Raw genomic sequence first — 226,718 nt, 5'->3', positions numbered from 1 at the left:
TTAGAAAATCACAAAGCCAAGGGACAAAACCTTTAATTTGTAGCCTCAGCATTCACAGATGTGCTGCAGTCAAGGATTGGTGTTGGTGTCACCTGAAGCACCAGAACAGGGCTCCAGCACCCTCCAGGCTGTGCTGGGCTCACCAGCCCATGTGCTTCCCTCCATCCTCCTCATCCCTGGTGTGGGGAGGTTCCCAAGTCTCTGAGCAGACAGTGAGTGACCGGGTGCTTTTGGCTTTTTCAGGGTGTCTTCCAAAGCAGCTGTGACTTGGCTGGTGTCCCCTCCCCACCTCTCCCTCCCTCCAAAAGTGGAACATCTAAATTTAACCTGCTATCAACAGATGAGGCTGGACAGTTTCCACTCTGGAAAGGAATCCCACTCAGAGCCCGTCCTCTCCCCTGCTCAGGCTCCATCCATGCACATTCCTTTCCTCCAGTACGTTTCCTTCCTTCCCTTCCCTTCCTGCACTTGGGTTTGTGTCACTGCCACGTGCTGGTGGAGCTTCCCAAATGGACTCTGTGGCTCTCCATGGATTATGTGGGCACACACCTCGGTGGGTTTGGGTGGTGGTGCCACATCTCACTGCTGCCTGGCTCTGGTAGGGTTGGCTGGAACCTTTGAGGGGTGTAACAGGCCTGGACAGGCTCTCACTCACCCCAGGGAGGTGCAGCAAAGGGGGACACCCGTGTGAGCTGCACCTTGCTGGGGGGTCCCCACAGGTGAGGGTCCAGCCCCTGGGTAAAATGTAAAAAGGAGAAACTGTGTCCCTTCCCTGGGCACAGATGGTGGGACAGGAGCCCGCAGTGGGATCAGGCTGTGGTAGGAGGGGCTGGAGGACAAAGCTGGAAGGTGCCAGGGTGGATTTAAGGGATCAGCAGTGGAGCTGTGCTGGCTGCTTGACCAGGCAACCCCTGCTCTCCAGAATTCATGGCTGGAAAGCAAAGAAAAGCTAAACGTGATAATTTTGAGGGAAGCAATGAATAATGGAATGAATACAGGTGGTCTTTGAAAACCAATCGTGGGCTGCAGCAGCTTTTACTCTCTCCTTTGCCCAGGGCTGTGCTCTCTCCAGATGTGGTATTTACAGTGAACATCTGACCTGGCTTTTGCTAAATAAGCAAACAGGGTCAGGAAACTGAACTGTGCAGAAGTTCAGCCACTGCCTGCACCAACCAGCCCCAAGATGTGCAACAGCCTGGTAATGAAAAATGCAGGATGTCGGTGTTTTTCACCAGAAAGCTTTGTCTGCTGTGGCCTAAGAGTTGATATGGAGAGAGAAGGCACTCCTGGTAAATAGGGTGTTTATCTCTGCCTTGAAACGTGAGCACAGAGCCATTTGTTTAAAAACAGCCACCGCCCAAACGACTCCAAGCAGACACGTTTGAAAATTTCACTTTATTTCTCCGTCTGTTATAAAAGCAGGGGTTTGGGTTTGTTTTTTGTTTTTTTTTTTACATCTCTGTTAAGTGTCCAGACTCGGTACATCTTGGTTTTGTTTTCACAGTATCTCTGCAAGACCAAGGACGATTCTTATTGCTGCGCCAGGAGCCCAGGGCAGGAGGGACGGCGGTGCCGGGGCTTGGGCAGCCCTCGCCTTCCCCCCACTGCTGGGCCCAGCCTTGCTCTCTGCCACGCTTGCTCTGCAGGTCTCTACCCCTCCCCAAGGCTGCTGAGGGTCTTGACTGACTGTCAGAGGGGCTGCCCCTCTCTTCCCACGCTCATCTCGGTGTCTAGGGTAGGAAAGGAGAACCACGAGGTCTGTGATGCTGCTCGGCGCCTTGGCCAGGCTTGGCAGCCCCTGCCTGTCCCTGGCTGGGCAGTGGGTGCAGGGGAGGGTCTCAGCCCTCCTGCTTCCCACCCTGCACCACGACAGGGCTTTGACAGGGATGGTCAGGCTGCACACTCAGCTCCTGTGGGGGTTTGGGGCTGTAAAGAGCTGAGCATCGTTGATGGGAGGGGTGAGGCAGAGACACACCCGTATCCCATGTCAGTGCCTCATCACCTTCCCAGTGTATCTTTTGTGTATTCCTTGTTCTGCAAAAAGCTGCCAGAGAAGGAGCTTGATTTACCTCTGCTCATTTACCACCTTGCTCAGTGCAGGATGCCCCAGGTCCCCAGATATTTAAGTCCCCACTGGGACCCTGCCAATCCCTGTTCTAACCACACGGCCATTAACCAGCTGGAGCAACAGTGGTGTCTAGAGCCCTGTTACTTCCTGCCATCCTTCCTTTTATAGACAATCTGTCCCTATCAGTTCTGTAAAGAAGCAGCATTGGGAAAACATCATTTTGAATCACAACACATGAAATCTCAAGAGGCAGCATCACTTTCTGTGCCATGTCTGGTGATGCAAATGGAGGTGGAGGGGCACGTTTTGACCTAGGCACGGGATAAAGGCATTCTTTGGGAAGGAAGGAGTCCATGCAAAGCCGACCCCAACGTGAAATTTGAATTTTGTATTTACTGCTTAGCTGGGTCCGTTCAGTGCAACAGGACAAATTAGCCAAGAGGTTACTACCAAATTGCATGGATGCATCCAGTCCACCAGGTAGAGGGAATAGGAGGAACCAGATTTACTTAATGCACTGGGAGACTAAAGTCCAACACAAAGCTAAGTGGAAAAGGACAGAGGTGTTCCCTGAATGTGGTTTTTGGTGACTGAGAAGAAATCTTTCCTTGGAATTCCTTCATGCAGCTAATTAAGACAACTGGGCCCGATTCCTTTGACCCATGCTGACATCAGTGAGAACTGTAAGTACTCAGCACCTGGAGACAAACACAAATCCCCCTTCTGCTCCCACCCACAGGACTGCCCAGGAGAGCACCTCAGTGGCAGCTGAGGTGCGTGTGAGTGTGATCAGCTATTCACCCACAGCTCACAGTTTGTCCTCTTCTGCATGTATTGCCTCGGAGAAAATACAGACAAGTCCCAAAGGGCTGTGCCAGTAGAGATGCAGTTGGATCTGAATCCAGGTAAGAACGGAGTTTAATACAGAGAGTGACTGTGCAAGTCCAAGTCTCTCTAGCTTCGTCCTGTATAGTCCCAAAGCCTAGATCTAGGCACCCTTTGGCTCATGGATTTGGGTTTGATCCAGTCCAGTCATTTGCAAGCTGCTTGTAATGCTGGACTTCCCACCTCGGAGATCTGCCCGTGGAAGGGAGCAGCTCCGTGGCTGAACATCTCTGAAAGCCAGTGGATGGAGGAGGGTGGGCTCCCCTGGAGATGAGGGATGGCTGCAGGGCCCCAGGATCCTTGTTTGCTGGTTGGAGGCTGTCTTGGTGGGGGACACATCTGTGTGCGTGTTCCCTGGGCAGGGGGTGACGTTGAACCTGCTGCCAAAGTGGGTGGTGTGGCTGTGGAGAAGTGAGGAAGGAGAATTTCTTGCGGGTAACGTCCTGTGTGGAAGATAAAGGTGGGAATAGCAGCTACCTGGTGCCACTCCGAGGGAGAGCCTTTTGAGCAGCGCGTGTGGGGTTGTGAGACCTGTTCAGACCAGCTCAGCAGGGCCAGGCTTGTACCTGGCACACGGAGCTCTCCTCAGTCTCAGCTCTTGAGGCAAGTTGTTAATATGAGGAAGAAATGTTTTCTAGGGGAAGGAGCTGCAGAGGGAAGTGGTCTGCCTCAGGCCATGTGCTGGAGCAGAGCAGATCCTCTGCTCCCCATCCTGTGCCCCAGCTTCCAGATGCCACCTTTACCACAGAACTTCCTCTGCCTGCAAACCACGTCCCTCCCATTCAAACAGCTCCTCCGTGTCACCCTCCTCTGCAGAAGTGCATCTAGTTATCTCAGAAGCCATCTGGTCCTCATTGAACCCTACAGGTTCCACCTCCTCCTCCAAATGCTCCTTCCTCACTGAGGATCCCCACCCAAGGCTCAGGTCTTGCCCTGCCTGCACCTTCTCATGCATCACCCTTTGCTACAGTGGATGTCTGTGCCATGACCAGACAGGGATGGTGTCATGGTCCTGTCTGTACCCCATTCCTGACAGTCAGGTAGGTCGGGAGGTCACTGGGAAGAAAATTATCTGCTAACCCCAATGTGGTTTGTTATCACAGGAGGAAGAGCTTTCCACAGCTGTCTCTGCTGGGTTTGCTGGGAATGGGTGCCTTTAGTTTTCAGATGTGGCTGTTCCTGAATTATGGATATTGCTGGGTAGGCTTGGTAGATAAGATCTGCCCTCGCTGACACCCATGAGTCTCCAATGACTTCAGAAGGATGCTTTTTATATCCTGCTCTTTGTACAGCACCGTCATTGGAATTTCATGGGAAAACGGGGCGACAGAGCTTCACCCAACAACAGCCAGTGCACAAGCCCTTGGCTCTTATCTATGAGAAAGTAGACTAGTTGGGCAAACATCTGTGTGTCCTGAAGACAAACACAGTGGGACATCCACCCCTTGACTGATATTGACTCCCAGGGCCACAATTCCAGCTGTGAGGTTATCCCATATTAAAATGTTAACGGGAGGCTGAGATCACCACGGGTGAGCAGCGTGAGCTGCTTCCTACCCCTCCTGCAAAGTAGGGAGATGGCCTGGTAGCTCCCATTCCAGAGCCAGCTGACAGCAGGTTTGTTATTTGCATTGCTTTGAAACTGAGATTATTTCCGTGCTTCCTTGTTCCAGGTTTTAAAACCAGGAAGGTTTTCTTTTTATCTCGCTTCTTCCAATTTCATGCCCTTTTCATCCATCAGCCCGTGCCACACTGACAACCTATTCCTGGCTTCAAAATTTTCTCTCCAAAATTCTGTAGAAAGGACATTCTGCCTGGTGGTGTTTTTGTTGTTTGTTTTTTTGTTTTTTTTTCAAACATAGCTTTAAGGCAAAAGTTTGGCAATGCAAAGCAAAGTCTACATAAGGCCGCATGACTTGGATTTGCAACTCAGAACCTTACTGCTTTTAAAAAAAAAAAAAAAAATCCCTTATCTTAAATAGTCAACTTTTTGCTCCAGGAACTTGTTTCGTTCTCAACCAAAAAGGAAAAAAAAATAATTTCTTAAAATCCCAAATAAAATGTTCTTATTGTTCTGGGCAGTCTGGACAAGCTAATGAGACTGAAATTCAAACAGGAACTAAAGTAGGGAAGGAAAAAAAAAAAAAGCTATAGGGTAGACATCAGTGTTAGTTTCTTCCCTTAGAAATCCAGTGATGAGACAGACCCAGTCCAAAGGTCTCCTCTTTAGCTTTAGCACAGTGAAATCCGTCCCAATGGGAGAAGGTAGAATGGTTGCATTTGTTGAATGAATAAAAAGTGCATTTTGATTTTGCTCAGATTATACATGTGTATCCTAATACCTAAGTGATTGTTTTGCTTCAGGTTCTTGTGTTCTCCCTTTTTTGGTGCCGGGGACGCCAGGTGTGTATTACCGATGTTTGGGAGGTATCACCACGAGCGGTGGTCCATCCTTTGGCCTCCACATGAGTACCTGAGCATCATTGGCATTGGGTTTGACAAGGGCACTGGGTGGTATTGGCTCATTCTTGCTAAGGACCTGGGGCTGCTCTTGGGCAGAGGGCTCCTGCAGCTTGGCACGCTGCCCCAGGGGCCTGCTGGGGTTGACCTCGATGCCCAGCCTCATGCGCCATTTGATAGTCTGCAGGGTCACCATCTCGTTGGTGGCCGTGTTGGTGGCCACCAGCCAGGTGGTGAAGCTCTGATCCCGGTGGATGCTCGTGAGCTTGGCCACGTTGCTCTCGCTGACGGGCACGGCCCACGTCACGCTCGGGTAGAAGTTGTCGTTCATGCTGATGTTGAACTTGGACTCCTTCTTGGTGGGACCCACGATGGTGCAGGTTTCTGTCGTGTTTCCGTACCAGGGATAGTTCACCCCGTCTGAGTCACTGATGGCCTGGATTTTACCGTCCAGTAGATCGGGAAGCTCCCAACTCGACCTGCCGTAATCAACAACAAATTATGGATAGTGCATTAATTACTTTAGAAGCATACTGGACTTTAAGAAGGAGTTGTGGATGCATTCCCCCCTAGCTTTTACTGGAATCTGTGCCCTTCGTGCCATCCTGCTGCAGGAGCTCATCCCTGCCATTAAAACCATCCTTCTCAGCAGGGCTGCTCTTGATCCGTTCCTTCCCTAAATTTCATTCTGGATGAGCCACTGTCCCTCCCTGCTGTCTGCCTGGCGCTGGAAGTGTAACCCATCCTTCTCCAGCCCTTGGAAGGACCCAGCTCAAGGGCTGCACACCAGGCTCCCAGCTGGGGATGGTGTTACAGTAATCAGAGACCCCGAGGTCGAGCAGCTTGTAAAACTGCCTGTGCTGGTCATCGGTGAGAGGAACAGAAAGGTCAGTCTTTCTAACAAGAAAGTCAGTGAAAATGGTCCCCTGTCACCTTGAACTGCTGATGCACAAATTGGAGTGGGGTTTTTTATTAACTTCCAATTTGAATTTTAAGATTAGATTTGCCAATAGAAGCGCAAACTGCTGAAAATGTCTCAGAAGAAGGGTCAGACGTTTGCACTAAGACAGCACGACCACAGATCACATGCTCAGCGCACACCAGGTGTTTTAAGGACACTCTTTTCAAAAACAGGCTGGCAGAGGTGGTTCTAAGGTACTTTCTCCCTCTTTCTCACAAATGAGCCCTCCCCACCACCCAGGGGTGGTGTCCCAGCCACCGAGGTGGCAGAAGGGGCTGGGTGGCTGCAGAAGTGGTGTTTGCACCTGACCCTGCTCTGGGGTGGGACTCTGGGCTGTGCTCCAGCCCCCCGAGTCCTGCGGGTCCCTGCTGCGGGCTGGGACATGATTTATCCCGGGAAGAGACAGAGGGGACACGCTGAGGCTCGTCAGGGTCAGGGTGACTGTCCAAGCCTTTCATAAATCTGGTGCTGCAGCTTAAAATAGCCCTTTGGTTGCAGTGGGGGCTGTGGGTGGGGGGTACGTGTCAGCCTGGCCGGCTCTTGCACAGCTTTGGGATGAGCTGCTCTGGGCAGGGCTGATGTGACCGTCTCACAAGGCTGTTCTGATTGTTAATTAGTTAATGACCGTGAATTGCCTCCATGTTTGCAGCTGCTGGATCGTTCAGCAGTGAGCTGTGTCTGGCTCTGGCTAGAGGATACCGTGGGGGATTTAAAGATCTCATTTATCTTTTTTCCATGCGAGCGGGGGGTCCTAGCAAACACCTCCCCTGTGCCACGCAGGCGGATGCCTGGCAGGAACCCGGGAGATGGAAGTGCGAGGCAGGATGTGGGGTGCTCCGGGGGATGCAGGGATGCTCCGAGCAGCAGGACTGGGGGTTGCAGGGCTGCTCTGAGCCGCAGGACCAGGGGTTATGCAAGCACGACATCTCCCTGCACAGATTTACAGGCTGCTGTCAGCTACAGCACCGCAGCTGCAGCAATCCTCTCCTCCAGAGCCCATCGCCAGCAGGCAGAGGGAGTCCTTTCCCTGGAAGAAAATTTTTAGTGAAGGCAGCCAAAAGGAGATCCCTGAGCAGTCCTGCCAGGACCCCTGTCCACTGCAGAGATGTTGATATGCTCTGCTCTCCAAAGCAGAGCCGTCCTGGCTCACCACCCCCACGCTCTGCAGGCAGGGCTGAGCAGGGGAAGGCTCTGGGGACGCTCTGTGACCCGGCCCTCGCAGGCAGATGAGTGGAGGTCGTGCTCTGCCCCCACCTCCTCCCCACTGCACAGCCCGGCTCCGAAACCCCATCTGGGGGCTCTTTCTCTCCCTTTCAGCAGCTGGTTTAGGATTACTTTCCATTCAGGCAGTGGCTGGTACTCAGCTTGGCTGTCACCCAGGGATGAGATGTAACAGTGTCCTGGAGGTTGACTCTGTGACAGGCACAGTGCTAAGGTGCAACCACAGCATGTCTGCAGGTACAGAGGTGCCAAACCAGGACCTGAGATGCTACAAGAGGCTGATAACCCTCCTGGGCTGCTCCAGCCTACTTGGGTCAGAGGTTGGTGGGTGAATGGTGGGAAAATCAGGTAGAAGGTGCTCAGAAAATGCTGGTCCACTAATACCTGCTTCTCCCCATCTTCATTCCCAGTACCTCAGTACAGAATTGCAGGACCTTCTTAGGATTTGCCTGGTGTTTACACAAGAGTAAAAAGGTGGAGCTGTGTCAGGGCCTGGGCAGGATGCTGGAGGCAGAGCCTGCAGAACCCCAGCACAAAGCCAAGTGAGCAGCGTGGCAGGGCTTGGCTGGGGTGGCCCAGGTGGGCACCCAGCTTAGGGAAAGGCGGGGGCAGGAATGGGGAAGGAGAAACTGTGTTTCTTCACAGAGCACACTGTGCCTAATTCTGGTGTGTGGTTAACCCCAGGGTTTCAAAACCATCACGCTTTATCTGCACAGCTTGGAATGGGGAGAAAAACGAGGCCTCCTGATGGTCCCATGACTGGGGCTGAGCAGAGGCTGCACGGTGGTTGCTGCTGGCGGTGGTTGCCCCTTGCCTGGTGCTACAGCAGAGCCTGTGTGCCAGCCAGGCTTGGCAGCCTTTGCTTGCAGAGCGTGTCCATGTTAAATAATATGCCAACAACTGGATGATTTTGGAAAGAATGCTGTGGAATGATCTTTGGCTGCATCAGCATCTTTCTTTGGTAGTGTCGAGCCAAGGAGAGACCAGAAAGTGCCCAGTAAACACTTTGCTGACAATAGCAGGGAAGAGGAATGAAAAGAAACCAAGCTATCTGGTTTCATGGGTTCACTATAGCTGATCAGCTCCAACATCAGTAGATTCTGGCTTGTACTACTGACAAGCTAGCTTCTGAAAAAAGCTTTAAACCTTTTCTGAAACCTTCAGAGTCAGTTTGGGCATCATCAGTGACTGGAGCTGCCAAGAATCCTCTCTTAACAAATGTCTTCTTGCTACCAGAAGGAACTTTGAGCTATTTCTTGTGTCAGAACCGGAGCCCTGCTGCTGACAGCCAAGCAGCTTTATGTAGGTTTAAGCCTCCTAGTCCTCTTTCAGACACTTTTCTTCCTATTCTGTCACACAGAATGAAGCCCCCAGCTCATCTCAAGCCCCCAGATATCTGTCTCACAGCACCCACCAGGGCAATCACTGCAGTGGCCTGGGCAGTGACAGCAAACCCAGCACAGCAGCCTCCAGCCCTGAGCATCCAGCAGTGTGGATACATCCAGTTAACTTTTTCAGACAGGCACTATTGCATCCTCAGCTCCAGTTCCTTAAAGCCAGCTCCTAACTAGTCACAGGCCAGATGGACTTGCATAACCTTGTGTTCTCCGGTACTTTCTTTCCTCACCAACAGCTCCTGAAACAAGAGCAGCCCCGCTGGGATGCAGCCCCTGCTCCTGCAGGTACCAGGGCCACGTGTGGGTGCAGTGAAACGCTGTCTCAGGTATTTCACATCCCTGCTCCCACCTGCCTCCCTCCACCGCTGGCCTGCGCTGGGGACTCATAAAAGAAAGAAAACCTGACAGCCAGAGGTGCTTAATTTTAAATTGTGCTTTACAGTGCCTCTCTCAGCTACTGCAGCACGTCAGGCAAGTCAAGGCAGAGTCAGAGTGAAGAACAGGAAGGAAATTTCAGATGTTGTTCCCTGGCTGACAAAGCTGTGCTGCTGTGGTCCCTCTTCCCCCCACCCTCCAGCTGCATGTTCCTGCCTCGTGTCTTGAATTGGCAGTGATGTCTGATGCATGGCTGGTTCAGGGAGTAAAACTAGCAGAAAACTGGCATTAGGAAAAAAGGATCAGTTTCTGCTGGTTTAGCTGAGCAGACTGAGAAGACTCAAGTCCGACTGGACAAGCTATTTAAGCTAAGGTGGGTGCTCACAGCACAGGTGAGAGTCGGGCCATGCAAGGGCAGCAAAGCCTTTTCCTCTAAACCCCTGGAGGGGTGAATTCCCACAGTGAACTGACCTCCCTTCACTTCCCATGGAAAGAATACCCTTTTTTCCCTTTGCTGAAATTTGACTGTGTCCTCCCTCCCGAGGACTGGGGTTTTATTCTCTTGACAAGTTGATTTCTCCAGTTCATTGTGTCCCTGCTGCAGGGCAGGGAAGATTTAATCTCACCAGAGAGAAGCCCGGTAAGGCAAAGTGATGATGTAATGATGCAAGTGCCCCATCCGGTCCTCCAGGGGAGAAACATCCCCCTGAAACTTCTCCAGATTCTTGGCTGATCGTATTATTCCAACCCCAATTTATTTCTCTCTCTCTTTTGCATATCTCCCATCTGCACCGCTTCTTGCACATCTCCATGGAGATGGAGAAACAGGGCTGATAATGCCATTCCAGCGTGGCCCAGCCCCAGCCACAGGTCCCACCAGGTGCAGAAACCAGCACCCACCCCAGGAGATGCCAGCAGGGACCTGGTCAGAGCTGCAGGTCAGGCCTCTGATGCCTTCCCTCTGCACAGCAGCACCTTCCCTAAGGATCAGGGTAAAACCCTGCATGGGGGGAGCAGCAACAGCAGCCATGGGGTGAACAGGAGTTCGCCCCAGTTCTGCACAGAGCAGGGTGAGAGAGCACATCCACATCCTCATGCTGGTGGTTTTCATGTACCCAGCAGCATCTACTGAGTCACACTGAGTAAAACAATGCCAGCATTTATGTGTTATCTGAGCTTTAATTCTTTTCCTTTACATCTAAAAACGCTGCATTTAGCCCCAAAATTGTCAGTGCCACTTTAAACGCATGTGTCTAAATTATCCCCTCTGTAGCTCCCATCCCTATAGCAGCATTATGCACAGCTCCATCTGCTCCAGTATTTCTCAGCTGTTTCCATCCTCAATATAATGGCCAGCTTATGCACAGCTACCAACTTCCCAGCAGAGAAGTGAAAAATTAATCCAAAGCCTGCTGTAAGTATTGGTGCTCTGTTTGACCAATTGATTTTTGATTATTTGGAGTTTTCTCTTTGCCTGCCACCACAGTGATTAAAAATATGCATGTGGCAGTAGCCTCTCTCCATCATGGAAAGTTGGGACAAATACTCTGTTGGCATAAATCGATGCAGCTCTGTGGAGGTCGGTGGGATTACATCGAGTTACACCAGCTAAAGGCTTGGCCCATCCTTTCCCATAGGTTTGTGTCCTGTCTCTCTCTCTATAAAGGTCTTCCAAGAGCATGTTCTGATGGCATTGGAAGAGGCCTTTCCTCCCAAATGCCTTTATTTATAGCTTTCAGATGGCAACGGGTCTATAGAGGGAGAATGGAGGAGCAGACCAATTCCTGCTTATGTTCGGGTAACTTTTTTAGTATCAGTTAAATGTCAAGGAACCTCCTAGGGAAAAATCTTTGTTTCCATGATTTTCTGGCTAATAGCTCTCCTACATAGCTGCAGTTTTTAATTCTACCTGTTTACAGCACTTAGCTGGTAGATACTCCCTTTTATTTTTTGTCCCAAAGCATTCCAGCAAGGGCAGACCGTACCAAAGCCTCATTTTAAACCCAGAGAAACTCAGGTGCAGGGAAATAAAAGGCCAGGCTGAGGTTTGCAGCCCACAGCAGCACTGGCACATCACTGCCCAATCTTTTTTATTTTGGTGCATCTGAGCTGTATTTATATACAGTGGACTTTTCTGTTTTCCTTTGCAGCTGGTCAGTAAAGACAGGATTTCTAAATGAGCCTGAGAATTACACATGCAAATCTCAAAGGCCTGGAATTGGGAACATCTGAGCAACAAATTGTCCTTGCTAAAGAGGGTGTTGGAGCCAAAAAGCCTACAGATTTCGGGCCTGCTGTAAGTACTTTTAAAATCAAGATAAGCCGGTCTGCACTGCTGGTGTTTGCCAGGTGCCAGTTCGCTTCTCCAGGCACTTTCTGCTTGAGCTGAGAGGGGACGTGGGGACAGAAGGGGGGCAGCCTGTCGCCTCCGGCTGCTCCTCGGCGTGCCCTTCCCTCTGGTCCACATCTTACAGCGCCTGATTCGCGTGATGCTGAGATGCTGAACCCGTGTCCTCGGCGGGGCTTACAGGCAGCAGGGAGGGAAGGAGGGCCGGGGTGTGCGTGCAGATGTTCAGGCCATCAGGAAGGCGCTGCCTTAAGTCCGAGATTGCCCTGCCCTGCAGCCCTCCGTGCTCCCCTCCTCCCTCAGCCCTCCTCATTCGGTAATGTTTAAGCCACCCAGGCTGACCCTGCAGGGGCTGAGCCGGCATCCCCCTGACTCAGGGCACTCGGGATGAGCAGGCGGGCGGGTTGCTCGGACCTGACCTTCTCGTCCTTCCTCCCTTTCCCCCAGAGGCCGGGCAGCATCAGCGCCCGCAGCCACTGCCCCATCTGCCAGCTCTGCGCTCGGGTTCTGTGCCCGTGCCTGGACGGACAGATTTCTGCTGCACCAGGAGGCTGCACCTCGTGCTGCCCGGCACCGTGAGTTGCAGAATTGCTGCTCTGTGCGGGCATTTAGAGATCAGGTGCTGGGGCTGGCTTAATTGCGGGCCAAAGCCTGCAACAATGTTTGGAGAACAAGCTGGTGGGGGACTGGGGAGAGACGACTTTTCTCAGCAGGGAGGTGAGATTCTAATTTGACTCATTCCTGTCTCACTATGACTGTCTGACCAGTAACACGGGGATTTTTTCTGGTGTGCAAACAGCCCCTATATTCCCCCTACCTCACATATACACCTATATATTCCCATTTGCACATTACCCATAAGGAGAGGGTAACGTGAAATTTTCACCCTGCTCCAAGGTGATGCAGAGGGTTTAATTATCAATGGGTTAAATGCATCCTGTGCTTTCCCCGTGGGCTGCCTGCTACCGTGGGCAAAGCAAGCAGGATTCCTCCTGTGACGTTAAATGTGCTCCCAAAGGTGGTGGGCTACTGAGCTCCCAGCCACAGCTCTCTGCAGCAGCAGCAGCAGCAGCACAGCACGCCAGGGACGGCTCTGTGCCACAAGTGTCAGCCCTCGGCTTTCCCTGGGGCTTCTCAATGCGCAGTGTTGGGATGGGGAGGGATGCAGGTGAGAGGAGCTGGTGGTCGGGAGAACCACTCGTGTCAAACACGTATCAAAACAGGAGTGCCTGCCGTGGTAGGGCTGCCCTGGGGTTTCAGGATCTCCACTGCTGCCCAAAAGCTGTTGTGAAATAGTGTTGCTTTTGGGTTCCTACCAGAGCAAGTAGGGTTTGACTGGGGCTTGGGCAGGCACATTCCCATTCGAAGAGAAGAACACCCACTCCTTTAATAGGGCAGGGACAAGCTCTCCTGTACTTTAAACATACAAGAAAGTCCTGTTAAGTTTCAGAGGAGCTGGGTTTTAAAATCTGGATTATAATTTTTGGGTATAATCCACTATTCCCCAGCCAGGCCATGGCCCTCCCGCTCTTCCTTCCCGCAAGGCACACGCACCCGCACGCGCTCTTGGAAATACTTACATCCCCTGTTCTCCGTAGTGATTGTAAAATTCCATGTGGCTGCAAGCCTGGATCCAGCCCACAATCCAGGTCTCCTTCTTGGGAAGAGGGGGCACCAACACTTGCGCTGAGGCTCGGAAGTGAGGGGTCCGGTAGCGCAGGACCACGCTGGAGGACTCGTCAATGCTGGTGGGAATGGGATCGATGGAGGCTTTGACTTCAATCACTGAAATACTTTCCCGGAAAACTTTGGATTTGCAGCTAATACTCTGAATACAGCCCATGGCATACCCCGAGTACAGTCCGACGCGGCTCCTAGGGTACTCCAGCAATCCTTGGGAATATTAGGCATTGAAATTATCTGGTGCTAGATCAATTACAGATCTTCTGGGTTTGTAGTCTCAAAACTGATATCCATAGGATAGAAAATTCATCATGTAAAGCCTTAATTTGAGTATCTGTCTTACCAGTACTACTCCTATTTTTGAGGTTAGCTGCGCTTCAGAAGCAAAAGGGCCTTTAAAATTTTTTTCCCCTTTTAATGACCCATTAATTCTCTTGCTCAGTCTTTGGGTTAAAAAAAGTCTCTTGAGTTCAATAAATAACGGTGGTGTTCTTAGCTGATATATTTAGTCCTTCCTTTCCTCAGATGCGGTCTGTCATTCACCGTCAAACATAGGACTAGCCGGTATTTCCCTTTATTCTTTGGATGAAAAGCAGAATGTTGATAGACACATCTATATAAATAATGAAATAGTTTTTAGCCCCAGCTTGTCACAACCGGTGTGGATTTCCACTTCCTGACTTGCAGTTGTTCATAACTTCCTTTCGCACAGAATTACAATAATAACAGAAAAGAAACGACGGCTGGAAAAACGCGAAAAGTCGCCAAATCTCCCAATTTGGAGGCTCCTCCGCCAGCGATGTCAGGGCTTTGGGGATTAATTTTTTTTCTCTCTCTCTCTCTCTCTTAGAAATAGCCGTGCGGGCAGGGCAGCAGCGCGGTGCCGGTGGGGCCGGCGGCTCCGGGAGCGCTGCGGGGCAGGCGGCGAGGAGCCTCCCCCGCGCCCGCCGGGGCCGCGCCGCTCCGCGCCCGCTCAGCGCCGCGGAACCGCCGCCCGTGACATCCCCCGACACGCACCGGCCCGGGGGGCGCCGGCCCCGCCGCTCCCCTTCCTCCTCCTCCTCCTCCTCCTCCTGCTCCTCCTCGGCGAGCGGCTCTCCGCAGGGGTGTCCGACCTTCCTCCTCCTCCTCCTCCTCCCGCTGCTGCTCCCGGGCGCGCCGGCGGCGGCTCAGCCGGCGGGGCTCATGGGCGGGCGGCGGGGCTGCCCCGCACACGCGTGGGCCCCGCAGGGCGTCACAGCATCCCGGGGAGCCGCGCCGAGCCCCGGCCGCGCCGCCGAGCCCCGGCTCCCTGCGCTGCGGGGGCGAGCGGCGGCGCGGGGCGGGAGGGGTGGTGGGGGGGGGGAGGCTCCTTCTCTTTCGCTGAGCGGTTTGGTTTTGGTTGGTTTTGGTTTGGTTTTTTTTTTTTTCTCCCCTTCGCCTCTTTTGCTTTTAGCTGCCCGGGGAGGTGAGCGGAGCAGGATCGGTGCCTCCACCTCCCGGCTGCCGCAGGCTTCCTCTCCCGCAATACATTCGCGCACCCGGGGACGGCGCCGGCCGCGGGTCTCAGCCTCGCCGGCGGAGCGGGGGGTTGCGGGGGGGCTCCCGCTCCGCTCGCCGCCGCAGCATCAGGGAGGCGACGGGGTCAAACTTTGCAGGAACTCGCTCGCAGCCCCTCGGTGCCCCCGGGCGTGCCCGAACGATGCCGCCCCGGCTGCCCGGGCAGGGTCCGCCGCATCCCCTGGGCTCCGCCGGCCCCAGCGGCACCGGCTGCGGGTCCGGGCCCCCCCCGCGCCCCCCGCCGCCCTGTCCGCCCTCCTTCGCCCAGTGCCATCCCTCCCCCTGTATTTCGCTTTTAAACTGCAGCTGTTGAAGGCTAAACCTCCTTTGCAAAAAAAAAAAAAAGGCAGCATTTCCTCCCACATGTCCGTGAATTGTGGGTAATGTAGTTTTTTTGTTTTCTTTTAGAAACGCCTTTCCCTTCCCCCCCCCGCCCCCCTTTATTATTATTTTGTTCTAATTTGGACACAGAGTATATTTTCTCTTGGGTTTTCAGATCAATATGTTCCTCTGCTGGCTGAAGATTTGCAGGTAAATTTGGTACCAACCCAAGGGCACCAAAGGCAATGGTCTCCTTATTTGCAGAACCTGTAGCCCTAGGCTGGATGGACTGTGGTTCCAGCAGTGAGAAATACAAAGCTCTCCATAGCAGCAGCGGGACTAAGGAGTAGCTGGAACAGGGAGTAAGAAGAATCTGAGGCAGCAGCAGCCTGTGGAAAGTTGTAAACTTCTATTACAGATGGTTTTGGGAGCACCACTGCTGGCTGGTCCTGCTGGCCATCTGAGGATCTGAACACCAGGTGAGGTGCATGCATCCAGCTTTTCATGGAATACAACTCTCCTTTTTTTGGTAATAACTGGTTGAGTTGAATGCTGGGTGAGAGTGTCCTCTGTCACTTGTTTCTAAAGAGGAAACTTGGGGAACAGAGAGGTAAAAATTGCTTTGCTGGTGGTGCTTGTGGTGCAGTACAGCAGCACAGACACGAGTTAATGTCTTTTAGCTCTTCCCACCCCGCAGTCTCAGCAGCTGGATTAGCCCTCGGCAGGCAGGAGAGACTGGAGCTACTGGGTGATCCTGACGAGTGAATGTCACAGAATGAGGGGAGGCAAATTTGCTCCTTTCCACCCACGGCAGGTGGAAAAAAACACAGTATATTGTTATGTTTTTCTTCCGCACGCGCTTCTCAAAGCACTGGGGAAGTATTTATTTTAAACTTCACAGTCTCTGTGAAGGGCACAATTACAGTCACTAGCCCTGTGACAGAGAGAAACACTAAGAACCTGCTCAAGCTACGAGCAACTTACTACTGTGTAGTACAAGAAAGAATGAAATTAGCATCTTCCGAATGAAATATCCAGCAGCCTCCAGAAGGTGCTGAAATCCTTTGACATCTCCAAGACTCTTTCACACTTTTCAAACAAGCTTGTCACAGTTTCTCAGAGCATCATGGATCTGGTGAAACTGCATATTCTGCGACTTTAGTTTCACTCAAGCTTCAGCCAGGTCTTGCTTCAACTTGGCTGTCTCTGGTGTTCTGGTCAACTAGGAAATTGCATTATCTCATTCTAATTAAATCAGCTTTTCATCTTCAGCTGGAAGTTTTCGTTGGGTTTTGGTCTTGCCTGTCTCCATCAGGCTGCTGTGAGTGATTAAGGCATTAGCACACCCCCCCCAGAGTGGCTGCATTAAGCCATGGGCAGAAGGGTTCCTGTGCCCGAGCACGTGGTGCTCCCTGATGGGATTGCTGGAGATGCGAGGCCAAGCTGTGGTAAGTAAAAATTAGGAGTGTCTGGTGATGCTGTGAGTTGTGTTTCCTTTTGCTGCCCATTTGATGCACCCGTCCATGTCTCACTGTAGCACAGCCATGCTCCGTTCCTGTGGGGGTTCCCCCCAGCATCATGGCCTGCACAGTGTCTCCACGTCCTTCCAGCATGTTTTCTGGGTTTATTAAAGGACAGGGTCTCCCTGCACTATCTGAGTAATGGCAATAAAAGCCACCCACCAGAGGCCATTCTGGCACTGCTGACACACCACTGCGTGTGCAGTAAGTACTGCAGGGTATTATATTTTATTTTGGCCAAGCTTTTCTTTTTGTCCCTAGAAGAATATCCCACCCAGGAACACCGGTTTTGCTGGAAGCACTTTGGTTGCAAGTGCTGCTTCTTGGCCAGTTGCTGCCAGTGGCTGAGATTCACCGATGCTGCCAGTGGACTGCAGAGAAAGGGGTTGGAGCTGTCACTCTTGCCCCACCCACATTCCAGCGTGGTTTGCATGGCCCTGCTGGCCACTGACACTGTGTGTGGCCACAGCTGTGCAGGGCATTGTGGCCAGCAGCCCCCAGCCCCTGGGCCAGGGAGGGTGGGCAGGATGGCGAGGAGCACAGCCAGGGCATGGGTGAAGGGAGCATGCCGGATTTGTCTGTCTGGGCATTCTCCCAGGTGCTTGATGACCCCCGTGGATCATGTGTCAGGCCTGGAATAGCCCCACCAGAGCAGGGATCCTGTCTACAGGTTTAGCAGGGATATTTATAAACCCCTGGGTTTGTGGCTGTTTTGCGAGCAGCGCAGCAGGACGGGGCTTGTTGTGGCCCCAGCAGGGTCAGGGACGTTTCCTTCCCAAGCTCATTTTCTTTGGCTGGGACAGGCAGTGACAGCCCACCTGGCTGCAGGAGAGACCAAACAGCTTTCCTTTCCCACTCTACTTTTGACAGGGATTTGCTGGCACTGGATTCATCACGCACTGCCCTTCCTCCCCTGTGCCCTTTCCTGCCAGGGACTCGTGCTGGGCTGTGGGGTTGGAGTCTCACAGGGCGGCTCGGGCAGAGGAACCCCCTCATATCAGTGTCAGCAGAAGAGACAGGCACCAGATTAAATTCACTCTCAAAGCTTTCAAGGTATTTTTTAACCCATGACAGCTCCCAAGGAACATGCTTGGTTGTAGCTCAGCATCCCCAGCACCGGACTGGGCAGGAGTCTCCCTATTTCTGCAGCCTCCTGGCTGCCAGCACCTTTAACCCTCTGCCCACTGATGTTTGCAAAGAACCCCACGCTGCAGCAGCCCTGCAAGGAGCAGGAGAATCTGGGAGGCCATCCAGGGAGGTGATGGCTACAGGCAAGTGAAAGCAGTGATGATGACATTTATCTCCTCTGCTGGTGTCAGGTGGACTGAGATTTTCCACATGCCTGGGAGCTGGGCAGTGGGATGAGGGCAGGCAGATAGGGACAGGGTGCTGACTGCCCCGATAGCGTGAGAATGCGGCTGCACAGCCGGTGATCAGACGGGAGCTGGGGGGTGTTGGTGATGTGACACCTTCTGTGCAAGCTCCAGGGCTGCCACAGCCCCATGTGGTACCTGAGCTGAGCAGGGTTGTGTTTTATGGGCTGGGGGGGGGTGCCTGAGGAGGGGATGAGTTCTTCCTCCAGCTGGGATCATAGAATCACAGAAGGGTTTGGGCTAAGCTCTCCATAGCAGAGGGGCTCCAGCCCTCAGAGCATTTCCATGGCCTTTCATGGACTCATTCCAACAGGTCTGTGTCTTTCCTATGCTGGAGACCCCAGAGCTGGACACAGTGCTCCAGGTAAGGTCTCACCAGGGTGGAGCAGAGGGGCAGCATCACCTCCCTTGACTAGGGGTAGGTTGCTGGAGGGTATGATTCAGAAATAAATTGATGTATAATATTTTCCTTTGAGGGAGGAAAATATGAACAAAACCCAGAAGTGAGGGCTCCTCAGGACCTCAAGCACTTTCTTGTCCAAACATTGCTGTTGCCTCTGGCCAGTCAGTTGGTCAGATGGGCACAGCCTGGGTGCACAATTCACTGATAGGATTTTGAGAACTGTGGGTAAAAAGTGTGAAGAAAATGCAAAATTTTTCTTATTATTTTCAGATGCCAAGAACCACCTTTCCTTTAGCACTTAAGCTCTCAAGTGCATTTTGAACTAGACTTTGAGATACCTGAGTGTCCAGTTCCCAGAATTACCTGTACAAACACTGACCTCTGTAACTGGACTTTTGTGTAATCAAATGTAGCAGGCACCACGAGACGTGGCTGTTCTACTCCTCAATGTAATATTCATATTCTCCAATTCTCTATCCACAGGGGACTTCCAGCCTATTTGCATAGGAATAATCCTGTTCAAGGAGCATGTGAGTGGTGTGGAGCTGTGACAGCCCATTGCCCAGGGAAGGTAACTGGGTTGATGCCACGGTGGTCCTGGCTCAAGTGGTTGCTGCCATGGGCTGTCATCCTTTGGGTGGCTTCTCCCAGCTTAGATCCGTGCAACTGCAGTTCAGGGGCTGTAGAAAGATCATTCAGATCTGTAAACTGGAGCTGCAAGCACCGATGGGATGTTCCCAGGGGCTGATCAGTGCTGGGATCGGCAGGTGGGAGATCACAGAATCACAGAACATTCTGAGTTGGAAGGCACCCACAAGGACCATCCCTTGATGTCTCAGAGGGGTTCTCCCCAGCTGAGGTGGGGAGTCAGGAGGCTGACAGCAGCCATGCAGTGTGATGGAGCACAACGTGCCATGGCAGGAGGGACAGCAGGTATTCCCTGTCCTCTGCTGGAGGACTCCCCAGGGCCTGGCATGAGCTTTCCTCCTCCCTGTCCCGCGCTGCCCGTGCTGCTGGGGCTGGTACCTGTGCTGCTGATCACACCTGCAGCTCAGGGACATGGGCACTGCCTGTCACCTGCTCTGGGCACAGGCTGTGCGGTGCTGGGTGACACGGCAGGGACACGTGCGGTAACGAGGCCACGCGCAGCGCCGGGGGCAGGAGGATGGGAATTCATTAGCGGCGCTGTGTCTCCTGTAATCAGGAGGCAGGTGATGCTTCTCCTTCGCCCGGGAACAGGGTGAGTGATGAAGTCGCTGCAGGGACTCACCCCGAGCGGGGAGGGAGGATGGGGCTAGTGGGGCTTGAAAGGTATCTGGGCTAGGGGGAGGAGGGTGGTGTTTGGGGTGCCCTAGCCGGGGGGGGGGGGGAGATGTTGCAGAACAGACTAATCAAGAAGATTCTGGGGACAGCTCCTTGGGGGGAAGCCCCCAGGCAATACTCAGCGTTGGTGTTGCAAAGCCAGGCAGCACAGCCCCCCGTGGGAGCAACACCGGCTGCTGTGGGGAGGGGGATGCTGTCATCTCCTCCAGCTCTGACTCTGATATTGAAATGTGAATTGCAGCACAAAAAACTACATTTCCCAGTTTCCCTTGCAGCCCAGGAGAATAAGCAATTGGAAGATTTAAATAGACCAGGCCAGAAGCAACCAACCTTTGGCACAACGTTTTTCCCTCCTCTTCTTCCAATCTATTGGCTGTTTAACCTTTTTCCCTGGCACTGGAGTGGCTGCCAAGCCTGGCATTAATTTTCCTTCCAAGCTTGCTAGGCCCATGAAGTAAACAGCCATGTGCATTCCTTACTCTATATTTAACAGCTGCAGTCTGTGCTGGGGGCAACTGCAACAGAGGGGAACCTTTGTAGCTTCCCAAATTCACAGCTTGTGAGGGTGGGAGTGGGGGAAGCTTTCTGCAGGGAGAAGAGGGATTTCTCTCCTTCCCTCTATTCGCAAAGCAGGTTGCGTTAAAGAGAGACTGCAATGCCATCATCCCAGCCACGGTCCAGGGCAAGGGACAGGAACAATGTCCTCAACAGGGCTGAGTTCCTCTCCCTGAATCAGCCCTTGAAGGGGAACCAGGAGAGCAGGAGCTCGGGAAGAAAGCAGAGCGGCCAGGCCGGGGCAGCCGGTGCCCAGAACACCAACCCCAAGGAGCGGAGGCAGTCGCAGCAGCTTCCCGAGGAGGATTGCATGCAGCTCAACCCCTCCTTCAAGGGAATTGCCTTCAACTCGCTGCTGGCCATCGATATCTGCATGTCCAAGAGGCTGGGAGTGTGTGCCAACAGAGCCTCCTCCTGGGGTGGTGCCCGCTCCATGATCAACCTTCTGGGGATAACGGGGCACGGGATCCCCTGGATTGCGGGTACACTCATCTGCCTGGTGAAGAGCAGCACGCTGGCGGGCCAGGAGGTCCTCATGAACCTGCTGCTAGGTGAGTAGCAAACCTCCCTCCCTACTGGAAAGCCCAGCTCTAGTCACAAGGGACAGTGGCACTGGGACTCCTCCTCTGGCTGCTCCCAGAGTCTGATGTGGTCGGGCAGCAAGGACTGACCTTTAGGGTTAATGCTGCACGTTTTGGCCATCTCATTCCCAGGTACTGTAGGTGATGGATGTAGCAAGAAGTTGTCTAAGAGGGATGGAGTAATCCTGGTAGCTGGTGACACCCATGGAGTAGAGGCAGGTCCCTGATCCTGTGTGGGGCAGGGTTGTCCAGTCAGATCGAGGGGGAGTGTCTGTGATGGGCAGGTGGATACCAGCAATGATGTATTTTATTTAGTCTGTGGTCATCTGCGTTGGTGGTTTGGTATGTGAGGAAAAGATGCAGATTTTAGTCTTTGATATTTGGATCAATTCCTGAGGATATTCTTGAGGGAAAAAAAAAGACTTCCATCCCCTTACCACTTTCTTGACCAGACCTTGGCTCCACGTCTCAGCTGCTGTGTAATGGAGTCCTGTTTCCTTCCCTGCTGCAGTTTGTTCTTTCATCCTCCTTCCCCTGAGTACCTATCTGGCTGCTGTCCCCGTTTCCATGTGCTAATTTGACCCAGAGGCCATGTAGGCAGGCTGGGATCCCTCTGGCCCTCCCGCTAGTTCTTCCTTGCGCGGTGGTCGGTGTCCCTGTTTCTAAAGGTTGGGATGTGTTAAAGGGTTTGGCTTCTCTCTGAGCAGGGCCCATCCCACCCATCCGTGTGGACTGATGTCCCACCAGTGACCAGGCTGAGCTCTAGGCATGACTTGCCTTGGATCCTAGCCCCAACCTGCCCTGGCCATGTCTACCTGAGGACCTTGCTCTTCTTGCTCTTCTGCCTTTGGCACAGGGCCCAGTTATCCTATTCTTCCTTGTGACTAATTACCCTCTCATCTGGCTGTGATCCACCCTCCCCAAAAAAACCCAACAATCCCTCTTTTGTTTGGTAAGAGAAACTAAAAACATTATATTTAGACCACTTCTTCTCAGGGAGCGTTTTGAGGCGACGTAGGGACACTTTATTTCACAGGCACCACAGGAAAGGGACGTCCTGTCCACAGGAGCTGACTGAGACATGATACAGGCTCTGCAACGTGGCCTCAGGTTGTTTTTCTTTTCACAAGTTCATCCTCCTGAGAGGGTGAAGATTGCACGGAACTGTCTTGAAAAGCACAGTGGTAGCTGCCTTTTCTCCCCTCTGCCTTTGGAGGAGACTGTCCTCGTGCTGTGACATCTAATGGGGGGAGGCCATGGCAGGGAAGGAGCCAGAATAGCACCAGCGTGATGCAGAGCCCGCCAGCGTCAGCAGTTCTTCCAGGGGCTCCTCGGAGCGCGGGGTCAACCCCTCGCTGAGAGAAGATCCATTTAAAAGGGCACGAGGATGAAATAGTAGGTGACTAACAACAACCACCAGTTTCCAGATGTCTCTTGACCCAAGAGCCTTTGATGGTGTTGGAGCCTGAATACTGACCTCTTTGACTCCAGAATATCTGAGATCCTTATAAAGAGCTGATGCCCTCTTTGGCTTAAAAACAAGGAAGGTTTTCTCACCCTTCTGTTGCCACATGAGGAGGCCAAATGCAAAGCCACCTTGGGGGTTGTGCTGGAACTTTGAGTATCGAGTGGTGGCTGGCAGAGCCCTGCACCACTGCCTGCATCTCCAGGTCTCCTGAGCTCAAATGTGGTGTCTGGGAACAATTAAGTGGGTTTCTGAAGTCTTGCTTCCTTCCCTAGATGCACTACACCCACCCCTCTTCTCTGCTTGCCGTGAAATTAAATGGTCAAATGGTGTGAAGAACTAGTTCCATAGATCTGACAGCCTCCAAAGAGCTCCACTGCTTCCTCTGAATAGATGGCACAGACTGGTGGGACTGGCCAAGGTGCCCTCAGCTTCTCTTGTCAGAGCTTGCACAGCAGGACTTGTGTCACCCCACAGAGCAGATCTCTGCTGTGAGAGTGGCTTTGGGCTGATATTTAAGATTGCAGTCAGAAGCTCCAAGTATCTGAGTAGCTGCTGCTGTAATACCTGCCCTGCTGGTGGAGGAAAGAGCCTGGCAGGGAAGTGTGGGGCTGGTGAACCTCGACAGGTCCCAGGAGAAGTGGGGTCTTGTGTACACAGGAAGGGCATGGCATGACTGCTGCATCTGGCATCTCCTTGCTCCCTCTCACTGCTGGTTTCCTGTGGTTCAAATCCATCAGGATGTGGTGAAAAGCCCTCCTGGAGAGGGACAGGTCAAAGGGAAGGGAACCTCCTGGTGCTTCCCTGCTCTCCTGAGAAGAGGGAAGGAGGGAAGTCGGGGTTGTCTGTGATACCCCTTCCTTGCCCCCTCTGGCTCTCCTCCCTCCCCTCTGCTTGCTGAGGGTTTGATACATCAAGCAGAATTTCTGATGCAGTCTCTGGGCAGGGAGCCAGCCCATCATAGAGCACTTGTTTAGGATTTGCAATCAGGCTTCCAAGGCGAGGAGACAGGAGACTGCTGAAGTGGGACCTGGAACCTGGCAAAGCACCACTGCAGATGGAGGAGGAGCTCTCAGCAGGAGCTTTGCCAACACATGTGGGAGCATTTCGGGTGAGGGGGTCTGACCCTGGGATGCTCCATCCATCCCCACTGCAGATGTTGATTAGCAACCCCGAGCAATGTTTTCCCTCCGTGTTTGTCATCTGTGATGGAATTTATTGATTTCCCCTTCTCGTCGTAATCCTTTCCAGCAAATGCCAAACAGCCACAGAAACACACTCAGAGCCTGTTACTGAAAAGATAGAAGAAGCCAGGTATCTGTGCCCATTGTAAAAATCCCTCTGCCAGAATATGCTTTCAGGAAGTCTGTCTCAGCATCACCAGCCCTGGCTGTGCAAGAGTCAGGGAGAAAGTCCACACCCCCTGGCCAAATGGAGAAAATCATTATTCAGGAAACCCCTCAGTTTTAAGGTTCATTTTATTTATCTGCCAGTGTTGAAACTTTTAGAACCATTCAAGCTTTACTTTGAAAAGTCACAAGGATTTAATGAAAACTGAGATGCTTACAAAGTTATTTGAACCTTGCAATTGGCCTTTGAGGGGGAAAGCAGATATAAAACTTTCAGTAAAAATCCCAGGTCTGCTTCAGGACCAAACATAAACTCCATTAAACCCTGGGGGCAGCAGTACCTCGGTTTCTGGTTCTGATCCATCCAGTGAGGATGTGGATCCAAATTTAGTGATTCATTGACTGCAAAACCAGCAAAGAACATTTGGATCATCGATCTAACCCACGGCAAAATACAGGCTGTAGCACATCCCTTAATTTATTCCTGTTCAATTTGTTAAGGGAAAAAACCCAAACACTCAATCTGATGTACAGTTACAAGCGAGGGTGAACTTGTCAGAGCCATTTCTGTATTACTGCAGTGGCAGGGCTTCTCACAAGCACTTTTAGTTGGACTCTTCCCTTCATTGCGACTGCATACCCTTGTCTCTCCAGCTCAACAGCTCTTTTAGCCAACATCTTTTCCGCCTTTCAATATTTTGGATAGTGCTCAAGTCATTTCTTCACCTCCTATTTATTAAGCTAAACAGATTGATCTCGTTAAACTGATGGTCTTTGCAGATCCAGGCACCTTCTCACTGCGGTGGGGATGGAACATGGTCACCTGCCCAAAGCTGTTGTGTTTAGAGCCAGATCACCACTGTGTTCTGTTATCTGCAGTCCAGCCATGTGCCTTTGCTGTTGGGAGGTGTCTGCTTGGGTAACCCTTGCATGTAAAATTCGTGTTTGTGCTCAGTTTGAAGTACCAGCCAGTAACTGGTTCTGCTGTGGTCGTGGCTCTCTGAAATAGGTATCCAAACTGGGAGAAGAGAAAGCCCTGGTCTTCTCTTCACCTGCTGTCTCTGTGACATTGGTGCCAGTCCTCAGCCATCTCCAGCTGGCTCTGCATCCTGCTTCCGAGGGGCAGGATGGCTCTTTGGTGCTGTCACTAAGCATTTATCCCATCAAGTGAAGCAGTGCCGCGGGGCGTGGATGTATCAGTGTGTCAGAATGGGGATGGGTGGATGCCATAGGAGGAGGGAGAGGGAGCCCAGGGCCACTTCTCCATTCCTGGAGGTCAGCAAGAAGGAAGTTCTTGCTCTATCCAGCCTTCTCCCTGAATACTGACTGAGCTTCATTCCAACTGGGAACCAAGCTGTGATATTCTAAGGCACAGTCCCCTGCAAACCTGTGACTTTATCCCAAGCCATATCTATATTTCTTTAAAATATATATATATTTATAAATATATATGTATGGTCAGGACTCTGTGGTCTCACCGCAGCAGCTTCCAAACCAGACCAGATTGGCAGGAAAGTGGTGGATTAGGAAGGAAAGAAGGCAAGAAATGCCTTCACCAAACCCCTCGGGAGCTCACTGACCCTGCTCTAACAATACAGACGTATCTCAGGTATTGTCATGCTTCTCTTTGGAGGCTGTGTGATGGAAATCCAGACAGTACAGCCCGTTACTGGTAAAGGTCACTGGGCAGATGAAATGCTCAGGCAGTACAGACAAGCTCATCCTGTCGAGCCTCAGGGCAGCCCAGCCCCAGATGGGGCCAGGGAGCTGCACAGCAGATGGATCAGTCCATATGCAGCAGAGCTTGCTAAAGCCGAGAGCCCCAGAGATGGTTTGGGGCCAGATGTGTCTATTTTTTTCCCCTTTCCTTTTTCTGCTGTAAGAGCAGGGATTTTCTGAGCCAGGCAGGGCAGATGATGCTCTGTCAGGGAAGAGGAGAGGAGCTTGGGAGCCGGTGCCCTGTGGAAACGTCCCTCCGTGTACAATCTGGCACATGGAGGAGGTTCAGCCTCTGTCCTGCTGCCCACCAAGACCTCAGCAAGCCAGCAGCACATCTGCCCAGAGAGGTGGAAACATTTAAATGCCAAGTAACCCAACATGACTGACCCATGGAGGGTGCCAGGCAGAGAGAATGACACAGATGCCCACTCTCTGCATCCAGCCTCTAATCCAGGTCCAGCCTGGCATTAAACATTCCTCTTCATCACATCAGGCTGCTAATCTGCCTCTAGATGTTCTGCCCGGATACAGCTGTTGAAGTCCCTGGTCCTTTGGTAGGTGCCGTGCTCAGCCTTCATCCCCTCACAGCTGATGAGCTCAGGCATCTCTGAACAGGCAGCAATGCCCAGCTCTCCCAGCTTTCCCTGCCCCCCTCCCTCCCTGCTTCCTCTACAGAAACGTATCCTGCTCACTGCAGGGCAGGCTGCAGTGTCCCTTCGGATAAAGGACAGTCAGTGACAGGCTGGGACCCATCTGACTGTGGCTGGAGCGGGCAGGGGGGAATTTCCAGTGACCTGCACAGGGTCTCCATCAGATCCATGGTCTGATCATCCCCTTGGTACCAGGCAGCACCGAGGAGCTCAGGTCCTGGCAGGCTGCTGGAGACGCTGAGAGCCCTGCAGCCATCAGTGTGCAGCCCCTGGGGAATCTGCAGCGAGCTGGAATGAAACCCTCACGCAGAGCGAGCAGCGAAACGTTCCAGAGCCTGAATGCAGAGCGAAAGAGAAGTGCGAGGGTTGTTGAATGGGAAGAGGGGGAATAAACATGGGAAATGAGTCATCCTTATGTCTGTCACTCTGGGAACAGCTTCCCATTGCCCCTGCCTGGAGCTCAGAGAGGACAGTAACTGCTTCACGCAGGCAGAGCCAGCCCTGACAGGGAAGCTGAGCCAGGCTCTGGCCCGAAGGGAGATCCCGGGAAATGGGTGAGTGTGTTTGCCTCTAACACGCCTTGACAGGAGCAGTGGCTGGGAAGAGGAAGGTGGGGGAGTGAGGTGAGTTGCTGGGAGGAGCAGCAGGCAGGGAGAGCCCATTGGGTCTCCTGCTCTGGGCCAGGAGTGGTGGAGGATGGGGTAGGAGAGGGGTAATCAGATGAACTGTCTCTTTTACTCCCCTTGTGAAGAAATCTCCATGTCTTAACCTGGAACAGAGTTCTGGTCTTGCTCTCCATTTCCATCTATATAGGAATGTTGGCAGATGTACCCGATCCAGGTCCAGTGCCCTGTTAGGTTTGATGGTTGGAGACCCTCTGAGCCCCACAGGGTGAGCCCCCTTTCTTTTTTTTGCCAATTTACTTCATTGAAGGCAGTGAGGTGTAAATACAAGCCCAGGAAGCACTGAGTCCGAGGGAGGAGCCCAGCCTTTGTGGTCTGGGACATGCTGCTGGTCATCAGCACTTTTCTTTCCCCAGTTCATCCCATGCTGTGCTGGTGCATGTGGCACCTCTGTGACGTGCTGATGGTACCTGTGCTGCTGCCGTTGGGTACAGGGGCATTTCAAGCTGTCAGAGCCCCTCTGGGAGGCAGCTGAGCCATCCTGGGGGCTGCTCAGCTCCTTTCCCCAGCAGCACGAGCCCTTTTCATTGCAGTCCCCCTCTCGCCTGCATCTCATCCAAGCCCGTGCAGACCCCCAGTGAGGTGGCTCCGCTTGGTATTTGATGCTGAGTACAAATTTCCCAGCTCCCAGGGCACAGTGTTTCCAAGGGGAGAACTCCAAGCAGCCTGTGTTTGCACTCGGGGCTGTTTCTAATCATCCAGAATATAGCGAGTCTATTTTTAGTTGTTGTGGGTTTTTATTTTAATTAATTACACAATTCTGCTTTCCACCATTTTTTCACCTCCCCGTGACCACTTACCCCACGCTGCTGCTTGTTCAGCCAAAAATACCCCCCCCCCAAAACACCACAGTGCCTGATTCATTGGCTCTTCAATGTGTTGTGCCATCTGTGCCTTTTGTCAGCTCTTACACACCATAGGACCACGTTTGGGGAAGAAAATGGAGTAGAGGAGTTCACTTCCAGAGGAGTGGACCTCTTCCAACCCTCCTCCACTGACTCCACTGGAGAGAGGGTGAAGGTCCTTTTGAAACCTACATCTTTCATTAATGTCAACTAGTCAAGGCTGCAAACAGCTCATTTTCCAGGTCAGGGAGCCTGATGCCTGCGGGTGATTTGGGAAGTTCAGAAGGAGTGGGAGGGGGCATGTAAGTAAAAAGAAAAACGAAAGAAAGAATTGTGAATTCTAATTATGGAGCAAAAGAAACTGCTTCCTGGGAATGGTGACATTTATCCAGAGTTCACTCCTGAGTGAGGTTGGCTAGTCTGGGAAATACAGGACCTTCAAAGCCAGTTTTGGCCCTACATGTGGTCTTGGCAGCTGTAGTGGCCACCTCCAGCACGGTGGGGTGCAGGCAATGGGTTATCACCAGCTTGGTTCTTCTTTAAGGCAGTGCTGGGCTGGGCAGAAGGGTTGCCTAATGCACATCTGCTCCCATGCTGGGAGCCTCTTGAGCTCTCAGGATGGGCTCCCTCTTCATTCCTGGGCATTTACCTCCCCATTTTCCTCTCCCCACATGCTCACCCACAGTCCTGGGAGGCCGAGTCCAGCTTGTGACTGTTGCTGATCCCAACCTCACAGGCTGGGACCCTGGAGAGCAGCCCCATGTGTGTGAAGTCATGTGAATCACGGCTTCAGGAGACAAGGCCAAGGGCTTTTTTGGCTTTCTCCTCTTTTCCTCCCCCCGCTGACCCCAGCACTGCACCCAGGTTGTTTTTCAGCTGTGGTTTAGATAACATGTTTATATAAACACCTCAGCTGGAATCTGCCTCTGTCCCTGGAGACGCTGCCTGGCTCCGACCTGGAGCAGGTGGTGCCCTCAAGGTGCTCGCACCATCCTCAGCCTCTTTCAGCCATAAGGAACAGCAGCAGAGGTGGCACCTCAGGGACAGAAAGCACCTTATGGTGACAGGAGATGTCCAACTGTTTTGATTTCTCTTACATACAAGCTTTGGGGTTTGGTTTGGTTCTGCTGGTGATGGTTCAGGTTCGTCCTCATGCCCTGCCTGCCCAGAGCTCCTCTCCACTCACCTCTCTGCTCCTAATGTGCTCCTAAAATTTGATGGTAGGAGCAAGGCAGATGTCTGTTTTCCTTTTCTTATTAATAGATATAAAATGCCTGCCCAGGGGGCTCACTTTCAGCTCATTTACTGTGCATCCAATGCCAGATGTCGGGTTTTTTTCAATACCGAGGTGATCTCTGATGCTCAAATTGTCACAGGCAAGACAAGACTTGCTCTTTGGTTTTGGGCTTTAAGGAAGTTTTAGATGTTAATAGAGGATTTTGGGATTGCATGGTTTTGCAGTAGAAATCTGAAGGATTGTTTCCCTTAACAGCAGGTCAAAGGGAAAATTCGTGATCTTTTGCAGAAAAATGTGAAAGGAACGATGGGCAAGAGCTAATCCTTCCTTTGCTCTTAAATCCAGCCCTATCTGGATTTTACATCCAGTGATGCCTCTGGTTTAAATCCAATGCTACCTGGATCTGGAGAAAGGGCATGATGGAAAAAAATGCTTAAAATTAAAATTTCTTGCTCCTCTCATCTCGCCCTCGGTCCGGTGGCACTCTGCCATCCCTGCTGCGCCTCTGGCAGCCCCGTGGGTCCCCAGAGAGCAGCCTTGCGCAAGTGCAGGCTGGTACATCAGCTGCAGGCTCCCTTCCCAGGGCTCTCCCGGGGCTGTATTTCCTCCAGCCTTCAGTCAGGTCAGCCTGAAGGATTTGCACAGCTCTGTGTGAGGGACCAGGGAAGGGCAGGCTGAAGGTGACGGTGCCGGTTTGCAGGTGGGCTCAGGGGCTTTGGGTTCAAAGCTTTGGTAGCCATCAGGCACCTTCCCCTGTGCAGAGACACCCATCTGCAGCTGGAGTCGTGGAGGGCACCTGTAATCAATTAACCCCTTACCTGCCTATCACTGGCACGGATGTGCCCGCTTGAGGAGGGAGGATTTGATGTGCATTAAGGGGACAAAGCAAGCGAGATGAGGTCCAAGCGGGTATGTAGGTCATGGGATTGCAAGGGAGTAGGGCCGGGGCTGCTGGGCAGTGGTATCATCTTTATCTGTTTCTGAAGGATGGGCCCTTGGCAGCACCGTCAGCAGCAGTGCTGCCTGCTGATTCACCCTGCCAGCTCTTGCCCAGCAGCAGCAGCAGGAGCAGGAGAGGGCAGGGGCACCGTGGGGACCCAGCTCCGGGTGAGGGCAGTGGGACCCGCAGGGGCTGGGGCAGGGCAGGCTGCTGGGGCTGTTTCATAAAGAAGTTGCTTCATGAAAGGAACAGAAAGTGCAGGGGGAAGTGACAGAAAAAGCACCAGGCAGAGGGATCTTTGCTGTGTTTTTTTTCTTTTAACGGCAAATTAACCCCCGGTTTTAGTGCTGTCATGCCTTCAGATCTTGAAATGTGGGCAAACGAGGCTTTTTGCTTTCTGTGCATCATTTGACGAAAATCAAACCTAGCAGTACTGAAGGCCCATTTTATTCATCTTCTGAATGAAAGGATTATTAAAACAGCTCTTTGGCTTGTTCTCCATGCCCTGAACACCTCCGTGCACACATGCCTGCATCCCTTGAGTTGCCCTGACATCACCTTTGACCGTAAAAAAAATATTGTCAGTGCAAAATACAGACAGACAATGATGAACACCACACGTTGCTAAAGGACACAGCATCTGTGCTGCTGATCTACGGGTGGGTTTGGAGGGGAATGGTCTGTAGTGGGTGTATTGAACACCATGGAGGAGACACTGGGATCCTTCAGGGTGCCCTTAAAAAAAAAAATCAGCAAAATGCAGAGAACTGCTCTGCTGAGTGCTGGGGTCCCCACGGGCTGCAGGCCTACCCCTGCTCTCTCCCTTCCTGCTGGTCATGCCTGGTGGGATCTGAGCAGCCCCTTGTTGTCCTTGTCCTCCTAAGCCCATCCCTACCAATACAGGGCTTGGAGGTGTGACCTCGCAGCCCTTTGCCACCTGCAGCCTCACCACCTTGTTTCAGGTGCCACCTATGAAACTTTCAGCCTCCTGCTTCTTGTTGTGTTTAGCTTGGATTCCCACTGCTGCCTGTGCCAGCAAGGAGCTGGTGTCCAGACCTCTTCCTCTGCTCCATCTGCCCTCCACAGCTCTGAGAGCCCAGGGCATGACCTGGTGGGCGGGAGGTCCTGCTGTCCCACTTCCCCAAGCAAGGTGCCCTGCAGACAAGGAAGAAAAGTAGTCTCCCATGAGGCGAGAGTTTGGCCAGGATAAATACCAGCCCCTTCCTAAAGCAGTGCCGGGGGCTGGTGCGCAGGGGTGGGATGTTGTGGGAGGTGGGTGAGCAGAGCCATCGTGACAGCTCCTCACTTCCCAGCTCCTGCCAGGTGCTGAGCAGGCAGGAGGAGCTGCCTTCCTCCCCTGTGCTGTCTCATTTCCCATCCCCACCGCCGCCGCACTCCCATCCATCCTCCTGAAACCTTGTCAGCTCTCAAGGAATGGTCTTTGTCACAGCCTGGGGATCAGGCAACTGGCCCCTCACGCTCCTGCCAGGGGAGCAGGCTGTGCTTGTGATGGCATGTATGTCCTTGTCACTGCTGCGAGGAGCTGAAACCAGCACTCTGACTAATTAGGAGGGTTGGGGAAAAGCAGATGAGGGGATTAAAGAAAAATAAAATTGATGCTAGGAAATAGAAATGACAGTACCTGTCGGCTGGGAAGAAGGAGGTGGCATGAAGAGGAGGAGGATGGAGACGAGTGCTGATGGGTTTCACTCCCAAAGCTGTTAGGGAAGAGAGGTGTTTTAGTGTTGAGAGCTGCAGCTGGAGGGATGGTCCCTGTGCCACTACAAGCTTGGGTTTGCTGGGGCTGGGAGGTGTTTCCCCCACCACGTTTGTGCAGGGAAGGGAGTGTGTGGGGTGACTTGCAGGGAGAAAGACACAGGGAGCAAAAGACAAGTTGAAACAAGAAGTGGCTCGTGGGTGTTCGGCAGTTCGGCAAAGGGAAAGGGATGGGTGGGGGACATCCAGGAGGACATTGCCCACCCTCTGCTTCAACTTGCAGTGGTGCTGTTTCTAATGCAGGAGCCCTTTTTTCTTTATTGCATGGCTTTCCCCTTGGCTCACTGGCTCCTAATGCTCTTAGTGAAATCTGTGAGTGTGGTGTCATTCTGCTGGCTGGCTCAGGGCAGGAGGATGTGGTGGGCATGGGAGAGGACAAGGGACAACACCAGAAAGTGCTGTGGGGCACTTTTCCTCCAACAGCCTGGTCACCCTGGCACAGAGGCCCCCAGGCAGGGACCTTGCTACATGAGGTTCCTGTAGCATGGGGTGGAGGACAGCAAGAGGAACACCCTGAGTGGTGGTTTGAAGGCCAAAAGAGTTTTAATTTTAGCTTTGCCAGTTGCTCCCTTCCTCCCCAGGCGGATTGCTTGCTCTGCGGTTTGGGTTTCTCCTCTGTCAGATGATGATACTGGTAATTGCCTTTTCTGTGAGTGAACTGGGAGGGTTAACCAACATCTGGGTGGTAACTGAGGATGGGGGAGGTTGTGTGCAGCTGAACTGTGGACATCTGGCCGGAACCGAACCCAAACCTTTTCTTTAAAGACAACAGAACCTTGGAGGTTCTGCCTTGAAAATAGCCCTGGATTTCTTCTGTCTCTGACCATTCCCTCTTATTCTCTCATTCTGTAGCCCTGCTGCTGGACATCATGATTGTGGCTGGTTTGCAGAAGCTGGCCAAGCGGAAGGGCCCGTACGACATCAACCCTGGCTTGTTGGACTACCTGACCATGGACACCTACGCCTTCCCAGCCGGGCACGCCAGCAGAGTGGCCATGCTCTCCAAGTTCTTCCTCAACCACCTGGTCTTGGCCATCCCCCTCCGCATCCTGCTGGTCCTCTGGGCCTTCTGTGTGGGGTTTTCCCGTGTCATGATCGGACGGCACCACATCACAGATGTCCTCTCTGGCTTTGTTTTTGGCTACTTGCAGTTCAGGCTGGTGGAGTTGATATGGATGTCTTCCAACACGTGTCAGATGTTGATATCCATCTGGTGAACGTGGGGGACTTGACGCCTTTCCACTGGAAACTAGCAGATACTTTGAGAGTCTCCCTCCCAGTATTTTCTACATGTTGTTTGTTGGAAGTAGTTGTAACTTCCATGAGTAGTGGTGTTTTTTAATGTTGCTTCCCCACTTTAAAAAAAAAAAAAAAGTTTCTTGCAATGGATTGGGTTTTAGCAATCGAGGGCCATACCTGTGTTTTGGCCATATTCTCAAGCTGTGTTTGGACAGCAAGCTAATTAAGCTTTGCGGGTGAGAGAAATGAGCTCCATGTCTGCCTACTTTAGGTGGTTCACACTGGCACCTTGGTATGTCCTCAGGATGGGCAGTGCCTGAGAGCTTCCTGAGAACACATTCATTAACTTTTTTTGAGGCTAAATGATTTTGGCCACTGTGCTTTTTTCTTTTTGTAAGCCCAGCAGTTGTGTCTTCTACAGAGTCAGGACAGGCAATGCTGGCCCTTTACAGATAATAAATAATCATAAAAATCCTGCCCTGTTTGGTTCTTATCGTGAGGGAAGGGACAAACCCACCCTGCTGTGGCTCTGAGATACACACTCAGTGAGGAGCAGGTCCTGCAGTCTTGCTGACTGAGGGGGTGCAAGTGATGGCTCACAGGGTTTGCATTGGGTAGAGTGGACCTGGATGGGTGCTCACTAAAGGAAAATCTGCTCTGTGAGGGTCTGGGGGGAGTTTTTGGTCTGGTAAGGGACACAGGCAAGTTGCCCACTTTCATCCTGGTAGGGATGAATAGACATTGTGCTGTCGTGGTCATTTTACAAAGCAGGTCTTGATGTGCAGAAAAAGGTCTTTTTCTTTCTCTTCACGGTCATGATTTTATCATTATGCCAAATGCTGTGGTAGATGGGAATTTCCAAGGTAAACCTGGTACAGCAGTGCCTGTTTCTGGTACACTCAGCAGTGTCAGTGAGCTGAGGGCAGGGAGGCAGGGCTGCCCTCGTGCCTGCCTCTGCTCGCTTGGCTGTAACCCTCCTACTGGGGTTAATTCTGAACATTTCTGTGTCTTACCCTGTATGAAATGAGGAGAGCACTCCTGACCTTCCTTGATTGCAAACCTGAGCTAATTGTTGTTTGTGATCACTTATAGAGTTTGATGCCCAGACATGGTGCTGCTCCTTCCCATTATTGACAAGTGTCTGCCTTGAAACCTGGTGGATCCTTACCCAGGTGATGGCCATGCTCAACGTGGTGTCTCTGAAATGGATCCAGCCTCATGCCTGTCATAAGAAAATCCCATGTTTTGAACAGAATGTGCCAGTTTTCTGTGGTTTCTCTGTCTTTAGAAGAGAGTTTGATGTTTGGCAGGTGATGGAAACCACCAGACTCAGCACCTTCCTTGATGGGACAAATCCTGCAGAATGGAGGGATCCTGTCATCCCTGCCCTCCTGTCTATCCCAAATGAGCAAAATTCACCTGGCTTGGAAGGCCAGGGAGCAACCAGCTGGATCCGGCGCTGTCATTTCTCCCTGCATATTGAGGAGCTTCCTACAGGAGCTGGTGAGAAGAAGACATTCAGATAATGACTGCTGCAAGCTGCTGACATTTGTTACTCTTTGATGATTAATATGAAAAGAAGCAAACCAGATAATCTATCCCTGGCATGCGTCTCCAGCTGGGATGTCAGCACAGAGCCCTGGGAGCTGCCGACTTCCCGCGCTGCCGGCTCCGAGGCTGGAGCAGAAGCGTGGTAAGGAAGGCGACCATGTCCTTTGAAGACGAGCCTCCCACGGAGCTCACGGATGGGCTGTCCCTTGGGAAGGGCTGTCACTGCGTTTTTTTCAGGAAAGGGGAGAGCTCAGGGTCTCAGTGGTTCTCCCTGGAGGTTGGTGCAGCAGCAGGGGGTGGTGGGTGCTGCCCAGCTCCCCTCCTGCTGCCGCGGGTGGGAGCAGAGATGTGCCGCCCTCCCTCAGGGCTTTTCCTTGCCAATATCCTTCTCCTGCGAAGATTTATGTGAAGAAGTGAGCTGTGGTGATTTTTCTTCCCTCCAGGCATTGTTGCACTTGGCAGAGTTTATCCTCACCCCCAGGAAGGATGGAGGCACGTCACTGGGCTCTGATGGCGTGTGACGCACCTATGTGTAGCTGGAGATGGTGGGTTCCTGAAGGGATAGGGAACAGGGGAGGACTTTGCCCTGATGGCTTTGTGGGAAGCTCTGACTTTGTATTTCCAGGATTTACTGAGCCTTTGCAAATAGGCTGGATGAATCTACAGGCATGTTGCTGGGTTAGGGTTTTCTTGCACTTATGTTATCTTCTCCTGGTATATCCAGGATGGCAGCATGGCTTTGGAGGAGTTATCCTGGTCCTTGCTGGTGTAATCAGGAGAGCGTGGCCTGGAGAAACTGCCATGGTGGGTTAGATCAGCTGAGCTGGTCTCACCCCAGCACGTGGTTGCAAAGCAAGGCAGGAGAGCAGAGAGAGGTGAGTTGGGGTGATCCAGGGGGGTAAGTTGGGATTCACAGTATGAGACTTTCTCCCACACAGAGTTTCTCTGGGGAGTTTTCCTCCTCAGCCTTCCTGTAGCCTGTGTCCCTTTTCTCCCCCAGCACTTCAGTGCCCAGAGTGGGGGATCCCAGTGCTCCGTTCTTGCTGCAGGGAGGGTCTGGGGAGAGATCCCACAAGGTGAGTGTAGATATGGGCACAGAGGCACTGAGAAAGACCTGGCAGAGCCTTGCCTTGGCCATGGCTGCCCTCCCAGCAAGGCAAGCCATCCCATGTCCCTCTCTCCAGCTGCTGCCATGCCGAAGGTACCACTCAGAAACAACCAGCGTTTCTGTGGAGAAAAGCAGCTTCTGTCTCTATAGCAACAGCGAGGGATGGCAGGCACCGTGTCCCCTGTCCCTGCCAGTCCCTGTCACCCAACAAGCAGGACAGGCTGTGGCTGGGCTACATATCACCTCCAGGAGGGAGGCAGGAGTCCCCCAGCCCAGCCCCTCTGGGACACAACTGTGTGGGCAGGGGCATGTGGGGAGCAGTGATGGAACAACTCGGCTCTGCCACTGACAAGGTACAACCTGCGGTGACTGTCCTCAGCTTTCAGTCCCAGTGACATGACCTTGGGCTGTGCTGGGGGAGCCAGGAGGCAGCGTGGGGAGGGATTCCATGCCCAGTGCTGCACTCACAGATATCCAGGGCCAGATCAGAGGCAAGAAGGGCACAGCAGTGCGAGGGAAAGGACAGTCACTCCAGTCTTCGGGCTCTACAGCTGTGCGGATGCCATCTGCCTTTCAGCCCTTGGTTGCTGCTTGTGAGGAGGAGCATGGGTGCAGCTTGCCTGTCCATAAAGCTCTGTGGTCTGAGGAGGGTTTTCTCCCCCCTCAGAAGGTGTCAGAGGGATAGGGCTGGGTCTCAGCCCCAGCAGCACTGTCAGAATGTGGCCTTCTGTGTAATGTGCTGGAGCATCACCTGGCTCTGCTCTCCACTGACCTTGGATTTAACAGTGGCTCTGAGAAAACACCAGTGGGTTTTGCAGGCACGTGTTACATGTAAGCCAGTGGCTGAGGCATGTTTATGCCTCGTTCTGCACTCTCCTGGAGCTCCTGCTGATGCTCACGCAGAGGTTTGGCCCCATCTGTCCAGGGTGAGCCAGGGCATGACACTGGTCTGCTGTGTGCTCACCATGGTCATATGGCTGTGGGGAGGCAAAAGGCCAAATGGTTTGAGCTCCCTCAGGATTGCCCAGGAATGTGAGTGTTTTCCCTGAACCTTTAGATCCCCAAATTCAGCTATGCAGGGCTCAGCATGAGGCCTGGGAGGAGTGATCCTTCCAAGCCAAGACCTTTCCAACCAGGAGGAACAAACAAACCCTGACCATGGCATCTTCTGCCTTTCAGTTCATCTAGCAGATTAATTAAGAAAGTGCCTTAGAGGAGGCAATAATTAAATAAATGTGATCAGCCAAGGGATCTCAACCCCCACGGGTTGGGGGCTGCTGCCATCAGCACTCCCAAAGTGCCACAGGGAGAGTCCCAGGCTGTGGTGACAGTGATTTGGTTTGTGATTCTTTGGCAGACAGTGAAAGGCCCCTCCTCCCCTCACCCTAATGCTGATTATGCTCAGCAGCAAAAAGAGATTTTAATTTATTAAATAAAAAAAAAAAAAAAAAAGGGTGCCAGGGTCAGGGCAAGTAGCAAATCTGGATTATATCTTCAGGCATATGTGGGAATCACGGCTGGGGTGTTTAGTTCTCCCCTCCTCAACCTAAGCTGGTGGTTTTTTTTTCCAACAAGCTGTTTTGTACATTTGTGGCTGGGGTTGTGCTGAAAGGAAGGTGGGACAAACCCCTTCACACATCAGGGCTGTGCTGCCCTCTCTGTCATGGAGGGTCCTCTGTGCTGTCCCTGGGATCCGTGTCCTTCCCAGGATGAGGCAGCTGATGTGGGGGGCAGTGTGGGTTGGATGGACTGGGAGGGCAGGTTGGCAGATTTGAGGATTCAGGGGGAATTAGGAAGGCTGTTACACAAGGTCTCCCTGTGGTAGCACAGGTGTGGCTGTAGTTCACCCCAGGATGGACACGTTGGCTGCAAATGTTTTTTGGCTGCAAATGTTTTTCTCTCGTGTTGACCCCAGAGTCCCTGGCTGACGTGCCTATATCTGCATATAGTGCTTGATTTAAGGTGTTGCTGGGGCTCTGCCCTCCAGACAGGCAGGGATGGGGTTGTTTCACTCCCTGCCTCGCTGGGACTCGGAGCAGCAAAGGTCTTCGTGCTCTTTCGTTCCCCAGGACGCAAGAGTCAAAGCGGATTAAAGGTCCCTCGGCTGATCACATTTATTTCATTATTTGAGTGAAATCCCTTGTAAATACCGCCTCCCTCCCTTTTTTTTTTTTTTTATAAAAATAGAAAGCACGAAAAAATTGGAGATTTAGGAAAAGTTAATCACAGGAGTCGCTTGAAATCCATTAACCTCTCGCAGCCTGAGCGAGGCTGAGCTGAGCCCAAGCAAGCCCCTCTGCAGGGAGAAGATGCTGAATGGCCGGGGGGTCCCCAGCCCCCCCAAAAGCAGGGCTTCCCCTGGAAAATACCTGGTTCTTAGCAGGCTGGGTGGTGTTACAGTGCTTTGTTCACAGCCTGGCCGTGATGAACTGCTAATTGCAGTGTTGGGACAAATTGGTTCGAGCACCCAGGCGGCTCCAGAGCAAGTGGGTGAGTGGGGTCACGTGTAGGAGCCCTGCGGCAAATGCTGCTGGCCAGCGTGTGGGCTCGGGGCCATTGGAAATGCCAGTGCTCTTCCCTTTCCACTGTGGTTCCTCTGAGCCTCTCCCAAGGATGGGGTGGGCTTTGCACAGGGATATCTCCCGGTTTTTCTAATGCATTTCAAACAGGTGTAGCTGGATTCCACTCACCAGAACCCGCCCTGAGTTCCCATCCCCTCAGTACAACCTCGCCCAGGGGACCCTCTCTCACTTCCTCTCTTCTCCCAGGACCAGCAGCCTTGTGCAAGACCATCAGTGCTGGAAAGTTGGACCTGCAGAAATTAATTAAAATAAGAGCAGTGGGAACAGAAGCTGAGAGCTACAGTGATGGATGTTCACGAAACACTTGCCCAGAATGCCCTGGACATTCGGTGATGTTTGCTTCCAGCCAAGGAGCTGTGCAGTACTTAAACACACTCAAAGCAGTTGTGATTAGGGAATCAGCCTCTGATATCTGGGTGTGGGTCCACTGCACCCAGAGCTGATGCCCTCTCTCCACTGGGATTTGCACCTTGGAGCTGCCAGCACTGGTTTGTCATGGATTGCATCCCCTGGCTGCAAAGGGAGTTTTATGTTCTCTAAATCCTAAACCTTAGGTTGTGTATTAATAGCATGGTAATGCATCACTTTTGTGTCCAGCACAAGCCAGGGGTTATATAAAACACAGATTAATGGGAATCAGCAAAATAGAGGAGCATGGGGAGGGATGCGGTGAGGATGTCTTGGGTGGGAAGGCAGGAGGGAGGCGGCACGTCCAGAGGGAAGAGAAGGTGGCTGAGTGGATTCAGAGCACTTCCTGGCAGGATTTGCTCCAGTTATCGTTCTGCAGTCCCTGATTCAGAACATTTCCTGAACCAGCAGGTCTGTAACCCGGGGTCTTTTGTCCCTGGGTGATAACAAGAAAGCAGGGTCTGGGAATTTGACTGTAAATGGCTGTTTTTTCTATTCTTTGTTCTCTTTTTTGTTTTGTTTTGTTTTGTTGGTTTTTTGTTTTGTTTTGGGGTTTTTTTGTTTGTTTTTTTTGTTTGTTTGTTTGGTGTGGTTTGGTTTGGGGTTTTTTCTAGCTGACAGAGATAATTTCTACATCTGCAAACAAGCAAACAAAGTACAGGTGGGAAGATGAAATCACAAAGGCACATCTTTCACTAGGTGGTAAATTGGCTTGTTTCTCCTCTCCCATCCCCAAAAGCAAAGTGATACTTGGGTTAAGAAAGGCTGGGAATTCTCAGAAACTGTTTCCTATTGTTGCTCCTTGCTGATGGGTGAGAGATCAGTGCTGATTTCCAGGGATCCCATGCACAACTCAGAACAGCAGTTCCTCAGCTTTGGGCAGAAAAGTTCCCTCTTGCAGATTCCTCAGCCCAGAAGCATTCAAAATGTGCTGAAGGGGCAGCAGGAACACCAACCCAAACCCCTCCAGTTGCTGCTCCTCGGAGCAGGGGCAGGGCAGGAGAGAGGGAAAGCAACAGGTTTTTGGGCACCTGCCTCTGGTGTGACCTTCCCTGGGAGAGCATGACCTCGGCAGCTCTGCCCTCACCGGATGGGAAGATGCCTCCCACCCCGGGAGGAAGGCACAGCTGGACTCCAACCATCAATCATGTCCCGCCGGGAAGGGCTTGTATGGCTTGTGGGATTCCTGGTGGGGTGACTTTTTTTCAAAGCCTCCTGCAACAACAGCAACCGTTGCTCAGCTTCCTTTCTAGATAACCTTTTTCCTGCTGCCCAACATGCTTATCTGCTGCAGACAGACTGGCAAGATGAACAGGAAAGCTGATACCTTATCTCTCCCTCTCAAGGAGCCTATTTAAGTGTTGGAATGTGTTGAGATGGTAAATGATTGTTAAAATCCAAGTGAGGAACATGGACCTAAGGACAGGTCCTGCTGGGAGGGAGCACCTAGTCAAAAAGGAGTCTTGTGGGACTACAGCCTTTCCAGGCTTTTCTGCCAAGAAGTGCATCTTTTATCTGCCAAAAGATGCATCGCCTGAAGGGTAAAATGCTTTGTTTAAAACCAAAAGGCATAGACTGGGTTGGTGGCTAATCTGTGGGTTAGCCCTGCAGGCTGCTCCCAGCTTGGTGTCCCTTCCATACGGCTTTATCTGTGTCTCAGTTTACTCACTGCAGGAAATACACTGCTGTGGGTCGGCCTCGAAATGGGTGTATTGTCTGATATCACATGGCATGTATTCCTCACTCACCCTTTAATCTGCACTGCTGTGGGAAGCAGCGAGATGCTCACACATTCATAAAGGTAAATAGGATTGGAGAGCTATCGGGCTAATTGAAATGAACGGGGCTCAGCAGCTCAGACAGCCTGATACAACCAAATGAGACCTCTCTGGGGACACAGCAGAGCTTCAGCACTTCACTTATTTCAGCCACTGCAAGTGGCAGCTACAGCAACAGCAATTGCAGGCGCCGGGGTTTGAGCACTGTGACAGCAGAGGGGCCAGGGAACACCAGCGTGGCCGGGGTGATGTCTGTAACAGCTGCTGGGGAGGGGTGGGACAGACTAATTTTGGTCCTGTCCTGGGTGAAAAAATAGCTGGTGGAGATGTTGCCAGCCTGGAGCACACTGCCAGCAAAAGCAGGGGTGCTCTCCCTTCCAGTGGGTGTTCTAGCACTCCTGTGGGTAGGATGTGGAAAGGGGAGTGGGGCCAGGCAAAACCACAGGGCAGCAACCCCACACCTGTGTGTTGTAGGGCCCTAAAGAGCTCCGGGAAGTTGGATCCCAGCACACAGAGCAGCGAGCGATGGGAGCTCACGTGCATGCGAGGGGTCCCTGCACCCCCACTGCTCTGACAGCACCCCCGAGGGGCAGGCTCAGACCTGGGGATGGCTTTTGCCACTCCAGCTGCTCTTGCACAGTATTTGCTGCAGAAACTGCTCAGTTGCAATGCATGCTGCTACCACGGGCTGCTGCATCTGAAAGTTAATCTGTTCCACATCACAGGCTACTTTTCCATAGCGGTGCATAAGGAGTTGCCATCCCAGAGCAGACCTCAGCCTGTCTGTATGATGATGTCAAGAGCTTGAAGAGGAACCCAGGTGACCTGTGGCAGCCAGGATGGGACAATGCTGGGAGAGCTGATCCTGTCTCACCCTTGCTAGAGCTGCCCTGAGGCTTTTCACCTCCTGCAAAACTCTTGGAATTAGGCAGTACAATGTGCGTGTCTGCAAGATTCTCCGAATTCTCTTTGCATCTCACAACCTCCTTGCCTCCATCCCTTTGGGTAGGAGCAGCATGCCCGGCCCAGCATTTTTGGGGGTTACAGAGAGGACTCTGCAGGGAAGCAGGATGGGAAGCCTGTGGTACTCATTTTTCTCTCCCTGATGTGGTTTGTTTATACTGGTGGGAACAGGGCTGGTATGGCTGCTATCTCCTAACACAGCTGATCAACGCTGTGTGTCTCAGCCCTGCCCTCTGTTTAATTCCTTTAGGGCAGCTCTTGTATTTTGGGGATGTAGCAGCTCCAGTCCTCATCCTGTATCTTTGCAGTGACTTTCAGGATGGGGCCGGGCTGCCCTGCAGATAGAGCAAGGCTGGGTTAGCAGTTGTTCCTGTCAATGTAAAAAGTAGGAATGAGGGAGATCCATCTGAGCCGCTTGGCGTCTGTGTCTTGTGATCCTGAAACCCAAGAGCCCCCCCTGACTCAGCAGGTTATTAATAACCCCCTGGCTGTGCTCCCACTGCAGCGCCTGCCAGCCCTGGCACTGCCTGGCTCTCCTCTGTGGTGAGGTGAGATGCACACCCTGGGCAAGGACAGGGGCTCCTTCCTGCCAGCCCCCACACCCCACAGGGCCGGGCAGGAGTGCTGTGAGGCTTGTGGAGGAGTCTGGAGAGACCCCAAGGCCTCTGCACCTCCTGCAGCACAGGAGAGGCTGCTGGTGCTGCTGAAGTCAGACACATCACACCCTTGTCCCAGATCCTCTGGTTTTTGTACCTAAAATCAGTCCTGGTCCAGGCTGCAGCTCAGGGAAGTTTGGCTTTCTGGAGTGTAGCATCATCACTGCCACCTGCCCCTCCCCGGGCTGGGACACATCAGGTGTGTCCAGACCCTGGTGGCACTTGGTCCCCCTGTCTATTTGGACAGGATGGGATCTGCCAGCCACCAGGTTTCCGTCTGTCTCTCCTGAACCTCTTCTGTGGTCACAGCCTTTGCCTTTGCCCGTGCTCCTCTCCCCAGGATTGCAAGGGCGAAGCAGAGGAGGCTCAGGCCCCTTGGAGACAAGCTGGGGCAGGGGAAAGAATGGCACATTCAGCAAAACTGTGGTGATGATGCAATCTGGGATTGGGCTACTCCAGGGGAAGCACACAGGCTGCAGCAGCCATCTGGGAGTCCCTGGGCACTGGGGTGTACACCCCAGAGCTGCCCAAGTCTCCTCCTGCTCAAGGTGGGCTGTAGCACACCCACATCCCCTCCACATCACACAAACAACCCCTTCCCCAGGGGCTCTGCATAGCTGCAAGGTGATTTGGGGTGAGGGTGAGCCAGGCTGGTGCTCATTAGCCAGGTTCATTAGCACTCCCTGGACAGGTTTTAAATAGCAAAGTGGAGCTGCCTTACAGGTCTGGGGCAGTCCTGGCTGCAGATAGAGCACTGAGTTCTTCCTCTTCTTTCCTCCCTCCTTCCTGCTCTGGTTCTTCCTTTTCTGGCACTAGGAGTAGTGCCCCAAAATCCTCTGACCTCCTCATTTCTTCCCAAGTAGGCTGTGTCCTCTCCAGCCCTGCAGCTCACAGGTAGAGCTGGAGCCCTGGAGAATCTCCCAGAGCCCTGACAGCTCCATCCATGGTTTCTTCCCTTCCCAGTCTCCTTCCTTTCCCTCATCCTTGGCCCTTCTCTCTTGGTCTCCTGTCGAGCCAGGGAAGGGGACAGCTCTAACCTCCCCACTGGTACCCTGGGCTACCGTGGCACCTTGGCTCCATTTTGTGTCCTGAAACAGGGCAGTTGTTTCCATCCTGCTGTGCTCCATCATGGGGCCATGTGGATAGAAAAGGGAACTTCTCTGCAACATGGATTTACTTCATCAGCGTGGCCCCATTCCAATCCCTCCCTGTTTCCCTTTCATCCCCTTCTCCTTCGTTTATTTCCTTCCCAGGGCTCTCCCATCACCTCTTCTCCTCCCCCTGCGCCAAGTGAAGAGTTTCAGCTCACAACACTGGGCAAAACCCACTCCCACGTGGCGAAGCATCTACTCGATGCCTTGGCTGCCTCTCTGAGCACCCGCGGTAGGTGCGAGCCCACCCTGGGCTGTTCCCCCGGCACAGCCCTTTTGCTCCCGGGGGAAGATGCGGGGACGGCCCTGGCTCCTGCCGGGGTGGGGGCGAACCTCGCAGCCCCCCGGGCACCGGGGTACCCCGCAGCCGGGACCTGGGAGGCTGGGGGGGAGCGGGGCTCGCCCGGCGGCGGCTCCAGGCTGGGTTTGTCGCTCCATCTAGTGGGGACGCGGCGGGATGTCGCCGCCGCCCGGGATCGCGGCCCCGGGGGGGCGGCCCGGAGCAGCCCCCGGGATGGAGATGCCCCGGGTCCTGCGACCCCCGCGTGTCCCGGGAGCTGTGCCCTGTGCCCTCATCCCCTGAGAAGCTCCATCTGGCTGTTCCCGAAGGGCCCCCGGCAGGACACAGGGATGGAGGGGCCCGAGGTGGATGGAGCACTGGAGCAAACGCTGTGTTTTCCTGAGCAGAGGTAGTTAGCACCCACTGAAATATTTAGGGATTGTGTTAATAATTAAAGAGGAGACTGAACTCAAAAGGAACTTGGTGTGATCTCGTGAGACGGAAGGGACAAATCTAGTTATGAGGAAAAAACACTCACTAAAGAGTAGCATTATTTCATTAGTTCTCCCCCAAAAAAAGGGAATATGGCAGCTCTGGAGATGTTCCAAACAACAGCCTTAGTGTGGGGGCTCTGGAAGTGAATCCTGCAGCCCCTGTTAATTGCAGTTGCCATTCCTGCTCTGCAGTGTGCAGGATTCACACACTGGCTGAGCTGTGATCATCCCATCCCTGATCAGAGCCACACTCTGCAGGGACAGGGAGAGCTGGCTTGCTTACAGCAGGGGTTGCAGTTCTACCAAAATCACTTCTTCTCGTCAGCTTCACTGCACTCAGAAGCAGCTGATAGTTCTCTTTAGCAGGGTGAAGCAAGATATTTTTGAACTGTGAAACAACAGCTGTCTCACAACACAGGGAAGGAAGGAATTGGATGGTTGTGGTCAAAGGTTGGAACTGTGAACCCAAACGTGTCTGTGAACTCACATTCCACCCACAACTATGGTCGTTATGAGGGCTTCAAGATAGGAAACAAAATTATGTGTTAGTTTAAATCTGGACTGAATTTTCAACATTGCAAAATCACTTACTTTAAGGTACCTTCAATAAATTTGGGAGAAGTGTGAATTTGCTTATCCTTGTTTTCCATTTTTGGGGAGGATCCCCCTTTGTCAGTGCAGGTCTTGTGACTAACTGCAGCCTCAAATATTTGACTGAGCTTGTCCCCAAAGTTTACTGCAGTTTTCATGAATGTACTAGAGGGAATGAAATGGCATTTTAAAGAGAAAGTGGGGTTTGTTGCTAAAATATCCAGATCAGCTCTGCAGAGGTTTGTCTCTAATGTTGTTTGGGATAATTGCTGATCTTCAGATTTAGACTGAAAGAAGCTTGATATATTTGTATAATCCAGTGATCTGCCTACGAATTGTCATAAGAGTCAGACAGGTTGACTTGACACAGGAATGTTTTGCCTTTCTCAGAAATATTCCTTGGGTTTTGAGATACACCTTCTAGGACCCTACACCAAATAACTGGATGCCTTTTTTTGTCTAGGGGTTTTTTCCCAAACTCTTTGAAAAATGTGGGCTTTGATAGAGCAAAAAGAGGTACTAACTGAAAAAAGCAGGTGCTTCTAGAAGTGCTGTTCTGTGTGTTCTGGAAATGAGTGTTGCATTGAAAAAACCAGGTCTTTGCCCAGCAAAACTTTAGTACTTGCACCTCCATCTTCCTGTTTTCCCTATTTTTTCAATGTGTTGAAAACTCAGCATGTCACTAACAGTCTTTGGAGTCTTTTGAAGAACACAAGGTGGCACATTGTGAGAAAGATGTGTGGTGTTTCTTGACTTTTTGCTTGAACCTTTTGCTATTTAAGCACTAAGGCTGTGTGAGGGCTTCCAAGTGGAGGTAGTAAGAAAGGCTGGGCTTTAAAAGCTGCCCAAAGAACAACCCTGCTAGTTTCTGAACAGCACAGCCAAAGGAAAAATCATAGGATGAGCCGAAGCAGTAGACTTGTTTTGCAGTTATGCACAAGGAAAAACTGAAGTCATGGCTGATGAAGTGCCTCCAAAATACTTGCAATATCAGACAACTGGTATTTGGTTCTTGTTGCAAGCAAAGCTCAGTGCTCAAGCCAGCTGAAAGCAATTCGCTTCTCACTGGAAGAATAGTTTCTTCCTTTTAATCAGCTCTGGTTTAAATGATTTCTTTTTTTAGTGCCTTAAATAGGCATTTTGGTTTGTTGTTCAGGCAGCCAGCATTTGCTCATGAAGAATGGAGTGGGTCTGCAGCCTTTAAAAGGACAAACAATAGCCTGGCAAACAAACACTTCTGTGGCATCTCGTTTTCATACAGAGCTTGCAAATCCCATGGGCTGCAAAGGAATAAGGAAAAGGAACGGCCTCTACCTGATCCAGTAGCTAGAAGAAGCAATAAGTAACTACTTGAATCTGCTCTCACCTGTGCAATTGGGCAGGAAGGGTTAAAAATGGCAAATAGGACCATAACTGGGGGTACCCAGTCTCCTACAGTAGGAACTGGAGTCAGTGGCTTTGTCCTGCCTGAATGGTGAGATTTGGTTTAGAGTGAGAATGGGATCATCAGAACAAAAGCACTTGTTTTCACACCCACCTGTAAGGTAAATCTTCATGCAAACAATGGTTCAGCGATTTCTAGGCCAGAGATGGGCTGGATATCCTATGAATGGGTCAGCTATTCAAGAGATGCTGGGGGGAGGAATCTATGAGACTCTACAAACTGACTCTGAAAGCAGAGCCCTCATAATTGTGTCACAACACACCAGATACTTAAAACAGATACACAGAGGGGCCATGCCATGAGTTAGTGTGAGTTAGAGTGAGTGGAGGGTTGCAGTTTTTGCTTTCCCTGATCACAATTAACTCAGTTTGGAGTAAAGGAGGAGATTCCTGGGTTTTCTAACTCCTTTCCCATTCCCAGTATTTTATACTCTCTTTCAGCTTAGAGAGGTGAGAGGCTCCAGCTTCCTCTCTCATCAGAATATCTTTCTATTCTTCTTAAAAAACAAGTTTATGAAAACATCTCTATTGGTATTAGATCTTAAATAAGAGGGGAAAAATAAGTCTTTTATATTTCAGACCCAATGTCCCTTTACTGTGTTGGAGGTCTGGCTTTCAAAGCATTTCCTTATATTTGGATAACACAGCCTCATACATGGGATTACAGAGAACTGCCAGAGCTACTCATGTCTTCTCTCCCACCTCTCAGATATGACAGCTCAACTCGACTGATGTTCTTGCTGACTGGGTTTTGGGTCCTAAGGCCCTGTTCACTTAGTTGGAGGCTTGAATTTCCCCGTAGCTGGCTCAGATGAGCTAATGAAGTCAGCGCAGGCATGAGGCATTCTTGATTTAGACACAACTGAATTTGAAATGATTTTCATGCTTCAGGGCATAAACCAGCTCCTACCTCATGGGATTAGAAAACATATTCTCCTGTGAACAGGTTATTCCACGACTGGCCATTGCATGTTTCTTCTGCAGCAGCTGATGTTGGTTGCTGTCCGAGGCAGATGGAAAGCTGGAAGGATTGTGACCCGACCTGGTAAGGTAAATGTGTGCGGGTAAATGGGGAACAGAGCAGGATTACTTTGCTTTCTCCAGAGGGTTTGTGGAGTTTTGTGAACGACTGTGAGGGCAGTAAGGCCCTGTCCTGTGGTGCAGGCTGCCTTTTACAGCTGAGCAGAGTGATAGCAAAATGGCACCGGAGCATTTAGGCTGTAAATCACCCTGTGTCATGCAAGGCATGGGCAGGGACCAATGGATTCAGAGCAAATTTTTGTAGAAGCTGTAGCATGTAATAGAAATTCTATTATTTCTAGGAGACCTTATACCACAAGACATTTCTGTAGATGCTGTAAGCCCTCTGCAATGGGTATTTTCTATTTCATAGGATTTTTCACTAGTGGAAGGAACACAGCAGGATTTCTGCTCTCACTTGTAATTAGTCCTGGGAAGAGAAAGCAGGACTCTTCGTTAGTTTGACTCTCTTGTCCAGGGATAATTTTCCAAGATCTCTGGAGCAGGTAAAAAATCAGAATGGGTGAGCAGTCCTTCCAAAATAGATCCTGCATAGAGCTGTGCACTGAACTTCATCCAGCTGAAAACTGTTCTTTAGTCTCTGCACAAATCTCTCCTCGCTGTTGACACTCTTCCCTTGCACTCTCTTGTGGGTCTAATCCTACCAGCTTTCATCTTACACCAGTGATTTTGGTTTATAAACAGGGAGGTGAAAGACAGTGCAGGTCTTTTGAAGAGCAGCACAGAAATTCCTCACCTTATTCCAAGATCTGATAGTGTCCCCACGGACCAAAATGCAGTGGACCATGATGTAGAGGAGCCACACTCTCGCCTATGTCCTCTCACTATTCAGGTCATGCCCAGCTTTAAACAGGGAGAGGCAAGGAAGCCTCAATTCTGTCCTGAGCCAGGAGACTTGCAGAGTTCCATAGATTTGCCCCTGGTGCACTGCTGGGCACAGGTGGAAAAGCCAGGAGCTCGTGGGGACTGCAGTGTACACACCTGGTAATGAATGTACAATCATCTGCCATTTGTTTACTTCGGCCTTTTGATCTCCACAACAGGTTGCATTAATTTTTTCTTTAATTGGCGTGTCTATTCCCTTGGCCCTGGATTGTTGCCTTGGAGATGCACAGGAGACCTTTGGAGAACTGCTTATTACAGCAGCAGGTGTGCACAATGCTGACCTGGACAAACCTGTGTGAGTCACCCGCTGATGGCGGGGTTGTAGGTGGCTGTGTGAGTCACTGAAAGTGAGGGGATCCCACATTCCTGACCTCCCCAAGGGCAGTGTTAATGCCTTTGGGTGCTTGATGTTAAACAGAAAGCACAGAACAAGATGGTTCGCTCTCCCCTTCTACCCACATGGTCCTACAGAGCGAGGTGGCTGGATGAGAAAAGCAGGAGTCCAAACCAAAGGCACCCTTCAGAAGAGTGGCTGACCTCTAACTTCTCTCATGGAGGATAATGAGGTTTGTATGGGCAGGAAGCAAGTGTAGAAGAGCTATTTGTGTGTACTTGTCTGACTGATGAAGGAAGAAAAACTAAACGCACCAGACTAATGAGTGCCCAGTGAGCTGGGAGAGCGGGAGTTTGGTAACGTCAGGAAGGAGGGTGGGCTCCTATAAGGAAAGAAGTGGAGGGCACTGGCCTCCTGTCCCTAATCAAGAAAAAGACACTGCTGGAAAGATGAGATGAGACACCAAAGGGGCAGGAGTAGTGTAATGCTTTGATATCTAGAAAGGGAGAGGATCTGACAACCAGATGATGGTTTTCAGCAGCGCTGGTGCATCTCTTGGTAGCTCAGTGCCTGGCAACTTTAATAGCAGCGCAGATCAACTGTAGGAACACCACATATGGTCCAAAAAGCTGTTCATGCATTTCCTCCCTCTGCCTTACTCTTGATGACTGTTTGAGATTAGACACATTTCTCATGAGCAGTGATCCAGGTGCCCGGCCTTACACTGTTCTTGTAACCTGGAGAGAGGTGGGAATTTTTCTGCCTGCAGCATTTCCTACACCAGGGAAATGTGCTGCAAAATCCCTCTAAAGCCACCTTCCCTTTGTGGGCAAGGACATGGGGTGACAGCACATGACTGGTGACCCATGAATAAGGTAATGAGTACATTTACATGAGGCCAGCAGTTGCCCAGGTGCTTGTCTCATATATATTATACACATACTCACATATATAAATATATATGTGTGTGTGCACCATTTTTGTGAACTGTTGGACAGTCCCCAAGAAATAAATGCATGTGTGCCTGCATTTTGTCTGGCCTTTTGTCACCAAATGTCACACTGACAGACACCTGTGGGTGTGTGTTACAGGACAGGGAAGGAGAATTAAAGGGAGGCTGCTCTGTCCTTGTGTCCAAGGAGACCACATCTTCCAAGCTATAAAAGATTCCCTGGGCAGAGGAACTGCACTTTGCAGCAACTTTTACAACACTATCTTTAGTGCCAATTTCTTGCCAGCACTGCTGCTCCTATTGTGTTGACCTGAAGCTCTTTTCACCTGTATTTGCCTGTGAGGCTACTGGTATTTTATGGCTCTGTAGAGTGTCTCGGAAGAGGAGTGATTGCCTTGCTCTACTACATTAATTTCCATCATCTTTAATGACAGAACAAATTAAAAGATATTTCTGGACTGAAGTCCTTCCAAGGGGCAGCTCTTCCTTTGAACCTGCTGCCCATGAAACCAGGGGAGAACACCAGGCAGCCTTTGCTGGAGTTTTCTGGTCCCACTCAGGCTGGACAGAAATCCCCACAGGCCTGTTGTCACCCAGTGTCCCTGACATCATCCCACGGCTCTCACCGGGGTCACCAAAACATGAGGGAAAAGGCTCTGATACCCCTCTGGAGACAGCCCCAGGTGCCTCAAGCTGGGGTGGTTGTAGGGACTACATATAACTATATATATGACACCTATAAAACTATAGGCTTATATGTCATTATGGAAACCCTGACAGTGATCTCAGGGTCTCCTCCAGCACTGTGGAGCCTGAGCAAGGTGGCTGTTGGGTGGAATATCTCCATTGAGGAGATTTCACACCCTCTCTGGGCAACCTGTTCCTGAGCACAGTCACTGCACAGTCAAGAAGGTCTTCCTTATGTTCAGGTGGAGCTTCCTAGGCATCGGTTTCTGCCCATTGCCTCGTGGCCGTGTGGTTGGCACCACAAAGCAGAGCCTGGCTCCATCTTCTTGGCACCCCCATTGAGATGTTTATACACATTAATGTGGTCTTTTCTTGAGGCTGAACAGCCCCTGCTCCCTCAGCCTTTCCTCATATGAGAGATGCTCCAGTCCTGCAGTCATCCTCGATGTCCTCCACTGGCCCCGCTCCAGGAGCTCTCTGTCTCTGACAGGAGCTCACAGAATCACAGAGTCATTAGTGTTGGAAGGGACCTCTGGAGATCATCTGGTCCAACCTCCCTGCCCACGCAGGGTCACCTGCAGCAGGTGACACAGGAACACATCCAGGTGGGTTTTGAATGTCTCCGGAGAAGGAGACTCCACGCCCTCCCTGGGCAGCCTGTTCCAGTGCTCTGCCACCCTCAACATAAAGAAATTCTTTCTCGTATTGAAGTGAAAGTGAAAAAAACCCATATCCCTGTGTTTTAGTTTATGGCCATCGCTCCTCATCCTTACGCCAGGCACTGCTGGAAAGAGTCCGGCACCATCCTCTGACACCCTTTTTTGAGATACTTATATGCACTAATGAGTCTTCTCCAGACCAGCCAGGCCAGCTCCCTCAGAGAGATGCTCCAGACCCCTCACCCCGTTCGTGCCCGCCGCTGGCCCGTCCCCTCGTCCCCGAGGGCGCTCCCGCTCCCTCCTCCTCCTCCCGCTCCATGTTGCGCCGCCCCTGCGGTGCCGGCGGGGCCCTGCAGGCGGCGCTGGTCGCGGGCCGGGCCGGGCCGCGGGGAGGAGGAGGAGGAGAAGGAGGAGGAGAAGGAGGAGGAGGAGGCAGCGAGTGCCCGGATCGGCCGCAGCCGCCGCCGCCGCCCCGCGCAATCCGCCGCCATCCGCCGCGCCCCGCGCCCATCGCCCCCCCGCACCCGGCTCCGCAGGCACCCCCGGCTCCCCGCCACCACCACAGGTGGGTATCGGGGGCCGGCGGCGGCGGCGGCCGCGGATATTCGGGGCGGTGAGTGGGGCCGGGGGGAGGGAGGGGAGAGGAGAAGAGAGGAGGGAGGGGAAGGGAGAGGGAAGGTGGGACGAGGCAGCGCTAAAATGGAGCCGGGGCCAGCGGCTGCGGCACCCCGCGGCCTGCTCGCCTCGGGCCGGCTGCGGGGGGACCCCCGCGGTTTGTGGCCGGGGTAGCCGCCCGTGGTTGTTGTGCGGGGCCTGCCCGGGCCCATCCCCGGCGGGATCCCCATCCTCGGGGCCCCTTGTCCGGGCTCCAGCCCCCCGGGCCGGGGGGGCCGCGCTGGCCGAGCCGCCCCCGCCCCGCTCAGCAGCCGGGCCGGGGGGTCCCCGCCGCAAAGGCGGGTTGTTTTTCTTGGTCGTCTGGAGTGTGACACAAAGATATTTTTGTCGCGCCGTGTGTGTGTGTGTCTCAGCAAAACAAGGGGGGGGGGGGTGGCATCCAGAAGGCTCGGCCGGTTTGTTGTTGTGCGGGAGCTACAAAAGGGCTGCTGAGGCCGAAATGCGGCTGGGCCGGGAGGGGGGGGAGCGAGGATGGAGTTTGTGCGCTGGGCCAGCTGGTTCGGTGGGTTTGAAAAGATGTTTTAGGGTTTGTGTTTTTTTTTGTCCAGGAAGGAGGTTTTTCATCTCTGTGTGGGAGCAGCTGTGCCCCCCTAATGCGGGTCCCGGGACTCGTGCTGAGCATCTTCACGAGGGGGGGTGGTTTTAGTCGTGTTGGTTGTGACAAAAACCCCCTGATCTCCCAAGTCGGAGCTGCCGAAAGCGGTTTGAATGAGCTGGGAGTTGTGGGGCTTGTAAGGAAAGTTGTTTTGTTTTGTTTCAGTCTTCTGAACGCGCAAAGGGTGAGATACTGAGTATCATCTTATGAAATGTTTGTATATTGATGTTAATGGTGTTTGGGGTGATAAGGTAAAATAAACATAGATGTTCAGGACTTTGGTAATTTTGTTTCTTTCTAGGAACAGGTATAAAGTATAAGCACATTGCAGTGTCTACATCCTCTGCTTAGGGGGAAGGCATCCCACCCCTTCCAGCACTGAATCCAGGTTAATAGAGGAAGTTTTGTTTGGCTTAAGCCTTGTCTTGAAAAGATGCAAGTGAGGCCTCCACTGGAATGGCCCTTCCATGGTGTATAAATAGCTGGTCCCTGCCTTGAGCCCGAGTTTGGAGAATCAGCTTCTGATGAGGAGGTTTTTCAGATATAAACTGGCAGACTTACCTGCCTTTTCCATGTTCAGTTGCCACTGGGGTAGTCAAACCCCAGCGTCCTACAACCCAGTCCTCTAGGGACTGAGGAGTAAAGTCACCTGGAAGAGGTAGGGAGGCCTAGACCATATCCTGAAAGTGGAATTTAGGGAGAGGATGGAAAGTGATGTTTTCAGGCTTCCTGACCGAAAAGATTAAATAGTTACCTGCCTTTTTGCCCTCTAAATGAAACATTGTAAATGAGCCTGGGTGTTATCAGGAGCTCATCAGGAGGTTTTTGTGAGTTCATCATAGGTGATGCTGCTTCTTTCAGGTGTCTAGCTTAAGAAGTTCTTAAATTCTTTGTAGCTAACAGAGTATTTTGGGTGGTACGATAAACAAGACCTCTCCCACATGACCTCTTTGAAATGGTCTAGTGTTTTGCTTGTTACAGTTAAAAAGTTAAGATTAAAAATAATACTTGGACAAATCACAAATATTATGGGAGGTTGCTGCTTTGTTTCTGTTGGTTTTGGGTTTTTTAATTACACATTTCCTCAAGCCAGTGTGATTACATCTGCTGTTAGCTGTATTTTGATTTTGTGCTTAATTTGATAAGTACCTTGAGTGCAAATTGATTCTTTTTTTTTGTTTGTTCGTTAGACTGGTCTGCTTTTCTGCACAGCCTGAGTAAACTAGATATCTATCACATGTTTGAGGCTGCTTTCAGCAGTTTTCACTGTTAAGAAGATATATTTTTACATGACTTGACAGATACCTTTCTTAAAAAAAAAAGGTAAAGAAAGTAAACTGTGTGTTTGATACAGGTTTCCAAAGTTGTCATTATAAAGTGCCTTGGTGCCTTGTTTTTTTCTAAATTTGGAGAATTTTATTTTGGTCTTAGAGTGCATTTTTTTTAAATGAACTCTGAGCTTTTTTTTTTTTTATTTTTCTGTGTGTGCATGAGAGCTTAAAAGGGCAACTCAGCCAACTGGCTGAAAGAGGAAAAGTAAGTAAATGCTCCATACAAGTGCTGGAAAGGGGATGCAGGGCTTAAAAGTATTTTTGTTTCAATGAATATGAGTGATGTTCCCAAATATTTTTTTAATTAAAATTATTTTGCTTTACAGTGACCTTTTAATAAAGCTTTGTGTAAAACCTAACTTCAAAGGCTAATTTATTGGAACAACCTTCTGAAGGTAGGGGTGGCATTAGAGTCTGTGTTTGTCTAACAGAGCTGGTACCTGAGTGATGGTGTAAAGACAGACAACCCTCAGTGTGTGTGGCAGGGATGGTTCCAGAGCACCTGATGGTTGTACCACACCTTTCTTGTCCTGCTGGGGTCACACCTGAGGTGTGGCTGGGGAAAACAAGGACCCTGGTGCTGCTCTGGTTTGCCTGAGCTGTACAGTCCAATACAGAATTACCTGCCCGTTCAAGATTCAAGAGTGTTGGTTGTTCAAGGCCTTCATTGTGCTCACCTGACTAATTGGAAGTATTTGTGGGTGAGCTGGGCTAACTTTTAAGTGCTGCTGCACTGAAAATAATAGTAAGCCTTTTTAAATTATTTTTTTCTTTTATGATGGTAGTCTACAAAGAAATTGTGCTATAGAGGCATTTCCACTTGTAGTGGTGGGGTTTTTTTCTTGTTGGGAAAATAGAAGCAAAATGAACAGGAGAAACTTAGTGATACAGGACGGTGACTTCAGGGGAGGGAGGGAGAGGGTTTATTCCAAGGGCTGAACCTCTCTGGTCATCCGTGTTCCTCATTACTACATTCCTCATTTATTCTGCAACTTGGCACTGAGCTGTTTTCTCAGTATCAGGCCTTGCTCTTAAGCTGATCATGCCTTGTAAGTGGGTTTTGTTTTTCATGTGGCACTGACTCATTCTCCTAAGAGGTCGATAATTTCACAGCTCCTTATCACTGGTTTGTCATTTGAAACAGAAGAAATACAACTGTGGGTCTCTAAGGTATCAGACAATGAGGTGAGAGCACAGAGACCAGGTAAAGGCTGGGCAGCTGCAGCTCTCCATTGCAGAGCTAGTGATTTTGTTATCAAAGTCATGAGAGTGCTCTTGGAAAGCACCTTCTGAAGGGGGTTTTGCACACTTTTGGGTTGGTTAAAGAGTTGGTCTTTCCCACATGAAGATAAAATAAGGCAGGAGATTATATTATAATATTCAGCCTCACTGAAATGTAGCTTTGGCTCATGTTCTGTTAGTAACTTGTACTAGAATTTAGGATGTTCTCTGCATACACATTTGCTTCCTGCACAGAAGTTAACAGAGGTTGGAGCTTCTGAGCTGTTTATTTCGGAGCAAAGCTGTTCAGATGTGTATGGCTGTAAATCCTGACCTGTTTTTTTTTGTCTGGGAGCGTTTGGACCACAACTGAAGTGGACTGGAGGCTGCTCTAGTAGCCCTGGTTTGTTTTGTATTTACCTGTGGCATTGGTTGCTTGTGAAGCTGCTTGACTTGCAGTGCTGTGGGGTCTGTGGGGACAGGAGGTGCTTTTGAGATTTTATAAGGTGTATATGCAGTTCTGCAGTTCTTGCACCCAAATTCAGTGTCTGTGTTTTGGTTCTGAACTCTTGAATTTTTCAGGAAAGTTTTGATAAGCTGGAAGGGGCGAGAGAGCTCACTGTTACACCTTTAAGAGACTAGAGGTATGAATTTGGGGAGAACTGATGAAAAGAATCGTACCTTGAGTGAAAGGGAAGAGGTAATGGCCAGGTTTGAAATGTGCAAACGTGGTGGAGGAGGTGAAGGTGAGCTTGGTGTAAATGTGAAGAAATACAGGAAAAATAACCAGGAAGAAAGCAAAGACTTGCTAACAGCCCCCCAGGATCTGGCCAAGAGGACCACTCTGTTGGGCTGTAGTTCTTCAGATGTCTGCCAGGCTTCCATTAGCTGTTGGGAGCAGCCTCAACAGCCTTTAGATTTCAGGTGGGTGGCACTTAAGAGGAGTAAACTACCTAGTATTTGTGGAGTTAGCACCCTTAAGGAAGAGATTTGGTGGAGGAACCCTTCCTGGGTAGCCATTGAGACATTTAGGCAGGAGTTGTAGTGATGGTGCTCCAAGCACTGAATACAGACAGATTTGAAGAGCTTGCATTGGGACTTTGCCTCCCCCAGGCACTTCTTGTGTGGGAATATAGCCTTTTGGTTGTTGTTTTTTTTTTTTTTGCAAGAGTTCTGCTGTGGGGTAAGTTCTTCAGCTCTTCCTACCTGTATGTGGGCTGGGAGGTTGTACAGAAGCCTTGAGTGATCTTGTTCAGCATTGGGAGTGGGCTGTGAAGCAGGCAGGGGAGTAGGGACATGTTCAAGAGATGTCTCTTCATGGCTACAATAGTATGAAGTATGGTTTTATCTTTTATTGAAATAACCAAAGAATCGAGTTCCCACCTAGCAATTGAAGCTTCAAGAGCTGTCATTCAGAAACGGATTCATGAGATCTTGAGTGTTGGTATGGTGTTGGTGTTCTGCATCAACAACACTAGAGCAAAGTGTTGCCTCTAGTGAGGCCTGTGATCCTGTTGCAGCAAAAGCAGTGGATGGGATGGCTCATTTAGGAGGTGTTTGCAGCATTCCCCATCCCAGCATGCAGAGACCTGCTCCTCCAGAACTCTTCTGGAGCAGGGCTTCATGCTGCTGCTGGCCCCACAGCATCAGGAAGGCAGGCAGTGTGATTCAGAGCGTAGTTTTCAACCCCAGAAAGTAGGAGATGAAGGCTCTATTTCTTGCTCTGCTGCTTAGCAGAGCTGCAGAGTTCTGTGGTGTCGTTTTCCTATCTGGAAGCTGAAGTGATGACGCTTACACACCTTGTCAGTTATGCACTGCAAATATCTATGTAAATTAAAGCATCTGTGAAATGTTTTCACTTCCTGTCTGGCTCGGGGTAGTCCAGATGTCCTGGGCATAGCCCGGGTTACTGAGCTCTCCAGAAGAGCTAAAGCTTCCTAAAGATGTCTAAAGCTCCTTTCTTAGGAGGACTGAATCACGCTGCTGTAAGGTGCTTTCCTACCGCTTTGTCCCTCTGTCCCTTTCCCATCAGATTCCTGTTAGCATCCTTGGCATTCATTTGTGGTGCAAATGGCTTCTATGAATAGGCTTCCTGCAAGGAGAATTGCTGTGCAATGCTGCATTGCCCTGATGCTGTTAAAATTGGGGAACCCGGAGGAAGGCTTGCTTGGAAGCTTCAGTATCTGCAGTGTTTATGAACTGCAGGCTTGTCTGGACTGCTTGACATCTTATTAATGGTTTGAACCGGCTGCCTCGGTCCTGATGGCTGTGGGAATTGGGAGAAATCTGATAGAAAAGAGCTATTCAGCTCTTGCCAGGGCAGCTTTGTACCCTGCAGTGTGAGTACCTGCCAGAGGAGCTCCCAGCAGCACCCTGGGGAGGAACAGGACTGGAGGGATCTGCTCAGCAGGGGTGTACAGGAACCTCTGCCTTGCCTGTGCAGTGAGGGATTGGCATTTACGACCTGCAGATGAATAGCACTGGCTTTTATCTCTTCATAAAGATAACCCTCTGTGCATAACCTGAGTGGGAGCTGAGGCCCTGAAGTCAGCAGGCAGCTTCAGAGTGCAGAGAGGTGACCAGAGCCCAGATTTGGTAGTGAGGCCCATCGGGCACAAGGTAAACATCCACCTCCCTGTTCCAGTGTGATGCTTCCTGAGACTGCAGAGAAAACAGAGCAGCTTACTCAACAGCTGATGGCATTTGTGTGGAAAGAGCTGTATCTGTTCCTGAAAAAAGGACTGTTTAACCCAAAGCACTGCCAGCTTTGCTCTGATTTCATCTCTTGGAGCTGTGACATCTCTAATTTCCTCTCTGGTTGTTTGCTATAAAATTTATGTTCACTACTGAGAGACAGAATAAGTTGCTGAGCTTGGGACCAGGTGAAGGATTAGTGAAATGTTTGACAGAGAATTATTATTCCAGTGGCCAGTTGTGGCCTTGGCTGTGTAGGGCTGTGTAGGGTTGTGTAGGGTGAGGTGTGTCTCATGGTTTGGAGGCTCAAGTTTGGGTTCTGGAGCTGGCAGCACACTGGTGTTTCACCTGTGCTACTCTTACTGTGTCTCACCTGGGTTATGTGGGTATCATTGCTGTGATGACTTCTAAAAGTCTGTGTTGCAGAAGTCTCAGGGCTAAGGGAATTTCATGACCTTAACATGCAGTGAACAACCTCTTCCACTGGAAGAGGCTGTTCTGGATGTGGCAGGTGCTGCTGCAGTGCATTCCTTCCTCGTTTGACTCATCTTTGCAACTTCTCCTTTGTGATCGAGAGCTACATTTTCTCTGAGGATCTTGGCATGGAGGTTTGGTGGCTGGGGTAGGGACCTGAGCTCTGAGACTTCTTACTCTCTGTGGTGTTAGTTAAGCAAACTGTTCCTCTGCCTTGGTTACCCAGGTAAAATAGGACTGATAGTACCAGCCCTGTTACCTACCCATCAGGAGATCCCTACCAGCTACTCACAGTCTGTTGCTGTTGCTCAGATACCTAAATGCCCAGTTTACCTTACAGTTCAGCTGAATGTTGCCAGGAGCTTTCTGAACAAGTTTTGCCAACGGAGCATTATGCCAGGTATTCCTTTAGTATTTGGATTTAAACTGCTCACTTGTGATCAGCTTCCTTGCTCTGGCATTGAGGGAGCAGGATGTTGTATCTGTGTGTTCCCTCTGGACATTCACATCTCAGAGGAACTGGAGCAGGGCAGAGTGGAAGGCAGAATCACTTTGGAGGCTGTGGGTAGTGTGTTTTCAGCTCTGGGCTTTGCTTGTGGAAGAACCAGAACTAAAGTACAACTTAAGTACAAATCTTTAGATTTACACTTGAATATGAGCCTTGTTGGGCAGGCAGTTCACAGAGATCATGAGGTTGCTTCCCTTTCCTCTTGTAGCAGAGGGGTTGAGATATGGATCTTTTGAGGCCACGGATGGTTCTTGCTGAACTGAGTTGCACTGTCCTCCCCGGGTTTTGCCTCTGAAATGTGAAAAGGCAAAGAAATAGGCTCCTTTATTTCTACTGTGTCTTGTTGCAGAAGTACCTGCCAGGAGGTCAGGAAGTCAGAGCCTGATGGTGCTGGGTCCTGCCTTGTTTGATGTCTTCACGGCCTGGATGAGAGGGCAGGGAGTGTAATGTTGGTAGCTGATGCCTGCAGGTTGTTCCACGAGATACCTTCCTGCTTCCCTGCAGCATTCAGCTCTTGATTCTGAGGGATGATAAGAAAGCCCTGCAGCACTTCCTCTTGGGTTGGAGATAAGGTTATACCTTCCTGACAAGCTGGCACGAGCGAGCGGGTCAGTTCCTCCTTTACAGCATGATGGGGCAGATGGGTAGGAAACTGGCTCTGTTTCTCTGGAGGGCTGTTGTAGAGAGACACTCCTTTCAAGGAAAGGATTAACTGCACACCTTTGGTTTTCTGTTACTTGAAAAGGAGGGGGAGTTTCATGAGCACAGGATCTCACAAGTACTTTCTGTGGGCTGTGGACCAGCTTTCTGATGGGATTTTTTTTGCTCTGTGCCATAGTCTTGCATACTCAGGATGAACTATTTCTTTGTCTGCATCCTCAATTACTGGAGGTCAGGGCTCCTTTCCAGGGTGTGGCATTGTCTGTCCAGCCAGCACAGAAGGGACCACAGAACTCGTTAATGTTTTTGTGTAAATACAATTGAGCTATTCTCCAGACCCCGATCTGCTTTATCTGTTTTACAGTAAGTTACAATTCCACCCTTTCTGGCTGCCTTTCTCTGCCTGCCTTCCCAGCACTGGAAAAGCTGTTCAGCAGAGAGGTGAAGCTTCTGTATTTTACAGGCCAGATCTGGGATTGCAAAGATCTGTTTTCTCTAGAGCTGTGCAGTGATTTAGTGACAGTAGTTGTGATTCCCAACCTGTTGGTCCATTTAAAAGAGGGCAGCAGGTGAGCTTGGTGAAGACAGAACTGAGAAAATGAGGTTGTGTTACAGGACATGCCCTTTCTGTCTCCCCTGTCATGTTTTATCTCTGCCTGTAGAGCCCCACAGCACAGAGTTAATAACAGATCCACTGTCCAGAAGGCTCTGCCTCCCCTCTTCATGGTCCTGCTCTGTGCCTCAAATCCCAGGAAGCTTGGCACAGAGAGAGGTCTGATGATGGGGCTGGACAGCAGGCAAGCCTGGCAGACAACCTCCAGCCTCCAGTACTGCTTGGCTAACAACATATCTCTGCAATAAATCATGGGAGATATGATCCTGTTCTCCCACTCCCTGTTTTTACAGGAGACAGGGTTCATGGGAAATGCAGAGAGAAGGTGGAATTGTGCAGGATTAAAGGAACTGGTACCATCAAATACATCTATTGAGCTTGTGAATCAGGAGCTTGGTGATGGGGTGTTTTATCTCTTCTCTGCACTGCAGACTCCTGACTTGCTTCTCCCTATCTGGCAGGATTTGGTGCCATTTTCTGACACCACATTTGGTGCTACATCCAGATCTTGGCAGGTCCTTTTTCAGGTGTACCAGCAAATCTTGGCAGCTCCCTCTGGAAATAATTCAATAGAATGACAGTGAGCAGTTTCTTGTGGCTTAGACTCTTGCTGCAACCTCTGCCTGCTGCACAGCTCTTCTGATTGATCCTGTTGGCTTTGTACTTGTATGCTGATATTCTCCTGTTGCTCCCCTCCTTATTAAGCAATGTCTCCTGGGAACTGAGTTCATCTGGTAGGCTGATGATCCATGCCTGGCCCAGACAGGGTCTTCTGAAGGATATTAGTGCATCTGACACCAAGCCCCTGGGCAGGTGATCACACTGTTTCACCAAAGCCCTTCCAAGGGCAGCCAGTGGTGTCTTTCATTGCTGAGGCAGGTGGTGAATGTTTCACAAATAGGTGGTTCTTGGTGGGACAGGTTCCCGGAGAAGTAGTGGTATTTCTCTGTTGACAGATAAATGTTGAGCTCTGGAGGTATCAGCAAAATTGACTGTGTGTATTTAAAGAAGAATGAACACCACTAACTTCCTGTAAAACTATACTGTGTTTTTTAAAAGGTTTCACGTTACTAGTATCATGTATTTCAGTTTAACATCAACTCCAAACACTTCTCTCTTCTGAAAGTACTGTTCAGCTTTTCCAACCTGTGAGTTTCTGAACAATTTGTATAAAGTTTCAGGTCAAAAATCATCCTGCTTGTGGAGAAAAACCTTTTCACTGTTAATCTCCATCCTGGTGCTTTGTTTTGTGTTAGTGACTGCTACTGTGAAGTGAGCAAGGACTGAAGGTCTGCAGTAGTCTTGGATCCTTTGCCCCAGTGATTGTGCTCAGTGTAGAGCTCAGTGGTGTACGAGCAGCTGAAGTGATTCCTTCTAGTGTGTGTGTTACCTTTCAGAAGTCTGTTTGCCCTGCTCAGCTAAGGCTGGCTGACTTCCAGGTACTCCAGCTCCATTGAAGTCTTGTGATTAAAACACCAGCAGCCCAGCCTCCTGCATACATAGATTTACAAAGAGCTTTGCAGACAATCCTGTTTGTCAGGAATCTCTCCCTTTGGCCGTGTTTTCAGCTCGGGGGTTTCCAGTTGTTACCAGTGCCAGTAACTCAAGGTTTTCATGGGGTTTTTTTTGCAGGACAGGCTCGATAGATCCCTGCTGTAGCTCCAAGACTTACATACTTATTAATCTAATGTCTTTAAGACATTAAAATGTCTTAAAATGTCATTGTTGCTCTCTGGATTAGAACATACCCCTTCAAAAGTCAGTTAGACAGGGTCAGTACCCAAACATCAGATCCAGGGCAACACAAAGTGGACATGAAGACGTGGGAACAGTGGAGCTCTCTGCCCAGGAAGTGGTTCTGGTGCAGTTATTTGTACCCTGGGGTCTCTAATGGAACTGGTCATACTGCAGTATTTTGTGATTCCTCTGAGCCATTCAGTATTTTGCACTCTGGTGCTGTCCCTTGATATAACAGTAGACATTGCTAGTCCTGCAAATGGGAAGAGCTAAGCTGTGTACTAAAGCTGATAGCAAACTTTCCCCAGAAGAGCTCTATAAACCCAGAGAGAAACCTTGCAGAAATGCTGGGGATTGATTTATTTTTGATTTCTCTGTAATGGGATATTGCTTTCTTCAGGGTCAGCTCTCGGGCTCGGGAACCCTGAGCACAGGTCAGTGGCTCTGCCGGCGCTGTCAGTATTCGGTTGTCAGCATTGGCATGTGCCTTGTGGTTCCATGCTCTCCTAATAAGGAGCATGCAGGCAGGCAGGTCAGTTGTAAATGAACTCGATTTTTATCAGAAATGGCTGTGCTCTGCAAGACTAGAAGGCCTGTATGATCCCTGCCCGGATTCCCTGCGTGACTGTGCCATGGGGAGATGGTCGATAGTCGAGCATCGTGCCAGCCCTGGGAGGCTCTGTGGCCTCTCTGAAGTGCTGTGGGTGACCTGGGTGCCAAGTGATTCCACTGGCCAATACACCCCTGGGTCTGCAGCTGGCTGGGATGGGCAGCAGGGTCCTGCCTGGGCTCTGATCCGGCTCAGTGCTGTATGGAAATTGCTTCACCTCTCCATGGACTCGCTTCCCCCTTTGGAGCACACACACACATACCACACAGACAAAGCTGTGTTTCACATTCAGCTTCAAAGCATTGAAGGAGTTCAAAGTAAATCTCATTTATCCAGACAGCAGTTGTGGCTGTCCCAGAAAGTTTGACAAGGGGCTTTATCCCGACATGTCCCCAGCTCTTCTGTTCTCAAGTGGTTGTTTATTCCTCCCTCATCCTTTTAATGATATAAGATGTAATCAAGAGGCAGCTGAGACCCGGTTACATAACTGTTGTCAGGGTTTCTCTTTGGCTGCATGGCCCTGTGTGCTGTTTGCACACTGACTTTCAGGAACTCGGGGATTTTCTGTTAACCAGATAACTCCTGAACCTGATATGGTAGGTGGTTTGTTGTTATTGGGTTTTTTTAAATACCTGCTAATATTAATCTGGTTTAAGTTTTCTAAACCTCAACCTGGATTTTCTTGGGTTTATTGTGAGGTTGGTACAGGATTGACGTGGTTTGTTTAGACCCCAAGTCAGGCTCCCTCTGCAAGGCTCAATATACCTGTAAAAGCAGGTGGCTGTGCTCTTGCCAGCACAGCACCCTCTGCTATTCCCTCTGCTCTGGGCCTCCCCACAGTTCTGCCTGTTCAAACAGCTCATTGTTCTCAGTCCAACTTCTGCTTTCCTGCCAAGTTTGTGCTAATCAGTGTGTTTTCTCTCCTTTTCTCTTTTATGTCTGTCCTACTAATAAAATACAGTGTAAATGGCTAAGTGAGGGAGGAGCTGTTGTTTTCTTTGGCACATGGAGGCCATCTGAGCAAAGATGGAACCAGACTGAAGCCAAAGATCATTTGCTACTCAGCAGGCAAAGGTGCCTCAAGGCTTCCAGCCAGCCCTGTTGCCTCCATGGGCCTTCATGCTGCAGCTCCCTGTGGTGGTCCAGCAGAGATGCTCTGAGGGGCATCTTGTGGAGCCTGGTGTTTTTCCTGAGCATCCCATGGATGCTGTTACTGAGTGACAGAAGATTTCCTCTGTCCCTGACCACGCTACCTTAGCACACAGAGTCCATGGATTCTTGCTCCTGACAGGCCTGATTTAAATCCTGCAATATGAGAACAAACACTGTGTTGCCAGGTTTATTGGTCAGACACTTGTCCCCTGGTAGCAGCCTTTAGATGGCCTTTACTTGGCCAGTTGCAGTTGGCACTACATTCCCAGTCTGGCTGTATCCAGCATGTTTGCAGTCTGTGCTTTGGTTTGTACATAATGTGTGGTGCACTAATCCTCTTACCTGGAAATCATGTTTGATAAGGCCTTGCTGGTGGGAGTTGTAGCCTCTGGTCAGACACAGTTTCTTTCAGAAAGAGTGATTTCTGTCTATGTTGGAAAAATGCTTTCAGCTTGATGAATTTCAGAAAGTGTGAGGGGTGGGAAGGTCGGACATGTATCACATTTTGTTACTTCAACACAGAGTTGAAACCCTAAGATGGGACCTAGCAGATGGTATAATAAAACTGCCAGCAGTTTTAGGCTTGAAGTGGAGACTTTACAACAAGAAATCGGGAAATCTAAATTATGTGTGAAAAGGTTAGATTAAGCTCCTAGATTTGAGAAAATTGAGAACAGAATTATGCTTTAAAAAAAATGAAAGAAAGGTCAACTGAAAGTAAGCAAAGTGTCTTTTCTGACATAGAAGTTGATGTGCATTGCCCATGTTTCAGCTTTGTCCCAGGCTCCAAGAGCCAAAATGTGGAAGTAAAGAGACTCCCTCATGATGGGTGTTAATCACAGCGTGTTGTGCCAGCAAAGATCAGAGTGAAAAATTAACAAACCACATCCATTGTGAAAAAGATACTTAAAGCTAAAAGTGGTGTTCAAGGTGCCAGCAACAGAGAAATGTAATTTTTTTGGTGTTTTCAGGAATCATAGTAGAAGGGCTGAACCCACAGGCTCAAGAGTCTGAATCTGGTACATAACTCACTCTCAAGGCCAGCTAACGGGGAAAGGGAATTTGAAGAAAGAATTCTGTTGCCTTCAGTTGATGGTATCAAAGCATTAATTGCTGGTATAAGTCATTAGCTGTGGCTGGTGTGGAACCATAATCTAAACATTAGAAACCTGTCTGCCAGTGCTTCAGTGGGAAACCCAGTGATAAATTCTGTGGTATAAGATACAGTGCTTTTCTGTCATTTATGTTTAGGAATCCTTGTGTTTTGCTGCTTATTGTTAGACTTACTCCTTTAAAGCAAGGACTGTGTTGACCTCTCATGTGTTCTCATACTTGAAGAAGCTCACCTCTTTCAGTGCTGGAGTGGCAGGAAAACATGACGCTGTGAGAAGTGTGTTCCTGCAGTTCTTTTAATTCAGTTTGCGAATCTTAAAGCCCGCAAGCTTCTTGTGACTAAAGAGGAGGGAGTTAAAACCCTGTAACTTGGTGTGCGTGCTCACTGAATATCTGCAGTTCTAGCTGTCGTGTGTGCTTTACTTTTTACTTCTCTGTGGCTGAATAATCTGTTTGATGGTGTTCTCCTGGTTCTCTTTCACTAAAAGGCAGATCGGGAGCGGCGCAGAGAAATTTCCTTACTAGATGACATTTCATCGCAATGTCCGATCGTTTGGGGCAAATAACCAAGGGAAAGGATGGGAAAAGCAAGTACTCGACTCTCAGCCTGTTTGATAAGTATAAAGGAAAGTCAATAGAAGCTATCAGAACTACAGGTAAGAAGCACCCTCAGAAAGCTCCTTTCGGTGTGTTCCCAAGGGTGTTGTTGCAAAGCTGTTCAGGTTGTTGGCCCTGTGGGGAGGGTGCCCAGTGGGTCACAGCTGGGGTGCAGAGTGTTTGGGCTGGTGTCTAAACCTGTGTTTCATTAAAACTTCAAGGAAAGTGCCCATGGCACTTGGTGTTGCTCTTATTGTAGAGACATGGAGGAAGGACACAGGACAGCTGGGGGCTGTTGGCCTTTTTGTTTAGCCTGTGTCCTTGCTGCTGAGTGGGCAGGTGGCAAACTTGAGTGAAAACCTTACCAGGGCCTTAGGCTGTGCCAGGACAGGGCAGTTGAGCTGAGTGAAGTGCCTTAAACTGGTCAGACCTTTTCTGAGGAGAGTCAAGGACTGAAGGCCGCCTGAGTTGGTTTTGCAGCAGAAATGTGACCAGAAGTATATGGTGGGGTCAAAAAAATGAATCTTGCCTGGGCTGGCTCTGGATTTAGTGTGATAGTAGAAAACAAAAACCAAAATACCTTTTTAATAAATGTGGTCTCTGGTGGGTAGAGCTGGCAGATCTAGACCTGGGGACTCCTGGATTAGGTTACCAATTGGTCTGCTAAGAGCTGGAGTTGAGTGGCTGTTTCCCCAAGCTTTGAAGGGGTGGTGCTGCTTCTCCTTGGTGAAATGAAAGAGGAGGGTTTGCACAGGTAGCTAGAAGACTCTGTGAGCACTTCTCTAGAGGAGAATTATTTCTCCTTCCCTCCCACTGTGGGAGCTGTTTGCCAGCTGCTACAACAGACGGTCCTGTGGGAAACGACCTGTGTGTTGACATAGCAGCAGCAGTTCTGTTGGGACTGCACCCAGCCACAGTATCCTAATTAAGATTACTTATCTGGCAGGATACAGCCCTCTAACCTGCTGCTGTTCCTTTCTCACTAGTTATTCCTAGACATGGCTTACAGAGTCTTGGGAAAGTTGCTGCTGCCCGGCGCATGCCACCTCCTGCAAATTTGCCTAGCTTGAAGTCTGAGAACAAAGGAAACGACCCCAACATCATTATAGTACCCAAGGACGGTACAGGATGGGCAAACAAGCAGGATCAGCCAGACCAAAAGAGGTTGGTGGAGTGAATCTCTGGTAATTTTGTCAGCGCTGCCATGCTGTGTGTTGGACCCTAGTGATCAGTTCTTTATTGTCCATGCCAATGTAGAGCCAATGTTTTAGCTTGATCTTTTAGCAGCTGCCATGTTGCCAGAGTTGTTTTGTTGCTCTCTTTCCCCTGTGATCTCACCTCTGCTGTCTCTGCTCAGTTCCAGTGCGACGGCTGCACAGCTGCAGGAGTCGCTGCCGCAGCAGGGTTTGCAGAAATCTGTCTCCAATTTACAGAAGCCGACACAGTCAATCAGTCAGGAGGTAGGTGCAGCTGGTCTCTGACTGCCACCCTGCTTCCCCTGTCCCCAGGCAGCCTGGGGGTTTTCTTTAATTGCCTGTGTTGCCTTGCACAAGTAAGAACAGCTCCCGTATAATCAATTCTCATGGAATTGACCCTCTAGAGTCCCAAGTTACTGTGCTGTGTTGCATTTAAGAGTATAATTCTGTGTATGTTACTTCTGTGTCTCTCAAATGTGTGCAAAAAGTCTAGTTGAGGTCTAGAAAAAACCAATTAAACTGTAGGATAGCTGGTTAGCACTTCTAAACTGTGTTACTTTGGGTCTAATTCAAGTGTCACATGGTGACAACAGACCCAGTGCTTGCTCCCAGACTTGATAGAAAGAGATCAGGTCATGTGGGAGAAGTCACCAGTGTCAGGACCTGAAAAAGCTACTAGCAAGTAAGAAGCTGCCCTAGAGAGTGCAGGGACCTGTCCCTCATGCTGTAGATTTCACACTTTGAGTTTTAAAAAATTTCCCAGCCCTCGAGGTTCAGAGAAATCACAACAGGGGTTATGATTTGAAGGGAATAGTGGTTAATGCATGAGAAAGTAGGGTAACCTTCAAGCTGAGGTGTAGCATGGAACAAACCTAGGAGATTGAGAGAGAACATTTGGGTAAATGCAGCAGAACAAAGGGAAAACCTGATTAGAGTGAGGTAAACAAGAGAAATGGTGTGAGTTGGTGAAGATGAGCTGGGGAGACATTAGGGCAGAGAAGAGGATTTTTGCTGTAGCACTGTAGTACACTGGAGTGGGGAACAGCTGACTTTAGCCCCAACAAGATGAGGGAGACCTGGGGTATCGAGTGGTATCTGATGGGTGATCTGGAGGTCTGAAAAATAGGAGGTGCCAGCCAGGAAATGAGAAACAGTCGTGAAACTTTGCTGATCTGTGGGTGTTGGGGTTTCTTGTTTGCTTTGTTTTGTTTTCAGAGTACAAATTCAGTGCCAGGTGGACCAAAGTCATGGGCACAGCTGAATGGAAAGCCAGCAGGACAAGAAGGTGGTGAGTATGATAAGCAGAAATGGAGCTGGGTATGTTCCTGCTTCTCCCAGGTAGACATGAGATGGAGTGGACTCCCATTTCTTCCTGCCCTCCCTGTCAGACTGGTGCAGAATGGGACACAGATGTCTTGGTTACAGTGCAGAGAGACCTTACGAGTTTTCTTTTCAGTCTGTGTAATGTGTTGCCTGGAAGGATGCAGGTGCATCTGCTCAGGTCTGCCAGTGCAAGACATGGCTTGAACAGAAAGTGTCTCAGGGCCACACGGAACCAGGGTGATTCTTGCTCTTAGGATGCAGCAGGGAGTACTGGGAGGTGAAGGTTTTGAAGAAGGGAAACATTTGCCCCCTCATCAGCATCTTCTGTCAGTCCAGAGCAGTGTATAGTAAGGATGAGGAAAACTGAGTGAAAGAAGGGAGATTCTCCCTGAGTAACTGTGCTGCTAATGGCTTCTGCTTGACTGAGAATCCTGAAGCAGTGTTAACACGAACTGGGAGTTTAGTTGTCTTCAGATGCATCCATTTCCACACAGGAGGTGGTTTCCAGCTGCACTGAGCACTGCCATTAAAACCATAGTGAGGATAGCAGCTCAGTTCCAGTGTTTTAATGTGAACAGACCTGGAACTGTTCCGTTGTCGAGTGAAATTGCAGAGAGATGTGAAAGAACTGAGAGAGCTGCTGATTGCAGAAACAGAAGGGACAAGTTTACCCTTAATTAAATGAGGCCCTTAGTGAGAGGATGTTTCTCAAAGGCCAAATGTTAAAGCAGAGACTTGTGTTTGCCTGAGGTTAGTGACCAGTGCAAAGACTGTCTTCTTTGCTTAATTGGTACTTTTCCTGCCCAGTCATTTTGAAATCTGATAATCTTAACAGTGTTATTAAAGATTTTTTGAAAACTCATTCTAGGTCACACTTACCAATATAGAGTTCTCAACCCAAGAAAACAGTTGCATATGTGGCTAAGAGCAGCTTAATTAGAAGGTAATTGAATCACAAAAGCATCAGAAATGTGGCTGAAAGGACTTCTTAGACCATCTCATGCTCACACCTCTTCACCAGTGGCATTGAATAGTTGCTTTTCTTTCTAAGCTAATACAGCAGTTTCTAATATTATGGACAAAGAGGAGAGTCTCTTGCTTTTTGCTCTTTTTAAGTCTTACAGCTATAAAATCTTTTTTGGGGGGAGTTTCTTGAAAGACACTTACCTGTGCCATTCTAGCTCAGTGGAATAACACATTTGAAATCAGAACTCGCAGCACTTCTCAGCCACTTCGTGGTGTATTTGGCAAATGTTCTTCTTGAGTATTCTCATGTCTCCAAAATAGCTAAAGGTGTTACATGCAGCAGTTGCAGTGTTTTCCCTGGAAATCTCACATGGGAGGTCTTGTGCAGTGTGTGAATTCCAGAAAGTGGAAGTTACTAAAACCAATCCTTCTTGACTCTTCAGGACAAGGAAGGAGAAAGATAAATGAGACTCTTTTGTCAGGTCTTCAGTACTCACTGCTGATACTTCTAATGTGATAATTCTGAAATGCCCTTTTTAAAGGGAGCATTATCCAAGTAACACTAAGAAACAGTTCTCAAAAAAGCAATTCTTTTAATGTTTAATAGTGCAATAATGCTTGCAATTTCCTTTTATTCAGTGTTATCTTGCCAACAGGTTTAGGAGAACTGCTGTGTTTTGTGTTCCAGTCACTGGCAGATCTTTAGAATTGACAGAAAACTATCATTCTGGGGTGACTGATGACTCAGCAAGACAATTTGACAGTGACTAGAAATGAACCTGGCCTGATCTGACCACTGATCTGCATCTTGAAAATGCTGCAGCAGGGAGGAGAGTGGGGATGGCATGTAACATCCACCCTTCTCTGTGATCTTTCACTAATATATTGGCAGAAATCTTAACAATAGACTTCCCTGGCAGAGTGAGATCTGAGCAGAAACAGTCTGAATAGAAATGTCAAACGCTTGATAGCAGGGTATGATCTATAAACGATCTTGCAGAATTTATATCTCTGCCTCTGTTTGAATTCTGTACTTTACAAAAATAATTGGAAGCCGAGAAAGTTCACTCTGACTTCGTTGAATGTGAGAATTGAAATGAAGATCCCAAGTTAAGAGCGTGGGAGTGCTGGGTGAGGACATGTGTTGTCGTGTTGGTGACAGTGTCTGAGAGTGTTTGGGATGTGAGCTGAGGTGCCGGTACAATAGTAACTTGGGTTTAAATGTGCCAGAGGCCCAGATTCTCAGGAAACACGTTTCCAGGCTGATCTTGTAAGGGAGTTGAAAGAGTGGAAGGATTTTCTCTGAGTCCCACACTTATTTGTCTGACAGGTTCAAGGGCCTCAAGCCGACTGTTATCCTTCTCTCCCGAGGAATTTCCGACGCTGAAAGCAGCTGGCGAGCAGGACAAGGGTGGCAAAGAAAAGGGCGCCTTAGATCCGTCGTATGGGCCAGGACCAAGCCTCCGCCCCCAGAGTGAGTGAAGGATTGTGTCCTTCTGCCTTATCCCAGCTCATAACCCCAGAGACTGTGTGTTGTGCAGGGCGTGCCAGTTCACAGCAGTATTCCATCTTTACATTTCCTTTTCTCTTTTTATGAGCTTACATGTGTCAGGCTGCCTAGCAGATGATCACAGGTCAGCATGTGGTGCTTTTGTTCTGTGGTCCAGACAGCTGGGAATGGACTGTCATCTACTATATTAATTAATAAAAGTTGCTGTGTGATGTTGCAAAGCAGGCCCCTCCCCCTGGGCTGGTGGAGCCACAGTGAAATGAGTGCGTGGTGTGATGTGGCTTCTCTTTGAGTGTTTGTTCATCTAATTGGCATTGATTCTGCAGGGTAAGTAAGGACTGTGGAGATGGGGAGCAGAGTTAGTAGGAATTTAGGCTTATTGACAAATAAGGACACCACTGGTGCAGCAATTCCTTAGTAACAGCTGATGCTGCTTATTTCTTGAAAGAATAAACAAAACTGGAGATTTTTCTTGGTCCCTGATATTTTTTTCTACAACCTTAGTGTAATTAGGGCTTGACCAGAGCACCTGACATTTCGAGACTTTCTGGCAGAGTGACTGTCTGCATTTACAAATATTAACATAATTGTTACCTCCCTTCCAGATGTCACCAGTTGGAGGGAGGGCGGTGGGAGGAACATAACCTCTGCTACATCTCTGACCGCCTCCCCTGCTGAGCTGGGCAGCAAGACCTCCAGCAGCGGGGACGGAGCCCCCTCCTCGGCGAGCGCCAGCGACCCGAAGGAGCCGTCTCTGCGCCCAGCTCAGCCCGTCCGCAAAGGGGCCTCACAGTTCATGGGAAACGTCTACCAGCCACCTACATACCATGACATGCTGCCTGCTTTTGTGAGTTACCCTTTCTCCACAGCTGTGTCATGTCCTTGGTTCTTACGTGTGCGGGGGTTGAAGTCGGCTGAGATGTGTTTTCTGGACTCTTGGTTGCTCACGGATCCTTCTCTTGACCTGTTTTTGGTTTCCCTGTTGTGCATTTGCCCTTTCATCCTAGAACAGTGTAGCACAGCCTTGCTCAGCCCAAGGAAAAGTTACCCTTTCCCTCTAGAGCTGTGGAGGGAACCATCAGCACGTGGCGTGTTGGGCAGCCAGACATGAAATGTTTGGTTTCCCTTTGTGCGGGTGCAACCACCGTGCACCTGTTGTAACCTAATCTGGGTGAACCTTCCCATGGCAAGGAATAAAACCAGACTATTTTGCTTTGCCTTGTTCCAGATGTGTCCACAACAGCCATCCGAGCCCCCTGCACCACTGGACCGAGGGTCTTTCCCTGTTCCTCAGCTTCGCCTTGAACCCCGGGTACCTTTCAGACAATTCCAGATGAATGACCAGGATGGGTAAGGCTGCCATCACTGTCCAACTTGAGAGGCAGGTTCAGGGTGTGACATGAGCCTTAAACTAGGCAAGATTTTGGGCCAAGGATGCAGTTGTGTGTGTGAAGCTGCAGGCAGCCACGGGGGAAACCAAAGCAGCAGTGCTTTGCTCCAGCTACAGCAGCAGGTGAAATGTTGTGAGGCTGTAACCACTGTGTGTCTGAAGAAAAGTGTGTGATCCTGGTTTGGAGGGGTTGCAGCTCTGATCTGTAAGCCTTAGGAAGTGGGTACCAGATAGTGAAGGCAAAGAAGCTTTGCTGCTCAGGAAGAGAAACTTGGATGCATTGTATTATAAGTGTGTGGTAGAAAAGGACCGACTCATAAAGTCAGCTCTGTGTTCTTTGCTTTACTGTTTGCTGTTTCTAACCATTTCTCTGTGTTTTGCTGTAGAAAAGAGAACAGGCTCAGCCTGTCTCGCCCAACACGTCCGGTTCGGCAGCAAATAGAGCGAGTGCCCCGGCCCACCATTATCAATGCAGAGAACCTGAAGGGGCTGGATGAGCTGGACAATGATGCAGATGATGGATGGGCAGGTAAAGTGCCTCCATTCTCAAACTTCAGGCAACATAAAGTAGCCAGGATACTCCTGTGGCTCTGTTTTGCTGCCACGGAATAAAGGAGTGGGAAGCAAAGAGTTGTCTGTGTAGTTGTGCAATTGCTGCTGGTGTAAATGATGACACAATGGATCCTTCTGATCCTTCCATCACAATGTGCTCAAGGAATCGGATCTGAAGACTCCTAAAAATCTGAAAACACCAAACAGCAGGAGGTTTACCATTATGACTGCTAGGAGGAAGAATTAGTCCTGCCTTTTCAGTTCATTATCCAACTGCACACAGTCTGGTTTGATGTTTGTCTCCTCATTTGCAGCCCCCATTCCCAGACTGTTTGCTGCTGCTCCTCTGGGAACAGCATAACCCTTCAGCAGTGTGTGTCCACACTGCTCACATAATTTCTTGGTGTCCTTGCTCATTGAGAGGGGTTGGGATAGATGACATTAAAGGTCCCTTCCAACCCAACCCATTCTATGATTCCCCATACCTGTGGTGGACATTTGGCTTTGTGAGTAGTTTATGCCAAGCCTGTGTGTTCTGGAGTTTAGTGACAAAGAAGGCATAAGCTTTATCAGGAAAAGGGACCTGTTTCTTTCCTCTCACATATCGCTTCTCCATTCCTGCCTTCATAGGCATTCATGATGAAGTGGATTACTCTGAGAAACTAAAGTTTAGTGAAGATGAAGAAGAGGAAGAAACTCTTAAAGATGGACGACAGAAGTGGTAAGAAGTGGCTGTATTTGCACCTACAGTTTTTTCAGTAAAAGTGAACAATACCAGGATCTTTAAAAACTCGTTCTAAATGTGGTGTCTCGAACCCTCTGATTTCTTGCTGTGACTCTGTTGATTCCACTGGCCATTGTTTGATTGGGCTTCAAAGATATGTGTAGGTCTTTAAGTTGAATTCCAGTTTTCCAGGCTTTTTTCCACGTCCCCTGCCCGTGTCTCACCTTTATCCTGCTGCACAATGGTGGAGTTGATCCTTGTGCACCTTAGGAGAAGCACATCTCTTGTTCTGGTGTTTTTTTCGATCTTTCTGTTGCGTTCAGTTGCCTTCACCACTTGATAAGGCTGCAAGTGCTTTCTGAGGCACGTAGCAAATGCAATAGCGAAGCTGTTTCTGTGGCAGGAACAGCTGGGATCCCAGAAGGCAGCGACAGTTGTCCCTGAGCTCTGCAGACAGTGCAGATGCCAAGCACACCTTGGAGGAAGGAAAGAATTGGAGCGAATCAGTGGGCTTGTCCCGGCCAGTCCGGAAAGTGCAGGAATCGCAGCAGCCTCCAAGGAAGCTGAATGGCTGGAGTTCTGCATCGGAATACCAGGTAGGCTCAACTCGTGTGGGTGGGCTTGTGCTGCTGGATGTGACACATCGCTGTCCTTAAGAGGCCAGTTTGACATTTTATTGGAAATGGAATGCTGATTAATTTCTCAGTTCTTGGTCTGTATCCAGCTGGAGAGAAATCCATCTGCATAGCACTTCCACTAGGGAAAAGAAGTTGAAGCTGGTCCAGAGCAGTGGTGTTGTCAGTGAGAAAATGAAGCTATTGAACTAGACAGCAATAACTCCCCCCAGTAAAATGGAGATTTGTGCCTGAGGATAGAGGGGGGGGAGGCAGGAGGGGATTTCCTTGGCATGGGATGCAAAGGTCAAGATAGGTTGGATCTTGCTTATTGAGGAATGTTTTTTCTTTTGCAGAAGCCCGCTCTGGGAAGTGTTCTCAGACAACAGTCCATCGAGGATAAAGAAGAAAAGGTGCCCCTGAGACAGAAGTTTGTGCACTCTGAGATCTCTGAGGCTGTGGAGAGAGCCAGGAGGCGGCGGGAGGAGGAGGAGCGGCGAGCCAGGGAGGAGCGCCTGGCAGCCTGTGCTGCAAAGCTGAAGCAACTTGATCAGAAATGCAAACTGGCTCAGAAGAATGGGGAGACCCAGAAACACACAGAGAACGAAGACGTGCGACCCCCAAACACAGAGAAGAGCACTGTGCAAGAGAATGGCCATGCTTTCCGTAAAGGTACAGAAACAGTGCTTGACTCACCTTGAGAAAACTGCTTTTTTGCTGCTGTGCTGATCCTCTTACCTGGAGTGGGGGAGTTCCTGGGAGGGAGCATTGAGAGGGCCCTTCAGCTGCCCTCGAGAGGTCAGCTGCTTCAGGTGTTCTGCAGAGTGTTTTGCATTGGTGACGAAAGTTCATTAAATAGAGAAAGCTATTAAAACAAATGCAAACTTCTTTAGTTGCCTTTATCTGTGCTCAGTCAACTGTGCTAACAGAGGCCTTGTTGGAAAGGGCCTCTTGAGCTTCTCAAGATTGGATGATAATATTAAGTGCTCATGGGCACAGATCAGAAAATCAGTCAGCAGTAAGTGCTGGCGGGTTTAAGGACTAACAGGGGAAATGGACTTTTTCCCCAGTGCTTAAGTAGAAGGCTGATAGCAGAGGAGGATCTGGGAATTTATCGCTAAAACAAGATGGACAAAGCCCTCTAGAGCTGTCAAGGCAAATATGTGATTGGAATAAAACTCAGCCATGTATTGCAGTCAGGACATGCCCACACCTGTGTATGTTGTGCTGTGGTGTGCACTCACAGATCCTGTCATGAGCGGGCCTCTTTAAGGTTTATTTTCTTCTCTGCAGCAACCCCTGAGTTTCACACACAGGATGTGTCTGTTGGCTACCTAGAAGAGGAGACTCCTGCCCCAGCAGCAGCAGCCCAAAGCAGCAGTGAGGAGGAGCTCAGAGAAGCTCCCTCCCCAGCACAAGAATTCAACAAATACCAGAAGTCTCTTCCCCCACGATTCCAGAGGCAGCAGCAGCAACAGCAGCAGGTAATAGGTGTGACACTCTCACCCCTCTTCCTGTGGACCCCTACCAAACCATTACCTTTGCTCAGTTCTCAACACTGTCAGTCTTTGAGTGGGGGTGATAAATGGGATTTTACCCTGGCCTTTTTCAGTATTTCTGATCATGGTTGTATCCTGTCTGACAGATTAAAAGAACTCTATATGGCTTACATGAATTTTCCATGCACCCTGTGATATGGAACTGTTGTGGATAGGGCTTTCCATGACTGGGAAGAGATGTGTGCCCTTATCCTGTTAGATGCAGGCAGCCATTTGCTTGCCAGGGGCAAATTGTGCAAAGGGTGGCAAGTTGTTGGACTGCTTCTGGACTGGGAGGGAGTTGTAGAGCAGCTTCTCATTCCACCTCCTGCCTTTGCAGAGGGCTGGTCCTTTACTTTGCTCTCATCTTCCACCTACCCAGCATTTTTTCCTGTAAGGGTCTTTCAAATCATTATTTTCTTTGCTCCATAAGTGTGTCTGGTCTTCACTGTTTCATTTTTGTTGCACTGAAGACTCTTCTGGGGCTCTGAGACACTCTGTGCATCTTGCATCTTTGCCTGACCTTTCAGTGCTGTATGTGCCCTAAGTGCTGTTCAGCTCTGCTTCCAGATGCAGTGAGTCTCTGTAGGGCAGCAGAGCCAAACCAAAGGACAGAATGCTCAGGCTTGAGCTAATGCAAAGTTAATTGCCATTCTTCATAGAATAACCACTTGAAACGTGATACAGTCAACACTGCTGCAAACCTTAGTGGAGAGCTCACAACTGGCTTTTGCTTGGAAGCTCAGTAATTGCTCTTTCATGGAATGTTCCCCTGTGCTCGTTGCTCGGCAGTTGACATTTTCATGATTCAGATGTACGGCAGCAAACGCTGCTTAATGTTACTCTTGAAAAGAGATGCTCTTAAACTAAAAAGAGGTGGATGTCTTTGCTGTCGTGCTAATAATACCACAGGTCATTGTTACTGGAAGAACCTGGAGTTTTATTTTTTTTCCCTTATCCTCTGTGATGTGAGTGTGTATGAGGCAGTGCGTGTTTTGGCTGGCTTGTATTGCTGCTTTGGTAGCAGTGGCTCCATGAAAAGAGCAAAATAAAAGATAGTGTTGGTATCATGAAGGAAGTATTTTCTCCAAGGTACTAGAGGGCTAGATAATGCAGATATAATCTTTGCATTTATCAGAGTCTTTCTTGCTGTAATGATGTGTCAGGTTCAGATTTAAGGGTGCCTCTCTTGCTCTGCAGCGGGGAATTGGCTTTTTTAATAAACAGTTACAATATCTGACACTGTTTTGTGCTTACCAAGAAAAGATGGTGGAAAGCTTGACAGGTAAGTAGATGCATTTCATGTTAATTGGAGCTATTTACTGTTTGAAAGCCTTCTTCAATACACAAAACTCCCTTCAAATATAGGTTCTTTTTGGACCTTTAGCAAGAGTTAAATGTCAGATCAAATTAACATCATGACAGTCCTCAGCTAAAGGAAGGTGGACTGGCTATGTGGGAGATGGGAAACAACCTGCAAGTGTCAGCCCATCTCTGGAGGATGCACAGGAAATGCTGTAAAATATTAATAGCTCTCTTAATTGAGTTTAGGTTGTTTTTATCTAATCTGTTCAGCTAACAGGAGTGGAACTAATATATATGCACACTAAATAAATTAGAGCTGCATTTACTGAAAAGTGCAACATCTTCTAAGGTATTTGGTTCCAGTTAGGAAGTGGTGTTTGACAGGAACCTGTCCTGTATTCATAGAAGCATTGAGAACTTGCAAACTCTGGTCTTAGAGCTGATCCCTTGTGTTTGGCCACGTAGCCTGGCCCATAGTGACATTCTGGCTGCTCTGGTATTTACAGAATAACAACTGCCACGTTCCCAGTTGGTAGTGAATTGGCCTTCTCTGCTCCACCCTCCCATCTGATCTGGGATTGAGCCTCTAATAGATGGCATGTGTTTTCCCTTGGCTGACAAGTATGTAAGTGTGATTCCTGGCACCACAGCCGTTCGTGCCCAACGGCCCATCCTTTTCCCTGCAGGAGCAGCTGTACAAGATGCAGCACTGGCAGCAGCAAGTGTATCCTCCCCCATCCCATTCCCACCCTCAGCGGACGTTCTACCCGCCACACCCCCAGATGCTTGGCTTTGATCCTCGCTGGATGATGATGCCCTCCTACATGGACCCTCGCATGGCCCAGAGTCGCACCCCCGTGGATTTCTATCCCTCAGCCCTTCACCCTTCAGGTAAGGTGTTTCCAGTGTTTATCTTGGCTGTTGAGTTGGTCCATATCTAGAAATTGCTGTGTGTCACCCGTCTTGCCTCTGCCCAGACTTTGCACCTGGCTGGCATCCCTTCTCTAGGGATGAGAAAGTCGCTTGCAGTGGGAGGTGGTGAAGAAACAGAGGTTGAGAGGGAGTTCACGTGCCTGTCCATCCCCTGTGCTGCAGTGGGAGACCTTCCCTATCTGCTTTGTGACCTTAGCAGGTGTGACTGGTCTTGCCCCTTGAAGGAAGGGGTAGTGAGTCCACTGATCTTGCCACTTGAAGGAGAAGGATCAGTTTTGGAGTTACTGTGATCATGTGAAATCTTAATAGACCTCCTTCAGGAAATGTGAAGGAGAAACCCAGTAGTTCCTGAACTGTGTGCTCTTAGCACCTTCCTATCTTGTTACTGATCTCTAGAGGTGTGAATGTAAACATTAGGGTGTATAAATCACTTCCTTGAGATTGTGGTTTGTTTTCACACACCTGTTTGATTCCAAGCCAGTGATGCTGTGTAATGTCTGTGCAGGCTGGGTTCTGAGAGCTGTGTCACCTTTTGTATTACTCCAGGTGCATTTCCCAGCTGTGCATTTCCCAGGCATTTCCCCTCTGCCAGAGAGGTTTCCATGGCTGCAGTCAGCTGCTGCCCTAGAAGGAAGGGGAAAGCTAGTGGGTTGTTTAATTCTTCTTGTCTGTGAGATCCTAGTGCTAATGGCATGAACTCTGTCGTGAGCAGGAATTATGAAGCCCATGATTCAGCAGGACTCCATTGGTGGGAGCAGCTGTCGGTCTGAAGATCAGAACTGTCAAGCAGGGCAGGCAGAGAGGAAAACTGCTCCCTTGGATCCTGTGCCAGTGTGGGGCCAGGACAGCTACACATCTCTGCAGAGCAAAGGATACTCCCTGTCACATCAAAAACAGGCTGACAACATGAGCATGGAGGGACTGCATGCCAGGTGAGTGTCCTCATCTCCTGTCCTCATGCATGCTGTGGTGGGAGGCGCTGCCATAAGTCATCTGCTAAAAAGCAGGTGTAGAGCTGACCCAAAAGATATCTCTGAACAGGCCCAGGTACTGATCTGGTAGCACTCTTACACTGTTGAGTGTGGTAAAGACTGAGCTATTCAAGGTTTTCTATCTGATGCAGTCAAGGCTGACCAACTTGGAGCCTGTTCAGTAAGGGAGAGAGGCACTTGTCACCTACATGGGAGGGTACAGAAAACAACTAAAAAATTCTGATACCTTTTAGTTGGTCTCCTAGTTCTTTTTGCTTTCTAAAACAAATTCCATGTTCTCAGATCTCCACTGAATCTTCCTTCATTTCATAAGTTTGCTGCCCATCTTTAGAAGATAGAGAATTGCTTTCTTTATCATGCATTGATTTGACAAACCAGGCAGTGCAACCTGGGGCCACAGCAGATCTGCCCAGCATTCTGGGATTTATAGGCTCATTTAAAATAAACCTCACTTTATTTATTTATTTCCATCTCTTGTGCCCAGCCTGGGCCCTTGGAGATGTGCTGTGCTCTGCATTACCTGACTTCCATTTGTTTGTTGTTTTCCTTCTCAGGAATGACAGTTACTGTGCTGCTGGAAGGCCAGAGAGTCTGAGCACCCAGCGAGATCTCTTTGAGGAGAGAGGGGAGGAGTATTTGAATGCTTTTGACAAGAAGGCCCAAGCAGACTTTGACAGCTGCCTGTCTTCTCAGAGGATAGGCCAGGATCTTCTGTTTCAGCATCAGGAGACTGTGCAGGAAACCTGTCCTGCTGGTGGCCGCCATGGAAACTTGAGGTGTTCACCCCTCGAGCCTGACTTCATCCAGGCAGAGAAGAAGCCTGAATATAATGGCTGGGATATCAGCCACCACCAGAAACCTGCGGAGACTGCAGCGGAAGTTGCTGAGGAAGTGCCCAGGGATGAGCAGACGTTCAGTGCTGACCCCTGGAAGAAAGAAGGAGCCAATACCAAACAGGCCACTGAGGAGACATCAGAGTGGGCTCCCGAGAACCGCAATACCAGTGGTCAGCACCAGGAGCAAATGGGGAGGACACGGCGATCCGGCCCCATTAAAAAACCAGTCCTGAAGGCCCTCAAGGTTGAAGAGAAGGAGAAGGAGATGGAGAAGGTTAAACTGGAGGGAGAGGACACTTCACGCCCACTGAAGGAGAAGGCTGCTGTTCAGAAAGTAGAGAATGAGTCAGATGACTCTGCAGCTTTGCTGAACTCCACACGTTATCTGCTGGATGATAAAGGTTCTTCCCAAACCAGCCTGGCACGAGAGGCTGAGAAATCTCAAGAAGAAGAAGAAGAGGAGGAGGAGGAAGAGAAGCCAGAAAGAACCTGGGAGAACAAACTGTCCAGAGAGACTGGTGAGCTCCCACCCACAAAAAGAAACAACTGGATCTTCATTGATGAGGAACAAGCCTTTGGTGGGAGAGGCCAAGGGCGTGGGCGAGGGAGAGGCTTCAGAGAGTTCACTTTCAGAGGCCGAGGCACTGTTGTGAGCAGCCGAGGAGTCTACAACAACCAGCGGAGCAGCCGAGGGCGAGGGCTCCGGGAGTTCAACCAGCCAGAGGACTTCCCCAGAGGGAAGCCAAGGCGCCGGATCGCGAGCGAGACGCACAGTGAAGGGTCAGAGTACGAGGAGCTCCCCAAGCGTCGCCGGCAGAGGGGCTCAGAAAACAGCAATGAAGGCTCTGTGCTGGACAGGGAGGACAGTGATCTGAAAAAGGGAGACTTCAAAGAGTCTTGGAGGTCCAACAAAATCTACTCGGATGATCACAGTAGCCTGGATCCGAAGATGAGGGCTCCGAGAGCGTTCGGGAGGTCGCTGCCACCAAGACTGAGCAACTCTGGCTATGGGCGAAGGGGTTTCATGGGTAAGGAGCCCACCCAGTGGCAAGGCAGGAGTGGGGGAGCAGGGTGGCAGGAGTACAGCCACACCTCTCCATCGGACACTTTTGGGAGCAGGCAGCAGTCTGACAGGGACTACATCCAGGATTCTTACAAACACACGGATTCCTTCTCCAGCCGGGTTTTTGATGAGAGTCATCTGGATGACAAAAGGCACTTTTTCCAGGAGGATTACTCAGCAGATCAGGAGAACATAGAGAACAGGCCGTTCAGGAGGCGCCGCCCCCCCCGCCAAGACAAGCCCCCACGCTTCAGGCGCCTCAGGCAAGAGAGGGAATCAGTGGGGCAGTGGAACCCCGAGGAGGGAAGCCCCAACCTGCTGCCCAGCCAGTGGCCCGGCAGACCCAAACTGAGCGCAGAGAAGAGCAGCATCTCGGGCAGGCGGTCTCCTGAGCTGTCCTACCAGAACTCTTCAGACCATGCCAACGAGGAGTGGGAGACGGCATCTGAAAGCAGTGACTTCAGCGAGCGGCGGGAGAGGCGGGATGGAGTCCCAGAGAGCGAAGGCCAGCTGGAAGGTGGCCTCAGCACCGGGAGCTTGGGAGAGAAGAGGGAACTAGCAAAGAGAAGCTTCTCAAGCCAGAGGCCACTGGTGGAGAGGCAGAGCCGCAAGGCTGAGCCAGCAGGGTTTGCAGAGCAGTCTGTCAGGACTGGTGTAGGAGCAGCTTCCAGATACGAGAGCCAGCAGAACGGGACCCTGATAAAGAGCAAAAGGTAAAGTTGCTTTCTGATCTGTCACCTGATATGCAGATATTGAAGGAGTGGGTATACACACCCCGTATGTTTTCTTCTTGCCACTTTTACTTGTGTTCTAATGACAAAACTAAATCCTTTCCCTTCTTTCCGTGTAGGTCTCCAGAAGAAGGAGGAGGCCTTGGTAACACCAGTGGTGGGAGCAGCCACTCCATTTACAGCTTGGATAGGGGCTCCCATGCTAACTCAGAGAGTGCTGAGGGGCCAGGTAAAAAGCCAGAGAAGGAGCCCAAATCCACTGCACAAAGAGCAACTGAGAAGGGAGAGGCCTTGTCACAGTTTGAACTGAGTTATGGAAGTGAGTGTCTTCATTAGTATGTTTTTTTAAAGGGGTAATGCATTGTGGCTGACCTCAAGGCTGACCGCTTCAATCCAGTGTAATTTTGAATATCAGATTTTTTTCCATTGATTTGCCCAAGTTAATTCTAGTGTATCTAAATAGGGAAAACATGGAAGGTAAAGATGGTGCTAAATTTTAAACCAAACTTTAACCAGATCTGACAGTGTGTCTCTTAATGTTTCTTCTACAGAAAGTTTGGTTTTAGGGAGAATATTTCTCTCTAAGATGTTAGTGTATTTTGGGCTTGAAGTTTATATAGTGTGAAGGAAGTTGAGAGAGCATCCAGAGTGGGGGAATTTGAGTCTAAGCTCATGGCAGGGAGGCAAGAAATGAATATCTCTGAAAAGAGAAATACCACTATCGTGGCTAGTTTTTGAAGCTGCAGTGTTTGCTGAACTTGTTTGCTTGTAGCATGGATCCTCTTTGGAGTAAGCTCTTTAAATTATTGCAATTATAAAGCTTTACATGCACGACACAAGTACACTGTTTTTTCCCCTGTGTGCTTTGTTCAGGTACCATCATTGATAATCGGGTGTCAAGCACAGCAGAAGAGAATGAAGTAGGTTCCATGGCAGGTGAAGGCTTCATTGAGGTTCTTACTAAAAAGCAGCGTCGTTTGCTGGAAGAGGAGCGCAGGAAGAAGGAACAGGCCGCTCAGGTGAGGAATGGGAAGCAGGAAAAGTTGGACCTGTTACATTGTTTGGATAGCAGTCAGAGAAAAAGTGTTTGGATGAACAGAAAAACACAGTTGGCTAAAGTAGTACAGATCCTGTCTTAGGCCCCAGAAGCATGTTTAGGCTTGGGTTGGTTGGGCCGTTGGTCTGAAAAAGAGGGTTTGATTTCTGACTCTTCTTGGCCTCTAGCAGAATTGTTAATTGGGAGTTAAGGAGGGTTTTCTAGAGTGATCTTCATTCAAAGCATCTTGGCTCAGTAAGCCAGCTGCTTGCTGTAGTTGGTGGGATTTTGGGCAGCATGAGCAGTGAGGGACTAATGCACTCTCGCTGCGTTATTGCTGTAAAAAAAAATGCATGCTGCTGAAGGCAGCTTTCTTCAGGACCTTGTTAGACTGGGGCAACCTCCCAGTCTGACACCTGGGCCTTTCCTGTCACAGGCACCAGCTAAGGCCCGTGTTCTTCAGTCTCGCATTCCTCCTCGGTTTGCTAAGAAGCAGAACAGCCTGTGCTTGGAGCAAAGTGATGTAACAGTGTCTGGAAACAGCCTGGGCACAGAGATCTGGGAGAGCAACAGCCCAGGTAAGTTTGGGTCTGTTTGTTCCAAAGGGTTTCACAGAGCTGGGGAGTCCTCTGGGGTGTACAGAAAGGATGGGGTCCATGCTTGAGAGGAGACAACCCTCTCCTGTCTGATGCTGGAAGTGGGAGGGGAGGTAGCAGACATCTGCAGTAGCATCTGTTCTAAGCTGTACTGTTCAGCCATCCTCCTTCTTTGTTGACCATGTTAGTCTCCTAATCTATTTCTTTCTTGTGTCACATCAAGATTCTACTATGTAGCATTTTCTAGCCAGTTGGGCTGGATCTCCTTTAGCTGTTTTCTTATTTTGCCTTCCTGCATTTTCTCATCTCTAGCCCTGAATAGCTGGTGCCTCCCTTGTTTCTGTCTGTCCTGTCTTTCTCCTGTTGTCATCATGTTCCCTAAGAAATCTCCCTGTTCTCTACCCTCACTCCCCATACCCTGTATTCTCTGATGCATCATGTCTCAGATGTCTGGGCAACACCATCTTTCTGAAGTGGTTAAAATGCTCTTTCTCATGTCTAGAAATGGAAGGTTAATGGTGTAACATGCACAGTGTACATGGTGTGCTCACAGTTGTTCTGAGCAGCTGAGCCCTGCCCTCCATTCTCTTCCAGCTCTTTCCGTTCAGTCTCCTGGCAGTGATTCCTGGAGCAAGCCTGTAAATACCTTTAATGGCACTGAGTCTGGCACCACTGAGGTAAGTGGCATCTAATGTGCCCTTCAGGTATTGTGTGGATAAAGTATTAATGCAGGTGGCTTTTATGCGTTTCATTGCTCCATCTGTGCTTAGTGACTCTCAGCTCTGCTTGTGCCATTTTAAACTGTCTCTTTGCAGTTATAACTTGAGCTTGATGCTGCTCAAATCTTGACCCTGAGGGCCAAGCGCTGCTTGGTGTTGTCTGTGGGTATAAATCTGGAGTAACTGTGTGGTAGAGCTATTCCAGGGTTATGCTCATCACTGGATGAAGGGGGACATGGTCTTGCTGTTTTCTGGGATATTTTTTTCTCCTTTGTGGAGCTGGGTCGGAGTCCGGGGCTTTAACACATCTCGTGCTTTGCATAGCAGGGATTTAAAGGCAGCCAGGGGGATAGTGGCATTGACTTGAGCGCGGAGTCTCGGGAATCCTCCGCGACCTCCTCTCAGCGCAGCTCTCCATATGGCACCCTCAAACCAGAGGAGATGAATGGGGCTGGCCTGGTGGACCCAAAGCCTGACTGCCAGAAGGAGCAAGTGCAGAAGCAATCTGATAAAAAGGTAATCTGGATTTGCAGCCAAGCCAGAGCGCAGAGCGAGAGACCTTGTGAAGTGGTTATGTTGTTCTTGATAGCATTTTTTAAGGCTTGAGATCGGGTTATTCAGTCTTTGTGTCTCAGCCTCTCTGCTTTCCTGTTAAGGATTCAGATCAAGGCTCAGGACAGAACAAGGAACACAAGCCTGGACCCATCGGCAACGAACGCTCCCTGAAAAACAGAAAGGGTTCGGAGGGAACGGAACGGCTGGAAGGGAATATTCCCCCTGTTAATGGGGTGGAAATTCACGTGGATTCTGTACTTCCTGTGCCACCCATTGAATTTGGAGTGAATCCTAAAGTGAGGATTGAATTTAATTTTATCTTCTTGGTGATTTGAGCTTGTAGAGACATGAAAGATGGTTTGAGGCAGAAGAATTATTTAGAGGAAGCATCCAGCTGTAGATTTGCCTTAGAACTTCATTGCTGATACAAACCAGGTACTCAAGGTGTCTTGGGAATTATGTAGTATCCACTTGGAAATACTGTCCCAAGGACCAGCTGGGGTGAGGGGAGGGGAAAAATTATGGCCATCTGAGCCTCCATGTGCCTCTGGAGGTTGCCTGCTGCTCAGTGCTGAGAAGTGTCTTCTGTTCTCTTCCAGCAAGGCTTTACTGGAAGACAATCTTTAGTTTGTAGTGTCATGATTCAAGATAAAATCATTAACCATGAGAAGTGGATGGGTGGGCCCATGGACCTGGATTTGAATTTTGTATGTTTTGCTTTTTCAGGACTCTGACTTCAGCTTGCCACCTGGTTCTGCCTCTGGCACTGCAGCTAACCCTGTCACCAAATTGCAGGATGCCTTGGCCAGTAATGTAAGTATTTCTTCTTTTTGGCATTGATTCATTGGAGATACTCTTTATTTAAGCCTCAGTTGCTTTCAAAGGGAGCAGATGTATTTCTGCAAATGAAAGTTACTGGATCAAACTGATGTTTAAGAGGAAGCTGGTATAATTCAGCATAGAGGGGTGTCCTTCCACAGAACCAAACCTTCATTTATTCTGAGAGCAAAATGGATCACAGTTGAATGTGATACTTGACTCCTGCAGTAGCACTGGGGATTGAATCCTTTGAGGTGTAGTTACAGGAGCTGCCAGCTGAGGCTCTGCCAGCCTTGGTGGCTCATGACATCATCCTAAGAGTTTACAGATATTCACCCTGCACAACTCTCCCCCCAGGCAGGGTTAACGCAGTCCATTCCCATCCTGCGAAGGGATCATCACCTCCAGCGCTGCATCGGCCTGAACCCCATGTCCTTCCCCACTGCAGACCTTACTCTTAAGGTAAGCAAGCTGGCATGTATGCTTGGCCTAGGTGTGGATCTCCATGGGCAGAGCAGTGAGGGTGGAGAGGTCTTTCCCAGGTGTTCTGTTAAGTATTGATAAACATTTAATTAGCTCCTGTAAAAGTTGTGCATATCTGCTATTTGATGTGAGTGCAAAGCCCTCTCTTTCAAGTCCTGGATGCTGAATTCCTTGCTAATTGTAGAACAAGTGTAACAGAGCTTTCCTACTATTCCAGTAGCTGGGTAGGATGGCTGGTCAGTGATCCTGGGTGACTGATGGTTTAAAGAGGGGGAAACAAAAAACCAAACAAACCCCACCCAGATGTACAAACAACAGCAACAACAAAAAACCAAATAAACCAGAACACAAAACTCTACCATCCCAAACCCAAAAAGCTCAGCAAATACCAAGGGGGCTGAGTGTTTGTGAAGGATGCTTGTCCCTTGACCTGAGACCTGCCAGCTTTCTACTGTGACTAGACAACAATGAATTTGAGCTCATAAGTCACAGGAGCAACTCTAGGCTTTGGTATTGTCCTCCCCATTTGAACTGTCTGTAGTTATTGTCCTTCATTTCTGTAGATGGAGTCTGCTCGTAAAGCTTGGGAAAACTCTCCTAGTTTACCAGAACAGAACTCCCCAGGAGGTGCAGGCTCAGGCATCCAGCCTCCTTCCAGTGTTGGAGCTTCCAATGGCGTCAGCTACAGTTCTTTTGGTGGAGTTTCTATGCCTCCCATGCCTGTGGCATCCGTAGCACCTTCTGCATCTATTCCAGGTACCTGCAAACTGCAGCAGCAGCATTTGCATTGTTGGGGTGGTATCTGGGAATCACCCTCTGATTCTAGTAAATGAGAACCCAGAAGAGCTTCCATGTAAAGTAACTAACTGGCTGGTGTTAAATGGGTTCTTAACAATTCAGCCAAGACAGAAAGAGGAACTGTCTCCCCACTTTGAAGAATGTTGAGTGTGATTGGTACAAACTTAGCACAAGGACAACTTACCCTGTGTAGTGGCAAGTCTCTCTGATGTCTCAGTAGATCTTCCTTACCCTTACCCCTTAGTAGAGTAGAAGGGAAGAGGTCTATGGCTGAGAGACTTCCAACAGTCCCAATATCAGTATCAACCATTCCTCTGCTTCTTTTGCCATTGAAGGCACAGGTTCTGAGCACCTCCTGCTCTTCATATGTAATAACAAATTGCTTAGAGTTCACAGAACTCTAGGAGTTGGGAGGGTGTTGCTGTTCTGGAGTTAGAGGAAAAGGTTAAGCTCAGTCATGTTAGATAGTGTGTATAATTAGGGAGAGCATCTGGGAAGAGGAAATGTACTTGGAATTTCTGACTCCTGGGTCCCAGAGGGCTTCTCATGTGTGCACTGACTTTCTCATGTCTCACTTCAAGAATAGAGTGGAATGTATAGTGACTTTGTTATTAGCTTCCAGTGGGAAAACAGATTGTTCCAAGTCAGGTGGCTTCCCTCCTCACCCACTCTAACCTTGGTTCTAAATCCCGTGGTTCAGATCTGCAGAGAACCACAGGAGTGGTACAGCAGTTACTAACTGGTGCCACCCTTGGGGTGAACACAGCTTTTAGATCTGTTGTGTGAAGGTCTCAAACACCATGTTTGCTCTTTCTGTCCCTCCCAGCTGCAAAGATGAGGTGATTGCAGAGCAGGTTTCTGGCATTTAGGAACAGTTTGGAGTGTAGTTCACCAATTCCTGAACTGTTAGTGTCTGACTCCTTTGTGGAGGTGGGAAACCTGGGTACTATGTATTGACTTGCTGAGAGGTTGGAAATAGTCTTGACCTCCACGTTTCTAGAGTGTGCCTGTATTTCCCCTGTACCTTGAATTTACAGCCTGCCTTCTCTGATGTTCAGGTAACCATATTCCACCCCTGTATCTGGATGGCCACGTGTTTGCAAGTCAGCCCCGCCTGGTCCCTCAGACGATACCTCAGCAGCAAAGCTACCAGCAGGTAAGGGAGCAACACAGCTTGCAGGTGGTTTCTCAGGGAGTCTTCAGGGTGGCATTTGAGAAATTAGGAGTCATTTATCTGTATCATAGCCCAGAGGAGCTTGGATGTGGCTCCCTTTAGGTTCCTTGAATGCTGTTTCCCAGTGCATGTCAGAGTTAGGGAAACTGAAGGGAGGGAGTTGAGGAGTTTTCCCCCTTTTGTACCAGTGCCCTTGGACTGGGTTTAACTGAGGCATCTGTGTGAGGTGAAGTGATTTTCAGTAGATTCTACAGCCTGTCAATACTGATGAGTAATTTCACTAGTAAATAGGGTGTTGATAGTGTTGGGAGAGCCCCCTTCAAGGTGAGAGTGCAGGCAGGTGAGAGCTGGGATTGTCAGTGCCCATCCTGTGTGTGGAGCATGTTGGTTCCCTCGTATGTCCATCAAATGCCTCCTTCAGGCATCAGCCCCTTGGTGCCTCTGCAGTGTTTTCCCTGGCAGAGTGCTGCAGTTGTGTGGAATGATGCAGGGGCTGGGTAAAGGCACAGGGTAGGTAATTTTCAGGCAGATTGACTCATGGAGAAAACTGATGGAATTTTAGCAACCTGGGACAGTTTCTGGCTCCTCTTGTACCTCTTAGTCATACTAATTTCTTCTGCAGGCTGCTGCTGCTCAACAGATTCCCATTTCCCTCCACACATCCTTACAGGCCCAAGCTCAACTTGGGCTGAGGGGTGGTCTGCCTGTTTCCCAGTCCCAGGAGATGTACAGCTCCATACAGCCCTTCAGGTAATTGCTTTCAGTTTTCATTTCCTTGTGGCTTGCTCTCTTATGTTCCTGATGCCTGTGTGCATGGATCAGATATTCCACACTCACCTTTTCTTTCCTGTTAGTTGGAGTGATGTTTCCTTTCACCTGGGCAGTGTTAATAGGGGAGAGCATGAGCATGAGAGTGAAGTATCAGAGTTAGTCCTTAAATGCATCAAAAACCTAAACACTGAGGTTTAAAAAAAAAAACCTTTTTTTTTATTTTTGTGAAGAATTTTGGAATCTTTAATTTCTGATTTTTTTTCTTTGTAAAACTGCTGCAGACTTCTGGTAACCTGAATCCTCCTTTAACTGCCACTCCAGAGGTTGTTGTGCAGGATATTGAAACATAAATTTTGGATACTGCACAATGTTGTTCTGTTGAATATTCCTGCAGCACAAGGACATGGTTGTAAAGGCTTAAAAGTAGAAATAAAAAACTCTTGTAACTAAAATGGAAAGTGGTATCGCAGCTTATTTCTAAGTTGTCAGTTTAGTAGTCTGAGAACTGATGGCAGGCCAGATTTGTTTTGACAGGGTGTGTTTGTATAGTCTCCAGAAGTTTTCTGCATAATGACTTGAGCATGTTTCTCTTCTGCAGGTCTCAGGTGTATATGCACCCCAGTCTGTCTCAGCCCAGCACCATGGTCCTGACAGGAGGCACTGCTCTGAAGCCTCCATACTCTGCCTTCCCAGGCATGCAGCCCTTGGAGGTGGTGAAAACCCAGTCTGGGTCCCCCTATCAGCCCATGAACGGAAGCCAGACACTGGTTTATGAAGGGCAGATAAACCAGGCTGGTATGGGAGCCTCCCAGATGATGGACTCTCAACTCACCCAGGTTAGGAGCAGGGCTGGCCAGCCACTCTCTTGTCCAGGCTTTTTCACAGCCACTTGTCTCTGAGAATGGGTTGAAATGGTATTTGTCCTGATTCATGTGTCTCTGTGAATGAACTCTTCGCAAAGAGGCAGAAAATTTCCCTGAGACACCCTGTTCTGTGAATCATTGTTTCAGACATGCAGCACCTTACTTAATGAGATTCCTGCTAATGCCTTGTCTGTCCCTGCTGAGATGTGATTTTGTAAGTTGGGAGTCAAACCTTGCAGTGCTGCCTGCATAGCAGGCCATGATGCACTAGTTGTCCTAAAAGTACCTCTTCTGAAAGCCAAATCCCAGTCATCTCCGTGTTTAACTCAGCTTCCAGAGTAACTAGGAACTTGTTTTAAAGGCTCATCCGTCTTCTCAGTTCATTTCTTATCCAAGTCTTATTTACAACTTCTGCTGATCTGTTTGGCAGAAACTTAACAAGAATTTCAATGTGTGAAAAAGTTTTTCTAAAGCATGGTTCACATAAAGACATTGAATCCTACTGTGAGCTTAACTGTGTTTGTGGACATGTGCTGCGAATTCTGGAGAGGTTTGATTCTTTTATTAAACTCATCTTAACATTTGTTTTGTGCAACATTTTAAGGTTTATTTTTTGTTTCAGAGGGATTTTTATGTTGTGACTGACGTAAAGAGTTAATCCTGAAAGTAACTTAGGTGAGGAAAATACAGAGAATACTGGCAAACTAAATATTTGAAGAAATGGCCTATCAATCATAAGCGAGTAACTTGATCTCTTTTGCCAGCCTTTGATTGATATATTTATTTATTCCAGAATGTTGTCTTAGAAACTCCCAAATCCAGCAACTGTGAGAAAATCAGAGGGAACAAGAGACAGTCCTGAGCTACATTATTTTTTTTAATTACTCTTAATTGCTGCCATCATTGGTTTGAAGCTCACTGCAGAACATAGAGCTGAGCTCCCTGTCACTTTTTGGGGACTGAACCCTAGAGAGTGTTTTGGTGTGAAAGTATAGGAGACTTTCTGGTTTGGGCAGCAAAGGTGCAAACAAAATGCGTGACCCGAGCTGCCTGACATTGCCATCGTATCAAGGGAAGATACACCTGTGCAGTGACCACAAGGAGGACTGGGAAACTGGGCTCTAGGCGAGGAGGAAAGCCCTGTATCCAAATGCAGTTATGTTAACTTAATGGCATGTTAAAAGCCCAGCTGATAAGGGTGTTGGCAGCACTGCCAGAACATCCATTTCAGTGTGAAAGTCCCCCTTTTAGTGATTTGTGTTTGTTCTGTGCCAGACTGCACTGCTTGGGAGCTTCCTTTTAGCAGTGCTGTGCTTTCAGGGTGTTGGGAGGCAGTGTGTCAGACACAAGACTGTTGCTGCCATTAAGGTAACTGCGTGTCCTTGTCACACAGCTGACAATGCCTGTGCCTGGCTCTCAGCTCCCTCTGCCCCGCTACGGCTCTGGCCAGCAGCCCCTGCTTCTACCACAGTCCATCCAGCTTCCTCAGGGGCAAAACCTGCCTGTGGGAGCTCCCCGAAGAATCCTGCCTCCTGGATCCCAGCCTTCTGTCCTTGCTGCCAGCAGGGAGGTAAGGATTAACTCCTGGTGCTCATAGGGGCATTCAGTAACCCCTTCTGTGTTGAAGTTTTGCTCCTTGTTAAGGGGGAGAACGGCTTGTTTGGGATCCTTAAACATCCAAGCCAAGGATTGGTGTTAAACTGAAGGAACCCTTTACCCCACATCTCCAGCGTGCAGGCCAGCAGTTTTCAGGTTTTGCTGCTGGTCACCATTCTGTTTCCAGGGAGCCACATCCTGCCTTGATCCGGTTTGGAGTCTCCAGTTTTATTACATGTTTACACAGGTTTCCCCAGAGTGCTTGAGGGGTGGTGAGCTCCAGACACAGTTGGAATACTGCCCAGATATTTCACTCTGTTGTGAAGCTTGTCCATTTGAGTAGGTATATTAATGTCATGTCTGGTTTGATGGATTTGTATCATAAGTTTGTCTATTATAGGGGAGAGAGAGCATAGTAATTAACTTCCAGGTTCTGTATTTGCTTGTGCTGCTGGCTTGGTGGTTTAATACAAACAGATTGTATCACTTACAAGCCTCACTTTTTCTTCACCTGAAAAATATTTCTTTTAATGGGCACGATGGGGAGAAGGGCAAAGATTTGGCTTAAGTGTTTATCTGAAGTAACAAGTGACTTATGAATGCAAAGATGATACTCTCACTCATTTTCCTCTGTAGTCCTCCCAGATGGAAATGAAAGGGTTTCATTTCTCCGATGGTAAACAGAGTATGTCCTCTGGAGGGTCTGTACCATCACCACATACCTACAGGTGAGATGTTTACACCACTTGGGCTCTGTAGTCAGGATGGGGGAGAAACAGCGTCCCCCTTTGCAGGGATGTGGTTTATGTATCATCTCTGTACAAGATCCACTTGGGTTTTCAGGTGTGGAGTGTGCTTACTGCAGTCTAAATATGTGTAGCAAAATGCATGATCATGACTTCCATTTTGGGTTTGGGCCACTGTGGGAAGTGCATAAAGTTACTTGTTCACTGAGTCTCAAAGACATATTGGAATTGGTGGTTTTGTGTATTCTTGTGAAGGTGGAAGATTTGAGGGTCATTGAACAGATTTTTTTGATTTCTAGCATGGCCTTCAAGATAGGAGTGCTCATGTCTAGACATACCAGACCTTCAGGTCATGGAGGCTTTTGGGACATGCAGTTACTTCATTTTTTTCTCCTACCCAAGCCTTGTGTTGCCTTTTAGAATGTGGAGCTCAGTGATCTGCACAGCACAGACCCGTGCCCTGTCTACTGCTGCTTTCTGCTGTCTTTTTTTTCTTTCACACATGAATAAGGTTCTCATTCCATTGTAGAATTTACTCCATGAATGTTGTCGACTCTTCGATTTCCAGGCCTAGCTCTGCCAGCCCAAGCGGGAAGCCGTCGGGACCAGCAGTGAGCATGGGCTCTGTGCAAGGACACTACGTACAGCAGGTAGGGTCCTTGAGTTCTCTGTGCAACCAGAAAGTGTCTGCTCTCCTACACTGCCTTGGGCTGCAGAGGAGAGGCAGCAAGGCCCGTGTGCTGAAGCTCGATGTGGGAACTGTTATTTTACCCGCAGGGAGATGGGGGTAGGCGAGTGGAGTCCTGGAGTAATGCTGTGTGATTTGAAAGTCAGGAAAGATTAGAGGATTACCTGCTCTACTGTGGAGTTTTTATGGGTTATTTGCATTGCCAAACGTGAGATACTTTAAGACTCTTAAATGTGAGGTGTTTTAGGAGCAGATTTGATGTCTTGCATGAATGATGGTCTGTCTGCCTCGATGTGTCTGTCCTAGCTAATGCTTTGGTTTTGTGTGTCAAAAGGCAAAGCAGCGGGTGGATGATAACAAAGCCAGTCTGGGAGCAGTGAAGCTGCAAGAAACAGCCTCCCCAAGCCAGATGAAGCCAGTGCGCACAGGAGCGATCAAACCTCAGGCAGTCAAAGTGGAGGAGAGCAAGGCCTAGGAGCACCTCTGATGCCCAGCTGGTCCTGCTGCCTGAGAGGCCCTGCAGCTTAGACTGGACCCCACTGGATCTCCTGAAAATCTCACCAGATCTATCCCCACCCCACACTGACTGACTACAGCGACATCATTCAAGCCCCTCTCCCAACAAAGCAGTTTGAAACAGTGGATATGACATTGACCTGCTTGCTTTAAAACAAACCAATCATGTGACTTTTAAGTGGCTTTAGCCATTTTTTTTTTTTATTTCCCCCTCCCCATGCCCCATCCACAGGTAGCTGTGATTGCTCACTTGGCAAAGCCCGTCCTTCTCCTTCCCTACTTCTGTCTCAGCAGAGTGGCAACTGGGGGAGAGGGGTTAGTTTGAGGTTTTTCATTTTAAAGGCAGCTGAGGTTTTTACAAAAAAGCTGTATCTTTGTTTATAGCAGAACTTTTATATGTTCTCTCATTCCCCCCCCTTCTTTCTGCTTTCCTCATTCCTTTCAGAAAAGAATTCCCTTCAGCTAAAATGATGTTCTGACAAAACTCTGCTTAGTTTTGTATATGGTTCTGTGCTACGTTGAGAGTTTGAGTTTGTTTGGGTGTATTTCCCCAGATGATTTAGCCTTTGACTATTTGATTAAAAAAACAGGACAGTTATGGCATTTGTTAATTTTTCAGTATTTTTGTTTTAAGCTAGAAGCAGTGCTTGCATTAGGAGTAAATGTGTACTAAAGGCATATAGTAGATCAATGCATCAATCCTGAAACTTGCACCACTTCAATGTAGTTTTGGGGTGTCTTGTACACAACAAAATGTGGCATTTTTATTTTAAGGAAAAAAACCAAACCACCAAATTTCTGTTGCAAGTTCATCTGGATCTAGGTGTTTGGTTTTCCCTTTTTGTGGGTTTGGGATTTTTTTTAATGACTGCCAAACACACACACCAAAATGTAAGTCATAGATTTACGAAATATAAAATTTGTTAAGGAAAAAAAATTCTCATAGCATATGGGTCAGAAGAGTTGGCTAAAGCCAACGGGTCTGTATGGACTACTTTTTGTAGTTGTGATGCTCGAATTCTTCGTGTCTCCTGCGACTTGTTCTGTATTGTGTTCATCCCTCGGGGCTGTTCTCCTAAGCTTTGCTCTTCTCCCTTTCCCCCGAGTCTTGCTTTCCGTTCCTCTAACTCATGGCTTTCTGTAAAATTTGCCTAGAAGCGGGTTGGTAAGAGAGCCCCTCTGCAAGGCAGCCATTTTAGCACATTTGGAACCTCCTTTTTTTGTGTTGGAAGTACTTGGTTACAGAGACAGTTTGGAATCATCCTTCTGCTCCTTCCCCGGGTGAACAGCAAAGGGTTCTTTACTCCTGATGCATATAGTGTGTGTACAGCATTGTCACCTCACCACTCCTCTCCAGTATTTGATGATCTGCAAAAGGAAGATCCCAGTGGGAGAGGTTGGGTTTTATTTCTCTGGCTGTTTGGTTTTGGTTTGTGTGTGTGTGTGTGTGTGTGTGTGTGTGGCGTGTGTGTACGTAGATCTTTTAGGATGGACTTATCAAGTCCCTGAAAGGGCTTGGAGTCCTTCACCTGACGGTAGTGTTAAGTAAAAACTACTTTCAGCTAACTTGGTTTGTGTTGTTTTAGCTTTTTCAAAATGTAAAGTAGGCTGGTCACTCTAAAGTGAGGGACAGAACCATTTTTGGAGGTGATCGCTTGCTCATGGGCTGTGCATTGGCCTCTGCTGGGTGGCAGAAAGTCATTTGGTGGTGGTTCCAAAGAAGATATTTTGAACAAAGAATGTATTTGGGAAGGGATCTGAAAGGTTGTTCTTTTTTCTTCATTTGCTTTCCTCTTCCCCCCCCCCCTTTTCTGGAAAAGATCCTTTGTAACTTTCTAAGGATGCATTTGAAGTTTTAAGCTAGGCATAAATATGATTTTTATACAGTAGCTTTAAAGAGCTTAGAAACCTAAACTAACTTAGACATAGTAATGTCCCCTCTTCACAGGTGTCCCCATTGATCATGGCAGAGAACCCGAAGGGAAAGGGATAGGATGGTACTTTAAGAAAAAAATAAAAGCTCTTTTTTCTTAGGTTTTATGGTTTTTTAATTTCAGAGCAGAGTGTGCCAGCATCTCTCTAGCATCCTCCTTAAAGTACAGGGTTTGAGATTTAGCGACAAATATTCCCCCAACCTTCAGACATATCCCAGACCTGCATCCTCATCTGCTAGTCCTGCTCCCAACGTTTTCCAAAGATTGCACCACCAGTAAGTCATCCCACCCTCCTTTCTATTTTCTCCCTTGAAATATCATGAACAACAGAATTGTCTGTGGTTTTTTTTATTATCCTTCTGCCCAGCTGGCCCTAGCTAATATCAGCCCAGAATCTAACTGTAATGGCTAAAGAGACTTACCTGAGCCCCCCTCTTCTCATCTCTTCCCTGCCCTAGACACACTACTTCAGCTTTACAAAGACACTAACCTCTTTCCTCCCACCTGTGTGACTTTGGAGTGGTCAGACACGTTGGGAGAAACTGGGTTACTGCTAGATCCAAGTTACTGCAGTCCCTCTGGTGTAAATGCCATCAGAACTACAATACTTCCTGTTGGAAAAGGTCACCCTTCTTTCTCTTTTAACCCCTCCATTCCTTCCCCCCAACAGAATAAAACACTAGAATTTATTTATACGTATTTGATGTTGTAGGTCTAGGTGAAAAAGTAATTGTTTCACTGCTCTATTTATATATTATGTCTGAATTATTCTGTGCAGGAAAGGCCAAGAAATGCATGTGAGCTTCATTCCATTCCTCACCTTTGCGTGACTGTCAGCTGCAGTTGGCAAGACTCTCTCTCACTTTAGTGGAGTTTTGTGTGATGGAAAGCAGTTTTAGAGCCCAAATTTCTACGGTGCAATATCCTTCTCTGGCATATATATTTTTGTTTGTTTGTTTAAAGCTAGTCTAAGGTTAGTGCAGTTTGTGGTGCTCTGGAGTCAAAAGGAAAAGCCTCTGATTCTCAAGGAACAGAAATGCCAAGGGTGCTGGTACGCTGATACAAATCCAGCTTGGGGAGGAGGAGAGTGGAGATGCACAGAATGTGTTGATGCAGTTGCAGAGGGTCCTTCTGCTTGAAGGGTTTGGGCCCTGATTTATTCCTTTATGAGTTGCTTTTTGACTGGAAATCAGCTACCAAATTGCAGGCTCCTTGTGCTAGGGAAGGTGCAGGGTGCAGCGGGAGGGAGAGGTGGAATCCACCTTCTCAGCAACAGTGGGCAAAGCAGAAATATTCAGAGGCTGACTTTGCTGCTGCGTGTTCAGCAGAAGGTCTGAAGCCACGTGTGTGATCTGTTCTTTCCCTCAGTGATTCGTAGCCAGCAGCTGCACTCAGTGCTGCTTTCCTCACCTCACCACCACCTCAGCTGCTGTTGGCTCCTAATTCAATAACAAATAAATATTGAAGTTGTGGGGGGAGGCAGGGAAAAAAAAAGGCACTCCAGTTTATTTTTAAATGACGAGTGGAAGCAGCACAGTCACCAGTGACACCGGTCTTGCTGTTATGTCCCATCACTTGCTCCTGGCTGTGCCAGCTGTGCAGTGTCAGCACCTCTGGATGTGTTTGCTGCCCATTGCCCTCCCTGTGCGTGTTGTGCTCACGCAGAGGCACTCACTCCATCAGGACCTTCCTTGCAGGAATGCTGCAAAGCTTCGAGCTGCCCTGTGGTTCCTGTGTATTTATAGATTTAAAAATGAGCTGAGCAGTTTTGCTGTGTCTCACCTGGCTCCTCCGTTCACTTTGCAGCCAGACCCCTGCATGTCAGGATCTCCCTCTGTTGCTTTTTGTTAACCCTCCCTGGTTAAGCACAGATTAATTCTTTGTACCACGGGTTATATTTGACTCAGCAGCCCAGTTTCTCATAAGAAAGTTGCATTTGGGAATAAGAATTAATTTACAGGAGGTGCTTAGTTGTGGCCCATGGGCACAGCAGGTATGTTTTGCTGAAGTGATGTAACTGGAGGGGCAGCAGAGTCCGGCTGGTTTTTGTTGTTTATTTTAATCCAAAGACCACCAGGTTTTTCCCAGTGGCCACAAACACTCCCTTGGGTTTAATGGCTTGTCCTGGCTGCTCCAGATGTCCTTGACTGTCCCCCCAGGAATCACAGCTGCAGCAGTGAGGCGCTCACCCTTTAGCATGTCTCGAGGCGTTGTCCTTAGCTGGAATCCTCCCTCTGGTTCTGTATAAATTGCATTTGTTGTTTCTCAAGGGGATATTGTCCTCCTTAAAGCTTTTAACCTCATGACCTGTATAGTAAATTTTTTTTGGCCTTTCCTCTCTTTGTCTTTTCATGTAGACCAGATATTTGAAAGGGCAGACGATGGATAATTGTGTAACGTGCAACCTGTTTATATTTTTTGGAAACTTTTACTCGGACCGGAATTCGAATCACGGAATCACCAGGCCAGTTGCGGCACACTCTTTATTGCCCTTCTCCTCGTTTCAGTACCTATTGTTTCTCCTTTCAAATATGTGATTGTATTAGCTCTTTCCATATGAAAGAATTCTCCTTATTTAAATAAAAAAAAAATTTAAAAAAATAAAGCAGGTTATGCTTTTCTCAAAAAAATCCCCAGTCTCTCGTCTCATTCTTTTCGTTAGAATTTCTTCACATAAAGGGTGATTGGGCAGTGGGATGGGCTGCTCAGGGACAGGGTGGAACCACCATCGCTGAGGGTGTTTAAGGAACGCCTGGACGGGGCAGTGAGTGCTCGGGTCTAGTTGATATGGGGGTGTTGGGTCATACGTTGGACTCAATTCCAACCTAACTGATTCTGTTAGATACTTGGGGGGGTTTTAGCTTGAATGAATGGAGGTGGCCACAACACTGGTGTCCCAGTGCAGGGACGGGGGCGTAACGGCTTTTGGGACCCCGTCATGGCGGGCCCTGGGCCGGGCCGCCACACGCGGGGTGTTGCCATGGCAACCCATCCGGGTCTTCCCTTGGCCCCGCCCCACGGCTGTCACGTGAGCCTGACGTCACGTCCGGCGCCGCCAGGTAGGGGGCGGGAAGAGCGCAGCGCGCGGAGTGGCCACGCCCCCCGGCGCGAGGGGGGCCCAGAGGGGTGGGGGAGTCGTCCCGGTCCTGATCCCGGTCCCGATCCCAGTCCTAGCCCCGGTCCCTGTCGTCTTCCCGGTCCTGGTCTTGGTCCAGGTCCACGTTCTCGTCCCGATCCTGGTCCTGGTTCTCATCCCCATCCTGGTCCTGGTCCTGGTCCAGGTCCCGATCTTGGTCCTAGTCCCAGTCCTGGTCCTTATCCTGGTCCTGGTCTCACTCCTGATCCTGGTCCCTGGCCTGACCGCGATCCCGATCCCGGTCCTGATCCGGGATGGTGATCCCGATCCCTGTCCCTGCACTGCGGTGCCGCTGGTCCCGCAGCCCCCTCACGTCAGGGCCTGGGAGGGGGGTTCGTGCCTCCTCTGCCCCCCCCGGCTCGGAACGGGGGGTGGGTGATGCCCCCGCAGGGGGGGAGGCCTGGTGGCGGGTCCTCTGCCCCCAAAAACGCTCCAGGAGGGGTCCAGGGCTGGGCACAGCCTGGGTGGTGGGTCCTGGTGACCCTCTAAGGGTGAGGTGTGGGGTCAGTCCTGCTGCCCCCCGGGGAGCTCCCGAGAGGGGCCAAGGCTGGGCTGGGGGTCAGTGGTGCTGCTCCCCCCTCAGAAGGGGGTGCAGAGCCTGGTAGAGGGGCTGGTGGTGCCCTGAGGAGGAGCACGAGGTGGTGCTGCACACCTGCCCCGGGGCCAGGGCCAGCCTGTGCCGCAGGGATCAGCACAGTCCTGGCCATCGTGTGCTCTCAGGGAATCTGTGAGGCGGTGACAGAGAACAGGTGGGAGCAAAACTCTGCCAGGGGCCCCTGAAAAAGTGCGTTCTCTGTGTTTGATAGGCAGAGAGAAACCAGGCCAGTGGCACCGCTCTGGAGGGTGGTGATGTGCTCACATCTCGCTTTGTTCTGCCCTGATCAAAGCCACGCAGATGGATTTGTTCTGGTAACTTTCCGTTGTGTTGAGGTGAGTGAGGAGACATAGCACTGATTCCCTGCTATTTTCTGACCTAGCTTTCAGCAGTTCTGCTTCCTACAGCACCTACATCTGTGCTCCAGTAAGCAGCTTTTTAAAGCAGAGGGTGTTCGTGGGTTCTGTCTGTCCCCTTCCCCACCTGCAAAGAAATACCTCTGTTTGCAAGGAAATAACTATTTTTTTAAAGCTACCTGAGCTCTAAAAAGCTCAGGTACTGTGCTCACCTGGTGCCTGAGCACCTGGTTTATCCATCAATAACATCAGAATTTGGGTTGGGAGCTTTGTTTTGTACAAAGCAGAATATAGACTGGAATTAAGCTGTTGTATTCCTGCAGAACCAGTGGAAGAATAAGCAAGGTTTCCAGCTTAGGACTGCAGGCAGAAGCAGGGGAGATGAAAAATGTGTCAGTTTAGTAATTTGATTTTTGCAGTTGCTCCTGCAGATCCAACAGAAACACACAAATTTAGAGAGCAAGAGAACTTTGGGAAACGAGTTACCATGAGCTACTTGTAGCAGAAGTTGGAGTGATGCTTTCTGTTAAGTGATGTTCAGCTCACTGTGAACCAAAGGGTGATGCTGCTCTTCTCTTCTGCTCCTGAGGTTTGGACACACCTTTGACAGGATGTTGGGGTTTCTGAAGGAGCCTGTTGTGGTCACTGCAGAGATCAACGTGAACCTCGTGGCCCTGACTGTGATGGCATTAATAACTCGCCTTTGGGGGCTCTGTTATCCACGGGCTGTGGTGTGAGTAGAAGAGTTTATTTTCTGCTTGAATGACACAGGCTTGTTTTTTAAACCTTTATGAGTAAGAATGCAGGAGCAGAAGGGCAGAGCTTGACTGATGTCAGCCTCTGTAAATCACAGAATCACAGAATGGTTTGGGTTGGAAGGGACTTTAAAGCTCATTTCATTCCAACCCCCTGTCACGGGCAGGGACACCTTCCACTATTCCAGGTTGCTCCAAGCTCTGTCCAACCTGACCTTGGACACTTCCAGGGATGGGGCAGCCACAGCTTCTCTGGGCAACCTGTGCCAGGGCCTCCCCACCCTCACAGGGAACAATTTCTTCCTAATATCTAATCTAAAGCTACTCCCTGTCAGTGTGAAGCCATTCCCCTTGTCCTGTCACTCTAGGCCCTTGTAGTCTCTCTCCATCTTTCCTGTAGGCTCCCTTCAGGTACTGGGAGGCCACAATTAGGTCACCCCTGTCCCTTCTCTTTTCCAGGATGAACAATCCCAATACAGTGATAGTGTTTCCCTAATCCAACTTCCCGAGGGGAAGGTAAAGGTGTAAACCCTCAGTTCTTCGTTAACTTTCTGCCAACAAGTCAGTATTTGCTTTCCTGGTGTCCCTGCAGGATAATTCCAGTTAGATTTGGCATATTTCTGCCTTTTGTGTTTCAGTTTTGATGAAGTTTATTATGGCCAGTTCGTGTCGCTCTACATGAAGAGGATCTTCTTTGTGGATGACAGTGGCCCACCTTTTGGCCACATGCTGCTGGCCTTGGGAGGTAGGGTCTCCTGGAACTGGGAAGTGCCTGTTGCCTGTTGCTGTGGGAGACAGAAGTGCTGGTTAAAAATGAGTTGTCAGATCCAGTTACTGGGGAAAAGCACAAGGCAGATGAGAGATTTTGATGTAGAGAGAAGTGGGTTTTCTTTTATTTTGTATTGTTAGGAGGCTGTTGTACGAGTAGAGTGGAGGTGATGGATCCATGTATCCGTTACCTCACTGTTATCCAATCCTTTGGATAAAGAGAAGGGTGAGATGAGAACTGCTGGAGACAAGACATAGACAACAAACACTCTCAGGCCTGAGTTCCTTTCTGTAGCTGAGATATGCACAACATGAAAGTGTCTGTATGGGACAGGGAGATTAAATATACATCTGACTTTGTCACTGAGAATCTGTCGTTCCCAATTTATATTCTTTGTGCCTCTGCACATTCTCAAGCACTGCTGCAGGCAGATCACTATCAAAGAGGACCCTTTTGGGAAAGGGGGCCCTCATGCCTGGAAAAGCTGTGTGTTTGGGAAATGGTTCCCAATTTAGCAGCAGTTTTTGTACTTGTTTTGAGACTGGAAGTTCTGAATTGTTGCTTATGTTGTAGGTTACTTAGGAGGATTTGATGGAAACTTCTTATGGAACAGGATTGGAGCTGGTAAGAGCTGTTTTTAACTGACTCATTCTTTTGAGAAAAGGAGAATTTCAGGGGCTGACAGATTCCTTTTGCCTGACTAGTGAAAATAACACTTTACCTGACACCTTCCCTTCTCCTTTTCAATAAGTCTTCTGCAGGTCTCAAACAGAAATACAAGGCGCTGTGATTCCAGATTTTTTAAATTCAGCTAAAACAGCTTAAGCAGTACAAGATGGACAATAAATTAGCACAAGTCAGCATTAGATTCAACAACTAAGGAGTTCTATAGTGGTCTGTGCTCTCTGCAGTTAAGTTTCCAGTCGGTCATTGTGTTGTCTCCTGTTCCAGAATACACCATGAACGTTCCTGTGTGGTCCCTGCGGCTCCTGCCAGCCCTGGCTGGTGCTCTCTGTGTGCCTTTAGCCTACCAGATCCTGGTGGAACTGCACTTCTCCCACTGTGCTGCACTTGGAGCTGCTCTTCTGATCCTCTTAGGTAAGATTATTCCACTGAGACCCATTTTTCATGCATGGGGATGAGTCCCTTTTCCCCTCAGGGATTTTTAGGGTGCATAGAAGGCTGGAGTAGTATCTCCCCACAGAACACTGACAACATGTTGGAGCCCACATTCATGCCTGGCCTGTGTCAGTCTGTGCTGAGCTCCCTGGCCCTCTCTATCCTCACAGCTCTGCAGCAGACTGCCCTTCTGGGCTTTATACAAGTTCACTTCAGTACTAAGCAAAGTGAGCAGCCTTAACAGCTTCACAGAAAACCACATTTCTTGTATCCAAGGAGGCCTGTACTCCCTCCCTCAGAGGTTTACAGGATGAGTTGCAACATATTGGTTTTTAACAGCAGGACAACCCTGCTCTCAGTCAGAGCTCATCTGATTTCTTCATCTGCAAACTGCAGCAAACCAGCCTGTGTCCTTAGCACTGTGGTTTGACTCTGTTCTGGTGTGTTCAGCTCAGTTCATTTTGTTTCTCTGAGGGGCTGCTGGCAGCTGCCTCAAAGGGCAAGAGCCTCTCAGCAGCACTTTAGCAGCCTGATAAGAGAAGCCTCTCCTAGCTACCGACTGCTCTGATTCTGGCTCCTTGCAGCTCCTTGTCTTGCAGATTTGTTGTTGTGCTCATTGCCTGCTGGGCTCACTGCCCTGACTGCCTGGAGAAGCACCTCTCTGGATTTACCAGCATTGGTTTTCTTTACCTTTGTAGGAAGCACAGCAGCTTTATCTGCCTCCTGCCAGAGTTTACTGCTTGCTCACCTCTTTGTCTTGGAGACAGTTATGGCCTTGTGCTTTGCTCCTGCTGGAAGGTTTTAGTCCCTTATAAAGCCAGCACCTCCCCACTACAGCCAGTAGGAATTGGCAGGTCCTTCTGTTGGATAACAGTGCAATTGTCTGAGGTAGCAGTTGCCTGTAGATAAATTTCTCTAATTTTGTGTCTATCTCTCTTTTCCCACAGAGAACTCTCTGATCACTCAGTCAAGGTTCATGCTCCTGGAATCAATATTGATTTTTTTTATCCTACTTGCGGTTTTGTCCTACCTGAAGTTCTACAATTTGCAGAGGCACAGGTAAAGCTGGATTGTGATGACTTTTTTGGTCACAAACTGTGTGGTTTTTTTTCTATAAGTCATTTCACCATTGTGTAGTTGACTTAATCTGTCTGTAAAACCCAATGCTTTGCTGCTCCAGAAGTTTTCTCAGCAGCATTAAAGACTGTTTTAACTCTTAGCAAGGTTGTTTTTTTTTTTATTTTACAATAGAAGTAAAATCCCTTGGGAGCACTTCTTTGCCCACCCACATTTTTTATTGGAAGGTTTCCTTCTATGCACATAACCACTAAAGATAACAGGTCACTTAATGCTCCTTTATTACTGTTTACATGCACTGAATTTAGAGATACTTGTCTTTTTTGTTCTTTGATCCTTGCAGAGGATAAAGTAATATTTAGTGTAGTAAAATTATCTTTAAAGCAAACTCAGCAAGTGATTTAATACATTTATCTTTAAGATCCTTCTCTGGAAGATGGTGGTTTTGGCTCATGCTGACTGGAGTAGCCTGTTCATGTGCAGTTGGGTAAGCGATGGTGTCTTACGTGGACTTTATTGCCTCCTGTTCAAGGGAAAGTTTGAATATTTATAGCTTATATTAGGTAGTTGTGTAGTTTTTAACCTTGTTCATTTTTTATGCACTTTCTTCTCAGAGTGAAATACATGGGCCTGTTTACCTATATGCTGCTCTTGGCCATTGCAGGGCTGCACTTCTGGCACATGATAGGAGACCAGACCTTGTCAAATGTAGGTACTACAACACGCAGAATATGCTGTGTAACTTTTCAGTGCAGGAACCAGCCAGGGGCCCACAGATAACAATGCTGACTGTAGCTGGGTTTTCTGCTAAAATTCCTTGTAGGGAAACCCTCCTTTCAAAGAACAGTTCCCAGCTTTTTTGCTGGGGAAGATGGAGTTAAGTTTTAAGAAAAACACGTGTGTGTGACTGGCTTTTCTGCTCTCTTCCACGTCTTGGTGATTTGTGACTCAAAACCTACACTGTCTCACATACCTTTTGCTAGCTGCAGTTCACATCCTCAGTGGAAGTTATCCAGTTGTCCACAAAGTTACAGCTGAATGAGGGGGGTGGGGGAAACCTAGAAAAGACAAACAAAACGAGCCAAGTGCACTGTTATTTTTAATATTTTTCGTATCTGGAGGATGAAACCAGTGAGTTTTCCCTGTTCCCCCAGGTTTCCTTGCTGTGCCATTTCCTAGCCCGGGGACTGGCCCTCCTCCTCATCCCAGTGGTGATGTACCTGTCCTTCTTCTATGTCCACTTGGCTCTGCTGTATCGCTCTGGGCCTCACGACCAGATCATGACAAGTGCTTTCCAAGCCAGCTTAGAGGTAAAGGAAATGTGGCCATGGAACTGATTTATTAGGGAGAAAAAGGGAAAAGCTGTCTTATGTTCATTATTAGAAGAAAGGTGTGCAATCCTGTTCCCTTGATCCTGCATATTTGTTCCTTTTATGTCATTTAACCACTTTGCTGCTGTAGTACTGCTTTAAGATGAAGCAATAATGACTGAAATCCTAATAACAGATGAAAAGCTGTTTTCCCAGTGAACCAAGAACAATATTTTCACTCTTCTGCAGAAGATTTGTCCCTTCTTACAGGAAACTCCACAGAAGTCAATACAGTACTGAACTCTTGAGTGATGACATGGTACACTACAGGATAACAGTATGATTTTCTGTAGAAGAGTGCATAGTCTGTCCTTTAGAACAGCATGGCTTTAGGGATATTCCCCGAGACCCTGCAGTCTTTTAGGCATTGGTGTATTTACTGTCTTCTGAGTACGGTGTTGCAAGACTTGACTTTTGTAGATGAAATCAAATGAGAAGGCACTGTGCTAAGGTCTGCTGTGTTAAAGTGACAGGTGACTCATAATAGAATTTAAATAGCCTCTGAGTTGTTTCTTCTTCTTTCTACTTATCCTGTCCTTGCCCTTCTCAGGGTGGGCTGGCTCGGATCACTCAGGGCCAGCCCTTAGAGGTGGCCTATGGCTCTCAGATCACCCTGCGGAACGTGCTGGGCAAGCCCATGCAGTGTTGGCTCCACTCTCACACGAACACTTACCCCATCAGGTGAGGAATCTGGGTGAAAGGATGCTCTGGTGCTTCACCTGCCAGTCCAAGTATCGTGGTTTGTGTCCTGGCAATGTCTTCATTAATGCTTTAGATTCCCTGTGCTCTGTAGGATGGAGCCAGTGATCTGGTGCTGGTTTGTGTTGCTGGTGAGCACAGAAATGTACCCTTACACTTCTGTGGGGTTTTTAACTCTCTGTGCAGGTATGAGAATGGCCGAGGGAGTTCCCATCAACAGCAGGTGACCTGCTATCCCTTCAAGGATGTGAACAACTGGTGGATTGTCAAAGATCCTGGAACGTGAGTATGTAAGAGATTTCAATGCAAGCTACATGCTTCCAGAACCAAGGCATAGCTTGGCTTGAACATAAGTCTTCTCTGCTTATGGGTGCAGAGGCCATGTGTGATCTGAGTAAGTGATTGCAGCTGCAGAGTTGGTAAAGGCAGCTCCTTGCAGGATCCTCCTCAATGTGGTAAAACCATTGAGGACTCTGAAATCCTGTCTGAACTGCTCCTGCCAGAACGTGGGCTGTGCTGTGCACAAGGGAAACTTTTTGAAAGACTCACAGGACCAGTGTAAATTCTTCAGGTGCTTTGCATGAAAGGGGAGTTCTGCTTTTTGAAGTGTGTGAGCCATGGCATTAGAGTGCCTTGGTGAGTTTTATCAAACTTGGATGAGTCTCAGAAGAAAGTAGAAATCACTTTTGCAAAATGAGTAGTTCTTTGTATTAAAAGTGTTGGATGAGCTACATGGGGAGGGATTCCAAGTGGTACCTGTACCTGAGAGGCCTGATTTGTGCTGAAGTGTTTTGCCATTGTCACTGTCAGTGCAGAGCACGACTCTTTGTTCTTGTTTTGCCAGTAAAAGCCCTTGAGTGATATAATTTCATATTGATCAAAAAGTTGCTTTTCTAGGTTTCTTATGTTGCTCTGGGAACTGTATAAAGAGTCCTCCTAGAAGGGCTGTGTGTCATTATAAATCATATCTATGTTGGGAAAGTTTGTCCATGGTGCAAACCTTTCAAGTAGGGACTCTACCAGAAGTACAGAAACCTAATATATTCTTAAAATTCTTCAAACTCAAGACTCCTACAAACAGGTGCAAAGTCCTTCTATAGAACAGCAAAATACAGGCAGCAGTTTGATGAACTGCAGTGTTCTCCCTTGCCAGAAGTCCAGAAGGAAGATGAGAGTTTGGCCTGCATGGTGGAGAAAGCCATTGATCTCTCTTATAATTCTGCCAAAGTGACAGCAGCTGTAGTACAGCACTTGTGAGACTCACTGAAGCACTCACTTGTTCCACAGAAGCCACCAAACAGCTGTGGGATGGGAATAACCTTAATTCACTCCTGACTGACCTGGATTCAGACCACTGACCTAATGCCTGCGGTGTCAGTATCCCATTACTGATCCTCTGACTCACTGTGCCCTTAGCTCACCTTTCCCTTGATGAGCTTTGTTTCCATTCTGGTACAATCTATATATTGCTTTAATTTCTCATCTTCCTGCTTAAATATCTGTCCCTGCCTGCAGCTTCTTGACCTGACAGTTTGGTCACAACAAGGTTGTGTTATATATAAAGATATATGTGAGATTTAACCATTTCCTCTTGGGTATCACTTCACCAGGCAGCAGCTGGTGGTGAGTAACCCCCCCCGGCCCGTCAGGCACGGACACATTGTGCAGCTGGTCCACGGCATCACAACCCGCTACCTCAACACGTAAGTCCCTTCCTCTTCCTCTGCTCTGCCAGTCCTGCCTCACTCTGCTGTGTTGTGTCTCAGAGTAACCCTTCAGGGGGTGAAGCACAGTGACTTTGCATTCAGATGTGCCATAAACTGCCTGTTACTCACTGATTGAAGTGGGGCAAGGAGGGACCTCGTGTGGTTAGTTCTTCCATAAGCCATCCCTGTGGCCCAGAGGGAGGATGCTCTGTGCTTATTTATTTTTTGCAGCTGACTTGGCAGTGGGATTTGATCTTAATCACAAATTGCTCAGTGGCTGTCACTGTTTCTGGTCCTCTCTACGAGGGACCGGTGATGGTTTTTCCCGTGTTCCCATTTCATGGTAGTTCTGCAGATTCCTAAACAGAGTCCCCTCCGTGAGCCTTCATCCTTCACTGCCCCCCCTCCAGGCAGGTGCAGGGATTTAATATTTTGTGTAACTTAACCCAGAGACAACTCAATTGATTTTGTTGGCATACTCCTGCATGAAGGATGTGCTCTGGAAGTTAGGAGGATGTGTTGGAGAATCCAGTGTGCTGTGGCTCATTGCCACAGATTCTTGCCTGTGTTGAAAGCCTGCAGTATGAAATTGCCTCCTGACTGCTTGAATATCATTCAGATTAGGAAGGGGGCTGCTCTGAACTTGGGTTTTGCCATGTCCCTTCCAAACCTAATTTGTTCATTATTGGAAAGCCCAGTGAACAGCGTCTCTGTTTGTCACAATCAGTGCTTGTTCTTCAGCCTGGCATCGCAGGCATCTGCATTGGCTTCCTCTGAGCCTGTTCCTGGCAGCTCTGGCTTTTGGGGAGTGCTCTCTCTCACAGTAAACAGTGCAATCTGTATAAGAGAGTTATTTTCACTTTATTACTGAATCCAGTCTAAACCAATCCCATATGGTTTTGCTTTTTATATGAATTTGGGAAACGGTGGTGGAGTATCTTATTTAATTTGTCTTCTAGGCATGATGTTGCTGCCCCTCTGAGCCCCCACTCCCAGGAAGTTTCCTGCTATATTGATTATAACATCTCCATGCCAGCACAGAACCTCTGGAGAGTGGTGAGTGGTCAAAGGGAGGGGAGGAGCTGATCATGTTCCAGCAGAAACAGCTGGGACAACATGACAATCCAAAGCCATCTTTCTGTTGTAGGAGATTGTAAATCGGGAGTCTGACACAGATGTGTGGAAGACAATTCTTTCAGAAGTGAGGTTTGTTCATGTCAACACCTCTGCAGTGCTAAAGGTAAGTGGGCTTATGTTTATGTGCTACAGCTTTTGTTTCATGCAGTGCTTGTATTCTCACAAACTACTCCTCTCTCTGCTCCCAAATAAATAAACAACTACAAAAATAACCAAATAAGTAAATAAAAGGAAACAATAAACTTGCTCAGGGTGACAAAAAAACAGCATGTGTTTTAGGTACTTGTATTTCATCCCTTTTCAGCATCAGAGCTGTCCTGCTTCTCAGGAGGTTGACCACTGTACACTGCTGAGGCTTAGAATTTGATGCTGAGTCTGTGAGTAGCACGTGACAGCAGCTGGAGTAGTTAAGGATCTTTTTCTTCACAGAGTTTGCCAGAATCACTGACTTTATGGCTGTAGCATTTGTTGAGAGAGCGCTGCATGGTGACTCTTCACATACACTTTCTAGCAATCCCTTGCTGGCCTCCCAGGCAGGGCCTGGGAACTTCCATCCTGAAGTTCAGGTTGGCAGCACTGTAAGTTCACAGCCATCTTTCACTTACAGCTCAGTGGAGCATCTCTGCCTGAGTGGGGGTACCGGCAGCTGGAGGTGGTTGGAGAGAAGCTGTCCAAAGGCTACCACCAGAGCATGCTGTGGAATGTGGAAGAGCACAGATACGGGAAAAGTACGTTCTCAGCAGATTTCTGTGACTGGGGAACACTTCATGTTGATGGGAAGGTGGTTCTGTGTGTATGTGTGTTCAGTTGGCCCTGTCATGATGTCAGAATCCTTAAAAATTCCCTTAGAGCACTGTTGCAGTTGGATGATGTATTGGAGAAGGGCTCCTGGGGGAGTGAGGAGCCAGGAGTATATCCTGTGTGCTTCCCTCTCCAGCTTTCTGCCCGTTATGTCGTTATTTCTGAGCTGTGCTGTTTTCTTCCAGGCCAAGAGCAAAAAGAGAGGGAAGTGGAACTCCACTCTCCCACACAGATGGACATCAGTAAAAACCTCAGCTTCATGGCAAAGTTCACAGAATTGCAGGTGAGTGTCTTCTTATTCCCTTCATCTTTCCTCCTGGTGCAGAGCAGAAACCTGAGCATATCTGCAGACTCTGAGCCTAAGGAGCCATTGTTTATTCCTTGCTGATAGTCTGGCTTCCTCACTGAAAAAAAAATATTTCAGAATGCACTTATAAGGGCATTAGAGACCTGTGCTGTTCAGCAATGAATACCCAAGTGATTGTGTAACAAAAAAGGGGGAGGAAAATCTGTTGTGCCCTCAGAAGCTGCATGAAACTGAACTGTAATGTGTGTTACATGGAAAGTGCATTATATAAGAACAAAATAAAGCCTTTGTATTGATTAGTATCCATGTGAGATAGGCAAAATCTTTCTCCACTCCCAGGTTAGGAACTTAGGAACTTATATCTAGAACTGTTCAACCACCTGTTGCTCCCATTCTGAAAGCTTTGTTTCCTTTTTTTTTCTAGTGGAAAATACTCACATTAAAAAATGAAGACACAGAACATAAGTACAGCTCCTCTGCTCTGGACTGGATCACAATGGACACAAATATTGCCTACTGGCTCCACCCCACCTCTGGGGTAAGTACAAGAGGCAGAAGTAACTGTGAATGGGGTGAGAAAGGAGACTTCAGTTCACATGTGAGCTCCAGGAGTGGGAGTCCGAGCAGGGCTGCAGTTCCAGCCAAGGACTCTTCCTCTGCTAATGTATTTTCCCTGAGGGTTGAGGTTTTTATTTTAGCATGAGATACAGCTTTGACAGTAGTGACTTTTAATTAAATCATGTCTTCCTGAACTTTTTTTTAAAGGTAAACTGCAGTTTAATAGTTTCCATTATTGATTCTATTTAGAAGATGAGTTCATCTCCAATAGCATTTTTCAAATGCCTTCCATTACAAAAGAGTCTTAAAGCAGCAAAGTTTATCAGCCAGCTTTGTTCCAGGTTACTAGCCAGGCACATTCTGAGGTTTAATTTAGCAAGTATGTGTACGTAATATTTAAACTTACTTAAAAGAACCACTGCTTCTGGCTGACCATCAACTATCCTGCAGGCCCAGATCCACCTCCTTGGGAATGTTGTCACCTGGGCTTCAGCTAATGCTGCTGCTCTGGTCTACATGTGTCTGTCCCTGTGGTACTTGATACGACGGAGGAGGAGGATTTATGACATCCCTGAAGGTCTGATTCCACTGTGTGTGTGTGTCCAGGTGGAGGGTTGTGGCTTGCTCTGCTCTGAGATGCCATCTCCCATCTCCTGCAGATTCCTGGCAGCTCTGGGTGTCAGCTGGGGGTGTCTGTGGTGGAGGCTGGGTTGTGAACTACCTGCCCTTCTTCCTGATGGAGAAAACGCTTTTCCTGTACCACTACCTGCCTGCCCTCACATTCCAGATTCTCCTGATTCCCGTCGTGTTGCAGCACCTCGGTGATCATCTCTGCAGGTATTTGCTTTAACAGAGACAGTTCTCTTTAACAAGGGAAGTGACACAGTTCTTTTCTCCAGGGCTGTCACCTGGACAAGCTGCTGCAGGGAGAGCAGTGGTTTTTCCAGCAGAGGCCACACTCTGTCATTTGTCTTTAGAGAAACAGGCCAGGTGTAGGTCTTCCTTTTGGATGAAGTGTTCATCCAGCTTTGATGTAACTTGACTGCTCTTTCCCGCTCTCATCCCAGGTCTGTGCTGCTCAAGAGCATGTTCAGTGCACTGATTGTAGCCTGGTTCTCCTCAGTGTACTTTGTCTACTGCACCTTCAGCCCCGTGACCTACGGGCAGCCCGCGCTGTCCGTGACGGAACTCAAGGACTTGCGCTGGAAGGACAGCTGGAACATCCTCATCCGAAAACAGTGACTGCTACAATTGTGTTACAGCCAAAAGGAAACACCTTTTGTGCAAAGCCAAGGATTTATTGTTAGTATAACTGAAATCTTAACAGTCCGATCAAGTAATTGACAGTAGTCCAGATCTAACGATTACAGGAAAAGAAAAGAGCACTGTTACAGAAAAGCTCTCAACAGGAATACATTTATGAGCACAGTTCCCAGTTTCTGCCCCTGTTACATTCACCCTTCCACTGCCCCTCGGGGCCTGAAGGTTGCTGACTTCAGGCAACAGCATCCCAGGCTCCTTTACTGGGAAGAACATGCTGCAACAATTTCTTCTTCCTCTTTCTGACAGTGGTGGTTTCTTCCTTCTTGCACTGCATTTCACTGAGGGCTATTTCATGTGTTTCCCAGCACCTTGGTCTACAATTCCATGATAAAAGTTACAAAAAATGGGCACTCTCCAACACATCAGATATTTTTCTCTTGATACTCCTAAAAAAAAAAGGTTTTCCACGCTCTGAAGCTTATCCATTCTTTAACAATCAGTAACTGGCCCTGCAGCCTTCAGCACCATCCCATGACTCTATTCCTCAACAATGCATTATTTGCCCCCACTTTCACTGCTCTGCTATCATCCTATTTATGTAAATACAGCATTAAGCCACATTTATAAATAGTTCATTCTGCATAGAATAATGACTTGTTACTATTATCTATGTGTAATCATTTGGCATAACCATCATTTTTAAGAAGCAAAAATAAAAAGACATTAGAAAATTACTGTTACAGCTAAACAAGCTAAAACAAGGCTTTGGGCAAGCCAGGAAGTCAGCCAGAGCCAGAAGAATCCTCTGGCCTTGTGGCATTGATGTGAAGCCTGAGGCCTGTTACCAGCCATGGCTGTATTGTATTTACTGGGCTGCAGGGTTACACCTCAAATCCCACGGGAAGAGGAACTCTGGGCAAGGTAGGACTAATCCTGCTGAGAAGGAAACCTGCTCTAACTTGTGCACGTGGGTTCAGGGTAAAAACACTGCAACCCAAACCATGGCCTGGCCTGTTCTAGCAGAGGAATTCACAGAGAAGGGGGAAGGCAGAGGTGAAGGACTAGGATTGCCCAGTGGGGAACTTGTAATGGCTCTAGTTATTTAACCAGGGTTACAGTACCTTGGCCACATCCCATTTGTTATCTCCATGGGGCTGCAGCAGCAGGTCCTTTAATACAGCACAAAGCTGCCCAGAACAGCAGCCCCACAGAGCAGGGGCTCTTTGTGGAGTTCCTCACAGCTCTAACAAACGCTATTCAAGGCTCTAACAAATGCTTTGAGCTCCCCCCTGGCCTCCAGAGGAAGGTATGATCCAACACCACAGTCATTCAAAGTAGGGTTTAGTGACTATTTTGCTCCTACTGTAATCAGCCCTGAGAGCTAATGCTTCAGTGCAGTAGCTCATAGTCTAAGTCTGTCACCCTGAGCTAAACAGCACCCAGCAGCAGTCAGGAAATGACCTGCCTTCTCCTGGGCACTGCAGAAGTACCACTCAGCTGAGGAGATCACTGAGATACCAAACCTTCACCCCTTTCCAGTGTTGAAAAGACTACAGCGATGAAAGTGCAGACTGCAGTTCTTAAGTTTCTTCTTTTTTTTTTTTTCTAAATCTTCAGCCATGACAGAACTAAAGGTAACAATTCTGTTGAGTGCAAGAGCTCCTCCAGCAGTGTCCTTTCTGTACCTTTTTGCTGATGTAGTCCAAGTAGTACAATTACCTTTTATATAAAATGGTCATTTTTGATCACTGTTCGTTCATTTGTTTATTAGCCAAAGTAAGACACCCACAACCAACACAGCCAGATGCTGCTTTTAGAAAACTAGCAAGTATGAAAAAGTTCCTCTTAATAACATTTCCCTCCCACCCTTATTCTTAAAATTACACCATAAGTCCAGACTCAAGAATGGTATCACAAGGACAATTTCAAAGGTCCAACCAGCACTTCATTTCAGATTTTTTTCTTTTTCCAGACACTTTACTGTAATCACTTATCTGGGGTAAACTACAGAAACTGGGATGTCACTGTTTATACTTCTTGTCTGCTTGTTTTAGAAAACCAGACATTCTTGAGTTTAAGCTGCTGGAGTGCAAGGCAAGCTCTCTGATCCTGTCTGAGGGCACAACATGTCCAGGCAGCTGCCTGTGCCAGCAGGAGGAGGGTCCTGCCATTCCCAGCTTCCCCCCTTGCTGGTCTCACCAGCCATCTCTGGACGTGGACGGATTCTGCCCAGCAGAATTTGCAACCAGCAGTACAGAAATGCACTAAAAGACACTAATACTGACAAGGTCAGGTTTCTGTTTCCATGAGCAACTCAATCCAGCTGGAGCTCACACATTCAGTAAGTGTGGTAAAGGCGACTGTTTGGGTACAAAAAAATAATCATACAGTGTAGCTAGACTTGGGAGCTTAGAAAGGAATAAATTAGGAATCAAGAGACAATAAACTTCTTGGGCCTGTCCCTGGTGAACTGCAAGTTCCCATTTCTCCCAGACAGCCTCTGTCTCACCCTTATCTCAGGGCAGAGATGCCCCCTACAAGTCAAACCCCCTGCCCCCACAGGCTGGCCAGCAGCACAGCAAGGCCAGAACTTAAGGTGCCAACGAGGTGGAGAAGAGTAAGGGCTGCATCTGCTTCTTAAAATTAACAGGGATAGAGGAAAAAAAACCCCAAGAGGCAGATAATTTTCCTGCTAAGGAAGCCCATCATCAGGGAAATGGGGTATCTTACTAATCACCTGATAGTGCTTAATTTTCAGGGAAGTCTTCAGCAGTAGATCTCATTTTGAAAATTAAAAAAAGGCAAGTAGCACTGCCTTTAACCAGTTCATCAAGTAACATAATTCCAGACATCTTAGGGAGAAAAGGGAGGGGTTTGGAGGGGAGAGGGGCCGATGGCCAACTCCATCCTCTCCCCTCTGTGAGAAGGTTCACACCAGGATCCCCTCCACTGCCAGGACGATTTAAAGGGCACTTCACCAACCATTCTGTCGAAGTCCTTTCCCAAAGTTGTCTTCAGCGTTGGTCTGGACCAGAGGCAAACCCAGGTTAGTGTGGACGGCTGCTGGACTCCAGGTGGGAGCGTTTTCCTGCCGCCAGGACACTGCTGCTCTCCGTGGGCTCCGGGAACGGGCGCTTGTAGGTCCGGCCGTGCCCATTCATCGCCCCTCGCTGCCACTTGCAGATGTCTCCGTTCAGGATGTCCTGAATGTGCTGAACTATGAGGTTTATAGCAACTGCAGAGAGGAATGGGAAATGTGGGACGTGAAGGCTTTCCTGGCTGAGTTATCTAGAAAATGTGGAGCATCCAGCCCTGCTCTGCTCAAGTTTTAACAAGCCCTTAAATGAAACTCTGCCTGCTGTCTGCAGCGAGGTCAGACCTCCACAGGCTGAGCAGCTCCCTCCCCTCCAGCCCTCCAGCAAAACACCTTTCCTTAGAAGCACATGCCACTCGTTCTCTTCCCAACCCCAAGGGTGTCTCCCCAAGGAAATCAGAGAACCCAACTCCCTTTTACCCATGTTGTCAACTCCTCGGGGGATGATCACATCTGCATACTTCTTTGTCTGAAAAACAGGAACAGTGGTGGAGGCTGTTAATGGAAAAGTCAGCTTCATTCTAGGAAGGAGTGACCAAAGGCCAGAAAACTGGGGCAAAGAGGGAGGGTTTCTGTTTCTTCCAGGGTTGTAAGTTAAAGCTCTCAGTCATGATTACACCTAAATTAATTAGGACATCACTGTGGCTAACGTGCACTGGATTTAAGGCCAGGGATTGTTCTTACTGCCCCTTTGCAAAGAATCACCAGGTAGAAGCAGCAGGTCAGGTGTAGAGCCCTTGTTTTTACACTTCTGAGCTGCCTTCAAATATTGACCACTTCAGGTAAGGTCTGTTTGCCAAGAGCTGGTTCTAATCAGTGTTTCATAAGCCATTGCTAAATCTCTGCTGAGAGCCAAGGTACCCAATGTGCATGTGAAATTCCTGTCTGCCTCTGATAAGATTTTATTGATCTTTACCACCACAGCACTCCTGCTTTTTCTTCCCCCACTACTTGGAAAAAAGCTGGCAAAATTCAGCATTTCTAACGAGAACTTTTACAGCCCCAGAATTCCTTTGATCTAGAGCAGGAGGAGCCTGAGTTAGCCTTTTCCAGCTTATTTAATCCACATACAGGATTTTGTTCTCAAAGGGTTTTTTACAAATTAATTTGGTTATGTGAGCACCTAAATTGTCCCTGCACTATATAGTACAACAAACAGTGCTAGAATGGTCTGCCCCAGGTTTTCCCCAGTGTTCCCTTGGAGAGAGGCTGCTGGAAACCAAGCTCTTTTTTCTTCCTACAAGTCTTAAGAATAAACGGAGAGTGGGAGTGTTTTAGTCAGAGGGGCCCATGCTAAAATAGCCCCAGCAGCCAGCAGTGAGGAAATGTGCTGGAGGCATTTCCACGGTGCTTCACCAGCAGAAGGGACCATTTCAGTTCCTTAACAACCAGCTGGGAATGGTTGAAGACATGAGGCAGAGGGGAGAGCGTGGGATTTGTGAAATACAAATACCAAAATACCAAGAGTCCACTCTGCTGTGTCTACAGCGCAGTTAATCCCCAGATGACCCTGCTCCTCTCCCCAGTCCCCAGAAAAAACCCCATAAATCAAATTATTGAAACATTCCCTACCGGTAAGCAGAACTCCTCAAAGGCAGGCTTGACAAAGGTGGTGTACTGGGTGAGGATCTGCTCAAGGTCCCTCCCACGTTTCATATCTCGCAGAACTGGGATGGGGAGATAAAACCCCTGAGTGTTGCCACATGGCCGAGGGTGGATAAGGAGCACGAGCTGGCGCTGCCCGTGCTGGCGGAGCCGTTACCTCGGCGGGACAGCCGCACATCCGAGTCCGTGTCCACAAAGAGGCGGAGGTGGAACATGTCCCGAATGTCCTGATTGTAGAAAACCAGGATCCCCTCAAAGAGGACGACGTCAGCAGGGTAGACCACCGTCGTCTCTGCCAGCCTGCCAGGAGAAAACACCCACAGCACACTGTTAAATGGGTGTCACATCAGCACCAAGAGACCCATCCCCAGGCTGGGACACCCACAGACACCACCTGAGGCTTGACACAAAACCAGAACCTACCGAGAATGTGTCACGAAGTCGTACGTTGGTACCTCAACTGTTTTGCCCTCAACAATATTTTTCAGGGTTGAATGCATCAAATCGTTATCAAAAGCATCTGTGAGAGGAAGATTCAAAGAGGAGGAGCGTCAGATGCTGCTGCATCAAATGTTCTGCCCAGATTTTTCCAGACCCAAAGGAAAATCTCTTTGCCCCGTGTTTCACCAGGAAAAAAAGAACTTATGGCTTATTCTTTCCTACCAGCAGCCAACATTCCCTGCCTGAGCGACAACTGCTGTGCTTGGTTATAAAGATAGGGAAGAGGCAATTTGCTGTTTATAATCAACTACAACACAATAAAATTAAGATCCCAAAGGTGAAGTTGGTTTCACCAAACCACTCGGTAATTGTATAGTTTCGTGCAACTCTGTTAGTCAAGAGCCAGTTGGAAAACCTCAGGCATTCTTAATGGTTTCCAGTACCCGCCCCTGTGCACCCACAGCAGCACCAGACTGCAGCCAAGGGCAGATCCCTGTCCCGCCTGCAATCCTCCCCCGGGCCAGGGGAGCAGCTGTTTGTGCAGACAAGAAGCATAAGGAAAGGATTTGGGGAATGATGTGGTGCATTACAGAGCCTCTCCGGAGCCGGGAGCAGGCCGGGATGCTCCGCAGCTCTCCATGGCTGCAGGAGGGCAGTGCCAGCCGTCAGTAACAACGGGCACGAGGGAAGGACGAACGGATGTTTTGGTGGGTGGTGGGGGGGAGAGAGCATTTCTGCTCTCCAGCACTTCCCATTTCCGACAGGCCCTTGCCGTGCTCCAAGCACACCCTGCTCCGGGGTCAACGGCGCGGGGCTCACCCGGGTGGTCGAAGTTGTACTGCCCCTTGAGCGCCTTGGCCTGCTGCTCGGCCGTCAGCACCTTGTAGAAGCTGTCCTGGCTCAGGATCAGCACCTTCCGCTGCCGCTGCTCCACCTCGTTCTGCCCCAGCAGCTCCATGATCTTCTCGCACACTGTGGACTGAGCGGGACGGGGGCTCAGCCGGGCCCGGGCCCAGCCCAGCCCCTCCTGCGGGGGGGGGGGGGGAAGCGGCACCGGCGATGCCCGGGCGGGCTCCACGCAGCTCCCGCGGTCCGCGGGGCGCCCGGGGAGAGGAGCTCAGCCCCGACAGACCCCGAACGCGGCGGGTCTCACCTTTCCGCTGGCGGTGCCGCCGCTGACGCCGATGAGGAAGGGTTTGGGGTGCGGCCGCTCCGGGTCGGGGCCGCCGGCGGAGGCCATGGCGGGACGGGCACCGTGAGGGGCGGGGCGAGGGGCGGGGCGTGACTTTCTGGGGGCGTGGTTACGGGGGCGTGGTCGATGGGGGCGTGGTCGATGGGGGCGTGGCCATGTGCGCTGAGCGCGTCCGTTCTCAGCCGCGGGTCCGTCGGCACGGACGGACAGGGAGATGGGCAGGTCTGCCTCACTGCAAACAGAGCTGCCTTATCCCGGCACACGTGTGTGTGTCTGTCTGTGTTTACACCTGTTCCCGAGTGCACACGTAGGGAGCGGGTACGTGGGAACTGTGCGTGTGAAGAAGCACCTGAAGGTACAACACAGAGACGCGAGGATGTGTAACGTAGGGATAAGACGTGAGCAGTGTGTGCGCACACAGGTACTGTGATATAGGTATGTACACACACGTGTCAAGTATTATTAGCTATAGATAAAATATACGCATTTTTATATACATTTTGTAGATAAATAGACACAGCCGGAACACGCAGCCGGCACATTCTATAAAATTTTAAAATAAAACCAAATCATATGTTTATACATGTAAAAATCGCTGTGTAGCTCGGTTGACTGCTCCCTGCGCCCAGCGCCGGCTCCATCGGCTGCGGCACCGCGATGGACCCCAGACACCCTCCCCGGGGCAGCACGGACGCCCCCGCCTGCCTCTCCGCGGTCCCAGTCCGGGGCTCTCCATCCGGGGGTCCCTGGGCCGGGGCTTAGGGCCAGTCCGGGGGCGGCCCTGCCCGCGCGGGGCCCCGGGCAAACAGGCGGTCAATGATTAACCGGCCCGGCCCCGGGGCTGCGCTCCCGCCGCCCGTTGGGGCCACGCGGGACCCGCGGGCCGCGGCGGGGCCGTCGCGGGGTCCGGGGCCGTTGCGGGGTCCGGGCCCCGAGCGGCGGCAGGTGGGGATTCCTCCGGGCACCGCCGTGAGTGGGGACGGGGGTGGGACATCGGGGCGGTGCAGGGGACGGGCAGTGTGGGCTCGGGGCTCCCGCGGCGGCCCGGGGCTGGCACAAAGGGGTCTCACGGGCAGCCCCAGCCCCGCACTTGGGGTGACCAGTGGGGTGGGTGGGCCGGGGCTGCCCCGTCCCATCACAACCTCCCTGTCTCCGCAGGCGTCTCCGCGGGATGGAAGGTGACCCGCCAGCCGGGCCACAGGGCCCGGGCCCCGGCCCCGACCCCCGACCCCCCGACCCCGACCCTCGACCCCCCGACCCCGCTCCCAAGGCCCCAGGAGCGGAGCAGGGAGAGCAGGGGGAGCAGGGGGCCGCCGAGGAGCCGCCCAGCTCTGACACCCCCCGGGAACCCCCCGCGGGCCGTGGGGACGCGCCCGTAGAGGCGGCCACCAACGCGGCCGTCGAGGGGGACCCGCCGCCCTCCTCGCCCTCGCCCCCGGCCCGCAAGAGAGTTCGCTTCGACTGCCCACCCTCCCCGCCCTACCAGCAGGAGCCCATCTTCTACCAGCCGTATCCAGGGCAGAGAGCGCGGCCTTTCCGTTCCCAGACCATCCCACCTGGGGCCCTGCCCTACAACACCGTACGTATCCCCCCTCCCTGATGTGCTCTGTCCTGCTCTGCAGTGAGTTCACCCCTTACCTCCCCTCCTGGGTTTATGGGGTTACGTGCGGTGCCCCAAGTGATGCTTGAGCAGCACTGCCGGGGGGGACACACTCAGGGGTTTGCAGCTCTAACTGCTCCCCTGCCGTGCTGCAGTACACCGGGCAGTACACGGGGCAGTACACCGGGCAGTACACCGGGCAGCCGAGCATGGGGCCATTGCCTGCCGGCTACAGGCAGGACCTGCCCAGGGACTACCTGGTGGAGGCAGTGCTGGTGACCGTCTGCTGCTGCATGCTGACTGGGGCCATGGCCCTCATCTACTCCCATGAGGTAAGGACCCACCTGGCAATCTCAAACATCCCCCCACCTCTCTGGGTGCTGCGGGTCTCTTCTAACCCCTCCCCTTCTCCCCCTTGCACCAGACCCGGGCTGCGATCAGGCGTGGGGACATAGACCAGGCGTTCTCAGCATCCAGAAAGGCCTGGTGCCTCATCCTCTTCAGCCTCCTCTTCGGGTTGTTTTTCTCCATCACTTGGGTCATCTGCGTCCTGGCAACCCTGTACAGGCATCGGGCACCCTGAGCCCCAGAGCCATGGTTTGTGTGCCAGGAGCTCCTTGCAGCTCACCATGGCCCCAGGGGGCACAGACAGGTGAAGTAGCCACAGCCCCGCTGGGGCTGTCCTGGGAAACAGGTGACCACAAAGTGTTATCTGGGCAGAGGGGCAGCTCTGTCCTTCCTGGCGGGGCGAGGAGTTGCTCCAGAGCCACGTGGGCCTTCGCCCACCCCCTCAGCCCTGCTGAGGAACTCAGACTGAAGTGATGCCTGAGCCAGCTCTGGGCAACGACTCATGTTGGAGCAGTGGCACCATGTACGGGATCAGGCTCTGCTGTGGGATGCTGAATCCCATTACCATGGGCTGTCACTTGGAGCTGCTAAATGTGACTCTGGAGCACAGGGAGCATCTGTAGAACTGGGGCTGGAGACAGAGCTAATGGCTGAGGTGTAACAGGGAGACCCAGGTGTATGGGAAGCCCTCACCAGTCATTAATAATGTGGCAAGATACAAACTCACATATGCAACTTCTCCAGTAATTTTGCACACACAGACACAGACACTGTATCACCACCTCCTTGCTGCTTCAAGGCTGAAATAAAATACAGCTGTAGCCAAAGCTTCTGTTTTCTCTGCACACCAAGGACCTTCCCTCTCCTAAATCTCCCCTTTGCCATGACCTTTGTCCACCACAACATTCACGGTAAGGTCTCCTGTAATCAGTGAAATTGGGGCTTTCCCAAAAGCACGTGGGTGCCAGGGTTCCAGACCCTCAGGGAGTCCACATGGCCCCGGGCCTGGGGGTGCCCCTCTGAGCTGCTGCAGGGGGGGATGAGCTGCTGACACCCCACAGCTCCCTCCTGCTCTGCCGGGCCCATGGAACGCGGCCCCGCGGTCGCGCAGGGCTCAGTCAGTGTCTGGGCATTCTCCTCCTGAGCTAGCCTGTGACAATTATTTCCAGAGGAATTTTGAACCCTGTTCAGGACTGAAAATAGTGCAGGAGCAGCTCGGCCGCCCTGGCTGCTGCAGGGGTTATTTAGGGGTTATTTATAGCCCTTGGCCGCCGGCACGCGGCCGCTGCACGGGCTGGGCACGCGCTGGCCAGCACGGGGTTTGGGGGGCCAAAACCCCTCCAACAGAGGGACCACCAGCACCTGGAGGAAGGTGACAGTAGCAGATGTCCCCTCCCAAGCGTAGGGCTTGTACTGGGGCAAGGCCATCTCAGCAGAGGGAAGGAAGAGGTTTACAGTGGAAAAATAAAGGGAAAAAGAGCCATGGGCAGAGGAAAACCACGAGGGGCACTTGAGAAAACATGAGGCCACACCAGTGCCAGAGGCAGATTCGATTGTCACTTTAATCCACAGACGGTGCATGCACTGTAAACAGGGTCATCAGGCGGGCTCGTTATTGGTGTTTTATTTGTCTTTAATATAAAAGTTACAGATCTGAAATGTTCGGAGGAAGATGCCACCAGGGGGATGGGGTTAGTGGTAAATCTATAATACAACGGAACTGCTTGGGGGGGGAGATGCCTGGGAGTGGGGCAGGGGGCTGGTGACTGGGGGCATTGCTTCTCCCCGCTCCCTGCCCCATGTGGAGAGGGGACTCAGACTCTTCCCTCTCCCCAAAAAGAGGTGATGGCCTCAAGAACATGCCTGCAAGACATGGGAACTCACTCCTGGCCAGTCTTGCAGAAGCCAGTTCTGGGCTTCTGCTGCCCGGGGACCGCCCCTGGAGAGGTGGGAGGTCTCTGCTCAGCAAACCTCAAGCTGCTCCAGGCAAGGGGACCCTCCTTTAGGGTCCCTCCAGCCCTGCGAGCCTGGAGTTGGGACACTCTGCTCAGCTGGGGATGACAGCAGAGCAAAGGGGAGAAGAGGGGAGGAAAGCTGGGGAAGGAAAGCTTGTGGGGAGGAAAGTTGAGGGGCTCAGCCCCATCACACTGGATGAGGTGCTGTGGCCACTCAGACCTCCCATCCCCACTCGTGTCACTGGTCACGAGAGTGAAGAGATCAGTGTCTGCCCCTCTGCTGCCCCTCATGAGGATGTTGAAGACCACAATGAGGCCTCCCCTCAGTCTCCTCCAGGCTGAACAGACCAAGTGCCCTCAGCTGCTCCTCATAACAATTCCCCTCCAGACCCTTCACCATCCTCATAGCCTCCTCTGGACACTCTCTAATAGCTTAATGTCTTTTTTTACATTGTGGTGCCCAAAACTGCACACAATATCCAAGGTGAGGTCGCCCCAGGGCAGAGCAGAGCGGGACAATCCCCTCCCTGGCCCAGCTGGCGATGCTGGGCCTGATGCCCCCAGGACACAGCTGGCCCTCCTGGCTGCCAGGGCACTGCTGACTCATATTCAACTTGCCATCGACCGGGACCCCAGGTCCCTTCCCACAGCTGCTTTCCAGCATCTGACTCCCCAGTCTATACACACAGCCAGGGTTGCCCCATCCCAGGTGCAGAATGGGACAGTTGCCCTTTGTTGAACTTCCTATGGTTGGTGGTTGCCCATCTCTCTGATTTGTCGAGGTCTCTCTGCAGGGCCTCCCTGCCCTGGAGGGAGTCAACAGCTCCTGGTGTAAGTTTGTAAGGATTCCTTCCAGTCCTGTGTCCAGCTCATTAATGAAGATGTTGAGGAGAACTGTCACCCCAGTCACTATAACTCTGTGCCCAACCTGTGAGCCAATTGCTCCCCTATCACATAACACAGTTATTCAGTTGGATGGAGACAAGCTGCACCCTCCTGTCCCTCTGTGGCATCAAGCCCCAACCATGACCTCTGCACCCCCAGATGGGGTGGTTCCAGTGCTACCAGCACACACAACACTCCCAGAACAGCCCAGACACAGCCCCCACCGAAGGGGTGCTCGCAGTCACTGGGGCAAAGCCCACACCATCAGCCTTCTCACCACCTCAACATGTTGGGCTTTTAAAAACCCTATTTACAAAGGAAAACACAGGCATTACTTCCTGTGTGGAAGGCTGGGGAGCCTTTGGAGATTGCAAAGCCTTGGCTGGACACAACATGCCCTTAGTGCCATGAAAATAACCCACTTTTGAAGTGATCAGATACCGTGTTTCGGCACAAAAGATTCCTGCTCTTCCTGCTCTGGGGCTGCACAGCACAAACTGTGTTGGACCCCACACTATCCTCTCCCAGAAGATGTCCTCATGGATGGGGGGGGGTCTCTCTGTGCTTCAGCACTTGGTCACTGTGTGAGTCCCGTGCCTGAAATCTTCAGGAAAATAACCAAGTGGGGTAAAACCCTGCGAGTGGGGCAGTGTGGCTGTCACTCCCTCCTGGGAGTCAGGCAGAGCTGGCCAAGGCTTTGCAATCTGTTTGGAGAAGGAAGTAAGTGCAGCTCTGATTCAGCCAGAATAAACAGAGGCTTGAGCAGGCACAGAGCTGCTATTGAGAAATAAGTTAAGGATGCTCTGTGAAACTCCATGTCTGTATTCCTGGAGCTGCTGCCCTAAACCTGCAGGATTTTGTTAGAACCCTGTAAAAACTTGGGACCACAGAGAGCTGAGAAGGGTCTCAGAAGGCTGCTGAAACCTGCAGGGCACAGTCGAACCCACAATCCAGCTGTAAACCATCGAAGGAGGACAAAGAGGAGGGATGTGAAATGGCCTGGCTGGGGCTGTTGCTGGGGAGAACACCCTGGGTGGGACACAGAGAGGGGACAGAGGGGCTGAATAAGGCACACTGAACAGATTGGGGTTAACACTGCATGTGTGGGAAATGACACTGCCCTTTGCTCTTCCACGCTGGGCTGCCACTGCCCTGCTGGCTCTGGCATGGCAGGACTGGGGCTGGGGACCTGCTGGGGCTCCTGCCAAAGCACAGGTCACAAAGCACAGCACCGAGGGCCAGCCCGACAGGGACCCCCGGGAACAAACATTTGGCAACGGTGAGAGGAGAGAGGAGCAGGGTGATAGGATGGGGTGGCTCGGCTGGGAATAGGGCTCCTTCCTGGTTCCCATTTCCAACCCAGAAGTGGACCTGCTGCCTCCTTCACCCGGCTCCTGCACCTGCTCCACAGCCCCGAGCCTCCTTTCTTCCAGCACTTGGAACAACGTTGTCACCGGTTGTGAATTTTATACACACTGGTTTGCACTTTTTCTTTTTTTTTTTTTTTCCTATAAATTCATCGGTATTCAGACATGCATCAAAAATCCCCAACGGATTCTAAACACTAGTATGTACAGTCCATATACTACAGCATTTCCTGTGCAAAAGCTAAGTACCATCGCTAAGAGACACGGGGCCACGGACAGTGACCCGCAGTACCTGGGTAGTCCGTGTTTCCAGGTTCAGAGGGATTTACCGTTGCTTAAATAACGAGATCTGAGAGGAGGAGGGGGATGTGATGACTGGAGATGGCGGGTCCCTGCCCACGTTTTCAGTGCCTCTTCCGTATCTACGACCGGTGCCTTCCTCCCACGAAGAAGGCGCCAGAGATCTGGGGCGAACCAAGACCCCTGTAAACACAAGCAGCTCTCTGAAAGAAAGCAGAGCTCCTCTGGCAGGCAGCAGGAACACTTCCACCCTCATCTCCTATGGATGAACACGTTTGGAGGTGGCATTGCAGGGGAGACTCAAACCCTTGGCTTCCACGGCTGCTCCTGCCCGACGTCGCTCCAGAGACAAGTCTGTGGGTGCTGAGCTCTTGCTGACCTTCCTTCGTGGATGAAAACAGAAGCCGGGCTATTCCCGGATGGAATGGGCCAGCAAACCAACACGCTGGCGCAGGACTCTCCTTCCACACAGCTCTCTCCCCAGGTTTAAAGCTGGTTCATGGCACAGAGGGATGGGAGGAGAAGGAGGGCGAGTGCAGCGAGCACCGGCCGATCTCTGCCCTCGGTGGCAGCCGCGCTGTCACCTCTGGCCGGCTGCGAGCGCCCGGCATTCCCACCCCCAGGGATGGCTGCCAGCTGGGAGGGAGGGTGTGTCATCCAGTGACAGGTACAAACATTGAACTCCAGTCTCATAGCTGCCCTCGGCGCCTCTGTGGAGCAATTCTCCTCGCTCGCACCACCCCTCCTCCTAGGTCTTCTCTTCTCGATCTGTTTTCCGCCTCGTGATGTTCCGAGGTTTGATTTTGAGGGACAGTTCCCACAAGGCCTCCTCAGCCAGGTGGTCGCTGAAGTCGTTGAAGAATGACACTATGTCGTCGTTTCTTTTGATGTCATAATGTCTGGAAAACCACAGAGGAGGGTTAAACAAGGGGCTACCTGGGGACCTCTCTCAATTTTGGCCACCTCTGCCCTGCTCTAACACATCCAGCACTGTGGTCTGTGCCCAGTACTCATGTGACACCAGAAAGAGGAAAACCCATCATGCCTGTTGCTGAATTGGGAGGGAAAAAAGGACCCTATCACACAGAAATCAGCAGTTAGGTGTGCTGCCTCTGCTGCAAGACAGCACTGAAGAAAACCCTCCATGTCCTAGAGAACAGAGGAACCAGCAATGGCAAAACCTGGAGGAAAAACTCATCTTAAAGAGAGGAGTGTGAAAACTTTGCACTGGATCTCAAAACTAACATCAGAGAAATGTCTTCACAACTTTTATCTAACCTAGAGTGGGAAGGAGAACTGCAACCTGTCATTCCCAGCTCTCCTTACATCTCCATCATGATGCTTTGACTTTAGACTCCCTTCCCCTCGCATAGGGGCTCCCAGTCATCATCCCCACACACCCCAATCCCCACCTGGTGCCCCACAGACAGCTCTGACCCCCCTGTTGCTGCACTTACACTTGCTGGAAGCACCTCATGCTGTCCAGGATGTTGAACTGCTGCCAGCGCTTGGAAAAATTCACTTTGCTGTCAATGTAATCAGGGTTTCCCAGATGAACAAAGGTCAGATCCTGCAGAATCAAGCCTCTGAAAGAGAGAAAGGGACAGCAGGCCAGGGAGTAGGTAAACAGGTACAGAGGTTAGTCACACAGGGGCAGGGTGGCCAGCAAAAAGGCAGCCCAATGCAATCCAACAGCCTCCCACTGCCACCATCATGGCAACCTTATCCAGAGGGAATTGTTTCCCCAGCAGCAGATCCAATGGTGTTCAGGTGCAAGCACCCACCATGCACAGCTGAGGGGCCTCTGAGGGGAGGCACTCATGGCACACTAAGGGTGCTGAGGTTGCTCTTTCACCCTTCATGGAAAGAAGGGCCAGGCTGGAAGAAGCTTCTTTACAAACTGGTATTTGCCACCCTGCCTTCCTGTGCTCCCAGACAAATCGCTCCGGAGAGGGCCCATGGGCTGATGTGGCACAGTGCTGTCTTACCCCAGATGTCTGGCAAAAGGCAAGTGCTGAGCTCAGCAGAAGCTGCTGAGAAGGAACCATTTAAATGTGCAGAGGAAAGGAACTGCCCACTCACAGGTAGGGGATGCAGGGGGGCTCCACATCGGCCAGAGCCGCTCGGTAGGCGCGGAAGGACGAGGAGCTGTCGATCAGGGTGCAGTACTCAGCCAGGCCCTGCCAGGACACAAATCCCACAGTGACACGGCTGCTGCAAACCCATTTTCTTTGTCATCTCTCCCCAGAGAGCTATGCAGGCCAGAGAGTTAATGCTGTCCTGGAAACACCTCTAAGTGATTTACTCAGCCTGACCCCGACTGTGCATACGCAGAGCCTCACTGCCTTCAGCCTCAGCAAGCCTTGGTTTGCAGAGAGGAGGAGGCTGTTCTCCCCTGTGACTGTGCTGGCACTTCTGCAGCTGTCAGGATGCCCAGCCGTGCTGCAGGCTTCCAGCACTGTGGCATTACACCCACTGGAGAGCAGTTACCCACCATCCCTCCACCCTGGGACATTGCTGAGCTATTGAAACCACCCAGCTGTTTCACACATATCCACAGTTATCCTTCCCCCAAAGATGACAGCCCTGACTGCTCCTCACCTCTGAGGTTTGCTTCTGCCACTCCAGCCTTCTGATGGGGGCAGAATCCAGTGCAGAAAGAATGGCCAGATAGGAATTAAAATTATTCAGCTTTCGTAAGTGCTGTGAAAAGGGAGAATATTCCAGTTACTCAAGAGATCTCAAAAGCCTTCTAAGCATCAAACAGCTCTAATAACCAGAAGGTCCCACCACCCTGCTCCTTTAAGGAGCAGTGTTTGTGATTCACAGGGAAGTTGAAGCTGGTACCTTCATAATCTTTATAAATTTAAGGAGCAGCCTCTCTCGGTCCTGGGCTTTCTCTTGTAGCATAATTATTGACCGGACCCTGGAAGAACAGACAGAAAAAAAAAAAGATAAACCCACTTAAGCAGATCTCAGATTCCTTCTTGTTTCATTAAAAAAAATCTGATCACTGATAAGGATGGGCCAACAATACTAAAAACCTCCAACTTAAATGGAGCACTCTAATCCACAACAGAAACAGGATAATTTTACACAGTGCATTTATTTTCAAGGGGAATATTTGTTTGAAGGGCTCAGTGATACTGACAATTAATTCCTTCAGGTTACAGGAGGAAACCTCCACAACATTCCTGATTTTCTTTCTCATGTACTCTGAGGTTTTTGATGAGTGTTCTGCATCTATTTCCTGTCCAAAAATATGTGTTATTCCACTGGTAACAAAGGAACTCAAGTCAGCAAGGAATATTTGGAATATTTGCAAGGCATTGGATGTTAAGCACAGTTCAGTGGCATGGTTGTTTTAAGCTCCTTACCAGTAGGACATGTTATTAAAGTGCTCTGTGAACTGTGTCAGGTTGGGGCTCTTCTCTTCATTTTGTTCCTTTGCCCAAAGCAAAACTTCTGGGATCTGCCAAGGAAGAAGAGGAGAGGGGTGGTAAAATACCACACATTAAAATGGGATTTCTGCCTCAGCATTCCCAGTCGCAGTGTATGTTCACAGCCACTTGCTGACACGAGGTCAGCTGTGTCCTACAACCCAACAGGTGTCCTGGAGAGCTGGCAGGGAACACCAGAGACTGTAGGGGCTGCACGTTCCAATCTCTCCCACCACCCTTTCCCCATCCTCATGTCTGTACCTCAATTTTATAGAAGAGTTCAGCATCCAGGAGGGTCAGCTGCTCGGCTATTTCATGACTGTGGAAATCATGCAGTGTCCCTGGCCTGTGGAAAACAAGGATGAAGTAAAAAGGCTCAGAAAATGTGACCCGTTTTCTTCTCTTTCTTGTATTTTGGGCTGAGAAAACTTTTGTGTCCACAGGAAAGGGATTCCCTGGTTCTCAAAGGACTGAGATATGGTTACATGCATCTTCCCTCACCTGGCTGCCACCCCTCGGGCTGCAAGAGGTTTGATGGAATTGGCATAGCTCAGCATTTTCTTCTGATCCACTTTATCAAGGATATTCTTGCGTAACACCCTGGCAAGGCTCAGCTCCCCATTGCAGACCAGCCGGAAGACCAGGTCCATCAGCAGCTTGAGAATTTCCTCTGTCAACTCCACTAAGCTGAGAGAAAGATGGAAAACCCAGGGAAGGCATCAGAGCTACGAGACCGAGCTACAGTTTGTACCTCTACCGAATCTCGTCACTCTTTTTTACAAGCAGAATTGGGTGACTGAAATTCCTCCCCTTCCCAGCTCTTCCCTTCCCAGAGATTCCCTTTTTACTGGTTAGGACACACCAAGAACCTGCTCTTCCAACTGGAGGGTTCAGCAGTGCAAGTATCTCACTGCTCAGGTCAGGGATTTCAGCTGTCAGACTTAACAGGGTTTAAAAACCCACCTTCCAAAAAACCACATCTTCCTAAAAAACACATCTTTCCACCTACCAGACTTCTGTATGTTACTGACTCCACATCTCCCATCCAAAACAAAGAAAGCAACTCACCACAGCTCATCCACCACTCGCACCAGCACGAAGAAGGTGTTCTTACTGACTCGCTTCTTAAACGTGTCCGGGAAGTGGCAAAACTTCTCATACGTTGGTTGTAAATTAAAGAATCAACTCAGTGTGGTCAGACCAGCATCACTGCAATCACCAGCTGCCCCAAGGAATCACAGAATCATTGGATGGTTTGGGATGGAAGGGACCTTAAAGATCACCCAGTTCCACCCCCCTGCCACGGGCAGGGACACCTTCCACTCGACCAGGTTGCTCAGAGCTCCATCCAGCTTGGCCTTTAACACTTCCAGGGATGAGGCACCTACATTAGAACAGCACACTATTCTGTCTTGATGGAAACTGGTGTTCCATTTCCAGGAGATGAGGGACACTGATATGGCTCTAATTAAGATGGTATTAAGCTGACACCAGCTGCAGGGGCATGAGGAGCCACTTACACCTCATAGAATTGATGCTGGAAGAGCAGGTGTACCTTGAAATTGTTCTCTCTAAGGTGGAATTTAATGAGCAGCACTCCTCTGCAGGGATCTCCCCCACCGGTCTGTGACATCTGGTTTCAACAGATCCCAGATGTCACCTCTACCTTCCTCGTTGCCCAATTTGCTGCAAGGAGAACGGTGACAGGGGAGACAGCACAGGTTGAAAAAGCTTCTGCCAGGTGGAGAAAGGGAAAAGGAAGAAGGTTATCAGTAAGTCAGTGCTGTCACTGACTGGGAGCTGTGCTGTGTCCTTGGTGAGCCGATCCCAGCTGGAGCTCAGGGAGCAGTGGCTCTGCTGCAGATGGCAGTGATGAGCCACAAAGCAGGACACGGTGACGTCAGGCTCCCTCTGACGTGGGTGCACAGCACCAAGGCCCACGAGGCTTTCACACTGCCCAGACCCAGACACTGACCCGCTCAGCTGGCAGGGAATGGAGCCATGGGAATGGAGCCAAGGGGAAGGAATGGCAGGCAGGGTGCTCAAGAAGCCTTCTCCATCTTCTGCTAGAAATGCTAATGCTCACCCTGCACATCAGGGCCCTGCTTTGTTACCAGTTACAAGCTCAGTTCAGAACTGGGGGGCCAAGAGCCCAGCATTTCCAATGCTGAGTTTATTGTAGTAAAATAGAGAAAAGGCCTTGATGGTTTAGTCATCTCCAGTATTAAACTACACCTGCCCATAATCCCCACAGCCCCTCTGGAAGGCAGAAGGTGCCCTGATACCCACTTTAGAAAACAAGATGTCCAAAACAAACGATAATTACCCAGTGATGTACAGAAAACCTCAACTGCTCCTCTCCCCTGACAGGACCCTCAGGAGACAACTCTCCGGTCCGTTATCCACCCAGCCTGGACCTGCCCTGCTGCAATTCCCATTGCAGAATGTGGAGGTGAAGGAATTCCTGCCTGGGACACCTCCAGGGCCAGCACATCACTGATCACACTGTCAGCAGGCTTCTGACCAAACAGTTTGCCATCAGCTCCCTCCACAATGACTGCCCAGCTCTGATTCCTGGTGGGAGTGAACTGCCACTCATGCAAAAGGATATCTGTACTGCAGCTTCTTGATGAGCTCTTCAGGGGTAATAAATGTCCTGTATGTAGTCAGAAAGGCTTCACAGTACAGCACCAGATCTAGGGAGAGAGACATGGACACATTTTGGTATGAATGGACTTTCCAGAACTGCTGTGCTGTTGGTCCTTACCAGCAGATGGACCCTGTAACACAAGAGCAGCAGCGACCCTGCCCTGTCCCCACTGCCCCGGCCCTGGCTCCCATTTGCAGCATTTGAGCTCAGGGCTTTGTTTATTCCACCACAAAAGGGGTCAGTGAAAAACACCTGCTTGTGGGACAGGAACTATCAGTAGTGGGTCAAGAAAAACCATGGTTTAGACCTAGGGCATACTTTACAGAGAAGATCTGATGGTGAGAGGTGGCTGCCTGTTGTGTCTCAGCCTCTCTCAGGCAGCACAGAGCCCTGTCACGGTCACTCTGCCCCCTGATGAGGAACACACGTGTTTCAACATGATGCTCTGGTGCTGCAGATCTTCTGTCCTTACTGCATTCCAGGAAATCTGTCCCAGAACAGTGTAAATATAAGATTATTTTCAGCCAAAAGAAGAGTAAATTGCACCGCAAAAACTGACACTACCATGGCCACGACCCTGCCAGAACACAGATGCTGATGTGGGGTGAGTTAGTTTGTGTTAATTCATCAGCAGGATGGGGGTGCTGCAGGGCCCAGAATCACAAAAGGCTTTGGGCTTTGCCATGGGCACAAAGGATGGAACTTGAAAAAGCAGGGATTGCAAATGGGAAAGCAGATTTCAGGTCAGGACTGTAGAACTCTCCTGGGCAATGCCTGGTCACTGTGGACAGCAGTGACCAATGGGAGCATTAACCCCAGTACAAACCAGCAGCAGGATGTGCAGTGGGATGGCACCCTGCCCCTGCCAGGAGCACCGTGGGCAGACTGGGAGAAAAAGCTCCTGCTGGGCCTGCCCAGGCTCGGCTGTGCATGCAGAGCTTGTTCCAGCCAGGACAGGGATCACCCCACACCCACGTGCTGTAACATCCATCCATTGCCATGGAGGGTGGGAAGGGGCAGGGCACAGTGGGGAAGCTGTGCCTCTCTACCTGCAATGTTTTTCTTGGCAGGAACCTCGTGGCAATGCTGCTTCCTCCTGCTCTTAAATCAGAGACTGCTGCTGCCTTTTGGTTACAGACAATCAGACATAAGCTCTAAAGCCAGAAGCTGGGTGGTCATGTCAGGGGTGAGCCCCAGGCCTCGTCCAGCTGTAATCCTGCACTCACAGCAAGTGTGTGTGGTTGTGAGCACTTAACTGACCACGGATTTTATTCCTAAAGACCAAAAGTCTCTCGTTATCCCTTATTCCATTTAGCTCTTTTAGAAAACTCAAACGGACAAGAAGCATCATGCAACAGGGCGTGGAGTTACATTTATTCTGGGTTCCCATCTGCCCAAAAGGCAACGTGAGGTAATACAGCTGGTCTGCTCTGGCACTTGAAGCTGCCAAGAAATTCATCTTTAAAGGAAAGCCTCTTAACTCTACCCCTCTGTGCCGTTTGGCTGATTGATTTACAAGCCCTGAATTCTTCTCATTGTAAGCTTAATTCATTAACCCTCTCAGTCACCCAAACAGTGGGTTAGCATAGCACAAATTCCTCTCTGCTCCATTCAGCTCCGTGGCTTGGCAGTGCCTGTGAGGCCAAGCACAGGGACTGAGAACCTGAGCTCCCTCCACCCAGCAATCCCCAGCTGCACCACTGGGCAGTAAAAATCCTGCTCCAGTTTTCCCCAGTCCTGAAAGGTTCTCCACAGCTTTCACCCCACGGCTTGCAGCACCCTCAGAGCCCCCTGTTCATGAACTGGAGGTCTAAGCACACATCCCCTTACCAAGCAGCTGTCTTTCAGCAGGAACAGTAGGGAAGTTCTTCCACTGTGATGTTCCAGAGAACAGCAGGAGTAAATCAGAGTTTCTCTATTCCACTTTCAGCATTTTTTATAAGGGATATTTCCACCATCTCATTTAGACTATTTCCTTTAATATACATATCTCCCCTTGGCACAATCAATTGCCTCCTCCTCTCTAGTATGTTCCTAACTTTGATCCTTTCTTCCTGGATTTGGTGCCCAATGCAAACTGAGAAACAGCTGTCAGGGAAAGGATTTTCTTGGTAGCTAAATAGTGCTGGTAAGTAATTGCAAACATCTTATGCTACAGTAAAACCCCTGTCATTTAAAAATGTACATGAAAGATACTTCCCCTTTGACTATCAAACCTCTAAAATACAAGTGCTGAGTGATTCAGTGGGTTAGTGTTTTGCTTTGCATCCCAGGAGATAAGGAGATCAATCCTGGTTAAGGCCATCAGCACAAATGTGTTTGGCAGGTTCAAATCACTCTCTGGAAACACTGCAAAGGCTGTCTTTGCCACAGGTCTTGAATAGGAGAGCTTCATGTGGGTGGTGCCTGGGTTTGGAGAGATAAAGTGGGGTTTTAACAAATCCAGAGCCAAGGGTTGATGACATCCCCTTTCCTCCTCTGCATCTCCTTTCCTGTACTGTGGATTCCCTCTCTGAACTGGCCTGGGTGGCTACCAGGATGCAAGTAGTAAAAAGTGGGACTAGGAAGTGACAGGGTAAGTTGAAAATGAGGGGTGTCAGCAGATCAGCACCTGAACAGCCTGCCCAATGCCCACGGGTACTGCATCAGACCCAAACCAACATCCCTTTTTTCCTACTTCCATGCAACACTCACTCCAGCAACTCCTGGATCCCCGCTGCCCTGACACCCAAAGGTCAAGGAGCACCACTGAACACAGGATCCATGCACAACAGGCTGGTCACTCCTGCATTCCCAGAAGGCAGTGGCCCAGCTCAGCAGGTGCAGGGACACCAACAGAGCACTGTCACTGGTGTGCCTGGCCTTCCAGATCTGGGCAAGGGCTGTGAGGAGTTAATACCATCCCTGCTGCTAAATGGAACCACCAGGGGCTTATCCAGCTTACCTCCATTTACCACAGATAAGCACAACCCCCCAGGCTGTGCAGGGGATCCCTGCAGACCCTCCCCCAGGCCCAGCTGCCTCCACAGCAGAAGGCAGAGGCAGAAGACCAGAAGATCAGCAGCCAAAGGCCGTGCCAGGCTGTGCCCCTCAGCTCTGCCCTGCTGCATCCACGTACCTTTCCTGTCAGTCTCCGTTGCGTGCACTAGCAGGATGTCTCCAGATCCACCACGAACATCTGGCCCATCATCCCCCTGCAAGGGGAACACAACCACGTTAGGCACGGCCCAAGGTTCCCTTCGGCCTGGTTTAACAGCGCTGGGGTTCAAGCTCAGCAGCAACTGGCAGTGTACACAATGTTCCTGGCACTGCTCACGGCACAAGCTGGGACATGGTCTTCAGTGCTGGGCTAATCCTGGAATTGGAATAAAGCATTTGGTGTCCCAGATGAGGAGCTGGGCTGATCCTTGCCTGGGATCTCTGACTCCTTAAGGCCAGGCTGTGAAGCTTAGTGAAAGCTGAACCTTCTGTCCACAGAAGAATGAACACAAATGCCCCAGACGCTCCCAGAAGACCATTAACAGAGCAGCAACACTGTGTGAACTGTCTCAAAGTTCACACAGCCACGTACCACAGTGGCTGTGGGGTGGGAGGTCACGCATTCAACTCACATGTTGCTGGAACATCAAAACCTAGCAAGTTAATTCCCTAATCTGGAACTATTTGGCCAGAGGTCACCTGAAGCGATCCAATAACCAGGAGCAGAAAACAGCCCTGCTAATTACTTGACCCCTGCCTTACCACTCTCTAAAACACTCTTCTAGCTACTGCATTTCACAGCTCAAAATATGCAAAACTGATCCATCACTCAGCCAGCGGTTCCCACACTGCAGGAAGCAGCTCACAGTGACAGTTCTATACTGTTTCAAAAATGCAGATCATAAAGAAAAGAAAGAAAGAAGACATTAAGACACACATCTACTAGTCCCAAATGCTCAGAAATCACTGATTTTTAAATGTTTTTTGAAGGAAAGAATCCAGCAGAGGAGGAGGATTGTCATTTCAATATGCAAACCAGTGAAAAAAACATGGATTACAGCCACGGACCAGCTATGTCTAAGATGTGAATATTTCAGGTGACCCTCTGGCAAGACTAATACGAAACACTACTTAAAGAATGAGTAATAGCTTTTCACTCTCTCCTGCACATCTCAGCTGACCAAAGAACACTCCTTAAGTGCCAGTAAATGATACATTCTCTCTGTTTCTCAGACCAGCCCCCTGACAGTCTGAAAGCTTCAAAAGGCTTCGTGTTCCCTCAAGCTGCATGTCAAAGACAGCGTGGTTCAAGAGCACAGCGAGCAAAGCTGGCTGGGAGTGCACCCGAGGCCAGACACAAAGCTGTTTCTCAAACACAAAACAGTTCCTTCGGCTGCTTTTCCACATCAGCAACACAATGTCCTGCTCATTCACCTGCTGAACCTGCCATCAGGCCGAAAGGCCAACACCATCAAGCCACACCTGGATTTCTTGTGCTCAGGCTCTCAGGTGATTCATTCCAAGACTGTCGCAGGATGAAGAGGTGGGAAGGGGCAGACTGGGAAAAGGGCACAAGATGTGCTGTTTTTTAGGGAGACATCTCACTTTCTGTTAAAACCTCATTTGTTGCTGATCCTCCCTGCCTGTACCAGCATCTCATACTTTATAACAACAGCCTGCACCCACATCCCAATTATGCTGCAAGCTACTTTTTAATATCAAATAAGAGGTGATGCCTTGCTTGTGCACACAGAGAATCAGATTTCGACACAGTGTAAACCAAAGAGTACAAAAGCAAACCCTGAATACACTTACCTCTTGCTTCAGTGTTAATCTAGCCATGATTTCGCTGTGGTCAATAAGGGACAGCTCATCTACCTCTTCCTCCAGCTGTGACGATTCCAAATTATCTGGTGACTGTGGCTGCCTGTGAAAAAAAGAGGGAAATAACCTTCATTAAATGACAGTAAGTACACAGACACTCTGGAGGTAAACCTTCTGCAAACAAACCCAAATGTCTGGCTCTAATTCTGTTGCTTTGTGCATCTCTTGAAACAGAGGAAGATGAACATTTGGGGTCTGAACACTTGTCTGTCCGCATTTCTGGCAGGATTTTACTATGCCCTGCCTAAGTACACACTTCTATGTCTCCTTAATCCACCAAATTTTTAGTGCACACAAATCTAAGCCCTTCCTCAAATGTATGGAGACTGAACCTACTCTACACATACATATCTTAGTCAGTCCAAGACCCATTGTGCTGAGACAAGGGGAGATGACAGGCTCTCATTTTGCAGGAAGGCAGAGCAGAAAGCTCTGACCATTTTTCTGGTGTACATCCCTAACTCTATTCCTACTTTCTTGTACCTGGACATGTGCTCTCTGTGGCTATGTTCCTAAAAAAAAAAAATAATATACTTATGTTCTTCATAGCTTTCCCTAGGCACAGGCCAAAATCCCATGCACCAGTCAGTACTTAGAGCTGATGTGAGCTTTGCAGAGCACTCTTGTGTTGTCTCCTTCACTGCAGGGATTAAAACCCTCAAACCAACTGCAGGGAAATGGGGGAGGGAAGTTGACTGTCACACACAAATCATCGCTGTTCTCTATTTTTGCTTTAGAAATGCAATTGCAGAGCAATCTCGAGCAGCAGGGAAGCACTCACTCCACTCCTCCTGAAGCCCATCTGTTACAGCTTGCACCTCTTCATTTACATAGGCAAATGATAGCTAAGAGCATTAGAAGGGATATAAAGCCTCCTGCTTCGGGGTCTCAGCCAGCCTCTAACTAGCAGGGTTAGGAAGAAATTCCCCTCTGGAAGACTATTCCAAACAGCAATACTGGCTCTTTTCACACGTTTTCCTGGAAGCAGGAGAGAGCAGCCAGTGTCAGTGACAGCACTGCCAATGAGATGGACTGAGGATGGCTAACATGGGCTGCACTAACCCCCAGGGGCTCCCTGAGTCCAGCAGGGCAATCTTGCCAGGATCCTCCTTGTCCAGCAGGATCCCACTGTTCACTGGCTGTCCAAAAATGTGGGCTTAAAAGTTTAGAGAACACAGAGGAGGTTGAGGGCAGAACAGGCAGGATGGTTTGGCAGAGGGAGTTGGGAGGGCTCTGTACCCTTCAGGTTGGAAGCAGAAGCACCAAGGGAGCCAGGCTCACCTGTCAGCACCATCTTTGCCCTCCTTCCCCATGGCACTGCTGTTCACAGTGGAGTCTTTGGAGTCTTTGACAGAGGGAGATTCCTGCCAAGAGAAAGAAGTTTTTCATTATTACATGGGGTCCTTGAGCCCAGCCAGTCTTGCACTTACAGTCTGCCTGCCTCTAAATGGCCCTTTACTGTAAATTCCTACAGAGCGGTTAAAGACTGATGCAAGTTAATGCCAAATGCCAGGAAAACACAGAAGTTAATCAGACAGGAAATTTGGGACCATCTCTGGAGACTAGTGTAATTAGTACTGTTTGCTTTTAACATTGTGAAATGATGCTGAAAGTTACAACACAAGTCAGCTGTTGTCTTGGATTTTAACCCTCTCGTGACCTTTTATTTTTCCTCCAGCCCTTTCTGTCGAAGTACACTTGCCTCCTGCTTTAATCCAAACGGACAGAGCCAGCTCTAAGCTCTCCAGTTTCAGTTCCCCTGCTGATCACAGCCCCCCTGCCTTGGGGGTGGACGCTCACCGGTTCCTACCTCCCTTCTCTCCCATCGGAAGAGGTTTTGTAGTGATGCAACGTTTCCACTCCACAACTCAGGGCTGTGGAAATGAGGCTAATGCAAAAAAGCAGAACCAGCTGAACCTGTGGCTCGGAACAGCAGGTAGAGAGCTCGGAGCAAAGATAGAGCATTTTAAGTGGGCTGTTTATTAAGGAGACAAATAGCCATGAACGGCAAATGGGAATATTAATGGGAGTTCAGAATTATTTAACATCATGCAGAGTGAACCTTGGAAATTCAACCTGGTGAACAGACAGGACTGAAACCACCTACACACTATTCACTCAGCATGGAAAACCCTCTGGTGAGCTTAGGTTTCGTGGTGTCTGAAGGATTTTTCCAAACTATATCTGTAAAGCCCTTTGCTTCAAAGTTGAGAACCCGCTTGCAGCAGCCCAAGAGGATGGGCCTGGCCAGATGTGTCTCCTGAAGGGAAGTGATGGGAGCACTATCTCTTGGCATATTTGACACCAGCATGGATAAATGTCTCAGAGACATCCTGTGGAGGAGATGTGCCTTCCAAGATGAGGGCAGGCAAAAGGATCACCACGGACCTCTGCTGCTGTTTCCTATGACCCAACAGGAAGACGGGACCTCCCTGGAATGGAAAACGCCCTGGCTCCTTTAGGAAATATCTAAGATATGAGGCTTGAAGAAGGGAAGAAAAAGCATGTGAGTACAATGCTAAATCAACAGCTTACTTTCGTATCCAAACAGCAAAGGAAGAAAAATTTTTAGAGCACAAGGCTTTCTGTATTAAAATAGGGAAGGCAAAGCAGTTCCAAGAAGAGACACGGCCCCAGGATGGCACTGGTGAGGGTGCAGCTTTCTGGAAGGGAACCTCAGGCAAGCAGCTCCAAACAGACAGCGAAGCGCAAAGGAAAGAGCGTGGCAAGAAGAGCCATCCCTGCCTCCTGCCAGGGCTCTTGGAAGCATCGCCTGCTCTCCACCCAAGCCTGCAGCCAGGAGTGGGCAAGCAGAGGGATGGCCAGCAAGGGAGCTGGGGCAGCAGGACGGACACAGGAGCTCCAGGGTGTGCAGAAGAGGCCGGTGCCAAGCGCGTCAGCCCCGGTGTGAACTCAGCATGCACCAGGCAGCCCCTTCCCGGTGCCGGGCCCTCTCCGGGTTACTTACTCCTTCAGAGCGAGGGAGTTCCCCGTTGCTCTGGCCAGAGGAATACAGATTGACGTATTCACCCTCACCAGCCTCCTCACTGGCGTTTTCACTCTGAGGGAGACAGGATGAAAGGAAATACGTGATGGTGTCGCCCACCAGCACTGAATGTCAGTGAGAGAACGTGCCCACGGGCCGGGAGCAGAACTGCCCTTGGCAGCTGCTGTCACATAATGGGGAGCCGTTCTCTGTCTCCAACACTGGCCATTGAGGCTGTACCATCCCAGGGGTCATTATATTCTGGTTATTGAGGACTGTCCCAAGGGCCCTGAGCTGCAGGAGGACAGCAGCAGGCACTGCTTTGGAAGAGCTGTGGACTCTGTGTGAGACTGCCGAGGTGCAACGGGCACGTGTGGATTGCAGGGTGCCGGAAGCTGAGCGTTCAGAGCAGGACACACGAGTGCCCGTCCTACCCTCACTGCAGTCCTGTCACTGAATGCAGAACAGTCCTGCATGGGCATCAAAGGCATCCCCCAAACTACTCTACGAGACCCATCACACCAGAATAAACCAAACCCGAGCGCTTCTGGGGGATAACAAGGACCCAACGCAAGGAAGATGCAAAGCAAGGTCACGTCCAAAGCGTGAAAACCTGCACATTTACTCTGTAATCAGTGACCCTCTTCCAATCCTGGTGAAGAGGCAGCACTAGAAGGCCCTGTGCTGACAGCTCTAATCCCATCAACTCTCTGCTTCACAGGAGAGGAAAGAGGAACTGTCTTGAAAATGAGGTGTTTAAAAAAGTAGCTGTAATGGACAAACCTGCTCAGTGATCTGCAAACTGACCTGGGACCTCAAACTAGCAGTGTGGGAACAGCATTAGCCTAACTTCACCAACATGTGATACCTGCCACCAAGGGCACAGCTGGAGCTGCTGGGAAGTGGGAAAAGCAGGAATCTGGAGAGAACAAAAGGTTTATGCACAGGAGAGACAGAGCTGGACTGCACCCATTGCTCCTGGGGCTCTCCAGAGACTTAGGAGGGAGCAGGGCAGCAACTGCAGGATGGAAACTGTTGTAAGGAGCCTGTGTTTAGAAACTATCAACCTCACAAAACACTTCTTTACCTCCCTCAGCTTTGTATTACAATTGCAGGAAGCTACAGCAACTTCTCCTCTCCCCTTCACCAGCATTTGACATTTTGTGTTTCCTACTCATGTGTTAATGTTTTCTCAAACCTGCTGAGGTTGTTCATTTTTTCTAGCTACCATTTTTATAAGAAATATCTACTCTGCAATTCACACATGCACTTGGAAACCAGACTGGACCACACTTAGCATGTATTAATACAAGAGACATTTTCTTTAAAAAAAAAACCACAACAAAACCAAACAAATAAAAGGCAGCCTTGTGTTAAGGTGCATCATTATCTCTTTGGATGGTCTCACCGAAGGCGTCTGGAGAGAATCAGTGAAAGAGGTTTCAGAAGGAAGGCAGACAGGAGCATTCCCGTTAAAGCTGCTCTCCTGAGAAGAGGAGTTTGGCACATCCACAGTGCTGGGTGACTGGCTGGCTGCGGCGGGCACCGCCAGGTCGGGGCTCGGAGATGGGTGGACGGGTGGAAAAGGCGGGGTGGAGCAGGAGGAGGAGGTAGAAGACAGGAAAGGAGGTATGGAGACTTGGTTGTGAGGCACAAAGTCCTGGGAGTAGGACCTAAACACGGATTTGTACTGCGGGATGCAGGGACGTACAACACAAAAACAAGGAAGAAGGGGAAAGGAAAGAGAGACAGACAAGAGAAAAAGTAATTAGATCGGCAGCAGCGTAGCAGTGACAGCACAAGGCATTTCTAACACAGGCAGCACTATTTTACCATCCACATGCTAGAGCAGGAATTGCTACCTGGGATACATCAGCCAGTTTTTTCAGGAGAGGCATGTTCTGGCACAAACAGCAGCTCAGCTGCTCAACTCACAGAGGGAAAGTGGGCAGCGAGGTGTGACCTGCAGGTATCCAGCCTTTGCTATGCAGGGAAAAGCCTGGGTATCTCAGTACTAATGCAGTGACCCTGAAAATCACCCAAGTGGAGGAAAGGATGTAAAAGCATACAGAAACCAGGACTCTGAGCATGCTGGAAGTATCTAGACAGAGAAAAGTACTCCAAGTGCTTCTTGCTTTTCTGGGATTTTCCGCAGGATCCAAATTTAAGATGCTGTTTGCTCCAGCCCTGTAATTTAGCAGCTACTGTGTCAAGTCTGTTCCAGAACACACAGCTCCCAGGGAGGAGCAGCTGGATACTGCCTTCAAAGTTACACTGAAGGATACAGGGAGATTACGCTGCTACTCCTTCCCATTCGAGAAAAACAGGGAGCAAAAATGATAATTGCCTTCAGGAGCGATGAATTCCTTATCAAACTGATCCTTTAATGCAGTGCCTCGAAGACTCAGCTGAAGAGATGAAAAGAGATCATCTGCGTAAAGCTTTATTTCACTATCTCTCCTAATCATCAGATTACTGTTCAGATAATATTAAACAGGGTGCAGTGGGAATATATTGTGCCAAGAAAAACAAGAGCAACCCTCTGTCTTTTAACATCTGGTGCTAGTAAGATTTGCCATCAGGGTAAGTCCAAAACAAAGCTGACAACCATTAAAAGAAAAAAAAAAAAGACAGACAATAATGTTAAATCTGCTGGAGAGGAGTTTATTTTAAAACCTGCAGAGCTCAACCACTAGTGAGATCTGTGTCAAAGTCAAGTGGACTGAAGGAAGAGCCACATCATCCAAAAAAACCCACACTGAAACAAAGCTGTGGCGCTGCTCGGTTGAGTGATCTGCTGCAGAAGGATGGTGCAGTACAGAGCTCTCAAGAAGCACACACACAACTTGCTCAAACCAGGCTGAAAAGTAACACTGCTGTGATGTAAAAAGAAGGGGAAACAAGGCAGGAATCAGAGAATTCAGGCTACATTTTCTCAGGAGAGCTGAGCTGGTTAAGCAAAGCTTAGTCCATCACCTGAGCCACAGCAGCATCCAGCTCAGCAGTGGCATTCTTGTTTCTACCTAGGAAAGATGTGAGCATAAAAAACTAAACTGAGAACAGCCTCGGGCCAGAAGCCTGGTTGGAAAAAGCTTTTCCACTACAAAGGAAAGGAAATGTAAAGGTCAATGGTTAGACTTTACCTTCAACCACCTTAATCCTTGAGTAGCTGCCCTCCGCTGTGTCTGGAGTCCAGCAGTGCTCTGAGTGTATTCTCAGGGCCTAAAACAAATTGCAGGCCATAATACAGAGGAGGGGAGTGGGATGCTTTGGAAAGAGAGCTTAAAAGACTACTGAAAAATAATTAAAATGCAAATCCCCACCACATGCCTGTGGCTAAAAGGAGACTGGCTTTAGGACAGGCTCCTCTCTCTTCCTGCCCATTTCTTTCCGGATGAGCAGCGCTGGCTCCAGGGACACTGTCAGCTTTTGGAGCTGCCTCAGTAACAATGACAAGTCTAATCTCTGTATTTACTTTCTGCCTGGATAAATGCTCTACACATTTATTCATTTTCACTTGCATGGCACAAACCACTAAATCCCTCGTAAGACGCCAGGCTCATGACATCACCTTGGCTCAGCAGATTCATTTATGCCTGCCTGGTATTCCATGATCTCACTGGTGCTGATAGGCCAACTATCACCCCAAGTCCCAGCCTAGACCCCAAACCACCGCTGCCATGGCTCAGGAAGGCGCTCAAAAAACTGCAGTCCTGGTAACAAGACCCTCTGCTCCTGTAAAGGAAATAATGAGCTCCAACAGCAGCTGTGTGCCAGCTCCCCTGGAGCTGGGCTTCCTGCACCCACACGGGACAGGCGGCACACGCTGTCCCTCACTTTGTAGTTGATGGACATCTACCACAGAGGAGTTCCAAGGGGTTTTGTCCCTGACCTGCCGAACCCAAAGGAAAAGCCAGGCTTTTTCAAAGCAGCAGTGGAGCTCACGCAGGGCAAGAGTGAAAGGAAATGAGTGTCCTCAGCCAAGTCACTCTGGGACAGGCAGAGCCCTGCGTGAGGTGCTGGCAGGGTGAGCTCAGGGCAGACTGGTGCCCTGCAGCCTGGGCCAGCAGCTCAGAGAGATGAGTTATTGCTTAACATTTGCACAGCTTCTGCCTTGAGGAGTTTCAGAGAAATTAATCCCAATTCAAAGGCAATTTAACCCTAAATATAACATAACATTGCATAAATTTTACAAGTTTAAATGCAGATATGTTAGTATCGACAATGACTATATAATTCATCTCTCCTCGGCCTCATCAATACACCTTTCAGAACAACATCTTGGCACGAGATATGTTGAAAATCCCGGTTTAAGGCTCAGGTACCCAGGAAAATGCATTAATCTTCATTATGTGATCCGTGAACAATCATTTAAGGATGCAGACAGGCTCTCAGCATGCTGTTAACAAAGGGAACAGTGCAGAGAAGCCTTTGGAGCACTGGCATTAATTAGTCAGACTGCTCTCGACTTCCAATTTTGTAGTAAAGTTGCATCTTGTAGAAAGGGAGCCAGGGAGCCCCCTCCTTCCTCCGGAGCCTGCAAGCAGCTCTGGAATTCCAGTTATGCAGCCGTGCTGGGACAAGAGCCAAGACTGAAGCATACTTTTAAAGAGGGGAAAAAAAAACCACCCTGCAGTGAAGATGATGTCCATATGGCACCTATTCCTCTGCTCCCCAGTCTGACCCAGCCCAGCCAGCAGCTGCAGCAGGAATTGCAGCAATGGCTTCCATGGGATTTGGGTGTTGCACATCTCTTGGAAGCCCTGCTATCCTCTGAGAGACATACTCTTTTGGGGAGGGGACAGTCCATTCAGCACAACTGTCACAAGGAAACAAGTAATCCTCTAGTCCTCCCCATAAGAGGCAACAGTTTATCTTGGAAACAAATCAGTGCCTCTTTTAATCTGCTTCTTAGAGGTTTCCTGCAGGGTCAATCAGGCCTTGGTTATGGCTGTACAGACACAACCTCCTACTCCATGGCTTTGCTTTAAGTGAAGTATTTCAAAATAATCTCTGGGAAAGCTACAAAAAAGGGTGCAACGGGAATCTTTGGGAAAGGATGCTTTCCTCTATCCAAACTCCGGCCACGCTGCCAGCTCCCACCACAGGACTAGAAGATGATCCCAACCTATGACAGCAAACAGCCAAGACAGAGAGAAGAGAGAGAGAGAGAGATCTCTCTGCTCTCACCAGTAAAGTAGCTTTTAAAAGGACCTATCTGCCACTTGGGAAGTACTTCCACAAAGCGTGCTTTGAGCTGGGAGCACTCTTGTCTCCTGGGAACAGCAGGAAGCAAACGTGCCTGGCCCTGAACATTTACCACACACCGTGACACACAGAGGTCTCCCAGAGACGGCATCTTTCAACCTTTTCAGTGTGCTGCCTTTGATTTTTTTTGCAACAGTGAATATTTTAGGACAGCTTTCCATCATTAGCAGTCGTGTTACAGGATGTCCCAAAGGTCAACGACATTCTGGCTGTTTATTTGGATTAGATGGCAGGAGATAAGCACTCTAATAGGAAACTTATTTCAAGAGTGATGCTTCTCCACGCTCACTAGGCATGGCTGACCACAGCTAACAGGGAGACAGGGATATATATGCAGGGAGTCACTGGCTGCAAGTTACAACAGTCTCAATCCTAAATCCAAAGCTGAATTCAATTATATGGCTGACAGAGCATCTGCAGTATCAGCAGACACAGTCTTTACCTTTTAAGCACAGCCTTCTCAGTTACCCTATGGATTTCTGCCAAATTAATCTGCCATCCTGCCAGACACTCCCAGATCAGGTAGAGCTTCAGACTTCCAAAACATGAAGCTATCAGAGGAAAAGATCAATCTTTTAGATATCCTCTGCTAATGCTATTAAGAGAATGACATGGCAACATGCCAGAACTGGATGCCCAAATTCTAACAGTACAGAACTATGTTCACAAAATACCGGGTGTTGCACAAAGTCGTTACACCCTAAGAATATAATTGCACAGACAACTATTGGAAAAGACTTCCTATCTCATGACACAATGCTGGGCTTCCAGGTACTTTTGCTAATGAGGAAGGAAATGCTCCTGCAATGAATGGCTGGAAACACAAGCTGCCAACAGAATGGTTTCAAGCACTGCCACAGGAAAGGCAGCAACTCCTCGGGCTGGAATGTTTCTCAGCAAAGCCTCTGACCCAGCTGCACAGCTGACCTCCCTGGTTTAAAGCAATGGTTTGCCCAGCAGAGGGATGGATGGGGTTTGCTGTGTCTCCCGGCTTCTGCACAAGAAAACACAACATCCAAACTTCTCCTTGAGAGGGAGGAATTCCTATACATCTTTGCAACAAAACAAATAAGGGGGCAGTGGGGGAAGAAAACATTTGTAAGATTTATTAACCATGCTGTCATGCAGCTCTCCTTTGAAACTATCAGAAAAATTCAACCTGATTGCACCAACAGTGTCAACTCTTCTTTACCTTGTAGACAATACCACCATGTTTAGGAAGCAGACCTTGGAAAGGCAGAGCCTGGAGACAGAGACAAGACTCCTAAAAAGCCAGTCACACAAAAACCATGGTGTGTGTGGTCTATGAAGTCAACATGGGACTGTTTAGATAGACCTACACAGAGACCTGTAGTGCTCCAAATACAAGGAAAATGTACAAACCATCAGAGGAAGTGGTTTTCAGAAGCAGGATTCAGTGATGCCAGCAGGCACTATTAATACCAGCACTATTAATACCAGTGTCCAGGCCTGCCGTGGGCAGTAGAAATGAACACAAACACAGAAGGAATGCTAAACAGGAAAGGCAAAACAATACCTAGGACTCAGCAGCTGGTTAAATGGATGCAAATCTTTCCTTTCCCCCTTTCCTCTGCTCCAAGTTAAGGAGCCAAAACCTAAGGACAGAAATGAACAAACACACTACGATTTCCCAGTCCCTGGTTTGATTGAGGCTTCCACCATATGAATGAAAACAGCTCAGTCTCTGCTGAGGGCCAGAGCCTGGCGTGTGCTGCAGACTGGAATTGTGCTACAGGAACAGGAGCAAGGCAGGGAAAACATGGGAAGCACATGTCTGCATTGTGCACGCCTTTAACCACTTATCTGAACCCCCCCTTTTCCTGAACATACGTTAGCACACACACAAGAAAGAGAAACAGTTGCTGTGAATTTTCTGTGAGCTTGCTCAATTTGTTCAAGAATGGTGGGAACAAGCGAGAACAGAAGCGCTGAACTGGAGCTTTCATAAGGAAATCACTTGCGCCTTCTGCTGGAATCTGACATCCAATTGGTTTCTGGAAAATTACTGGAAATGTTTCTTAATTAAAAAGAAAACATAAGAAAAAACATTTTGAGAAAGGAGAGTTATTTCTCCCCCGTGGAGGATGCAGCCAAATTTCCACTAATGGCACGTACACGTCTCTGAGATACAACTGTTCCTTGTTTCAGTGAGGAAAAGCTTCCACAAGACTTTCTGCAGCCTTTGGAGGAAAATGTGTGGATAGGCAGCAACAGAGCTTGTCGCCGGATGATTTCCTCTATCAGTGCAGGGCTCTCCAGCTGCCAGGAAGTATCAAGATTCCAAGGTCTGATTCCTGCCACTCGGATACCTGCCCACCCACTTCCAGTCAAATAGCACAAGGAGTTGATAAACCAAGGGACAGTAGCTCTGTGTTCACGAGAAGAAGGGAAGGAGGTGATCAGCTAGAAAAAGACTACTGCCAAGAGTCACCAAGGAGGGTGCTTACTGCACTCCTCCCTCCCCACTGTTTAGTGCTTTCAGAAGAGATGGGAATCCCTAGAATGATCCTTGACAGTACCATCCACTTGTCCCCCAGTGTGGGATTTAACAGCTTAGCTGTGCATGGCATGGGGAATAGGATGCTGCAGTTCCTTAAGACATCAGCCCACACTACCAACACAGCCCTTGCTGGCACAGAGGCCAGACACGAATCAGACTCGGTTAAAAAACAGCTCAACTTGCCAAACCTATGAGGTTTGATCCAGTTGCTCAAGATCTGCCTCTATCCAGTAAAAGCTATTACCTCTGACACAATTTCCTGCAAAGGAGGCAAAAGCACGATTAGTGGGCTCACAGGGCAGGGGTGGCAGCTGGGCTGCAGCAGCCTCTGCAGTGCTGACAGGAGGGAAAGGAGTTGGGGCTCTAGAAGAGAAATTCATGCATTAAAAATTAAAAGATGCTCTGAACAACTTCACCTCTTTCTTTTTTTTTGCTTCAAAACAAAACTGTCTGAAAACAGTCTTTTTAAGCCCTGTAAATCAGCAGTAGGGCACTAATCCTTCACCTGAGCACAAAGCTAACAGGATAACATGCAGAACGTGGTGCAGGGTCGGCTCTCCTGTTGCCAGCACACGAACAGATGGGTACAGGGCCAGCTCTTCCCTCTGGGATTGACTCCTGCTGTCCATCCCAGGCCAGTCTCCAGGGAAGGAAAAAAGCACAGGGCACTTTGTGAAAATTGGCTATGCTTGGCAAAGTTGCAGGGCATTGCTTGTCCTGGGTCAATGGACAACCATATCGGCTTGAACCTCCTGGTATTGATCCAAGGAGGTTTTTGCTTCCTGTACAGAAAGGATAACAATTCATATGTAGGAGATCTATAATTTTAAAAGATCTGATAGTCACCACTGATATCTGGGTACACAAGAGGCCAACTCCTCAGCTGGCTGTGTCTGGGAGGCGTGCTCTCCCTAGCACTGACTCTCTGGCTGGGGCTGGAGGGAAGGTAATGCTCATTTTTACCAGGTTTGTTGTTCACCCCAGCACTCACTTGAGTGGCTTTTTTTCCAGGGAGAGGGGAAAAACAGAGACATGAAAATATGAGGAGCAGCACAACGTGTTTAAAGTGTTACTGGCGCAGCTCGTGGCATCCCTTGAGTGAAACCACACAGTCCTTCCAGTCAACGCTGGGAGCACATTGAAAGAGGGGCCCTGGTCCTTCTCAGTGCTCATGGAGGGTGTCACCCTGGGAAGGATCCAAACCTTCACAGCTGTTTCACATCTCTGTCTCATTAGGGATGGGGGAAATGGGATAAGACATGGTTATGGTATTACATGGGTCAGCTATGATGCATGTAAGGACATTGGTATTTTGCAGCTCAAAGAGAGACTGTCATAGTGAAAATCTCATTTTGCCTGTGGAAAAAATAGACCAGCTAGAGACATGAGCAACTATGAGATTATCCTAATTTAAAGGCACTAATGGAAAAATCACCATTTTAAATTCAGTTTATTTCCTTTGTGCATCTGACAGTGCACTGTCTCATTGTTCTCATTGTTCCTCATGCTCCAGCCATTCATTTTCCCCTCACCAAATCCTTGCAAAAACGAGCAAGGATTTTTTAATGAAGTTTTAACATTTCATAAAATAATACATCCACAATAATGCAGTCCAGAGTAAGGTGAGAACGGGTCAGAACAATTTAGTAGGTAGTAATCATTTAACCCAAAAAGAACACTTTTTTAAAAAGTGTCCACATATTTTTAGAACGTTATAGAATCATATTTATAGCCTCTCAATTAAAACAAAAATAGTCAAGTGCTTTTACCCAGTCTTACAGTTCCATGTTTTGCTTGCAAGGACCACTATCAAATAAGAGAGCTGTAAAATTCAGGGCTTTCACTTCAAATTTTAAAACTGTTTATCACAAATGTATGCAAGCACTAACCTTTCCACCCCTCAGCCTTTTCATCTGTGCAGCAAAGCCATGATACTGCTCCCTCTACAAGTGGAAGCCAAAAGCTTTAATTCATGGCTTGTGAAGTAGCACTACTTGTAAAGCACTTGAATACTTTCGTCTTCTTCGGACCAGCGATTATCACTAATTTTTAAAGAATGAGTAAGTGTTGAAATGGGAAGATAACAGTGGCACAGTGGGAGGATACTGTTTTCAAACATTCAGAATTAAACTAATTGAACACCTCTGAATTTTCTCAAGTCTTGTCTGATAATTTCTTCTCCAGAAGAAGTCTAATTTACTAAACATCCAGGTCACTGTTAAAAAATAGTCTATTCTCAGTTGTCATCACATGGCAATCAGAGCATAACCACATAGTTTTACATGCAAATGAGCCCCACACTGATGAGCTGGAGGAATCCCATGGTTTGGTTTAATTTCCTTATATTAATACTTTGTTATTACTACCACTTAATTTAAGTAGCTGATCACAGATTTAAGCAGTGCTCTAATACTATTCTTATTTTTATTTAAATCATTCCCAGTTCTTCTTGCTGATCTTTCTTCAGGCTGCTCACAAGTGCTGTAGGAGAGAAAATCCTGCTCATCCATCACCTAATCATACAAGCAAACTGAGCTTGTTTGGGACCACAGAGACATGAAAGGAAGCAAATAGACAAATATGAGATGAAAAATCTGGCAGAGGCCATTTTCTGAAAAAAAAAAAAAAAATTAGGAGCTGCAGCCACTGTTCCATATGTTTGACTAAATCCTTGTATTTTGGGGGTGGTATCTTGTTATTTCTCCAAAGGCCAGGCTCACATGGCAGCCTTTAATCAACTCATCCACATCACTGGAATTATGCAAAGGAACAAAAAGACTTTGCAGCTCCAACATGCAGCCTGGGGAGCATGTAGGTCACAGGAGTGTGTCTGGGCACAGGGTCAGCTCTCCTTCCCCAGTCCCCCACCACAAATGCCCACATGGCCACACATATAAAGTAAGGAAAACCACAACTCCCCTGGGTTTCATTTAGTGAGACTCACACACTGTTTTTCCCACCTGGCTGGTTATTACTGCACGAGCTCAAAAGCCCCCAAAAGAACCTTCACCTTGACGTGGGAGGGTAAGCCCAGAGTTTGCACACAAGTGTATCAGCAATAAGAAAACACACACGTGTCACAGTGTGGAGGGAACTCACCGAGTGCACAGGAAAGGAGCTGTGCCGGCTGAGAAAGGAGTTAGAGACTGACATAGTGAGGCCCTGAGTGGCACCGGAGTCCTCGGGGGTGAAGGGCACTTTAGTTTGCTGGACACAGTAGGAGACAGAAGAGAGAGAAGAGGCAGCATAGGAGGCCTGCTGAGGAGGGGGGAGAAAAAGCAAGAGACACAAGACACAGAGAAAGAGAGCACAGAAAAGGCGATGAATAAAGGGTAAGAAACTCTAACTGTAAAACAATGCATATAATGGCTGGCTAAACAAACAGCTATTCATACAGTTCATCAGAGCCAGACACGCCAATATGCCTTTCTTGAGCTCAAGGGGCACTGCAGAAATCACAGTTCAAATCTTCTTTGTTTCACAAATCCCTTAAAAATAAACTCCCGCCTCCCCCTTCCAGCTCACCCGTGGACATCTGCTGGGGGGAGAGGTTGTTCCTCACTGCCCTTTTCTCCCCCTGGCATGGGGGGCAGATGCCCAAAGGAGGAACTGGCTCTTGCTTCTGGCTGCTAAACAGCTGATTCTTGCAGACTGCTATTTTTTGTGGCAACCTGCAGACTGGGAACTTGGCCTCCCCAGTGTGGGCTATGGGCCCTCACTGGTACTGCTACGCCCTGCCATTTCTCAGTTCAATCCAAAATTGTATATCCTTTGCACAAGAGGCAGATATTACACTGTAAGTAACAAATCCTATTAAGGAATTTCTCCTGAATTCTACTACAGCAAGGAGTCTGAGGGAGGCTATGGTATATCCAGGCTTTCTCAGCTCTGACTTGTTGAATATAAAGTACATTTCACAAACAAGATCTGAAGCTCACAAGAAAGGACTTCCTCATTACCATTTTACAGAGGAGTCCATCCAGCAAAACTTGCTACTGCTGGAGCTGCTGATGCCCATTTGATTTGCTATTTCAGAAACTCTCAGAGCAGCAGGAGCAGAGGAACAAGAGTCTGGTGGATTTTACAGTGGTTGTTGAAAAAGCCATCATCTGCTTGCACCTCTTTCCCAACAGAGAGATGAAGGGTGGGAGGCTGCACTTGAAGAAACTTTTGCTTCAGGGGAACTGCAAGCAACACCTTGATGGTATCAGCTTGCAAAAAGACAAGAATGGCCAGCAGGCAAAGCAGTGACATCTTGGCCGCCAGGATAATGATTAAAGGGCAGCAAAGAAATGCTTTGCTTCAGCTGACAAAATCAGAACAGGAGCAGGATTTCCCTTCTGCACAATGGCTGCAGTCAATCTGTGCTTTACACACCCTCATTCATGACTGTGCAACCCAAGTCACCACTGGAAATGCTCACTAGAGTACAAGTGACAGTGCAAGAGTCACACTGATGGGGACCACAGACTCTGGAGAGCTGCCTGATCCTCCAGACAGGAGTCCTGTAGACTCTTTAGTGTCCCTGCAAAGCAGTTGGGACACCAGTGTTTAAGGTCTCGTCCCCACAAAGAATAATACACAATACTCAGTTCAGCTTAGCCAGAAATGTCACTTTATCGTTTTAGGATTCCTACCTGTATCACAGGAATGAAGTTATGCAAATCTCCAAATTAGAGTTCTCAGGTTTCTTTTCCCATTTAATTAAAAAGTAACACCCCAGGACAGCCAAACTTTAGCACAGATAACATGAAGAAATATTGCAACAGTCACCCTCATGATGGTAAAATCATGGCTCTGTTCCCACCTTTCCTCCCATTTCATTAATGCCATGGCCAATTTAAGTGAGCTACATCAGCACAAAAGAATTAATTTTTGTTAAATAGAGCAAATCAGATCATTAATATGAACAAAATAGGTTGGAGTTGTTAAAAAAAAAAAAAAAAGAGAAAAAAGGAAAACCCTTAAAAAGAAATGGGACAAAATCCCAGCTCCACTGAGGTCGGAAACAAAACTGCTGCTGCCATCACTGAGGCCAGGATTTCATCCCCCACGTGGAAAATGGCACTTTTTGGGCTGTTAAACCCACCACCCACACACGTGCAGATGTGCCTTTCTGTGCTGGCAGTGTGGGGGGCCAGCAGAACACAGAGAAACAGGTAAAATCCTGAACCACACCAGGGGACTGACACGGAGAAAACACGCACGAGTTGAGTAACGGCTACACCAGAGGCCTGTGGCTCTGGCAAAGACGAGCCATAAAAGCAGTTCTTACGTTTAAATACTTATTATTAGTGGCATCTTTGACAACAGTTTCAAAACAGCACTGGGAACAACAGTGCAGCAATCTCTCGAAAATCACGCTGCTCAGCGTGTCAAAATCTTCAAAGCAGTTGTCGTTACACAAGCCTGCAGTCTGGCACGGATTCAGCCCTGCCATGTGGACGACTAACGTTTCATTTTTAGGGCATTTTAGGACTTTCAAAGCTTATGGGGAGTGGTCTGAACGTGGGGTTAGAAAGGGGCAAAAAGCACACGATGCAAAATGCCTACAAACACGTTAACAAGCTGACAAGGAGTGTGACATGGCAACACCAGTGAGACGTCCTCCCACCACCGCAGCCTGCTGGAACCAGGAGCAGGGAGAGTGGAGCTGTTCCCGGGAATCTGGTGTCCCTGCCCGGGGCACCACGGGTGTCACTCACCAGCTGCCGCTGTTTCGGTGGGAGAGCAGGAGGAGGTGCCAGGTCTTGAGCGGGGTCTAAGTTGATAAAGGAGTCGTTGATCCCATAGACTTCCCTGAGGTACTTGTTCTTCTTCTGGTAGATGTGCTCGTTCTGGGGGGTCTGGTAGAACATGGACGGCTGCGGCTCTGAGTAGTCCTCCACAAACTGCATGTAGGCCATCACTGCAATGCAAAGGAAGGTCACACTCTCTGCTCCTGGCTTGCCAGCTCCAGCTGCCACCAGCAGGCAGGGTGCTCATTCTCAGAACAAAATAAGAGTAGGGTCGTGCCACTGTCAGCTGGGCTTTGCTGCAGGCTGGGAGCTCACACAGCTGCATCCACCTTACAGGAAACATCCCATCCCATCCCGTGAGCCAGTGCACGACAAACATCATCCCAGGCCACAAACACATCTGGAAAAAGTGAGGTCTCCAAACAGCAACTTGAGAAGTCTGATTTACTGCAGCTCAGCCCAAATCCTCTTGTAACCCACAGCAACTTTTGAGAATGTTTCTCAGGAGTTAATGTCCAAAGTCACCAAAAAAACCCCAGAATAACGTCAGTCTGCTTTTTAGGAAGCACAAATCATCTTGTACTAAGATGCAACCCTGACAATAAATCTAAAATAATTCCTGTGTCTATAATAAGTCTCATATCTGTAGTCAGCAAGATTTCTAGAACAAGGAGGCTACAGTGTCTCTCCATTCCGGAAAGCTGATAAAACTGTTATCAGAGAACACCTACCTGTGAGACTGGGTATCTCTCTCCTTCAGCTATTTAAATGCCACTGCCAATGCTGGTACAAGACATTTACCTTCCAAAAGTGCCACTGGCTGGGCCTTTCTACCCCCTTAGCTCAAATCCAACACATTTTGTTCTCATCCCTTTTTAAAGCAACTCATCATCTCCAGTTCTGAAATCCAACAGATTCAAAAGCTTTTGTGAGAATGTGGTTCAGTAGAAATATTAAATGGGATCAAATCTCACTTAGAGGAACTTTCCACTGGTACAATATCCTTCCAAAATCTATGAAAAAAACCCCACACAGGTCAGCCTGTGCAGCTCTGACAGAGGATATATCTGCTGCAATATTTTAGTGTTGGAGGGGGAGAGTAATATCCAGTGTCATATAAAGACTACTAGAACCACCCCCTCCCCAGTTATTAAGGATCTGAAGTGTACTGAGTAAATGTAAAATAAAGAAAGAACTCTCTTCCATATACCTGAGAACAGGAGAAACAGACGTATTTAAGTGTCATGGAAAGGACTAACCGAGGCCTTTCTGTAAACACGCTGTCATGCACAAGACACTGTGATCATTCCTCCCTTCCTCCTGATAAACAAGCAGTTGTCACTTTTTGTAAATCTGGTCATTTTTGGTGGCAATTATTCAGCTTCTGCTGGCATTTCAGTTGTGCAGCTGAAACGAATGGATGACTTCAGTGAAAGCTATAAATACAACGAGCACAATGCAGTATTTGCACATAGTGAAGCTGGTTCCCACACTGGCTGCAAGGCCAAGTCCTCTGTTCACCTGCCAACACAGACCCCCGGGCCAGCCTTTCAGACAGGATGCAGCCCTGCAAATGTGTCAGCAGGAAGGAGTCACTTTGCACCTGTCTGCTGCACCTTTTTTCAGATTTCCTCTAATATTTTAAACTCCATTTAGAACTGGAGCTAACACAGCTGCCCCTTCCCAAAGAGCCATAGCCCTCCTCCGAAAAACAGAAAAAAGAAAATGGGAGCAGAGGAAATGGGAGCTGCTGGATTTCAATCCTGGCCAGTAACACCTGCTGTCCCCATCCTGTGACCCCACACAGTCCTGCCTGTGGACAACCCGCTCGTGTCCTGCAGTACAGCCAGCTCTGCCAAGGCTGCTGGAATTCTGACCTTTAACTCCCCCTACCACCTGAGCCTGGCTCCCCTTCCTCCCCCAGCCACCCTCCTGCCTTCCCCCCACCACTTCACAGATGTGTCACCACCCTTGCTGGTCCAGATATCTCCTTCTTGCAGAGGTGTGACAGAGGTTTCAAACTGCAGACACACATGCAGGGGGTGTGTCTGTGCCACCCACCTGCTGGTGTTGGCACTCAGGTTAAAGCCAGGGTCAAATTCGTTCATGAACATGAATTTCATCCTAAGTCCTACCAGTGAAATGAAGTGTGTTCTGGCAATATTCTCTTATTTGGAATCATGGTGAAGGAGTCTTGGAGTAGAAAATACACAATTACTAAAATACTGTTTTCAAATATCAGCGATTCAGTTGACTAAGGTGCTCCTATTAATACCTGTGTCCTGGAAAATGCTTGGTATCATACAGCAGCTTTAGAGGATAAGATCTAAAGAAAGCTTATGAAAGATATTTTCTAGCAGCAAAAGTGAACCAAGGATCAAGACTCCTTGGAGAAGTGTAGAGGACAAGAGCTCGAGGGAAAACACCACATTTTGAGAGCTCATCAACTGAGTAGGACAAAGGCCAAGAAGGCAGGCTTGGCAGTGCTGGCATAATGCAGCAGACACTGCTGAATTCAGATCAACCCTTCATGTGGAGTCACCTACAAAACCAGTGCTGCACTGAACATCCAGATCTGCAGATCAGGATTGCTGGCTGTGAGCTCCTGGGCTCAGACATTGGAATGACACCACAGCTCGGAAGTGTTGGTGAAAAGGGCATCACATTAGACACTTGTGTGAAATTAAATTACTGTAACTCAAGGCAGTGAGCCTGAATGCTGTCGAGAGCCTTAACTCAATCTGCAAGGGAATAATGAAGAGCTCTTTTATCTCAGCTCTTTATGAGGCTAATGCATCCCATCGTCATGGCAGCTGCCCTGCCTTGCTTGTTACAACTAGTCCAGGGCAGGTGGGCATGTCTCTGCTTTCTACTTCGTCATCTTTGTTTTTAGGTGAAGTGAAAAACAGTTGGGATGGTGAAATACAAACCTGGCTCAGGGGTAGAGACTGCAGAGTGCAAATTAAAATGGGCACCATCAAAATCCTGCCAGTCTTGAGCAGGAGAGTAAAGGAGAAAGACCATTCCCCAAGACTGCTGTTTGCAAAGGGTCTCCTCGCTCTCCACCATGGTTTTTAACAAGGCAGAAATTCAAAAAGCAGATGGGAAATTACATCACCAGCTCAGCTCAGGCTGCACGCCCTGCAGCGACTGTGCAGAGGGAGGGATGGGGGCTGCAGCCTCCACAGTGAGCAGCTGGGGTGGAGTGACAGTCTCAAGGCAGCACCCCGGGAGAGAAGGGAGGCGTGAGAGAAAAACCTCTCCCACCACATGCCCAGCTTATGTCAGTTCTTAGCCCAGACAGAAAATATGTGAAATTTAAAAAAAACCACCAAAAACCAACAAAAAAAAATATCTCAGACTGAGGCTAGGAACACCTTCCCAGCAATCTGCTTGCAGTGTCTTGGCTGTCATTTCAGAAGGAGCTAAAGCTGCTCAGGGATTTCCAGCACACACCAGTTCTGCCCATATGGTAGAAGTCACAGGTACTGCTCAACCACTGATCCTGGAACAGGAGAGGACCAGTGGTTGTGGTAAAAGATTACCAGCACTAAGGCACCCCTGCAGCGAGGTAAGGCACAGATCCCACGAGGGGGGCTCACTGAAGGCCCAGCCCGACACTGGCGCCGTGTCACCAGCCAGGCCCTGCACAAGCCAACAGATCTCTGTGCGTGGGCAAGAGCCAAAATGATGGACATTCTTAAGCTATACCACACATCAACTCACAGGAGAAGTCAAGGTCAAATGAGCCAGTCGTTGCTGTCACCCCTGGGAGGAGAGCTGTTCTTCACAGAGCCCGCATTATCCGCTGGCTAAGCCCAGCCTGCCCCCAGCATGGTTCCTGCAGTTAAATACCAGCTGCTCACAGGGCACCAGGCTGCATTTTGTTCCCACTGACAGCAAGAGAAACATGAATAAGTGCCTCACCAGTGGTTTCCCTGGCTGTTTGGGGGAAGGATCTTGTTATTTCTGACTCCGGGCTCTTAATGGCAGAAGCTGTTCCGTGTCTGTGTCTTGTTCAGCAGGAGCACGATGCTGGTGCTCAAGCAGAAGTCTGGAGTAATTTACCCTTAGTACAGTAACATGTACTCTTACAGCACAGTAAAATAACCATAATTCACACCAGACTAAAAGCCCTATCACTCCTCTGTTTAAATTATACAGAAGTCAACTCTTGGAGGTCCCTCTGAGCACAGCTCACAGCAATACACAAGGTTAACTCCAGCAGATTTGCTCTATATTTACCAATAAAAAGACCATCAAAGTCTCTGCTGCAACATTTCCTGCCGGCTACCAAAAGATGACCCACAACAAAGGGACTACAACCAAGTCCCACCTGTGTGAGGTCTAGATCTCTTTAAGAAATTCATGCAACTCCTCCAGATCCCAGGAGTCTGTTGGCGTCGTGGAAGTAGCCCCACCTCACTTATGTGGCAAAAACTATCCTGGATGTCACCATGCAGCCTGGGTAATGTTTTGCTGGCCTTTTAATGCTGAAAATAAAAGTAAAACTAGCAACCGTAGATGTGTGGTGTGATATACTGTGGAGTGAAGACAACCTAAAATGAGTTCTCAGTGCCACATGAATGCAACTAAAAAATTTGCAGCAGCCAGTTATCAGCCCAAAGCTTTGCAACAAGGATGCTTTATCAAACCATCAGAGTTGACAACACATTAGGTAACAGCTCCCTCCTCTCCTAACAATGTAATCTGATCAATAGTCCCAAAACTTCTGATAGTGCCAGATGACAATTCACTCTATTCTAACATCAAAGAAAATTCACATACAAGGCCTTGATATTGAGGTTAAAATTGTGCTCGGGCAATAATGCAGAAGATAGCTTTTAAACTTAAGTAACTCCTTGACATCTCATATGATAACAGAAAACAAAGAAACGGGGCTTAGAGAGAAAAGCAATCAGCCCAGGTCTCTCTCTCAGCTGTTAAAGTGCCTCTTTCCCAAGATTCACTCAGGAATCTCCTCTCCACTAAAGCTGCCTATGTGCACAGAAGTGCATTTCCCTGCATCCATCCCAGTCTGAGTGGTGTAACACCCCTCCCTCGTTACTCACATGCAGCCCCACAGTGACCTGACCCTGCAGGAAGGTGCTCTGTATCACAGCTGGTACTGCAGATGAGTATTTTGAACAGCACAAGCCATAACAACCAGCCCAGGCTATGCCCTGTGCCAGCATTTATTTCCTGTCTGTTGTCTACAGACAAACATCTCACCTCCTTTTTAGCTGCTTTTAATATCTTTAACTTGTTTGATTACCAGAAGAGACAAAAGTGATTTCCTGCATATGGGGACACTGAACTACCAGATGACCCTCACTTTCAGGTGAGTCAAGCCTTGTGCTCTGAGTAAAATCCCTGAGGGTTACTAATGTGGACTGGCCACTTACGGATAATGGAAATGCTTTTAGACAAGGCACATTTTTGAAGAAGTGACTGGCAGAGTACACTACATAGGAGTGGACAGAATAGTGACCCTCCTGCACAACACGCCATCTCACTCCCATGTTATTCATGGAATCACAGGATCTTAGACTGGATTGGGTTGGAAGGACCTGCAGGGAATGGGGAGTCCACAACCATTCTGGGCAAAGTTACTCTCAGCGAAAAGTCTACAAACTGCAGAAAGGAGTCAGAAAGCCAACTCAGCACTCTGAAATCAGCTCTTCTCTTGGGCTGCCAGCCATGCAACACAATGTTCTTCATCCAGATCTTGTATACACTGCCTCCTCATGCAACACACAACTGCAAAGTCAGTCAGCAAACAGCAAACATCTGCTGGATCTCCCTGTGTAGCCCACAGCCCTCCTTGGCAGAGCAGTATGGCCAAGTGTTTGGCAAGAGGTCTCATATTTTTCAGCCATTAAGGATATCAGAAGAAGGTTTATGAGCTTGAGTTGTGGTCAGCACTGGTGTGCCAGGAGTCTGGCTGGGGTCAGGAGCCTTTGCTTTTAGAGGCTGCTCGTTTTAACGATGTGGGAAATTCTCAGGCATCCAAAGGAAATGAGATCCCGTAGCAAAACAGCAGTATTGGACACTGGGTTAATAGTGTTGTCTTGCACAGCTATGTGGGTGACTGTGCTCCTGTTGCCAAATAACTGCTCTGGCAAGGCTCGGTTTTGGACATAAAAGCAGTCCTTTCTCCAGGCTCTTGGAGAGGACCCAATTCTTTTTTGCAGGGGGAAACCATAAAATGGGGGAAGGGGAGAAGGAATGGACATAAAAAGGGAGAATAAACCAGGAAGATCTGCAAGGAAAAGTCCCTCAAAGATTCACATTCAGGTAAACAGAGAAGTAAAATGGTCTCACTACAGTAATGAAGATGCTGTGTGATGCCAGCTCCCCTGGGCCTGGATTGATCCTGGCTCCAAGAGTCACTCCCTGCCCACCAAAGGACTGACATTTCCATTCCATGCCTTTAACACTGACTGATTTTGACACTCAGACACACATAGGCAATGTCACTACCATTACTCGGTGGTCAGCAAAAGCATGACAACTGCAAAGAAAGGAAAAGGTACAAGTAAACCCCAAAACTTGCTTACTGTGTTTGTTTTTCTTCTCTGGCAGAGGTGGTGGCTTTTCTGGGTCACTGTTAGAATCTGGAGCAGCAAAGTCAGCAATGAATTCCACTGGTGCTGAAGAGTTTCCTTGCTGGAAAGGCAGAACAGCAGCAAACGGCGTGAAGGGTATTGATGGGACAACCACAGCGTTCTGCAGGTCATCCTCGGAGATGTTGTCGTATTGGGAAGGGTGTCTCTCATAGGACACCCTGCAGCCTGAGTTATCAGAAGTCTGGGAGGCTGCACTTCTCCTCTTCTTTTCTGGTAAAGCTGGAGGAGTCTCTGTTGGCGGCGCTGCTCCCGAGAGGCTGCAGAATTCCAGGGGAGGAGAGCTGCCCTGCGGGAGCTGGAAAGCATGTCCATGGAAAGGGGAGCCAGACTCACCCAAGGACTCTGGCAATGGGCTGAGGATACCTGGCACCTGCTGAGGTACCTGATCAGCATTGGAGAGGTCCTGCTGCAGGAATTCATAGTCTGGATCATAGTGATCCGATTGATCTGGTTAAACAGAGGGGACAGGAGAATGATGCATTAGTTTCTCTCTTTTACTGTTTAGTCATTCTCAGTTCTGTCCCTCCCATTCCATCAGTAATTAATCAGTTCATTTTAATCAGGGTGGAACTTCCTTGAAGCTGGGAGCATCTTTTACACTTTCTGTGACATCTAGACTTTACAAAACTTGTAATTAATTCTTTACACTAGCAAACAAACAACAAAAATTCACTAGGTAGATGACTGCAGACATAATTTACGTTTCATATTTATATTTATATTTTCTTTCCTAGTATACAGAAACAACATTGCTTTAGTCTACCAGCATTGTAATTTCTGCAGACAAGGCTGAAAACAACAAAACATTCCACTTGAGAGCCGAACTGAGCTTGAACACAATCATCTACAACAGCCAGGGAAACACATTCCCCTGGGCTTTTTCCTATCTGACAGAATAATTCTGCACAGAATTGCCTGCAGCAACTGCAACACGGCAGTTGCAGGCACAACCCATTTATTTCTGCATCCCAACTATGAGAGCTCCCAAACCAGAGGGAAGGGGACCCCACCAGGCCTGGAGAACTCACCCAAGGTTTCACAGCTTGTGTTCCGGGAGCACTGGCCGCTGTCGCGGTCCAGGGACGAGAGCTGCTCGTCAGACTTGCTGAGCTTGCCGATGCTGCTGCACGGTGAGAGACGAGGAGATTCCCCCCCATAGGAGTGGCTTCCCCCTGACAATCTCCTCTGGGCATAGCAGTCAACATCAAAATCCTTCAGCAAAAAGAACACCAAATCACCATCTTTCCTGGAAGCTCGCTTGTGAGCAAGATGAAGCTCGAGGAACAAACACCTCGCAGGAGGGGAGAGGATCAGTGCTGGTGGCCCTCTCTAGGGTAGACAAGCTCATGGGGAGCACAGAAACCCCCTGATTTGGTAAATAACCCATGCCAGGGAGCTCTGGGTGTTCTTGTTTCCAGGCTGGGCATGGTGTGACCCACATGGACCTCACAGACGCTGAGAAGATAATTAGAGTTCCTCACTGCTGATGACTCCTTGTCATGACACTGATGCCAGGTAATGACTGCAAGATTTCTCTTAAAATACCTAGGCCTTTAGCAAATACTCAGTTGGCTTAGGTGCACCAAAGGGAAAATAAACTATAGTGAGATACAACTTTCTGGGACCATGACTACAGTTCTATTTCAGAAATTACCTCAAGCTTATCAACCTGTGAGTGAACCCCTCAACTATTCCCACTCCATCAGAAAAACCTTAGTGTGACTGTACTAGTAACTGAAGAATGGCCATGGCTTTATCTGGGTCAGCCAAATGACTGCAGAGGCTCCCTAAGCCAGAGCTGAGGCTTTGGGGATGAGGACAAGATTCGATTTTTGGGCAATTTAATAAGATTGAGGTCCTCACTGCTGAGTTAGTAAGTTCCTGAATGTGTAAAGCCAACCCAGCCATTTACAACCTCATAAACCCCAGCCTAGCACAAGAAATGGAATGTGATTAACACACACCAACTTTTCCATTTTTCTAACATAAAATTTGCAAATTTCCCTCAAACTACTGCTTGAGTTAAAAGATGTTTTAAATTGTGACTGGATGAAGACAGAGTTCTGATCTCACCCTGCCACATGCTGCCTTGGGCTGTAAGTAAACCACGGTGAGATCTGTGTGAGCTCAGCCAGCTGCTCTGTCCCCTGATCCATTTGACATGGCAACACACCCAACTGCTCCCATCCTCACACTCTGCTGCAGCTCAAGGCAACGAGGTTTGTAGCAATTTGTTAATTAAACACAACAACACTGTAAAAAAATATTAAGCTGTTCACATTATTTATTGTGCTGATGTTCCTGCCACTAAAGCTCCCACCCCAGAGCTCTCCCGTGCGGGGTTGCCTGGGATGAGTAGAGCCCTTCTGGCACTTCTCTGAGCTTTTGCTACAGTTCTCAGCACGTTTCCCTTGGCTTTCACCAAGGGGTTATGCCATTACCTGTCTGTTGATTCCAACAGGTAAACTGGACCCACTGGTAGCTCGGCTCATTGGGGCCACAACTGCCACTCTGGTCGGGGAAGGGGCCGACTGACGTTTTTTAGGGGGCAGTGCTGGTGGAGGGCTGCAAGACACAACAGGCATCAATGCTTCCATCACTCTTCCAGCAAAAAGACTTTCTACAGTCTTCACAAGTTGTTTTCCAGAAAGCCTTTGCCAGCCAGGAGCTATTCAGCAAACTGCATCCACTAACAAACGTTAATTTAAGAATATTCTCACAGGTACCGTCCTGTTCAGTGACTTATTTTTTAAGGCTGGAAAAGAGTTGTATTTCTCAAACAAAAACAACTGCTGTTTTAAAAAGTATTCTTAATGAAGCTAATTAGCATGGTAATTATTTCTTACTAAAAGCAGCGAAAATCCAAATTAAATGTTTGGGTTGACCCAAATATTGTTTCCATTGTACATTCCCTTCTCAAACCTTCAAGGTTTGAAGAACGTTCAAAGTTTCAAAAACTCACAGGAGAGGAAAATTCTTTTTCTCCCCTTTCTACTTTCTTGGTGAACTTCAGGGAACAAGAAGGTCAGTGCTGCTCTCACCCCAGACACTTTAAGGGCCCGTGTTTTGGCATGAATCTGTTTCACACATACACATTAGCAGCACCTAGTGAGAATTTAACCCCAGAATTTTTACTTTTTGCTTCTAATGACACATAATTCTGGTAATCATCAAGCCTGGAAGGTTCCCAGAGCACACATGTTCTGTTCTTTGAAGAGGAACTTTTTATATAACCCATGAGAATTCATAAAATATGCAGAAATGCGACTTTTTTTTCCAGTCATAGCCCTTGATGCTGCATTTTTAAATTAACACAACATATATTTTTCACACCAGCCATTAGCACCAGTCCCAGAGAAGAAAAACATCACACACACACAGACCAAAAACCTGCAAATTGGGGGTTTTCTATTCCTTCTCAAAATAGAACACAGAAACTTTCATGTGGTTACTCGTAGAACTCTTCAGGGTAAGAACAACCAAGCACAAGATTTTTTTCACACACTTTTGGCTCCTTTCACTCTTAAGCTGATAAGCAATGCAGAACCAGCTCTGATAAACAATGCAGAACAACCTGGCTGTGCAGGACAGATTGGTAACTGCCAGCTGAGGTTAAAGAAACATTTCCCATCGGATACAGCAGCACCAAACACTTGTGCAGTGTGGAGTTCCCACAGTTTTACATCAGGTTTTCACGGATTTATGTGATGCGTTTCATGCACAGACCTCAGGGCATGGCACTATCCTCACATAAAGAGAAGGAAAGGAAAACACAGAGAGAAAATAATCAGACAGACAGAACACAGATTCATAAGCAGTCCAGGAGCAAGGAATAATTACTCTGGAAGACTGGAAATTCAGAGGCAGCACTAACCCTCCTCATGAATTCTCTTGTGCCCATTCGGCAAGACTGTTTAAAAACCAACAAGCTGGTAAGAGGCACTGGTGTTCTCCAGTCAGCTGACTGGCCAGTATTACCTGTTCTCTGCCACACGAATGCTGGGCAGAGGGGGTTTGGGAGGTGCAACTTCTTCATCCGTGGAGTCAGTCAGCAGCTCGTTGGATTGAGTCATATTGGTTGTCTTGTTGAGGATCTCCATTTCTCGGTCTGTGAGGGGAAGTTCTGATGGGCTGCAACATGCAAAACACAGATTGTAGATCATAAACCACAGCTGGAATGCAGCCTGCTGACAGATTCATTCCTATTTTAAATCATGTGCAATACAACAGACACCTACAGCAGAAGGTAGAATTTGCATCTGCAGGTGGAATTCCATGTATGTGTAGAATAGAGTGTGCACGTGTTACAGGGGATGTTTCATTACCAGACTTTGGGGTTTTTCCTACCACAGGATATTCTCTTTTAATGGTCCCACAGAAACGGATGGGGTTCCATAAAGAACACTACACCACCCTCTGTGAAGAATGAGTGCTTTACCTCAATCAGCAGTAGACAGAAATTATCCCCTCTATATCAGTCCTGCACACAGAAGAAATCCTTGTCAGTGGACCCACCTGTCAGATTTACATGCTGGTAAACTGGGTTTAACTGGGCTTGTGGGAGAGGGATGCTCCTGCTTTTCAATTGTGAGTCTGACCAGCTCCTGATGAATGGAGAGGAGAGAAGAAAAAGAGAATAATCATTACTTGCTGAATGTTGCACTTAAACACCCTAGAACAGAAAGGGATGCTACTGCAGTGAACTTGTTAGCAGACACAGAGAGAGCTGAGCTGGGTGTAGGTCTGGTACAGAGCCACAGAAATGATGCAGAACAGCTGCTAAGGAGCAGTTTGGCCATATTTGAGTTAAGTTCATAAACCCTGGTCCTATGGGGATTCTGCACAAACACACACGTCTTTTTGCTGTGCTTCCTCTTTCCTCCATCATCACAAATGTGTTCCAGTCCCCACAACACCCTAGATAATGGCAAATTGGCTTTACATATGTAAATATAAGTGCAGAACAGTCTTACCCAGTGGAGCACTTCATCTAGCCAAAAAAAACCCCCATTAAGTAATTAATTGTTCTATATTTTATAAATAAATATGTATTTGTTCAAAAAATCAAGTTTTCTGTAGGATGCCCAACAACACATTAAACAGTGAACCCCTTTATTAAAAGGCCTGCTTCCCCTGAAGCCACTTTTTAACACGTTAGCAATGCAAGTCTTAATCATTCAAGGAGCTACTGTGGTGCATCTGTTATAGGCAGATAAGGCTCTGGATAAAGAGATAAGGGCACGATAATCCTGAACTCTAAGTATGCCAGCAGTCAAAGCAACAATCATTCACGCCAGAAAGATGGAGAGAACATTTTATGGATGTCTGAGGCCAACAAACAGATCTACTGCTCACAGATACAGACACATGCCCTGTTAGAGGCAGGCTGGAAAACTGGCAGTGCTTCCTGACAGTATTGGCTTCCCAGAGTATTGCGCAAAGGAAATTATATGGGATCAATTTTAATTTGTTTTTTTTTTTTTTTTTTAAAGCAGTCTGAAGTACAGTGTCATCATTCCAGCATCATCTTCATGTCCTTGCCTGCAGAGCTTGGAAACAACTGGCATTGCTCTCTCAGTGCAGCAACTGCAACTGGAATGTCACCACCATCATCCTTCCGAGGAAGGAAAAGATTCTAGTTCTGGTATTTTTGCATGAGGCTCTACTTAAAGCTGAACTTCCATGGGTTAACACATGCACAACAAGAGGAATAAGGTGCTGCACTGGATGTGCAGAGGATGGCAAACACGCTGTCCAAGTGTCCACCTCAGCTCATTTTGGTTTCCATGTTTTACTTAACATTCTTGGTGTGAGCTTGTGCTCCAACAGAATGTACACTGTGTTAACCAAAACCAGGACAAACACTCAGCTTTCCACAAGCTGTCCTGGAAAATCCCACACAGGGGGAAGGAAGAGGGAGCACAAACAGAGCTCACACAGATGTCCACGGGGACTAATGCTATGAAGATGTTCCTGTTGGGACAGACAGACGAGAGCCCTGGTGAGGAACAGAGTGTTCTGAGAAGTGCCCTGAGGAGGACAAGCACAGCACCAAGCTGACCACAGCTCCCACCTCCTAGGGTAGTCACATCCCTCAGCAGGGAAATACTCAGCAACAAGGAGCAACATACCAACAGGGCTTTGGACAATCCATCAGCAACACTGTGGTAATGCAAGTTACACAGTAAAGTCAAATAATTCAGGCTCTCCAATGATAAAACTGCTACAGTTGTAACACAGACACTGAGATGACCTCAGACCTCTCTGCTGAGTGTCCCTTGTTACTCAACAGAAACTAGTTTAACAAAATGTACTTTCCCCTCTTTTATCTTCTCTTTCAGGATGAACAGTCTTTAATTAAAACCTTGCTATTCCTTTTAGACTTCAGAAATTCCCCTGTAAAGTTTACAGAACATCACCAGGAAAAACAACCATAGAACCTGGGAGCCTACAAACCCCAGAGAAGGTTTTTCTGTGAATTGGACCATTTGGAAATTACACAGTGACACCATTTGACCTTTATGGCTGCAGCTGGCACCATGCTCCCAGTCACTGTCAGGCCTGAGTGATGACACCAGGGATTGCCACCCTCCTGCCTTCTGCACAGAATCCCACTGCTGAAGAGGTTTCTGGAGACCCTCAGGCACTTTAACAGACTGGGAGTCAGACCCTGAGGGGCTGTTGGGTCCTGGCCAGCAAGAACTGCAAATGCACAAGAGCACAAGAAGGGAAATAAAACATTCAAACCCCAGAGCCAACATACTCCTTAAATATTCTTTTGAAATGGCTATGGAAGGGAAAATGTAACGTTTCCTTTTCCTCACCTTTCTTCACCACTTGTTTGCCAGTCACAATGGACACACAGTTGTCCACTACATGGGAATGTAGGTTAAAATGGGAGAAAATCAATCTGTTTTGGCTCAAAAATATCTTCAGAATGATTCAAAGCATTGGGACTGTGGGGAAAAAACCCCAGAGCACCTCTCACCAGAGGCACCAAGACACCGAAAGATTGTTAACACTTGGGAGGACCACTTTTCCCTTCAAACTTTGACAAGTATCACCAGACCCTGACTGTTTCTCCTCTCTACTATCCCCAAGTGAGAACTAGCATTTGAAAATCAAGCCAAGATCTTTAGCATACACACAGAGGTAATCAGCACACAACTGAGCCAGATGCACATTATGCTATGCCTTATCAGCAAGGAAAGAGATTCCTGCAGCAGTGATTAGAGATAATTAAAGCCTCTCTGCAAACTTATGCTACTTCAGCAAGCTGGAAATTCCAAAAGGAGAGGGATTTTTAAGAAGTTATATAATGAAAACAAGGAATTTTTTCCCCCTTTATATATGCCTAGCAAGGCTCTAAAACCTGAGATCAAAACATCAAGTTACAGAGGTGAACAAGCGACTCCTTTATGCTCAGTTCTGAAAATAAAGGGGGAAATAAGCACTGAAATGTGGAAGTGGATCTTGTGTGATCTGCCAGAAAAACAAAGTAGGTTCTGCTGTGGAGAGAAGTGTCCAACTTCTCAGTTCTGCTTCCAGATCTGAAAATTGGCTTGGCTCTACTAAAATAAACCTTGTGCTTTGCCATGAAGTAGATGAGAGCACGCCACTTCCAAATGCTGTGCCCTGTTGATGGGCAGAGACATTCACATCTACCCAGACAGCCACACATCTGCTCCAACCATGTTCCAGGCTGACCAGACACAAGTCAGCTCCAACTGGAAGGCCAAAATAAGCTTTAGTCTAACAACAAAGTAGAGACTGATATAACCACGGTGCTCAGCAGGGCTCCAGAGCTCAGGTTTAGCACTGCATGGACATGCCCTTGCTGCTCCCAGCCTGGGCTGGATCACAGAGCAGATGTCCAAGACTGAGATCTTCTCCCACCCAAGGCTTTCCCCCCAACCCAGACCTTCTCCCCCATCCAGAGAGGATGCTGCTCTGGCTGGAAGTAACAGGTACCAAGGGTTTAAATACTGCTTGAAGTGGACAACGTGTGCCCAAGTCTCCTGCAATGAGACCACACAATTCTGCCCTGGGTCTGGGGATAACACCTCTCTCCACAGGACTGTGCCGATTCAGTCAGTGATAACTCACCATTTGCTGGGGTATTACAGTTCAGATATTACAGATTTTCACATACTGCAAATTGCTGCTGAATTCCCACACTAACAGCAGCTGAGACTCTGGGCTAAACTCTTTTTCTCTCTCCCGCTGTGCAAATTTAAGACCAGCTTTACTTTTAAAACGTGGAGCTTAAAGAGCATATTGCGCAAAATAATCCTGGAAAATCCGTCTTCTTTAGGTGATGGAAATGTTTAGTTTCAAAGATATTTATTTAAAAGGCTCATAAAGTAATAGCAGATTTTAGTATCTGTGTTTGAGTAACACTAAAGAGATATCCAGAGGATGCAAACCAAGAGGCCTGAAAATGTGACAGTCAAAGCCAGGGAGATCCACTTTGGTTTTGCACTCAGCAGGAGATGACAGTCTGTCCTAAACCCAGGTCAAGCAAACTTTTACCTGCAGTGTTAAGACAGGTGAATGACAAGCCTGGGACACAGAAATAATGGGTACCAAAAGCTCCCAGGGAGGTAGAAGGAAATCCAACAGCTTTCACAGGGTGGAACAGTGAGGGAATGCTACAAGCAAGTCTCACAATGGATACAAAGATTTCTGTTAAACATTTCCATTAGTTATGTAAAATTAATCTCCAGAAAACTGAGTTTAGCTCATCACCTGTTCCACACCCTAATCCAGCCACTGAGAGTGGTAATGTATCACTGACAAATCCCTTGAATTTTATATCAGAAGATGGAGCTGGAGCCTTTGATTCTCTGTGGGCATTGACAGGGAGCATTTTCATTTTATTCTGCCTAGACAGAAAATATGCAAACTCTGCATAGGAGACTGGGAATGACTTGCCAAAAAATTAATACAATGCCAAATAAAGATTTATTGCTTCTTCCAATTCACCCAAATGCCAGGGTAAGCATTTCAGAAGTTCACACTAAGAGCCAAACTGTTTGTGTTAATCTTTAACCAGCACTCCAAGCAGGATCATTTCACCTATGGAGCAGCTGATTTAAGGGATAGTTAACTGAAGGCAAGAATAGGACCTTCATATTTAACCCACACTTAAAAACCTCTTTTACACAGATCTTTTCTAAAACACGTTATCACGTACTTTATACAATGTGATTTACAATATCTCTCTGGTGTACCTTGACTCCATCCAGAACAGCTTTGATGACATCCTTCACTGTTGTCACCATCTCCTTGTCCTCTGAGTTCACCCCCTCCAGCATCACCTGGTCAGACCAGCGGATGAGGTTGGCCAGGCTCTGGTACACTCGGCTGTAGCAGGACGAGATGGCAGAACTGGGCAGCAGAGGAGTTAAAAAAGAACAAAATGAAATTATGGAGACCTTATCAAATGTTATGAGAGTGCGTTTCACACTGTTAAAGGTGTGCTCTCCTTTTCTCTCTCTGACATTCAGAATCTGTGTGTAGCAGGTGACAAAGCTCAGGTTTCTCTTCAGTTGCTCACTTGCAGTTGCTCTCCCATTCTCTAGCACCCAACGGGATGACAATATGGAAGTATAAACCATCAACAGTTCATTCCCAGTTATCAGGAGGAATTATCTGGGTTGCAGGTTAACACAGCAATGCTTAAAAATAACATTCCTTGCATTTTAATTTACAGCTCCATCCTATGCCTTAACTTTAAACGTAAGTACTTAAGTGTTACATTTAAGTTTAAACTGTATTATTTTAGTATTATCTATGGTTTCCTTCTTCCTTATTAACTCTCCCCAAAAATGCCTTGGATCATTGAGAGCTGACTCTATTCATTCCTTTACAAATCATTGCCTCACTGTTTATAATGCCTGAAAACATGTAATTAAAATTACTTCTTTAGAGAAATTGAACTGAATGAATTTCAGGTTTGAAAAAGGAAGGGTGTTGCTTTGTTTTGATTTTAATGAGAAACAGAATGGAAGCTATTGTTCTGAGGGGGGGGGGGAGGAATTTTGGAAGGATGACAACTCTAAATAAAAGTGAACTGTAACAACAGTGCTCCCAGGCATTTTCCTGGCCATTCTGAAAACACTGACTTCATTACTAAACAAGGTGTGTTAACAGTACTGCTGATGGCAGCGCCTCAGCAATTCTTTGTCAAGTTAAATCAATTTCAAGCTGCATCAAAACCATAAACAGATAAGAGAAGGTGTAATCTTGCAATCATTACTGGTACAAGTGTTCCAGCTCTTCCCGTTTCTCTTTGCTATCCATTTTACATTGGCTCAACTCCAGTAATTTCATTATCTGCCAGAAAAGAACCAAGCCCACGAGCTTCAATGAGTTCATTTAGGTGAATGAGGTTTGCAGGACTGGGGAAAGAACTGTTGTCACCTTAGGACCAGGGGATACAAACAATGGCAAGGACTTGAGTCTGGCTGTTGTTTGTTTTGTTTTGTTTTGTGTTTTTTTTTTTTTTTTTTTAAAGGATGCTGCTTGCCATTTGTTCTCATTTCAAATGAAATTAGCTTGGTACGAGATTTTTCCTAAACAGGGCCCTCCCCCATCTCTTTCTGTGGCTTTGATTTCTTTGCCATTAATCTTCAGCCTGCTTCCTTCTAAGGAGGCGGTAATTGAAAGCCCATTTTGTGCTAGATTTAATTACTTTTTTCCTTGATGCAAATGCTTCCCCTAAAGCAAAAAAAAGTCCAACAGTAATTGTAGGGTTTTCTTCTACACTGACACAAGTCTTGCTCACTTTTCTTGAGGGGGATTTGCCATCAAAATCACCCCTTTGTGTCCTGCCACTAAAGTACAATAGGTAGGCAGGAAAGGACATGGCTTTTTTAGAAAGCCAGATTTCCTTTTGGGTTTTTTGGGAGGCTAAAACAGGCAGAGCATACACTTGGGATCTGTGCCTTAATCCACACTGTTTCCAGAAAGAGAGACTTATCACTGTGCAGAAGACTCCACTGAGTACTGACTGAAAATTCTGCTTATATGGACAAATATGAGTATCCAACAGTCAAGTTTGCATGAGTTCACCACTAAGAGAGAACAGATAAAAATTGTGAAGAATAGAAAAGTCTGAAATACTTCATCTGTTGAACACCACTTATTTGATATTTATTTCCAAATATATTCTTGGAAGGAAAAATCACCCAGCAAACACCCCCTGAATACATAAATCAAATCAAGTGATTATGAAAATGGCCTGTTCTATCCTAAACATACTTGCTGACATTTCACATGTTCTCTTGGTGTAAGAGGAAAGTTTGTTCTCTCTTTTATTAAGTGAAAGCAGGTGCTTGTCAGGAATTTAATGGCAAGGGGAAACCTGGTAACAACTGAAGAAACTTCTGTGTCTGTATCCAGAAGCCTGATGAGCATTCCCATTCCAAGAGCTATTGGACTTTGTGGTTCAACAGATCCAACCTAAACTGGATCTTACCTGTCTCAGCCACAGAACTGATACAATCCCATTGGCTCCTTCATTTTTACCTATTTGGCCTGTGCATTGGGGCCAAACACAGCTGAGCATTCTGTTTGCAAAGCCTTTGGCACCCCAGTGCTGTCTCAACCACACTATAAACCCTTCCTGCACCAGAGTTGAAATAAGGATCTTGAAAGAAAAAGATTTGGAGATATTTAATGGGAAAACAAATAGGAACAGTGCAAAACCTGGCAGGATTTCAGGAACCAAACACCTGCATTTCTCTGCTTAGTTTTATCTGCTTTTCTCTGTCTGGGCTAACTTTGCTCTTTCCATATTATTCAACAATGTTTTCTGTAAATCAACAGCTCCAGCATCCATGGGATGAACAGCAGCTGTATTTCTATGGTTTGGCAAGTCTACAAATTCTTATAATCCATGATGAGCTTGGCTTTGGCAAATTTCTACTTCTTTCATGGCTTCAAACCCACTGCCTAACTGCTAAAAACATAATACACATAATCTGTTAAAACATAAAACAATAATCTGTTGAGTGAGCACGGGAATGAACTTGGTTAATCTGCTGAAGTACATCTATTTACTTCTACATCTGATCCAGTAAAATCCAAAAAAGCTGTAAAGAGTGAAGGCTCAGACTTCTGTAATATCAGGGTGGATAAACTGAACACAGAAAAGGATTACTCTGAAGATAAACTCCTTTTTCAGGTAAAGCTATTGGATTTGTTAGCTTTCAGGGTACCATCATGGACTGCAGAAACAGTAATACCATCTGAGGAGAACCTCCCACTAGCAAATGATGAATTTCCAAGTTTATGCTAAGAATCATCCCTTCCTCCTCTCTGAAACCAGTCTGATTTGCTTTATCTTTCCACAGCATGAGCTTCTTCGCAGCAGGGAATCTGCTTTTAAATTATGTTTGAAAACCACCACATAATTAGCAAAAATAGCAGTCACTTCATCAGCCACCACAGCATTCCCTGTCCCCTGCACGACGTGGGTCTTCAGACACAGGGATAGAAGCTGGGAGCCCACTGGTCTGTCATGCTCCCAAAATCCAAACTCACCTTTGCTGGATGCGAGGATCAGTTTGCACCAAGGGCAGGATGGCTTCCAGCACTTTACTGGCTGAGCCTGGCAGCATCTCTAATACTTTGTTATCAATTGCCATTTTATCCACAATAGTCTTAAAGTAGCGCAGTGCACTGACGACCTCCTTCTCCTTCTCCTCCAGCCACGACACATTCTAAAGAGGAGGGGGAAAAGGACAGATGTGTTAAAACTTCAGGGTTTTTAAGGGCAAGGTTCATTGAACACACCTGGACCATGGTGACACTGAGGTATATTCCATGAGAAGTGGAGAAAACCCCTTCTACAAACAACCACTTTTAAACTGAGTTGCTGCTCTTTCAAAAGAACAGTCAGTGCAAAATTACACCCATGCTTTAACTTTCTGCATTACCTGCATTCCAAACTGAAGGCTAATCTCGATCAGTTTTAGGTCAAGATTAACACTGCTGATGACATCAAGGGCACTGCTTTGAAACTCCCATGCCAAACTGGGGAGGGTGAAAGAAAAAAACATATCACAGAATCACAGAATGGTTTGGGTTGGAGGGACCTTAAAGACCAGCTAGTTCCACTCCCTGCCATGGCAGGGACACCTTCCACTAGCCCAGGCTGCTCCAAGCCCCGTCCAACCTGGCCTTGGGCACTTCCAGGGATGGGGCAGCCACAGTTTCTCTGGGCAACCTGTGCCAGGGCCTCACCACCCTCACAGGGAAGGATTTCTTCCTGATATCTAATCTAAACCTGCCCTCTGTCAGTGTAAAGACATCACCCTTATCCTATCACTATATGCCCTTGTAAAATACAAGAAAACCTCCAAACAAAAAACCCCACTCTGATGAACCTCCAAGCTAAGTAATTTTGTGATGCTGCTGGAATGAGGGAACTCGCACACTTTCCACTGTGACAAGGTGTGAAAGCTAAATTTTGGCACTGGGGAATGAATGTTGCAGAAGGGAACAATTCATTGAAATGAGGCTGAGTTGTGGTCACCAACTTTCATGCTACCACCAACACTAGAAGAGGAAATTCAGAAGTGATACATGATACCTTAATGGCACTCTGGACAGGGAAAGTTTACCAGAGTATGCCTGGAGGACTTTTAATGCCACAAGTAATTCCTAAGTGAGATTTAAATTAACTCCTGCACACTGCTAGAAAAGGAGCAGAGAGCTTAACAGAGTCAGATTTCATCCATTATCTCCTCAGTAAATTCTCCTTCAAGAATTAATGACCTATGGGCATTGTGTGCTCCCCATACTCTTGTCAGCTGTTAAACTGCTGCTTTTCTGCAAAATCAGGCCAGCAGCCCAAAAGGTTTTAGGAGGAACAATTTATAGGCAGCACTGGTTAGTAATTTGGGGCCAATTGCATAAAAGAATTAGAATCCCAAGTTCCATCTAGCTCCAACTTTAGAAGTCTAAGTTCCAATCCAAGATCTGCAAACCACTCTGTCATTTTCTATCTCATCTGGGAAGGGCCCAAAATCCGCTGCTGCTTCCACTTTTTTGACAATACTGCTTGCCAGGCACCTCAAGTTCTGATCTGCAGCCCACAGTGCCCTGAACTCTCTTGCTTAGAAGCATCCTGGCAACTCACTGATATGAAAAAGGACATTTTCCATTTTGCAGGTATGTGCCCTCACCACTGCACAGCTTAATCCGGGATACAGAATCATAAAAACATTTAGGTTGGAAACAAACCTCTAGGATCATTGAGTCCATCTATGGAGAGGTTCAGTCTCTCCCTGAAGGTTTTGCATTTCATATGGAATGATCACACATTTCAGGGATCAGAGAGTCCGTGTATTCCCTGAGTGAGTATGACCATGGCCCAGCACTCAGAGCTCTCAAACAGAAGTGAAAAAATGTGGGCTGCAGTTCCTGCTCCAGTGGCTGTTTATGGATTTCATTCAACAACTGCTTCCTGTAGAAAGGCTTGAGACTTAATAGCTTAAACACTCTGCTGGTGCATGGGAGGGATGGGCCTGACTGAGAGTTCAGAATGACAAGTGGAAACACAAACCCTTCCGTCGAGGGCACCAAGGCATGGGAGTCCAGCCACTATCTGGGACACAGCCCTTTTTTCCTTTTTTTCCTGCTTCCCTACTAGCTCTTTGGGTGATATTCCCCAAGAACACTTTTTAATGAATCCTCTTCCAAGGTCCAGAGATTTCATACGTAGGTGTGCATGTGTGTGCATAGAAGCATAAAATCCCAGGATGGTTTGGGTTGGAGGGACCTTAAAGCCCATCTCATTCCACCCCCTGCCATGGGCAGGGACACCTTCCACTAGACCAGGTTGCTCCAAGCCCCATCCAACCTGGCTTTGAACATTTCCCGGGATGGGGCATCCAGCCATTTCCCTTTGGGGCATTAAATGAGAAAAACTTAACATTCAGGCAAAACAGCATCTCCATTCCCCTGCCTGGCACATGTAGATATTTTTAGATGATTTTTGAAGTTTTCCCTTAAATGATCATTGCAAATGCATCATGTATGAGACACAGATGACCAGCAAGGGTCACACCCAACCACAAAAGCTGGAAGCATCCCTTTTTCCCCTACATTTTGGCAGTGAAAAACACGTCATAAATCTGCACAGTGTTAAAGGACACCGTGGTACCTACACTATGCCCTATGATAAGAATCAAAGACAGGGTCCAGGGGACAAAAGGAGGCTCTGAAAAAAACTCCTCCAGTGTTGCCCCCATCAAGGTATAAAGGGGAAGAGGAGAAGATGTTTGCATGGGCTGAGCATAACCTTCAGCATACACACAGTGATTTTACATTAATTTTTAGTATTGCTATTTCTGTTCTACAGTGATTATCTACTTCAAGAGCACGAAAATAGCATCTTAAGTACTTAAGAGGGAGAAAAGGATGATATTTAGTTTATCAAGTGTGCCTTCTGACAGAAAATCTCCTGTTTGTCAACTGATGTCTATATTCCAGTGAGAAAACCTGGCAGCTATCCAGGCATATCCTCTTCCCCACTCCCTCCACACAAAGCTAATGAGCTGCCTACATCCAACTAATTGATTAGTTGGCCACTAGCTATTAAAATAGATAAGGAATGAACCAGAAATCAACTAAATTTCGCAGTATAAAAATGAATACAGCTTAAATAATCATGTACAGTAATAAAAATTATTGCAAGTGTTTTGTTTTCCAATAAAAAAATCCCAATCTGTACATAAAAAAAGGGTTTGATGACCAGCATAGCTTATTAGTAAATCCTCTTGCATCATTTTTAGGGGAAGGAAAGAAAAGCAAAAACTTCATCTATTATTAACATACCATGTATTTGCTATAGAACAGCATTTTGAAAAGGGCTCTTCATTTTCTAGTGCATTTAATGTGGTCACATATCAGTTTAAAGGAAGGTCTCTAAATTATCTCAAGATACCATCCTGAAACATCATTGGAATTAAAAGCCTTCAAGGAGTACTCTCGGATTTAATTTTTATTTTATTTTTTAAATAGCAGTGAGCAATGCAAGGTGCTCAGCTCTTTAGGAAGTGTATTCACAGCCTCCTGGGGAAAAAAAATACAGCCTGGGGAAAAAAACCCTCATCATCTTCCACTTGATGGTGCAGAACAGGGTGAGGAAGCCCTGCAGCAACTTCTCTGGGTGTTAAGCAAATCATACAGCATAAGATAACTGTATCTTGCTGGCTGCTCTCAATAACACTACAACAACCTTCAGCAGAGATAATCTAAAAAAGTTTGCATGTCTGGCACTGCACACACTGGATGAGACCTTTAACAACTGAGAAATGTTATGAATTATCATAAATAACCTCGATTGTTCTTAACTTTTGGCTTCGACTTATACTTGAAAACTGAGTGCAACAGCATTGCTACAGAGAGAGTCTCCAGCCTCCATAATCAGGTCACAACAGGAGAGGAGATAACACTGACAGGTTTGTGACCTCAGCTCTTGGAGGACCTGGGCCTGAGGAACATCGTGCTGGGATCAGCAGCTGCTGGAACACATCTGCTCGACTCTCCCTGCTGATGTCACCAGAGACTGAGCACAGCTTTGGAGTATCTTCAAGGACTTGCTTGCCTGGGTTTGGGTTTTTCAAATGGATCACACCCCAAAATCAGGCAGTTGTTTGGAAGCTGTAAGCTTAACCCACAGGGTGTGCATGTGTCAAGCCATACACCACGTTCCATAATGAGATACTTAAACGCTTATGGAAGGAGGTCTCATCATACCCTCCAAAGGGAAGTACATGCCTTGATTTAATACTACACAGTGCAGTTTATAAATAAGTATAAAGTAACCCTGAGGATCCCTGAGCTGTAGAATTCTGCAGAGGACAAAGTCATGCCCAGGAATATCATAAAACGAGTACCAGGAAGCAAGAAACCATCAGGACTGGCAGAACACGGCCCTGACTTACTTTGTTCACTGACTTCTCTGGTGTTTTCACTGTCAGGTCAGCTTGTTTTCCCTTCTTTGAAGGTGTTCTCTTTATTTTTGGTGAATGAAACTTGCCCTTCAACTTCATGGTGAACGAGGAGAGATGAGAACGCTCAGAATCTAGAAAGACACAGAAATACAGGATTAGGGTAAATTTCTTGAAAACAGGGACGCTGTGTTACAGCATTATCTGGAAGATACTGGCACCATGTAAATTTATTGAGTGGAACAGGATAAAAAAATAATAATAAATTGTGGTTCTCTATTACATTTCCAACCACAGTATCCCCACCATTTCCTGATTCACCTTGGAGGAAGCAATGCTGCAGAGCAGAGGCAGGAACAGCGGGATTGCTGCTGCCCTGTGCCTTGGAGAGAAGAGGAAAAAACACCTCTCTTCAAAGCACTTATCTCCAGCAGATTCCAAAGCACTTTACAAAGGAGGTAATCATCATCCCTCTTTTGCAGATGAGCAACTGAGTCAAGGGGATGAAGTGACTTGTTCACAGACCTCTGGCACGTGGGTGTGCAGGCAGGGCTCTGCCTGGTACCCAGGACTCGTGGCTGGAAGGGAGAACACAGTCCAAGATAATGCCCTTCCCAGGATGCTGATCTCTACCCACCTGGTAGCATCAATTTTGAACGTGGCTCCATGAGTAATCTAAACAAAAATGTCTTTTGCAATGGATTTCACTTCCAATATCCCAAACTGGGGAACAGAGGAACTGCTTTGATATCAGGGCATCCTTCAAGGAGCTTAACTGCAGAACTGCTCAGCCCTTTTAAAAATTGTATTTTCATGGTTTTTTGGATATTTCAAAGCAGAAGTCTCAAAGGTTTGCAATCATGCCATATGCAGACTTACCGTTGAAATATATTTTTATCTGTAGCCATGAAGCTAAAATAAAAATAAGCTGCCTTGTAGAGAGCAATTTAGAATGTATTTTGTGCAAAGAGCACTTTAATAAATGAAGGTCTGAGTTGCTCTCTAGTGACCCAGATAATTCAACAGAAGTTACCCAACTTGTCTTTAACTACATTATCAAGAAAAGTAAGCAGTTTTGCTGCATGTTTCATTTTCCTCTTAGATTATCTGGGAATTCACTGCACTGGTTGCAGCAAGTTAAAAGGACAGCCCCGTGCATGCAGCACTGCACCACCTGGTTAGCATGCAGACTGCAAACAGCAAGGGCTGCTGAGTCAAATCTAGCACCCAGGAGCCCAATACCACACAGCAGTGCAAACACTGCTCCTGTACTCACCACTCACCTAACCACAGCCAAGGGAAGGAACCTGCTCTTGCCTCCCTCCCCGTAAGGGTTGTCTCCCTTTAAACTTGGTTTCCTGGTAGTGTGTTAAGACCCTGCTATGAGCATGTTCACCAGGGCCAACACTCTGGTTAGGTATGTCCTCTAGACCAAAACTCTGCAGGATCCTATGAATAGAAGCTGCGTGAGCACCGATCCTAATCTAGCCTGGCTGCAGACCTGTCCTCTGCTTACAGAACTAAATGTTTTTCAAAGTTTTCTTCGTATCATCAAGTCCTTTTTAGTTCACTGAGGAGGGAGGCACTAAAAACCTTGGTCACTGCAGATAAATCCAGGCATATCAGTTGGCCTCTGAAGAATCACTTACAGCAGCTGGCACCCCAACTTAGCAACAATTTACGTCAGTGCTTTACATCCACGAGGGGATCTCCAAACCTTTAAAACCTCTCTGGCTCCACAGGGTGCTGAAGGTCACCACTGAAAACAGTTCCTGGCTGCTGTGATAACGCTCTTGCACTCCTCCCCAAAAAATCAATTGTATTTATTGCATACACCATATGAGAATTTCCACACATGCACGCATGCACACGCTTGCCAAGAGGAGTCATGGCTCTGAATTAATTTTTTGAGAACTGGCAAACAATTACAATAATTAATCTACGGGGAAATAATGGTAGCAGCAACAAATTGTGTCTGGCTCCTTCATGGGCTGCAGTGAGATTCAAACTGCTGGTCTCATTAAGAAAACATTAAATGCCTACAAAAACCTTGGTTGCCCATAGCAATAACTTTGTCTTGTAGGGACAATATTTGAAAGGGAGAAAGATTTCAGAGGACTACCATTTCCTTTTTTCCTTGCCACCAGACATCTCTACCCATCTCTATGGGGCAAGCACTCAAATGGCTGAACCAATGTGTGTGCATGGTCAGGAACTTCCAAAAGATGTCTTGTCAGTAGAGAAAGTTTCTTTTCTGCTGACAGCAGATCCCCTTCACCACCACCAGCTCAACCACTGCCCTTTACTTTCTTCGCCCTTTGGTCACACCAAACACCAAATCATTTGTGCACCACACTCTGATGGAAGACAGACCCACAGAGCAAGGACAGAAGCAGAATAGGAACTTCTTAAAATAGTACTAATGAAGTAAACCAGCTGACATTTGCAAAAATAATAAACGTTACTGTTTGAACAACCCTGCTAAGTCCTGCTTTGAAGATCACAAATTAATGCAGCTTTTTACTGCCATGGGTTTCCATCTACACCAAGCACTTTCCAGCTCTCATCTGCTCACAAGTTTCTGATGCATTTGCAGTTAAACAAATGAGTCACAAACCAATATTCTCTCACACTCAATTACACTTAGCACTTAAAATAGCGCTTTTCTTGTTCCAAGCACATTACAAACATATCGTTCTCATCCTTAAACAGTCAGGTCTTAACCTTACCCTGCAGATGGGAAGCAGACACAGAGGTGAAGCAACTTGTCTAAACAGAGCAGAGGGTGAGTCAGTGACTCCAGCAGAGCATCTCCATCACACTGCAGCCCCTGTCCCCCTGTGCACGGATCAAGCTGTGGAGCTCCTGTGGCTGCACTCAGTGAATGCCAACAGACATTATCCAGCACAATGGGCTTTATGGTTGGCAAGCTGATACATCATTCGAGCATTATAAACAGAATCTGCTTTGTAATGAATCTGAAGTGGCATAAAAGAGAAGTGACACCGAAGTAGGAAAGTATTCCAGCTCAATGGTCTAAGGTACCTCAGTTTTTATATGGGAAGCCTGAAAGCCTCCTGCAAACAGCACAGCTGAGTGAGACTTCCCAGACTGGTTACCATAGCACTGGTCTGCTTTGAAAAAGTAATTTTCTTTACAAATTTACAAATCTAATGTCCTGTGTCTATCCAGTTAAAAAGCTCAAACAGCCCAGTATGCCTTTACAGATCAAATAATTTGATAACATACAGAAAGAGGCAGAAAACAGAGCCATGGCCGTGCTCAAACCCCTTCTCCTGTCCCTCTGCTCCTTCCTGCCTATCTGCAGTAACCAAACCCCTTAATGCAGCATTGAGGTTGTTCTGAGCTTGGGAGTCTGCCCACTGGAAATTATTCTATCGTGTTACCCTTGCCTCTTATTGATGAATAGCCAGCAGTGTTTAGCTGGAGTCTCAGCACCAGCTTTCTCAGCTGCTCTTACTCCTCTCTGATGCACAGGAGGAAGGCACTCTGTACTTACTTCTATGTAGTGCCCAAATATTTTTCAGATAAATGGCAAAAGTCAGGGTAATAAACTCGATGGAGTGATTTCAACTGGAAGGGGGAAAAAAATATAAAGCCTTGTGTCAAAGCGTTTCTGTCTCAAAGGAACCACTGACTTTCCATCTCTCCGTATTTCATCTGTCTGGATGCTCCAGGGCTGCAGCACACAAGTGGAAAAAAAAAAAATCCCTTCCAAATTACTTTATTACGGATTTGGGTTTCTCGATTTCTGAGCGGGAGCTTTGCTACGTCACCCGTTTCACGGCTAATTCCATCCCCTATTAGTGAGGCTCCCGCTCCGCCGTGCTTGAACTCGCTCCAGCTGTTGAGTCACGGCCCTGCTCGGCTCTCAGGCTCATCCCCCCCTGGCCAGCACGTGTCTGGGGTCTGACCACACACACACCACCACAGAGCTCACGCTACACGCCTGCTCCAACCAGCCCTGCCCTCAGGTGTGGCCAGAGGGGTTTTTTCAGCACCCCTCAAGCCCCACCGGGCCGGGGAAATCATGGTCAGACAGGAGCTGCCTCGTCCCCCAGCTCAGCACTGGGTGCTGCCTGCCAGTTTGCCAACAGAAAGCTAAATCTGGGGAGGGAAGAACCACAGACTTTAAACAACAGTGGATAAAGAGGCACGAGGGAAGGTGGATAAATCAGCTTATGTGTTTGTGGATGAAGAAACTAGGCTGCTTAGGAGAAAGATGGCAAGTCAAAGCCCAACACCATCCATGCCTGCCATGGTCAAATGGTCACTTTCCACTTGGGTTCAAATGAACACCAGAAAATGAGTTGAAACACGTGCAAGCTGGTGGATTCCATTAACCTAACCCAGTAGCAAATTATTTAAAGTCAAACTGAAAGTTCAAGCCTTTTACAGAGCTCAGTCACAGCAGAATTTCCAGCTGCTGGGTCCCGCTCACCAGCCACGTGTAACCAGCACATGGGAGGCCTCAGAGATGGGAAATAACCCCCTGCCTGCTTCTGGACCTCCTGGTCATGTTTTTGTCACTATGACACAGCTCAATGGAAGGCTCCAGCAGCTGGGATGGGCAATTTAACTGTTCAACTTGTCTAGTGCTTGGATCATATATAACTAATTGAAAAGAGACTTAATTAAAAAACCCACCAGCTTATAATATAGTACCTTTCCTTTCCTTCATCTGAAAAACTAACCCTAAATCTTCTCTCACTCTCTCTTCCCACACCAAAACCTGCAGCTTTAGAGGAGACAGAACCTTAAAAAAGGTTCATTTTCCAGCTTATCCTGATTCTTGTGGCTCGTTAGAAAGAACGAAGTGGAGTCTAAAAATCTTACTCCACGAACGGTTCCTTTTTCAAAGGCCATTTGGGTCTCTGCTGGATGCACATATTTAAAAGCTATCAGATTAAAAATAACAGCAGACATCTCTCCCCATGCCATAATGAAGCTATTGTGCACATTTTTAATCAACCGCTCCTGCCACTTTTGCCACGAGTCCTCTGAAGGCAGCGGTGACTTATGTAATGAGTTACACAACGATGCCCATTAAAATGGCATTTGTTCCCTTGGGCTCAGCTCCATCATTTGGGGAAGACAAAAGGCAAGTTGCAAGGCTTCAGCTAAACCCTAGCTGACAGGGACTTTAAGAGTTCAGAAGCAAAAGGCAAAAATAACGAGCTAGAGTTCAAAACGACCTTTCCGCTGAGGACTGTCTGTGCTGTGGTGCAGCACCCAGTGAGAGCCTCCAGGGCTGGGCCTCTGGCTCTTCCAGACCCAATTCTGCCCTCAGAAACACAGCAGAACAGGTGATTCAGGACAGACAGACGAGCACGTGAGAGCTTACCATGAGACTGACGAAGCACAGGTCTTTCAAGATTTTATATGAACATTGCTACAATTCCCAACATCTTCCTTCCACCTCTATCTACTCCATACCTATAAGTACACAGATCTGGGGGCCTGTGCCCTGGTTGAAGCTTTTGGGCTCTCCTGTAAAAGTAAACATTTAAATCATAGTGACTGACAGAAATCCAAGCCTTTGAGCTTTCAGGAAACTCAAACAGCCTCTCCCAACAGCCAAGTTTCTCCACAGAAGAGGTGGCAGAGCTGGTGCAGGAGGCACGATGTGACGCTCATAACTGGGTTGTGGGCAACAGAAACCTACTGCAAGGGCACTTGCAAAACTAATTTTTAATAATTTTATGCTGGAGGGAAGCTCTGTCTGTCTTGCAACAAAATGTTCAAGCTCACCACTGTGGAGCTATGAGGACCGAGAGAAAGCACCAGGTTTTAAGGAGAGTTGAAGGAAACAGATGAGGAGAACCCCAGACACTTCTCCACCCTTTCACACCTGCACTGTGTCACTCAGTTCTCACAGCACACAGTAAACAGCCTTCAGCTACATTTCACGCCCTCTTTCTCCAGAAGTCCTGAGGATGTTTAGAAGCCTAAAAATGCTGATAGGCAGCATTTGTGCGATGCTGCATGTTCCCAAAAGGATGAACTGGGATCCTGAGTACAGAAGAGACAGAATGTGACAGAACAGAACTAAAATATCCCTTTTAAACACATCAGCTGCTGCATCACGGGTGCTACAAAAGCCTCAGACCCACTACTTCCAGCTCCTTGAGTTTACTTTTCTCAACTTTGCCATTACCCCCAGAGACTGAAGCAAAGAGAAATCATTCAGAAACAAAAAAAAAGACCTGGTGTGGTACCCGGAAAGGGAAAAAAAAAAAGGGAGTGTCCAGTGTCAATCAGGAAGTTTGCCCACCCTAACCTTTGTACCTTAGGTGGAGTTGTTTGTAAGCTGCTCCAAGTCCCTCTCCAGGGAATCCAATTGCTAGGAGAGCCGCCAGGTTTGAGAGGAAAACGATGGAGGAAGGGCAGCTCGAGAATCAAACAATCGTTCCTGAGTGCTAAAGAAACTTTTCCTCCACCATCACGTCACCTTGGAAGCAGCCAACTTTTGGGAGCGGAAAGACCGACTGCCCTTTTTCTTTTTTGGCAACATTACAGTGAATGAGCATAAACCAGTGAGCATTAATGATGTGCAGTGACAGCACACAAACTTCTCTGGAAAAGGGAGGCTCAGTTCCCTCTCAGCTGGCCAGGCAATGCTCACTGACTCACAGGCTTCATTATTTTTATGCCACCCTCTGGGGCCTCCAGAGGAAGCAAAACATTTTTATTTGTCAGAGAGCACATTTTTATTTTGATTTTTTTTTTTTTCTTTCTAAGCAACCATGAATGAACCATCTCCAGCTGCAGCAACCTCATGTGGAAAGAGCTCACAGTGTTTGCAAGGGAATTGGAAAGCACAGGGGGAACTTATCAATTCAGCCACGTCTCCTGACTGCAGTGAAAAGGATTGGGTCAGTCAACAACTTTAATTTTATGGTGCATTAGTACTACAGCTCTTCTTCCTTCCAGTGTCATATTTGGAAGCAAATCTTCAGACTGCAAGGAAGAGAAGATGCACAAGATCAAGTAGCAAGTTCAGAGCAGCTGACCAGGTTCCCTCCTAGTTCTTTTCACCTGAAGTATTTCAGAAGCATCTCCTTTGCATGCAGACACACAAACCAGGAATCCTTTAGCTGCTGAATATTGCAGCAATATCACCCAACTGATTTATAGGGAAAAAGAAACAAAAAAAAAGGCAAAAAGGTACAATTATTCAAACAAGGAGGGATTTAAGGGAGTAAAACTCTGCTAGCCAAGTTCAGTTTCCTCCAGCATACCAAAACTGGCTTTCAGATTTCTCTTTGAAAAAGATACTGTAATTTATTGATAAGCAGCAGCAGCAGATAGGACTTTTGCTCTGTTTTATCAGAAGGAAAGCTACCCCAGCAGACTGAGGCCATACCAACTTGCAAGCAGAAACATTCACCAAATCACCCACAAACCTTCGTGCAGCATCTGGTGAGTCTCCGGTAATTTCCCATTTAAGTACTGATTTTGCACAGCCCTGCAAGCCCCAGAGAACTAATGGGATTACAAAACTGGTAACATGACTTGTAACTCCCACCTCCTGTGCCAGCAGCACTAGAACAAAAAGAGACTCAAGTAGCCTCCAACACCAACATGAACACCGTGGTCCATTCTCGCCCTGCTCTGCACATGGAAGCCACCAAGAATGTTAATAAACATTGAATTTTAAATGGGGAAAAAAAAAATCCAGCTATGAGGCACAACATCTGCGTTACTTCAGCAAACAGCCCCGAACAGAGAAATGCAATGGTGGTGAGGGAATCTGTTGAATTTCTCTGTTCACCAAACATGACTTAATATGGGGTCCGTGGGCATCCCCACTCGTCTGGCGGCTCTTGGAGGAGATGGGCATGACAGTGATTCAGACACCTAAAAATAAAGCCCTGCAGGCACAAGTACGTGTGTGCTCTACCTGAGTCACCCCAGGTTGTGAGGAGCATGTGAGCCAAGGCTCATCTGTTTCACTGACAGTCCTGCCACGGCCAAGCAAAAGCCCTCATCACTGAGCTCCGCTTAAAACTCTTTCTCCCATCCTCTCATTTTCTCAAGCACATTTAGACTCTTTCCACACTGAAAAACCTCTGCTAGGCCTGGGTTTCAGTCCTATGGCTGCCAGCTTTGAAACTCAGACCTGAAAGATTATAACCCAATGTTGCTGAAGCTGTTTATCCATCTCCAAGGTGACAGGATGTCGTCACTGCCACTCGGCAGGACACCAAGCAGAAACGCATTATTTCAGAGGCTTTAGGGAAAACCCTAATTGCTCACAACCTGCCTACAGGTTCACCAGCTGAGAAACAAGGTTGCAAATGGAGCCTTGACTTTTTGTCTGCCCCACAGCACTAGCTCTGAATGGGAAAAACGACAAACCCAGCCCTCTTTCATCCTTGGAGAGTAACCTCAGCTCTCATTCATTAGGCGATGGAAAAAAAAGAGAAGCTGGCTCAGATCTGCCTGACACAATTTCCAGTTGCTTTGGACATTACTAATTATAGCCATCTTTATTTTTGACCTCTGATTACAGACTCTTTGCACATTCAGTCTGAATGGCAAAGCTAACTCCTCTTTTCTAGTAGGCTTGGGAAGAACCTTAGACCCTGCCCAAGAGCCACCGCCCACGCTCATCTGAGCACAAGAAATGAGATCAAAACATGGAAAGCATTTGCTTAAACATGCTCAGTTTTATTTTCTTCTTTAGCAAGTGCCACAGATCAAGGGCAACAGTCCAGGTGAGAGTGTGATGTAAGCTCTTTTCCATGCACGTTCCGAGATGAGCAACTGCTCGGCGCGGGAGCCTCATTGCTCCCTGTTCTGACTAGCACTGTATCCTCGGGGCCCAGATGCTGAAAAGCAGATATTCAGTTCAGTAAGATTAAACATGTCTGCACAACTCCAGTGCACCATGCTGGGGGCTCACATCTCTCTGCAAGAGAGAGAACAATGAATTTCAGGAACCAGGCCAGCACTATCTCCTAGAGGCACTGCAATACCAGTGTAAACTTCCCTAATATTGCTTACTCAATAAAACAAGGCATCACAGGAGGGCTATGCAAATCCCTCAGCTTTGAAGTACTGCTCTTCTGTTGCCCCAGAGGACCAGCTCTCTATCTCCACGCACACAGACAAGTGTGTGTGCAAGGTGATACAGCAGCACTGCAGGTGTGAAATTTCTGATGTAATCAGGTCAGAAGCTGCTTTTACACTATTGTTGTGCTGCTCTTGTGAAGGGTTAAGGAGCTGCAGGCCATATCCTCGACTCCATGCCCTGTTCTATACCTGATAGGATCTGCAACGAAACCACCAGCTTTACTGCCTGCCCACGGGCAGTAGGAAATTTTAGTCTTCTATAAGCACAATTTGAAACATCAGTGCCTCCAGCAAGGGGAAACTGAGATGTTAATTGAACTGAACAGCCCAGGAGGGAGCTCCCCCTTCCTCAGCTGTAGGATTAGCACATCCCTAGACCATCAAGGCAGGAAACAGGAGGTAGCTTAGGGAGTCTAAGAGGGACATCTACCTTTACTGCATCCAAACATTAAAAGTTACTTTAACGGTAAACAATTATTTGTGACAACTTTCTATTTTATCCTGTCTCCTCATGCCTGAACTAAAACCTCCTGGTTATACTGCTCCTATGGAAAACAGGTTTAAAGGCAAACTGCCACAAACACCTGCAGTTCTCTTCAGTCTTTTTGGCAAATCCTGACTTTAAAACAAACAAGAAGACTGAAGCAAACCCTAGCAGAGCTGTACAGGCGTCAGCAGCAACAGGAAGGGAGTCTGAAGGAATCCATCCCATGTCTAACTCAACTGAGCCCACTGAAGACTTAAAGTTTCAGTAATATGGAAACAGCCATCAGAATTTTACTTGTTAACTTAATGCTGAAGAAAAAGCAGCTATTCCTCATCTACTTCAGAATATTACGTAGCCTAATGCAGCAACAAGTTTGAAAACCCACTTAACAAGGGGATACCTGAGCCTGATTTCTCTGGTGTTTCATTCTTTGCTGGCATGCAACATTTTTCATGTATCACCCTGGCTTTCTACATTTAACAGTTACTGTTATCTTTAATGGCAATGACCAAAAGTGGGCCCTACTAAGAATAGTTTCAATTTTTCAATGAGCTTCCACTTTACTCATACAGGAAGCTGGCCTGAGGGTCAAGAAGAAACACCTTCAATGCTAATATACAACAACCTGATAGCTAAAGGGAACTAAGCTGAAGTTGGATTTTACCAAAACCAAAGCTGAACCTCAGGTCAGCACCTCTATAATCCTGCTGAAACTATTCTTTTCTCACAGAATAAATCTTGGTGAATTAACAGTGATGATTTTACCAACAGCCCATTCCCTGATCATATCCCATCCCATGCAGAGCATAACATCAAGTTCCACAAGTGAGATCTTGCCCACGAGCCAGCCCTACCCGCCAGGGAGACACACGAATGTGTTCGAAGACCATGATCCACTCCAAATAAAAACAAGCAAATTCTAAAAGTCAGTGCCCAGATCCTGTGGCAAAGAGGCCTTCGGATTCTATAAACAAGAAATAATTTTGTGCAGTATTTCTATTGAATTTGGTTTTGACAAAGCAGCAGAACCACAACTGCCAAAGCTGGTTTGAGTCCCTGCAGCACAGCGTGGGGCCGTGTGGCGATCCCGCCATCAGCCCTAGAGGTGAATCAATACCAATTTCAGCTCGTGCTCCGTTGAGCAATAATATTTTGAAGCTTAGGACGGCCTGTTTGGAAAACAGCAGCCAGCCTGACACTTCAGCTCCATGAGGCCCCCGAGCCGTGTGGTGCCGGGTCAGGCCAGGCCCTGCTCCATCGCCTCCAGAGAGCACGGCCCTTCGCCCAGGCTGAGCCTGGTGCCTCGTCAAAGCTTCACTGTCATCAACTTTCTGCTCCTCCACTGTGAAAAACATGCCAGAACCCACTGATTTGTGCAGTGCGTTTAGGATGTCGCAGCAGTCGGGTTCAGAAAGACACAAAGAGATGTTACTAGAAGGGTAAATACCTCCTAAACCTTCTGGGTTTAATATTATCAACTGGTAACACATGACCTGCCTGCACAAGCTTCACCCCGGCTGTATTTTGAGTTTTCAGCTGGATCCAGCCAATAAGTAAAAAAAAAAAAAAAATTACGCTGCAGTAAAGCAACAAGAAACACTATAAACCATCTTTCAACTAATAAACCACTGCCTATAATGCTGAAAAAACAAAACTGACCTTGTACATATGATCCATGTTCATTATTATCATTTTGCAGTATAAGAAGCATCTAGTACTAAGCTTTGTGGCAGCACAGTTAGAAAGCATCACTTTTTAATGGCTATCTAAGATCACAGGAGCTAAAAAATACTTATGCCTAAGAGATTATGGTGGTGTTGCTCAGCAGAAATAACTGTGTGTTTTGGAGGGGGCTGAGGGGAGTTGAACACTGCAGCCATTGACTGCAGGACCTCAGCAAACATCTGCTCCCCACAAGGGCAACTCTCCCACAACGCCCTGCACAACTTCACAAGATTTCCAGTCTGTGCTTGGACTTCATTTATTTTAGCACATGTTTTCAGGAAACTTCCCTTTCCTTTCTACCCTGTTTACAAATTTACACAGCAAACTCACTTTGCCTCCCTCCCCAAACAAACACGTTAAGTTTTGCCTGTTTTCTCCTCTGTGTACTCGTGAGCTCTGAAGCTCAGCAAATAAACTCTCAGCTACATCTACTTCTAAACTGCTGATTTCTGTAGAAGAATGACAGATGGAAGGCACCTCTCCTGCTTCATTTTTGGCAACTCTGCAGTCAGAAGTCTGAATAAACTGAATGTGCCCTTACTCCTCATTAACCTGAGAGCCTGTTATGTATCTATTGCAAAGAGTGCAAAACTGGAAGATGTCTCAAACAAATCTTGGAAAAGACATTTGATTTGGGAAAAGCTGCTTCATTAAAATGTGTTGAAACTCCTGAATCCTTCTGCAAAAGGTTCCTACAGGCTATATGACTTTAACCAGTACTATTTCCACGTCTATCTTGATATTACACACAAGTCATAGATACAAAACACCCACAACGGCCTGATTGCTGCTATTTGATTAAAAAACAACACTATATATAGCAGTCACATAATTACGAAACTGAACCCACTCATATGGGAACTCTGAAAGATGCCCCTCACAGAAGACATTTTCAACAGGCATTCAAATCACTTCTAAAAGAGGATTAAAAAAAAATACAGAAAATACTTCAATACGGCCAAGTTAATTTATGATTCGTTGGCAGAGAACAGAGTGGGTGAAGAGCTGAGCTGGTTTTCTGGCAGATGCACAAATCTATACTTTTAGAGAGATTGCTTGAAACTGTAACACACCAGAATTTATCAGGATAAAACGGGCAACATTCAAAGCCACAAGAATCTTATAGCTCAGGCTTTATAATGAGAGGACTTTTCCACCAAGGAAAGCTAATTCAAATCAAGATGAAGGTTGGAAACTCACATTATTACTCCCTACGCAGTTTTACTTTGGAATATGACTGTCCACTTGCAAAGATTTAGCCAATTAGAAGGCAAAAGGGTAATATTTAGGGATAATTCTCATGTATATGGAAAGTTGTTTCTCAAAGATAAAAAGTTAAAGTCTAGCTTTATTGAACTGAAATAGATAACAAACCTCAAAGGAAGAGATTTTTCTTGTAGGAATTGTCATTTCTTTATTTAAAGGATGCTCCTATGGTACTATAAGGAATCAGGACAACATAACCCAAACATTTTCCACTGTAAAGCAGAAATCCCTGTTTTGTCCTCTCCCATTAAGAACTGGGTCTGCATTTGCAAAACAACCCGACAAAGAGGTGCCACCTCCACTAAAATACTTTGTCATTCAGGAACCCAGTGGAAGGGAAGTCAGCTCCAGGCCTAACAGCAAAGCTCCAGGCTTACATTTAAACAATAGTCCAAACAAAGCCTGACCTAGCACCAAACAGGCAGCTGGTTTTTTCACAGGGATATGCAGAATGGTTTTTTTTTTTGCCCCCTTAATGTCAAAACTGCCATCTCTGTGCCTCCAAAATGACTGTGTGATGGCTTTTCATTTTACACAGCCAGAAATTCATGGCACAAATGGGAAAGAGGTGGGGATTCAAAGGACACTTCAGTCACACGAAAATGCAGAGCAGATGCAAAAACATGTCAGTATTGGCAGAGGAGTTACCTGGATGACAGCAGCTCAACTCAATGTCTCTATGAGTGTCTTTACAGGACAAATGGACTGTGATCCTGAAGCCACGTAATATTCCCATAATGGGCTTGAAACAGGCTGCCAGTCACAGGCAGCACATAATAAACAGTTTGGGCAAAGCTGTCCAAGCAATAAGCAGGTTACTGTGAAAGAAATGACCAATCTTCCCAGCAAATAACCCAGCATAACCAATCTCACCATCCCCAACAAGCTCCCAGACTTAACAGTACAAATACTTACAGTCACTTTCAACATTTCAAACCAAGAAACCGCTCCCTCATATTCTTAATTACCTCCCACAGCAAGACAGACAGGGATTTGGAGCCTCCATAAATCCTCAGTAGTAGAGAAATCAACCCACTATTTTTCTAACATTAAGTCTACTAGGTTTATTTTGTAAAATTACTAGCCAAACCAGAGTCCAATAATAAGATGATCTACTTGGAAGTAATATTTTACTTGGAGGAAAAAAAGAGAAACCCTGTTTTCATCTATAATATCCATAAATCACTGTGTTTACAAACTACAGCTTGGGGATTCAGGGTCAATCCAGTGATAGGATTTCTCTTCTATTTGCACCGTTTCAGCATCTGCTCTCTTCATGTGAAAACAAAAAGCTGCCCAAGGAGATTACAGCACTTTCACACCCTGAACCACCCAGGTCCCAAAGAGTCTGCCTAGTTCAGCTCATCAGGAGCACACCATGCTTTGTATTTCCTACCATTTTAATATTATAAGTGTTTAAATGTATATATGATAACACCGGAAAAGCAGCTCTTGTTCAACTTCAAACAAACATAGAACACTCCTTCATTACAAAAAGCTGAAGTCAAATGCTCCAAGGCTTCTTTCAGAAAGTCACCAAGATGAACACCAATAAACACTGTCAAAAGCATGCCCTCCTCTCCTCAGACATGTTCTTACTGTTCAATTACACTTGGTTGTAATGGTAGACATGGTTTGTTAAAGGATTTTCATACACCTAAGAAGCCAAGTCTGGTAGTGATTTTTTTATTTAATTTAATAAACGTTTTACTCCTGTATATATACATAGTGCTTTTAATGAGAAGTTCTGAAAAACACCAAAAACCAATCACCTCCAGGGTAAAAGGTAATAGCCAAACAGGAGAAAAATCACAACAGGAAGAAATTATATTCCAGAAATAACAGCAAATAACACGGTTTTCAAAGCACGCTAGGGACTATAGAGCGCCCACTTATTGCAGATAAGAATTCAGATTTAATTTTGGAGATCTAATCTGAAATACAGAGAGTCATAATATTCCTGGGGGTAAAGAGCTCCAGAAAGCATCAGTGTTACAGGAGGAGGCTTCTCCTGCCAAATTACCACCACTCTTACTTGAATTCACACCTTCTGGTTGTGTATTAACACAACAACCTTGTATTATATTAACCTCAGTCTATCATTTTACCTCCACAGAAGCACAGGCCAGAAAGGGAATTTCAGAGTTGAAGCCCATTCTCTTGCTGGATCATAAAAATGACAGCGTTACCAAATCACACAAAAGGTCACCCACTGGGACCTGATGCAAAACAAGGAAAACCAAAACAAGGACACGAAGCAAACAAAGAAAAATACTTAAAGAAGGAAAATCTTTGAAACCATCAGTCCATCCACTTAAGCGCTGTTAATTCATAACCATCCCAATTCTTACAGCTAGTTCTAAATTTTCAACACAGCATGTGTCGCTTTATTTAAAAAAATACGATCTGCTTTTGAATTTTTCTGGGTAAGAGCACAGATGTACACAACGCTTTGCATGCTGAAAGACGCGGCTTTATAGAGGGGCTCAAATTTCACACGTGCCCATCTTTTCAACAGGCAAATCCGTTCTGACACTGGTTATTGTTACAGGATCTAAAAAATACAGAGGCACAGCACCTAACATGGGAGTTCTGAGGGCAAACAGGCTACTGCAGAGAGGCTCCAGACAGGAGGAAAAAAGAGGCCGCTGGGTCGTCAGTCAGACTCTTTTTAATCAGGTTGAAACGCTTTGCTGCAGAGGGGGGTTCAGTCTCTCCAATCCACATTCCCATCGCTCATGCTGCTTTCTTAATTAGCAGCAAGTGGACAACAGCTGTCAGTAGCCTGGAGGCCAGAAAGTTATCAGCAAAAAGGGGGATGTGTTAAGGACAGAGACGGGGGGGGGGGCAGCCAAGAGATCCATCCACAGCCAACGTGGGCACGGAACCATGGAATGGTTTGGGTTGGAAGGGACCTTAAAGATCATCTCATTCCAACCCCCTGCTACAGGAAGGACACTGACACTGAGAGGATGCTCTTCCTGCTGGCTTTAGTCTGGTTGTTTTAACATGTGACTAATTGCAATTCAATTTTTTTAAAAAATTTTTTATATTTTTTTTTTAGTATTCCCGTAACAGGAAAATTTAAACGGAGAATAGAAGGAAATGGGATGGCCATCCTAATGTCTTGATGAAAATACATGAGGGTCAACTCAAAGGCACAGAAGAATACAGTCTGTTGCTGAAGTTTTAAGCATAAACATGAGAGAGCAGGGAAAAAAGATGTTTTACTTGAACAGCAGAGAGAAACTTCAGCAGAAGATACAAACTTAACCAGAGGCAACTAGAAGCTCTAACCTCAAACAGCACAAAAATAAAAAAAACTTCACTCAGTCATTATTATTTGTGTATTAAATCCTAGGAGACCAAGCTATTGGTCATGACCTTATTGCACCACATATTACACTAATGTGGGTCAAAAAGAAATCTGTCCCAAAGCGGTGATGCCCTTTGGTCAAACCATTTGCTTATCTCACAACTCCCTGACTGTCTGGATGATCAAGAAATAAAGTAATTGCTTCCCTGTTGGATGCCCTGATTACTGTCATTTGTGGCAATGGGGAACTCAATGCAATTGGAAGCAATAAAATGTATTATTAAAATTCCCCACTGCCCATTTGTTGGTGACAAATTGTCATCACCCTAACTTCAACTTCTTCAGAAAAGCCACACTTCTTTTGAATTTGGCTTCAACTTATTCAGAAAGCAGAGATTTGGAGCAATTTTCTGAGGCCTGGCTGGCAGTTCTGCCAGTTCTAAATATATCCCAGCTTTCTGAGCTTGAACCTAAGCAAGGGAAGCTGGGCTGAAGATGGAAGCATTTCCCCAAGCTGCCAGTAGACTAGCAAGACATCTAAAAACCCTCATCAAATTAAGTGCTTAATTACAATTCAGACTTCGAGACTCTGGAAATTAGGATAATCTTCTGGGAAATTTAATAGTCTCCCACAAAAGAAATTGCAACATACAAGCCAAAAAAAGCACAGAGCCTGGAGAGCGTTATCCCATCAAATCATACCTTGTACTAGATTCCTCACCCTAATTTCCAGAGAATATGAGGTGAGATCCACAACTTAATTTCAGGTTGTTGAGCCTCTGGGAAAGATTAGGATCAACATAACCAGGAGGCTAAATCATGAACAGCAGCCTCATGTCAAAGGTTGAGAAATGTTTGTTGAGATGAGTTGATGGAGAGCTACCTGTGAATGGACCTTCTTAAGCTGGACTTGGTGAACGACTCGGAGGCAAGGCCACAAAGGGCACTGCTGGGAGAAGGTCTCAACACTGCCATTTTTGCACAGACACTGAAATTTTGCCAGCCAACCATGGCTGCAGCCTTGCCAGCCCACTCTGCTCCTCTAGGTGGCATGGTCTGTGCACACAACATTACCTGCATCTTCCCACAGGGAGAGGTGTCACCGCTACGCAGCATCACTTCCACTCTCACTACCTAATGACATCCTTAAAAACATGAACTAGCAACCCACTCACAGGGTTCACGGCTCCAGCAATCACTGAAAAGCCCACAGAAGCTTAGGGAGAAGCAGAGATCATCTGACCAAAGTACCAAGTTAAACCATACCAGGGAATGAAAGGAGGGCAGAAGTTGTACTCGCTGTTCTCACCTCACTACAAGCAGCACCTTCCACCACCACCCATCATGAAGTCAGAAGTACAGAAGAAATGTTTGCACAATGCTCCAAAAATGTAAAGCTCTAGATGACCACTAAGCATCACACATCCTCCTTTTTTGATTCACGAAATTATTGCCTCAAGGGAAATGGAATCTTGTTCTCAAAATAAGCCAGAACATCTCATATTTCCTATTGCCACCACCCTCATGAGCCACGACCCCAGGACCACACTGAGCAGCAAGAGAAGCTCTACTGCTTATGCAAGATGTGTGTGGATGTTCCTTTGCTGTGACATACATTCCACTACTTGCTGGCACATCCCTTTCATCTCCAGGACAACTCTGCTGAATCAAAACCTTGTGACACAGGCAGGATGCTCTACAAGCAACATGAGTGTACACATCCAAAAAACCTGCAAACTAAGAGAAACAAAGGGCAGTGAGAGGTGACAAAGAAGAAATCATATCCTGGTATCAGAGACAACAAGGAACAACACAAAAGAAAAAGCAGTTCAAGCCCAGAGCTGAAATGCAGAACTGGGGAAGTAACTGAACTTGGGCTGGAAGTATCTCAGAAGCTGAGCTATGACACTGGGTTCACTCGTATAACACAGCAGTCATAGGGGAACGAGTTTTCCCCATCATCAGCTTATCTCTGCATCCTGCTTCCAGACAGGTTCACATCTGGAGCACAGTACTCCTTGCTCATTGTTTTTTTCCGTGAGCCAAAGGTCAGCAGTGCTGCTACAGCCTCCCATACATACCCTGGATGAGCCCATGGGAGCCCAGGGCCTCCCCTGCTGCTCAGCTGGCACTGATCAGAGGGGTTTGGGCCAAAATAATAATTTAGTTTTCCAGAAAGTGTAAACTACAGAAATTCACTGAAATGTCCATTAAATTCAAAGCAAACTTTTTGGTGGAAAGTGATGGAATTCTACATATAATCTCCCCAGAATTCAGCTCTGTGATTAAAACCAGAGATAGATAGAAAAAAAAAAAGGTCCCAACTTGCTCATTAGGCAGCTCAGAACAGGGAGTTGACTGCATTTCCAGTGTGTGCCCTGCCTAACACAGGTCCTGGTAAGTCTGAGTGACTTAACCTAACCAAGTCTGAGTGACAGGGGTGCTATAATGCCTGGGAATGTTCAAACCCATGGATCCAGAGGAGATGCCTACTCACAGAAGCAGAAACTGCTTCATGAACTCAACATGGAATAAATCAATTAAATTTGTACCCTGGAGCAAGGGTTTGGGGAGTGTCCAGACAAGACTTTACAAATATTAGCTAGCCTGAAGTTAAATACCTCTCTGTAAACTATCCTACAGACTTTGATACCCTAAGAACCAGGAATTTTTTTCCCCAATATAAAATTCTGACCAAGTGAAAATATGAAAGCAGTTCTTGATACAGCTTAACTAGACTTTGGTACTGATCATTTGAGCCCGCGCTGCTTCCTATTGATATCAAGGCTTTCACAAGATTTTTCCTATGGCTTACTCATAATGAACAGCTGCTCTGGCAACTGCTGGAGTCAGCAGGTATTTCCTGCCCTGAAAAAAAAGTCATCAATATATCTCAGTACAGAAAATCATACTCTCTTTAAAACAATTCATGATAGGGTTTAGATATCAACTGGCTCCATGCCACAGACACTCCCTTAAACAATGGTTACACCCTCTATACAGCTAAAAATGAAAAAGCTGAAAAGGAAGACATTTTACACAAGTTCCCAGGGTAGAACACATCTGAGAAGCACTGGTCTGGGACTGACATTGTTCTACTAAAAGAATAAATATCTGAGTTCAAATCGTATTTCCTTCACCACCTTCCCAGACTTGCACGAGAAGAAAATCCCTCTGAGCTTTCCTTTTGTACTTCTGGTGCTCTCTAGCAGAGTGAAATTTTATAAAACTGTAAATAAATTAGAAGTGCTGCAGATTATGATTTGCCCTTTTGTTAACATCACTTGTAGTGCCAGTGAGCCTGTTTGCCAGCCAAGGAGAGGTCTGAAACTCTTTCAGTGTTGACTTTAAGCTGAATACAAATATTGAGTGATCTGCCTGCACACTGAGTCCTCAACCACAGCGAAGCACAGCAATGCTGCTTACAATGCTGCCAGTGAGACAGGGTGTCAAAACAAACATCATTGTATTAATTGCATCTGTTGATGAACCAGCCCGAGAACAGCCTTGTTTCAATCACAGGCTTTATAAGACAGCACTGAAATGTTACTGTGAGCGTTGAGATGGATGAGTCAACAGATAAAACACAAAAGCATTTGTAAGGAGAGTCTCGCTGGAGTGATTTGAAAAGCTGCACAGCAACACAAAATGATGGTCTTTATTGACATAGTTTGCTAATATAGTCCTTAACCTCGTTTTAGCTTTCAGGTTTGTTTTCTGCAGGATTTCCAGTCAAAGACAGGCAAACACACACGTAGTGTTACCTGTGAGGTGAAAGATCAGCAGAGGCAAAACCAATGGGAAAATACTTCAAGTCATGACAGATACTAATCCTTCTCACTGAGGGAGTTTACTACGGCTCTCCTTGGTATTTGGGAAGCTTTCCTTGACCTTGGGGAGTGGAAGACCTTTCAAACCACTACATAAATATGACACTGGGGGCTCGGGGTCAGACCAAGGCAGGAAGCACTGGCTGCACACCACGGGTGAGCCTCTCCTTTCGTTCTTACTTGGCTGAAACGATCTCTGCAGTGTCAGCTAAGGTCAGCAGATTCAGGTTACTGAAAGAATGACATTTTAAACCTGACCCCTCTCTCATCCAAAACCATCTGCAACTCATCTTTTAAGGCTGAGATTATTCATTCCAGGGGAATTATCCACTAATCAGTTTTTATCTCCAAACCAGGTCCTCACGCTTGCAGCTGGTCGAGAGCTCAGTCTGGCAGAGGTTTTGGTTCCTTCCACTTTCAGAACATCTCCCAAAGGGCAGAATTCAAAACACATTTGATGGCATCTCCATGTGCTAAGGAAACTGGCACCAATTTACCAGCCAACACATCGTGTGCCAAGGTAGAGAGGCACAAAACAAGGCTTCATGTTATGAGTCACTTTGACTTGGAATGGGTCTTAGTTCTTTACAACTTCATACAGGGAACTGCTGCCTGAGGTTTTGCACCACCAGGATCTTCTGAAGCAGGATAAAAAGTAAGCAAAACCAGACTGTACAACAGGAAAAGGAGGCAAGGACTCCAGTGTTTCCCCCAGAATAACAGAGGTCAGCACAGACCTTTGGCTCCCCAGCACACTTGCTCACTAGCCCGGCTGCTATTCTGTATTTGTCACAGTCAAGTGTGAAACTCAAGAGAACCATGTGGTCAAGTGAGTCAGATCCCTGCATTCTGCAAATGCTTCTCCCTGACTTATTATAGTTCATCCTTTTGCTGCAGCTCTGCTCTGTGACAGCAAAGCATTTCATACCCAGTGCTCAACCCGTGACAGCAGTTCCTCCAGTTCCTTCCATTCACTCGCCCATGCCACGTACCAGCATGAAATTCATGTGCATCTCCATCTCCCAGAGCAGACATCCCTGTTCTGTAGGGCCTTCAGAATTAGGATGTGCCCTTCATTTGCAATTATCATGCAAAAAAACCCCCCAAAAAATCCAGGCAGAAAAGCTGCCTCCTGCATTTCACCCAGAGGCCAAGGCAAAATACTGCAAAACCTGCAGTTTGCATCAGTAAACAGAGCAACATAATAGTTTGGTTTATCTAATTTTCAAATTTGAGGTCTACGTTAAAACAAAACCAAACTCAACTCACCTGGATTTCTCCTGGCAAACGAATTGTTGAAATGGCCAAAAATCATATTTTACCAATTGCAAAAGAGAAATTCTGGAGATTCTTTAGCTGGTATGAATCAGGACAAAGGGCATTTTACAGCTGTACAAATGAGAATATTTTGGGAAAGAGAGATGTTTTTAATTCCCTCTAGTTCATTTAATATTATCTAAACATCATAGCTTAAAATAATCCTGACAGACAAAAGAGGCCAGACCTTTCTATCCAATACAGTACAACATGCACTGTATCAAAAGTATTCCCTACTCTCTCCTTGGGTAAAATGGTAGGGATGGAGGAAAAGAAATCCTTTACACTGAAGAGCTGAAATCCCTACCCAGACCCATTTGTTTTACTCTGTAAGTATTGACAGATGAGTAATGAAAACTTTGCTGCAGACACAGCCTGTTCTTCAAGGCAGCATCAGTTAATAAACCACAACCACAGCTGCAAAAATATTAAGGAATTTAACTAAGTGACTCCTTCAAGGGCACAGGATTGCAGGAGGAGCCAGATTTTGTGCTTTGTTATCATCCCAAAAGTTAAGATCATAGTGTGCAACATCAACACAAACCACTGTTACTGTTTTGGATATAAAAGCTTTGAATAACAATTTCATTAAATGTATACAACTGAGTACTAATATTTCTAGCATGATCTTTTTCCATTATGATAATATTTGAAACTTAGTATACTGTGTTGCCAAAGCTTTTAGATGTGAATTATCTCATGTGAGAAGAATTAAATGATAAAAACAGTATAACAGTAAAAACAAAACTCACAGCCTCTAGCTCTCAGAATGACAGAATCATCAAGGCTGGAAGAGACCTTCAAGATCATCTGGTCCAACAGTCAACCCAACATAATCACCCCTAAACCATGTCCCCAAGAGCCACATGCAGACTCCTCTTGAACACTTTCAGAGACAGTGACTCCACCACCTCCCTGGGCAGCTAATTCTAATGCCTGACCACTCTTTCAGCCAAAAATCTGAACTTTCTCATAGGACAAGCCACAGCACTGGTCTGGTAAAATGGCTGAGTGGTGTTTTGCAGGACTTATCAACCTTGGATGCCAGACTTGGATCAAGAATCAACATTAACAGCCAAGTCAACAGCTCACGCAGGCTGGTAATGATTTCAAAATCAGACTTGGTAGGGGAATTTTTTGTATGGGTTACACCAATATCAAAAAAAGGGTTTGAATCCCTTGGACCTTGGCACTTGCCAGGCTTCCAGCCAAATGGAAGCTCAGGGAAGTTCTCCTGTGTATCACTTGTGCTACACCTGATGTCTCCAGGGAGCCCTAGAAGTGTTACAGTGAAAGGTACACCTCACATTTGAGGCCTAATGAACCAGGATAATGAATTCAGGATAAAATCTAAGAGTAAGAGCTGCCAATGCGTATTTAAGGAATTTATACAAGTGCTCTCACCTGAGACAGACAGGAACAAAACCATCTTTGTTTAAAGGCTACCTGGAAATAGGCACAGGCAGTAACAAGAACCAAATTCTCCCCTGGCCTGGTTTTTAAGTGTTTGTTTGCCCTGCCATTTTTATCAGGCTTTTAACAGAAACCCACCCTTCACTGTCCCTGATTGGCTCCTCTGAACTGTCCCCAGAAGATACACATAGTTGCTTTTTACCAAAGGATTCAAGTCACCTTTCCCAAACAGAGTATGGTATAGCTACATTTTCCCTTTAGCACAAATGAAGGCACTGTTTGCAACCCCTCTGATTTCCTCAGTCTTCTTCAGAAAATGTGCAGAAATTTAAATATATTTTAATATCCATTCCTCTGCAAAGTTTGACTGAAATTGGTAAACAAGTCCAAGAGTTATAACAGATGGATGAGCTATCACTACTGCCTTACCAAAGGCTGACTAAATAAGAGAAATACAGACAAGGAACAAGCTCACCTCTGAGATGCACCAAGTTACACACCAAGAACTCAGTGGTTCTTCTTTAAAGGGATATTGTATACCTGAATCTCACAAAACTGGCCATAGTTGAGAGCACCAGCTCATGGCAAACAATGTACTTTACATACCATTCCTTAAATTCACTAGATCATTTTAACAGGGTGGTTCTACAATGTTCTGAAGTGTCTCTCCTGTAAACTACAACAGGGCAGATGGACAGAGCAGGGGACAAAAGTGCCACTGTTCCCAGTGACAAAGAGCAAACAGCCACGCACAGAAAAGAACCACAAAAACTAAGCTTAAAACAGAGACACTCCCCACCTCAGTTTCTGTCAGTTATGCTCCAGATATTGCTCATAAAGATACAAGACTAAGGGGTTTTTAAAGTCATGTGACTATCAGATGCACAATGTTTCTGGGTACTGAAAATTTTTCCCACACAATAGCCCTGAAGAACTAATTCCAAGCAGTAAAAGTTAAACTCAATCCCTGCACTGCTCCTACCATGTTCTGTCAAAAATCTGGCATCAGCCTTAACATCTGATTTCGTGTGACCTTTGCAAGGCTATTTATACAGACAAACCACCTCCTGCATAAACCCATGCTCCATGCTTTGTGTAAATCCCTGTAAATTCAGAGATGAGCTCTAACTTAACCTGCTGGCAGACCTCCCCAGTTCCTCAAACTTACTATTCTTGTATATAATTCAGTTTAAAGCTTCTTCTAACAAGAAAAGCCGAATAGGTGCACTTAAAAAAAAAAAGATTAAATGGATAAAATATAACCAAACAGAGATACTTAATTTTCTTGCATATGAAAGGTGCAGCACACAATCACTCCCGACAGTGACGTGCAAGGCTACATTGTAAAGCAAAAAGGAGATGGGAACCACCCACACTTTAACTCTCCATACTCAAATTGACAAAGTTAAGTTGTTATAGTTAGAGCACAACTGAAAGGATAAATGTAACACCCAAGGAAAGCTGTGTTTCAAACAGTATTGTCCTGTTAACTAAAGCCCACCATCAGATGGATTCATGGAGTGCTGCTCTCCAGAATTGATTGGAATGCACTACACAACCAAAACTAAACTATTGATTACCCTCGGTGAAAACTGAACTATTGATTACCCTTGATTATGTGACTCTTGGTTTGCAAAGGAAAACTTTCTAAATATGGAATTAATTCCTGAGGCTGTTTTACCACCTCCTGGGCAGCACAGACACGAGCCCATCAAAAGGGAAGGGATAAAACAATGCCTGCTGTACACTGGGAACACATTCCCATTTTAATTATTAAAGACTCCCTGCAAACTACAGTTGAACAGATACAGAACTACATGTTCAGTCTCTTAGTAAAATTCTATCAAAGTTTAATCAACCAACCAACTGCAGTATCTGTTTAGTCCAATTTTACCAGCCATGAGTAACTATTCTTTAATTTTAGCCTCTACTGAATTTTTCCTTTCTCTTCAGAAAGCCTTAAAAAGAAAATTCTCTCTTCCCCCCCCCACCCCTCAAAAACCCAAGACTTTTTTTACACGTCAGGGATGAAATTAAAGATCTTGCTCAGAATATAAATGGGACTGGTTCAGTGAATGTGTTAAGTACTCAACAAAGGGCATCCCCCCATGAAGCCTTCAGAGAGAAAGAACGAGAGCATGGGAGTGCAAGCAAGCTTTAACCTTTCTCCCTCAGTAGAATAATGAATTAGGGTTTCCTTGGAGGCACTGATGGCCACACCAAGATGTTAAGTTACACCCCAAAATGCACAGTATTTTCATGGCACCAAAAAAGCTCTACCCAAAGCAGCAGAGACCATCACCCAGTAAAGTAAGATAATGCAAAACATGCTTTTGCTTAATTCAAAGACCCTCAGCCCCATAATTAAGGAATCTCTTCTTCAGTGCCACCTCTGCTCAACTGACCTTCAAAGTGGGAGAAAATGGGAACCAAAAAAAAAAAAAAAAAAAAAAAAAAAATAAAGGAACCTGAAATCAAAATGCTAGCCAGGGTTTAGAATACAGCTCTTGTCAATTCTCAAATATTTTAGATTGCTTTCATAAATATGATCAAATAGAAAGCAAGTGTAGGGGGACCAATTCTCCCAAACACCAAGTGAACATTCTGATACAGACCCTCTTTTCCTTGTACTTGTTTCTATTCCCTTCTCCCTTGCTCTCAACAGGAAAACACTATCCTACAAACTCCAGACAAGGTGAGCTACAGTAGCAACTAAAACAGCAAACAGATTTAACATGAAGAGACTATCTGAAAGCTGAAGAGCTTTCACTGAAATATGCAACCCAAATAAAAGTAGATCAATAATCTGATCCATCAGCTTTCTCAGGCTGCTTCACAGAGCACGAGGGGACATCATTTCCCTCTCGGAGATGAAATTGTTTGCACTGTCAGTGCCATTGTCACACACCACAAGAAGAGATCAGAGATGTATTTTTAAGAGTGGATGCTGCGGGTCGGGGAATAGAGTTGTAATTTGTCAGGCTGCAGTAACGTGAGCAGCAGAAGTGCAGAGCATTCCTCTGGCAGCACGTCCCAACCTGCAGGATTCCTGCAGCTTTTCCGGATTGCTGAAATTCATCTTCTGTCTCTTCGCCTTGGAACGGGCTCCCGTGAAAGCCGCCGGGAACGTCGTCCTTGCCCGATTTCCCCCCTTGTCATCCGTCTTGTCTTCTCCTCCCCGCTCTCCTCGCACGCAACTCACCCACCGCTCCCTCCTCTTCTCTCCCCAGTGGGCTGGGCAGCCTCTCTCTTCTTTCCTGCTCTTTCCAGCCATTCCATCAACATCTGCATTTGCGATGTCCCTTTTTCCTTCTCTGGTACCCTTTTTATACGTTGAGGAGTTTGTACATCTTGAAGTTCTGGGGCCGCAAATTCAAACTCGCAAAGGTGAATAAATCCAGTTTTCCTTCAACTTGCTCTCCCTTTTCCTCTAATCTCTCCTAAAGCCCCAAGAACAACACACCATTCTCCATTACCATCCCCTCATCCCATTGTGTTCTATAACTCCTCTCAGCTGTAGATTATGCAAGCCAAACTTTAGTTATTTAGGTAAAACTGACAAATAACAAAGCCAATATCCTTGCAATAGCTATGTTATTTTAATATTCCTTCCATACCGCTTCCATGACACTGGCTGAATCCCATAGTTTGCTAATGGTGATAAGGAAAAAGGATGTAACAACAAAGCAGAATTTCCCAAATATTCAGGCACTTGCAGCACAACAAATTTTCCATTTTTTCAGAGAGAAAAGCTTATTTTGTCACAAATCTGAGAAGCTGGAGGACCCCTCGCCATGCACAGGATTTTTCTCCAGATGACATAAAGTCTCCGCAGCCTGGAAGGATTTCTTTCATAATAAGCAACATTACACAGAGGTCAACAGCTTTGCAAACTAGCAAAGGACCCCAAACCTCTAGTTTCAGCAGAAAAATGTTGGGATGACATGCCTTGGAAAATGGAACAAGTTATATCTACTACATGTATCCAAACTATGCAAAAGATGGGTGTGGTGAGGAGGGGGAGAGAGGAAGGAGGCTATTAAATCACCTTACCTGTAGTTCTGACATGCAATTTGTTATTTTTAATATATGACATAGTTTCTGGAGTTTTATCTGGCACAAAGACAGGAGATGCTCTCTATCATTTTACCTCTGCTGGGGCACAAGGACCTTCCAAATTCGGTGCTACGGTAACAAACAATTGCAGCTTTCACCTCCCACCAGCCCAAATGAGAAGTACCCGTAATACACATAATGACTGAGTGATTGAATTAACTCTGATTAGCCATAAATGCCTCTGCCAAGACAGGCATAACATCTCTCTAGCTTCTCTAAAATGAAGTCTAGAAAATTAACTCTTCATGTTCCTCCATTTGCAGTTCAGATGCTGTAAGATTCTGAACTAAATGCTCTCCTTCCAAAGGATTTGAAAGTCAACAGCAAAGCTCATTTCACCAATTCTACCCACAGGCTTTTGACTTTGGAAGAAAGAAGGTCTTAATGTATATTTTTTATATACATCATCATTTTATATGCAGTATCAGAGTCTATCTGCTCCTACAGTAGAGTCACTAAAACCAGCTGAAGTATCAACTGCAATTCAAAACTTCCAGAAATATGAACAAAACCCCAAGGAAACCTGGAAAAGGGGTTACAGATTGACTCCTTTCCCTAGAAACAAACCACCTGGTTTCTTCCACTCAGGCAAGACACTGCAGCAAGCAAAGCCATGCTGGCAGCCCATGGATCCCTTACAAGTAGGAAATGTTTGCTGTAAGTGAATCAACAGACCTAAATGAGAGATGTTTGTGTTACAGTCTTGACTGATAGTGAACTTCCACTCCTCTCTGCTCACCAGGAGGTTAGCAAGAGCCAGTAAGAGTTACCACCACATAAAAATCACACCAAGAGATATATTTAGTCATTGTGGTTCAAGGAAAATGATTGCTTGCACTGAAAATAAATTTTGCAATTGTTTCCAGTTTCTGCTTTTTCACTGACTAAGGCACATCCCAGCTGCTTCACATTCCAGTAGCCTTCAGCTGTCTTTTTTTTTTTTCTCCAGTCCTTGCCCACTTCCCTCTTACAACTGCCCTGACCATCCCAATCCTGCAGCAGTTATCCCGCAGGCTGCATTTCGGAACACGCCAGTCCCGAAGCAACACAACACCTGTCAAGCCTAAGATGGCTTACAAAAGATGGCAAATTCTCTTTGTGCCATTTTGTAGAAAAACACACTAAGCAGTGATGTTCTTGCACCTGTATTTTGCCCCTCCACAAAACCAGACTGAATTGCTGATGCTGTTTAAACAAGTTACAATAAAACACACGTGGGATGTCACTTTGGGAGAAACGTATAGTAGGAAACAGTAGGTGCTAAAAGCCCAAGTAAGGAAGATTTGGAAATGAATTATCTTTAAGGTTGTGAGGTGAGTCTTTAATTCTCAGAGTATAAAACAAGAAATTTAATATTTTTTAACTTGGTTTGAAAGCCACCAGTAGAGCAGCACTTAAACCAGTTAACTGCAAAACTTTTCACCTGAAAGCCCCCACTTACACTGAGAAACACGGTACAGTGGTGAATGCACAACAGAGTTCTGCCTAGTAACTCACCTAAGCATGACAGACAAAGAGAAACTGCAGAAAATTGTACAGGTGTAAAAACTATGCAGGCTAATTTCCATAGAATGATCCAAGAGGCGATGACAGTTCAAAATATATCCTCCACAAAAACAGGAGGAAACTTCACATTAATACAAAAACATTTGCAGATGCACAATTCAGAATCACATAAACTGGCCTGGAGGACTCTGGATAAGCATTAAGTTCCTATAGAGATGGGAATAATCTGACCTCCTGAATTGTGTCTGCTATTTTTGCCATTTTCCTTAAGAACAGAGTTCTCCTGGGATTAGCCCTAGATGTTTATCCCACCAATACTAAAGGATGAGAATTTGAGGTGAATTTGCTTATCAGGCAAGTGCTTATAAGTAAAAGGTGAAGCCAACAGCATTTTTGGCCTACTGGGAATAAATACATCCAGTTGAACCCTGAGCAGAATAGAGATGACTGCCTGCACTCCAGGTAGCTAAGACTCAAAACAGTTATTTTAAACAACCTTTAGCAGACAGCTGTTGGAAAAACAAGTTCACAAGGGATATGAAAACCCTGCAAGAAATTACAAGATTAAGACTGAAACCCCCAAGTAGAGTAAACCTTCAAAGTATGGCACCCATATGTTCTTTGGTTTTAATAAAGGGCATTCTTGAAGGGACCTGCTTCACCAAGAGCTTTAGGTTAGACCTGATGTTGTCTAACTGCTCCCTTGTTCTCCCTGAACGATGCAGAATAGTTCAATTCCCTGGAGCATGTAATCCATCAGGTAAATAAATACAGGAATTCATGCATTGCCATGGTAACAGGAAACCCAAGTAGAATCTGTGACCTTCTCCGCTCTTTCTTGGCATCCCTATTTTGGATTTCACATCAAAAGGGTGAGAGCAAATATTTCCTGAAAGTGAAGGCAAAAAGTCACAGTTCTAGAGTGCAGAAAAGCCAACAGCCATTCCTTCTCTTCAAGTCAATGAGGTTCTGCTTTGGAAAAGTATTTGGAAGTCTCCTGGCTGGAACCTAACAAAACAGGGGCTCTAACACTTGTTAAACCAAAATATACCATCTTATTCTACGTTACCAGATGGCTGCCCTTCACTCCAAAGCAGAGCTCTGAATTGCTCTACAGTGACCCTTCTGTTGATTAAACAGCAGCACTGAGAGGCTCCAGAGGGAGCCTTGTCTGCTCTTTCTTCATGGACAGGATGGTAGCTGCTATCTCTAATCATTTATTATTGTCTTTTATTGAGTGCCAACAAGGTGTTTCAGTTAAGGACCCAGGGAGCAGATGGATGCAAGATTTCTGGGGGTCTAACCCCGTAAAGGATAATATATTTTTCCCAGCAGCCTTTCTAGATGGACACATGAGTCAAACCAAAGCCAAGCCCATTCCAAAGTTTGTCACAATGGCTTGTGGTCAGGCAGGAGCCTATTTTATTTACAACATAAGGCATTATGCATGAATTTCTGCTCCTATAAGAGAAACAAATTCAAATGTGCACAAACACACAGACCTTAGACCTCACAGCATTTGTTCCATGACTCCCTATCCTTTGTTCTGCTACTGTACACGTTTTGACAAACAGTATCCCAGAATTACTGTGGTATTCCAGCCTGTGTTTATTCGGTGACGCTGTTAACAAACTGTTTGTGTCAATCAGGAGTTCAAACACTCAGAAACAGGGATGGGGATGGGGACGCTCCTGGACTGGAACAGCTGGCTCCCAGCCCTCCCTCCTCGCCTCTTCTCCTCCCGTTTATATTTGGACTGGATTTTTTGTTTTTAATATCCCTTTTTAAAGAAATGAAAGTACGAGCAGTTGAAAGAGGACAGACTCCCAGATTTACGGTTTCTCTTGTTCAGCAAATCATCCCCACGACAGACACCCACTAGAACAAATGCCTCCACATCGAGGTTGCACCCACTGCATCTCCCAGCTGTATGCTCACAGCACCGACCTGGGGACAGATCCTGCACGATCCTGGAATTTTTCAGTGGGAGCTCAGCGTGTCTGGTCTCTAAGCTGAGCAGCGGATGATTTTTATATGGTATTTTATTGCTATTACATGGCATTTTATAGGGTATTTATCTTTATACCATGTTTTTTGGCCTTTCTGTTCCACTGTTTATGGAACCACTCTGCGTTTGTGTGTGTCTACAGAGTCATCCTCCCGCGCTTGAACTCTCCATGCTGCCTCACCAGTGTGCAGTTGTATTTACTATTCTCACAGGGTTATTTACTGCACACGAGTAAACAAAACGTGATCACTTATTTATACGTCTGTAATTACTGTCTACAGTTACTAAATCCCAAGCCAAATTCACCTCCAGCATAAACAAGTGGCAATTACTCCTGGGCTGCCCCCAGGTCTGTGTACTCTGCTAACACCTTCCTTACTCAGTGGAGTAAGGGATGAGAGGAGGCAGGGAAGCATGGAAAAGCACGGGAAAGAACAGCCAGGATCCCAGAGCAAAAATCCGCAGCCAGAGCAAAGCGCTACATCGCGATACAATGTAAAGGATCGTGCATCAGATTAACCTGAGATATTTCTGGAGTAACATTTGTCCCGTGACGCGATGCACACTTGTTAGACAGTAACTCAGCGCGAAGAGCTGGAAACATGCCTATGTTCTCCAGGGAGAAGGCGGCTGCCAGGGAGCCAGCCTGCTCATCCCCCGAGGCTGCTCAGGAACCCGCATCACTGGAGAACACACTCACACACGGTGCAGCGCAGGAGCCAGAGCAAACCCGGCTGGAATGATCAAAACCAGAACGCGCTGCTACCGACTCCACTCCTCGGAAACAGGAATCTTTCCTACGTCCGTGGCTGCTGTCCTGGAAAGCCTGAACACTGAGCTCCCTGCATCCCGACTCGGGCTGCTGCCCTGCCTTCCCCAGAAGGAAGCTGCCTAGCTATTCCTTACAATAAAAATACAAAACAGCATTGATTTTTCTCTGCTAATTAAATGCAACATAATTAAACTACGTAACTTCGCTGCTTGATTTGCACAACGCTAATTGAATCTTCTTAAACGTACTACTCCCACTACGGAGAAAAACATGGGCATTCAACCATCTAAAGTGACAACTGAGAACCAGGCACGACTCCAGAAGCACAGAGAGACAATATGATCCGTGCTTGAGCGTTTCCTTGTGAGAGCAGGAGGAATCTCAGCAGCCTCCCCTGGCTCTCATGAGCACCCCAAGCAGAGGGGAGAGCTTAGCAAGGAAGAGGGAAAAAATGAGCAAGTCCCAGCTGACATTTGCCTACAGACTCGTCTTTTCACAAACACCAGAGGAGGAAAGTTGGAAGAAGTTGAAATTAATCATTGCGTGTAGGCCCCAAAAGCGCTGCAGCGCCCGGCTGCACTGATGCTCGGCTGCATGGGGAGGACGGAAGGGGTGCAGGAACGTAAAAATTAAAATAAAAGAATTAGGAAAAAATGAGAAACAAATAGGAAAGATGGGGGGGGGGAGGAAAACGCGGAGAAGACACAAAGCCTGACCCGGGCAGCGCAGGACCAGCCCCGCGGGGGGACGGGCTGAGCATCCCCCGCGGCTCCCCGGGCCCGGCCGCGTTCCGGGCCGCGCTCCCCGCCCGCGCTGACAGAGCCCCCGGGGGGAGCCCCGCCGGGGATGGGGGGCCCTGCCCGGCTCCCCCAGCCCCGCCGGGCCGCGCCAGGCCCGCGGCACCTCCGGCAGCTCCAAACCTCCGGCAGCTCCGGCAGCTCCGGCAGCTCCGGCAGCTCGGCGGGGCGAGCGCGGCCGCCCCCCGGCCGGTCCCCCCCCGGCTCCGCTCGGTCCCCGCGGGGGCCTCCCCGGCCGCTCACCTGCTTTCTCGATCTTGCCAGACATGTCGGAGCCGGCGCTCGGGCCCGGCGGCGCTCGGGGGGCCGGGCCGAGCAGGGGCTTTGCCGGGCTCCCGCGGCTGCCGGGCGCGGTGCGGGAGCGGCTCCGGCGGCGGCCGCGGTGCAGCAGCGCCCGCCCCCCGCCCGCTCCGCGGGGCCGCGACGGGAAGGGGCGGCCCGGGGCTCCCGCCGCGCACGCACCGCCCCGCACCGCCCGGCACCGCCGCCCCGCGGGCACCGCGCACACTGCAGGGGCGGGGCCGCGCCGGGCCGGGCGCGCATCCCGGAGCCCCGGAATCCCGGGATGGGTGAGCAGGGCAGGCACCGAACCGCGACCCTAATTCCCTGCTGGGGCAGGGTCGCGCGCGGAGAACGTGGGGCAGGGGGGCGTCCGGGCGGGACTGGGGTATCTCCGGCGAGGAGGCGCCGCACGGTCTCTTAGCAACCTGTTCCTGCGCGCGGTGAAGAAGTTTTTCCATATGTTCGGGCGGAACTTCCTGAGCATCACAGAATGACTGAATCAGCTAGGCTGGAAAGGCTCTGAGATCATCGAACCCAACCTTTGACCTAACACAGAATCACAGGATCAGCTATGATGGAAAAGACCTCTGAAGTCATCGAGTCCAACCTTTGACCCAACACCACCTTGTCTACTAAACCATGGCACTGAGTGCCACATCCAGTCTCTTCTTAAATACCTCCAGGGACGGTGATTCCACCACCTCCCTGGACAACCCATTCCAGTGCTAAATCACTCTCTCTGTGAAGAACTTCTTCCTAATGTCCAATCTAAACCTCCCTGGCACAGTTTAAGACCATGCCCTCTTGTCCTATTGCTGGTTGCCTGGGAGAACAGATCAACACCTGGCTACAACCTCCATCCAGGGAATTGCAGAAGGTGATGAGGTCTCCTCTGAGCCTCCTCATCTCCAGGCTGAACAACCCCAGCTCCCTCAGCCACTCCTCACAGGACTTGTGTGTACTCCAGTCCCTTCACCAGCCTTGTTGCCCTTTGGACCTGCTCCAGCCCCTCAATATCCTTCCTAAATCAGTTTCTGCCCGTTGCTTCATGTCCTAATGGTTGGCATCACGAAGCAGAGCCTGGCTCCATCTTCTTGGCACCGCTCTTTAGATATTTATACACATTAATGAGGTCATCTCTCAATTGCCTCTTCTTGAAGCTGAATGGCCCCAGCTCTCTCAGCCTTTCCTCATATGAGATGCTCCAGTCCCCCAGTCATCCCCATTGCCTTCCACTGGACCTGCTCCAGGAGCTCGTGTCCCTCTTGTCCTGAGGAGCCCAGAACTGGACAGGTTGCAGGGTCCAGGCAGGAGCAGGGCTTTGGAGCCCCCAGCACTGTGGGGGAGACTCAGCACCACGGGGCTGCTGTGACCTCAGCTCTGCACCCCAAGGCAACACCCAGGGGATGGGGGACACCCCTGGGCATCTGGATCAGTTCTCCCCCCAAAACACAACCCTCTGGGTATGGGATTGGGAGGAGTAGGGACCCCCATTCTGTTCTGCCTGGGGATGTCCTGCCAATGCTCCTGGCCCCTCAGAACCTCCTAAGGCCTCACAGGAATTGTATTTTTCTGAATTTGCTGCCATTGCAGAATCTTTCTCTTGGAGCAATGAACAACAAAATTACAATTAATCAACTACAATTAACTCTCTACAACTGTCTGAAAGGAGGTTGTGACAAGGTAGGGGTCAGCCTCTTCTCCCAGGCAACAGGACAAGGAAAAACAGCCTCAAGTTATGCCAGAGGAGGTTCAGGTTGGATATTAGGAAAAATTTCTTCGTGGAAAGAGTGGATAAGCATTGGAACAGGGCTTCCCAGGAGAGTGGAGTCACCATCCCTGGAAGTGTTCAAAAAATGAGTAGATGTAGCACGTGGCCACTATAGTTTTAGTGGGCACAGCGGTACTTGGTCAAAGATTGGACTCGATAATCTTGGAGGTCTTTTCCAACCTTAATCATTCTATGAAAAGGGAGTAAAGGTGGCATTGGCCAAACCTGACACGTTTTTTGAGTCCAGCTGGACACTGGTGCTGATGATACAGAGCATTCTCACACTTTCTCTAGACAGCCCAAATCCACACTCAGAGCAACTGTGGTCAATGTGAACCTGGGTTGCCAAAGCACAGACAAACACTGTGCTTGCACTCCCATTCCTGGCTGCCTGACACCCTCAGCTCTGTGTTTGCCACCCTGACTAACACAGTTGCTATAATTTGAGCCCAGGGAGCAGTGGCAGCTCCCTGGGGACAAGCAACTTCACTCCAGAGGAAAGCAACAGCAGAGCCAGTCGGGATGGCCCTAGGCAACAATAAAAGAATTACGGTCCTATTTGAAAATCAACTCATTCCTACAACTTAATTAGGGACAAATTTCACAGCAGTGCCGTGACTTGCAGGTAGCACCCTGTGCTACAGCCCAATAAATCCCTGAAGCCTGGTGAGCTGTCAGAGGCTGTTTACTTCTCTTATGAAATAAATCATTCACGAGGTTGCTATTTTTGTCAGCTTTATACACAACTTTTAAAGTGACTTCATCAGGCTGTTTAAACCTCTCACACGCCCGGGGCTGGGCACAAGCTAGAGGAGGAAATGTCTAAGAGGCAGACTATGCATTTTTCTCTCATTAATTTTTTTGTTGTTGTTGAGAGGCTCATGGAGAATCCTGAGAACGCTTTCTTAATAAATCTAACAGAATAAGATTTAGGTGCAGGCTCTTCCCTCGCTCACACAGATGTAAATGGTGGCTGTCGTAGCCACGCTGAGCTGTGCTGACTCACCCGTATTAGTGAGCGATAGTAAGGAGGAGCTGCCGAGGGTGATGCTAATGAGAGCAGACCCGACCGCCAGTACACACAGGAAGCAGACAGATGAAGTAAGAAACTGCTATTCTTACACCCTCCGTTTTTCAGACTTGGGCAAGGAAGAGGGAGCGTGTGTGCAATAATGTGAGATATGAACAGAACAGCTAATAAATCGGAAGGTCTTTTCACAGGCTCTGATATAAAAAGCCCCGTTGTGCCCGGGGTGTGTTGCCTTCCGGGGGATGCTGGAGTTTCTCTGGTGCTTTCTGCATTAAGATGTAACTCACAACGCCGGGAAAACCTGATGCTTCTAAATATTCCATGGAGTCAGCTGGGGAAAAATGTGTTGTTATGGACAGAGCCATGGCCAGGAGAGCAGAAGGAGAGCTGTGAAGAGAGATGTGACTTCTTGGGCTGTTACAGAGCAGTTTGAGATCCCGTGGGGATGGTTCTTGTTGCGAGCTGGGGATAGAGGAAAGGGAATGACGGCAGCTGGTTACCTTCAAGAGGTACAGGAAACATCCTACAAAGAGCCAGTTTTCCAGGTGCAGATGCTACATCAGGAAGGAGAGAATAATATGTTGGGTACCTGTTTTGCTGTCAGATGAGATCACAGTGCTAAACATCACCTTGCAGCAAGAGGCATGCCAGGTGCGTGTGGGGGCAACAGCCGGAGCCTCCTTCCCCAAATGTTTCTTCGCTGGGAGAAACTCCCTGGCAGGAAAGCTGCCAGCAGCACTCCAGGTGGTTGGTCTCTACCTGCAAACCCCTCCAGTGGATTCTGCCTCAGCCTTGCCCACCGGTGCTGGGCAGACATAAACCGCAGCCCCACAGGGTCATTTCCCGCAGTGAGTCACTGAACTTTACAACTGACCCACCGAACAGGGGAAATTGTGAAAGGAATACTAACACGACTATTGAGATGCGCAGTTAGAGAAGAGCTCTCCTGCCCTCTAGTGCCCTTCCCAAATCCCGAGCTGCTCCCGCCCCAGCGCTGCTCTCCTGCTCTCCTCCAGTTTGTGGGATCAGGGCTAGGGTCATGCTGGGTCTATCTCCGCAGAATTGCCGGGAGATGATGGCCGTTCACCCCCAAACACAGTTGTCCGAGTGGGTTTCAGAAGCAGAGAGTAACCAGGATTATGTACAGTTTAGCCAACTACCTTCTGGTTGCCTTCTGGACGTGATAACATCACTGGTCAGGGTGGTGGCAATTTGGTTAACAACGAGCTCCCTGAAAGACCTTATTCAACGTGCAGAAGATCCCCAAGTGACAAACACGCCACAGCGACCCGATGTGCCCCTGCCATCACCTCAACTCAGCTTGTGGGGTGGAAAGTTTTGCCCCTGGAAGAGTTAAAAAAAAAATTGGTGGAAACCGCTGAAGCAAAAGGACAAGGTTCTCACCTCCTCTTAATGGCTGTAAACCCTCTGATGTCTTCGGGGGTGGAAAGAATAGGAGTGAGATGCCAGTATATGGGGGAGGAGAGGAGCTGTTCAGGGAGGAGAATAGAACAGCATGATCGTGGGGGACACACTCTGGGTCAGAGGCTCAGAGGAGCAATGGAGAAAGGGACAGAGCTTCTGTGTCAGTCACCTGGAAAAATATACAGTGCTGTGGGCACCAAAGTTCATATGAGCAAAAAAGGGCAGATGGGAGACACTGATTTGGGCTCAGCTTCACTTTCTCCTCCTTGAGGAAGGGTCGGTGTTCAGGGTTTTTCGGAGCAGCAGTTGATGGTACCTGGCTGGTCCCAGCTGTGTGACAGACCCTGGAGCTCTGTGTGCTGGAGTGAGAGACAAGTTGTTATTTGGAGAGCTGGTGGTCTGGGCAGACGGGGCAGACGTGGGTTCCCCCTGTGCATCTCCCGTGGCCGTAGGGCTGGTCCCCTCGGGGGATCTCACGGCCGAGCCCCGGGGGAAATTTTCACTGATTCTCCTATTCTGACACATGATGGACAGGACTTGCTTTCTACCAGCCTTTTCTTTTAAAAAAGTAGAATTTGGGTGCTGACTCTAGAGGGCAGCATATGCCGGCACATGGGGCTGGGGGGGCCGTCGCTGACCCCCCCATGCCCGTCGCAAGCCTGAGCCAAGCGAAGCCTCCGGTGCGAGGAGAAAATCCCGGCAGTGGTTATCCCGAGGGAGCAGCCACGAGGATGCTCCCCAAAGGCACACACTGACCTCTGAGCATCCGAGCACCAAAAAGGGGGAGCAGGAGCAGAGAGATCCCGGCCAGGCAGCAAGTGGGTCCACTCTGTCTGAGGTGGGACAAGGAGTGATAGATTCATAGAATGGTTTGGGTTGGAAGGGACCTTTAAAGGTCACCTCGTTCCAACCCCCCTGAAACGAGCAGGGACACTTTCCACTAGACCAGGTTGCCCAGAGCCCCGTCCAACCTGGTTTTGAACACTTCCAGGAATGGGGCATCCACAACTTTTTTTTTTTCCTGGACAACCTGTGCCAGAGCCCCACCACCCTCATTGTAAACAATTCCTTCTTTATATGTAATCTAAATTGACCCACTTTCAGTTTGAAACCATTACTCTTTGTCCTATTGCAACATCCCAACCTTAAAACACCCTGGTCTCTTCCCTGCTTGGTCACAGACCTTTGATTTGTTTTGGTTTTTTTTTGTTCCCCAGACAAATATCTGGAAGGGATGAGAAACCAACATCAAACAAGGGAAATCTCAGCCCAAATCCTCAGCCACTACCTGGCCACATGAGCACACGCCCCTGCCAAGACAGAGGGACTAGCAGGGGTTAACCAATAAATAAATAAATTGCACTTTCATATCTGTTAAAGTGGCAGCTTAAAGTGAAGCTTTTCAATGTCCTTCTCTTAGTCTTTCATGAAAAGAAGTAAATAGGAAAAAAATCTGTTGGCCTCACACTGCCACAGAAGTATAAGGTGGATCTGAGAAGGAAGGCTGAGAAGAACTCCAGGCCCCGGGATTATTAAAAAGAAAAACTGAGAGAGAGATTAAACAACTTTTGACAAACCCTCTGTACATTTAAAGTAATTAGGAAGGTGAGGGTGGAAGGAGAAAAGGCTATAAAGGTTCTGTCTCTGGTTTAATCTTTTCCCTCTTCCGGGAACTATATTTCACTGTGAAAACATAAACATGTGAATCACCAGAACAATATATACAAGCTAACAAGCTGTCTGGTACTCCAGGGTGTTTCTGTCAGCACTTCCTTAGTGGTCAGACGTCTGGCTGTCCTTTCACCTCACCACACGAGGAGGTTCATATCAATAGCTCATCCTCCTGGGGTTTACTGGGATAATGGCAGGTAATTCAATAAAGACCTTTGCTGTGCATGGCTGAAGCTCTGTTGCTGACTTTGCTCACCACATCATGGTCCATCTTTGCTGTCCCTGAGGAGTAAAAGGAGCTTTGAGAAAGGATTCTGGAGCCTGTCCTGACCCTGCTACCTTCTGGCTCTGAAGTCTTTGTGCTAAGGACGGGGATGGTGGGAAGGTCCACTTGCAAATTCTGAGGGCATCTTCTCAGAGACACAGCTGGTCCCAAGCCCATCCCCATAGAATAGGCTGAACATCAACTAGTGCCACTCTGCATCACAGACCTGGGCCAGCCTCTGTGCACTGAGGAGGAGCTCCACACCCAGACCTGTTCCCATCCACCTCTTTGAAGGATCTCCTGGAGAGGGAGACAAGTTACCATATAGCCAGGGGATATTCAGGAAGGACAGGATGAAAGGGCCCAATTCAGAGCATCAGAAACAAACCCAGCCCGTACACAGATGCTCTTTAAAACCTTGCTTTTCTTCCAGGTCATTTTCCATGGACAAGTGACCCTTCCTGCCTCACACTACAGAGCAAGCAGATGCTGAAGGTGAACAAAGTCACTCCCTGCAGGAAAGAGCGAAACGAAAAGGAATCAAAATAGGAAATGAAAATCAATATTCCAAAGTCAAATAATAAAAATTGTGTTATGGAAACAAAGGTCACCCAGGGAAAAATGTAATTGGACGTGACAGCCTAGATTTCCTCTCTCTGCCAATCCCTGGTGGGGAGACCTTGTGACCAAGCCAAAGTGTCACCTGCCCACGTGGCTGTACAGCACACAGTCTGTACAGCTGACAGCAGATGCAGGAAGGATGGGGGAGAGAAACCTGGGGGAGCAGGGGGAGATGCAGGCGGTCATGGTTTGAAATAGCAGAGGTCTTGCAGGGCAGGAATGAGCTGTGTTGGCAAATCCACCTGGGGAGCCCAGCACTGGATAAACGAGCCCGTGGCAGGTCAGGATTGAGATGTGCTGAATCCTGAAGATCCAGGCGTGGGAAAGGCAGCACTCCCTCTGAACAGTGAGTGGCACCGGCACAAAGGACGTGCACAGGAGAGAGGGAACACTTTTGGTTGTGGAGGGGAATCACTTCCAGTGCAGAAAGCTGACTTGGGGCAGGCTGGCCTCTCTGTGCCTCAGTTCCCCCTTTTGTAAGATGGCCCTTTCACCTTTGCAATTAGACAGGAAAGGCACAGACACCCCTGGATCTCGTTAATGAGCACAGCAACCAGTACGAAGATGAACCAGTGATTCTCACCCAGCCCCTCTGAGGTCCCTCTCGGAAGTGTGCAGGGTGATGAGCTGCAATGTCTCGTGCAAGGCTTCATCTTGGCCCTTCTGGCCCTGAAAGAGGGTCTGTCCCACCCCCACGTCTGTCCCGTTAGGCCACACCAGCCCAGATATGTTTCAGAGAGCATTGTAAATGTGGGGCACGTCCCTCTGATAATGATGCAAACTTCAAACCATTATTTCTCAGCCCAGAGCGCTTCTCTTCATCGTCAAGCTCGTGCTGATGGGTTGTTTGGTGTAGTTTGTTCTTCCTTCCTTTATTTTAGTTTTTTTTAAACTTGACCTCCTGATTCCTCCTGGGAATTTGTGTTGGATTCTTTTTATTATTGCTTTCTATCTTTTTCTTTTTTTCTTTTCTTTTCCTTTTTTTTTTTTTTTTTGCACAAAGTCAGCAGCAGGGAGATAAACTTCCCAGGAAGTCCATTTGCCAACAAAGCTTTCTTCAGCACAGCAGACAATGGAAAAGCAAAACTAATGCTCTGGCTGGACATGACATTTCCAGCACCATGGTGACCGTGGTGGCTGCTCTCTGTCCCCCCACAGCTGGCCCAAGGGTGACCTTCAGCTTCATGAAAGCTGATTTCTTGTCTACTGAGCGTTTGCCTACCTGGGCTGGGGGGGTCCCACTGCAGGAGCTGGAGCTTCTGAATTCTTTGGATTTCTTTGGCAGCCCCATCTCAGCAATCACATCTCTAATTGCTGTTGCCAGCTTTGTTCCCTTGTCTTGCTCCTTTTGGGCTTCAGTGCTTCCCTGCAGGCTGTGGTATTTGGGGGATGCCTCCTGTGTCCTTAGGGGTGGCTGGTTCTGACCGAGAAATAAGGAGAGAAAGGAAAAACTGTGGTGAGATGGAGGGGTTGGAATCTCAGAGCCCTGTCTCCATTAACCATGGAAGCTCCAGGGTGCTCTGGAGAAGGCACAAAGCTCACAAACCTTCCCCAAAGCAGCCAGATTGCCCAGAGAGCTGTGACCAGGCAGCTCTCCAGGCTGGCCTGTGTCCCCTGGGATGACAGCACGGTCCATTGGGGAGGTGATGGGTGGGCACAGCCAGCCCCAGTGCTCCTGCATCTCCTGCCTGGAAGAAGAGGCACAGATGAGCTCTCAGCAAGAGCAGCCCCTGCACTCCTGTAGGTCACTCAACCTTCGGTACAACTACCATGGGACCAAATCCTGTTTTCTCCCGAGCTCAAAGGTGGACAGGGTTTAGCTCTGTTTCTGATAAAACTGACACAGCTGCAGTCTGCATGGCAGAAAACCCAGCATGCAGCACATTTCAGATGGACACCAAGACTCATCTCCCTGTGGCTGAGACAGGAATAAAATAACCCCCTAGCAACATGGAAAAGCAGTAAAAGCCAAACTCCATCTTGAAGGAGATCCAAGGGATAAAATCAGGGATTCATAGACCAGTCACCTTCCAATAACAAAAAAAATGAACTGATTTAACTAATAAGTATCCAGGTGAGATGGATGAGTGGGGAGAATCCCTTGGCAGAGGGACTTGCTCCCCCCAGGACCCCCCAGTAGCAGGACATACAGCGCTTGCCACCCCCTGGGTTTATAAGATCTCCCAAGGACCCCAATAATTTTGTATAAATTGGGCCATCTCCTCAGTTAAACAGGAGCCTGTGCACTGCCTGCATCCCCCTGTGGGTTTGGATTTGCAAACACAAGGAGCTGTTGAGGCTGGGGATGTGCTGGGAGAGAGCTGGAGGGAGCGAGCCAAGGAAGGGGAACATGATTGCTCCCCATTACACAGGGATGCTGCCAAAGCATCACGTGGAGCAGTGGCATCACTTCTGTGCCTGGAGGGTCCAGAGAGGCTCTGGACTGTGCAGCAACAAGACCTGGGGGGATTCAAAACAGCTCTGTGAGTCCCAGAGGTGGCTGAGCAATCAAGGAGAACTCAATAAAGAGCAGGGGCTGAGAAACATGACTGCAGATCTCAACTGCTGTGACAACTCCAATGCAAACACACAGAGAAAACCACAGATCCTTCTGCTGATGGATGGGGTCTTCCTGAGAGGTAAGCCCACAGGGAAGCAGCCTGGGTACTGCTGCAGGCACGTCCAGGAGCACGGAATGTGATGGGAAGAAGCTGCCCTTTCCCAAAGCCAGAGGGTTTGGACAATGCAGGGAGAGGCAGCAAACCTGCAAATACTGCTGTGACTTTATAAACTTCACCTTCAGCAGAGTCTGCTCATCACCCCATCATCTCAGCCAGGATAGAGCAGGAATGGAAAAGATCCAAAGAAGGGCAACAAATAGTATCAATAATCCATGAGAAGAGATTAAAAAGATTTAAGACTATTTAGTTTTAGAAGAAGAGAGGATGGGGTAGAGGTGAAGATAAGGAGGGCATGGTAGAGGCATATAAAGCAACAACTGGTGTAGAGGAGGTGCCTGGAAGCACAAATTTGCCCCTTCAACACCAGAACAGGAGATACTCAATGTGGTTAGAGGGTGGAACCCTTCAAACCAAGAACAGGCAAAGCTGCAGGATGTCCTTCCACGAGGACTTGTGGGAATGTGGAGGTCAGCAGGATCCACAGTGCCAGTGGGCATAAACTGGAACAACAGTTTTGTTTACCAGGATCAAATTTAATAAGATAAAAACTCTCTTGCCCAGGATTTTATACATTTGAGGTCTCTGGCATGGACTCTGCTGAAGACAGGACAGTGGGGTGGGGAAATAAACTCCTGGGGGTAATTCCTGCACCTCCAATAGCCTCATGTTAAATAGCCCGAGGACAGGCCTAGAGCTACTGATGAGGAAACAGGAGCTGGATTTCAGCATCTGCCTGGAATAGATCCCATAAGCATCCTTGAGGGACTTGGCCGTGAGATGAGAGAAATACATTTGAGGACCTATAAAAAAAGCAACAGTGAATGATAATACCTGGCACCCACGGCTTGTCCTTCATCCTGGACCTCAAAGTGAGTGTCTGTGCCTCGAGAAACTGAGGCACAAGGAAACCTGGGCATGGGTATGGTGGATCATCCAGAGCCCACAGCTCCTGCACACTGCCACGCTCCCTCCCTTCCAGCTGCACATCCAAGGTGAGTCAGCACGAGCACAGCAGAGACAGGGAAGCAGGTTATAATCTCAGGGCTGGGAGGGTACTCAGGGAGGGCTCAGGAGGGAAGGATTCTGCCATGCCAGGGGACTCCTGTAGCATCAGCTGCTTGGGCTTGTCCCACCAGCCTGCAGCTGACAGCATCCCCAGGGATGGTGGGACAGTGGGGTCTGCAGCCAGCACTGCTCAGCTGCCTCCTGTGTGGCAGGGGGACAGTGGCACTGGAGGGAGGGGGGACAAGTCATACCTGGCTCAGGGTGATGGGACAACAGGACCACCTGCTCCACCTGGTTTATTTAGAGGGTTTTGCTGGTTTGCTGTAAGAGGCCAGAGAGGAGGATTACACAGGAACTGTCAGGAGGCCAGTGACATTTATTAAGTATTAATCCCTGCAGTGTGTCACTCGCCAGCGTGCCTGATAGTGGCTCTGTGCTGGCAACTGTGGTCTCACCTCTCTGCTGCTCAGGTTTTGATATGCTTCAGGGACTTGCTGGATATTCTACCCCCCAGCCACTTTTTCTACCAGGAATTCCTCCTCCTCCTGTCCCACAGCCAGTCTCTCCTCCTAGATTTACCCCATGGATTGCTTTGATCATCTGCTCCCTCCCTCTTACCCCAAGTCCCCAACTTCTCCCCAGACACAATCCCCAGTGCCGTCTCTGCCAGCTCAGCCCTATTTCATCTTTAAATGAGGCTTAAAAGACTCTTTACAGGAGAAGAAACAAATATTCCTCCTCCATATGCACACTGGCACCCCGTGGATTCCCTGCCAGCCCAGCCCAGCCTGGAGGCCACTGGGGCTCAGGGAGCATCACACCAGGTGACACCACAGTGACAACTTCTGTTGCTCGGCCGCCCTCAGGGAAGAGAAAAATGAGCATCTGTAGCTTTAAAACAGAGATTAGATGCAATTTCCCCCCCCCTCTCTCTTTCTCTCTCCTTTTTTAAAGGGAACTTGTCAAGGTTTCCATCAATAATAGATAATGGTGCATCACTCTGGCAGGTTACACCCTCCGGCTGTTTTGATATTTTCCAGAGAATTTGTCAGCAATCTTACAGCAAAGGAGGGCTGGGGGAGGGGTGTGTGTGGGGGGGAGAGGCCTCATTAATTTTTTGTCATTTGCATTCCCGCTGTTAAATAATGTATTGATTGCTCTTTCTCTCTCCCTCTTTTAATTCTCTCTCTTCTGCGGCGTCTCGCAGCCCATGGCCCTCACTCCGTGACAGATGAGTTTGTCAGAGGCACCAGACAGCCCACGCTCCCCAGGACTGGGCTGGGAGAGCTCAATGTGACCCTGGCACCAGCCCCAGCCACACAAGTCACAGGTCTGGTGACACCAGCTCCTCGCAGGGGGACACCGAGGTCTCCCCCAAAACAGTTGCTGAGACGTCCCAGTCTGTGACTTGGTGATTCACCTCCACACCCAGCTCCTGCATTCCAGGAGGTCAAGGACAGCAGTGCACGCTTGGATGTCACCAAAGGAGGAATTGCCAAAAAGCTGGAGGAATGGCAGTGATGCCCAGCCAGGGAAACCATCACCCTGCCCTTGCCTGTGGCCCTGCTGCTGGCTGAGCTCCCCGGGCAGCTGTGGGGCTCTGCAGGAAGGAGCCACTGGAAAAGCCAACATGGGCAGCTCTTACCTTGGCAGGGCAGGAAAATGGAAATGCTGAGGGGATTTTGGTCCTTCTAACTTCATCAGGAATCTGCTTCCCCATCCCTTTGACATCCCTTAGTCCAAGGCCCTGGGAACCAGAATTAAGGCCCATTGAATTGGCAGCTGAGCTAAACAAGAATTTGCACATGATTTGGGCTTTGCTCAGCTTAATGCGGCTTGGCTTCCTTTTTAATTAATAAATACTTAATTACATAGTTAATATTTTAATATTTCCTTTTAAAAACGTCTGATTTAATGGAATTACTGCCAGCTATTTGTTTTGTATGACTTTCATGTTTATCTTCCTCTTTCATTTCTCATCTCCCCCTCCAACCCACTGGTCTAATCCCTGGAACTCCCAGTTAATCTTTGCTACTGGAAATTAGGAGCCAGGCTCTCAGCTGAAATGTAACCTGGCCCTTGGCACTGAAATCCACCAGCCAAAGGTGCTAATGTGGATTATTAGCACTTGGATACTTCACTGCCACTGAAGAGGAGAGGGGAAGTGAGACAGGGGGAAGCTGTGCAGGGAGGGGAGGAGGGAGAGGAGCCAGGATGGTGGACAGGTATGGAAATGGGTCTACCCCCAAGGTCATCCCCAAAGATGGGGAGAACCCCCAGCCTGTGTTTACCTTCCAAGGAAACCTTACCTGCATGCACAGCCTGTCTCAGGAGCAGCACACCTGTACCCAGCAGTGGGGATGAAAAGAGATGGATGTGATCTGCAGCAGTGACAGCTCCTCACCTCCTCTCAGAAGCCCTTGGCTCCTTACTCCAGCTCCTCTTGCTCCAGGGTAGTGCCCACACAAGCCCTGCACAAGGGTGAATGGATGCATTGAAACACTGAATTAAAGCAACTAAGGCTTCCTACATCCCCTCCCTCCCTCCCCAGGCAGCTCCTACCCTCACAACCAGCACAGCCAGCCTGCAATGCCCAGATTCAAAGCAACATTCCCACAGCACGGGCAAGCTGAGCCATGGGCCTGGGGTGGGATTTCTCCTCCAGCCTCCCCAGGGGAGCAGCTGATGGAGAAGGTGGGTGTTTTCACAGTAATCTCCCTGAGCAGCCTGTTGGGATAATAAAACAAATACACAGAAGAGTTATAGCCAAGGCACTCGGGGCACCATAAAACAGGCTAAAAGCAAATACAGCGTCGTTAATCCATCATAAAATAACAGGCTCTTACGATCCCGAATGCATCAAAAATGAACGGGAGACCAGCAGGGTTGCAATTCAACCGGGGATGTGTGGAATGTGAAGTAGGGCTGTAAGTGGCAGGTTAGAAACAAACTCCAACCCGCTGGGTACCGGCTAAGCCAGGACTCTGGGAACTCAGAGCTTCCCACCCCGCTGGGGTGAAAAACCAGTAACACCAGTTCAGGTCAGGAAGTGAGGAGTGCTGATGAGAGATGTTGGTGAAAATGGAGGTGATCGGGCACCGTGTCAGGAAAGGAAGAGATGAAACAAGTCTGGATGGAAACTTAACAGGTCTCTTTAGTGCTCCATCTTCACCACTAATGAGGGTTCTGCACACGCCTGGGTGAGGGAAGAAAACCCACCACGCTCTAATAAAGCCCCGTGACTTTGCTGACTGGAGGCACTGGCACTAATGAAGCCACCAGAGAGATGGGATTCCTTTGGCAGCTCTGGCACTGCTCTGTAGAACCGCTGTTTTAATTCAGTCTGAGGAAACAACAACAGAAAAAGCTATGGACTGGCGTGGCATGCCCAGGCAGCAGCTGATCCCTCCGGTTTGCCCAGCGGCTCTAAAGCCCAGGTGGGAAATGGGTTTGGGAACAGGGATATTACGGGCTCCTCGAGGGATGGGATGCTCAGGTTACCCATGGAGTTCAGGTCTCCTCAAAGCTCTGAGCCTGGATGAAGGATCACGTCCCAGAGCAAGGAGCTGACCCAAGGCTGTGCCAGGAGCCCTGGGGGCACAGGGGCAGCAGGATATCAAATGCTTGAAAAGGAGGGCAGGACAGACAGACAGACACTTACCAGATTTGATTTCAAAGCATTCCATAAATGCCATGTGCACACTCAGCTGCCAGAGCCATCCTTGGAGCAAATGCCCAGCAGGGGCCAGTCGATAGCCCTGCAGGTCCAAGATTGTTTCCTGAAAGCAATGGAATATATAAATATATACCCTAAACATATTAATATATTAGCATATATTTATAGCTAACATATCAATATATTCAAAAATATCCTTGAATATTCCCCCCCACATACATGTGTTTGTATATATATGTATATAAAAGCTCAAGGCCTTAGTCTGGCCCTGACAGCAATGATTTTGGCAGAGGCTATTTTTGGAAGCCTCACAATGTCCACTGGGCCCCCCATTTCTCGCTGCCAGCAGCTTTTATTTGAGCAGAGAAGTTAAGGAGGAGCTGCTTTGCCATCCAGGAGCCACCAGTGCCCACTGTCCTCATTGTCACCTCAGTGGGCAGGGAGGAGCAGACAGATGCCCCTCGGGGTCCTTTTATGCCTCTTTTTAATTAGAAACCTCGTCTCTGAGTCTTACATGCCCTTCTGCAGGGTTAGTCACTCTCACCTGCTTAATCCTGGGAGATTATTTTCTGGTCTCTTTCAAAAAATAACCCAACCACCCCAAACTCTTCAGTCTCTTTCAATTCTTTTCATTTCACCTCATTTAATTCCTGGGCAGCTTAATGACTTGGTAGTAATGAATAAGATGAAAATTAGGGCTTAATAAGTGTTAAGAAAAGACAGCTTCCTTGCTGATGAAGGGAGCACAATGGTGGGAAAGTGGAGCCTGGGGAGAACACAGAGATAACCCCAAAGCTCCTCCTGACCTTGAGAGGGGAGATGCCAACTCTGGGCTGCAATTGGTGACAGTGACAAGCTGCAGCCAGAACAGGGACATGCCAGTCCGAGGAGAAGGATGCTGGAGGAAAGCAGGAGGGGATGGACACAAGGAAGGGCTGGCACAGGGGTGCTGAAGGGGAGGTGACTGTGCCCAGCTCAGCACCCCAAACACCCCATTGCTTTCTGGCCAGGGCAGGGGCTGAGCTGAGGGTGCAGCTCTGTGCAGGGGAGCCAGGAGAGCTCAAAGGCTGCAGTGACCCCCATGTTTGGGGAACCCCACTCTTCACCTGGGGAGGGTGCTTTGGCCTGCAAAGCCCTACAGCTTCTGCTGGGGTGACACCCACTGGGTCTGTGATCAGGGACCTCAGAGCCCAGCACAGCAGCAGTAAATCCAGCCCCAGGGGTGCTTATGGGACCAAAACTGCTGTAACATCACCTGCCATCAAGTGCCTGCGGGGCCAAATTCTTGCCTGGTGCCCTCCGTGCTGGTGCTACTCTGGGATCACTGTGTGGCTGCAGATGGCATTAAACCGGTAGAAACATCTTATTACACCCCCTGCCAGAGCTGATTTGTGGGCATTCACCCTCTGATGCAGCACCTGCCTCACCCCAGGCACAGCCCGGCACCGGTGGGTGGGTGGATGGTGCTTTTGCTGATTCATCTGGGGCGAGGAATCTGCTGACTCAGCGCTGGTAGGAGCTGCTGAGCAACACCTGCAGGACCGGGAGCAGCCGATGGGTACCGGCGCCTCAGCACTGCAGGCACGAGCGTGCCCCGTGGCACCGGGAATGCTGGTGAGGACGCCGGGATGCGAACCTGGATCAGCGCAGGAGCACCGGTAACGACCGGCCACTCACGCTGCATTAGCTGGTTGGGGATTAGTGATAATATTGGGACTGACAGGCTGATCGGGGAAAAAGGTGCAGAACTAATTGACCTGCCAGAAAACGTGTCCAACAAGATTCACCTCCCCCTAACACAAACACCCCCCTGGTGTCCTCCCCCAGACTTGGAGCAAGCATCACCAGGGAGCCCGAGCACTGGGCGCTGCCACGGCTGCTCTGTGGGGAATCCTGGTGTGCCCTGAGAGCTGCCTCCATCTCTGACACCCACCAGGCTCTTTGAGCCAGCAGCTCCTCCATCACCTCCTTTGCAGGACCCTCGGCCATCCCCTGCTCCCAGTCTCGGTGCTGACAGCGCTTCTGCCTCCCGGGGATTGCTGTGCTCCTTCTGCTCCCAGGTGATGTCACTTCAGAAACACTGGCCGGCTTTGGAGAGCATTTCTTGCAGTTTTGATCCTTTTTTTACTTCTCTGAGAGTAACAGGGCATGACTGAGTGGGAACACCAGATCCCAGCCCTGGTTAACACGTCTGTGTGGATCCACAGAGGCGTCTGGGCTGCCCGGGGTAATTCAGGGCAGGGTTGTTTTGGAGAGAGGGTTTTGCCCAAAGAAATGCCTCTAATTATCCCAACGAGCCTGTGGATGGCAATGCCAGCAGTTCCTGCTCGGGCTGAGGATATCTTTTCCCTGTCAGCCGAGCTGCTGAAATCCTTATCCAAGGGCAATGCAGGTGGAAAAAAACTGAAGAGAAGAGTGAATGAGGAGCTCAGTGAGATGGGGGCAAACAACATCAGCATCAGGAAATTCCCTGAGCTAAAAGTAGTTGACACTAAAATCTATTAGAGGGCTCAAACATATTATAGGGGATCAAACACCCTGTTCCTGCTCGCTCTTGTGCATCCGCTTGTGGCTACTATGAGAGACAGGAGACCTAAAACCAACTAAAAATCCACTGTTTTATAGCAGGCACCTCCAGCAAAACAGCACTTGGATTCAAAAGGATACCCCAATCCCCAGACCCTCTTTTAAAATTATTCTTTAATTCTTTTTTATTATAAGCCTTATAAGTCTCCTCCAAGTCTGGCTCTGCTGTGACAAGCAGCTTCAAAGAGCCCCTCCACAACAAAATCAGATGCTGCTCCCGCACAGCCCAAGATCAGAAACACCTGCAGTGGGGATCGATTGCCTGATTAGGGGGAATTGATTGCCCCAGCCTCATTAACATATCGTTAGTGCTGACCCCATGGCTGGCCCCACTCAAGCAGGCCGTGACCTGGATGGATTAAAAAGTGCAGTGCACAGGGAGGGATGGGATATCAGTAAAGAGGAGAGAGGGAGGCGAAGGCCCCGGTCAATAACAGCCACATCATCACCCCGCCGAGGCCCCGAGCGCTCGACACCCATCGCCCCGGGAGTATCTCAGGGGGAGCAGCTCCCAGGGCACAGTTCCCTGCCCACAGCAGACCCCAGTGGAGCATCCCTGTGGGGACTATGGAGGGTCTCTTCGGGAGCTCCAGCCCTTTTGAACGTTGACTAACAGGTTTTTTTTAGTGCCGTTGAGTCAGTAGCCCCAGATAGGATTTCCATCTGTGCCGTGCGGGGCCTCGCCAGACTGTGTTTTGGGCCTCCATCCAAATAAAGCTGAAGAACTAGTTGGGTTTGATTTGGTTTCTTTTCTTCTTCTTTTTTTTCTCCCTTTATAATTTTGCACACAAAAGAAGGGAGGAGGACCTTGGCTGTTCCTGAGGCTCCGTCCAGCCTGAATCTCCCCAGGACCCACTTTGTGAATGACTTACCTGAGCTCAGGAGACAACCTGCAGGAGGAGCCTGATTCAGCCTGATCTCCCATGGGCAGGGGGTGGCACTGAGGGGATGGAGAGCCCCAGCACCCAGCTTTAGAGAGTGACCTGGGTTTATCCTGAAGACCTGGGCTATGGCACATCACAGCTCTCCTGTCAGCATCTGAGGGCACACAGAAAGTATTTCAGTTTGATTAAAAGAGCAAGGATGAGCCTCTGGCAGTGGGTGGAAGGAGGAGATTCTCCCGGAGACCTGGGATAGCTGCAGCCTAATGCCCCAGGGTGACAAACTCCAGCCCATCCCTGGAAGCTCCTTGGTCCCTTCTCCATACTGATTCACACAGGAGCCCCTCTGAATCCTCTGCTTTCGGGTGGAGAAGCAATTCCCAGCCCCAGGGAGGGCAGGAGCACTAGAAATGCTATCAGACATGCAGCACCAGCCCTAACATTTGACTGTGAGCTAATGAGATCCTGGCTCCAGGCAGGAGCTGACCAGGCGTTTGTCCAAGGCCCTGTGAAGTGCCCAGGGCCGTTCAGGAGGAGTCAGAGCCAGCAGCAACCTGGAGTCCCAGCCAGGACAGGAGCCCCAGAGAGGTCATGGCCACGTGTGCGAGAGCAGGATTGTCGGGAAAGTCTGTTCCCAGACATCTTTTGAGCATCCAGGATCAATTCTCTCTTAATTTTCTTGCTGCTTTAAAAACCTGGTGTGCAGTGAGAGCTACAAGGAGCCAGGATGCTCCAGGACCCACATGTGCAACACAAGTGACCTTGCACAGGGCAGTTGTCCCCAGGCAGTTGTCCATACCTGACATTCAGGTATGGACACCCTGTGCCCATCTTGGGTTACCACACCAGCAACCAGCATGGCCTGGACAACATCAGAAGGACACAAGGTCACCCATGGCCCCCTGCCCTTGCTGTGCTGGGGGGATCCCACTGCCACCACTGCTTCTTACCGCCTGCAGGATAGAGGTGTCCGTGTCTGACTGACAGCACTGCTTCAGGTTTGTGACACATTTCCAAAGTAAAAGGTGCTAAGAGAAAATAAATGGTGATTTCCCAAATAATCAGCACAGATTCCTCTAAAAAAAAGGGGGTTTCCTTGCTTCCACACTGCTGTTTGGGACACTGCTGCAGTGAAAGCTTCAGGAGGAGCTCAGGAGGCAGCGATATTCCCCCGTGGGATGAAGTGCTCCCCGTTGATGCTGTCCATCAGCTCTCATTACAGTTCATTTCCTCTGTTGGGTGAATTATTGCAGGAGACTCCGTGCCGGCAGCCCTTTGCCAGACACCGTAACACAGCAAATTAATTAGCAGCGATGTGATAACTACCCGCGAATCTCATAACTGTAATTGCGCTGCGCTGCTCCGGCCAGGAGCATTTGATCTCCTATTGATTAACCAAACTGGCTGCCCCCTTTCACACAACATGCCTCATTTCCCACTGGCTTTTTTGTGCCCCCGTTTTTGAAGAGGAACAACTTGGCCGAGGAGGAGCTGGAGCGCAGGAATCGCAGCTGCTGAGGGATGGAGGCAGCAGCCCGTGGCTGTCACCCTGGTGCTCACAGCACTAGTGGGGGAGAGGAGCACCCAGGGACCATGTGCATCCCACAGCATCCCTCAGCTCCTACAGGTAGCCCTGGAATATGGGGCAGAGCCCTGCTCCCTCCCAATTTTTGGCTATTGTGCCCTGAGGAGGCCCCTCCAAGGCGATGTCGCTCAGCCCTCACAGACACCTCTCCCAGAGAAAGTGCTCACTTTGCCCCTCTGCACTGGGACAGAGCAGGCAGCTGCTCTTCTCTTCAACAGGGACCATGTCTGAAGCAGCCTTTTAAAAAAAAAAACCTTTCCTGAGTTTTCCCTGTGTTTTTCCAACCACAAGGAAGGTGAGTGCCCCACTCCCCTCATCCTGCTCGGTGCTGGGCTCCACCATCCCGACATGGAAACACGTGAGCTGGATCCATCTGAATTACAGTGACCCTTCCCACCCCAGAGCTTTACAGGAATGATTACACATTATGCTATGAATAAGTAATGTCTCGACGCAGACTTCCACCTGTTCCGAGCATCTCCCTGTGATCTCTGTGGCTTTCAGAGAGGAAGCTGGAAACAGGAATCTATTTTGCAGGCAGCAGAGATGTTTGAAGCCTCCTTCACCCCACGTTTCAAGTGTTTATCTCTTCTGCTTGGCACAGTTGTGCCTCCTCCGTGGCAGCCAGGTGGGACTGGGTAGATCAAGCTCTTGACATCAAGTTTTTACTGCTGCAGGTCCACCTCCCAGCCCACAGGAAAAGTTGTTTGTGAGCATCATTAAGCCACCAAAGAGAAACAAAACCCGGTTAAATTGGGTTGGCAGCTGGATCCCAGAGACTGATTAGTTAATTGGCTGATTAACCATCTGTATGTCCAACCTGAGTGACTTCTCTGTCGCTTTTCTCACCAGCGAGGTGAACCCAGGGCCTGCAGGAAGGTGCTGGGATGGCAGAGAGTGAGGCAGAAAAGCCCTTGTGTGCTTGGCATGTTGTCTAAGTACTTCTTAAACAACATGCCAAGCACACAACTTAACTTACTGTTGTTTAAGTATCTTCCTTCTCTTCTGTGTAACAGCCCAAGAATTAAATAGCAAATATCGCTTTACTGTCCCCGGGCACCTCCACCCACCCAGCAAAAGGTAGGGATGGAAAAACAGTTGTGGCCTTCAGGAAAAAAAATTAAAAAAAAAAAAAGAAAGACAAATCCCCCCAAGCTCCTTCTTTCCTTCCCTTGTCAAAATAAGCAAATGACAAAAAAAATACTGAAAATGTTTTGCCACCAAACCTAATGCCTCACGCTGTGTAGGTGTTCTCCTTCTTTATGAAATTAGTGTTGGCCAAATTTAGTTATTTTCACATCATTTCAAAACAAAGAGTCAAGATACTCCATCTTTTAAGGATTATGAAGAAACATTTTGACACAAAACTCAACCCCCCCATTCATCAACTCCTCATCTAATTCAGCACAAGTTCATGAATAATTTTCATCAGCCTGAAACTGCTTATGCCTGATGAGACTCAGCCTGAAGTGCCCATATCAGCGTGGAATCCTCTCCCCTCCTGGCAGCTGCAGCAGCAAGATGTCCATCAGTCCCCGGGAGCTGAGGACCCACAGGACTTGCTGGGACCCCAAAGTCCCTGAGGATCTTCTCCCAGGTCCAACGTGGAGCAGCTTCATCCTGTCTTCTTGCTCTACAGCAAACAAACGAAAACCTGGATGAGTCAGGTGAAGTGGGGCAGAAACTCCAACACACCTTCCTCCCCTTCCAACACACCTTCCTCCCCTTCCAACACACCTTCCTCCCCATGATGTGGCCATATCCTGATTCGTGGCTTCCACCAGTTTTGCTGTTCTGGCAAACAAGAGCTGTTTGGAGCGACAAGGAAAAGCTCACCCTGGAGTGAAAGCCGTGAAACAGGATTTTGTGGAGCCACCAAGGGTCCTGCCCCACCCCAGCCCCTTCCTGGTGCAGGGTGAGGGTCTGTCCCTGCAACCCTGGAGAAGATTTTGCTGTGTGGAGAACGAGGGGCTGAGATGGACACGTGTCTAGTCTCAGCTCTTCTCTCTCCATGTGGTTGTAGAAGCCTCCCCAGCTCAGCCTGGTCCAGGTGCAAACCCTGCACCCCAGGAAGGGGCTTTCTGGGCTCAGACAGCAGCGCTCAGGGTGTTTTGGGGGGCAGGAAGGGCAAAGAACTCCTGACTCATCTCCCTCCTCCCCTCCACACAGGATGGCAGCAGAGGTGCAGGCTGCCCTCAGGGGCTCTCAGGAGGCTTCACACATCCCTCAGCAGTGCAGGGGCTGCCTCTTACTCCTCTTTACCTAAACAAGCTTCTCTTTGCAAAGATTTTTCCACGCTGGTTTGTACTGGCATTAGTGGGTCCCCCCAGATGTGGCTGCAGCTGCGTGATGCCTCCCTTGCACTGCCTGCCTCTGCTGGGAACCCGGCTGGGAAACTTCTGGCTGACTTGCAACAGAATATTTTTATCATTAATTTTTCCTTAAGAAATCTTTTGAACCCTGTTTTCCCTTCCTGGGATCTGGAGTCAGCCCGTGGGTGTTCAGTGTGGTTTTCACACAACCTTGCAGTGAGTGTGGATCGGGGGATTAGGCCAAAATCTCTTCTTGTTCCCATGTTCACATCTTTGCACAGTTGATTTTAAGCTGGTGGTAAAGATCTAGGCAGGGGTCCCAGCTAACAAATGCCACCAGATAACCTGGAAAA

General features: G+C 48.2%; 8 protein-coding genes across 25 annotated transcripts; 5 read left to right on the top strand and 3 right to left on the bottom strand.

Moving 5' to 3' along the window:
* Window positions 1-1,378: 1,378 nt before the first annotated feature.
* On the bottom strand, window positions 1,379-15,187 carry FAM78A (family with sequence similarity 78 member A). The gene is made up of 2 exons (XM_051807421.1): window positions 13,295-15,187; window positions 1,379-5,892 (listed from the first exon to the last, which is right to left on the bottom strand). The coding sequence occupies exons 1-2, from the start codon at window positions 13,555-13,557 to the stop codon at window positions 5,364-5,366; spliced, it is 792 nt and encodes a 263-aa protein (XP_051663381.1). The 5' UTR covers window positions 13,558-15,187; the 3' UTR covers window positions 1,379-5,363.
* A 5,024-nt stretch (window positions 15,188-20,211) lies between these two features.
* Window positions 20,212-33,390, top strand: PLPP7 (phospholipid phosphatase 7 (inactive)). The gene is made up of 2 exons (XM_051807420.1): window positions 20,212-20,982; window positions 32,529-33,390. The coding sequence occupies exons 1-2, from the start codon at window positions 20,532-20,534 to the stop codon at window positions 32,891-32,893; spliced, it is 816 nt and encodes a 271-aa protein (XP_051663380.1). The 5' UTR covers window positions 20,212-20,531; the 3' UTR covers window positions 32,894-33,390.
* Window positions 33,391-33,459: 69 nt separating this feature from the next.
* LOC127479925 (uncharacterized) lies at window positions 33,460-39,059 on the top strand. Its single transcript, XM_051807422.1, has 5 exons — window positions 33,460-34,608; window positions 34,910-35,011; window positions 35,191-35,341; window positions 35,467-35,542; window positions 38,343-39,059. The coding sequence occupies exons 1-5, from the start codon at window positions 34,478-34,480 to the stop codon at window positions 38,597-38,599; spliced, it is 717 nt and encodes a 238-aa protein (XP_051663382.1). The 5' UTR covers window positions 33,460-34,477; the 3' UTR covers window positions 38,600-39,059.
* Window positions 39,060-50,894: 11,835 nt separating this feature from the next.
* Window positions 50,895-96,055, top strand: PRRC2B (proline rich coiled-coil 2B). Of its 9 annotated transcripts, none has more exons than XM_051808214.1 (32): window positions 50,895-51,043; window positions 64,350-64,517; window positions 65,445-65,622; window positions 65,816-65,918; window positions 66,870-66,942; window positions 69,274-69,417; window positions 70,059-70,300; window positions 70,682-70,803; window positions 71,230-71,372; window positions 72,026-72,116; window positions 72,523-72,715; window positions 73,090-73,405; window positions 74,027-74,217; window positions 76,263-76,467; window positions 77,222-77,441; window positions 78,056-80,113; window positions 80,251-80,450; window positions 81,005-81,150; window positions 81,604-81,745; window positions 82,358-82,440; window positions 82,807-82,998; window positions 83,139-83,333; window positions 83,764-83,850; window positions 84,214-84,318; window positions 84,903-85,095; window positions 86,196-86,293; window positions 86,934-87,061; window positions 87,681-87,918; window positions 89,339-89,515; window positions 90,178-90,269; window positions 90,817-90,937; window positions 91,310-96,055. In XM_051808214.1, exons 2-32 carry the CDS (start codon window positions 64,403-64,405, stop codon window positions 91,448-91,450), a joined length of 6,732 nt encoding a protein of 2,243 aa, XP_051664174.1. In that variant the 5' UTR covers window positions 50,895-51,043; window positions 64,350-64,402; the 3' UTR covers window positions 91,451-96,055. The 9 variants fall into 9 exon arrangements, 8 of the variants coding, with proteins under 8 accessions (XP_051664174.1, XP_051664178.1, XP_051664175.1 ...); XM_051808218.1 differs by having other exon boundaries at window positions 50,901-51,091; window positions 72,529-72,715; XM_051808215.1 differs by having other exon boundaries at window positions 50,902-51,091; window positions 64,354-64,517.
* Window positions 96,056-96,459: 404 nt separating this feature from the next.
* On the top strand, window positions 96,460-110,821 carry POMT1 (protein O-mannosyltransferase 1). 4 transcript variants are annotated; one of them, XM_051808224.1, is made up of 21 exons: window positions 96,460-96,484; window positions 97,368-97,491; window positions 98,102-98,245; window positions 98,906-99,012; window positions 99,610-99,660; window positions 99,988-100,134; window positions 101,103-101,214; window positions 101,654-101,719; window positions 101,847-101,940; window positions 102,387-102,542; window positions 103,153-103,283; window positions 103,488-103,583; window positions 104,912-105,004; window positions 105,967-106,063; window positions 106,155-106,247; window positions 106,752-106,872; window positions 107,131-107,228; window positions 107,677-107,790; window positions 108,261-108,387; window positions 108,470-108,647; window positions 108,878-110,821. In XM_051808224.1, the coding sequence occupies exons 3-21, from the start codon at window positions 98,124-98,126 to the stop codon at window positions 109,050-109,052; spliced, it is 2,178 nt and encodes a 725-aa protein (XP_051664184.1). In that variant the 5' UTR covers window positions 96,460-96,484; window positions 97,368-97,491; window positions 98,102-98,123; the 3' UTR covers window positions 109,053-110,821. The 4 variants fall into 4 exon arrangements, with proteins under 4 accessions (XP_051664184.1, XP_051664182.1, XP_051664183.1 ...); XM_051808222.1 differs by lacking the exon at window positions 96,460-96,484 and adding an exon at window positions 96,506-96,694; XM_051808223.1 differs by lacking the exon at window positions 96,460-96,484 and adding an exon at window positions 96,506-96,736.
* On the bottom strand, window positions 109,088-115,491 carry UCK1 (uridine-cytidine kinase 1). Its single transcript, XM_051808226.1, has 7 exons — window positions 115,367-115,491; window positions 115,033-115,192; window positions 114,196-114,292; window positions 113,930-114,072; window positions 113,740-113,834; window positions 112,588-112,636; window positions 109,088-112,308 (listed from the first exon to the last, which is right to left on the bottom strand). The coding sequence occupies exons 1-7, from the start codon at window positions 115,451-115,453 to the stop codon at window positions 112,121-112,123; spliced, it is 819 nt and encodes a 272-aa protein (XP_051664186.1). The 5' UTR covers window positions 115,454-115,491; the 3' UTR covers window positions 109,088-112,120.
* Window positions 115,492-116,221: 730 nt separating this feature from the next.
* On the top strand, window positions 116,222-117,924 carry PRRT1B (proline rich transmembrane protein 1B). The gene is given in 5 exon segments (XM_051808256.1): window positions 116,222-116,238; window positions 116,240-116,350; window positions 116,564-116,984; window positions 117,161-117,337; window positions 117,430-117,924. Coding segments are annotated over 5 exon segments (885 nt in total). The 3' UTR covers window positions 117,589-117,924.
* A 1,038-nt stretch (window positions 117,925-118,962) lies between these two features.
* Window positions 118,963-204,961, bottom strand: RAPGEF1 (Rap guanine nucleotide exchange factor 1). 7 transcript variants are annotated; one of them, XM_051808248.1, is made up of 26 exons: window positions 204,818-204,961; window positions 172,917-173,056; window positions 168,505-168,683; window positions 165,189-165,345; window positions 160,471-160,559; window positions 159,934-160,086; window positions 158,397-158,520; window positions 156,984-157,167; window positions 155,887-156,402; window positions 149,294-149,496; window positions 146,688-146,846; window positions 137,208-137,489; window positions 135,782-135,874; window positions 134,095-134,177; window positions 132,745-132,856; window positions 131,069-131,144; window positions 127,912-127,996; window positions 126,369-126,461; window positions 125,802-125,987; window positions 125,562-125,646; window positions 125,238-125,332; window positions 124,708-124,786; window positions 124,462-124,563; window positions 123,943-124,040; window positions 123,318-123,446; window positions 118,963-122,759 (listed from the first exon to the last, which is right to left on the bottom strand). In XM_051808248.1, the coding sequence occupies exons 1-26, from the start codon at window positions 204,840-204,842 to the stop codon at window positions 122,609-122,611; spliced, it is 3,678 nt and encodes a 1,225-aa protein (XP_051664208.1). In that variant the 5' UTR covers window positions 204,843-204,961; the 3' UTR covers window positions 118,963-122,608. The 7 variants fall into 7 exon arrangements, with proteins under 7 accessions (XP_051664208.1, XP_051664209.1, XP_051664210.1 ...); XM_051808249.1 differs by having other exon boundaries at window positions 146,688-146,843; XM_051808250.1 differs by lacking the exon at window positions 204,818-204,961 and adding an exon at window positions 174,206-174,347.
* Window positions 204,962-226,718: the final 21,757 nt, after the last annotated feature.

The sequence above is a fragment of the Manacus candei genome, unplaced genomic scaffold (assembly GCF_025592945.1).
Source record: "Manacus candei isolate 608988 ecotype Guabito, Panama unplaced genomic scaffold, ASM2559294v1 h1tg000071l, whole genome shotgun sequence".
Taxonomy (NCBI): domain Eukaryota; kingdom Metazoa; phylum Chordata; class Aves; order Passeriformes; family Pipridae; genus Manacus; species Manacus candei.
Note: the sequence above shows the minus strand (reverse complement) of the source record. Positions and strands in the feature narration are given on the sequence as shown.

Excerpts from the sequence above, each read along its gene's own strand:
- PRRC2B (XM_051808214.1), top strand. The coding sequence starts at position 64,403 with ATGTCCGATCGTTTGGGGCAAATAACCAAGGGAAAGGATGGGAAAAGC. Across the intron at positions 70,804-71,229 it reads CAGATGAATGACCAGGATGG|AAAAGAGAACAGGCTCAGCC; the intron begins GTAAGGCTGCCA and ends GTTTTGCTGTAG. Across the intron at positions 80,114-80,250 it reads ACCCTGATAAAGAGCAAAAG|GTCTCCAGAAGAAGGAGGAG; the intron begins GTAAAGTTGCTT and ends CTTTCCGTGTAG.
- POMT1 (XM_051808224.1), top strand. The coding sequence starts at position 98,124 with ATGTTGGGGTTTCTGAAGGAGCCTGTTGTGGTCACTGCAGAGATCAAC. Across the intron at positions 99,661-99,987 it reads ATGGAACAGGATTGGAGCTG|AATACACCATGAACGTTCCT; the intron begins GTAAGAGCTGTT and ends CTCCTGTTCCAG. Across the intron at positions 107,791-108,260 it reads GGCTCCACCCCACCTCTGGG|GCCCAGATCCACCTCCTTGG; the intron begins GTAAGTACAAGA and ends ACTATCCTGCAG.
- FAM78A (XM_051807421.1), bottom strand. The coding sequence starts at position 13,557 with ATGGGCTGTATTCAGAGTATTAGCTGCAAATCCAAAGTTTTCCGGGAA. Across the intron at positions 5,893-13,294 it reads CACTACGGAGAACAGGGGAT|GTCGAGTTGGGAGCTTCCCG; the intron begins GTAAGTATTTCC and ends TGATTACGGCAG.
- PLPP7 (XM_051807420.1), top strand. The coding sequence starts at position 20,532 with ATGCCATCATCCCAGCCACGGTCCAGGGCAAGGGACAGGAACAATGTC. Across the intron at positions 20,983-32,528 it reads CCTCATGAACCTGCTGCTAG|CCCTGCTGCTGGACATCATG; the intron begins GTGAGTAGCAAA and ends CTCATTCTGTAG.
- UCK1 (XM_051808226.1), bottom strand. The coding sequence starts at position 115,453 with ATGGCCTCCGCCGGCGGCCCCGACCCGGAGCGGCCGCACCCCAAACCC. Across the intron at positions 115,193-115,366 it reads GCGGCACCGCCAGCGGAAAG|TCCACAGTGTGCGAGAAGAT; the intron begins GTGAGACCCGCC and ends CGTCCCGCTCAG. Across the intron at positions 114,293-115,032 it reads GTACAACTTCGACCACCCGG|ATGCTTTTGATAACGATTTG; the intron begins GTGAGCCCCGCG and ends TTCCTCTCACAG.
- LOC127479925 (XM_051807422.1), top strand. The coding sequence starts at position 34,478 with ATGATTAATATGAAAAGAAGCAAACCAGATAATCTATCCCTGGCATGC. Across the intron at positions 34,609-34,909 it reads GAGGCTGGAGCAGAAGCGTG|GCATTGTTGCACTTGGCAGA; the intron begins GTAAGGAAGGCG and ends TCTTCCCTCCAG. Across the intron at positions 35,012-35,190 it reads CCTATGTGTAGCTGGAGATG|GATGGCAGCATGGCTTTGGA; the intron begins GTGGGTTCCTGA and ends TGGTATATCCAG.
- RAPGEF1 (XM_051808248.1), bottom strand. The coding sequence starts at position 204,842 with ATGTCTGGCAAGATCGAGAAAGCAG. Across the intron at positions 158,521-159,933 it reads ATTCGTGTGGCAGAGAACAG|CCCTCCACCAGCACTGCCCC; the intron begins GTAATACTGGCC and ends TGTGTCTTGCAG. Across the intron at positions 125,647-125,801 it reads GCCCGAGGGGTGGCAGCCAG|GCCAGGGACACTGCATGATT; the intron begins GTGAGGGAAGAT and ends TGTTTTCCACAG.